The following is a 275236-nucleotide window of genomic DNA, read 5'->3' on the forward strand; positions in this document are numbered from 1 at the left end:
ATGAAGGCAAACATGTCAAATGCTATCTTTACCACCCTGTCTACCTGTGACACTACTTCCAAGGAACAATGTACCTGAAACCCTAGGTCTCTCTGCCTGATAGCACTCCCCAGGGCACTAACATCAACTGTGTAAGGCCTGACCTGATTTGTCTTACCAAAATGCAACATCTCACATTTATCTAAAATAAACTCCATCTACCACTCATCAGTCCATTGGCCTAGCTGATCAAGATCCCATTGTACTCTTAGATAACCTTCTTCACTGTCCACTCTACCACCAACTTTGGCTTCATCCACAAAGTTACCAATGATGCCTCCTATATACTCATCCAAATTGTTTATACAAATGACAAACAACAGTGATCCCAGCACTAATCCCTGCAGAACACCACTGGTCACAGGCCTCTAGTCTGAAAAACAACCGTTTACCATCACCCTCAGTCTTCTACTGTCAAGCCAATTTTGAATCCAATTGGCTAGATCTCCCCGGATCGCACGTGATCTAACTTTACTAAACAGTCTACTCTGTGGAACCTTGTCAAAGGCCTTGCTAAAGCCCACTTGGAAAACGTCTACCATTCTATCCTCATTTATCTTCTTGACCATAGAACATAGAACACAGAACAATACAGTGCAGAACAGGCCCTTTGGCCCTCGATGTTGTGCCAAACTGTGAACTAATCTAAGCCCCTCCCCCTACACTATCCCATCATCTTCCATACGCTTATCCAAGGATTGTTTAAATGCCCCTAATGTGGCTGAGTTAACTACATTGGCAGGCAGGGTGTTCCACGGCCTTACCACTCTCTGAGTAAAGAACCTGCCTCTGACATCTGTCTTAAACCTATCACCCCGCAATTTGTAGCTATGCTCCCTTGTACAAGCTGACGCCATCATCCTAGGAAAAAGACTCTCACTGTCCACCCCATCTAATCCTCTGATCATCTTGTATGTCTCTATTAAATCCCCTCTTAGCTGCCTTCTCTCCAATGAGAACAGACTCAAGTCCCTCAGCCTTTCTTCATAGAGCCTTTGCTCCAGACCAAGCAACATCCTGGTAAATCTCCTCTGCACCTTTTCCAATGCTTCCACATCCTTCCTGTAATGGGGTGACCAGAACTGCACGTAATATTCCAAGTGAGGCCGCACTAGCGTTTTGTACAGTTGCAGCATGACATCATGGCTCCAGAACTCAATCCCTCTACCAATAAAACCTAACACACCGTAAGCCTTCTTAACAGCACTATCAACCTGGGTGGCAACTTTCAGGGATCTATGTACATGGTCACCAAGATCCCTCTGCACATCCACACTACCCAGAATCTTTTCATTGACCCAGTATTCTGCCTTCCTATTATTCTTCCCAAAGTGAATCACCTCACATTTATCTGCATTGAACCCCATTTGCCACCTTTCAGCCCAATTCTGCAGTTTATCCAAGTCTCCCTGCAACCTGCAACATTCTTCCACACTGTGCACCACTCCACCGACTTTAGTGTCATCTGCAAACTTACTAACCCATCCACCTATGCCTGCATCCAAGTCATTTATAAAAATGACAAACAGCAGTGGATCCAAAACAGATCCTTGAGGCACACCACTAGTAACCGGACTCCAGGCTGAATATTTTCCATCAACCACCACTCGTTGCCTTCTTATAGAAAGCCAGTTTCTAATCCAAACTGCTAAATCTCTCTCAATCCTACGCATCCATATTTTCTCCAATAGTCTACCATATGGAACCTTATCGAAGGCTTTACCTCATGTCCTTAAAAACTCAACCAAGTTTGTGAGGCACAAATTTCCATGCACAATACTATGCTAACTATCCCGAATCAGTCCTTGCTTTTCCAAATGCACGTAAATCCTGTCTCTCAGAATCCCCTCCAACAACTGCCCCGCACTACCATCAGACTCACTGGTCTATAGTTCCTTGGCTTTTCTTTGCAGCCATTCTTATTTAAAGGCACAACATTAGTCCACCTCCAGCCTTCCAGCACTTCACCACTACAATGGTTGTAAATGAAATAAATATCGCTGCCAGGGGCCGCGAAATTCTGTCAGTTATTTATTGAAGATATCCAACATTTGAAAGCACTGCAATGGTCCACAATTTACCATTTACAAAGTAACTGTTACAGCATTGCTTATTGCAGGCAGATACTAAAGGAATCATGCAGACAATATTTAAAGTGTAAAGCTATCTCCAGCTGGAACATTGTGATGGATCTAATTGGTTTTAAAAACACTTGTATCATATTTGTCAGAGCATTTCACATCAGTCTGTCCCTCCTTCTCATTGAATAAAGCACTTGACAGAACCTTTTTATTAAAGGCTAATCATTCTGTTATTTTTGTCTGGATCTATTCACTGTGGGTTTCATTGAAATATGTTTGAATTGAAAGTTAAGCGGTCCAGCATTATCTGAGATGAGAATATAGAAACTGAAGACTGGTATCCAGAATGGGAAGTAAACAAAGCATATTTACAGAGGAACAGTTGGATGAATATCAGGTAAGCCAATTAAACTGATGATATAAATATAAATAATAAAATAAATAAATAATAAAAGTGCATCTGAATGTGTAGTTTTATAAAATTATACTATGAGCATTGTTGTTGGTAAATCTTCTTTTGTATGGGCGTCACATGGTGGAGAATATTTGGAATTTCTCTTGCAAAAAAAAAACTAATATTTAATTGCCAGTTCATTGTGATTAGATTTTTTACATGATTGATGAATAAGCTAATGACTGAATTAATGATTCTTGAAAAGATCAATCATTCTATTCCATGTCCCTAATTCTAGAGAAACCTGTGGATTTCACCAAGTTAAAGTCATTATCCACATAGAACGAATGCTGGAATTGTAAAACTGATAGAATGCTGGAACACACATCAGGTCAATATTTTGTCTCTGACACTTCAGAATTTAAATTCCACAGGTCGGTTGAGAGGCAGGAATGTCAGTTATTTTATGTATGCGATATTGAAACAGAAGTTTAATTTGATACTGGAATGTATGAGCATGAAGCATGAATTTCACTGACATCTGTCTTTGGTTTGTAGGTTGTAGACATGTTGGATGCGACATACAGAGTCATAAAGAATAACTGTTAGGATACAAAATGCCATGTATCTCTAATTGGGGAACTCTTGATTAACCTCCTTATGGCAGTTACTTTAAGATAGCAGTGTGACAATTGTCTTTGCATGAAAAAGGTGGAGGACAATTCTTACAGTTAATATCAGAGCTCAAATATTCACTGACAAATTCAAATAAGTCAACACAAAAATGAAGTTGAATTCTCTCCATTTTCTTTTTATAAAAACTTGTAAAAAACAAAAATACTTTTGTGTTGTGAGGCAAGTTATTGTGTTCCTTTTTGTTATTTAACTTGCCATTTACCAAAAAGAGACAGAACTGCAGTACTTTGGTAATTTATCAAAAGGCCTCTGCTGCCTGCTGAAATTAGGAATATTACTAATGGCTAATATTTTGTTTTTATTTCAGGTTTCTAACAATTTTTGTTTACTTTATTATGTCTTTACATTTATTGTTTATTTTCTAAGCTTATAGATTCTTAGATTCGCACAATGCAGAAAAGGCCCTTTGGCCCATCGAGTCTACTGACATAACTACCACTAAAGTGCGCTAATCTCAATTTCCTGCATTTGTCCAATGTCATTGAATGTTATGATATTTGAAGTGCTCATCCAAATATTTTTTTAAAGGTTGTAAGGTTTCCAGACTCTACTATCTTCCCAGGCAGTGCATTCCAGATTCTGGCCATCCAGAGCGAAAATGTTTTTTCCCAAATCTCTTCTAAATTTCCTGCTCCTTACCCTAAAACTGTGACCTCACTCTTTTATTGTTGTATCTTGTAGTCAGGAACAGTGGAAAATTTTGTTTTGCATGCAGTACTTGCAAATCATACCATGTTAAGATCACGGGGTGATTGAACAGAGTGAGGAATACAAAGTTGCAGATGCAGAGAAAGTGTATGAAATGCAAGATCAACATCAGATTTGAAATTTGAGAGGTCCATTCATAAGTCTAATTGCAGAAGGGGAGAAGCTGTTCTTGGACCTGTTGGTACATGTCTTTAAGCTTTTGTATCTTCAGCTTGATGGAAGGGGTTGGAAGAGATTATAATTGGGGTGGGAGGGGATCTTTCATGTTGGCATCCTTTCTGAGGCAGCAAGAAATGTAAATGGAGTCAATGGATGGAAGGTTGGCCTCCACGATGGACTTGGCTGTGTTCACAACTCTCTGTAGTTTCTTAGGCTCCTGAGCAGTTGCCATACCAAGACATGATGCATCCAGATAGAATGCTTTCTATGGTGCATCTATAAAAGTTGGTGAGATTCCTCATGAATAACCCCTTAATCAAGTGCAACAGCTGCTCTCTATTCACATCGTCCATAGCCCTCATAATCTTATACACCTCAATCATGCCCCCCCTTAGTCTTCCCAGCTGTAGAAAAAACAACCTGAACCTATCTAGTCTGACCTTTCAGCTTAATTTCTCTAGCCCAGGCAGTATCCTGCTGAACCTCCTCTGTACCTCGCCTAGTGCTATTACAGCATTCCTGTAGTGAGGTGACCAGAGCTGCTCACAGTATTCCAGATGTGGTCTGACCGAAGCTCTGTACAACTCCAACATTACTTACTAGATCTTATCTTCTATGCCACAACTGATGAAAACAAGTGTCCCATATGCCTTCTTAACTATCCCATTCACATGTTCCCTGGCTTCAGGGATCGCTGAATAACTACCCCAAGATCCCTCTGTTCCTCTAAGCTACCCAATGTCCTGCCATTCATTAAATACGCCCTCATCTTGTTTCTGCTTTCAAAGTACATCACCTCACACTTCTAAGACTTAAATACAATCTGCCACTGCTCTGCCCATGTGACCAACCCTTTCATTACTTCCTGTAACCTGAAATGATCTTCTTCACTATTAACCATTTAGTGTTGTCTGCAAATTTGCTTAATATTCACCTCACATTTTCATCTATATTGTTTATGTGTATAACAAACAGTCAGGGTCCTAGCGCTGACCCTTGTGGTACACCACTGGACACCGGCCTCCAATCACTCAAACAGCCTTCTACAATTTTTACAATATCCTTTTATATTGTCACATGTTCTCCATTGAAGCAGTACAGTGAAAAACTTTTACAATGTCTGCCTTCATATGGAGACATCATAAACACAAGTACCCAAGTACAAATCTTAGATACAACAGAGAATAGAAGTAGTTGCTTAATTACAGAGTTGAAAATAAGTTAAAAATAAGAAAATGTTATGGGTGAACATCACAGTGCTCTGAGGTAAGTTCTAAGGTAAGGATTGCTCACTCACACTGGTCTCCATCCAGGATTCACTGCCTATGCGCTGCTCCAGGCCTCACTGCTCACAGTGCTCTGGGGCGTATGGGGCATATCTGCAGGCCTCAGAGCACAAGGCCACATTGCCTGGGATAGTTCTGCCATGGGGTCCACCACTCACTCTGGCCCGTCGTGGGACTCGGCCCACTCATTCCGACCCATAGCAGGACTCAGCTCACTCACTCTGGTCCATAACAGGATTTGGCCCACTCACTCCAATCTATAACGGAACTTGGCCCACTCACTCCGGTGCATCGTGGGTCTCAGCCCACTCACTCTGATCCATAGTGGGACTTGGCTCACTCATGCCACAACACCATTCTCTGAAGGAGAAAGGAGAAACCACAAGAAGAGAGAAAAAGAGTGAGAAAAGGTAAAGGGACTAGCGAGCAGAGGAACTCCTATTCTGCCACCATCTACCACTGCCCTTTGTGCCCTAGTATTGGGACATTTCCTAAACCTGTCCTCTTACTAAACCAGTTTTTGATCCAGAAATTGCCTCTGTCCTGGATGGGAGCAGAGGTTGGATTTGGGCCCATAGTGACCTTAATCCCAGGCAAAGCTCAATGATGGGATAGTGTACAGGGAGGGGCTTAGATTAGCTCACAGGTCGGCGCAACATTGAGGGCCGAAGGGCCTGTTCTGCGCTGTAATGTTCTATGTTCTATGACCGGGTAAATTTGTGTTAGGTACCTATTAATGTGGATTTCCCTGGGGGAAGTGACTTGTGGTTCTCACTGACTCTTCATCAGTAAGAAAGGTGGGCAGGTTAGGTGGATTGGCCATGGCAAATGCAGGGTTACAGTGATAGTGTAGGGGGTGGGTCTAGATAGGGTGACATGGACTGTATGGGCCGGATGACCTGCTTCCACACTGTAGGAATTCTATTAAGTACCCTTGTCCCTGTATCAAATTCCACTCAATGTTTCCGGTCTGTGACCTTTCACTAGAACTGAGAAGAGTTAATGTTCATTTTTCTAAGGATCATACATTAAATTTAACCTATGAAACATGGAACATGGAAAGTATTAGAGAGACACTGAACATCATAAAAGCTACATTAAATCCAATTTAGGTTACTAGGGCTTAATGTCTTTTCCAAGATAATGTAGAAAATGACTATCTAGCTTATTCAACTGGGTGCCAACTTCTAAAAAATTAGTTGCTTTAACTTTCTTTCACACCAAAGATTGCTATGGAAAAGTTTTGTGACACAGTGGCAGTGTCCTCACCTTGAACCAGAAGGTCTGGATAAGACATTAAGACCACAAGAAACAGGGACAGGTTGTTCGGCCCCTCAAGGCTGCTCTGACATTTGCTTGGATCATGGCTGACCCGACAACCCTCGAGTTCACTTTTCTGCCCTTTCTCTGTAACCCTTGATTCCCTATTGAATCTGCCTGTCCCTGCCTTAAAGGTGTGTGAAGATACTGTCCCCTTAGCTCATTTGGAAGGATGGCTGGTTTGTGATGTAGTGTTCTGCCGGCAGTGTGAGTCAATTCTTGTACCAGCTGAAGTTACTGTGAAAGACCTTCTCAACCTTGCCCTGGTGATGGTGACCTGCAGGTTAAACCACCAACAGTCTCTCTCTAATGAGAAGGCAGCCTTGCAGTCTGGTAGAACAATGCTGACTTTGCTTTTATATTTGATGCAAATCCAGCAACTCTTCCCATTTCATGGGAAGCTCCCAATTTTATGAGGCTGCTTTTCTTCATTACAATTTGTTAGGCTCTTTATGAGTTAATGATGGCAAGTGCTGAGTGTTCATCATTATTTTCTCAGAAAATTCTGGTCCGTCTCTTTTAATGATGTTTGCAACGACACCAGCAGACAATATTTTATGGTGAAATTCAATTGATGAGTAAGACCTAACGCATTACGGGCAAAATGCACTTAAGCTTAAAGCTAGATTGGCTCACACTGGCAAGTTCGAAATGTAATTTCAGACATATATTTCCCATTAAAAATGTATTTGAAACATAATCTCTTGCACAGGTTTTTATGTTGCTTTTATATTAATCCTCAAATGCAACTCACCCTTATTGGCTTCATTTGAAAATTGATACATGTGGTACCATGCCGTATGTACCCATTTGTGCTAAGTTAGCAAACTAAGCAAAAGATTCTGGTTTGGATATGTAATGTACAAGTGATAGAGACCTTTGTTCTATGCTGCCAGCTCCTGTTAATTCTGGAATTTACATCACAGACCACAAATAACCAGGAACAAAATCCAAGTTAAGGTACTCCAGCTTTAGAGATTCCCTAGTTTATTTGAAAAAGGCACTTCACCATACCCATAAGAACCTCAAGACCTGCAATTTCACCATGTGGCCTTACAGACACCCGGGACTGAATCTGTGTTTTTTTGGCTAATTCCAAGTTGTACTGAGTTTTTTGGAGGGATATCCATCATGTGGTCCAGCTGGTTTTCTTGCCATTATTAAACTCACCTCATTAACTACCTACTCAGCCCCTATGGTGCCTCTCATGTCTGAGATGTTGTAGGAAAGTTAGTGATCGCCTCCATCTCACCAGCTGCCATCTATGTTTTTCTAATACGTTGCACTCACTCCATCTCTGCTACTCTGATGGGAGGTGATCACCGAGTGGTATTATGGTTGGGCTGTTAACCCAGAGATCCCAGCCAATGCCCTGGGGGCCTGAGTTCGAATTTTGCCACAGCAGATGGTGGAATTTCAATTCAATAAGAATCTGGAATTAAGAGTCTACTGACGATCAGGAATCCATTGCCAACTGATGGTTGGGAGAAAACCATCTGTTTTAGGGAAAGAAAATGCAATCCTTACCTGGTCTGATATACACGTGACTCCAGACCCACAGCAGTGTGGTTGACTCTGAACTTCTCTTCAGGATGGGCAATAAATGCTGGCCTAGCCAGTGACACCCTCATCCCGTAAATGAATAAATAAAAAAAATGTTCCTCCAAGGTATCACTCTCGCTATTGCTTGCAACATGTTTTCCTCTTCACTCACCCAATCCACAAATATCACTTTGCCTGCATGTCCTCTGCAGTGCTTACTCACTCATTTAGGGCACCTCCACTAACGCTCACAGCTATGCCACCCACTTTCATCTCCCACAAGAGGGCAAGAAGATTAAAGATGAGAATCCTGTATCTGACAGGACTGTATTCAAGCCCTGTACTGGTCTCAGAATCTACTCCTAACTTACCATTCCAGGACTCCATAAGTGAAGGCTGGTTCCCTTGGCTTGACTGAGGCTGACTGACAACCATGACAAGGTAGCTTCGTTAATGCCCATGCTAGATGGCAGGGAGAGACAGAAGCAACATGGTCGTGGTATTTCTTGTTGAGGGGGACAGAGTACAAAAAGGCAAGGCAAAGATTCTGTGAGCATCCAGGTAGAGTCAGAGTGAGTAATGGTTATGAGAGCAAGCTAAAATAAAACACAGGCTGAGCACAAAGCCTGGCCCAGCTCATGAGCTGGGTGTGCACCCCACCCCACCCTAAGCACAGAGGGTGTGCTTCATTCAGTAGAGCAATGATAGTTACCAGTGTGACCCAAGGTGAAGCATTGACATGCAGAAGAATCCTGTAAGTCGATCTTAGAGCACTTCAAATACCAAATTAAGGCTGAGTTAGACAGACATTTAATCAGTAAGCAATCAAATGTTATGGGGAAAAGGCAGGAAAGTGCATTTGCAAATTATCAGAACAGCCATGAGCTCATTGACCGGCAGAACAGGCCCAATGAGTTGAATGGCCTGCTTCTGCTTCGATGCCCTTTGGTCAGTGTCCGTGGATGTGGGGTGATGCAGCTGGTGTCCGTGGAGTGTGCGCTGTGATGTTAGTGCCGAGTTTCTAACATGGCGGTCTTTCAGTACAAGTGGTGAGCTGAATTTGCCAGGTACCTGCTCTGAAATCCACGTTGAGTTTTCTGAATGTCTAGCTTGTTTGGCCTATTTGGCGAACAAGGATGCTGAATATGAATGAGGTGGGTTGGGCTTTTACCAAGGTGTTCAACAAAGTAATAAGCTCCATCAATTGGAAACCTAGTGGGAAACTCACCACCCTGCTGGGCAAAAGATTGGAAGGTAGAGAAACAGGCTCCCAGTGCTGAGATTGTAACTGCTGGAATTCGCATTCAAATTTGTTACAAATCTTGCCATAACCCACATTTCTCAGACTCCTCTAGTATTCTACCCACAGAGTGGAAACTCTCTTTAGAGTTTAACTCCAGAGGCAGGTCTGGAAGTGGGAGCCATTTGTGCTCGGGCTAGCAGGTTTGTTTTCACATGATCATGCAGTTTTCAGCATTACACTGTTCATGAGACTTTTCTTTGTGATTCTGAAAGGTCGGGTCAAGCAGGCAGGTCTCACCCTCGTCAGTACCTTCTACCACCAACAATCCAGGTTTCATAGATAAAAAGGTCATCTGGACTGACCCTCACTGTAAGTCAGCAGCTTCCCTTAGCCTCTGTTGGCTGTTATGCCCCACACACCCCTGAAGTTGTGCGAGTCAAAACAAAAACTGGTTCCAAGGTTAAGCAGTGTGCTGCCAGAGGTTCTGCTCCAAGCCATCCAGGAAAAAGAAAGGAGGTCCTCTTCCCCAGGGACAGGAGCATAAGGCTGACCAGGGCTCTTTCAGCCAAGGTCGCATTGCAGGTCACCACTGGTGTGCCTGGCCAGAGAACCTGGATTCATTTCAGGAAAAGGATGAACAATCTCTCATACTCTTCAAGACTAGTGACACTGTCCACTAACTGTAAGCCTGCAAAGTTAGAGGTATCACTCAATACAACTGTGCCAGTGCAGAGGTATGTCAGATAGCTTCAACATCTTGCATGAACAATGCAAAGAGCTGACAGTGCACAACACTGACAATGTTCCATTGGCTTTCTGACAGTGTATTTACTAATCAGTTAACTGGGAGGGCTCAGCACCTGGCATAGCTATCCAAGCCATGAAGTACTCAGGTACCCATTGGTCATAGCACTCAATCCTTCTCTGCAAAAAGTGCTGAATCTTCATAAAGCATCAAAAGTTTAGCACCATACGTATCATTTCTGATTTTCTTGGGGAAGGGTTTTTGGAACTGTTAGATATTGTACAAATATGGTTACCAGTGACAGCTACTTTTAAATCAGATCTTGATATCCTCATTGCATGTAGCCCAGAATGGGCAGAGCAGACCAGATCAAAGCAGTATTTTTTTGGGATATCCAGATCCCCTGTCAATATATTTCCTCAACAACTTTGAGGGAATAAAGGGATCCAGATGATTGGGAGAGGAACAGGTGTCCTTGCAAAAAGTAGACAAAGATGTTCCTGAAAAGTACATTGAACCATTTGAACTGAAAGGAACGTCAAAAAATGAAAGATGAGATGAATAGATTTTTGAAATATTGAGAAGTTGAAGGCTCTGCTGAACTAACATGAAAGAGGAGTTGAAGCCCAGGGCTAATCAGCCATGATTGTATAGAAAGCAGGACAGTGTTGAGGAGTTGAATGGCTGACTTATGCTCATATTTCTTATGTTCTTAAACAACATGGAATAAAATGTTTTCATAAGGGATTAGTTGAAGGCAATTCAATGGGTGGAATATTCCCCTCCCTATTTGAATTGGGTAATGGCTGGAACGTTTGGAAAATGTGTCAGGAATGAAAAAGTTGCAATCTTGACATCAAGGAAAAGTTTTCTCAAGTTTCCCTTAAGCTGTAAATGCCAACTTAAGAATCTTATAATTGAGTTGCAGCTATCTTATTTCCATGTAATTGTATCTCATTATCCACTTGCTGGTTGTAGCTTGGTAATTGTTTCTCCCAGGTATTATTCAACTTGTCGTCAGAAGGCCCCTGCATGGTCCATAGCCGTTATCTTCCATGTACCTTTGTCTGTGCAAGTCGGCAGTGGCAAACCAGCTTCACCACATTATTATGCCCATTCTTCAATCAACTCTCACACCACTTCAGCCCTTCAACACTTTATTTTGGAACTCAAGGAAACCTACAAATTTCATGCATCGACCAGGTTGTTTTGCGCACAGGGACAATTGCATCTCATATATCTCCACAGGATACATCTAACAGCTCTTAGCTTGCTTTCTTAGTGCTCAGCTACTTTGTACTTACTTGAAGGCTGCCAACCTCTTTTTCTTTCCACACAGAGCAGGAGGAAGACAGCGTGTCTGGTTGGGAAGCATTGAACAGTCAAGAGGGTGGACACATCACTGTATTGCACATGGTGTGTGAAAATCACACCCGTAGCATGTGCCCGCAGCTTACTCAACAAAAACACCGCATGGGATTCAAGTGAATGACTCTGCCCCCAAGTCAAAGGACAGACTCCTTGGTGTAGTTAAGGGGGACTATGGTTAGTGGTTAGTCAGAGACTTGTTCAGTGCATTGGCCATGGTTGGGCTTAATCAGTTCAACAATCCATGTCCTCGCCAATTGCAGATTGGGTTGTAGCCAGTCCTACATGTCCAGTGTAACCAATCCAGAGACTGCAGGCAGGTCAGCTGGGGTGCTGTGGAGACAGCCATCTGTGGGGTGGACAGTGGTCAGGGTTGTCTTTGGTCTGGAGGGTTGGGCCAGGGTCAGTTCTAGGAGCTTGCTCAAAAATAGTAGGGGGGTTGTCCAATATGTCCTGGGGAAAGCAGGTAACTCCAGTCTGGTGATGGGGTTCATTGTACTGAATTACTGAGGGGATGATGGCAGTGAGGAGCCTGTTGTTATCAGGCAACTTCCCATTCAGGCCACCACCTCATCCACATTTTCCATCCCGCTGGCCTTGGACCTTTCAGCCTAGTTATGGGCCAACTTTTCCTGCGTGAGACCAAAAAGAGGAATTGAGTATGATTCCAGTAGATGAAAGGGCAGTTTGTGGTACTGGAGGAATAGGAAAGGCATATAAAGCATACAGATTAGTAGTTTGGGAGGATGCAGTTAGTGAGAGCAGGGGAAGGGAGCGTAATTCTTGGAATAATGAGAATTGTGATCCACAAGCCTTGGTAAGCATTGTGGGCAATGTCAGGGTTAAGTGAGTGAGTGCATGTGTCTAAGAAAAGATGGTGGCGTTAACCCTGGCAGGATGATTGACCTTAGGGTGCAGCAGTGACCTGGGCTCTTATCTATGTCAATGCTAGCAGTGTCTGGAAAAAGAACAGCCCTCTCCACCACAGTGTCCTGAAACACTTCAACCTCACCAGCTGTGCAATTGTCCAGAAAGGTGCTACTGACCCTGGATGGGTTTAATGGGGTGAAGAGCAGAAGATTGCTTGAAAAAAAGATGCTCTGAGCCATAGCAGATGAGTGCCATGAATTTCTCTCAACAAAACACTTTCACAAAGAATGGGAAAATTCCGCCCAAAATATTGAAAGGTTTTATCTTACCACAGGTGATTTTTAAAATTATAAATAATGTCACTGTTGACAGAGATATAACTACGCTCTGTGGTTCCTGAGGTTTACCCATGCTGGATGTCAGCTTGGTTTGCGTGGAGGAAGAACGGCAAATGGTGGGGCTGGGTATGGGTTGGTATAATTTGGAACAGGAGCTACAAGGGCAAAAATGATGGGTACAAGTAAACATAGAGTATGAGGGGTAACAGGAATTGCTAGAGGGATGTAGGCTGGCATGGAGCGTAAGAGGTGCCAATGGGGAAGACATGGGTTGTGTGTCTGAATTGGGAAGGGTTATGGAGTTTGGGGCTGGAGGAATGTTTTTGGTTTTATTTGCTTTGTGGCCTGTGGCATTCACTGCCACAGAATGTGGTCGAGGACAAAACATTGTGCGTCTTCAAGAAAAAGGTAGATTTCACTCTTGTGTCTAAAGGATCAAGAGATATGGGGGTGTGGGTGGGGTAGAGTGGGCTTAGGATATTGAGCTCAATAATCAACCATGGGCAAATTGAATAGCGCAACAGGCTTGAGAGGTTGAATGGTCTACTCCTGCTCCTGTCTTCTCTGTTTCTATGTTACATTACCAATGCACAGTACATTACCAATGCACAGAGGTATGCTAATGTTAGCTGATAGAACTTCGTTGTAGAAGTGTTTTGATTGTGAACATTCGAGCACCTAAGGTAAATATCTTCAATGTCTGAATTTAGCCACTTTTAAGGAACCAAATAATTGGTTCAAAACATCAGAATTATTGATAGAGCAATGTTCCTTTCTCACTGTAATTAGAGTTAGAAAGCTTCCTGAAGTGTTTTTTTTGAGATTTGGAGTAAACATAATTGACATGTCTTTCATACCTACCCATATGAGTAACTGTAAAATAAAGGATAATTTTAAAATCATTCTTTTTTTTTAAAGGATTGTACTGTTTTCACAAGGAAAGAAATTCTGAGGTATGTCTAACATGCTATTCACATCTATAAATGTCTAAAAACGTTTGGGAACAAGTGTTTAACACAATTAAGTTGAATTGCTGTTATTGGCTAGTATAAAACGTTTAAGTTAACTAATAATCAATAAGTAAATCCAAATGTCAAGAACTCCTGTGCAAAATGATTAACTTCAGCCGACTCATATCAAACATGTAATCACATTGCCAATATTCTCTGGAATGGTGGCTTTGATGGAAAAAAAAGGCCAGCCTTCACTGAATATTATAAGCCAGAACTGCAAGAATGGTGTGAGCAAAGACATAAACACAGTTAAATTTGTGGTCTATAGCTATAGTCAGAGTGCAAAGTAATCTTTTTGACAAATGTAGAATTGTCAAGGGAAATGTACAAACACTAGGGGGCATATTTTTAAGGCAAGAGGAGAAAGATTTAAAAGAGTCCTGAGGGACAACCTTTTACACACGGAGGGTGGTTTGGATGTGGAAGGAACTGCCAGGGGAAGTGGTAGATGCAGGTACAGCGGCAACATGTAAAAGACATTTGGATAGGTACATGAATAAGAAAGGTTTAGAGGGATATGAGCCAAATGCAGGCAAGTGGGACTGGTTTAGTTTGGGAAGCCTGATCGTCATGGATGAAGTGGACTGGAAGGTCTGTTTCCATGCTGTATGGCTCTATGACTTGGCACCATCTTAAAAGGTTGTCTGCAAACTTTTTCATTACATCATAAAAATAAGGTGACTCAGCCCAGTTCTGAAATATTATTGTGATCATGGGAGTGCTTGTAAATTATTGTGATCACAAGAGTGCCTGTAAATTATTGCAGCCTGAAGTGCCTGGCAGAATATTGCCTTACAAAAAAAAATGAAACATCCGCTGTAGAGAAGACAAATTCTGTCAACATAATTGAAGCGCTTGCCAGTTATCAAGCTTGAGTAAGCCAAATATTACACATGTGCCTTACATTTCTAATGCGCAATAGTCAAATGAACCTGCTGGGAATTAATTCCTGAGATGGCAGGACTTGTGTTTGAGGAGACACTAAAGAGTTACAATTATACTCACTGATCATCAAAATAAGAGTGGGGAACCCTGTACAGTTCTGATAGGATTAGACAGGCTAGATGTAGGAAGAATATCCCTGAGTCCAGAATAAGGGGTCATACTTTAAGGATATGGGATAAACCTTTTAGGACAGAGATGAGGATAACTTTTTCACACAGATTGGTAAACCTGCGCAATTCACTGTCACAGAACATGGTCAAAGCCAAAATGTTATGTGTTTTCAAGGAGGCAGTAGATACAGCCCTCATGTCTAAAGGAATCAAGGGATATAGTGGAGGTGGGGTGAGGGTATTGAGCTTGATGATAGCCCAATACCATGGACATACTGAATGGCGCAGCAGGCTTGCAGGGTTGAATGGCCGACTCCTGCTTCTATCTTCTACGTTTCTAAAAATTTCAGTCTGACATTGATATCATGTGAGCTTGAATGTTGACAGCCTCCATAGGTATTCTCAAAAATGCTAAAAATGACTTGGTCTGCTGAAAATCAACTTGCATGATAGGAAAATTAATCAATAATGCCATTCAGTGATACCAATTGACCAGTTATTTACTTTTTGACACATTCTAAGTTTTGCCAAAATCACTTGACATGGCTTGATCCAGATATGGACACATAAACTGAATGCAGGTTGAGGTGGTGAGACTGACATCACTTGACATCATGATATTATTTGTTATTTTTCAGCTCTTTCTAGGAGTATGAGAACCTAGAAGCAGCACTAGGCCATTTTGGAGCCTATTCTATCATTCAGTACAATCATGGCTGATCATGTACGTTGATGCCTTTTTTCGCACATTATCCCCTTACATCTGTCAATTTCTATACTCAATCACTAAATTTCCAGATGCCTCTGGGGCACAGAATTCCAAATCAATTCAGCACCCTTTGAGTAATATAATTTCTTATAATCTCAGTCATAAATAGCTTCTTGCTTATTTTGAAGTTGTATCCCCTGATTCGAGACTCCCCAACCAGGGGAAATCTTACTTATATCACCGTATGTATCCCTTTAAGTAGTTTGTAAAGTTCAATGAGATCACATCAGAAATTGTAGTCTCATCTAAGATTGTGGAGGTGCTTTGTTAATTTTAATATGTTGTGTTACTTATCTGCTTCCTAGGACTTCTGTTGCTTCTGTTGAGTTATGAATTTTTGAAAGCAGTGAGGACAGAAAGAGGGTGTAATGATATGTGGAAAGTATAAGCAAATGGGCACTGTGATAGCAAATGGGGTATCATGTAGGAGAGTATAAGGATATTCACACTGGTAGTAAAAGAATTGATAAATAGATTTTTTTTAATGAGTGAAACTTTTAAATGTTGATTTTCAGAGTAATTAGAATGTGCTCAGACAAGAAGCATAACAAGAAATAAGGAAGGCAAATGGCATGCTGTCTTTATTACTTTGGGATTTGAGTACAAGAGCAAGGAAGTCTTGCTACAATTGTACAGGGCTTTGGTGAAACCATTCGTGGAATACTGTGTGAAGCTTTTGTCTCCACGTTTAATGAAGAACATACTTTTGTGGTGGGTGGACAGCAAGGGCTCACAGGATTGTATTTTGCTATGAGGGAGTCATCCTACAATGACAGGTTGAGAAAAATGGGCCCATATTATCTGTATTGTGGAAGAAAGTGAATATATCACATTAAAACATACACACACGATTCAGAATGGAAATGAGAACAGAAAACACGAGAAATGTATTAGCAGGAAAAGCAGCATTTGAGGAGAGAAAAATGGAATTAATGAAGAAAGGAGTCAACATAGGAAATATTGAAAAGCTGTTTCCCCTGGGATGCTCCAACATTGAGTAACTTTAACAAAAAATCAGAAGTGCAAAGGGATCTGGGAGTGTTGGTCCAGGATTCTCTAAAGGTTAACCTGCAGGTAGAGTCCGTAATTAAGAAAGCGAATGTAATGTTGTTGTTTATCTCAAGAGGGTTGGAATATAAAAGCAGCGATGTGCTTTTGAGGCTTTATAAGGCTCTAGATAGGCCCCATTTAGAATACTGTGTCCAATTTTGGGGCCCACACCTCAGGAAGGACATAATAGCCCTGGACCGTGTCCAGCGGAGATTCACACGGATGATCCCTGGAATGGTAGGTTTAACGTATGATGAATGGCTAAGGATCCTGGGATTGTACTCATTAGAGTTGAGAAGGTTGAAGGGAGATCTAATAGAAACTTACAAGATAATGTATGGCTTAGAAGGGGTGGGCGCTAGGATGTTGTTTCCGTTAGGTGGGGAGGCTAGGACCCGTGGGCACAGCCTTAAAATTAGAGGGGGTTAATTTAAAACGGAAATGAGATGACATTTCTTCAGCCAGAGAGTGGTGGGCCTGTGGAATTCATTGCCGCCGAGTGTGGCGGAGGCCAGGACGTTGGATGCCTTCAAGGCAGAGATCGACAAATTCTTGATCTCAAAAGGAATCAAGGGCTACGGGGAGAGAGCAGAGAAGTGGTGTTGAAATGCCCATCAGCCATGATTTAAATGGCGGAGTGGACTTGATGGGCTGAATGGCCTTACTTCCACTCCTGTGTCTTATGGTCTTATGGTCTAAAAACAAAGCTGCTGGTAAAGATCAGCAGGTCTGGCAGCATCTGTGGAGGAGAAAACAGAGTTAACGTTTCAGGTCCGGTGTCCCTTCCTCAGTTCTCTGCCAGGGTATGTGCCACATTCTTCTCTTTGCTACCTCACACTCACTCGATCTCTACCACTGCGCTTAATGCCTCCCAAGACTCAGGGCTCACCATCTTCAATGTTGTTTACAACGCATTCCGTCATCTGCTCTTCCTGCCTCTCCAACACTATTAACCCTGCATGGCGTCTCTGCTGCCTTGTTAGTTCTTTGGAGCACCTTCCCTGCTCACCCCACCCCCGCAATGCACCAACACCAACAGCCATGCCACCCACAGTCATCTCACTCATTTCTCCCATGTCTCTCATTACGGGAGAAGGAGACCGAAAAAGAACAGAAAGAACCCAGACAAGTGTGGTGGGTCCCCATCACTCATGTCCTCCCCCATGATTGAGACCACTCTTGTAGAGACGATGAGACACCCATGACATGTCAGACAGGTAAAACCATACTGTGTTCCATTGCCAGTCTCCCATTATCTATACCGTAAGTGTCAGTCATTGAACACCACTGTCAGTCACTGGCCAAGATGCCTTCTTTCTCTTTGTCTTGCAGCTTTCTCCAACTTCCTAATGCTATCTGCTGAGAAGCAGCTGACTGTCCTCCTCGTCCCCAGTGGTGAGAGAGCCAAGGCATCAAAGAAAGTATCAGCCCCATGCATCGCCTTACAGCCCAGATCTGACCCTTCCGGTGGGATCTCTAGAAAGTGTGGGATTACAGTTTAATGAGCACTGTGCTGTGACAGCTCTGGAGCTGGCAGAGGAAGGAATGGCCCAGGCAGCTAGCAGGCAGAGGAGCCCCAGGCAGGACAGGATCCTGTGATGTCAGTACTCAGGGACTTTATCCACACGGACAGGGACAAACAGGAGCAGTAGGTGGTACATGGGACAGGGGTATCACTCTCATTGTCCTGTACTTCAGTGAGTCATGTGGCTGTCTGGCTGCCTCATGGACAGCCATGTCCAACATGCACAAAGTCTGCCGGACAGGCACACACTCCTGCGCGGCACTGTCCCAGCCCCTGGTCCTCAGGGCTGGAGCTGTGGTGGCAAAGGTACAGAGAACCTTGACCCCAGTTCAGTCGCCCTAACTTCACAGTGAGACAGGGGCACCCAGTTGGAGGTGGTGCCCATACACAAGCCTCTCAGTCTTTTTCCCTCATGACACTGCAGAGGGGGCCATGCCTTCCACATCCACCCTATCTGACGTCAATCCCGCCACTCCACCCTTCCCCACCCTCCCCCAGTGTTTGGAATTCAAATTCCCCCATCTGCTGTGATAGGATTCAAACCCAGGTCCCCAGTACATTATGTGGATCTCAGGATTAACAGCCCAGCAATAATACCACTCCGCCATCACCTCCCTAATATCTCAATTGTTGTGTCCAAAATAATCTTTCTGAAACCTATCTGGCATTCTTCAAAGCATTGAGTATTGAATCTGATGTTTTCTCAGCTCAGCAAAATAGATTGATGTGTTTAAAAACTAGTCTCTTTATTTCTCGTTATTTATAAAGCATTACTATGCAGAAAATGACTTCTTTTTGTTTTGATAGTGATTACTGTTTTGTTTTGGCTTCTGTTTTCCTTCAGGTTATATCACCGGTATCATTCCTTGGCACCAGAGATTGTTCCATGTCACTTCAATGATTGCGCAGATATCAAACTACCTCTGGAACTCATTAGTGAGATGCCAGAGCTAAAGGTACTAGTCAGAGATCGGATGGTAATACCCCTTTGTGTATCCTAGTTGAGACATTTGATACTTTGTTGACATTGCCCTAATTTCAGCTTTTTGTCCTATTTAGTCCAAATGAGGTAACTAAGTAGCTAAATATCGTACATGGGCTTATACTGCGTTTCAGATGCGGTTCTGTCTTTTTTGCTGGAATCCTAGCAAGCTGGAAGCTGTCAATTCGGCCAGAGAACTGGGAAGTTTCTGTTCAATGACATGATCAGTGTCATGATTTTAACTCAAGGATTAGCAGCTCAAGCACTGAACTCAAGCAGAAAATGACGGAAACCAGCATCAGACTCAGAAAGACTTTGGCAAATGTTTTACACATTTTTTCAAAGATCCTAGTTGTTTAACAGGAACATTGCTGTACTTCCATTCTGAAGATAGCAATGATCGATTGGAAATAACTGTCTTCTGGTTGCTCATAGAAATGATCATTTTTATTTGTGGGACTTGAATGTCACAAGGTTATTTGACTGTTAAAAAGGAAGCATGCCCTTAGCCCAGTCCACTTCAACTCTTGTCTGTGATCTAAGGGCAATTTCCAGAAAAATCACAGAATGACAACAGCAAAGTTACTACTTCATACCCTTTAGGACATGTCTTTATCCTAGGTATATTCCGATTTGTGCTTGAACATCAAAATTCTTTCTTTTTCCAGGAAAATCCCTTTCACCAAAAAGTTCTTCAAGTATTTTCTGAGGATAAGCAGAATAAAATGTCATTTAATGACTTTCTAAATATGTTCTCCATCTTAAGTGATCTGACACCTCAGCATTTAAAGGCACATTACGCATTTAAAGTTTATGGTAAGTGTTCAAATGGTGACTGAATTTTGGTAACAGAATGGATAAAAATCTTTTATAAATCAAATGAAATTTTGACCTTCCTTAATTCAAAGCTAGAATATCCTTTATTGTCATGTGTATTAAGTACAAAATAGAGTGAAAAGAGTTCATTGAGAACTATTCTTGGCTATCTGGTATAAAAATCAGTTACTCAGTTGCAAGAAATAAAGCCTACATAAAACAATAAAAAAGGTTTTGTCTTCTAGATGGGATCTTTATTCAAGAATTGTCAAATAATAAGTACCATTGAAAATTAGAGAACCACCATAATTCATGATTTTCTGCATCTTCAATCTTTATCACTCATGATAGTATCTTCTGTCTATTGCAAAATCTTAATGTAGAATAACTCTGAAACTTCTACAATTCTCAGGCTTTTTACGTGACCCATTTACTTTGCTGAACTGTTGTTCTCCTTTCCTGCTTGTTCCAACTTTGACAGCTTTCTGCTAGTAAGACCTTGGTTTTCAAATTTTAAAAAAATCAAACAGTTCAAATTGATAACAAAAATGCACAGAACAATTTACAGGCCTACAGAATTTCAAGGTATGTCACTGCCGTATCTGTGTCTTATTTTACATAGACTTCAACAGTGATAACTTCATTTGCCAATCAGATGTGGAGGTGATGCTTGCTAAGCTTACAGGCGACGAACTGTCAGACGAAGAAGTTCAGTTGGTGTGCAATAAAGTCATGGAGGAAGGAGACTTAGATGGTGATGGAAAGCTTTCTTTCACCGACTTTGAGTACATGATCACTCGTGCTCCAGATTTTATGAGGTAATTTTAAGGCAGTTTGCAACAGTTGTCTTTTCTGTTATATTGTTTTAATTTGCCCATCTCATGAAGATACTGAATTGTGTACAATGCAGTCTCATAGTATGTGGATCTAGTAGTCATCCAGTCATTCAAAAGACAGTCTTCATGTCTGAGTCCTTCTCAAGAGAACTAATGGTCCAGGGGACGCAAAATAATGCAGCATAACACAGTATAGAGCTGGAGGAACACAGCAGGCCAGGCAGCATCAGAGGAGCAGGAAAGTTGATGTTTCAGGTTGGGACCCCTTCTTCAGAGATTTCCTGCTCCTCTGATGCTCCCTGGCTTACTGTGTTCCTCCAGCTCCACATTGTGTTATCTCTGACTCCAGCATCGGCAGTTCATGGTATCTCAAAATAACGTAGCATATTGTGTGAGTAAAGTTCACTGCTTTGCTGCAGTTGACACTGAAATAACTGATTCCAACAGGGGCTTCAGTCAGGGTATTGCAATTGCAAGGAGAACATTGGTCCTAAATTATTATCCAAGGACTGTGGCAAAAAGTGCACTTTCAAGTGCATCAGTCAATATAAGAAAAGCCTTGGCTATGTTCCTCCCACTCACTGTTAAAGAATTAATGGCAGCTTGGTAAGTTGACAGATGATACAGAGTACTGGTGGATCATTACCTTCAGCAAGGACACTTGATGAAACTCGGATAAGGGAAATATCGCTCTGTAAAATTAGAAGTGGCTAGTCAATAAGGCAGGAGGTCATAGCCATCCTCAATCTCATGCATGTTCATCTTTTCTGGCTGTGACCACAGGACAGTGATTACAAACGGAATTCTGGAATTCCTGCCCTTGAGCACAGGGCTGCTAAATCCAATTGCCACAGTTCCGTTGGGCGGGGTCAGATAACACAACACAGAGCCAGATTAAATCTGTTGGGTCTGTATGATTGCAAAAACAGCTAGGCTGTATTTAAAAAGGGGCTAAGAAGAGACTCAAAATCATGAATACAACTGAGCTAAAGATGAAAACATTGATTAACAATGTAAATAGGGTAAGAGAGATGAATGTGTGGCTTAAAGGTTTTTGTTGGGGCAATGAGTATTGTTTCTTGAGGCACCAGCATTAATACTGGGGAAAGTGGGAGATGTACTGTTGGGACAACCTACAGCTGAATGACAATGGGACCAGTGTTCTGGCAAATCATATAACTAGGGTAGTCAATAGGGCTTTGAACCAAATTGTGGGTGAGGGTTGAAGTGGAGATATAGTTGAAAAAGATAAAGATAGTATTGCCATTGGCTTATTATATCATAGCACTGGTAGTTTCTAACCCTGAGAGTCACCAAACCTCAGGTGAGGGGAGAGGTTGAAAAGCAGAATTGTCCATGGTAACCTCAGCAGGAACTGGAACTGAACCTTGTGCTGGTGGCTTCTCTATTTATCACAAACCAGCCATCCAGCCAACTGAGCTGACTCCTGGTGATGTAGTAAAGGGAAACAACAAAGTAATACAGTAGGGCAGCCAATTAAGTAATAATTATTAATGTGTGACAGGGCAAGACAGCACATCTAAACCTAAGAGTTCATCAGTAGGTAAGGCCAGAGATTGTTTAGAACTGTTCAAGGCATTGCCTGGGTCATTTACAACAAAAGGGATGAACTGTGAGCACAGATAGAAATTCTACAACCTGTAGGGCATTACAGAGACACGGATGAAAGATGACCAAAGCTGGGATCTTAATGTTGCAGATTAATGTTGACATATCAGTATGACAGAAAACTGAAAAACGGGTGATGGGGTAGTTTTGTTAAGTAAGTGTGGTTTTATTTCAGTACTAAGAGAGGTCCATTAATTCGAAAAATCAAGTTGTAAAATCAGTTTGGGTAGAGATGAGAAGTTATGAGAGCACTTTTTATGAACACAAAAATGAACATGCAAATTAGGAGCAAAAGCCATTTGGCTCCTTCAGCCTGCTCCATAGGTCAATAAGATCATGGTTTAGAGTTAGTAAGCATTTTAAATGCTACATTCCGATCTAACCTAATAACCTTTCATTTCCTTGCCAACAAGAATCCATCAATCTTTGCCTTTAAAACATTCAACGGCCCTGTCTCCACAGCCTCCTGAGTTTAGCAGTTGCACAACCTGCTCAGTGAAAATAAATCCTCTGCATGTCTGTACCAAAAGGGCAACTTCTAATTTTTGAACAGAGGCCTCTAGTTCTGAACTCACCCTTGTGAAGCTCGTTCAGCATCTTATACACTTCAATCAAGTCAGCCCCTACTCTTTGAAACTCTAGTGGAACCAAATCCAGATTATACACCATCTCTTTAGAAGATAACCACTCATTCCTGGTATCAATCTAATAAACCTGTTCTAAGCCACCTCCATGCATTTATATTCTTCCTCAAATAAGGAGACCAAAACAACACCCAGTATTCAAGATATAACTGAAGCGTAACATCCTTACTTTAATATTCAATTTCTTTTGTAATATGGCTTAATACTCCATTATGTAAAATAAAACACCAAGTGCTGGAAAGGATAGATAAAGGTAAACTGGTCAATGTGATATATTTGGATTTCCAAAAGATATTTGATAAGGTAGTCACGCAACTTAATAACATAAGAAGCCATGGTGTTGGGCGTACTCTATTAGCATAGGTAGAGGATTGGCTAACTAATAGAAGAGAGAGTGAAAATAAGGAGTGCATGTTTAGGATGGCAGCTGTAACTTGTGGACTGCCACGGGGATCAGTGCCAAGGCCACAATTATTTACTATATATATGGTAATGGACTTGGGTGTCGGATGTGAATGCATTAAAGCCAAAATATTGGCAAAGCAAGTCAACAACTGTATTGTGGCCAAGTTTATAGATTTCACAAAGATACGTGAGAAGGCAAGTGGATATGAAGACTCTGCGCAGGGATATAGACAGACTAAGTGAGGGTGCAAAATCTTGGCAGATGGCTCATTGTGTGGGAAAATGTGAGGTTATACACTCTGGTAGGAAGAGAAACCTAAATATTATTTAAAAGAAGAGGCTGTGAAAGCTACAGTGGAGAGGGATTTGGATGCCCTTGTGTATATATATAGCAAAGAGTTAGCGTCCAAGTTCAGCAGGTTTTGGAAAGTCAAAAAGAATTTTGGCCTTTATTTCAAGTGAAATGGAATATAAATGTCGGGAAGTCTGATGTACAGAGGTTGTTTCACCCTTTTGGGAGAGTGTCAGAACAAGAGGCATAATCTTACATTAAGGGGTTGCTCATTTGGGACAAAGATGAAGTTTAATCTTTCCTCCAAGAGGACAGTGAATTTCTGGAATTCTTTGTCGCTTTTAGGGCAATAGAGGTTGGGTCTTCTAGCACATTCAGTGCTGAGATAGACAGATTTTTAATCCATAAGAGAGTAATGGCAATGGAGAAATGGCAGAAAAGTGGAGTTGAAGACTTTCATGATCTCCTTGATTGGCAAAGCAAACTCAATGGCCCAAGTAGGCTACTTCTGCTTATACATCTTATGATCTTATGGTTGTGTCAGGTAGGTTTCGAATAGGCTCAGTACAGTAAAAAGATATGGGGTGCAGGCAGGAAAGTAGAGCCAAGGCCTCTACCAAACCAGCCATGATTCTCCTGAAAGTTGGAGCAGGCTCAAATAGGCAAATGTATGCTGCCGCCACTGCCAGTGAGGCAACTGAGAGCAGGATGCTAGTGGTGGCATGGCAGGGGCTATAAAGCCTGGACTGGGACTCTGACGGAAGCGTGGCATGGGTTGGAAAGCTCAGAGCGAAACTGCAGCAATGGAAGGGAATGTTGGACTCTCTGAAGTTATCTTTTTTCCTTATCTTATTCTAAGTTAATGTGAGTGGTGCCACGCATGTTTGGATACTTTTCACTGTATTTTTGAATACACATGGCAATAAATGATTCAATTCAATCCAATAGTGGTCAGATCAAATCTGACCAAATGTCATATCCACAACAAACCATTGAATTGAAGAGTGATTAAAAGATACCAGCTTAGTCAGAATGAGCTACAAATGAATACTGACTAATATTTGGAAATATAAGTTTGACAAAACTATTCCTTTGATTTGAAATGTTCAAGTGTGTCTCAACCAAACAATCTCATGTTTTCCCTCAAATATATAGAGATACGACTAAAAATATTTACATTTTGTTTGAATTCTGACATGACTGAAATCGGAATTGCAGAAGGAAAATTTATGTTCAGCCAGGTGAGATTTCAAAATTTTGAATCATAACATTTCTGTGAATTTTCTTTTGCAACAGCACCTTCCACATTAGAATCTGAAGTACTAATATTATTGAAACGCATGAGCACCATCAAGATTGACTGCTACTCAACCAAATATCTTCAGCTAGCTCTACTCTGATATGATATAGCTTTTTACAAAGGAGGAATCCATACTCGCAATAATACAAGAGACAAGAATGCAACCACTACAGTTGCTGGAGAGTTGAAAGAAAACTAAGGTGATGGCAGAACTAGGTGGGATACTCAGCATCTATGAAGAGATAGAAACAGTTAATAATGAGTCCATTGACTGCTCTGAAGAAGTCATACTGGACTTGAAACATTGACTGTGTTTCTCATATCCTAAGAGTCGATTAATTTCTTTGAGACAGCATTTCTGTTATATATAAACCTAAATGTTCCCTGTAAAATAATGAGAAAATTTACTAAACCAAATGACTTGAATTTAGAGCATTCCAGAACTATATTCTGTCTCATTCAAATGTTAATCATGCACAAGCATACTCCAATATGAAGGAAAGCTTTAACAGAATGAAAAATTATTTAAAAGTAATGAATTGGGCCAAACACAAAGAACATTTTAACGTATCTATTTTGGGTCTTTCCGGAGCTGTGATGGTGTCCCTATATTTTGGCTAAAAGACTCAGCCTCAAGTCCCACGGCATCATAACAGGACTGTTCAGGTTGGTTCTCTTTAAGAAAATCCATCTCAGATAAAGTTTTCTGGATATTTCTTCCTTGTGTTTCAACTTTACTGAGACAGTGGGAACTGCAGATGCCGGAGAATCTGAGATAACACGGTATGGAGCTGGATGAACACAGCAGGCCAAGCAACATCAGAGGAGCAGGAAAGTTTGATGTTTCGGGTCGAGACCCTTCTTTAGAAATCTGAAGAAGGGTCTCGACCCAAAACGTCAACTTTCCTGCTCCTCTGATGATGCTTGGCCTGCTGTGTTCATCCAGCTTCACACCATTTCAACTTTACTGTTCAGTTTGACTGCCATATTCAGGCAGAGATTCCCAGTGCTTTGTTCCTGGGGAAACATCTGTTACCATGCAAATATGATTCATTTACACAAATGTATGCACTGTCCAGATGGAACAAACAAAGGCACTTACACACAACAATTGAAATAAGGGAAGATGACCACTGAGTGATGTTTCGAAAGGGAGAGTAATACTCATATTTCGAATAATTTTATCCTGCTTCCCTTTCTTTAAATTATATTTTCCCAGGCTGCAAAATGTTCATTAAGAGGGTGGACATGTAACATTTTCTCGTTTCTTTTGGTCGCCTTTTGATGTCACTTTAATTGTTCCTGCAAGAAAGTGCAATAAATTCTGCAAAACAGAATGAGAGTTCATTATTTTTCCTATTTGTGAACTTTGCTGTCCACTGTAGGCACTACTACATTTTGTTTGCCAGCTATTGTATGTAGAAACAACATACAAAAACCTCAGTAATATATTCAACACATCAGTTTTAGAAAGTACATATTTCTATGTGGAAACTAAATTATTATTCTTCAAAGCTGCTCAGAACAAAACTAAAAATATACGGAAAGAAATCAGGCTGTTTTAAAGCAATGAACAGAACTGTGGCACAATATATCAATGATGAAATTTTTTTCAACATGCAACTTATTGACAATGTACATCTTCATTCCAGTTGCTGCATGTTTAGGATATGAATACAGTTAACTGCTTAATTAATAAACTGGCAGCTGCAGAACACAATAGTACAGAAGAAATTGTGTGAGTGATAGACAGAGTATCTAATTACAAGCAAGTAATCTGATAAGATGGCAGCAGATATTTTATATGCATATTATTTTTAAATAGGTAGAAACATATTCAGACTTGTGGTTATTTACAATGCACATTGCATACATCTACACATGACATTCCTCTCAATTCAACACAAAGCACTCAATACTGGCATCACTCACTATCTTTTAACAGTCTATGTTTGATGTGGGCCAAATCAGACAAAGTCTCTTCTTTACAGGTTTAAAGCTTAAAACTAAGACTAGCATTGCTGGAATTGTCAGTGTTAACATTGCTGGAGGATATTTTCTATTGAGTACGCACTGGCCACTCTGAACCAGTGGAGACAATGAATGAGTTGGGTGAATAGGTGAATAGGGTGCCATCTACAAGAAAGCATCCCAATGAGCAGCACCAGCTCCACCTCTCTCCATAGTCTTTCTAAAATGTAGTTTGGGCCTCCTCATTTTTAATGATGGAATCTCTGAGACTGCTCACCTTTTGTTATGCAATCTCTTCTGGTGAGAAAGTTATGGCTGTTAGTAATAGCTTGTATGGAGAAGAAATGACATCATTTATGAAGGATAACAAAGTGTGGAGGTGGATGAACACAGCAGGCCAAGCAGCATCTTAGAAGCACAAAAGCTGACGTTTCGGGCCTAGACCTTCTGATGAAAGGTCTAGGCCCGAAACGTCAGCTTTTGTGCTCCTAAGATGCTGCTTGGCCTGCTGTGTACATCCAGCTCCACACTTTGTTATCTCGGATTCTCCAGCATCTGCAGTTCCCATTGTCTCTGATCATTTAAGAAGGATATCTGAGGCATGGGTGTGAGTGGACAGTATGATGAAGGGGAGTGTCTGTACTCATGGCTAAAAGAGGGACAGCCTTTCAAAGGCTAGTGTTCATTCAGACCCACGTCAGAATTTCTTCCAATTAAATTCCTCCCTTTGACCGATATAATGTGCCAGGCCAAGCATTTGTGCTGGTTGCTCAGTAAAATTGGAAGGGATATGATGGCGTTGCTGAGTTAAATGTACAGATAAGTTCCAAACCTGCTCATTAAACCTAACATCTATTGAACCTTGAATAGATCAGACTTGGGGCACTGTGAGTAGTTGAGTTTCCAGTCTGTTAAAACATTAGTACATGGAGCACTGGCAAAGGTGAAATAAATGTTGCTATTACAAGAGAACTGAGAGATGACACTTGTCAGGAAAGGTTGAACTAATTGGGATGAAAAACAGAAAGATCTTCTGCAGTATTTTGCTTTTATTTGAATAAGCTGGGGCTTTTATTCTGTAGAGATGATCTCATGGAGATCTTTCAGATTATGAAATGGTTTTATACAGTGGGTGTTAAAAGAAGTTTCCACTTGTAGGCCTTTTAGAATTACGGGCCATAAATATAAAGGTAGTAACTAATAAATCCAATATAGAATTCAGAAGAAACCTCTTCACCGAGAGAGTGGTTAGAATGTAATGCCCACAACAAGAAACAGTTGAGATGAATTGCAGGGATACATTTAAAGAGAGCTAGATAAATACTCCAAAACAATCTGCAAGCTCATGGCCCATCATAAGCCCCACTCAAACATTACCGTCAAAGCCCAAGATCAAGCCTGTTCAATGGAGAGTGCAGGAGGGCCTGCCAAGAGCAGGACCAGGCATACCTGAAAAATGATGTGTCAACCTGGTGAAGCTACCAAACAGGATTACTTTCATGCCCAATCCAGTAAGCAGCAAGTAATAGAAAGGGCTAAATGATTCCACAAACAACAGATGAGATGTAACTTGAAAAGATCAAAAGAACTGCAGATGCTGGAAATATGAAACAAAAACAGAAATTGCTTTGGAATGTCAGCAGGTCTAGCAGCATCTGTGAAGGGAAATCAACATTAACGTTTTGGGTCCGTTCTTCAGAACTCCAGTTTCTGCGGAAGGGTCATCGGACCCAATACGTTAGCTCTGGTTGCCTCCACAGATGCTGCTAGACCTGCTGAGATTTTCCAGCACTCCGTTTTTGCTTAGGTTCGGATTGAAGCTCTGCAGTCCTGCCAATCCAGTCGTGAATGGAGAAGTAACTCACTGGAGAGGTGGAACCTCCATAAACATCGTCCTTAATAATAGGCGAGCCTAAGCACATCAGCACAAAAGGTAAAGTTAGAATATCTGCAACAATCTTTAGCCTCAACTGCCGACTGGATGTTCAATCTCGGCCTTTACCAGAAGACTCCGGTGTCAGGGACTTCAGTCTTTTTTCAGTTTGACTCCATCCATGTAAGATCACAAAACAGCTGAAGGCATTAGATACCGCAAAAGGTATGAGCCCTGACAACATTCTGGCAGTAGAGCAAAAGACTTGTGCTCCAGAACATGCTGTTCCCCTAGCTGAGCTCTGCTGTACAGTTATAACACTGGCATCAGACAATGTGGAAAAATTGTTCAGGTAGGTACATAAAAAGGACAAATCCAATCTCGCCAATTACTGTCTCATTAGCCTACTTTCAATCATCAGTAAAGTGATGGAAGGGTCATCAGCAGTGCTATCAAGCAGCATCTACTCAGCAATAACCAGCTCAGTGATGCCCAGTTTGGGTTCTGCCAGGGCCATTCAGCTCCTGACCTCATTAAAGCCTCGGTTCAAACATGGACAAAAGACCTGAATTCCAGAGGTGATGTGAGAGTGATAGGCCTTGACAGCAAGACTGCTTTCAACCAAGTGAAGCATCAAGAAATTGGGTAAAAATGGAAGTCTGGGGGAAAAGTGTCCACTGGTTGGAGTCATACCTGGCAAATAAAAAGATGGTTGTGGCTGAGAGGATAGTCATCTCAGCTCCAGGACATCTCAGCAGGAGTTCCTCAGAGTTGCTTCCTAGGCCCAACCATCTTCAGCTGCTTTCCCCCATTATGATGTCAGAAGTGGGGATGTTCACTAATCATTGCACAGTGTTCAGCACTATTCATGACTCCTCAGACACTGCAGCAGTCCGTTTTTAATTGCAGCAATACCTAGATAATCTCCAGGTTTGGGCTGACAAGTGACAAGTAACATTCATGCCACTTAACTACCAAGCAATGACCATCACCAATAAGAGACGGCATTCCCATTACTGACTATTCCAATATCAACATCTTGAAGGGTACATTTGACTAGAAACTGAGCTGGACTTACCATACAAGTATGGCGGCTATAAGAGCACATGGTTGTAAAGTTGTGCAGTACAGAAACCAACCCTTTGGTGCAGCTCATCTATGCCGACCAGATATTCTAAATTAATAGACCACAAGACCATTAGAGCAGAAGGTGGGCCATTCAGCCCATCGAGTCTGCTCTGCCATTCAATCATGGCTGATAAGTTTTTCAACTCCATTCTCCCTGTAACCCTTGATCCCCTTGACAATCAAAAACCTGTCTATCTCCATCTTAAATATAATCAATGACCTGGCCTCTACAGCCCTCCATGGCAGTGAACTCCACAGATTCACCACTCTCTGGCTGAGGTTTATCCTTATGTCTGATCTAAAAGGCCTTCCTCTAAGGCTCTAAGGCTGTGCTCTCGGGTCCTAGTCTCTCCTACCAATGGAAATGCCTTCCCAACATCCACTGTGTCCAGGCCATTCAGTATACTGTAAACTTTAATTAGATCCCTCCTCATCTTTCTAAACCCCAATGGTACAGACCCAGAGTCCTCAAACATTCCTCACATGTTAACCCAGGACCATTCTTGTGAACCTCCTCTGAACCCGCTCCAGGGCCAGTACATCCTTCCTAAGATATGAAGCCCAAAACTGTGCACAATACTCCAAATGCGGCCTGACCAGAGCCTTATAGAGCATCAGAAGTACTTCCATGCTTTTGTATTCAAGTCATCTCAAAATAAACGCCAAATTTGCATTTGCCTTCCTGACTACGGACTCACCCTCAAGTTTACCTTGAGAGAATCCTGGACTGGAACTCCCAAGTCTCTTTGCACTTTAGACTTCTGAATTTTCTCCCCATTTAGAAAATAGTCCATGCTTCTATTCTTCTTCTTATCAAAGTGCATGCCCTCACAATTTCCAACATTGTATGCCATCTGCCACTTCTTTGCTCACTGTCCTAACCTGTCCAAAGCCTTCTGCAGCCTGCTCAGATCCTCAATACTACCCGTCCCTCTACATATCTTTGTATCAATGTCGTTGCTGCCCTCTGCTGGCCTCTCGCCTTCACTCAGAGGGTGCCTTGCTGAGGTCCTCCTTCGGCTGGTAGTGACTGCACCGATACAAATCTTTGCCTCAGCCACCTAGCAGCATCAGTGATAATGGGAACTGCAGACGCTGGAGAATCCAAGATAACAAAGTGTGGAGCTGGATGAACACAGCAGGCCAAGCAGTATGTCAGGAGCACAAAGGCTGATGTTTCGGGCCTAGACCCTTCTTCAGCTCTCTGCGATCCTGAGATGCTGCTTGGCCTGCTGTGTTCATCCAGCTTCACACTTTGTCACCTAGCAGCATCATTGCTGCCCTCTGCTGGGCCCAGCTGGTCCCACTGTCCAGCATTTGGCCCATGTTCCTCTCAACGCTTCCTAACCATATACTATCCAGATGCCTTTTAAAATGCTGTAATTGTACCAACATCCATCACTTCATCTGGCAGCTCATTCCATATATGCACCACCCTCTATGCATGAAAAAGTTACCCCTCAGGTCCCTTTTATATCTTTCCCCTCTCACCTTAAACCTAAGCCCTCTGGTTTTGGACTCGCCTAGCCTGGAAAAGAGAGCTTGGCTGTTCACCCTATCTATGCTCCTCTTGACTTTATAAACTTCTACGAAGTCAATCTCTAAAGACACTCCAGGGAAAATGGCCCTGGTCTATGCAGCCTCTCACTGCAGCTCAAGCTTTCCAACCCTGGAAACATCCTTGTAAATCGTTTCAGCACCCTTTCAAGTTTAACAACATCTTCCCTATAGCAAGGAGAGTAGGACTGAACACAGTATTCCAAAAGTGGCCGAATCAATGTCCTTACAGCTGCAACATGGCATCCTAACTCCTATACCTGGCACATTGGCCAATAAAGATAAGTACAACAAACACTTCACTGCACAGTCTGTCCCTGGCTTCACCTTCAGGGGACTACAGACCTGCACCCCAAGGTCACTGAAATGAGACGACATTTCTTCAGCCAGAGTGGTGGGCTTGTAGAATTTATTGCCACAGAGTGCAGTGGAGGCCGGGACGTTGGATGCCTTCAAGGCAGAGATTGACAAATTCTTGATCTCAAAAGGAATCAAGGGCTACGGGGAGAGTGCAGGGAAGTGGTGGTGAAATGCCCATCAGCCATGATTTAAATGGCAGCATGGACCTGATGGGCCAAATGGCCTTACTTCCACTCCTATGGCTTATGGTCTTATGGTCTTTGTTTAGCAACACTCCCCAGAATTAAGTATGTAAGTCTGGCCCTGATTTGCCTTCTCAAAATGCAACACTTCACATATATCTCAATTAAACTCCTCTGCCCATCAGCCCACCTGATCAAAGGTCCCATTGTACTCTGAGGTAACCTTTCTCACTGTCCACTACATCACTAATTTTACATCTGCAAAATTACTAACCATTCATCCTATCTTCACATCTGGTGTTCGATAAGGTTCCGCATGGTAAGCTGGTTAGCAAGGTCAGATCACATTGAATCCAGGGGGAGCTAAACATTTGGATACAAAAATGGCTTGGAGGTGGGAGACAGAGGGTGGTGGTGGTGGAAGGTTGCTTTTCAGACTGGAGGTTTGTGACCAGCAGTGTATTGCAGGGATTGGTGCTGGGGCCACGGCTTTTTGTTGTTTTATATAACTGATGTGGATGAGCAGATCAGAAATTCAGAATCTTGCTGTTTGTAACTCACCTCCTGACTTCCCAAAAACCTGCCCACCGTCAACAAGGCATAAGTCAGGAATAAGGAGGAATACTCCCCACTTGCCTGGATGGGTGCAGCTGCAACAACACTCAAGACGTTTAACACCATCAAAGACAAATCAGACCACTTGCTTAGCACCACATGCCCAAGTATTCACTGCCCTACCACCTACACACAGTAGCAGCAGTGTGCACTATCTACAAGATGCACTGTGGAAATTCAAAGATCCTCAAACACTACCTTCGAAACTCATGGCCACTTGCATCTTGAAGAACGAAGGGGTGCTGATACGCAGAAGGGCTGCAGCCTGCAAGTTCCCCTTCAAGCCACTCACCATCCTGACTTGGAAATATATTGTTGTTCCTTCAATGTCACCTGAACAAAATCTTGGAACTCCTTTCCTAATGGCACCGTGGGTCTACCTACAGTGCATGAACTGCAGTGGTTCAAAAAAGGCAACTCCATGGCAAACTCCTGTAGCGGCCCTTATCCTTCCAGAGGTCAACGTCATGGGCTTGGAAATGCTGTTAAAGGATCTTTGATAAATTTTTGCAGTGCACCTCCTCGATGGTACACATTGTGCTACTGGACATTAGTGGTAGAGGAAGTCAATGCTGAAGGTAGTAGATAGGATCCCGAATAAGTGGTTGCTTTATCTTGCATGATGTCAAGTTTGAGAGGTGTTGCAACTGCACTCATTGGGCAAAAAGAAAGTATTCCATTGCACTTCTGAGTTGTGCCTGAAAGATGGTGGGCAGAGTCAGGGGGAGACAGACAGTGAGTGACCCACCACAGAATTCCTATCTTCTTACAGGATTATAGATTCAGAAGGCGTAGAACCTGTGTGGATAGAGTTGAGGAACCACAAGGGGTTGGGGGTCGTAAGAGGGGAAAGGACCTTGAATGGCATTCTGAGCAGTAATGAGGGCGTGGTAGAAAGAAAATTGGGAGATTGAAAAGGCATAAGAAAAAGGGACTATTAAAATAATGATTGGGCACTCCAATACACAGATGGCCTGGGAAAATCAGATGTCAAGAAAATAAATTCATTGAATGTCTGAAGGATTTTTTTTGGAGCAGCTTATAGTAGAGACCATTAGTGAACAAGCAGTTCTGGATTTAGTCATTTGTAATGAGACAGACTTGATTAGGGAGCTTAAGGAACCCTTAGGGGGCAGTGACCACAATAGAATAGAATTCACCCCATAGTTTTAGAGGGAGAAGATGGAATTAGATGTGACGGTATTATAGTTGAGTCAAGGAAATTACAAAGATATGAGGGAGGAGCTGATCAGAGTTAGTTGGAAAGGGTGCTTAGCAGGGTAGACTAGGGAGCAACAACTGCATGGAGTATGTGGAGATAACTTTGGATACATTTCTACTGCACCTACCAAGGAGGAAGAAACATACAAAAGGAGGATAAGCAATCATGGCTGACAAGGGAAGTCAGGGGCAGTACAGAAGCAAAAAAGAGAAAACATACAATGTAGTGATGATTAGTGGGAAACCAGAGGATTGGGAAACCTTTAAAAAACAGAGGATAACTAAAATAAGCAATAAAGTGGGGAGAAGATGAACATGAGAGTAAGTTAGCTTGTAATATAAATGAAGATTGTTTTGTTTTTAAAGATGTATGAAAAGGTAGGAGAGAGGCAAGTGTAGATATTGAACCACTGGAAAAATGAGGCTGGAGTAGTAATAATGGGGAACAAATAAATGCCAGAGGAACGGAATATATGCATTGCATCAGTTTTCACAGTGGAATACACCAGCAGCATATGTGATTATACTGACCATGATGAAGGAGAAGGTGTTGGGGAAGCTATAAGCTCTGAAGAGGGATCAAACTCCTGAACTACATGCACTACACCCCAGGCTTCTGAAAGAGAGAGCTGAGGTGGATTTAAATGCATTGCTAGTGATCCTTCAGGAATCACTGAAGTCAGGGTCTCACAGGACTGGGAAATGGCTAATGTAACACCCAATTAAAAAGGGAGACAGATGAGAAATTACAGGCCAGTCAGGCTGATCTCAGATAATGGGAACTGCAGATGCTGGAGAATCCAAGATAACAAAGTGTGGAGCTGGATGAACTCAGCAGGCCCAGCAGTGTCTTAGGAGCAGACAAGCTGACGTTTCGGGCCTGGACCCTTCATGAGAAAAAGCCTTTTTCTGATGAAGGGTCTAGGCCTGAAACGTCAGCTTTTGTGCTCCTGAGATGCTGCTTGGCCGGCTGTGTTCATCCAGCTCCACACTTTGTTAGCCTGATCTCAGTTGTTGGTAAGAATTGAGAATCCATTATGTTGAATGAGAATGTGGAGTACTTGCAAATGCATGGTAAATAGGGCTCAGACAGCACAGTTTCATCAAGGGAGGACATGCCTTACAAATCTGTTAGAAATCTTCAAGGAGGTAATGAGCATGATATACAAAGGAGAGCCAGTGGATGTGATCTGTTTTGATTTCCAGAAACCCTTTGACAAGGTGCTACATGGGAAGATGCTAAATAAGAGCACACAGTGTTAGGGGCAAGGGACTGGTAGAAGGCAGAGAATGGGGATAAGCAGTTTTGTTTTTACTAGTGGAGCTGTGCCGAGGTCAGTGTTGAGACCCCAACTGCTTGTTATATACTTTAAATGATCCAGATGAAGGAACTGAGGGTATTGTTGCTAAGCTTGCAGAGAGCACAGAGATAGGTTAAGGCAGCAAATGCCACATTACATTCACTTCAAGAGGGCTAGGAGGCAAGAGTAGGGATATACTGCTGAGGCTGTACAAGGTTCTGATCAGTTCACATTTGGAGTATTGTGAGCAGTTTTGGGTCCCATATCTAAAGATGGATGTGCTGGTTTTGAAGGGAGTCCAGAGGAGGTTTACAAGAATGGTCCCGAGGATGACGGGCTTGTCATGAGGAGCAGCTGAAGACTGTGGGTGTGTACTCAGTGGAGTTTAGGAGGGGGTATCTGATTGAAGCTTATAGAATACTGCAAGGACTTGATAGAGTGGATGTGGAGAAGGTCTTTCCACCAGTAGGAGAGACTGGGATCCAAAGACACAACCTCAGAACAAAGGGACAACTTTTTAGAGTTGGGAGGAGAAGGAATTTCTTCAGCCGGAGTGCTGTGGAGCCAAGTCACTGAATGTATTTAAGACAGAGATGGATAGGTTCCTGGTGAGTAACTGGATCAAGGGTTAAAAGGAAGAAGGCAGGAGAATGGGGTTGAGAAGTACATCAGCCATGAACAAATGGCAAAACAGACTCAATGGGCTGGATAGAAGATAATAAAATGTGAGGCTGGATGAACACAGCAGGCCCAGCAGCATCTCAGGAGCACAAAAGCTGACGTTTCGGGCCTAGACTCTCCATCAGAGTATGAATGCTCTAATTCTGCTGCTATAACTCATCTGTTTTGTCTTATGATCTGTTGTTGACACTGTATTTATATAAGGGTCCAATTCAGTTTCTGGTCAACATTTTATACCATAATCACTGGTTACGTTTTTCTCCCCTCAACCAGCAGATGCTGGTAATGTTTCAGCTATTCCCATTTGAAAATTGTCTCAGTGCTATTGTTTTTCCCCCATTGCACTTTTGAATAAACATGTCATCTGATGTTAATTAATTTGCTTTATCTGACATGGGGTCACTTAAAACCCACTACATTTGCAATGTTTTGCAGTTTTGACAAAAGATCATGCATCTGAAATATTACTTCTGTTTCTCTCACCACTGATATTTTACAGTACTTTTGATTTATAACTCAGACTTCCAGCATCCAGAGTAACCCCTCAGTTAACTATGAATGAAAAAGGCTCAAGAAACAACTTTGATACTCACATTTTGTCATTTTTAATAGTTGTACAGATTATTTTCCTGCAAACACGTTAAAGAACAGATCACTGGCATATAAAAAAGCTAATTACAGAACATGGAATGAAAATATAAACACACCATAACAAGCAGCTTTTTGCAATTATTGACAATACTTTGTAATATGAAAAAATCTATTCAAAAATAGAATTGTGCAAAATATTCACTGGAGACCCTACATCATATGCCCTGCACATGCAGGTCAAGATAAACTTTGTATCTTATCTCAGAGAAATAGAAGCATTTTATTTTATAGAGATAAACATATCGGAAGTATCATCTCTCTTCAGCCACATGTTGACACATACTTGAAATCTTCAGCCTGAAAGACAATTGTGTCAATTATAACATCAGAAAATCCACACAATTTGTGCTAAGTTTACTGGCTCATTTTATTAGAATTCAAATAAAATTAGAGGCTGCTTTTCATAGCTTAGTGACGATATTAATGTCGAGGACAAAATTCTACTCGATAACACTTCATAGATAGTCAGGAGATATTTTTGTAGTTATAAATGCTACAATTGACAGCTGTAAGACCATAAGACATAGGAGAGTTTAGCCCACATGCTATCTCATTACCATTGATAGCTTCATTAGTGGAGATGTTTGCCTGAATTGTGCAAAACACTCATTAGCAAATCTTTAAATCACCAGGTAAAGATCAGCCTCTGAATACCACTCCCCATGTCAAGTGCAGTTTATATCTCCTTTTCACCCTTGTAGATGGTGAAAGCAGCAGCTGTCATGTAAAGCTATTCCACCTTCATTAGCTTCAATGGCATCTTTTGTTGTCTTTTCTTTGCTTTTCACTGATACATCCAGTCACATAATTCAACTCTCCTAGCAAAACAGCACTCATGCGGAAGTGATAATGGGAACTGCAGATGCTGGAGAATCCAAGATAATAAAATGTGAGGCTGGATGAACACAGCAGGCCAAGCAGCATCTCAGGAGCACAAAAGCTGACGTTTCGGGCCTAGACCCTTCATCAGAGAGGGGGATGGGGTGAGGGTTCTGGAATAAATAGGGAGAGAGGGGGAGGCGCACCGAAGATGGAGAGAAAAGAAGATAGGTGGAGAGGAGAGTATAGGTGGGGAGGTAGGGAGGGGATAGGTCAGTCCAGGGAAGACAGACAGGTCAAGGAGGTGGGATGAGGTTAGTAGGTAGGAAATGGAGGCGCGGCTTGAGATGGGAGGAAGGGATGGGTGAGAGGAAGAACAGGTTAGGGAGGCAGAGACAGGTTGGACTGGTTTTGGGATGCAGTGGGTGGAGGGGAAGAGCTGGGCTGGTTGTGTGGTGCAGTGGGGGGAGGGGACGAACTGGGTTGGTTTTGGGATGAGGTGGGGGAAGGGGAGATTTTGAAGCTGGTGAAGTCCACATTGATACCATTGGGCTGCAGGGTTCCCAAGCAGAATACGAGTTGTTGTTCCTGCAACCTTCAGGTGGCATCATTGTGGCACTGCAGGAGGCCCATGATGGACATGTCATCTAAAGAATGGGAGGGGGAGTGGAAATGGTTTGCGACTGGGAGGTGCAGTTGTTTATTGCGAACCGAGCGGAGGTGTTCTGCAAAGCGGTCCCCAAGCCTCCGCTTGGTTTCCCCAATGTAGAGGAAGCCACACTGGGTACAATGGATACAGTATACCACATTGGCGGATGTGCAGGTGAACCTCTGCTTAATGTGGAAAGTCATCTTGGGGCCTGGGATAGGGGTGAGGGAGGAGGTGTGGGAGCAAGTGTAGCATTTCCTGCGGTTGCAGGGGAAGGTGCCGGGTGTGGTGGGGTTGGAGGGCAGTGTGGAGCGAACAAAGGAGTCACGGAGAGAGTGGTCTCTCCGGAAAGCAGACAGGGGTGGGGAAGGAAAAATGTCTTGGGTGGTGGGGTCGGATTGTAGATGGCGGAAGTGTCGGAGGATGATGCATTGTATCTGGAGGTTGGTGGGTGGTGTGTGAGAACGAGGGAGATCCCCTTTGGGCGGTTGTGGCGGGGGCGGGGTGTGAGGGGATGGGGAACCTGGGGTCATAGAAAGGGCTGTAAGACAATACTCCACAAGAGTGCAGCTTCCCAAATAACAGGGGGTGTCTTTTTCTGAATTTCCCTCCTTCGTACAGTCTCCCTATTGAAATCATGATTCACCAGTCTCCAATTGAAATTGGATGTTTGCCAAGAAACAAGACGTAGGAACACCTAGTTTCCATCATTACATCACTTAATAACAGTGCACCATTAAAAACCATCTCACTATAGCATTCCCGCAGGTTTTCCATCACACTATCCATCACGAAATAGGCTTAAAAATAGTATCCATCATCATTTAACATCATATGAACGATTGAGAGGACAGAACTAAATGTAATATCTTCAGGTTTGCTGATGACATGAAATTGGGTGGGAGGTGGACACAGGGATGATTCAGGTGTAATTTGGATGAGCTGAGTAGGCAAAAGCATGGCAGATGAAATACGAATGTGGATAAATGAGTACATCCACTTAGGTAACAAAACAGGAAGGCAGGTTATTATCTGACTGGCACTAGATTGAGCAGGGCAGGTCGGGGGGGGGGATGGGGAAGCAGGAAGGAGAGAGAGCCATCTTTGTACACCAGTCACTGAAAGTGCGCGCTCGGGGGCAACAAATGGTTGACCTTCCTAGCGAGAGGATGCGAGCACAGGAGCAAGGATGTCTTGCTGCAATTGTACAAGACTGTTGTGACCACACCAGGAACAATGCGTGCAGTTTTGGATTCCTTATCCAAGCAAAGCTTTTTCTGATTATCAGGGGAGTGCAATAAAGATTTACCAGACTGACTCCTGGGATGGCAAGATTGGCATAAGAAGAAGACTGGATTCACTGGAGCTTATAAGAGGGAAGGGAGTTTCGAAAACCTATAGACTTCTAGCAGGATTAGACAGAGTAAATACCGGAAGAAGTTCCTGATAGCTGGGAATTCCAGAACCACGAGTCACAGTTTAAGGATATGAAGTAGATCATTTATAACTGAGATGAAGAGAAATTTCTTCACCCAGAGAGTGGAGTACCTGTGGAATTTTCTGCCACAGAAAGCAGTTGAGGCCAAAACATTCAATGTCATCAAAAAGGAGTCAGACGCAGTTCTTTGGGTTAAAGGGAATCAAAGGGCTTGGGAGAAAGTGGGAACAGGGTGCAGAGCTGGATGATCAGCTGTGATCTTGTTGAATGGCAGAGCAGGGTCAAAGCGCTGAATGGCCTACTCCCACTCCTATTTCTATGTTTCTATGAATTGGCCATGAGGCCACGAGGAAGAACAGATGCCTGTGTCACACATAAACGTTTTATGGGTCAGCAAACTACATGTTGTTTTGTTGCTCAGACATTTTATAATCTGAACATCAGCATAACGTAGGTGTTTAAGCTGCATCTTACAAACCATTTATTTTTTATTGTAGTGTTCTGATCCTAGTAATTGAATTCTATGTCGCTCCTTAAACTGCTTCGGAGGGAGGTCTGGCACAAATTCCTCTCCACTGTTACGGCCATGAAACAGAGATTGTTGCTGTCAAAACAAAATATTTACTGGTGGTTAAACTCCAAGTATTCGCTTGGTAGTCATGCTTTAAATTTAACTACAAGACATTTCACAAAAAAGTCATCTATCAAAATGTTCATAAGCAACTTAAATAATGAAAAGAAGTAGAGCTAATGATGACATTAATAACAGAAACAGAAATTGCTGGAGAAATTCAACAGGCCTGATGAAATGTCACTCAACTCTGCTTTCTTCCCAAAGATGCTGTTAAACCTGCTGAGCTTTGTCAGCGGTTTCTGATAGAAACAAACAGAGAATGGCGCAGGAGTAGGCCATTCGGCTCTTTGAGCCTGCAGCACCATTCAATATAATCATGGCTGATCATGCAATTTCAATATCCCACTCCCAGTTTCTCTCCATACCCCTTGATCCCTTTAGCTGCAAGGGCCACGTCTAGCTCCCTCTTGAATATATATAATTAACTGGCCCCAACAACTACCTGTGGGAGAGAAATCCACGGGATCACAACTCCGAGTGAAGCAATTCTCTTCCTCATCTCAGTCCTGAGTGGCTTACCCCTTATTCTTAGACCGTGACCTCTAGTTCTGGACTTCCTCAGTATTGGGAACATTCTTCCTGCATCTAGCCTGTCTAGTCCCATCAGGATTTTATGTGTTTCTATGAGATCCCCTCCGTCATTCTTCTAAATTCTAACAAGCACAAGCCCAGTCAATCCAGATTTTCTTCACGTGTCAGTCCTGCTATCCCGGGAATCAGTCTGGTGAACCTTCGCTGGACTCCCTCAACAGCAAGAACGCCCTTCCTCAGACTAGGAGACCAAAACTGCACATAATACTGAAGGTGTGGCCTCACCAAGGCCCTGTACAACCGTAGCTAAGACATCCCTACTCCTGTACTCAGATCTTCTTGTTATGAAGGCCAGCATGTCATTAGCTTTCCTCAGGTGTCTGCTGCACCTGCATGCCACCCTTCAGCAACTGTTCAACCTCCAGATCTCCAGCATCCACAGTTCTTTTCTTTTATTTTACATTAACTGCCAGGAGCATCCTACAGGACCTGATAACATACTGATGCCTGTCTCTAGTGCTGATTTTCATGTAGGAGTCTACAAAAGTCATTGTTCAACAAAAAAAATCCTTTGAAGAAACTGAGCAATGAGGAAATAATTGAGAGTCACTGAGCCCTGTGGTATACAGAAATTGCACTGCTTATATTCCAGTAAACTGAAAAAAAAGGGAGAACTTTATTCATGCAGCACTGTTTCCGCTGAAGCTCCGACAAACCAGGCGGGTCACAAAAAGCAAAGTGAATGCTGAAGAGATTTGTGCTGTGCAAATTCAGTAAACTGGATTAGATCTCCCCAAGGGATAACACTGCTTGTGTCAGACAACCTGCTGAACAAAAAGGAAAAATGACCCGATACGATTACCCTACCAGTAGGCTGCCAATAGAATAATAATGTTCACCATGCTGATATATGCAACAACACAGCTTCACATTCTTTTTATTTGTTTTAAGGAAGAAAGATTTTGCTTAAACACAAATACGTAATGCTGCAGATTCTGGTTCAACAGTAAAACAGAAGTTAATTGCACGAGGAAAATGCAACTAAAAAGGAATAAAAATAAATTAATTATATATAATACATGTCTAACGATTTCTCATCACAAAAATATAAGACCATTAATCCCAAAAGCACCCCTTTAGAATATGTGTACCAGAAAGAATTCCTATCATTTTGTTTGTCTCATTTTAACTGTAACTTCAAATCCCAGTTTTGAGAATCTGGCAGCCTCTTCCCGCAGCAAATGAGTTTAATCTTTCACCTTCAAGTAATCCCTTCAGAGTTTTAACTGAAAAAAATTCTGGTTAAACTTCAAAAACTTCTCAGAAATGTCACTAAGCGCCTTACATTCCAGGAGTGTAGTTTTATAACTGTAAGCTTCATCCTTTCTCAGGAGCATTGGTTTTCTACAACAGTTTCAGCCAAGTGCCTTGCAGCATTGTCAGAAACTTTTAAAGAAAGAAAAATATTCCCGAGCTTTGGGTATTTCTCTTATTCAAAAGGAAAGATATTAAATCTCTAGCTTTCTCAACCGTAGCCTAATGTATAACGTTTACTCTGTTCAATGGTAACATTCTCTCAATGTAAACACAGCAATTTCTTTCCTGAAGTCTTTCTCTCATTGTTTTTAAATAAATTACCACGGCTACAGAAATTCTTACAAGTTAATCACTAAACTCAGAGACACAGAATACCCAAATACCACAAGCTAAATTCTAAAATCCAAATTCAAGAGCAAACGACACGAAGACCTTACTACACATAGGTTAGTTACTACTTTAACGGCATCTTGTGGAAAAAGGTTCTTGCAAGATTTTTTTTCACCCACTTCATAAAATTAACTTTTTAAGATCAACTCAGAGTCGAAAGGCAAGTAGTCCTAGTTAGATTTGTGGTCCAACATCCTATGGTCAAAGAAAATTTCAGCTTTTTTTTTCCCCCCACAAAATTGATTAGAATAGTTTCAGGTATTGAAAAAACCATCTTATATTTATGTAGAACATTTAATATAATAGAAGAAAAACCTAAAGCACTTCACAGAAGATTATAAAGTATAGTACTGAGCCATGCAAAGATATATTAAGATAGATGGGCAAAATGCTTGACCAAAGAGGCAGATTTTCAAAAATGTGTCTTAAAGGTGAAATGCAAGGTAAAGTGGCTTGCGGCTTATGGAAAGATGGTGTGATTGCCAATATTACAGTCATTAAAACTGGAGATGCTCAAGAGGGCAGAATTAGAGGAGTGCAAATATTTTGGAGAGTTGTCCATTTGGAGGAGATTACACAAAAGTCAGAGGCCATGTAGAGTTGTAAAAGATGAGAATGTTTTAAAAATCAAAAGCTGTGTAGAACAGCGAGCAGTGTGGTAATGAGTGAATTTTTCACTGGCTGCACTTTTATGGTTATGGGTGTCATGATTACACAGGGTATACTCTATTTGCAGAAGTACATTAGAATAGTTAAGTCCAACAAAGGCTTGGATGAGGGTTTCAGCAGATTAATTGAGCCAGGGGTGGAGCCAGGGAATGTTATGAAGGTGAAAATAGGTGGTCTTTGTGGTTAAAAAGTCACCTGTCAGTCAAATATAACACAGACAGTATGTATCAGCCTCACTTTGCAACTTTCACACTTCCATCCTTCCATCTGCTATTTTGTGATGGTATCTGAAAACAAAGGCTGCTGTCTTTCCATTAACTAAATGGAGGGCATTTCTGCTCACCCAGTCCTGGATGATGAATAAGCAGTCTCACAAATTAGACACAATGGAAAGGTCAAGAGAGCTGCTGGCAGGATTGTGCTGTTTGTCTTTATGTCACTTGTGAAATCTGGTATGTTTCAGTTATTGTCGTCAATGGGCAGCGTAACAATGAAAAATAGTAGATGCAGGGTGGCAAGGATAGATTGTTGGAGGATACCAGGGCCAACAAATGTGAACCAGAAGACAGCTTGTTAATTGTGAATTCTTGACTGTGATTAGATAGATAAGAGCAGACTCAAATCCCTGCTGAATTTCGCCAAGCAGTTGATAGGTAGGAAAACATTATCTCACTTCTTACACTCCCAATTTCTAGCAATGTTAAAATTTCAGGATGCTCATTAAATTAGATAAAAGGTATCCAGGAAGTTAAGTACTAAATATTACAGAGAATTCTTTAAAAATGCAATTGCAATAATTTCCAGTTCCAAATACAATGCGTCCCTAAAATGAACGTGTGAAACCGAACCCTCTAGCTAGCATAAGTCCAGCACAGCAGTTGTACATACCTCATGAACTTGCTGAATCTCCCTCATTGCCAAGCGTATTGAAGGGTACAGCCTGGGGAATGTGCGTTTGCCTCCTTCATGCTCGTCCTCAATCCAGTTTTCTGAATTCATTGCAGCTGAGCGCCCAGAAGCAGCAGCCTGAAGCTTTCTGTCTGTGATCTTTCTCATCACTGGAGGCACTTGAGGCTGGAGTGACAACGGTGAGTCAGGTGGTATAAAAAGCTTAGACAGCTCATTGTGCACTCGGTCATGAGTCGAGTTATCAGCTGCAGTACTAAAACTTGATTTGTCTCGAGTGTTGGTTGTCACTGAAAAATTTCTGAGCTCTTCATAATCCGGCTCATGGTCACATTTCTAAAAGGGGAAAATGTTGCATTATCACATGTGAAACAGTGTTGGGTAAATTTAACTACCTTATGTTGTGTGTCATAACAAAATATCTTTTAAGTGCACATTAGACATACCTTCACCCACATCTAAAAAGTTAGAGACTTAAGCCCTATTGCAAATGTTGAGCTCATAAACCACACTGATTTCTCAAAGCACTACTTAGGGAGTACTGTACTGGCAGAGGTGCCACCTTTTCCACCAGTTGCTACATTGAGGTTTTAGCTGCTAGCCCTTGGTAAACTTAAAAGTATTAAGTGGCAAAACCTGAAGAACAACATCCCTTTCTCAATCCATGAGACCAAAACCTGATCATCTGTCCACCTATTTAATTGCTATTTGTGAAACTATACTCCTAAACTAAAATGCATGGAATTTTGACCTTTGGAAACAGGGTACAAATGCCAAGGGATTTTGCTAAATCTAAATAATGGAAGATTTCAGGCACAGCTGTGGTTTTGTGACCAGTTCTGGGTGTCACGTGTTGGGAAGGAGGTGAAGACATTTACTGCTATAGTTCCAGAAAAGGCTTAAAGTTACCTGAGAGACTGAAAAAGCTGTGGTAGTCACTTTGAGCAGAACAGACTGAGTCGATTTAACAGATGTTTAGTCATGATTGGAGCATGGTAGTTTAACAGTGTTGTTACATAAATGGTTGTTGTGATTACTGGAGGCCAATGAGCCAAGTCCCAGGACATTGAGCAAGAACTCCTTTAGGCCCAATTATCTTCAGCTGCTTTGATGGCCTACCCTCCAACATTACATCAGGAATGGCTGTGTTCGCTGGTGACTGCATATGTCACTCCATTTCCAACTCGTCAAACTGAAGAAATCTGTAACCACATCCAACATTTGGGCTTGGGCTGCTAAGGGTTAAATAACTATCCCTTTGCACAAATGGCAGGTCATAACCGCCTCCAACAAGGGAGAGTCTAATCATGCTCCCTTAAGGTCCTATGGCATTATCATCAGCTGATTTGTCACCATCAACCAAAAATAGCATTGGACCAGCCACACAACATGGTTTGAGAGCAAGTCAGAGGCTGGGAATTCTGCAGCAAAGAACTAATCTCCCCCAGGTTTGACTACCATCTACAAGGCACAAGTCGTCTGCTTGATGCAACTCTTCCTATTTTATCTGTATAAGTGCAGTTCCAACAACATTGGGCTGGAACATGAATCTGAAAGGTTTAGAGGCATGTGGCGAAATGCAGGCAAGAGGGACTAGTTTAGTTGGTTAGCATGGACCAAAAGGTCTGTTTCTGTGCAGTATGACTCTAACTTTCCAGGCCAAAGTATCTGTTTGGTTATCACCCCATCCATTATTTTGAACACATACTCACTTCACCAAGTGCCACTTGTGGCAACAGATGCAAAGCAGAAACTCACCAAGTCTCCTCTGACAGCATCTTCAAAACCTACCATCTCTACACTTTAGAAGAATAAAAGCAGTAGAGCATGGGAATAATACACAACTACATGTTTCCCCAACATGCAACACATCAAACAATGAACTATATGCTGCTCCTTTACTGTTGCTGCTTCAAAATGGTGGAACTCCATTCTTAACAGCTCTGTTAACAATGGAGGGTCAGCAGCAAATGGACTGCAGCAGTTCAAGACAGTGGCTCACCACTCTTCTCCAGGGCAGTAAAGAAGCGGAAATAAATGCCAGCTTTGCCAGTGATAGTCACACTTCGAGAACAAATGCAAAAGAGAAGAAAAGAGAAACTGCTTCCAACAACTTAAAGGTAAGAGGCGAAGGATTTAAAAAGGGACCTAAGGGGCAACTTTTTCCACACAGAGCGTGGTGCACATTTGGAACAGGCTGCCAGAGGAAGTGGAGGAGGCTGGTACAATTACAACACTTAAAAGGCACCCAGATGGGTATACAAATAGGAAGCCTTTAGAGGGATATGGGCCAAATGCTGGCAAATGGGACTAGATTTATTTAAGATATCTGGTCGGCATGAAGGAGTTGGACCAAAGGGTCTATTTCAGTGCTGTATATCTCTACGACTCTCACAAAAGGGTCAAGAACCAGAGGATCAGAGTGACTGGTTAAATGAAAAAAAAATTTATTGCATAGAGTGGAAGTGGATTCAATAGTAGACATTAAAAAACAGAATGCATTCTCAAAGGAGAGGAAATTGCAAGGATGTGGAAAAGGAGCGTGGAATGGGACTGACAGGGCAGCTATATGCAATTGCAAAGCCTTGGACTTGAAATTTAGAAATAAAATTTCCAGCCGTGCTTCATTTTTAATTCTTTCACAATCCAGATGTCATTGTTGAGGGTTGAAGTTGTTGACAATCCTCCAACTTGCATCAAACTCCGTAGGGTTCCTGTCAAATAGCAATCATTTTGCCACTGATCTGGAGTCACACACAGACCAGACAAGGAAAGGTTGGCAGATTTCTTACCTTAAAAAAAGGACGCAGAGCCTGGTATGTTTTTGGTGACAATTGATAATAGTTGTCATTCCTGAGACTAGTTTTATTTTACTCATTTAACAATTGAATTTAAATTCCAGTAGCTGCCATGATAGAAGTTAAATTAATTCCTTTTAGATTATGTGTTACGTTACCACCTTCATCCCTTAGGCATTAGATAGTAAAAAACTAACAGCTCTTAAAGGGCAAGTTGCACCTATTTTTGCTCACATTGAGTACTTTACAGAAATGACAAAGATAGGTTGGAACAAAAACCTAAGTGGAGTCTTTGCAGCCTATTGCTGTATTCTGACTTGCCTCCAAATCCTTTTCTAGATTCTAGAAACAAGCCAGCTCAGCAGTACAGGCAAGTAAACAGAAATGTTGATTGACTGCAGACGATACTGAACAGAGGGTAGCACAATCTTTAGTTGTTTTTGGAGAAGTGTATTACTGTAACGTAACACATTCATGAAGAAAGCAGATATTTACTTGTCTGTCTATGTGAAACTGCTTTGCTTTTCTACCTACTCGCTTTACAAAAGCTTTGACATTGGAAAAGTTCCAATGGTATTCCAGTAATTTGTCCAAGTTGCAAATTTCTGAGCATTAAGTCACACAACTTGTCAACAGTAAGGAAGATAAATCATAGCAGAGTTGGATGCTGTCTGAATCCATAATGCTAAATCATCCTCCTGCATGTGCACCACATTCTCTCCTCACTCTTGATGCCCAGATCTCTGCCCTTTCCCGAAACTTATTCTTTTAATTCCATCGTCACTTACTTTGCCCCAACATGTTCCCCATGACGTCTGATGTCTGCTATTTTTCCCCTCACACACACTGACTCCCTTGTCTCTCAAGCACAACAGATGTTTTGTGACATTACCAGCCTGTTTCCTTGCTCAGTGCCAGGAAAACAGTGAAAAAGGAAGGTACCTGCATAATCAGGAGGCTTGTGAGTGATGTATGAGCATGGAGAGAGCTGAGAACTGTACCGAGAAGTGTGAAGTAGGAAGTGGGAAACAGATGGCAAGAGTCAGATCCTCAGCAATAACTAAAACACACTCAGGCACTGTTTATGTAAAAGTGTAACAGAATAATAAGCTTCAAAATTTTTTGAAAACCCAGAAAAGCTTGAATAATGTGGCCACAATATATTATCAGAGCTGAACTGGCAATTACAGACAATTACAGTTCCCTGAACATAGTACTGTTTAATTTGCAAACTCATACAGGTTTTACACATGGGCTAAGCAGCACAAATGTCAGGGAGAAAGTATGTGAATACTAATGTATGAAGAAAAGTTAAACTGGACTCAACGTTTAGTGCTTATTGACAGCGTACTGCTCCCTGATCTCAAACTCATGAAAAATTGCTAGATATAAACTTTTAGTCCCAATATCACTTTAGAGCTGTCCGGTTGATAAGAATACCGGTCAAGAATACAAAGTGAATTAAATATCTTTGTAGAATTTGGGGAGAAAGGGAGGGTCAGTGTGTGACTGTAATGATTAATTAGCGTTACAGTGGTTTATTTCTAATTATTTAATTTAAGGGAGGTGGCTCAGAAGACAGTTGGTAGCAGGTGCACATTATAAAATTACCTGAAGATTCTGAAGGAATGTACATAGAACAGTGCAGACCCTTCGGCCCACGATGTTGCGCCAACCTATTATCCTACTAAGATCAAATGACCCTGTATATCCTACATTATACTATCATCCATGTGCCCATCCAAGAGTCACTGAAATGTCTCTAATCTATCTGACTCCACTACCACTGCCGGCAGCGCATTCCACATACAGAAACAAATTACGTACTTGACCACAAGGCGTAGTGAGGACCTCCATGAATGGCTGAATTCCAACAGTTTTGTAATAGTCCACCAAGTCTGGCAGTGATGGGTGGGCCTTATCTTCACCCAGTATTACATACTTCCCATTAGGCTGCATTTCAATCATATAGTGTCGGCAACGATCCACACCTCTAGAAATAAAAACGTAGTAATAATGAGTGGTGACCAAACGTGAACAGTTTGCTCTTGATTTACTGACGCACCTGAACAGCTAGACTTTTAATTCTTCTGTTTTGACAGAACTGGGGAAACAAAACCACATTTCATGTCGAATTAAAGAAGTAACAAGGTTAACCGTGTTAGTAAATATACTCAAGCTGTTTTACTACTGTGCAAGAGAGGCAGACAGACAGTATGGAAAGTTATTAATCCCAAACAATGCTTATGTTATGATTCAACAGGCATTGTACAAAAAAAGTGTCTCCTTAAAATATAGATAAACATGGCCCATTCTTCGAACAAATTTTACAAGCACAATTGCTCAATCATAATAAAGCCCTAATTCTTAAAGATTCTTCTGCAGAGCCTTGCGCCTCTAGAAATTGTTAAATCTGAAAACTGTATTCTTTGTAATACAGTCTCTCCATCATAAAAACTATCCGGGGTACAGAAGGCTAGGAGAATGAATTACCTTCTTTAATACAACTGAGCTGCTTAACAGGTCATATCAGAGGGCAGTTCAGAGTCAACCACATTGTTGTGGGTGTGGAGTTTGGATGAGGATGGCAGTTTCCATCACTGAAGGGCTTTAGTAAACAACATACCCAAGAACATAAATAATAGGAAGAAGAGGCAACTCAGCCCCTCAGCCTCTTTCTGTCAATCACTGAGATCATGGTAGATCTTGTATGTCAATACCGTTTGCCTCGATATTCTTCACACGTTGAAATCTTTTAATCTCAATGAAAACCTCCAACGAGTCACCACTCTGAGGTGAAGACATTCCTCCTCATCACTCAGTCCTAAGTGGCCTACTCTTTCATCTTGAAACTGTCTCTCTTGGTTCTGGACAACCCCCATCCAGGGGAAACATCCTTCTCACATCTACAATGTTCACACCTGTTTCATGTAGATGGGAGCAGGTCCCGAAGTGAAAAGCCATCCAAACCTCAGCATCAGCCAGCTTCATTGATAAAGGTGACAATCTCAATAAAGCAGTGTTTTCAATTTTATGCTCATGTCAGCTTTAGAGTTCAATCCAGTTTAAGTGTTAAATCTCCTGTCTTCTGATTCACAGGAGAGGATGACTTGGTTGACTTTTCGGTTCTACGTTGACAGATAAATGTCTTTTTGGGTGAATGTAAAAAATAATGAAACTCTTTCAAAACCACGTGAACTTTGAACTAAAAGTCAGTGGTACTTTGCTATGTGCATCCTTCTGGGGGTCAGTTAGCAATCCTGAATGACAACAATAGCATGGGTTTAATTCCCACACCAGTTGAGGTTACCATGAAGGAATTCCCTTCTGAACCTCTCACCCCATGCGAGGTGTGGCGCTCCTCAGGTTAAACCACCACTAGCCATTCCCATCTAATGAGAGTGTAGCTCTACGGTCATGTAGGATTAAGTCGACTTTATCCTTTACTTTTTTTGTTTATAGGCTTACAGTGACTATGCTTTCAGAAATTTGGAAAGCTGCAAAGGTGTTTTTAAAAATGTACACAAATCAAACATTTCTCTTCATCTCCAAATCAAACCAAGAGGACAAGGTGCATCAGAAGACAAAGTGGGCAAGCCAGCCATCAGCTGGTCACCATAGTCAACAACTGTGACAAGCTAGAAAACTGCCTGTAAAAGTTCAGTTCTACTTGGGACTAGCAGATATCGGTCTTAAAATGTGAACGATTTCACAGGGACTGAGCTAGAACAGTGCAATTAAAACTGTGCTGTATTCATTAATTTGTTTCATTGCTCTCTCAGAATTAAAAAGGTTAAAATACTAGTCTTGGACCTGCACTTGTCTCCCTCAAATCATGTCAGGATCACCATAATCTACTGGCACCTTTGCTGAGGTTATTAATTAATCTGTTCTTGTGCAAGATATAAGATTGAAAGTAGTCGGTATTCTGGGTGGTACAATAATGTTCAAGTTCGCTATTTTAACTTCACAAACTCCACTCTCTTAAGAGATGGGTATAGATAATGCTAGAAATAGCATGAAATTTCAGGGAGACAGGAACAAGACTGTCAAAGCCAGAGTATGACAAGATATCATGGACAATATAAAAGAAAAGGGAACTCAAAGCTTTTTCTAAAACTACAAAATAAAATGTTAATCATACAGAACGGTGTGGGGAGGGGCAAACCAAAAGAGATCAAAAAGATGACCTTGTGCAAACAATTTGGAGATGACACAAAAATGGGTGGGAAGGGAAGTGGTGAGAGTGACAGAAAGAATCTAGAGGGATACAACTCAATCAAGTGAGTGGGCAAATGGAATATTAAGTGGATAAACAGGAAGTTATGCAATTCAAGGGGAAAAGAACTGAATATTACTTAAAATGAGGAAAGACTGCAGAAAGCTGCAGGAACAAGGGATTGAGAGGTGCTGGTGCATGAATCAAAGAAAGCTAACATCAAAATTCAGTGGGTATTCGGGAAGGCTTTTATTTCAAAGAGAAGGGACTATAAAATAAGGGATTCAGGCTAAAACTTTACAAGGCACTAGCCACAGCACACCATAAGTATTAAGAATAGCTTTGGTCCCTTTATTTAAGGAAATATATCCTGACATTGAAGACAGTCCAGAGAAGTTTCACTAGATTAATTACAGATAGGCAGGGATTTGTTACAGGGGAGGTCGAGTAGTTCAAGGCTATATTCTGGATGTGAGTTTGCTCGCTGAGCTGGAAGGTTAGTTTTCAGACGTTTCGTCACCATTCTAGGCGGCAACATCATCAGTGAGCCTCCGATGAAGCGCTGGTGTTATGTCCCGCTTTCTATTTATCTGTTTAGGTTTCCTTGAGTAGGTGATGTCATTTCCTGCGTTGGTGATGTCATTTCCTGTTCTTTTTCTCAGAGGATGGTAGATTGGCTCCAAATCAACGTGTTTGTTGATGGAGTTCCGGTTGGAATGCCATGCTAAAATGGCGTTCCAACCGGAACTCCATCAACAAACACATTTGATTTGGAGCCAATGTGTTTGTTGATGGAGTTCCGGTTGGAACGCCATTTTAGCATGGCATTCCAACCGGAACTCCATCAACAAACACGTTGATTTGGAGCCAATCTACCATCCTCTGAGAAAAAGAACAGGAAATGACATCACCAACGCAGGAAATGACATCACCTACCCAAGGAAACCTAAACAGATAAATAGAAAGCGGGACATAACACCAGCGCTTCATCGGAGGCTCACTGATGATGTTGCCTAGAATGGTGACGAAACGTCTGAAAACTAACCTTCCAGCTCAGCGAGCAAACTCACATCCAGAACCTCAACCTGAGCTACAAATCTTCTCAAAACTGACTATCAAGGCTATATTTTTTGGAAGAATGGGAGAAGCCCTTATTGAAACATGTAGATTAGAGAGATTGTTTCCTCTTGTGAGTGATTGTAAGACTAGACAGCATAATCTTAATTCGGTGTCACCCATCAAAGACAGAGACGAGGAAGAATATCTTCTCTCAGAGGGTAGTGAATCTGTGAAACATTTTTCACCATAGAGGGCTGTTAAGACTGGGTCGTTAAGAATTTTAGGGTGGAGATGGATGGATTTTACTCAGTAAGGGAATCAATGATTACAGGGGAATAGCAGGAAAATGGAGATGAGGATCATCAGACCTTCAGCCATGATCTCCCCTCGATAGCCCACTCGACAGGCCGAGTTGCCTACTTCTGCTCTCATGTCTTATGTTCTTAGATATGCCTGAAGATGTCCATTTAAATGTATCCACTCAGGAAGTAGTGTTGCCCGCACCACAGTAAAAACAGGAACAGAAAATGTAGCCGAGCTAACAGAAAAACTGAAAAGTAACAAATTAGATGAAGTGGTATTTAAGTGAATTAGCGATGGGAGCACATAAAGTAGAAAATTACGTTGTCTGTTGATGAGGAAAGAAAGACTGGAGATAACGGAAACTCCTATTAGTTTCCAATTCTCCATACATATAGGAGCAGTGCCACAGGACTGATGGATTGCAAATACTCTACTGCTGTTCAAAGGAAATGGTGAAGGATAAATCTAATAAGAGACAAGACAGCATGAAATCAGCAGGGAGGAAACTTAGAAACAATGAGATGCAAAATGATTCAGCACTTGGAAATGCGTGAGTTGTAAAACTAATCTCCGTATAGATTTGTTAAAGAGAAATCATACTTATTTAAACTTTGCCCAATTCTTTGATGAAGTTGCAAGAGCTGTCAATGCCCAATGTAATGAGTTCAAATTTGCTCCATAGCCGTTTGCATGGACCTTTATTAGGCATCTGAAATATTAACTCTCTATGTCTCTCTCCACAGTAATCCACATCTTCTGTTATGTTAAGAACCACAGCTCCGCTTTCTGATGCGGAGGGAGTGCCCATGAGAGCAGACAGGATTAAAACCGTGTAAAGTATGCCAAATAGCAGGGAATTCTGGGCATTTTCAGGAAGGTGTAAATAAAGTTTACAGTTGTGATGAATTTGCTATATATTCTGATAGACCAGGATGAGAAATTGAAGCTCTAGTTAAAAATAAGAAAGAATCATATTAGATACAGACAACTGCAATCAAATGAATCTCATGAAGAGAACAAACAGTACTGGGGCATTCTTAGGAGTGAAATGAGGAGAACAAAGAGGGGTTAATGATAGCGCCTTGGCAGTAAGGTTAAGGATAATGAAAGGAAATTCTAAAAATACATTAAATGCAAAAGAGAATCAGGCCCCTTAAAGATCAATGATGTCAGCTACATGTTGAATCTTAAGAGATGGGAGAGATACAAAAGGAATATTTCACAAAAATTTTTTTACTCTGGAGAAAGAAATGGAGGCCGGAGAACTCCAGGAAATCAATATTAATGTTCTGAAAACAGTTCACGTTACAGATCAGAAAGTGCTGGAGGTCTGAAAACACAAAGGTGGATAAATCTCCAGGACCTGATCAAGTGCATCCCTGGACATGGTGGTATGTTAGGGACGAAATTGCAGGGGCCCTAGTAAAAATGTCTGTAATCATCTACAGCTGCAGGAGATATGCCAGAGAACTGGAAGGTGGCTAATGTTGTGACATTATTTAAGAAAGGCTGGAAGGAGAAATGTGGAAACTATAGAACCTGTGGGTATGACATCGGTGGTAGGTACATTGTTGGAGGTGATTCTGTAACATAGAATTTAGATGCATTTGGAGAGGCAAGGACCAATTAAGGATCGTCAGCATGGTTTTGTGCGAAGGAAATTGTATCTCAAATTTCATTGAGATTTGAAGAACTAACCAAAAGATCAATGAGGGCAGAGCGTGAAACATTGTTTATGTGGATTTTAGTAAAGTCTTTGACAATGTTCTGCATGGTAGACTAATTAGTAAAGTTAGATCACATGAGATTCAAGGCGAGCCTGCCAACTGGAAATAAAACTGCCTTGACAGAGGGTGATGTTGGAGGGTTGTTCTTCAGGCTGGAGGCTTGTGACTAATGATAATCCACAGGAACTGGCAAGAGGTCCACTTCTGTTTGTCATTCATATCAACGATTCAGATGAGAATGTAGCAGACATTGTTTGTGGTTTGCAGAAGATACCATTGTCCAATGTCTTCCTCAACTGGGACAGCGAGCGGAGGAACAGCAGGTAGAGCTTAATTTAGATAAAGGAAAGGATAGGATTCTTGGCAGCGTGGAGGAACAGAGGGATCTTGGTGTGCAGATACATAGATCCCTTAAAATGGCCACCCAAGTGGACAGGGTTGTTAAGAAAGCATATGGTGTTTTGGCTTTCATTAACAGGGGGATTGAGTTTAAGAGTCGTGAGATCTTGTTGCAGCTCTATAAAACTTTGGTTAGACCGCACTTGGAATACTGCATCCAGTTCTGGGCGCCGTATTATAGGAAAGATGTGGATGCTTTGGAGAGGGTTCAGAGGAGGTTTACCAGGATGCTGCCTGGACTGGAGGGCTTATCTTATGAAGAGAGGTTGACTGAGCTCGGTCTCTTTTCATTGGAGAAAAGGAGGAGGAGAGGGGACCTAATTGAGGTATACAAGATAATGAGAGGCATAGATAGAGTTGATAGCCAGAGACTATTTCCCAGGGCAGAAATGGCTAGCACGAGGGGTCATAGTTTTAAGCTGGTTGGTGGAAAGTATAGAGGGGATGTCAGAGGCAGGTTCTTTACGCAGAGAGTTGTGAGAGCATGGAATGCGTTGCCAGCAGCAGTTGTGGAAGCAAGGTCATTGGGGTCATTTAAGAGACTGCTGGACATGTATATGGTCACAGAAATTTGAGGGTGCATGCATGAGGATCAATGGTCGGCACAACATTGTGGGCTGAAGGGCCTGTTCTGTGCTGTACTGTTCTATGTTCTATAAATGGAAGGCATTGCATTTTAGTAATAGAAACAAAGACAGCACTTATATAATTAATGGTAGGGGCCCTGGGTGGTGTTGTAGAACATAGGGGCCTAGGAGTTCAAGTGCATAATTCTTCAAAATTTGCATCAAGGGTAGACAGGATGGTTAAAGCAGCATTTAGCTATCTTGCCTTCATTGCTCAAAGCATGAGTATAGGGGTTAGGATTTCATGTTGAGGTTGTACAGGGCATTGAAGAGGCCTCTTATGGAGGACTGTGTACAGTTCTGGTCACCCTACAATTGGGAAGATATTGTTCAACTAGAGGTGCTCAGAAAAGATTTACCAGGATGTTGATAGGAACGGAAAGTTTGAGATATAAAAAGATGTTGGGATTTAGAAGGTTGAGGGGTGATCTTAGAGAGAGGTTTATAAAATCATGAAGGGGAGAGAGAAGGTGAGCGACAAGGGTCTTTTCCCTTGGGTGAGGGAGGTTGAAACTAGACGGCATATTTTTAAGGTGACAGGAGAAAGATTTAGAAAAGACACAAGGGGCAACATTTTTAGAGAGAGTGGTTCATGTGTGGAATGAACTTCCAGAGGAAATGGTGGTTGCAGGTACAGTTACAACATTTAAAAAAGACATTTGGATAATTTCATGAATCAGAAGGATATAATAGGAGGGATACGGCCAATCACAGGCAAGTGGGAGTAGCTTAGTTTGGGAACACGGCCTGCATGGGCTAATTGGACTGAACAGTCAGTTTATGCTGTAACTGAGACATTGCATTAATATACTGAAACAAACCTTGTAGTCTTATTCAGAGATAGTAGGAACTGCAGATGCCAGGGAATCTGAGATAACAAGGTGTAGAGCTGGATGAACACAACAGGTCAAGCAGCAGAGGAGCAGGAAAGCTGACGTTTCTGAAGAAAGGGCCAGACCCAAAATGTCAGCCTTCCTGCTCCTCTGATGCCACTTAGCCTGTTGCGTTCATCCAGCTCTACACCTTGTTATCTTGTAGTCTTACGACTGCTTTAGTTGTAGGTGATGATTAACTACTTTTTGACTTCATCAGCTTTCCCCATAACAAAGCTAATCCCATTTGGTGATAATGGGAACTGCAGATGCTGGAGAATCCAAGATAATAAAATGTGAGGCTGGATGAACACAGCAGGCCAAGCAGCATCTCAGGAGCACAAAAGCTGACGTTTCGGGCCTAGACCCTTCATCAGAGAGGGGGATGGGGAGAGGGTTCTGGAATAAATAGAGAGGGGGAGGCGGACCGAAGATGGAGAGAAAAGAAGATAGGTGGAGAGGACAGTATAGGTGGGGAGGTAGGGAGGGGATAGGTCAGTCCAGGGAAGACGGACAGGTCAAGGAGGTGGGATGAGGTTAGTAGGTAGGAGATGGAGGTGCGGCTTGGGGTGGGAGGAAGGGATGGGTGAGAGGAAGAACCGGTTAGGGAGGCAGAGACAGGTTGGACTGGTTTTGGGATGCAGTGGGGGGAGGGGACGAACTGGGCTGGTTTTGGGATGCGTTGGGGGAAGGGGAGATTTTGAAGCTGGTGAAGTCCACATTGATACCATTGGGCTGCAGGGTTCCCAAGCGGAATATGAGTTGCTGTTCCTGCAACCTTCGGGTGGCATCATTGTGGCACTGCAGGAGGCCCATGATGGACATGTCATCTAAAGAATGGGAGGGGGAGTGGAAATGGAAATGGTTTGTGACTGGGAGGTGCAGTTGTTTATTGCGAACCGAGCGGAGGTGTTCTGCAAAGCGGTCCCCACTTGGTTTCCCCAATGTAGAGGAAGCCACACAGGGTACAATGGATGCAGTATACCATATTGGCAGATGTGCAGGTGAACCTCTGCTTAATATGGAAAGTCATCTTGGGGCCTGGGATAGGCGTGAGGAAGGAGGTGCGGGGGCAAGTGTAGCATCAAAATCTCCCCTTCCCCCACCGCATCCCAAAACCAGCCCAGTTCGTCCCCTCCCCCCACTGCACCACACAACCAGCCCAGCTCTTCCCCTCCACCCACTGCATCCCAAAACCAGTCCAACCTGTCTCTGCCTCCCTAACCTGTTCTTCCTCTCACCCATCCCTTCCTCCCACCCCAAGCCGCAACTCCATCTCCTATCTACTAACCTCATCCCACCACCTTGACTTGTCTGTCTTCCCTGGACTGACCTATCCCCTCCCGACCTCCCCACCTATACTGTCCTCTCCACCTATCTTCTTTTCTCTCCATCTTCGGTCCGCCTCCCCCTCTCTCCCTATTTATTCCAGTTCCCTCACCCCATCCCCCTCTCTGATGAAGGGTCTAGGCCCGAAACGTCAGCTTTTGTGCTCCTGAGATGCTGCTGGGCCTGCTGTGTTCACCTAATCCCATTTGGATTGTTTTTACAAATCTTTAATATTTTTCTTGCATTTAGTACATATCAAATGCTCAGTCAGTAACCGTTAAATTGAAAAGAAAAAGGAAGAAATTTTACCGAAATGTGAGTGTGTATCCTTCTCTACTTCCACTGACACGAACAAGGAAGCAGCCTAGAGGCTGGTTTGCCAGCAAGTCTTCACTTTCTCTGTAAAACATAGGAATATGAAAATTTATTACTCTAGTACACATGCCTAATAAACAGAAATGGAGCTGAAATGCAGACAGCTGTTATAAAGGAGGATATAGGGACAGCACGGTGGTTAGCACTGCTGCCTCACAGCGCCAGGGACGTGGGTTCAATTCCAGCCTCGGGTGACTGACTGTGTGGAGTTTGCATGTTCTGCCTGTGACTGCGTGGGTACCCTCTGGGTGCTCCGGTTTCCTCCCACAGTCCAAACATGTGCTAGTTAGGTGGATTGGCCATGCTAAGTTGCTCATAGTGTTCAGGGATGTGTAGATTAGGTGGGTAATGGGGTGATGGGTCTGGGTGGGATGCCCTGAGGTTTGGTGTGGACTTGTTGGGCCAAAAGGACCTGTTTCCACACTGTGATGATTTAAAATAAATTTTACAGGACAGAGTTCATTCCTACCAGCTTTGATCTCTTATTCCTTCAACACATGCTGCCTTATCCAATCCTTAAGTCTCCAGAAGAGGTCAATGACATTTGAGATGATTTAAAGGAACAATACAAATATAATGATTGATAAAAATGGGATGATGGGGAGGCACAAAGGAAGAATTGTGTGGGCAAGGAAGTGGGGGACAGAAAAGTGTTGCGGGGGAACATACTGGGGGCGGGGTAGAAGGATTGCAGTAGCATACTGGCAGAAAACTATTTACAGCAGCACAAGGTTGGCAGGGTGGCGGGGGGGGGGGGGGGGGGGGTGGGGGGGGAATGGTTGCAGCTGGACAAGGGGGGTGGGGACCGGGGGAAAGAGAAAGGTGGTCTGGTTGTGAGCTGGAGGCATGTATTGTCATGAGAGGGTGGTATTTGGGGTATGTGTTGAGGTGAGGCTAGAAGGCTGACCAGCTTCTAAAAAGAACCAAAGACCAAAGGTGGGCCCTTCTCATTAAACTGCCTCAGCACTTGGCCACCCCCAATGTCCCAAATCTACATCTGGGATTGACAGGCCCAATTCTATCCTCCCCTGGCTCCTGCGTGAAAGTTTGGGTTAAAAAGGCCACTTTTGACGGAGGTGGCATGCCAAGACAGGAAATGTCCCAGCTTGAGCTATACAACTCAATAATGAAAATATGGTCTTTAAAGTCAAGTGGTTTCCCTTCACTGCATCTAATTCCAATCAATCAGCAAAACTGAGCACAGCATTGCTGCAGCAACAAGTACAAAACACATCCAATAGATTTAAAACTTGACTCACCTCCGTGTAATCATCCCATGGAACCAGCATGGAAAACTGCCATTCTGAATGACTTTTCGAGCTTGAGTCTCTTTGAACCAACGGATTGTGGCTCTCTTCTGGTTGATTTGCTTCTGTTCCTTATCGGCTTGTTCCTGTAACCAGCTGCTATTCATGCGGTCTCGAGAATTATCAAACGGGGTTGCCTAAAACAGTGAGGGAAGTTACAACCTGCAGCCTAGGCTCCTTCACAAATCACTGAGTTCTTTTTATCAAGTTATTAAAGTCAACAATGGAAAAAGGATACCACTGATTGGGATTGGTTACACGTTTAATATTACCTCATTTATCCTCGGAGAATCCCCATTAAAGACGATTCAAGCATAACATAAACCTTCAATTTAAAATGCGTCATTTCCAAACCCATATCTATTTCCTCCTCATATCCATCATCTCCTCTTTTACTACTACACACCGAAATATCAAGGCTTTCCTAATGCTGCCCGAGATCATCCCTGATTTTAATCACTCCACTTTTGCCAAGGCTCTAAGCCAGATTTCTTTTTCTAAAGATCTCCAAATCCCTTTGTTCCTTTAAAGCTACTTTTTGATGAAGGTTTTGCTTCTCTCTCCCAGTCCTCCCTTATGTGACTCAGTTTCAAGCTCTTTAAAGAATCCACACAGTGGGGAAACAGGCCATTTGACCCAACAAGTCCACATTAAGCCTTCACAGAGCATTCCACCTACACCCACGTGCCCTACCCTATCCCTATAACCCTGCAATTTCTATGGTTAACACAACTAACCTACACAGCCCTGGGCACCATGGACAATTTAGCAATCCATCTTACTTGCACATCATTGGACTGTGCAAGGAAACCGGAACAGCGAGTGGAAACCCATGCAGACATGGGGAGAATGTGTAAACTCCACACAATCAGTCACCCACAGCTGGATTCAAACCCAGGTCCCCAGTGCTATCAGGCAGCAGTGTTAACCACTGAGCCGTGTTGCCCTCTGGTCGATAGACCTCCTGCATGCATTGCAGGTACTATAGCGCAAGTTAGCGTCGTCATCAGTTGCTTTCTGTTCACCATTCCTGACTACAAAGGATCAGAAATATTATAGGAACATGCTGGTACAATGGGAGGGAAATGCTCCTGGAGAATGGAAAAGGAATGGGATTTCAACATACTTGCTACTGGTATTACTGGGTTTGAAGCCATTCAACAGTACAGCACTTCACTAATATATTTAAGTCAATTTCCCACGTTATAACAGGGATGCAAGTTCAAATTTTACACTTGCTGCATGGGCCCTGCACCTACTGCATGAGTCTCTCTCAGCCCCAAGTGCCATCCATGCCTCAATCACAATTGTGTTTGGCCTCCTAACCCCAGCTTTTACTCTCAGCATCAAATGAGATTACCAATTTGGCTGGGCAGTAACCACAAAGCAGAAAAATTTCTTTCCATGCAACATCTTGCATGGATTATTCTGCTCTACTGGGATGTCCCATTAGCCAACTTGGGACCCTAGTTACTGCATGATTCAAAACAGGATGAAACACTCATCTTAAGATAACGGGTCAAAAATATTGAGAAAACAACACTAGAAATATCACAGTAATTCCCAGATATGCAAAAGGATTGAAATAAACTGAAATTTCTTTGCATCAAAGTTTTAAAACTTGCATAAAAATGATTCTGTTAGAAATATCATTTTAAGTCACAGCTTTTAGAAAAGATCAGTTTTCTGTTTACAGATTTGTAGTTGGCAAGTAAATTTAAAAAGTGTTTTGCTGGTCATTTGAACAAAAAGAATCCACTGAATAGCATTTGTGATAATAAATATTAACTTTCATTACACAAAGTTTTGTCACTTGTGTGTCCAGGAGCTCCACCCACATCCTGGATATTTTTAACCGATCCGTTTGGACACTTTTCTGGAGCAGGGGGAGATTTGAACCCAGGTTTCCTGGCCCAGAAGTAGGGCACTGCCATTGCACCGCAAGAACCCTGCACCAATATCAATGTCAATTACACATTAAAAATGTGTGAAGTGCTCTATCTTTGGGTCTGAAATCATCCAAATTATAATTTGCTGAGTCAAAGAAAAATGCAATTTAACAATGAATTGACTCCCAGAGCAGCTAACAGTCCCAAAACTAGTACTGCCAGCATTATTTTCTCCTTTGTTTCTTTTGAATTTATTGCTCTTGACAGGAAGCAGAGATAACTTGAACAGGCATCTGTGAAGAAAAAACACTGCCCATTTTAAATACATGTTTCTCCCATCCTCCATCTCTAGCCCTTCCAGGTAACTTGTCGTTATGCCTACTGCTCAAAATAATTGATCAGGCCGCCTGTGTGGTTTCTCTCCAAATGCCTCTCCCCTTTGCTGATGCAGCATGCTCTACCCATCCCAGGCAGCAACCAATCTATAAAGTAGCCTGACATAGACATGGTCAAATCAGTATTGACAGAAGCCAAAGGTCTGAGCCCAGGCACTTTAAAAAACCAAAGTTAAGCCCAGTTCAGGTCTAATAATTTTTCAATATAAATATTAGGAGGTTTATTAGTCACCTGCACCTTTCGATTCACTTTCAATCTAGAAAGTGAGGATTCAATCTTATTTGAAAATATTACAAATCCAAGGATTTATGCAGTGGTTATGTTTTAAAGTCTCTTTAATTCAAGGTAAAATGGAGCATGTGATCTCTCACTGCTGTTGCTTGGAAATAAGCTAATGTCACTTGGTTACTGTGGAGGACCAAAATTGTTGTCAAGTTCTGCTGAAATATAAAATGTCAAGTTTAACACTTAAACACAAAAGAAGAGACAGTGTCTCGCTATTGCGGACTAAGTGTCACGGACACCTTGGTCTCAGGAGTGAGAGAAAGCAAGAGACAGCAAGTGAATGAGAACAAGCAGGCAAGACAGAGAACGAGTGCGTCAGAAAGAGACAAGAGCAGCAGCGATTGCAAACAGCTGGGAAAAGAGTGAATTTCTGTCAGTCACCAGGCAGGACGCAGTTAAGAACAAGCTTTCTGGTTGAACAGATGGAGCCAGAAAAAAAAATTAAGGGCACGGAAGATTGGTCTTGGTATGGCTGAGAAAAAGGAACCACCAGAGCCTGCAGTGCTACTGCAAGCTGGATTTTCAGAAGACTGAAGGGAACTTTTGATAGTCATTGCATGTCATGCCTCACAGAGTGTGGAATGAAATGAACCATTGGAAGCAGTTCCTGTAAAGGGTGCATTCAATAAAAGGGTCTGGCATATGATATCAATGCAACTTTTGCAGCTCTGGTCACTTCAGGATGGAAGGAGGAAATACCTTTTCTGCAGTTTATGTCTAACTGATGTTGATTTTAGTATGCTTGCTAATAAACAAAGGCTTCAAGTGTGAAACTGTGCCATCTGGTCCTCAGAGTCTATCACTTAAGAATCAAATCTCTTTTAAAGAAGTTTTTGGCCTGTTTAGGGATTGTAACAGAAATCAAAATTTAGTTTCAGAAATAGAAAAATAGTTCAGAAACCAGGCCATACCTCCACTAATTTACTTCGGGGTCTGGGAACAGGAGGCTGGACGGCATTACGAAATTTATCCACAGCTGCAGAACGAGGTCGTGGGAGAGGCTTCTTTTTCCTTGGGAACGGAATTGGAGGTGCCACCGCTTCTGCACGGTAAAGACTTTGCTTAACAAAGCGTAAATTTTCCATGCAACATCATAGCTTATTTTTGAGTTTATACAATCCATTCGGAGACTTCATTTCAATATTATTATTGGACTGCTAGAGATTATGTTTACTACATCAGTATAATATACATGTTCGAGATGCAAGCAGTGGAACACTCGCTTAAGCTGTTCACTGCTTCTTGTTATAGAGGGATATGGTCAGGGAGAACGAATGAGATAGAGAAGTGGGGTGACAGGGAGATTCGCTTTCATGTTTGTTCCAGATTTCCAACATTCACAGTTCTTTGTTTAACTAAAATTGCGAGCTTTCTGCACGCATGTAAACAGACAGTGACAATAAAGGAATTCTTCTCTGACCTTGGTAGGGACCTGCCCCAAATGGCAAGGACCATTAGTGTAATGGGAGAAGCATGTCAAATCAGTACAGCAGCAAACTGTTTTCTACTCCACCGTGCTGCTGATACTGTCGTGGGTCACCCAAAGGAATAGTGTGCATAGACAACAAGGATTAACGTAAAACATCGTTTTGCTCACTTCTCCCTTGCAGACAAGTTCTGTCTAACATTGTGGAAGTAATTGATCTGGGATTGATTACTTTTGCAGATTTATACCTTGGAGTATCCCAGACAAGGGACACTGACCAAATGATGCCACTTCCAGGCTGATATTTGAAAGAACAAGTATGAAAAGCAGATAGGTGCTTTTTCTGACCTGATATTTCAACGCCAGCTTTAAGGTCTGCAATTTTTAGGGGACAGAGTCTTTGGAATGAGCATAATTTAATGGGCCAACATTGGGATTTTGTCAAAGTTCGTAAATATGATTACAGCCTAAACAATACTTACTTTCATTCTTCCATTCCATTTCCTGTTTCTTTCGCTCCATTTCTTGTTCCAATTCCATTTGCCGTCTTTCTTCAATCTGTCTTTCCAATTCTAACTGACGTTGGTTTTGTAGCTCAGCCAATAAGATTTTATATCTGCTTTGACAGCGGAATCTTTTGTAGCCTGAAGAACAAAGTGGCATTAATTCCATGGACCAATTCATTTCTACGAAAGTCTTTGGTTTAGCAAATAAGTGTATCTACTTTTTAAGAGATGAAACATGTAAGAAGCACAAAGTACAAATGTAAAATAAGAATGACTTTTTGGATTCAGCACAACAATGCAGTCTGCTGGGTCTCAACACACTGTTGCCTTGTTAGACGGCATCAGATGCATTTCCAAAGACAAAACAAAGATAAAACATTGAGAAGGGAATGGAGATTTGACTTTGCAAACCGAAGGCAAGACGAATCTTTTATGTGGAACTGGATGGTTCAACCGAGATATGTCAAGACTTATACTCTGTTGTCGGGCTGCCAATACTCATGGTTTAGCCTGCAGACTACAGGGATTTGTCCTCAATCTCCCAACCATTAGTTTTTAAAAAAGCAAAGCAATATGGGAGATTTTCAAACAACAGGTTGCTATGAGTGGAGTCCTGGAGGCAGCACAGTTCAGTTAACTGGGGGAGGGGGTTGGGGTGGGGTGACAGGTCATTGTATTTGCAGGCAATACTCCTGCAGAGGCACACTGTGACACACACCGTTTGTGGTTAATTTCACCCTGCCTGTTCATTTCCCACTGGCACGGAGCCCGAGAGAGTGAGCAGAGACAGAAATGTTCGAGAATGAGGAAGCCAACGCGAGAGCAGCATCGCTTCCAGCTGCCGTGACTGACGGTCTGCATCGTTCGGATCATTGGGATAACTTGCAGAAGAAGCACATGAATGGAATGAAGTTAGAGGCGCCTTTGCTTCCTCTTTGTGTGTTGTTCCTTCTAACTCACATTGAACTATAGACAGTGGTGGAATAAATGCACTCATTCCCCTCATTAAAATAAAAACTAGCAGCTTTATTGTGCACAGTGTCGGAAACAACAGGTTAATTAACGATGGTATTGTGGACAGTGGTTAAAAACATTTTCACAATAGCTCAATTGGGTTGACAATCTAGCCTCTTAAGTTTCTCGCATACTTCACCACTGATAGCCGGGGTGGGGTGGGGGTGGGTGTGGTGGGAAGGGTTCTTTGCTGACAGTGGCCTCTGGAAATGGTCTGGAGAATTTCTTTCAGCCACTGTCCAGGGATTGTGTGGCTGTTGCTCCCAGTCCACCTCCAGCATGTTTTTGTCCCCCTTTTGCTTTCCATTTGATAACGGGATGGGGACATCACTGACATTCCCAATCCTCCTTGGCATGGTGATGGTGGTGAGCTTGTTTTTGAACTGTTGCAGTACTCAGTGGCATTGGGAAGGGAGCTGCAGAATTTAGATAACCAACCTCAGGAGAGTGTGGGAATTATAAACAAAATAACTGGTGAAACTGCTTGCTGTAGGAAACCTCTGAAGATGAAACACAACTGAAGCTTCTCATGTAAAAAAGCACTCCCTGTGATTTGCCCTGTGCTGGTTAATTGGACAGCCAGCCTGCCCTCTCGATATGAAGGTCAGTAGGCAGGCTCAGCAATGAGATGCATGGAAGTTAAATGAGGGCAATGACTCCCTGAATGGCCAGTCTCTAACTTCTAAATTTTAATTTAAAAAAAATGGCATTTGCAGCCAGGCTATTACTCGGAGAATGAGGGAATCCCTCAATACGGCATTTTACTTTTGCACCCAGGGAAGGTCTCTGCAGCCGCTGGGAGTGGGGAGCTAAACTCCATCCATGGGGAGGTCACCTTCAAGCAGTTAATCTGGCCCCGCACTGGCTTGTGGGAAACATTAATGTCAATTAGAAAACCCCACAGTGTCCTACAATTGTGGTCAAGTCGTCCCTCATAAGGCTGGCCTCGCTGTATCCTGATTCTGTCCCTGGGAAAGTGGCCCAGTGACAGGTGGAGTGGGGAACCTGTACACAAAACACTGGCAACGCTACTTCTGGTACCTAAACACCTCCGTTTCCAATTTCTGCAAGGACAAACAAAAAAAAACAGGCTACGTATTTTCATTCAAAATATCCGAGAAGGAAGATTTAGTTTGTCGAGAATTGTCAGTCCTTTTCAGAAATGACACAAATACAGAGGATTTTTAAAAATACAGCTATTTAAGTGTGGGAGACATTGGTATGGCTCACCCATCTCAACTTGCCAAGAGTCGATTGGCAATTGCTACAGCCCTTGAGGCCATGACGCTCACACTGTGGGTTTAGATTAAAAACTTCAGGATATTGATTTAAGAACAATCTACAATATTTATTTGAACCAGGACAACATGTTCCTTGGGAGGGCAGGTACGGTACGGAGGGAGGTCATGGTCAGTGTCGAGGGAGATTGGGGTAGATATGGATCGAGGCCAGGGTAGATCGGTGACTAGAATTGCTAACGTCCTTATTAATTTGTGTTACAACCTCCAGAACTATCTGGGATGTCTTGGGTTGTTTTCCCGCCACCTAGCCTTCCTCTCGGTATTATTCTAAGTTACTGATATCAAGTGAGGAACAATGCCCACAGAAAGTCTTCGAAAGAAGATAGGCACAATCTTGATAAGCAGAACAAGTTCATTACTTACTGTGTTAAAAGATAGTTACATGACCTTTGAAATACATGACATTCTCTTTTGAGAGATGTTAAGTTCAATGTGAGAATAAGTTCATATTGCTGCTACTGAAACAATCAGTTTACAACTGAACAACCTGAACCTGATAACACATTCTGAAATGCTGGTTTAGCTTCTGCCAGGAGCAGACATTTCTATCCTGCTGGACGAAGCTGATCTCTTGATATCAGAGTCTTTCTAGGTACTGTACAAAACAACAGTTCCCACTGCATTAACTGCTTAACTGGCTACCGATAGGAGATGCTCTTATGTAACCGTGGTAAGCTGTTGCAGTATCCGGTATGTTGTGAAATGTCACAGTTACATCTTTAATAGACATGCTCCTTATATAATGGCACTGTGACTTGAGGGTATAAAGGCATCAGACTCCAGCTTAACTGGGGCCACCTGATGCATGACACACAGAAAATAAAGTGTGCTACTCCTCCTAACCAAATAGCTTAACATTAGTCCAGACACGAAAGTGCCTTTGACTAAAGTATCAGGAGCTTTAAGTACTGCCTGTTGAATCTTCCAGACAACATTAACCCTGTCTAATTTGAGTGTTACATAAACATTGCCACTTTAGGTACAAACATCCATGAGGAAAAGCCCACACCACACGGCAGTTCAATAGTAACCAAAATATTGCAGACGGATGTGACCTGGTGATGCGGAAGGTGGATATTGAGTCCAACAAAATCTGCTGTGTCCTGGATGGCAGTGGCTGCACTTAATTGATGAAGGTTAAGAATGTTCTTCTGACTAAAGCTTTGTCGATGTTGCTGAGGCTTTGAACCACTCATTGTAATTCATATGCTTGCACATTACTTTACAAACAAAAACAGGCCTGCTCTGCGTTTCAATAAGATCACGACTGAGCTGATGCTTTTGAAATTCCAACCTTCACCCTGCTCTTGAACATCGATATCAGTTTTGCTGTCTAGGTAAATCTCTGGCTGCCGAACAACCAAATTCTTGCTGGTCTTAATCGCTGAATGAGCCCATTAAAGGTTGGGTTTCAATAGCTATCATTTGATATTCATGGTGCATGAATGTTAACAGTTATTTGGCTGTTATACAGGTCCTCAAGGACACTTCTGTGAACTGATTCACTCGCAGAAGGGCAAGTGAAGCTCTGTGGAAATCAAACTGTACTTATGCTAAGTACAAGTCAGAATACACTGCACTCTGATACTCCTTGCCTGCAAATTGCATTGGTACATGACCTTCAGGTGTAACCATTTATAAAGTCAGAAAGGAAATTGAACTTAACGCTGCTCTAAGTGCTTGTGGGAGAAGGGTTAGTGCACAATTTTTGGTCATTATTTGAACATCAGGCAGAGGAGTTTGACTCCTATCAATATGCATTTTTAAATTGAATTGGGCCAAGTTACTGAAATTGATCAATTTTGATATGACAGTTTGAATGATGTGGGACTGGAATTAAATTTAAATCTTCAAGGATTGTGCCTATTACAATAATTCAAAAATACTATTTACCAATATCTGCTTTTATTATAAAGATAAAATATTAAATATTCCAATAAAACAATCATTTTCCACCAAGTAGAACAGCATTCCCAAAAATTCAAATGATAAGCTTTTGCTTACTTTTCTGGATAATTATTGCAGCTTTTTCAAGTCTTTCTATGCACTTTGCCAAGTCATCCTGATGCCAGTATTTAAGGAACAAACGGGATTTTCTGCAAAAGTGCAAAAGGACAAAAGGTCAAAAAAAACTTAATCAAGAACTTTGCATTCCCAGTATTACTGGGTCCACCACTAAGTCAGCTTCGGACTGATGGTTTTGCTAAATTTAGGTGAACCATAATATTGCTGATTGGGTTGTAACATGGCTGCATAAGCATGAACAAGAGCATGAATTTGAATGTTCTACATTTTGGAAATCACAGCTTAGCTTCAGATAACCATGGAATATCTAAGTTTTTTGGAGTAGATCTGTAGCTCGGGTTGTGGGTGTTGAGATTGGTTAGCTCGCTGAGCCAGTTTGATGTTTTGCAGACATTTCATTACCGTGCTTGGTAACATCCTCAGGGCAGCCTCCAAGAAAGCGTTGGTGTGTTTTCCTGCCTGGTTTTTAAACTCTGGGGTCCGTTGAGGTGGATTGTCTCACTTCCGGTTTTCCTTCGTAGCGGAATGTACACGGGGTCAAGTTCAATGTGTTTATTAATAGCATGCTTCATGGGAGTACTATGCTTGTCTCTGCCTAGCTTGTCCCAGGATCTTGGTGATGCCCCAGTCTAAGTCGTGGTTCTTGTCCACGTGGATTGAGATGAGTGAGTATTGGTTGTGTCTTTCTGTAGTCAGTTGGTGTTCATGTGCTCTTGTTGTTGGTTTCCTTCCTGTTTGTCCGATGTAGTGTATTCTCACAGTCTCTGCAGGGGATCTTGTAGATGACACTAGTCCTGTCCATGGCAGGGAGTGGGTCTTTAGTTTGGGTGAGCAATTGTCATAGGGTTGACATGGGTTTGTGTGCCACTCTGATGCCCAGCGGTCGTAGAAATTTTGTGGTGAGTTCCGACGTGTTCCTGATGTAGGGTGGTGTGATGAGTGTGTCCGGGTGTGTAGAATCTTTCTGATGGTGTTCATACAGGCCTACACTACATGACTGCTATGACAGCTGGGCATCAGAGTGGCACACAAATCCATGTCAACCCTATGACAACTGCTCACTCCCTGCCACAGACAGGACAAGTGTCATCTACAAGATTCCCTGCAGAGACTACCCAAAACACTACATTGGACAAACAGGAAGGAAACTAACAACAAGAGTGCATGAACACCGACTGGCTACAAAGAGACATGACCAATACTCTCACATCTCAATCCACATGGACAAGAACCACGACTTAGACTGGGACAACACCAAGATCCTGGGACAAGCTAGGCAGAGACAAGCATAGTACTCCACGAAGCAGGCTATGATAAACACGTTGAATTCGACCCCATATATGCTCCACTATGAAGGTAAACTGGAAGTGAGACAATCCACTTCAACATACTCCAGAGTTTAAAAACCAGGCGGGAAAACACACTGACGCTTCATCGGAGGCTACGCTGAGGATGTTACCAGCACAGTAATGAAACGTCTGCAAAACAACAAGCCAACTCAATGAGCTAACCAACCTCAACCATGCAATATTTTGTGTGACAGTCTGTTACTATTGTATTGTAATTTAAAATGACTAAGATTTCTGATTTCACCTATTAACCAAGGAAATGTTTTTACTAGTTACACTGATTGCTATGCATTAATGGCATAAAAACAGCATAAACTGGAATTTCTTGCTTTATGTACATAGACTTTTTATTAGCACTGGGAAGCCCTATCAAACTCCCAAGTAAAAGCTTACGGAAGATCAACACTTACAGCTAGAGGAATATTAATCTTTCACAGTGATTCAACAATCTCTCTTTCCCAGGGCAACCTCAACGAAACAAGAGGCCAAAGGAAATAATCGCAACCCTACCACATGAAATCTTCAAGGAGCATCTTTAGATTATTTCCAAGTAAAACTTTTTATGATCTGGACATGTCAGTAGATGGTCAATAACAATGATGCATAATTGTTAAATGTGAAAGATAGGAAGTTTGGGAAGACTTGGAGAAAGCTTTTTTTCACCCACAGGGTGGTAGGGATCTGGAATTTACTGCCTGGAGTTGGCAGGGGTCGTTGAGGTGGGTAACTTCTCAACCTTTAAAAAATATACTTGGATGAGCACTTTAAGTATCATAACATTCAAGACTATAAGCCCCAGTTCAGAAAACTGCTTTGAAATAAAAATTGAGAAGGAAAAAGAAAGACGACTCATTTTTGTGGAATTGCAACATATACATCGAGCAGGAGATACTGCAGTTTATGACTTAGCTGTGAAGAAAGCACATGCTACTGCTGAGGTTGAACGTTTCATCAGGATAGATGTAGGATCCCCACTCAATTTCAAATTCTTTCCCTTTCCAAATGATAAGCAAATCTGTTGTGTATCCCCCAGTGGTTGAGGAGCAGTAATTACATACAGGCCATGTTTCCTGTTAAGCCTGAATTAATGAGCACAGAATCTAATTTTTACGAATATCAGGCTTATTCATCCTGCTTCTCAACAATGCCACCTCTAAGTTCATTCAAACTTACCCAGATTTCCAGTCCTTCAGGCCTGTGGTTTGAAGAATAGCAAAGCAACTATGAAGAAAACAGAAAAGTAAATCATCACAACAAGATAGGTTCACATGACAACATCTCAAAAGAAATGGCCTATTGTATCTCATTTTGAAATCACAACGTAAACAAACACAGCCATCCTGTGAGAACAAACTCCATCACACAATATGAGCGTATCAATCTGACTTGAGGAGATATAAATTCAGGAGAATATTCAGCCCTCAAACTAAGGCCACTTGAAGTACAATGTCTTCAAAAGTGCAGCTCTCACTTAGCCTCACATTGTAAATACGGTGCTTAATTCCTGAGTGAAGTCTGAGCGTCAACCTGCTAAAACAGAGGCAAGTACATTACCTAGTTAACACTTGACACTAACTTAAAATGGTAGGACTCACCACTTGGGCATTTTAAATTTTTCTTGCTAATCTTTATACACAGATGATGCAAAACTTACTTCCAGAAAAGCAGGTGTGTTTGAAGGTGGATGGGGGAGCACGCGAATGAGAGCAGGGAGAGCGCGAGCGAGAGACACTGTACCCTCAATACCTGGTTCTTTGTTCAAGTCATCTGTCTTATTGTGTAAAGCTGCATAGCATGTGGTGGGAGCCTGTTTAAGCATCTAACCAGACGGGACATGCCTACTTTCTAGGCGAGTTCGTGGTATAGCCATTGTCAGGTCAGCCCGATTCTCCTCCTCCTCCTGTTCTTTCTTAGCCCATTATTGTCACTTATCTCTCTCTCTCTCTCTCTCTCTCTCTCTCTCTAAACTAATCTCATACTGGTGAGTGAATCTAGACAGTCAGTTTGCTAATGATCCTGCTTGGAAACTGTTCTGCTTTCAGTTGGTAGCATTGTTTGTTGTCAATATGCAGGGTTTTGACTGAAGTTATTGACTAAGCCTTCTTCTTCTGACAGTTTGCAAATGAGGCTGAGGGCAGCTCTTCAAAATAAGAAGAAAGCAAATGCTTCTGTTAAATGAGTAGAATGCTTATTAAACTTGCTTGTAAGTATTTTCTCTATTCAAACTCGTGGGTAGACAGATTCCCATGGTCTCTCACTATTCCACTACAGTTTTGGCACAAGCTCTATTTACATGGGGAGATAAGGTTTATACCAAACATTTGTTACAATATCAACAGTGGGAACACCCCATGATAACTCACTCACATAGTTGTTTAAGATGATTAAATCAAGTGGCATGATGTATTTCTACAGATTCCATTTAGCTGCCATAAACAATCTCATACAGGTGAAAACTGAAGCAATGGCATGGAAAGCTACATCTTGCATTTGACTAAAGTATGTAGAATAGAGCAGCTTCAGAATTACTTCTAGTGCATGAGTTCACATTTTTGTCTTCAGCCACAGAGGGGGAGGGGGAGGGGGAGAGAGAAAAAAAGAGACACGAGAGGGGGGGAGAGACGGGGGGGGGGGGAACAGACGGGGGGGGGGAAAGAGAGAGACAAGGGGGGGGGAAAGAGAGAGACAAGGGGGGGGGGAAAGAGAGAGACGGGGGGGGGGGGAAAGAGAGAGACGGGGGGGGGGGGAAAGAGAGAGAGAGACGGGGGGGGGAGAGAGAGACGGGGGGGGGGGGGAAGAGAGAGAGAGAGAGACGGGGGGGGGGGGGAGAGAGAGAGACGGGGGGGGGGGGGAGAGAGAGAGACGGGGGGGGGAGAGAGAGACGGGGGGGGAGAGAGAGACGGGGGGGGAGAGAGAGACGGGGGGGGAAAGAGACGGGGGGGGGAAAGAGACGGGGGGGGGAAAGAGACGGGGGGGGGAAAGAGACGGGGGGGGGAAAGAGACGGGGGGGGGAAAGAGACGGGGGGGGGGAAGAGACGGGGGGGGGGGAAGAGACGGGGGGGGGGGAAGAGACGGGGGGGGGGGGAAGAGACGGGGGGGGGGGGAAGAGACGGGGGGGGGGGGGAAGAGAGAGACGGGGGGGGGAAGAGAGAGAGACGGGGGGGGGAAGAGAGAGAGACGGGGGGGGGGGGGGAAAGAGAGAGAGAGACGGGGGGGGGGGGGAGAGAGAGAGAGAGAGAGAGAGACGGGGGGGGGAGAGAGAGAGAGAGAGAGACGGGGGGGGGGAAGAGAGAGAGAGACACGGGGGGGGGGGGGGAAGAGAGAGAGAGACACGGGGGGGGGGGAGAGAGAGAGAGAGAGACGGGGGGGGGGAGAGAGAGAGACGGGGGGGGGAGAGAGAGAGAGACGGGGGGGGAGAGAGAGACGGGGGGGGGGAGAGAGAGACGGGGGGGGGGGAGATAGAGACGGGGGGGGGGGAGAGAGAGACGGGGGGGGGGGAGAGAGAGACGGGGGGGGGGGAGAGAGAGACGGCGGGGGGGGGGGAGAGAGAGACGGCGGGGGGGGGGAGAGAGAGACGGCGGGGGGGGGGAGAGAGAGACGGCGGGGGGGGGGAGAGAGAGACGGCGGGGGGGGGGGAGACGGGGGGGGGGAAGAGACGGGGGGGGGGAAAGAGACGGGGGGGGGGAAAGAGACGGGGGGGGGGAAAGAGACGGGGGGGGGGAAAGAGACGGGGGGGGGGAAAGAGACGGGGGGGGGGAAAGAGACGGGGGGGGGGAAAGAGACGGGGGGGGGGGAAGAGACGGGGGGGGGAAGAGACGGGGGGGGGAAGAGACGGGGGGGGGAAGAGACGGGGGGGGGAAGAGACGGGGGGGGGAAGAGACGGGGGGGGGGGGGAAGAGACGGGGGGGGGGGAAGAGACGGGGGGGGGGGGGGGGAAGAGACGGGGGGGGGGGAAGAGACGGGGGGGGGGAGAAGAGAGAGACGGGGGGGGGGGAAGAGAGAGAGACGGGGGGGGGGAGAGAGAGAGAGAGAGACGGGGGGGGGGAAGAGAGAGAGAGACGGGGGGGGGGGGAAGAGAGAGAGAGAGACACGGGGGGGGGAGAGAGAGAGAGAGAGACGGGGGGGGGAGAGAGAGAGAGAGAGACGGGGGGGGGAGAGAGAGAGACGGGGGGGGAGAGAGAGACGGGGGGGGAGAGAGAGACGGGGGGGGAGAGAGAGACGGGGGGGGAGAGAGAGACGGGGGGGGAGAGAGAGACGGGGGGGGGAAAGAGACGGGGGGGGGAAAGAGACGGGGGGGGGAAAGAGACGGGGGGGGGGGGAAGAGACGGGGGGGGGGGGGAAGAGACGGGGGGGGGGGGGAGAGAGAGACGGGGGGGGGGGGGAGAGAGAGACGGGGGGGGGGGGAGAGAGAGACGGCGGGGGGGGGGGAGAGAGAGACGGCGGGGGGGGGAGACGGGGGGGGGGGAAGAGACGGGGGGGGGGGGGAAGAGACGGGGGGGGGGAAGAGACGGGGGGGGGGAAAGAGACGGGGGGGGGGAAAGAGACGGGGGGGGGAAAGAGACGGGGGGGGGAAAGAGACGGGGGGGGGAAAGAGACGGGGGGGGGAAAGAGACGGGGGGGGGGAAAGAGACGGGGGGGGGGGAAGAGACGGGGGGGGGGGGAAGAGACGGGGGGGGGGGAAGAGACGGGGGGGGGGGAGAAGAGAGAGACGGGGGGGGGGGAAGAGAGAGAGACGGGGGGGGGGAGAGAGAGAGAGAGAGACGGGGGGGGGGAAGAGAGAGAGAGACGGGGGGGGGGGGAAGAGAGAGAGAGAGACACGGGGGGGGGAGAGAGAGAGAGAGAGACGGGGGGGGGAGAGAGAGAGAGAGAGACGGGGGGGGGAGAGAGAGAGACGGGGGGGGAGAGAGAGACGGGGGGGGAGAGAGAGACGGGGGGGGAGAGAGAGACGGGGGGGGAGAGAGAGACGGGGGGGGGAAAGAGACGGGGGGGGGAAAGAGACGGGGGGGGGAAAGAGACGGGGGGGGGGGAAGAGACGGGGGGGGGGGAAGAGACGGGGGGGGGGGAGAGAGAGACGGGGGGGGGGGGGGAGAGAGAGACGGGGGGGGGGGGGGGAGAGAGAGACGGGGGGGGGGGGAGAGAGAGACGGCGGGGGGGGGGGAGAGAGAGACGGCGGGGGGGGGAGACGGGGGGGGGGGGAAGAGACGGGGGGGGGGGGAAGAGACGGGGGGGGGGAAGAGACGGGGGGGGGGGAAAGAGACGGGGGGGGGGAAAGAGACGGGGGGGGGGAAAGAGACGGGGGGGGGAAAGAGACGGGGGGGGGAAAGAGACGGGGGGGGGAAAGAGACGGGGGGGGGAAAGAGACGGGGGGGGGAAGAGACGGGGGGGGGAAGAGACGGGGGGGGGAAGAGACGGGGGGGGGGGGAAGAGACGGGGGGGGGGGAAGAGACGGGGGGGGGGAAGAGACGGGGGGGGGAAGAGACGGGGGGGGGAAAGAGACGGGGGGGGGAAAGAGACGGGGGGGGGAAAGAGACGGGGGGGGGAAAGAGACGGGGGGGGGGAAAGAGACGGGGGGGGGAAAGAGACGGGGAGGGGGAAAGAGACGGGGAGGGGGAAAGAGACGGGGAGGGGGAAAGAGACGGGGGGGGAGGGGGAGATCTAGAAATCAGAGTGATAATAACACTACATAATGGAATGGATTAAGATATTAATCTCTTTCATATTAATGTTTATCAATATTATTTCATCTTTAGTATAACATTGATTGCTCACCCAAATCAAAAACAACCTCTTGATTCCAATGAACCTTTGATATCTTATTTTACAGTTTCACCATTTATGAATCTTAAAGTGAAAATGATCTGCGGAACTATTCAAAAATCTACCAACTATTTAACAAAAAGAATTCCACAACTAAATATTCAGAGACATTTTCAGTTAAAAGTATTACTGTTTCAAAAGAGATTTTGTTTTCACCTTACCTTTCTTTAGTAGGTGATATATTGGGTGTAATAAGCAGTATTCCATATCTGCAAGAAGAAAATTACAAGTTGAGACTATGTATCTCACTACAAATATTTAAAGCTTTCGGATATCGCACCTTGATGTCCGATGTCAATACGTGGTTTTCTAATTAAAATTCTTGCTTTTAAAGTTAACTTGCAAGATCGTTTACAGAAGGTGCTGTACTGCCTCCCTTCCACCACCAACAGTGTCAGCCTTACTCTCAATTTCTTGCAATCTTTCACTGTTACACTGTCCTCCTGGTTTTCAAAGCCTTCCATTTACCATGCTTTCAATTATGCTTTTCAACTGACAATTTTCTCTTGTCTTATTGTCAGGATGTTTAGCACATTAAGCGAAAGCTGTTGTACCTTTCTGCAAATTCCTTAAAGAATGGTCTCCACGAATATCCATCTTTACGAATCCGGATGGTTTCCAATAATCCATTATATCGTAGCTAAAGCAAAGTTAAACCAATGCAGATGAGTTAAAAATCAACTGTGAAGATGATTCACAATATGTAACTATAATTATTTGGAAATTTGAACTTCAAGTTTGATTGGTGTTTTTACATTTTGTGTGTTAAGGGGGAGAGATGTGGTTTTAGTTTATCATGGTATTTGAAGATTCCTGAAATATTCATTATGATTGAAGGTTTATGCCCTTGGAGTAGAGCTTGAGGTGAACAATTCAGTGCATTAGAAACAAGGAGTTGGGGGGGTGGGGGGGAGAGATTACTGCTGTTACCTGGAAACCAGGAGACTAATGAGTCAAGGGGGCAGAAAAGAGGGGGTTGGCAGGCTATTTGTGCATGTTCAGTAAAAGCAAAACAAGGTGCTGTTAATTTAGTAGTTTTTTCTTAAAGATAAAAGTCTCGAGTAGCTTCAAAAGAAATTCCAGAAGCAGAGAACTGCTGAAAAATCCATGAGTTTCATCTCAAACCATTTCAAAGTAAGTGAGAAGACACCTCCAGAGAACAATTACAGTCATGCAAAATGACAAGAAATTTTAAATGGAGACAGGCTGACCTTTCATTAAGGCTTGACAATCTGTAAGATTGTCGTTTAGGCTAAAAGGGTTCAGTCTTTTTTTTGTATTAACACTCGTTCAAATAGTTCTTGTACAGTATAAAAAAGTTTTTATTTTCTGTGTAATAAACTTGGATGTTTTTGTTAAGTACATTGAAGGTATCCCAAGTATATGTTCAGTGATTGGTCACTAAGGTCAACAAATAAAAATGAAGATTACCTATCAAACCAGCTTTTCACTCTGGGGATCTGACTTGTTCTACCATCAACTGGGATCATTACATAACAACTAGCTTGGGAATATTACATAAAAAACAAAATTGCTTTATCACTCACCATGCAAGGAAACTACAATAAAAAAGGAGATACAAACTAAGAGAAAAAAAAGTACGTTAATCACAGGTGTCAGATAGAAAATACAATTGAGAACCAAAGTGAATACAGAAAGCTCAGAAGGTGGTGGAAAAGCAATTATGCAAGCAATGAGGAATTTATGGAAAGAGACAGCAACTTACAGAAAAGGAAACTCCAAAGTCCTCCAAAGCTACGTGAATTGTAAAAGGTTGGCAAAAGGAGTTGTCCAGGCTATGCTTCAAAAAGGGGATTTCCACACAGAATCAGAGGGCATGGCTGAGGTGTTAAATTAATACTTTGCACCTCTTTCCTGAAGAAGCAGAGGCTACCCAGGTCATGGTGACAGAAAAGGGATATACAGTCCCCAGAAACAATCAAAATTGGTAAGTCACATTTGGTAAGCTGCCACTAAAGTTTGACAAGGTATTGGGTCTAGACGAGATGCATCCACGGATACTGAAGAAAGTGACAGTGAAAATTGTGGAGGCATTGGCCATTATTATTAACTTCCTTTGACTAGGGGTGGTGCCAGAAGACTGGCAAATCACATGTCATTCTTACACCTTTGTTTTCTCCCCCTCCCCCAAAGGAGTGCAGCAATTATTGATCAGTCACTTTAACTTCAGCATCACAGAAACAATAATTGGGGATAACGCTAATTATTTGAAAAAATGTGTGTAAGGATAGCTAACGTGGATTTCTGAAGAAAATGTGTACGTAACAACCTTGGAGTTGATTTGGTTAGGGTAATACTGTTGATGTAGTGTAGATGGACTAAAAGGTACTGGATATAGTGCCCCACACTGGATGTATCAGCAATAAAAGGGACAGTAGCAACATAGATACAAAACTGACTGTGTAATAGAAATCAAAGAACAATGGTGAATGGGTATTTGTTTGGGCTGGTGGAAGGTTTGCCATGCAATTCCCCAGGGACCTTTATTTTTCCTCCTATATATTAATGATTTTGATCTGGAGGCAAAACGGAATTATCTACACACTGCACCTTTTTCATAAAAGGCTGAGTAGACTGAGAATCCTCACTGCATTTCCCTTGGCAACAGTCTGACCACAGAGTCTACATGTCTGGCCATTTGAATCCATTAAAATGAATTCAATAAAAAAATCCTGGAATTAAAAAAGTGACTGTAATTATTATCGAGCATAAAACCGTCTACTTCAGTAGTGTCCTTTAGGGAAGGAAAACCGCTATCCTGACCTGGTCTAGTCTACATGTGGCTCCAGGCCCACAGTTGCTTGTTAACTGCCCTCTGGGCAATTAGGGATGGACAATAAATGCTGGCCTGGCCAGTGATTCCCAAATACAATGCATGAATAAAAAAAAGAATTATTGCCTTACATATCCATAGCAAAATCCTAACTTTTTGAAGATTTGTACAGTGATATGTGGTGCCAGTATCAGTGTGCAACAAGTGATGCATGTATGACCTATGGTGAATACACATCACAAGCTCACCTTCTCTTATAATCTATACCCATAAACTAAAGGCTGCAAGGCTCACCTGATCCATGAAGAGTTTGCTGTCCAGATGATCAGGCAACTTCTTAATGTTTGGCTTGACACAACGAATGAAATGTGGGTTTGCTGCAAACATTTTCTCCATCAGCACTGCTAAAGAATGCTTGAAAACAAAGCAATAGAACAATGTTCAGGCCAGTTTTGCAGCTCAAACAATATGCTAGGTTTCAATATCCCACTTGGTTTTCTACCCACATTATTTGGAATAGCTTTTGTCGATACAGGCTCCATGGACCACAGAACCATCGTATAGGACCATCGGCTGTAGGAGCTGGAATGTCACTTTGCATCTGTGCAGGACATTTGTTATTTTGGAATTTTGCATTCAATTCCAATCTCCCTCCTAGAGGAAGGATTATGTTAAACGTGAAATGGCTCAAAAATGATCTACAGGGGTTTTCCCTGCATTAGACGGTTTGAGCTATAGGGAGAGGCTGAATAGGCTGAGGCAGTTGGAGGCTGCGGGGTGATCTTATAGAAGTTTATAAAACCATCAGGGGCAATGGTAGGGTAAATAGCCAAGGTCTTCTCCACAGGGCAGGGGAGTCCAAAGGTTAGGTTTACAGGTGAGAGAGGCGTAAGATTTAAAAGGGATCTGAAGAGCAACTTCTTCATGCAGAGGGTGGTGAGTGTATAGAATGAGCTGCCAGAGGAAGTGGTAGAAGCTGGTACAATTACAACATTTAAAAGGCACTGGATGGGTATATGAATAGGAATGGCTTAGGAGAAATATGGGTCAAATGGAGGATTGGCAATGAGAATTGGTAAATGGGGCTGGATATACCTAGGATATCTGGTCAGTGCAGACAAATTGGACTGAAGGGTCTGTTTCCATGTAGTACATCTTTATGACTCTATGACCTCTTTTGTACTGTATGACTCTATGATACATCAAAAAAGTTGTTGCAGAGTACACTGAAGCAAGCAGCATATTCAACTTGTACTTAAAAAGAAGTACTATTACTGAGCATTTGCTGTGAAGTAAAATTTTCCAATTAACAGAAGTGGAACTTGATCTAAAATCAAAAACATGATGGGATACAAATTCAATAGGTCCATACGTACTGCTGCTGATTGGGCTGGTTCAGTCCTAAAGGACATAAAGAGAAGCTGGATAGGCTGGTACTTCTTTCACTGAAGTGTAGGAGGTTGGAAGGTGACCTTATAGAGGCTTATAAGGTCACAAAGCGCAATGATAAAGTTAATGATGGGTGACTTTTCCCTAGGATGGAGGATTTCAAGACTATGGGGCATATTTTTAAGGTGAGAGAAAAGAGACTTAAAAAGACATGAGGGGAAAACACTTTACAGAGAGAGAGTGGTTTGTGTGGGGAACGAGCTTTGAGGAAGTGGTGGTTGCAGGCACAATTACAATATTTAAAAGACATTTGGTTAAGTACACGAATAGCAAAGGTTTGGAGGGATATGCGCATGGAGCAGACAGGTGGGGCTAGTTTAGTTTGGGATTATGTTCAGCATGGACTGGTTGGACCGAAGGGTCTGTTTCTGTGCTGCATTACTCTGACTAATTGTACTACCTACCTTCTCATCTTGACTCAGCAGTGAGTTGTGCTTTTTTTGCTAAGTGTTACATGATCTGACAATGTAAAATGGCCCAATGCTGTCAAGTTATACGGAAATAGTTGGCGATTTTAAAGTTAGCCCTTAAACTGCCAGCAAACTCAGCAGTGTCGCCCTGTCAAATCATTTCATTAGTTTCTGTTTTTTTTTGCTAAGAACTTTGCTAAATGTGAAGAGAATATTTGCATACATGCACTATTGATACGCATTTTGCTCATTTGCGGCATCAACTTCTGATATTCTAGCAGCCACAGCTTGTACAATTTTTTGCACACAGTCAAATTAATCTAGTCATTGTATAATTTCTACGTGAGCCCATGATAAGAATCAACAAACTCTTCATGGAGAGGTCGGCAAGTGTTCTTAACCTTTAATTGTTTGTAGTTATTTCATGACCACACCTCTTGGCTCTGGGCTTTCTCAAATGAAAAAACTGGGTCTGACAGCCTGCAAAGACTGTACTAGTTTAAGGCAGCAGCTGACCAGCACCTTCTCCAGGGCAATAAGTGCTGGTCAAAGCCAATGGTGTTGCAAACTCAGGGAAACCTGAAAACAATTATCTTCCACGAGAACTGAAGATGGAGCTGGAACTGTGATCGGTTCGTGAGCCAAGTCAACCTATACAGGTAATGCCAGGATTACAGATGGCCTGTAGGTCTGACTCAGTTACAATAATGGCAGTAGAACGGAAGGTCAGGGGATTCAAACTTAAAGCAATGGAGAATAGAATCAAAGCCAACCTAAAAAGAAGCGTTTTTAAGCAGCAAGTGGCAATAATCTGGTCTCCATTTGTGCTGTAATCATTCATGATTCTTTGGCTCTGAAGTGACCACATTAAAAACTATTTCAGTACGCAAAAACTGCTGCCTTCAAATGCATCAGTTTCCTTAAGGACCACAATAAATTAACTACATTATTACAAAACAGTTTAGACAGTTATCTGCAAGTGTGCCGTGTTGTGGAGAGAATGCAGAAGACTGGAACAAAGCAAATTACTCATTCAGAGATGAAGACAGGATGGGCTGAACTCCCTCCTTCTGTGCTATGCTAGTTCCGTGGTCCTGTGGTCATTCACACTCTGCAGACATCTCGAAGTCTCACTCGGGGAGGGTGAAAAGACACATATTTCTCACATTCTGTGGAAATTCTCACTTTTCAATAGGCTTGTCAAAGTTTTTCTTTTAAAAATTGCAAATGACAATTGTGTAAGTTGAATCTTCAACCAACATGAGCTGTATGGTGCACATCTCTGTTGCTAACCTTTCACTGATGCTAATTGGAACCTGCAATGATCTTTAAGCCAAACGAATCAATATTGTAGGTTTTAGGAATGCTGTAGAGGGCTGTATGTTGACAAACGAGTTTGTACCAAAGCAAAACACCATACAAGCTTGGCTTAACATTTCCTGTTGACAATTGTGCAATAGATCGGTATCCTGAACTGTTTCCTCTCAAAGAATTCAAATACAAACTTATTTTGGTAGCCTAGGTAACTAATGGATAGAATTAAACATTGATACATACTCTAAATTGTGCTCCAACGGATTGCTTCCTGGTGCTGTTAAAGTTGTCTTCTGTTTTCTGTACCAATCAGAAAAACAAACAATCATCTCAAATCAGGACTGAACAAAAACAGTATGCATATCTTAGCATACTGTATAGCATTTAGGAAGTCTTGTATAAGAAAAAGTGTATAAACACAGATGATGAAACTTCAAAAAGGTAGTTACTTGTTTGTAAAGCACTTTGGAGACATTCTGAGGTGATGGAAGCCACAGCATTACTATTAGTAGCTTCATGGTAAGCAAAGTTTCATATTTTTCCACTTTCATTAACTTAGTTTTAGGTCTTGGTTTTGAGTTTAAAGCTTGGTATTGGTTAAAAATCTGGGTCAACAAAATCAACGTTTCCATTTTCCTTTCAGTATACCCTTGGGGCCTTTCATCTTGTTCTAATGGTCTTAATTGAGGATCAAATACCAGCTCGTCCTAAAGTGCACCTCCATGCTTTTAGAAATTGTTTTTCTCGTCTGCTTTCCAGATGGCACACAAACACACCAAACCGAAACAGAGCAGTACTGTTCAATTTTGAACAAAATACTTCTAAAAATAATATAGTTTGAATGCTTACTCTCGAAAATCTGCACAATCCTGCATCTTAGAATTATTAATTTGCATAATCAGGGACCTGGAATTTGTTTTTTTTTTAAATTCACTCCAGGATTTGGATTTCGTCGGCTGGTCAGCTTCCTGATTAGCTCATAGCCGGTCCCACCAAAGGGGACAGCATGCAATCTGCACACTGTCTCCTCATTTAAATCAGTTTAACATTCAGCTGGGTGCAGCTGGCTGCCTAAACACTTCCAGCACTGCGTGGTCAGCTAGAGTTTCAATTTGCTTGGTTCTCTTATATTGGAGCTGCACTCAAACAGAAACCACCGCTGACTGTCTGCAGTGGAAGCAGCTGGAAGGAGGACACTAAACGGAGCGACATGCAAGAGAGGGTGGAGATTCTGGGTTGCAGTGGTCTTAATCCAGAGGGGTTACAGGGAGATAGCAGTGCAAAAAGCCCATGTGCATGGTCAAGTTTTAGAGAATGCATCTTCAAAGGATATCTTCTAATCACTGCACCAACATCCTCACATGCCGTCCAATGAATCACCTCACCAGTCACTCACCAACAGGCCAGGGATGTGCCTGCTATGGGTTAATATATAGGTGTTCCATCTCATTCTCTTTCAATGCTGCCACCTCTTACCCATTGCTCACAGACTCCACATCTTCCATGTGCCAGGCACATCACCAAAGCACATTGTAACATGCTCACTGCTGTGTGTCTCTCTCTCTCTCTCTCTCTCTCTCTCTCTCTCTCACATATGCAAAATAACATGATCCATGACCACAAAATTAGGAGGTTTCATTGATAACTTTGGAGATTATCAAATATTAGAGGATTATGATCAGATGGGAAGCGGGCTAAGGATTAGCAAATGCAATTCAATGCAGGCAAGTATGAGGTGTTGCACTTTGGAAAGTCAAACCAAGGTAGGTAGGATTTAAACAGTAAATGAGAAGTGTTACGGAACACAGGGACCTAAGAGTACAAATACATAGCTCGTTGAAAATGGCGTCACAGGTGAACAGGGTGAAGAAGGCGGCACTTAGCATGCTGGCCTTCATCAGTCGAGGCATTGAGTATAGGAATTGGGATGTTATGTTACAGTTGTATAAGTCATTGGTGAGGCTGCGCATGGAGTATTGTGTACAGTTGTGGTCACCCTGTTATAGGAAAGACATAGTTAAACTGGAAAGTGTGCAAAGATGATTTACGAGGATGTTGCCAGGACTAGTAGGCCTGAGTTATAGGGAGAGGTTGGCCAGGATAGGACTTTATTCTTTGGAACGTAGGAAAGAATGAGGGATGACTTTATTGAAGTGTATAAAATCATGAGGGGCGTACTCACGATGAATGTATACAGTCTTTTTCCCAGGGATGGGGAATTGAAAACTATAGGGCCTAGGTTTAAGATGAGAGGGGCAAAGTTTTAAGAAGGATCTGTGGGGCAACTTCTTCATGCAGAGAGCGGTGCGTAAATGGAATGGGTTGCCAGAGAAAGTGGTTCAGGCAGGTACAATAGTAACATTTATAAAATATTTGGATATAATATTGATACATGGATGGAAAGGGATTACAGGGATATGGACCAAATATGGGCAATGGAAACCAGCTGAGTGGACACCATGATCAACAGCTAGAAACAGATGTCCATTTCAAGCCCACTGACCCCCACAGCTACCTAGAATACACCTCCTCCCACCCACCCTCCTGCAAAAATTCCATCCCCTATTCCCAATGCCTCCGTCTCCGCCGCATCTGCTCCCACGATGAGGCATTCCGCTCCTGCACATCCCAGATGTCCAAGTTCTTCAAGGACCGCAAATTTCCCCCCGCAGTGGTCAAGAACGCCCTTGACTGCGTCTCCCGCATTTCCCGCAACACATCCCTCACACCCCGCCCCGTCACAACCCCCCCAAGAGGATCCCCCTCATTCTCACACACCACCCCACCAACCTCTGGATACAACGCATCATCCTCCGACACTTCCGCCATTTACAATCCGACCCCACCACCCAAGACATTTTCCCATCCCCACCCTTGTCTGCCTTCCGGAGAGACCACTCTCTCCGTGACTCCCTTGTTCATGCCACACTCCCCTCCAACCCCAACACGCCTAGCACCTTCCCCTGCAACCACAGGAAGAGCTACACTTGTCCCCACACCTCCTCCCTCACCCTATCCCAGGCCCCAAGATGACTTTCCACATCAAGCAGATGTTCACCTGCACATCTGCCAATGTAGTACACTGTACCACTGTTCCACTGTACCCGGTGTGGCTTCCTCTACATTGGGGAAACCAAGCGGAGGCTTGGGGACTGCTTTGCAGAACACCTCCGCTCGGTTCGCAATAAACAACTGCACCTCCCAGTCGTGAACCATTTTAACTCCCCCTCCCATTCCTCAGACAACATGTCCATCATGGGCCTCCTGCAGTGCCACAATGATGCCACCCGAAGGTTGCAGGAACAGCAACTCATATTCCGCTTGGGAACCCTGCAGCCCAATGCTATCACTGTGGACTTCACAAGCTTCAAAATCTCCCCTTCCCCCACTGCATCCCAAAACCATCCCAGTTCTTCCCCTCCCCCCACCGCATCACAAAACCAGCCCAGCTCGTCCCCTCTCCCCAATGCATCCCAAAACCTGCCCAGCCAGTCTCCGCTTCCCTAACCTGTTCTTCCTCTCACCCATCCCTTGCTGCTACCTCAAGCTGCACCTCCATTTCCTACCTACTACCTCATCCCACCCTTGACCTGTCAGTCTTCCCTGGACTGACCTATCCCCTCCCTACCTCCTCCACCTATACTCTCCTCTCCACCTATCTTCTTTTCTCTCCATCTTTGGTGCGCCTCCCCCTCTCTCCCTATTTATTCCAGAAACCTCTCCCCATCCCCCTCTCTGAAGGGTCTAGGCCCGAAACGTCAGCTTTTGTGCTCTCGAGATGCTGCTTGGCCTGCTGTGTTCATCCAGCTTCACACTTTGTTATCACATGATCAGCATGGACCAGTTTGGCCAGAGGGCCTGTTTCCATGCTGCGTAACTCTATGGCTCTAAACTACAGAGGGTTAGTGCAGGGGTAAACCTATGATTACATCACTCAAACCTGATGTAGGAAACCACTCTGCTATCACTGAGGCTGATATATCCACAAAGCTGCATTCCTGCCTTATGGTCCCACTCAAACCCCAATCCAGAGGGCTCAGGCAGCCTCAATAATGCAGAAAGTCTTCTCCACAACCTTCTGGTGGCAGCGAGGCTCCCATTGGACACATGTTGCCCTCCAAAAGTCAGCTAGTAGAGGTCCATCATGAGCCACGTGCATAAAGTATCCCCCATCTTCAACACCACAGCCTAATTCTTTCAAACTGTCTGATAATAGTGGGAACAGCTGATTCTGTCAGGGCGGAAGTACTGTGGCTTCTGTAAGGATAGTGGGCATTTACTGACACAATAGTTCAGGCACAGTTGAGTATCGACTGCAGTTAGTGGACTGGAGGCCTTTTGTGACGTTGGTACATCTCCATAGAGGGCACACTTGCTGTAGCTTCAGTGTCATTGGCTCACAAAAAAATTCAGTTTGCAGTAAGATCACTTACTCCGATCCAATCCCACAAAAAGTCTTAGAATAACTTACGCTTGGTCTTTGGTGAGCCATTAAGGTTCCTGTTCTTGAGACTGTAGCTGAAATGTTGAAGCAAAACCAAGGTGTCAGTGCCATCAAAATTAACTGGAAGAATATAATTATTCATGTTCATGTACAAATATATAGCGAGATTAAATTTATGTTCCAGGAAGATACGTTTTCTGATTCCTCCTCTATTTTTTTCCTTTCCTGAAATTTCAGGCTAGGCTTATCTAGCTTGAATGGACATGTTACAATCTGAAATTTCCCTCCAACAGCTCTGATACACAGATCTTCCCACAAATAACAGATAAGAACTCAGCAGGGGCTGGGGATAGCAGGCTCCATGTTGTATTCAACAGTGCCATGCACAATTGCTTCAATTTAACGTGTTTTTCTGAATCACACTAACTTGCAGATTCAGCTATTCCTCTGCTCTCCAGGCTGGCCTTTCAATCTTTACCCCTCTGTAGATTTCAGCTGATTCAATGCCCATGTCCAGACATGTCGTTGTGGACTTCGTTGGCTTTGTATTTTGCTTATACAACAATTTTACACTGGAACAGGAGTAGGCCATTCAGTCCCCTTAAGCCTGTTCCACCGTCCAATGAGACCACGGATGATCTGCGGCCTAACTGCACACACCTGACTTTGACCCATATCCAGTAGTACCTTTGTTTATCAAAAATTCATCTATCTTGAATTTAAAAAAAGCTGAAGTGCGTTTCAAACATTTACTACCCTTCCGTGTAAGCAGTGTTTCCTACCATCTCTCCTGAACAGCTCGGTCCTAATTCTCAGGCTACACCCTCAGTTCAAGAATCCCAAACTTTGGAAACAGTTTCTCTTTATTAACAGGAAAAGACCAGTAAATATCTAGAAGACTTTTATCAGATCACCCCTTAACCTTTCAAATTCCAGAGAAAACAGGCTCAATTTGTATAATCACTCCTCAGAACATAACCCCCCAAAGTCCATGTATCATTCTTGTAAATCTACAATGTATTCTCTTCATGGCTAATATACTCTATCTCATGCTTGGTGCCCAGATCTGTTCTCAGTACTCCATGTGGAGTCCTACTAGGATTTTGTATAACTGCCGCACAACTTCTGCATCCTTACACTCCAGTCCTATAGGTATAAAGACCAGCATTCCATTTCCCGATTTTTTTCTGCATTTTTCCAGGCATTTTAAAAGATCTTTGCACCTGAAGCCCCAATTCTCTTTGGGATTCCACTGCATTTAACATCATACCCTCCAGAAAGTACCCTGATCTATCTTTGATTGGTCAAAAATTGGATAACCTTATAGTTGCTTACATTGAAATCCATCTGACACAATTTTGCCCAAGCACCTGGTCTATCAATATCCCTTTGTAATTTTAAGTTATCACCTACATGTTTATCCAAGTCATTAATGAATAATCTGAATAACTGAGGCCCTAATACACATCTTTGTGGGATACCACTGGTCACATCCTGCTAATTCAACTATCTACCCATTCTCCCTGCTTTCTGTCCCCTGCCATTCAACCAATTTCCCAGCCATGAGAGGGTGGTGGTGAACTGCCTTCCTGAACCGTTACAGTCCACCCACAACGATACCAACGAGAAAATTCCACAATTTTGACCCAGTGACAGGGAAGGAACAGCGATATATTTCCAAGTCAGGATTGCATGACTTGGGACAGGGTGGTGTGGGAATTGCAGGTGGCAGTGTTCCCATCTCTCTGCTGCCCTCGTCCTTCTATATGGAAATGGTTGTGGATTTGGAAGGTTTTCACAGATGATCTTACATTGATGATCTCCACAAGTGGAAAGATACTTTCTCTACTTTATCAAGTCATTCTACAAATGTGAAGACCCCTTGCGCTCAATCCTCGAGTGCTCACTTTACGGGCCTGTTGGATTATGGCTGACAGGTATATCCTGTTTTAGTTCAGGGACCAACCTTGCGAACATTTTTGCAGCCTTTCTAATTGCACTTTTTAAAAAAAAAATATTGAGATCAGGCGTGTGTAATGTCACAGAGACATTACAGCACAGAACAAGGGTAACTGGCACATGGGGACAATGCTTTGTGATTTAGCCAAAATGTGACAGATTTTTAATGTAACTTCTGTACTTCTCAAATTCTACTAGCATGGGACCCCAATGCTCAGTCTGTTCCATTTTAAACAGCCCTACTCACCTCAGCTGCCATTTGAACAGGTATTCAAAATTAACAGTAATTTGGATAGACTAAATGGAAAGAAGTCTGACGTAAACCAGAGGAAACAGATTTAAAGATGACTGACAAATAGCAAACTGTGGACGAGAAAAAACATTTTTGCATACACAAACAGTTAAACAGGTCCACAAGATACCGTCTGAGAGGGCGATCGAAGAAGAAGAGTGGGACAAGCTAAACGATTCTTACAGAGAGCTAGATCGGTTATCTCGGATAGTAAGGTCTCATTGTGCACTGTATTCTAGGATTCCTAGAACTCCAAGAACTATCTAAATATCTTCTCCTGCTTCCATGTTCCATTTTCCTCCCACCAACAATACCCATCCATTTAGCTATCTACGCCTCCAAGCTTTTAATCACATTCCCGATAACTGCATGGCTGAAGCATGAGATTATTTTTGTTTGATTGTTTGGGATGATTTTTTTTTACATTAGTGTTACACAAAAGCAAGTGGCTGCTTTGCATTGATCAAAAGATTGACTTATATGGTTTATGAAATCACTTTATATTGCTGCAACTTTCTAATATCCAATACATAGGAGATACACAACTTTAAAACCACATCATGGAGACAATACTGTCCAGCGCACTTCTCTATTAAGGGTTGCGTACCATAATACTTACCTGCAAAAAGTACACTTAGCAATGGAGTTATACTATTAATGAACAGGCCTCGAATGCTTGCTGGGATTGTGTCTCTGTTTTTCTCCAGAAACCCAGATGCATTATATTGGATCTGTGGAGGAAGGGTATCGGGTAATTTAGAAACACAAAAATTATACATAAACTACTCAAAACAGATGCAAGTGTTCTATTAGACAAAGCCAGTCACTCTATAAAAGAAAAAAAATGCTCTAAAGGACTTCTCTCTCACTCATTTCCTCCTCCCTCCTTCAAAGTTAAAAGGAGAAAAATGTCTACTGTTTCTTTAGGATTTGTTATACTTTCACAAAGTACAATCTTACAATTAACAAAAAATAAATCCAAACACAAGGAGATAGCAAGGATTGTAAATGCTGGAAATCAGTCGATAAAATGTTGAGCTGGAGGAACATAGCAGGTTCGACATCAGAGCAACAGGGAAGTCAACGTTTTGGACCTGAAACTCAACTTTCCTGTTCCTCTGATGCTATCATATCCAAATACAAAAACATTTCACCTTTAAAGAAAATGAAAATTAAAGGAGACAAAATAAAAGGCTTGAAATTGGATTTTTGCTTGCAGAAAAATTCAGGCTAAAAAATGCACTTAAATATGACAGATTACAACATTAAATTTCATAAGTGATTTTCTGTAATATTAACTTTTGATTTAATTCAAATAATTCCCACTGGTCATTGGGCTGGGTTGAGAATTTCTGAATAATTTCAAAGACAAGGAAGTTCCCATATTTAATTCATACAGCAAGTTCATTGAATCTAGGTGAGGCAATTCTGGTGCACTTTCCAATACGTTAAGTTCACATTTTAGACAAAAAAGGTGTGTTTTGAATGTCAGGGATGTGTTATTGTTTGCTTTTCGTGATTCCCTACTCAAGTGTCAGGACAGGGTGCAATTGGGCTGTTAATGTCCTTATAGTGCAGAAAATCTTCTGGCCTCCCTCAGATAGGTTCACATTGGGCAAAGCACCAGAGGCATCTCTAACCCATGGAACCAGACAAAGTAAATGCAGGAAGGATATGCCCAGTGACTGAGGAGTCCAAAACCAGGGGTTGCATTCTAAGGGTTCAGGGTGGACTGAAACCAGGAGAAATTTCTTCTGCAAGAGTAGTGATTGTTTGGAATTCTCTCCCACAGAATGCAGTTGAGGCAAAACATTGAATATTTTTAGGAAGGAGCAGTTAGATATAGTTCTTAGGGGACTGAGTTGAACAATTAGCCAAGATTACTTGATTGGTGCAGCAAGCTTAAAGGGCCAAATGGCCTACTCCTGTTCATATTTTCTACACTTTTATGATCCAATAGTTTTAATTAACTAAGGAGTGTTAGAAGAACTAACACTGTACAGATATACAAAAATCAGGGCTTTTGAAATTTAGAAAAATGCTTTGGGAAAGTAATCAATAAATAGATTTTAAACCAAGTTAATTAGGAAAATTTGTTCTCCAAGTCTAAGGTGGAGTGCAAAGTAATTTTGATAAGATTTATTTCCCATTTCCCACTTGATAAAACAGCACATGAAGTCCAGGATTTGCTGCTAGAAAAGGAAATGTAGAACGATAATTGAGTACACAAAAAGAAAAGAAAGCCTGCCAGAAGCAAAACACTCAAATCAGCTACACAGCCTCGAACTTTAATAGCGTAACTTTGATCAGGAGTGGAGATTAGCAAATCAAGGATCTTGGACAGCTCAGAAAAGGATCAAATTGGTTAAACATTTGATAGTGAAAAAATTAACATTAACCCAAACAGGAAGGGTGGGGAAGTGATTCTTTTTATTTAAAAAAAACTGTTCTCAGGATTTGGGTGATGCTGTGAAGCCTGTATTCACTGCCAATTCCTAGCAGCCTGGTACTGTTACCATTAAAGTCTGTGTGTTTAATGGTTTTTAATAATCATCGCAAAACCAATTTTAGCTGCACAGACTCACAGAAGTACACCACACTTTGTGGCTTTAAAGGTTTATCAGCGATAGGCAACATGGTTTTGTACAGAGAAGGTCATGTCTTACCAACTTAATAGAATTCTTTGAGGACATGACAAAGTTGATTGATGAGGGAAAGGCTGTAGATGTCATATACATGGACTTCAGTAAGGCATTTGATAAGGTTCCCCATGGCAGGCTGATGGAGAAAGTGAAGTCACATGGGGTCCAGGGTGAGCTAGCTAGATGGATTAAAAAACTGGCTGGGCAACAGGACACAGAGGGTAGTAGTAGAAGGGAGTTTCTCAAATTGGAGACCTGTAACCAGTGGTGTTCCACAGGGATCAGTGCTGGGACCACTGTTGTTTGTGATATATGTAAATGATGTGGAGGAAGGTGTAGGTGGTCTGATCAGCAAGTTTGCTGATAACACTAAGATTGGTGGAATAGCTGATAGTGAAGGGGGCTGTCAGGAATTACAGCAGAATATAGATAGACTGAAGAGTTGGGCAGATGGAGTTCAATCCGGGCAAATGCGAGGGGATGCATTTTGGAAGATCAAATTCAAGGGTGAACTATACAGTAAATGGAAAGGTCCTAGGGAAAACTGATGAACAGAGATCTGGGTGTTCAGGTCCATTGTTCCCTGAAGGTGACAACGCAGGTCAATAGGGTGGTCAAGAAGGCATATGGCATGCTTTCCTTCATTGGGCGGGGTATTGAGTACTAGAGTTGGCAGGTCATGTTGCAGTTGTATAGGACTTTGGTTCAGCCACATTTGGAGTACTGTGTGCAGTTCTGGTCGCCACATTACCAAAAGGATGTGGATGCTTAGGAGAGGGTGCAGAGGAGGTTCACCAGGATGTTGCCTGGTATGGAGGGTGCTAGCTATGAAGAGAGGTTGAATAGATTAGGATTATTTTCATTAGAAAGACGGAGATTGAGGGGGGACCTGATTGAGGTCTACAAAATCATGAGGGGTACAGACAGGGTGGATAGCAAGAAGCTTTTTCCCCCCCCACAGTTATTAGGGGTCATGAGTTCAAAGTGAGAGGAGGAAAGTTTAAGGGAGATATGCGTGGAAAGTTCTTTACACAGAGGGTGGTGGGTGCCTGGAACGCGTTGCCAGCGGAGGTGGTAGACACAGACATGTTAGTGTCTTTTAAGATATATTTGGACAGGTACATGGATGGGCAGGGACCAAATGGACACAGACCGTTAGAAAATAGATGACAGGTTAGGCAGAGGATCTTGATCGGCGCAGGCTTGGAGGGCCAAAGGGCCTGTTCCTGTGCTGTAGGTTTCTTTGTTTTCCAAATGTCAATGAAGTATTTTTGGAATGTAATCACGGTTATGAGCTGTGCAATGTGACCGACAGTGATTGGACAAATTAGCAAGGCTTAAAGTATGAAATTCATAACTCCTCCTCACAGTTTCACAGACAAACCCACTTCTCCAGAGTCTGCCCTGACCGTTTTTCCCTTTGCTCTTCCACATTCAATCTAACTCCTCCTGCCTGCCATCCTCTACAAGGCATTGAGTCAAAGTCATACAGCAAGGAAACAGATCTTTCAGTCCAATTCATCTGCACCAAATCATATATCCCGATCTGATCTAGTTCCATTTGCCAACATTTAGCCCATATCCCTCTAAATCCTTTCTATTCATATACCCATCCAGGAGTCTTTTAAAAGGTTGTAATTGTACCTGCCTTCACCACTTCCACTGGCAGCTCGTTCTATACACACACCACCCGCTGCATGGAAATTTACGTCAGGTCTTTTTTTTTTAAAAAATCTCTCCCCTCAAACGTATGCCCTCTACTTTTAGATTTCCCCACCCCACAAAAACGATCTTGCCAATGCACCCTACCTATATCCCTCATCATTTTACAAGCTTCTACAGAGGTCACCCCTCAGCCTCCGATGCTCCAGGGAAAAGGCCAACTCTGCCTCTCCCTCTAACCCTCTAGTCTTGGCAACATCCTTGTAATTTTCTGCACCCTCTCAACTTTAACATCCTTCCGTAGGAAGGATGACCAGAAATGTACATACTGCACTAAAAGTAGCCTCACCAAAGCCCTGTACAGGAGCAGCACGATGACCCAGTCCTATACTCAATGCACTGACCAATGAAGGCAAGTGTACCAAATGCCTTCTTCACCACCCTGTCCACCTGAGACTCCACTTTCAAGGAACTATGCACCTGCACTCCTCAGTCTCTTTGTTTGGTAACAGTCCTCAGGGCCCTACCATTAACTTTCAAGTCCTGCCCTGGTTTGCCCTACCAAAATGCAATACTTCACATTTATCTAGATTATACTCCACCTGCCACTCCTTGGCCCATTGGCCCATCTGATCAAGGTCCAATTGTACTCTGAAATAATCTTCGAGACTGTCCACTACACTACCAATTTTGATATCATCTGCTAATTTACTAACCATTCCTCCTATATTCACATTCAATATTCCCCCTCATTCTTATTATCTGCCTGGTTCAGGGCAGCATCCTGAGCAGTGCCAGAAGTCACGTGACACATACATCTAGGCTAATATTTCAATGCAGCATTCACAAACCGATCTTTGGTGCAATTTTCTGTTCCCTTAACAACATAAAAAACACAACATTTGAGCAGCTACTCACTGCCATTCAATGAACCTTGCTGCTGTGTCAACTTGTGATAACTGATCAGACTTGAAAAGCATAGTAATTAATTGCCTGTATAGGGTTTTCAAACAATAAAAGACAGGCACTATGTATTTATAAAACAGCCCTTGCCTTTAATCTCTTTAATCAGGGATGACTGATCATTCTCTTTCAGTCAGTTCACTCATGTCATACAAGTATCCACTGATATCAACTTAATAATCTGGCCTCAAAATCCTGGCAGCACAGATCTGGGCTGGATCTGAACTTCTGCCTGTCCACTGAGTGACGAGAATGGGATAGGAATTACACTGAAATACCTTGCAACAGCATTAGCAGGCTCTATAAATAAAGAGAAGATAAACTTCCAGTTGGCTTGCATAGCTGAAACTGTCTTTGAATTCAAAGATTCCCATTTTCCTATTGTCCTAGAATACGACACATTAAGATTCTCAGGTGCTCTCCAAACATTTACCTTGTAAATATTACATTGTGATATATACTCATTCTGAATGATGGGAACATTCTTCTTTACAATAGAATATGAAGTTGCTGGGGTTTGTTTCTGTGGAGGCACTGTTAATAACAATATGCTTACCAAGTAATGTTGAGGTGCATTGCTGAAGTCTGCCCATGACATTCAATATGTATTGGGATATCTTTAATGTTCATGAGGAAGTCTTTTTTATTGAAATACTCACAAAACTTTTGATTACTGGCAGCAACCATACCATATTATTCCAGAGGGAAAAAAAAATACACATTGTACCAATGAGTTCTTTGTTACCAGTGACATTGCTTTATAGTGACTAACCAACATTTTCTATTGATGTTTCTTTACAGAAATGAGAGAAAAAACACTTACCTTTCCAGCATAGTGTATCACTGTAAATCCTGCAGCACGACTCCTATCTATTTTAAAGTGTGGATTCCCTTTGAAACTACTGTTTAGTTTGTCCACAAAAGTCCTGTCAGTGGCCTGTAATGGTACATGAAAGGCATACCTAAATATCATACACATTCCAAAACAATCTTTGAGATTGCATATAATCCTGATTTTAAATGTTAACTAAATTCGCTTCAAGTCTGTACAACACATTTAAAATGATTCAGAACTCTTTGATCAGTTCATCGAGGGAACACTGAAGAAGACGTTTGACCAAAAATCAACTGAGTCATGCATGACTGAAGTTATATCAATCCTGTCAACCAGATGCATAACACTACATTTCTTTGGCTACTCATCCAGGGGGTGGTGGAAATTTTGAATACACTGCGTGGAAGGGTAGTTGAGGAAAAAAAAAACTTAAGAACTTTTAAAAAGAACCTGAATGAGCATTGAAATATCACAACGTTTGAAGCTACGGGCAAGTGATAGCCCAGGGGACTGCGTAGACCTAGAGCAAACTTTTGCCATTGCAACCTTGTTTGGTCAAAGGACATCTCTGTACTGTATGATTCTGTGACCACAACCAGGCTTTCCATGGAAGCAGAATATCTTAACTCTTTAACGGCCGAGTCAGTCGCAGTTCACGTATCACAATGAATGCAATTGAATGAAATGCAAGTATAGCTTCTTGGATACTTCAAATCATTCCAACTTGAACAGAAGATCCCAGTATTTAATCTCTAGTCTACACTGCCCCAATCCCGGGTTTATTGAAGTATCAAAAAGAAAATGATTGTCTGTCTGGTCGTGTTTTTCAATCTCTTTTCAAAATGCCTACATTTGGGCATGAAGCCAGGATAGGATAGTTACTGCCTGTGAAATCTTTACAGCTGAATGGTATGCTGGGATGTATTATTTAAACTCAATGATCAAGAAATTAAAATTCAGGAGGTGGCTCGACAGCTGAAGGCTCCAGGACAGGTCCAGAGGAGGGAAGGGTTCACTCCTGCAGCCTAAACAATGCACCTCAAAACCCTCCCTCATTTTCAATTGGCATTTTCAGTGGGAGGGGCAGGAAGGGAAGAAATTTAGGGTGGCTGCAATTAGTTTTACTTTTTTTAAAATCTGATACTCCCACATCAGTTAATATAAAATCACATTGGTTCCGTTAATGTCACATTTTCAAACTCTTACTCCAGAGTTCTCAGGGTCTGACTGGACAAAAACAAGGATGCGCTCCAGAGGTGGAAACTGCAGTCTCAAACAAGAAGCTTCAGCACTTACAGCAAAAAGACCAGGAGCCATTTGAGTATGATACCTTAAGGGGGCTTGGGGTGGCGGGGGGTCAAACACATTATCTGAAGTCTGAATGCAGTTCAAAGTAAAAACAAAACAGATGAATGGACAGATCACAGCCTTGGTTTGTTGCGCCTAATCTTACTTCTTACTAAGGGGTGGCACGGTGGCTTAGTGGTTTGCACTGCTGCCTCACAGTGGCAGGGACTTGCATTCGGTTCCACTCCCAGGTGACTATCTGGGTGGATTTGGTACACATTCTCCTCGTTTCTGTGCGGGCTTGCTCCAGTTTCCTCCCGCAGTCCGAAGATGCGCAGGTCAGGTGGATTGGCCATGATAAATTGCCCCCATCATGTCCGGGGATGCGCAAGGTGGGTTAGCCACGGGAAATGCAGGGTTACATTGACAGGGTAGGGGAATGGGTCTGGATGGGCTGCTCTTTGGAGGTTTGGTGTGGCCTCAATGGGCAGAACGGCCTGCTTCCAGACCACAGGGATTCCATAAATTTTCATATTTCACCATGCAACAATGTCTCCTGTTATGTTATTAGTTTCAGTGATATCAGAGGATGGGAAGGCCAAGCAGGAGCAGATGTTAGTAAAAAGGGAATGAGAAAAGGAGGCTTCATTCTGGCTTTTGTAAATCTAGGGGACAATTCTGAACCTCAATTCTAATGAAAGCTCATTAGTCTGCAACATTATCACTGCTTCTCCCTACAGAACTGTACCTACAGTACTGAATACTTACAGCATTTTTTGTTTTTTATTGCAGACTTTCTGCAACTGCTGAAGTTTGCTCCAGAATAACTATGGTGTCTAAAAATGTTACCAACAAACCTACAATTCTCTTTTCACTGCTTCATTCCTTACCTGCGGAAATGCACTTTGTTCATCCAACAGAGAAAACACACCAAGGGGTCTGGCTAAAAAAAGATCCTGTGCACAAGAAATTTACACATGAATAGAACGGAACATAAAATAAGGCGCTAATAATGCAACACATATTTGTAAATGCCGGTGTTTATTTTTTACCAGTATTGACTTGTTGTCCTTGTAAGTTATCGTTTCCCATTCAATTCCTTCTTCTTTGTACTCATTTTGTTGCATTATAAATATGTGCTGCAGAATAAAAATCAAGATAATAAAGTGTGAGGCTGGATGAACACAGCAGGCCAAGCAGCATCTCAGGAGCACAAAAGCTGACGTTTCGGGCCTAGACCCCTCATCAGAGAGGGGGATGGGGTGAGGGTTCTGGAATAAATAGGGAGAGGGGGGGAGGCGGACCGAAGATGGAGAGAAAAGAAGATAGGTGGAGAGAGTGTAGGTGGGGAGGGAGGGAGGGGATAGGTCAGTCCAGGGAAGACAGACAGGTCAAGGAGGTGGGATGAGGTTAGTAGGTAGCTGGGGGTGCGGCTTGGGGTGGGAGGAAGGGATGGGTGAGAGGAAGAACCGGTTAGGGAGGCAGAGACAGGTTGGACTGGTTTTGGGATGCAGTGGGTTTGGGGGGGGGGGGGAGAGAGCTGGGCTGGTTGTGTGGTGCAGTGGGGGGAGGGGACGAACTGGACTGGTTTAGGGATGCGGTGGGGGAAGGGGAGATTTTGAAACTGGTGAAGTCCACATTGATACCATATGGCTGCAGGGTTCCCAGGCGGAATACGAGTTGCTGTTCCTGCAACCTTCGGGTGGCATCATTGTGGCACTGCAGGAGGCCCATGATGGACATGTCATCTAAAGAATGGGAGGAGGAGTGGAAATGGTTTGCGACTGGGAGGTGCAGTTGTTTGTTGCGAACTGAGCGGAGGTGTTCTGCAAAGCGGTCTCCAAGCCTCCGCTTGGTTTCCCCAATGTAGAGGAAGCCACACCGGGTACAATGGATACATTATACCACATTGGCAGATGTGCAGGTGAACCTCTGCTTAATGTGGAATGTCATCTTGGGGCCTGGGATAGGGGTGAGGGAGGAGGTGTGGGGGCAAGTGTAGCACGTCCTGCGGTTGCAGGGGAAGGTGCCGGGTGTGGTGGGGTTGGAGGGCAGTGTGGAGCGAACAAGGGAGTCACGGAGAGAGTGGTCTCTCCGGAAACCAGACAGGGGTGGGGATGGAAAAATGTCTTGGGTGGTGGGGTCGGATTGTAGATGGCGGAAGTGTCGGAGGATGATGCGTTGTATCCGGAGGTTGGTGGGGTGGTGTGTGAGAACACCGGGGATCCTCTGTAGGCGGTTGTGGTGGGGGCGGGGTGTGAGGGATGTGTTGCGGGAAATGCGGGAGACACGGTCAAGGGCGTTCTCGATCACTGTGGGGGCAAAGTTGCGGTCCTTGAAGAACTTGGACATCTGGGATGTGCGGGAGTGGAACGTCTTATCGTGGGAGCAGGTGCAGCGGAGGCGGAGGAATTGGGAATAGGGGATGGAATTTTTGCAGGAGGGTGGGTGGGAGGAGGTGTATTCTCGGTAGCTGTGGGAGTCGGTGGGTTTGAAATGGACATCAGTTACAAGCTGGTTGCCTGAGATGGAGACTGAGAGGTTCAGGAAGGTGAGGGATATGCTGGAGATGGCCCAGGTGAACTGAAGGTTTGGGTGGAAGGTGTTGGTGAAGTGGATGAACTGTTCGAGCTCCTCTGGGGAGCAAGAGGTGGCGCCGATACAGTCAATGTACCGGAGGAAGAGGTGGGGTTTGGGGCCTGTGTAGGTGCGGAAGAGGGACTGTTCCACGTAACCTACAAAGAGGCAGGCATAGCTGGGGCCCATGCGGGTGCCCATGGCCACCCCCTTTGTCTGTAGGAAGTGGGAGGAGTCGAAAGAGAAGTTGTTGAGGGTGAGGACGAGTTCGGCTAGGCGGATGAGGGTGTCGGTGGAGGGGGACTGGTCGGGCCTGCGGGACAGGAAGAAGTGGAGGGCCTTGAGGCCATCTGCATGCGGAATGCAGGTGTATAGGGACTGGATGTCCATGGTGAAAATGAGGTGTTGGGGGCCAGGGAATTGGAAGTCCTGGAGGAGTTGGAGGGCGTGGGTGGTTTTCATTTGAAAAGCAAGAGTGATACACACACACACACACCCCTCGTACAAGCGGGTGTTGACGTGCTCACTGAGCTGCTAAGTCTCTTTGCCGGCATTACGCCACCATGCTAGGCAACATCATCAGTGCACCTCCAGGGGAGCACTGGTATTCTGCCCTGCTTGCTATTTGTGCCTCGTTTTTTTGGGGTGGATGGTATTACTTCTGGATTTGTTTCTTAGTTGTTGGTATATGGGTTCCAGTTCCACATGTTTGTTAATGAAGTTCTGGTTTGAGTGCCATGTCTCCAGGAATTCTTGAGCATGTCTTTGCCGGGCTTATCCTAAGATGGGTGTGTCCCAGTCGAATCGGCATCCCTCTTTTCCCATGTGTATTGAAACGAGTGATAGTTGGCCATGTCTCTTGGCAGCTGGTTAGTGTTCGTGAATTCTGATGGTTAGTTTCCTTCCTGTTTACCCTATATAATGTTTTTGGCAGTCTTTGCATGGTACCTTGTAGATAACTTTGGTTCTGTTAGCTGTGTTTGTCAGATCCTTGGCTCTGGCCAGAATAAGTATTATTTACAAGACACCATGCAAAGACTGCCAAAACTATTACATAGGGTAAACCAGAAGGAAGCTAGCCATCAGGATTCACAAAAATTAACTAGCTACCAAGGGACATGACCCAACTAGCAATCATTTCAATACACATGGACAAAGAGGGACACCAATTTGACAGGGACAACGTAGCCATCCTAGGGCAAGCCAAGCAACAGAATTCCCGGAGGCCTGGCAGTCAAATTGGAACTCCATTAACGAACACGTAGAACTGGACCCCATATACTAATCACTAAGAAACAAGTCCAGAAGTGATGCCACCCACCCCAACAAACCAACGTACACAAATAGTAAGCAGGACAGAACACCGATGCTTCACCGGAGGTGCAATGATGATGTTGCCTAGCAGGGTGATGAAACTTCTGTGAACAAACTTACCAGCTCAGCAAGCAAGTCAACAATCCAAGCTACAAATCTTCTCAAAAACCTTGACCTCCTACAAGACAATTAGTGCCTGGAATGGGCGATATGCTCCTGTGTGTTGTGACTACTGAATCATATACTTCTAAGGGGATTGCAAACAGTAATTAGGAATCAGATAACAAGGTGAGCCAGAAATCAACCAGAAAGGGCACTGAGGAGGCTAAACAGAATTGAAATGGAATCAAACAGGACGGAGAGATGTATTTGCATCAGGAAGAATCTGGTGGTATCAATGATCAGTCCATTGTGTTGTACAACTTTTGAGCTGGTAAATTTGTTGCCAGATTAGAACCATGACCCTAAAACTAGTTCTAGACTAGAAGCACAGAACCTGTTAATCAAAGAACATGACCAGATAGAGGCATACATGGTGGAAAGGCAGCTGAGATTCACTATTTCTAAGGAGAACTTCATGTGGTGAAGACAGGGCCAGGTGAAAAATGAAGCCATGAGCTGAGGTCACTAGAGAATCAATCAAGGTCGGCGTCAGACATGAGGGACAAAATGAAATCCGTTCTGTGCAGCCCTGTACAAAATTCTATTTCATTGCCATCAGTAAATCCATCATGACCCTGCTTCTTCTTCATTCTGTTCTCCTGAAACCCTCCAACTCATGTCACAAGGAAGCCAAGTGTTTATAGCCCATCTCATTGGAGGTGGTACTGAAAAGTTACTAATTAAACATAGTAAAGTATGGGCTGGGTCATTCAGTTGTAAGCGAATTTTCACAGCGTGATTGGTCATAATGAGTCCCAAACAAACTCTGCACAGAAAATTTCTCTTCACAAAAGGCAGGCGCTTACAAAATTTAATTAATTATTTCTCCAGCCCCAGTGTTCTACTATAATGTAACTCAACAGTAAGGAGAAGAGGCCATTTAGGTCCTTAAACCTGCCATGGCCGGCGTGGATGATCTGATTATAGCTTTAGCCCAATTTCCTGCATACCCCCAATGCCCTCCGAGACGCTGGTTAGTCAATAAATATTTCTGCCTTTTAAAAAAAAAAATAACCCAATCTGCATCAACCTTTGGGGAAGAAAGGTCCACAGATTCGTAACAATGAGAACAACATTCTCATCTCCACCTCATACAGGAGGCCTTGGTGCTTGAATAGATAGATTTCTTTTTGGCCAGTGCAGACTCAATGGGTGGAGGGCTTTCTTCCAGGGCTGCAGACCTCTGCGCCATCTTATTTTTAAACACATTTTCTAGTTTTTGAGATAACAAAGTGTACAGCTGGATGAACACAACAGGCCAGGCAGCATCAGAGGAGCAGGAAAGCTGACATTTCGGGTGTGGGCCCTTCTTCAGGGGAAAAAAAAGGTTATTTTTCTGAAGAAGGGTCCAGACCCGAAATGTCAGCTTTCCTGCCCCTCTGACGCTGCGTGGCCTGTTGTGTTCATCCAGCCCTACACCTGGTTATCTCAAATTCTCCAGCATCAGCAGTTCCGACTATCTCTAGTTCTTGACATGCCTGCGAGAGAAGACATTCCTTCAGAATCTGTCCTGTCAAATTCACTCACTATCTTCTGTTTCAATAAAATCACCTCTCATTATTCTGAATTCTAATGAGTTCAGAACCAGCCTTATTCTTATAATCTTTCCCAGTTAAGCAACCCTAGGATACTGTCCCCAACACTAGGAAAGTTGAATAAACATTCTTTTTATCCTGTCTCTTAACCCTAAATTTCTGAGTTTCACTTTCTTTGATAGGTTAGAATAAAGCCTTTTACATCATTGCATTTTGCTCCTAACTCTGTAAGTTGCTGACCCTTGAGTTTGATCCCAACTCTTTTTAAAATTACATATGGAATCAATACACATCACTTTTTTCAGGTAGGTCATCCCAAATCCCAATAACTCAATGAAGATGTTTCTCCTTATTGTCTCTCTTAGATTTTTTTTCCTCAATAAGCTTGAATCAATAGCCTTTAGTTTATTGATCCATTTGCCACAGAGAATACTTCTTGTTATTTACTCCACAAAACATTTTAGTCATCATATTAACTTCTCCTGGTCACCTCTTAACTTTGTCTACTGTCAGGATAAGAGTTCATTCCAGCATCTCCTTGAGATGAAAGTGATAGGACACCATACTCCTGTACCTTTGGATAAAGTGATAAAGGAATCCTGCCCATGTGGCCTGTCTTACAGCAATTTAACACTGGGAGCAGTGTTGATGATTGAAGGCAGGACAAGACATCCACCAGTTGGATTTTAAATGTGCCTCCTGCCTTTGAATTATACATAGCGGAGTATAACATGCAGCCTCTGTAGCTGAAATCCCTCACATTTGCTAACACCCTGGTAAACCTCCACTATACCGTAATGTCCATACGTCTTACATGAAGTGTTGCACTAAGTATTGTGAATAATTCACTACGAGCCCAGCAAGATCTAGTGATGACTTTGATGAGAATTTCCTCTCTTGTAAAGGCTGTGCAAATCTGTTTATTTTAGAGCACTGTCAGTTATCACAAGGGAAGTATGTGATGTACAGGGGTGAGGGTGGGGGGAAAGAGTTTGGGAATATAAGACTCAGAAATAGTAAGAACTGCAGACGCTGGAGTCAGAGACAACTCAGTGTAGGGTTGGATGAACACAGCAGGCCAGGCAGCTCACAGGGGCAGGAAAGTTGACACTTTAGGTCAGGACCTTTCTTCAGAAGGCTGTAAGGCAGGCGTTTTTGTGACTGCACTAACTTGTGATGTCAGATTATTGGTATTGTGATCCAGTATATGTGCCAATCTGAAAGGCAACACAGCCCACTGGTATAGGGGATAAGTTCTCATCAATTCAATTACTTTCCCAGGTAACTACAACGCACTCTCTGAAGAATCGTGGAATCACCGATAGCAACACTGACTTTTTTCTGTCATTACTATCAGAAAATCTGGCCCATAATGGCAGCTAAGACATGGGCATAATACAAGCAAATATAATGCTTCTTCACAAATTAAATGATTGCAAGAGTATTAATATGTACTACACTTTAAAATTCAGTGAAGCTTGTTATTTTTCCTTTCTCACATATAGTTCTAGCATTTTAAGCAAACGTCAAAAATTGATTTCTTTTTGCTTCATTAAGTTTTTTTGTGATAAATTGTTTATGATCTTTTGCATTCCTGAGAAATAAAGGAGCCTTTAGTACTAACAGTGGGGACATTCCTGCCACAAATTATGCTCGAAATTCTATATATTCCATATATAAAATCATTAATTCCTTTTTAAAACTCTAGAACCCATTTAGCAAATCTATTTGCAGTTTAACACTGGTATTGCAATTTTTAATTGATGGAAAAACTGGCCAGAGGCTATTCTATTTTAAATGTTATAAGGTATTTAAAATCTGATGTTCCACTTGTAACTACAATTTAAGATTGAAGTTTACTTACATGATTGAAGAAATATTGAAGCTGTTCATTTGCCAAGTTAATACACATCTGTTCATATCTGTTCACTGCAAAGTTTTCAAATCCAAAAATATCTAGAATACCTAAAAAAAAGTTAATAATACAATTGTCAACCAATTAATAATTTAAATGTAGACAGAGGTTTCTGATAAGTGGTATCACAAAAAAAATGCACCATTCCATTTTACATTGCTACTCTTCCCAAAAGCAAATGAGCAAAAATATTCTAAATAGCAAAACAATGCCCTTTCTTTTTATTTATTCATGGCATATGGGTATGGCTGGCTAGGCCAGCACTTTTTTTTAAAAAAGTCCATCCCTAATTGCCCTAAAGGCAGTTTTGAATCAACCACATTGCAGTGTGTCTGGAGTCACATGCAGTCTAGGCTGGGTAAGGGTGACAGATTTCCCTCCCTGAGGTATAGTAATAAACCGGATTTTTTTTTACAACAATCAGTAGTGATTATAGAGTCAAGTTAGGTTTTTTTTTGCATTCCAGGCTTTTATTGAATAAAACCATCACTATCTACCATGGTGGGATTTGAACCCACATCCCCAGAATATTAGCCTCAGCCTCAGGATTACTAGTCCAGTGACATTAACATGACACTACCACCTCCCCTCACTACCTGGGGGATTTAACTGCCTGTTAAGAATAGAAATGGTATTGACTGGTGCACCAGTAGCTTTAGAAAAACCAAGACAATTTTTCTATGCGCAGCTTAACTCATCATGATTTAGAAATGAGAGAGACAGTATTACATACCTATCTCCTGGAGTTCTGTTGTATACACATCCTCCTTTGGAGCCAGTAGCTGGTTGACTTTGCTGACTATCCAACCAAAAATTCTGCCATAAGCAACCTTAGCAATAGAGTCTCTGGCATCTATAATCATATTTAAAACAGACATTAAAAAAAACACAGCCAGTCACCCATAATCCCAAATCAGGGTCCGTTCTGAACAATATGTTGACCAACAAGGGTATTACAGATCCACAGAATTCAAAAACTTTTATTTATGCATCTCTTTCACTAGCTCTGGAGGGGGGTCACTGGACCAGATTGAGCTCTGCAAATGCTGCCAGACCTGCTGAGATTTTCCAGCCATTTCTGTTTGCGTCTCTTAAGCCACCATGCCTCTGAATTCTATCTAGACCCTTCCAGATTTCCCAAACCTCTGTCGTCAAAATTCAGCTCTTTGACTAAACCTTTCCTTGCTTTCAACTTTTGTTCTTTTCTTTAAAACAACAACAAACGTGAAACAATGTGAAAAACCTTTCCACGTTATCACCACATTAAGGCTACAACATTGATATTTTTTCTAACAATGTGGAAGATTGCCCAGTTTATGTCTCACATGTAAAATGCGGGACAAATCTAATCCAGGCAAATACTTCCCAAATCAGCCTACTCTTGATCATCAGTAAAGTGATGGAAGGTGTCATCAACTGTGCTATCAAGCAGCACCTGCTCAGTGATACCTAGTTTGGGGGTCTACCAGGGCCACTCACCTGCTGACCTCAAACATGGACAGAACAGCTAAATTCCAGAAGTGAGATGAGTGTGAGACTGCCACCAATATGAAGGGCATATATGAATGCGTGCGGTGTCGATGAATCCTAGCAAAAATGGAGTTAATGCAAGAAAAGCTCTGTTGGTTGGAGTTATTCCTAGCAGAGCAAGGTGGTTGTTGGAGGTCAGTCATCTCAGCTCCAGGGCATCTCTGGAAGAGCTCCTCGGGGTAGACCGAAACAGCTTCAGCTGCTTCATCAGTGACCCTCCCTCCATCATAAAAGGTCAAAAGTTAGGATATTTGCCAATAATTGCACAATGTTCAGCACCATTCAGACTTTCTTCATTGTCTGAGGAATTGAAAGTCCAAATGCAGCAAAACCTAGACAAGTGTGAACATCTGCATGTTGCCCTCCAGCCACTCACCATCCTAACTTGGAAACAGGTCACTGTTCTGTCAGTGTCACTGGGTCAAAAGTACTGTAATTCCCTTCATAGGGGCAATGCGAGACTACTTGCACCAAATGGACCGCAGTGGTTAAAGAGGGTTACTCAATCACCTAGAGAAAAATATATGCTGGCCCAGCAAGTGACACCACATCCCACGAATGATTAAAAAAAAACTCTGACCAACAGCAGGTCAAACGGAAAACTGAAAACTCCTCCATGGTAAAGAGCCAGGTCCCAAATCTATCCCAGCTAGTACAGGCCTTATGCTGTTGGCACCAAAGTGATCCACAGTAGCTATGTGGCCAAATGAGCTGCATGGAGTCAATACGTTTTTTACTTTCCTGTTGGAGCCTTGAGCAATGGATATTGACGGCAAAGGCTTAAATTTCTTTCCATCACATGGCTGACCAGAAATCTCCCTCCTCTTACTGCCCATCATTAGTGCATGCAGGAATGATTTACACTTCGCCAGGATGGCTGCATTATGAATACTTCCTTATCCAAGAAGCTCTCAGTGAGATTTGAACCCAGAACGTCTGACTTTGAGCAAGAGGCATTACCCAGTGCACGACAAGACCTCCATTCAACACAAAATAAACGGATGTGTTGCAGGGATTGCTATTTTCTTTGCATGTATTTGGTTTCAAACCTGTTATGCTTCTTTTCCCAGTTCTAATAATAGATCAAGTAGAAATGTCAACTCTGCCTGACCCATTGGGTGTGTCCAGTGTCTTGTTTTTAATGTCAGACTTCCAGCATCCACAGTTTGCTTTTGTTTTGGGATGCTGTCAAAAGTGACTTTTGTACATGGTTGTTGGGCATTAAGATGGCATATCGTAGTGAAGGTTATGCTAATTGTAATGAGAGTGGATATTGAGTGCAGTGGTAAACATGTCAAGAGGTTGAGCTGTTTGGTTCTCAAAGGGCATTCTCAAATGCCAAGTTTCTGTCGTGCTGACAGGATTTAATCACTCTCCTTACTTGAGGCTGATAAGATAGATGGGATGATAAGGGGTCGGGGTGAACAGGTTTGCGGACTCCCCAGCTCACATCGAACACCAGCAAGTTAGCTGTCCGAAAAGGCATGGCAAGTGTCACAAGTCAGGCTACTTTGTTGATGTTTATACTTGACAGCGAAGAGAGCTGAAGAGGACACAACAGCAGTAATATTGTTTGTTTTGTCTGCTCCCTAACACAATGCGAACTCATCTGAAGGTATTTCTTTCAACACAAGCTAATGATTGAATCGAGGTCCTTTTCTTTTCTATATGGCTCACATTCTAATTTGCTCAAAGGACTAAATAATTGAGTAGACAGCAGCTTTTCTGACCCAATTAAACTTAGTCAGCAAACTAGTTCAAATATATTACTAGGCTGTGAAATATTAAAACTCCTGCATTTAAACTGCAGTTTACTGCAGCTGGAAACCCTATCAAACACTGCCAGATTAAAACATTTGTTCCTACCTTCAGCTTGCTGCTTGCTGTGATATCGCTGAATAGATTCTCCTCGAGTAACCGCCATTGTACAAATCAAACACTTTAACAGTTCTTCCTCCTCAACACCAAACTGACCCTGTTGAATTTAATAGTGAAAAGAGTATCATTCAGGATGGTCAGATCAAATACAACAGGGATTAGTTCGGCTTAGCACCAGCATTAGAATTGTTGCAGTCAGTAGCAGCATAGACTGTTGCTCATCTTACTACCACCCTCCTATATACACACACATTTATATTTGGCAAATGTAAACTCCTGTGTAACTCATACAATTCCACATTAGCTTCTTTTTAAACATTGCTGCTGAAATTACAAAATTAATACCATCAACACATACCACTTGGCCACACAGATACAGACTTTCCACTTCACCACCCAACTTCCCGTGTTCCAGCACAACTGGAGACTCCTATTCCTATGTTTCCTTTGTTCAACTGCCTTTGAAAACAAATCAACTGGCTTTGAAATATTAATGTGATTTTTTTGTCCTGGTCCTGTCAGCGTAACGCCAATATTTGTGACCCTAAATGATTGGTGTTCTCATCTTGGTCCTTCAATATTTTTTTTTATAGGAAGAAGGTTCAAGGGCATGGCAGGATATGCGAGGTAGACAGAAGCTATTCTCACCTTCTGCTGGCCAGCCTCCTATCCGACACCCTCCATAAAATTGAGCTTACCCAAAATTCTGCTGATTTCTAAACCACACCAAATCCCATTCACCCAAACCTGCATTTGCTGACTACACTGGCTCCTAGTGTGACAATCAACACAATACACTCAATTTTCAAATTCTTTGCTTTCAAGTTGCTACCTGTCCTCACCACGCAGTATCTTTGGGCATTTCTTCAGACACCCGTAACCTTCCACTTTTTCCAACTCCCTGTTTACAATGCATCATCATGGTTGATAGTCATGCCTTCCCCTCAATTATTTTTATAGAATACCTCCAGCATGGAAACAGGCCATTTGGCCCAACAAGTCCACACTGACTCTCCAAAGAGTATCCCATCCAGACCCATCCCCCTACCCTATCCCTATAACCATCTATTTCCCCAAGACTAACCCATCTCATCTACACATCCCTGGACACTAGGGATAGTTTAGCATTGCCAATCTACCTAACCTGCACATACAACAGAACAGCACAGTACAGGCCCTTCAGCCCACGATGTTGTGCTGAGCTTTTACCCTAATCCTAAAGTCTATCTAACCTCCACCGCTACCTTATACTATCATCCATATGCCTAACCAATAGCCACTTAAATGCCCCTAATGAGGCTGACTCCACTACCCTCTCCGACAATGCATTCCACACCCCTACCACTCTGAGTAAAGAACCTACCTGTGACATCTCCCCGACGACTACCTCCGTTCACTTTAAAACTAAGTCCTCTTGTAAAAGCTACCTCCACCCTAGGAAAAAGTCTCTGGCTGTTTATCTATACCTCTGATCATTTTGTATACCTCTATCAAGTCACCTCTTACCCTTGTCGTTCTAAAGAGAAAAGCCCTAGCTCTCTCAAGCTTTCCTCCTACGACCTTCCCTCCATTCCAGGCAACATCCTGATAAATCTCCTCTGCACCTTTTCTAATGCTTCCACACCTTTCCTGTAATGAGGCCACCAGAACTGGACACAATACTCCAGATGTGGCCGAATCAGGCTTTTGTGTAGCTGGAGCATAACTTCACAGCTCTTGAACTCAATCCCTCTATTAATGAAAGCTAACACACCATACGCCTTCTTAACATCTCTATCCACCTGGGCGGCAGCTTTTAGGGAACAGTGAACATGAACCCCAAAATCCCTCTGCTCCTCCACACTGCCAAGAATCTTTCTGATAACCCTGTATTCTGCTTTCAAAATTTGACGTTCCAAAACGAACCACCTCACACTTTTGAGGGTTAAACTCCATCTGCCACTTGTCAGCCCAGCTCTGCATCCTATCAATGTCTTTTGTAACCTAGAACAGCCCTCTGCACGATCGACAACGTGACCCACCTCTGTAGCGTCCACGAACTTGCTAATCCACCCTTCCACTCCTACATCCAAATCATTTACAAAAATCACAAAAAGAAGAGGACCCAGAACAGATCCTCATGGTACACCACTCGTAACTGAGCACCATGTTGAATATTTTCCGCCCACTACCACCCTTCTTCTAAGGGTCAGCCAATGCTGAATCCAGTCTGCCACATTTCCCCCTATCCCATGCCTCCTTACCTTCTGCATGAGCCTACCATGGGGAACTTTATCAAACACCTTACTTAAATCCAGGAATACCACATCCACTGCTCTACCTTCATCCATGTGTTCATTCACCTCTTCAAAGAATTCAATAAGGTTTGAGAGGCATGATCCACCTCTCAAATCCATGCTGTACATCTTTGGCCTATGGGAGGAAACCGAAGCATCTGGAGAAAACCCATGCAGACTCTGGAAGAATGTGCAAACTTCGCACACAGTCGCCAGAGGCTAGAATTGAACCTGGGTCCCTGGCATCGTGAGGCAGCAGTGTTAACCACTGAGCCACCACGCCGTAATCTGAAATAGAATTCACTGCTTTGATAAACCTGCCCTAATGTTTCATTTAGCTTCGTGGCAACTGTTTTCAGATGATGCCCTTGTGAGCATCTTGGGTGGTTTTACTATCTTAAAGGTAGCATATAAATAAAATTTGTTCTGGAAGTGTGGTAGAGAGAAAGGTTGATCTCTTTGTAAAGTGTTATGCAATTTATATACTGAACAGATGGACAGAGAAGCATCAAATGATTTGCTACCAATATTATTTTATAAAAGGTTGAGAAAAGTAAAAGTCAGCATGTGCTGAGCAGTCACTTTGGTAAGGTCATTGTAGTTTTGTTGTGTGTTTCTGATCAATGTTGTCCTTGCCATGGCGCCTCTGGAGTGAGTGTATATATTCATTACACCGAATACATACATAGTGTTCATTTGAAGACTGCTTTTGATAGCTCACTAGATAATGACAATGAAAATACCGAGGTTAAGGAAAGATACCTTGAATTCGCAGTGCAAAGAAAAGGATAGATGTTTAAGTTTTCACATAAATATTTGTCAGTTAACTGATATTGAATGCTTGGCTACATTTATAAAAAAAACTAGCTTGTTCTGGAGCCCATTTAAGTTTGTAAGGAAATTGGTGATTGTTTTGCTATCATGTCTATATCCTATGAGAAATGTACCTTGGTAGCGGTCGAAGAAAAACATTTACAAAAACCCATCATCCTTGTCCGATAACCAATTCGGAGAAACTTAAATCAGCAACGTGAATGGAGTGCGAAAAATTAATTAATAATTCAAAAGAAAAACACAGACTTTAATCCACTGCTATCCTCTATATTTATTGAAAACAGACAAAGGAGATGGGCATTAACAGCATCCACCTTGTGGAAGAGGGAGTGATATTTTTAATCAATGCTGAGAGAATATTTCCTGATCAATGTGTTTTTAGTTCAGGTTTTCATGCCAATCTTTAATGTTTAGCAAAGTGAGGACAAAATTCAAGATTAGGCGGAAGAATGGCAACATCCTGGTAGTTATGATGGAAGTGTTAAGGTTCGTGGGACAGTGGACAAATGGGGAGGAGGCCATGATCAACAGTGGGAAGCGTCACTACCTCTGCGCCTGAAACTCCACACTGGAGTCTTCTGCTATGACTTGTTGACATTGACAGTCAACCTGTTTTGCCAGTCTGTGAATTCTTTCAATATGCCTGGTGAGACAAGGATGGCCTCCCAGACACTCTCCTGCAGATACCTCAGTGCTTTGCCAATAACCCATGGCCCAACCCTTGGAAACATGGACAAGAAAAAGGATGGACAATTGAGAGGCCTATCGGAGGGCAGTTGTGACTGAAGCATCCTTGGTAAACTATTCAGAGTTCTAGAAGTAGTTGTCACAGATTTTCCTGCTCTTCCCCCTCTTGTTGCTGGCCAATGGTGGTACAAGGCCATGCCTAAAGAAAGTGAGCTTGGTAGCATCCGGCTGATGTTAGCCAACCAGATACTGGCTTTGGGCTGGGGTTGGTACTGCAAAGTTCGTCTGAAATAGTACAAGCAGCAGAAGCACTATTTGCAAATGCCAATTGTTTACTTGATAATTTCGCTAAAGGCAGATGACTTGTGGGATACACTGAATGCAGTCACATCCTAACAAAAGCATGAACCAAAAAGAGAAGGCGTGCAAGAAATTTTGATTTCAATACTGAAAAAAGGACGAAGGATTCATAAAGCCAGCCCATTTCTGAAACAAAATGGAACCAGTGATTAAAAAAGAGCAAAGTTGGTGAGATGGGAGCATTTTAGATGCTTTGCTGAAAATTTGCAATGCCATTCTTGACATTTCAATCCAAGCACAAGTACAATTTCCCTGATGAAACTTGCTGCAAAGGTAGATTTCTTAGAGGGCAAAGGTGGTACTGGAGTCATTCCATTAGGTGTACCTGCTGTAGTACCAAGGCTGGCGGTATTGGGTGCCAGAGTGCTAGTTTGCAATGACAGGAACTGAGGGAGAAAAGTTTGAAGAATTGACAATTGCAGAAGTTGGAATAATGGTTGTAGGTTCTGAAGTCAGTGCACATGAAGTACTGGCAGGTGAAGCAAGAGTTGGAGCTGGAGCTGCTGTAGTATTTAAAAGGGCTTTACATGTCGTCAGGTTTGTGCATTTTTTGATGCCTCCAATGAACGAACACATTTCTCCACTGCACTTTCATAGACTATCCACAGGCAGCTCAAACTGGCATTTGTGCTCAAAATTGCATCCTACTGCTGCCATTTGTGTGGGTGTTCTTTGGGCTGAATACGTTGCGTAAATGAGTTCAGTTGTGTAGTTTAGGTGGATTGGCCAAGATAAATTGGCCCATAATATCTAGTGATATGCAGCTAAGGGGATCAGCCATGGTAAATGTGGTGTTATGGGGCAGAGCAGGGGCTAGGTCAGGGTGATATGGTCTTTGTGGCAGCACGGTAGCTCAGTGGTTAGCACAGCTGCTTTGCAGTGCCAGGGACCTGGGTTCAATTCCACCCTCGGGTGACTATCTACATGGAGTTTGCACATTCTCCTCGAGTCCGGGTGGGTTTCCTCCAACAGTCCAAAGATGGCAGGTTAGTTGGATAGGCCATGCTAAACTGCCTGTAGTGTTCAGGGATGTGTAGATTAGGTGGGTTATATGGGGATGGGTCTGGGTGGGATGCTCTGAGGGTCAGTGTGGGCTTTTGGGCTGAAGTGCCTGTTTCCACACTGGAGAGATTCTAAGTATTTTCTGATTTAACGTATGTAAAAAGTCAGCGTTATTATTATACAGCAAACACCATCCTCACACAAGGGAAATTCACATTCCTTTAGCTTCTTTGTTTTAATTCAGTGGAATTCCATATCAAACAGAAACTTACTGCTGCAGCTTTCAGCCATCCCTTTGACTGATCCGTTACTTTAAGGATTCCATTCTCTTGAGGCTCATAAATGATATTGCCTAATGATAGGATTCCTGCCAGTATTGTCATCATGTCAACCTGCTCCTATAGTGAAAATGGTGAAGGAGAGAGTCAGATTATTTTTAAACTTGGTAAAATGGTACAAGTTAACACCTTCCAAAACAATCCAATATGATGTTAAATAGTGATAATGGGAACTGCAGATGCTGGAGAATCCAAGATAATAAAATGTGAGGCTGGATGAACACAGCAGGCCCAGCAGCATCTCAGGAGCTCAAAAGCTGACATTTCGGGCCTAGACCCTTCATCAGAGAGGGGGATGGGGAGAGGGTTCTGGAATAAATAGGGAGAGAGGGGGAGGCGGACCGAAGACCTCCCTACCTCCCCACCTATACTCTCCTCTCCACCTATCTTCTTTTCTCTCCATCTTCGGTCCGCCTCCCCCTCTCTCCCTATTTGTTCCAGAACCCTCACCCCATCCCCCTCTCTGATGAAGGGTCTAGGCCCGAAATGTCAGCTTTTGTGCTCCTGAGATGCTGCTGGGCCTGCTGTGTTCATCCAGCCTCACATTTCATTATGATGTTAAATAGACTGCTGTTACTGTGATTACTTATGGTACACATTGGCATGGAGTTTAATTCTCATTGTAATATGAAGTACAGAGACATTAATCTTCCAAATGTTCTATTATATCTGCTTTCAGTTGCTGTAATAAATAAACTGACGCTTTTGGCACATCTTTCCAATTTAAAAAAAACCATTTAATACACTCCAGCTCCACGTCAGTTTGCTGCTTTAGGAAATTGTGGAAATAAGAAAAGGCAATTTTGACCAACAAACGTGCTTAAGTTTAGAATTAAACAAATCAATTATTTGGTCCCTATCAACCTATTCCCTCTTTCTGCACAACTACAAGGCTCTCTCTTGGGACAAACTGCTGAAAAATTACAACTCTGAGTGGGAGAGGGGGAGTGGGTGAGAGGGAGCAGGAGCATGTTTGGAGAACTTTCATTTCTCTCACCTTTCAGTTCTTGTCACAGTTACCCTTTCAAATGAAGAAAATGCTTATTCTCAGCACGTGCTCACAATGGGTAGGACAGCTGAAGCTAAATTTTAATGGCTTAGCAGCTTGTGGTAATTACATCCAAGTACATTAAGCACAATTAACATCAACCAGTATTGAAAAGTATGAAAACTTGTTGATATTTTAAGTACTTATGTCAGGCTATCACATGAAGGTCATTCTCAAAATTTAAATATGCCTTGGTTTTACGCTTGAGTTAAAAGGTAGCCAGTTGTGAGGTGGACCAATGCCTGAGCTAGAAACTGTGTGGGAGGAAGATGTAATCACTCAGGGAGAAGAATTGACCGAAGACATCTATTCTGGGCAATACAAGGATAGGGCGTGCGCATGTGTACACACACACACACACGAGCAGGTCACTGACAGCCTAACCACCATTACACAAGTCACATCCATTACAACGAGAGATAGTAAGAACTGCTGATACTGGAGTCAGAGACAACAGTGTGAAGCTGGATGAACACAGCACGCCAGGCAGCAGAGGAGCAGGAAAGCTGACATTTCGGGTCAGGGACCCTTCACCTGGCAGTAGGATATGACCACATGTAGGTGCTCTTACATAACAACAGTGAGATCGACAACTCAATTGAATGATCTTATTTAAGGCATTGCCTTACATGACAAGGGACTAGGATCAGTAAGACAGCCACAAGCCTCTAGGATATCAGAGATAATAGGAACTGCAGATGCTGGAGAATCTGAGATAACAAAGTGTGGAGCTGAATGAGCACAGCAGGCCAAGCAGCATCTCAGGAGCCCAAAGCTGATGTTTTGGGCTGAGATCCTTCATCAGAAATGATTTCTGATGAAGGGTCTAGGCCCGAAACATCAGCTTTCCTGCTCCTAAGATGCTGCTTAGCCTGCTGTGTTCATCCAGCTCTACACCTTGGTTTCTCAGTAGGAACTGCAGATTCTCCAGCATCTGCAGTTCCTACTATCTGTTAATTCCATCCTTATAAAGCAAAGAACATTTTAGTCAGTCTTTATTTTAAATCACCCGATTTTTCTCTACAGTGCATGCAAAAATGGGTGCATTCTCAATTCTTTTCCTCATTCACATTTAAGAGATCACACTTTGAATTAGTCCCATAACTTGAGTACTGTGAAAGGCAAGCATGTTTTGTTGATGCTTTTTGTTTTGCACTCAAGAAATTTTGCAAGAAATACCAATTCAAGGGAAAATAATCATTTATACAGCATGAAAAGGGAGTGCTAATGGGTTGACAACTAAGCCAATTTAGAATGAGCAGTCAGACTCACAATATGATGAACTTTCATCTACTGGAAGCTACATAACATAGCACCCAATTGTTTATTAAAAAAAGGAGGAACAAAATGCACAGTGACTGTTTCAACTCAGCAAAACAGGATTTCAGTCATTTGCTGGTTCATTTCTTAAGGCAACCCCCTGACCAATCAGTCAACCTACCTTGATTAGATTGGTTTTAAAAAGCCTGGCTCTTAAATGTCCATCAGAATCAACATGTATAATCTCTCTTGGTAAAGACACTGCCAAACAAGCAGATTCAATGTGGCAACTAATCAGCAATCTTATGTAGAGTAACTGCTGGTCTTCCCCCATGAATTAGTATTTTTGAGAAATGTCTTGATGGGTGCAAGACAAAAAGGTTTGAAATTCTGGGGTTTTTTTTTCCCCCCAAGCTACAAAGTTCTGTATGGCCACGTAACTATTTACTCTCAATCTTTTTTATATGGCCATTAGCTACACTGGGGCAAACCAAGGTGATGCCAATTGCGTAACTCTCATCCAATGGACTCACATACCGTCAATAAATGTCAGCCCCCAATTCAAAAGTCTGATAACTAATCTTCTACCCTTCAGAGATGCAGAGAGAGTTGAGGGTCAGTAGTTGAGGGGGAAGGTAGGGGTTGAGTGGGTGTTGGTAATACATGACCCAATATTCAGAGAGCAGAATTTAACCTGCGCTCACAAATGTTGTCTAGAGTGGGATTACACCTCAACCTTCTAAATTCAACCAGCACAAACAACACTGAACTTAAGAGCATTCTCTTAATTATTTTTAAGTTTCCATTTAACTGTTTTAAAAGCAAAAGAATTAAGTTATTAAGTACAGAAAAACGTTAAGTCTGCATCTACAATATCTTGTCTGGTGCGTTAACTTTCGCAAAAACACACTACAGGTACCAAAATGCTCCCTCAGTGTGGCAGTAAATACATGTAGTTGGATCAGATGGGTTAGGTTGCTCTTGTACAGAAAAATCAAAAGCAGAAAAAAAAAAGTGTGCTTCGGAAGCAACCTGTTAAGTCTAAAATTAGTACACAATTCACAAGTCTTAATTGGGCACTAGGAATGAGTGGAAAAACATGTGTGTGTAAAATAGGATAAAATTAAGTGCATATGTATCCTTAGAATTTCTTCAAATTGTGTTCAAATATACTGAACATCTGCCACAGATATTCATTGCAGAAAGGTCAGATTTCTAAAACATGCTACACTTTAATGTTACAGTGAGCCTTACGACTGTTGTAGGAAAAGATTTGGAAAGGGTTATAAGAGATAGGATTTATAATCATCTAGCAAGCAACAATTTGATTGGAGATAGTCAACATGGATTCATCAAGGGCAGGTCGTGTCTCACAAACCTCAGTTTTTGAGAAGGTGACCAAGCATGTGGATGAGGGAAGGGTAGTTGACGTAGTGTACATGGACTTCAGTAAAGCCTTTGATTAGGTTCAACATGGTAGGCTATTGGAGAAAATAGGGAGGCATGGGATTGAGGGAGATTTAGCAGTTTGGATTAGAAACTGGCTTTCTATAAGAAGGTAACGAGTGGTGGTTGATGGAAAATATTCAGCCTGGAGTCAGGTCACTAGTGGTGTGCCTCAAGGATCTGTTTTGGATCCACTGCTGTTTGTCATTTTTATAAATGACATGGATGCAGGCATAGGTGGATGGGTTAGTAAGTTTGCAGATGACACTAAAGTCAGTGGAGTGGTGGAGTGTGGAAGAATGTTGCAGGTTGCAGGGAGACTTGGATAAACTGCAGAATTGGGCTGAAAGGTGGCAAATGGAGTTCAATGTGGATAAATGTGAGGTGATTCACTTTGGGAAGATTAATAGGAAGGCAGAATACTGGGTCAATGGAAAGATTCTGGGTAGTGTGGATGTGCAGAGGGATCTTGGTGTCCATGTACATAGATCCCTGAAAGTTGCCAGGTTGATAGTGCTGTTAAGAAGGCTTATGGTGTGTTAGGTTTTATTGGCAGAGGGATTGAGTTCTGGAGCCGCGATGTTATGCTGCAACTGTACAAAACGCTAGTGCGGCCTCATTTGGAATGTTGCGTGCAGTTCCGGTCTCCCCATTACAGGGAGGATGTGGAAGCATTGGAAAAGGTGCAGAGGAGATTTACCAGGATGTTGCCTGGTCTGGAGCGAAGGTCTTATGAAGAAAGGCTGAGGGCCTTGGGTCTGTTCTCATTGGAGAGAAGGCAGCTAAGAGGGGATTTAATAGAGACATACAAGATGATCAGAGGATTACATAGGATGGACAGTGAGAGTCTTTTTCCTAGGATGATGTCGGCTTGTACGAGAGGGCAACCCTTGGAGAGCAGCCCTTGGCAAAATATCTAGGCTTGTGCTGACTGGTGGCAATTTATAAAAAAGCATGCCACACAAATGAACATCTCCAATAGGAGAAAATCTAACCATGCCCCTCAAGTTTCACTGGCATTCCCATCACAGAATCCTCCAGTATCAACATCCTGGTGGGTCATCTGTGATCCAAAACTGAATTGGACTAGTCATACAAAGTACTGTAGCAAGTTAGAGGCTAAGGATCCTACAGCAAGTAGCTCAACTCCTGAATCCCCAAAGCCTGTCCACAATTTGTAAGACACAAGTCAGGAGTGTGGTGGAATACTACCTTCCACTTGTCTTTACGTGTGCAACTCCAACCATAGTCAATACATTTGACACCATCCTACTGATTGGCACCCATCCATAAACATTCACTCCCTCCAACCCCGACAGTCAGTAGCAGCAGTGTATAGAGATAGAAAAGGATGCTTCTTCACATGGGGCAGTCTACGCAGAGAGGTCACAGTTTTAGCTAAGGTGTAGCAGATTTAAAACAGAGATGAAGAGAAATTACTTATCTCAAAGGATCATGAAACAAATTCACTAGAGTGCAGCAGATACTGGGGCATTGTATAAATTTGAGGAGATAGGCAGATTTTTAATTAATGGGCTGATAGCTAATGAGGAAGGGGCAGGAAAAAGTAGAGTTGAGGCCAAGATAAAATTCTTCGCGATCATATCAAAACAGCAGAGCAGCTGAATTGCCTGCTTCTGCTCCTAGTTCTTACGTACCATTTACAAGGTGCACTGCAGACATTTACCGAAGCTCCGCAGGCAGCACCCTTCAAACCAAAAGTCACTTCCATCTAGAAAGACAGAAGCAGCAGATACAAGGGAACACCACATCTGCAAGTTCCCCTCCAAGGAGCTCACAATCCTGACTCACCTGGCTCCTTCAGGGTCACCGGGTCAAAATCCTAGAATTTACTCTGTAACAACATTGTGGTTCTACCTACAGCAAATGGTCAGGCACTGGTTGAAAGCAAGCAGCTCAACAATACCTTCTCAAGAGTAACTAAGGATGGGCAGTAGATGCTGATTCATCCAGTGATACCACATCTAATGAATGAATAAAAATTCCTGAAGAGCATCACAGATCTCTGATTTGGATACACCTATTTTATTTGAACACAAGACATGAACATTTTAACAACTAAATTACAGTCCTGAGATTTCTGGAAATGCAGCTGTTTACCTGCTCTAAAAAGCCAACCATATCCAGGGCATTGCACACTTCATTATACTTCTTGCTCCAGTCCTGGATGGTTTCAGCTGCACCATATTTGTGATTTAAATACCTAGGAAAAGTTTGGATTGTGATATAATAATAGGAAGGAAAGAAAGCAAGATTACAGATTATTTCAATTCTGTATATTCTACTATAAACATAACAGTTCAAGTTGAAGGCCATATTGAAGCCATAACAGAAACCGCTGGAAAAGCTCAGCAGCATCCGTGAAGAGGAAATCAAAGTTAACATTTTGGGTCTAGCGACCCTTCCTCCGAACTGACGGTAGTTAGAAAAATATCAGTTTATAAGCAGAAGATTTGGGGGCCGGGGGGGTGCAGGAGCAGGAGATAAGGAGTAAACAACAGTTGGGGATAGAGCCCAAAGTGAGAGAACAACAACTGGGTAGAGAAAGCAATGGATAATGAACTGGATAGGAGGGTGAATAGTGATTAATGGGAACTGGGTTGTTTGTAATAGCAGACTATGTGATAACAAGATAATATAATAAAAAGTGTGAAGCTGGATGAACACAGCAGGCCAAGCAGCATCTCAGGAGCACAAAAGCTGACGTTTCGGGCCTAGACCCTTCATCAGAGAGGGGGATGGGGAGAGGGAGCTGGAATAAATAGGGAGAGAGGGGGAGGCAGACTGAAGATGGAGAGTAAAGAAGATAGGTGGAGAGGAGAGTATAGGTGGGGAGGTAGGGAGGGGATAGGTCAGCCCAGGGAAGATGGACAGGTCAAGGAGGTGGGATGAGGTTAGTAGGTAGGAAAATGGAGGTGCGGCTTGGGGTGGGAGGAAGGGATGGGTGAGAGGAAGAACAGGTTAGGGAGGCAGAGACAGGCTGGACTGGTTTTGACATGCAGTGGGTGGGGGGGGGGGGGGGGGAGAGCTGGGCTGGTTGTGTGGTGCAGTGGGGGGAGGGGACGAACTGGGCTGGTTTTGGGATGCGGTGGGGGAAGGGGAGATTTTGAAGCTGGTGAAGTCCACATTGATATCATTGGGCTGCAGGGTTCCCAAGCGGAATATGAGTTGCTGTTCCTGCAACCTTCGGATGGCATCATTGTGGCACTGCAGGAGGCCCATGATGGACATGTCATCTAAAGAATGGGAGGGGGAGTGGAAATGGTTTGCGACTGGAAGGTGTAGTTGTTTATTGCGAACCGAGCGAAGGTGTTCTCCAAAGCGGTCCCCAAGCCTCTGCTTGGTTTCCCCAATGTAGAGGAAGCCACACCGGGTACAATGGATGCAGTATACCACATTGGCAGATGTGCAGGTGAACATCCGCTTAATATGGAAAGTCATCTTGGGGCCTGGGATAGGGGTGAGGGAGGTGGTGTGGGGATAACAAGACCTGGTGTGTCAAGGTTAAGATAAGGGCATGGGATTGCTCAAGCCCTAAAGTTACTGAACTCTATATTTTGTGTGTAGAAGGTTGCAGGGTCCCCAAGTGGAAAATGAAGTGTTGTTCTTCCAGCTCATGCTGAGCTTTGGTACAGCACTGCAGCAAGCCTGAGACAGAGATGTTGGCCAGGGAACACTGCAGCTCGTCAAAGTGGCAGGCAACCAGATGCTGAGCATTTTCTGTAGACTGAACACAAAAAATGGTGTTCTGCAAAATGGAAACCCAGTCTACACTTTGTTTCCATCCATTCTGAGGAAGGGCCCCTCAACCAGAAATGTTAACTGATTTCTCTCCATAGATGCTGCCAGACCTGCTGAGCTTCACGATCAATTTCTTTTTTTTGTTTCTGATTTACAACATCTGCAGTTCTCTTGTATTTTTAATATGGTATAATGAAGCCTTTCGATATAACCTTTAACTGGAACAATGTTACATTAATAAGGTGCCTTTCAGAGTTCTATTAAAATAGCGACCTACCTGACATTAAGAACAAATCTAAAACTAACACATGGCACACTGCTAAAATAAAAATATTACCTGTAAAACTTAGGGTCCAGGAGACCATAAACTTCCTGGTCAGCAGCAGATATTCCAGCAAACATATAGTAGAATATATGAAAGTTTCTCTCGCCTTCATCCTGATGTACAACCCGGGATTTCTCCAAGAGGTATTCATTGATTTTAGCACCTTTCACTAAGTAAAGAAGTAAAGCTTCAAGTAACACGTATTACAGTCAATATCCAATTTATCAGACAGAATCAGAAAAACATTATGATCTGGTCTTAACTCTGGCTTTCAGAAGAACCCTAAATAGTCCAGTTCTTCCTCATTGTATTGGGTAGGGATGGCAAAAAGAAAAAAAGTTAAAACAAAAACATACAAGTTCGAAACAAAGAGGTGCAGAAATACAGCAGGGTCCCAATAAGTAGGGGGCTATAAATAATTTCCATTTTTGTGCATTTATTACATCAGTAAACTGCTGGGTTTTAACCTGACTAAAAAACTGTGCAATGCAATTACAGAGCAGTCGTAAGTTTCCACCAGGACATTCACTTCAAGTTATCTTATTGCCAAATGGAGAAAAATACCAGCCTGCACTCAGCCTGGCTGAACAACCATCAACACCACATGCAAGAGGCACAAGTGTTACATAACTGAGTTTGTCAAATTCTTTTTAAAATCATTGTTCCAATGTGAATTCCCAGTTAACCCGAGAACATGGGGGACAGCTTTCTTCTTGAAGCTATTACTTGACCATTCTTGATGGCAGTTAAAAAATTCAAATATTTTGGATCTGAGCAGAGATAAAGTCTGGAATGGCTGGGAGCATTAAATTAACAAAAAAAAAATGCTAGAAATATTCCCCATTTTCTATTTTGGCCTCAGGTTTCTAGTATCTGCCATATTTTGCTTTTACATCTGGAGATATCTGTCAATAAAGAGTCAGAACAGAATATATTCCAACCAAATATCAGCTCTTGTCCTTCGACTGGAATCAGGGGAAACAGATTGACATTTTTACCTGCAGTGTTGTGAAATCTCAGTTGAATGTATTTCCCAAATCTACTGCTGTTATCATTCATCACAGTCTGGGCATTTCCAAATGCTTCCAGAAGTGGATTCATCTACAGGAATAAAGTTATGTTTAAATTAAAATCTGAAATTCAAAAAGTTTTGGCAAAGATCTGTAGCTCGGGTTGTGGGCGAGGTTGTTGACATGCTCGCCCAACTGGCTTGTTCTAGTTCAGACGTTTCGTCGCCATGCTAGGTGATAGCATCAGTGCAGCCTCCGATGAAGCAATGTTATTCTATTCTGCTCGGAATATATACTGTCTGGTCTGTCATGGTGAGTCATGTCATTTCCAGTTTTGATCTGTATGGGTTTGTATATAGGTTCAATTCTATATGTTTGGTGATTGCATTATGGATGAAGAACGATACCTCCAGGAATTCCCATGCCTGTCTACGTTTGGCTTGGGCTACTTTGGTTAGCCAAACATAGACAGGCATAGGAATTCCTAGAGGCATGGCTCTCCACCCATAATGCAATCAACAAACATATAGAATTGGACCCAATATACAAACCCATACAAATCAAAACTGGAAATGACACGACTCACTAAAACCAACTAGGCATTATAAATTCCAAGCATAGTAGAAAAACACTGCTTCATCGGAGGCTGCACTGATGCCATCACCCAGCACGGTGACGAAACGTCTGAACAAGAACAAGCCAGCTCGGCGAGCAAGTCCACAACCTAACATCTGAAATGTTAACTACAGAAAAGGAGCAAAAAAAAAGTGACTACTTGTTGCCTTCTCTATCTAATGGAAACAGAGTTAGAGACACACCTAGAGAGATGATGCTGCTCTTTCAGCTTGTGTACACGTCCTCAACCGTGAGGTTTATAGATGGACAGACTAGAGAGAAACAAAGTACTGGAGAAACACAGCAGGACTGACAGCATCTGTAGGGAGAGAAGCAGAGTTAACATTTCAAGCCCAGTGACCAGTCAGAACGGGACCGGAAACATTAACTCCGCTTTTCTCTACAGGTGCTGCCAGACCCGTTGAGTTACTCCAGCTCCTTCTGGTTGTGTTTCAAAATTTCCAGCAATCCCAGTTCTTTGTTTTTATTACAGAGACACTTGTTCATGTTGCTGACTCCCGTTTCAGAGCCTTTGTTGGTGTAAAGAATCTAAAGTCATCTTGACCCAGACATCCACAGGCAGTGTCATGCTCAGCTTATTCTATGGCTTCAGGTTTAGTCCAAGGAGGTTGTACAGTTCAGTGACCACTGAACTTGAAGTGTAATTGCTGCAGACATTGCTCCTGGCTGCTGTGCAGATCAGAGAAGTGGTGTCTGAGGACTGTAGGTGGGTAGCACGGTCTAACTGTCCCTCTTTCTCCCTCTGATACTGCATCCCAACAGGAACTGTGACTGGGGGTATCTGGTAATGTCACTGGACAAGCAATCCAGACATCCAGGCTAAAGCTTGGAGGACGTAGTTTCAATCAATGAAATTTAGATTCTGTTCATTAATTTTGACTATAAAGCTGGTCTCATTAATGGTGATCACAACAACTCTCTATAATTGATGATAAAGATCTATAGAGTTCACTTATTTCCTTTAGGGAAGGAAATCTGTCAACCTTACCTGGTCCAGCTGATACGAGACTCTAGGTCTACAGCAATGTGATTGACATTTAACTGCCCTCTGAAATGGCCTAACACACCACTTGGGGTAATTAGAAATGAGTAATAAATGCCAACTCCTGTGACATCCTACTCCCATGAAACATTAAATGAAACTCAAAAACTGGGGAGAGAAGAAACCTTTCAGAACCACCCACTTCCTCCAAAAGATCCAGCACCACTCCTCTGACAGAATGTTTCAATCTGCCCAGCCCATCGTACTTCCACTGGACACAAACATCACGCACACTATCGTTCTTCAAACACCCTCAAGGCATGGGCTACATGTCAAATGAGCACACAGTACTTATTTTGGGTTCTGCAGCACCAAAACCAATGGTACTTTAGAGCGAGGTTTTATGGCAAAGGTACCTTAAAAGATTTAAAATAAAGAAGCTACAAATCATTTGTGTCCACACACACACACACACACTCAAATGGGTGAGAAATCAGAAGATTGAAAAATATCATTCTAAATACTGCACATCCCAACCAATAAACAGACATTCAACTGTGTTCAAATTATAACAAACAGAAGGCCACATTAGGATACATTTGTGAAGTTAGCAGACAGAACCTGCACAGTTTTTAAAAATTAACATCTAACTTTTCTTTCATGTCAGCAGCAAAAATACTGGCCGTTAGTCTTCAACTGAAGAAATGCCATTGTCTATAAAATAGCACAAACAAAGTAAAATTGTAAATCTGGTCACTTAACTGAGGTGTAAAAATGCTAACATGGTCTTCATTCTGTGGAGCAAATAAAGGTCTGGGGAGGAAATCTGCAGCTTGAAGCTCTGCCAACAGAGGTAGCATGATTAATTCCCACAACTCAGAAGATGAATGTTATTCATACAACAAAACCACAACCAAATTGAACAGATTGCTTTTTTTCCTGATGGAATACTTGCTTCTTATAATCATGGAATAACATCACATTGAACAGGAAGAAGCAATTCTGCCTATCTAGCCTTTGTTTATTGCTGCTTTGAAAGTTACTACTGGAAATAGTTTCCACTGCTCTTTACCATAAGTGTATTTCAGGCCACAGCAAAACTCTGCCCTTTTGGTTCCTGCAGCAATAAACCTACATGTCCTTTGAACGTAGAACGCAGATCAGTACAGGCCCTTCAGCCCATGATGTTGTACTGACTGATTATTCTACTAAAATCAAACTACCGTGCATACCTTATATTTTACTATCATCCTTGTGCCTATCCAATAATCGCTTAAATGTCCCTATTCCTTTGGTCACCAACCCTTTTAGAACTCAAAACAGTAAACACCATCCTCCCGCAACAATGTTGGAGTATTTCTGTCAAATCTGCCCTCAAATCTTTGTTGCTACAAGAACAGTAATCCCACATAATCTTTCCACATAACTGACGTGTTGCAGTACTCGCAATGTTAACTCTTTTCTCCTCACAGATGCAGCCAGTCTTGCTGAGTTTCTTCAGAAAATTCTACTTTTGTTCTACATCATTAATTCTATTTTTGAAGTTAGAGGCCTTGACAATCATTGTATTCACACAGTCACTGCCTATTTAAATTTGTACACAAGTTTGAAGATCACAGTACATATTGTAGCACAAACCTCAGTGTTCCTTTATCAAACATCTTTTTAAAATCTACACACAATCAATTACACTATCACCAACACTTAGTTTATTAAAATCTTCAATCAAGATAGTCAAGCACAAAAAATTAAACAAATCCATTTTCGTTTGTTAAACTGCATTCTTTCAAATGCCAATTCCCATATCCCTAGATTTCCTCTAACAGTGTAGCCAGCTTCGTTGATTGATTTATTGTCATGCATACAAAAAGTCAGTCAAAAGCTCTGTTTGCAAGCGGTACAGGCAGATCACAGCAAGCAAAGGATGTACAGATCAAAAAGACTTAGAGGCTTACTGGTTACAGAGCAGGCTACATTGAGGATTGGGTCAATTGAACAGTCTGATAACAGCCAGAAAGAAGCTGTTCCTGAACCTGCTTGTACATGTTCAGGCTTCTGTATTGTCTGCCTGACAGAAGAGGTTGTAGGAGAACATCAAAGATTCATCGCACCCAAGTAATGTCAGCCACATTTCCCCGGCAGCAAGTGGTGTAAATAGAGTCCATGAATAGAAGGTCAGCATCTGTGATGGCCTGGGCTGTGCTTACCACCTTCTGTAGTTTCTTATGGTCTTGGGCAGAGCAGTTGCCATACCAGGCCATTATATACCCAGACAGAATGCTTGCAATAGTGCATCTGTAGAAGTTGGTGAGGAACCTTATGGACATGCCAAACTCCCTGAGCAGCCTGAAGAAAAAGAGGTATTGTTGTGCCGTCTTGACTGTCACATCTACGTGGGAAGTCCAAGACAGGTCGTCAGTCTGAAGAACTTGATGCTCTTCACTCTCTCAACCTCAGTTCCACTGATATGGATGGGGGCGTGTTCTCCTCCTTTCTTTCTGAAGTCAACCATCAGTTCTTTAGTTTTGGTAACATTAAAAAGCAGGTTGTTTTCATTGCACCATGTCACCAAGCCCTATGTCTCCCATCTGTAGTTTAACTTATATCCATCCCACTACAGTGGTGTCATCAGCAAACTTGTAGAAATTGACACAGTCATAGGTGTACGTGGGCTACAAGGTGAGGACGCATCCTTACGGAGGGGGAGGGTAGGTGGGGGAACTCCAGTGCTGAGTGTTATTGTGGAGGAGGTGCAGTTACCCATCCTCACTGATTGCAGCCTGTGGGTCAGAAAGCTGAGGATGTAGTTGCAGAGGTCGGAGCCGAGACCACGGTCATGGAGTTTGGAGATCAGTCTGGAGGGGATAATGGTGTTGGAGGTGAAGTTGTAGTCAAGGAGGAGTCTGACGTAGGTGTCTTTGTGTCCAGGTATTCCAGGGGTGAGTGCAGGGCCAAGGGTATGTGGCTCTGTTGTGTCAGTAGACAAATTGTAGGGGATTAAGGCAGGTTGGGAGACTAGTGCTGATGTGGGCCATGACCAGCCTCTCAAACCACTTCCTGATGATTGAAGTCAGAGCTACTGGGACAGTAGTCATTAGGGCATGCTGCATGTGTTTTCTTGGGTAGGGGGATGATGGTGATCTTCTTGAAGCAGGTGGGGACTTTAGTTTGTCGGAGGGAGAGGTAGAAGATGTCGGTGAACACCTCCACCAGTTGGTCTGCAGGGGGCGAGTGCTCGGCTAGCGACACTTGTCAATAGTTACCAGATTTATTCCTCTTCCATTTTTCCTAAACAGTGGCAAACCTTCAGTCCTCTGGCATCTGATCTGCTGTGGTCAGTTCGCTCACCAAGCTGGTTCATTAGTTTACCAGATGTTTCATTGCCCTGCTGGGTAACATCATCAGTGCAGCCTCCAAATGAAGCAGTGTTGTGTTTTCCTGCCTAGTATTTAAATTCTGGGGTCCGTTGGATTTGTTCACCTCATTTCCGGTTTTCCTTTGCAGTGGTGTATATATAGGGTCTAGCTGGGTTTATTGATGGCCTTCTTGGTGGAGAACCAGACCTCTAGAAATTCCTGTGCTTGTCTCTGTTTGGACTATCCTAGGATCCTGGTGTTGTCCCATTGGAACAGGTGGTTCTCCTTATCCGTGTGAATGGAGACGAGTGAGTATCGGTCACGTCTTTTTGTTGCTGGTTGGTGTTCATGTATTCTTGTGGCCAGTTTTCTTCCTGCCTGTCCAATGTAATGTTTGCCGCAGTCCCAGCATGGAATCTGGTGCGCATCACACAAACAACAACTACTGCACACCCTGACAGACTCCTCATGCTACCATACATCAAGGACACATCTGAACTGACTACAAGACTCCTACGACATTGGGCATCAGGGTAGCACACAAACCGATGTCAACCCTATGCCAACTGTTAACTCGAACCAAAAGACGCTTTACCCACTACAGACAGACCAATGTGATATACAAAATTCCACGCAAGGACTGCAGCAAACATTACATTGGACGGACAGGAAGGAAACTGGCCACAAGATTACATGAACACCAACCAGCAACAAAAAGACAACCCAATACTCACTCATCTCCATTCGCACAGATAAGGAGAACCATCTGTTCAAATGGCACAACATCAGGATCCTGGGACAGGCCAAACAGAGACAAGTGCGGGAATATCTAGAGGCTTGGTTCTCCACCAAGAAGGCCATCAATAAATATGTAGAATTAGACCTTATATATACACACCACTGCAAAGGAAAACCGGAAATGAAGTGATCAACTCCAACTGACCCAACAGTTTAAATACCAGGCGGGAAAACAAAACGGTGCTTCATCAGAGGCTGCACTGATGATGTTACCCAGTAGGGTAATGAAACATCTGCAAAACAGCAAACCAGCTCGATGAGCCAACCAACCTCAACATCCACAACCCGAGCTACAAATCTACTCAAGAACCTTGGATATTTCTCCCATATCCAGAGAGGACTGGAAAATTGAAGTCAGAGTCTCAGCACTTTTCACCCTCCCTCAGTAAACTTAAAGTGCTTGCCATCTATGCCAGGAGACCGGTCATCTGGCCTAATGCCAATTTTTAAATATCTTCCTTCCTCATTTGTCAGAAAAGACCAGCAGTTAATTAATGGAAAGCTCAATGTCTTCTTCAGGTACATACATAGTACAAAAGGTGGCGAAGGGCACATAGCATTATTTGAGGCCAAAAAGGGAAACTACACATGGAGGCAGGGCGGGCAGGCTAAAGGTGGTAAGTGAACACTTTACATCTGACTTTACAAAGGAGGTGGTTGTGGCATGGATCATGGTAACAGAAGGAAGCTCTGTCACAGAAGTGGTCAAAATTAACAAGGAAGTGGACTTGGATCACTTTTTTGGCACTTAAAGTTAACAAGGCACTGAAACTGGATGAGACGCAAAGGATTTGAAGGAAGTGAGGGTAGAAACTGCAGAGCGATTTCTGGGCATAATCTTTCAGTCTTCCCTGGCGGTGCCAGAAAACTGGAGAATTGCAAACCCAACAGCCTTGGTCTAAAAGGCCTGGATAAGTCTGTAATTACAGACCATTACTTTAACTTCAGTGGTAGGGAAATTTCTCAAAACAATTGAGATAACAAAGTGTAGAGCTAGATGAACACAGCAGGCCAAGCAGCAGGGGAACATGACGTTTCGGGCCCAGACCCTTCTTCAGAAAAACAAATTGTTTGGGATAGAATTAATAGTCAGATGGGAAATAAAACAGGTGATTAGGAATAGTCAGTATGGATTTCTAAAGGGGAAATCATGTTTAACTGATTTGAAGGTTGTTGTAAAGGTAACAAAAAGCCTCAATGGAGGGCAATGTTGTTGATGTGGTGTACATGAATTTCCAGACGGCATTTGATACAGTGCCACACAAACTTGAGGAAGGTTACAGGTCATGGTCTAAAAGGGAAAGTAGCAAAATTGGCTGAATGATAGGAAATAGAGTAATGGTTAATGGACATTTTTTTTGGGTTGGAAGGAGGTTTGTAGTGGAATTCTATGGGGTTGGTATCTGGGCCCTTGCTTTTCCTGACATTGATGATCCGAATCTTGGTGTAGAGGGGATAATTCCAAAGTTTGGGAATGACATGAAACTTGGAAGAATTATAAACTGTGAGGATGACAGTGTGGAACTCCAGAAAGAGCAGAGATAAGTTGGTGGAGCGGGCAGATATGCAGTAATAATAGTACAAAACAGAAAAGTGAGGGGTGATGCACGTTGGTAAGAAGAACACAGCCAATACAAAACAGGGGTACAATTCTAATGCGAGTACAGGAGCAGGGGAAACTGACCATATATGTGCATTGAAGGTGGCAGAAGAGATGCAGAGAGCAGTTAATAAAGCATGGAGTGTTATTGGCTTTATTCATAGGAGCATAGAGTACAAGATCAGGGAAAGGGGTGTTGAACATGTATAAGGCACTTATTAGAGCTCTGCACAAGCACTGTGTATAGTTGTTGGGGCAACATTAAAAGGAAATACGGGAACACATTAGACAGGGTGCAGAAAAGAATGGTTTCAGGTATGAGAAATTTTGTTTAGAAGGATAAGAACATAGAGCAGCAAAACCCAGAAACAGGCCCTTTGGTCCACCATGTCAACGCCAACGATAATGCTATTCTAAACTAATCCCATCTGCCTGCAATGGTCCATATCCCTGTATTCCCTGTCTGCTCACATGTCTGTGTAAAAGCCTCTTAAACATTGCAACGGTGCCTGCTTTTACTACCTCCCATGGCAGCAAATTCCATATACTACCTTCTGTATAAGAGCTTCCTCACACATCCCCATTAAAAAAAACTTTCCCCCTGTGAAGTGAAGAAATTGGCATGGCCTTCCGTAGAGAGAAGGCAGCGAAGAGGAGGCTTGATAGAGGTTTTTAAAGTCATGAGCCAGCTGGATACTGTAGATAGGGAGAAGCCTCGGTTGAACCATCCTTCACTAGACTTCAGGGAGCATATTCCAGAGCCTAGCTACCTACTTTGGGAAAATGTTTCTCTTGCATCACTTTTGTTTTTAAAAAGTATTACCTCACACCTAAATCTCTCAATCCTTTCATAAGGGGGAACATTTTCAAGAAGTTTATCAGATGTCCTCTTGGCCTTCTCCTCTACAGTCCCAATTAGTCTAATCCAAACTGAAGTTTTTCATCTCTGAAACCATTCTTGTTGACCTCTTCTGCCCCCTCTTCAAAGCATTCCCATCCTTTAAAATGTTGCATCTGGAATTGTACACAATACTCCAGCTAAAGTCTAACTAGCATCTTACACAGATTCAGAATTAACTTCTTGCTCCTAGACTCTATACACCTATTATTAAAGCGGAGTATACTGTCTGCTTTATTAACAGCTAGCTCAGCCTGTCCCATCTATCTTTAATGACTTTTGCCCATATCACTTAAGGCAGAATCCTTTGTTTTATTCTGTATCTCCACATTTTTCCTACCAAAATACATCACCCACAATACCCCCCACACCAAATAACTGCCACCTATCTACTCAGTCCACAAGTTTCTCAATGCTGTTCTATATCATCTTCCTCACAGTTTACAATGCTCTCAAGTTATGTATTATCTGCAAACTTGGTAATTTTTCCCTGCAGACCAAGACTGCTTTACTTTTAAAAAATATGCAAAGCAAGGGTCCCCGGGGGAACTTCTCCTATAAACCTTCTTACAGTCCCAAAAATATCCATTAACCAATGTTTGAGAGCAGAGTTAATGCTTGCAGTCCAGTAGGCATTTGTCAGAACTGGTTTGAGATCTGATGAAGGGTCACTCGACCTGACATATTAACATGGCCTTTCTTTCAACAGCTGCTGCCAATTTCTCCAGCACGCTATCTAACTTTCAGATTTCCAGCATGTGCCGTTCTGTGGTCAGAGATAATGGGAACTGCAGATGCTGGAGATTCCAAGATAACAAAGTGTGAAGCTGGACGAACACAGCAGGCCAAGCAGCATCTCGGGAGCACAAAAGCTGACGTTTCGGGCCTAGACCCTTCATCAGAGCTCTGATGAAGGGTCTAGGCCCAAAACGTCAGCTTTTGTGCTCCTGAGATGCTGCTTGGCCTGCTGTGTTCGTCCAGCTTCACACTTTGTTATGTGCAGTTCTGTATTGAGTTTAGTGTTCCATTATCCATTACTATCAACTATCCACAATTATGACAATGCTATTATGCTATTGATTGGTATTACGCTAAAATGCTTGCTGATTCTTCGTTAACCCTGTGTTAACATTTACTTCATAACAAAAGTGGTTGCCATAAAGGAGCCTAGAACATCAAAATATAAAAAGAACTTTACCAAAAACTTTTTTTTAAATAAAAGCCATAAACCTTGTTGTAACTTGTGTCTTGCTTGTCAGCAACATTAACAAAGAAGTACTGCAATTAAAAAGCTGGAAACACTCAGTAGATCAGACTGCATTTCAGGTGTGGTAAAATGTTCACACCCAAGTTGTGAACTTGTTTGTTCAATTCAGAGATGGTGTTCGACATGCTCAAGGATTTTGTATTGCTGGAACACTGAATGAAGCTGGTCCAGGGTGCAAAATATGACTAAATTAATACTTTGGAGTTTACTTACAGGGCAGGAGGAGACAGCAAATATGGAAGAAACAGTTAAATGACTCATTCCACATGCTCTCAAACACCACATTATAATTTCCTTTCTGTTATTCTGCTACTTAGAAGATAGCTATCAAGACTCAATAATCTGATTAGAAGTTAACATTTCTCAAAGACTTTAGTGAGCTCTGGGCCTCTATCATGTTTTTGCAACACAGCACAGTTAGTTTACTCTACATTTGATTTATACATTTCTTCATCTTTGAGTGAGGACTATGTTCTGAAAGGTGCACTCTTTCAGGTGTTTACATTAGACATTTTAACATTAAATGTGGGCCTCAGTAAAAGTAATAAAAGAAGCAAAGTTTGTTAACAGCGAGTGGCTGATATTCAAGTATTAATGTTCATGCAGAGCACCTAATCAGAAAACTTCTTATAATTTAACATGTTATTGTCCTGTTCAAATAATACTTGCAAATATTACGATGTTCATTTAAGGTTGGGTCTAGCCTTTGCTCATGGTTACACCAGTAGCAGTAAGAGAAGCTCGAACAATCAAGAGAGTCTACCCAAGAATGAAAAGTCAGGGTAGGGGAGATGGGAAAGGGAAGCAGATGGAGGCATTCACAAGAGCAAAAAAGTGGGAGGAATTTTGATTGCAAATAATTTGTGAAAACTCACTGATAATAACAGTAATAATGGGAATGTTGTTTTCCGATGCCAAGGCACTGCAGGCAAAATGTTAAGATTAGCATTTTAACTAAAATACCACTGGTTACTTCGGACTGCGCGTGCATAATAAGAAACCAATTTTTGAAATTTAGAAGTTCTCATTTGTTTTGCAATACTTTTCTGTGATCCTGCATACCATTTCTTCCAAATATCTTTAATTGATGTTTGTAAATATCTTTAGCAAAAGAAGAGACACTGTAGGGAATACACGTGTCCCTTGGTGCCAGCATGTGCAGTCATATCATACCTGGAACTAGTATTCAGCAAAAACATGAACTCTGAAAACTGCTTACAGCCATCCGAACTTTGAAGTCCCATGAACTGAAACAGATGTGGAACCAAAAAGTCTTCGCTTAAAGGACTGGAGGTTAAAAAAACTGGAATTTTGCAGCCAACAGTCAAGTGACTGCACTTTCTGCTGGCCTGGAGAAAAGCTGACCGTAGACACCCAGAACTCAAAGGCATGGATTTCACCTTTCTGAATATTAATTTCATCTTGGGTGTCAGCTGCAGAAACCAGCAACTGTGACATTATGAAGGAAGCTAAGCAAGCAGGTTGAAAAAGTCTCTCAATTCCAAAACAGAAATTAACAAACTAGTTACAGTTTGAAAAATAACTTCAAAAAAAGTGCAATAAAGAACATGTTAGCCCATCATTAAAAAGCATTAAAATGTTTTAGGAAGTTTTTCAACATTGAGAAATTTGAAATTCCATAGGTATCAAAATTAATTTTCAGGGCCAAAGAAATGTCCAGTTATAGTTATGAACTTAGTACATTTTGTAAGTAAAACGTTCATCTCATTCATAAAAGCCCTACAGCATGAAAATAGGTCCTCCAGCTGAACAAGCCCACACCAATCCTCAAAAAGCATCCCACTACCCTTTCCATGTAACCCACCTAGTCTACGCATCCCTGAACACTATGGGCCATTTAGCACGGCCAATTCCTCTAGCCCGCACATCTTTGGAGTGTGGGAGGAGACCAAAACACCCAGAGGAAGCCCACGCAGTCACGGGGAGAATGTGCAAACGCCACACAGGCAGTCAGTCATCGGAGGGTGGAATCAAACCTGGACCCCTGGTGCTGTGAGGCAGCAGTGCTAACCACTAAGTCACTGTGCCGCCCTTTCTCGAAAACTCCCTTGCTTTTGAATTTTACCTTTTACATTTGAGTTCAACGAAACAACTTTTTCCAAGGTTTTTGCATAGATACGAATAGTATAAATAATTGGGGCTAATTTCAAATCAATAATTTCTTATTGATGCCCAAACGTAAAGATTTCAATAATATACCCTGTGGAGGGCATGAAAGTCATAGGCAACAACTTTGCAGGCTTAACTGCTCATTTGCAGACTCCAGAAGTTCCTGTCAGTTTCACAAAATAATGACAGCAAAAGCTGACACTTTTCCAGTCATTACAACTGGAAAAATCTGTAAAACGAGACAAGAAAATGTAATCCACTATCACATTACATGAGTTATACGTGCAAAACAATGCACAAGTTTTAATTGTGCAACTCCTCAAACTACTTTGACTTTACACGTTTAAAGTATGAATGAGGAAAAGGCCTCAAGTAACAAAATAATTTTTTAAAAAGGGCCTCCTCTTTACAAAATAAAAGTCCAAGACCATGGGAGTGAATTTCGAATCATTATAATCCCAACCATACAGATCATGATAATCTATTGAATCTACAGACACGAGGAAGGGTCACCAGACCCATAGCACTAACTGATTTTTTTTTTCTTCAGACATTGTCAGACCTGCTGAGCTTTCCAAGCAACTTCTGTTTTTGTTCCTGACTTACTGTTCTTTCAGTTTTTAATAAGAATCACAATACCAGTTTTTCCAGTTTTTCTGAGTTCTTGGCAGAGCTTTTTCAGTTGGCAGAATTCTGTCCAAGCTCATGGGCCTAGAGCCAACAAAGGAAGAGAATCACAGGGCCACATCTTCATCTAACACTGACACACTGTCATATGACAGTAATTAAAGATCAAAGAAAGACAGGAACTCAGACACTTGTGTTACACTCTGGAACGACAGCCACAAAACATTACTACTTATGGGAAAAGGGACTGCAAAGCAAATAAAGATTCAAGTTAGTTCAACTGGGTTTTGCTCTATGCTTTGTTCTATCTGCTTTCAGTAGGTGGGGAAAAACCTTTGCAGCTATAACACTCAAGGTGAGAAAAAGGGTAAAGAGTACAGGACAAACTATCTCACGCAATCCCTGGGAGCCCTGGTGTATATATATCTTGAGTTCAATCAGCTTTCTGCCATCAAAACATTAATACTCCACAGTTTCTTTTTAAAAAACTTATTCTTGCTTAAGAATAGGAATTTTCATTTTCAGAATTTAATTCTACTTTAAAGGGAACCCTTTATTCCCCTTTTGTAGTGTATAAAAACAGGAGTGACTTTTATAAAAAGCTACATTCTTTTAGTGACAATCGGGCTTTTCCCCAAAGTCAGTGGTCAAACCACAATTAAATTTACTGGCTTTGCAATTTAAATTGAGAAATTCCCATACCTTTCATTGCAGCCATTGTCTTACTTTGTGCAAACAGTTTAAAGAAGAAGAAAAGCCAAAATTCCTTGAACAATAATTGCATAGGTGTAATTCACACTGCAATCCTTTTTCAAAAGGACACAATTTGACAAATCAGATCAAATCTGCCAATGGACACAAAAAATGGAAGGGCGTTCATAAAATTATGACCCAACGCAGAGAGTGTGTGTTGGGGGAAGATTTCCTACATGTCAGTGGTGATACCTCAAAGCTCACCCAATATTTGACCTCATTGTCATTGAGACAATGAAAGTTGGACACCATCAGCACCTCGGGTAAAAGTGAATAAAGGGGAGCTGAAGAATAGCTGGGGGGTGGGGGGGGGGGGGGGGGCGGAAATCACTGGGATTAGGAAAATAGGTGACCAAGAGGCAGGAATGGGGGATCTGAGTGAGAACGGGTAGCAGCAGTTAGCACTAGCCCACATTCTCTCAGTCTGGCGGTGGGAAGAACACACTTGCTCCTTTCAATAGCATTTAAACCTCTCTGGTTGCAGTCTAATTGCCAGCTTCCTCCAACTGAGCTTCCTCACTTTTCACACTTTCCACCCATTTCAGTAGGTCAAAATTACTCCCAGTTTCTCAGCCTCAACTTTAGAATAGCACATCTCACTATAACAATGACCTTCAAGGCAAGCAGTTTTTATTCCAATGCAAAACTAAAATATTGAAGAATCTTGGCAGATCTGGCAGGATTTGCAGTGAGAGAAAAGCAATTAACGTCAGATCAAAGGGAACTGAAACAGTTTTGCATTGGAGGCTTCAAACAGGTGATGTGCAAGTAAAGAACCTATGTGAAGGACACAAAGCCCGTTACAGACATGGGGCACTGTACCTTCCTTTATTAGATCTCAGCAACAACGGAGCACATTTCAAGCTCATAGAAACATTTGAGCAGGCATAGCCTATTCAGCCCCTTGAGGTCACTTCACCATTTTAGATCACGGCTACCCCATGTCATATCTCCATGCTGTCTTATAACTCTCAATGATCAATATCTTGTTACTTGTGACAATCTCTGTCTTGAACTTGGATAATAAAGCTCTGAGGTACTGAATTCTAAAGATTCACTAGTGAAGAAGTTCCTCCCCACTTCCGTCCTGAATGGCTTGTTATTTATGGTGAAACTTTGCCCCTGGTTCTAGGCCCTACAACCAGAAGCAATTTTTTTGCTTTTAATCCCTTCAAGAATTTGTTTGAGTGTTTGAATAAGATCGTCTGATTATTCTAAACTCCACGGAATACATGCCTGCTCTCCCAAGATATTCCCACTATTGCAGGAATCTGGTGAAATGCAGCTGCACCCAATCTATGGGAAATACATCATTCCTTCGGCAAAAAGGACCAGAGTTGCACTCACTATTCAAAGTGCGGTGCTATATAACTGGAGTGAGATTTCTTTTTACTCCAGCACTCCAATGCCCTAGCAATAAAGATGAACACATTGTTGTTGTGCCTGTATGTTAGCTCTCAGTAACATGTGAACAATGAAATCTTGGTCCTTTCGGACATAATCACTCTAATCTATCATTTAGCAAAACCTCTACATCCTCATTCCTCCTACCAAGTGAATAACCTCTCACATTCCATTTACCATGGTCTTGTCTACTCACTGATCCTGTCTAAATCCATTTGGAGCCTCTGAATCCTCATAATTCACATTCCCACCAAGATTTGTATCTGACACAGAGGATATTACAACAGAGTCTGCACATCCAAATCATTGGTATAACTTGTAACTGGAGCTCAAGCACAGATCTTTGCAGTACTGAACTACTCACAGCCCGCTAGCCTCTTTCCAATCTCTCTTTTCTGCCTGTTAATCAACTCTCAATCCACACTAGCACATTAACCCTAAACCTATGCCCTTTAACATTTGCTTACTAACCTCCTGCTTAGGAGGTGCTGTTCAAAATGCTGTCTATTTCCTGATCAGAAGTCTGCTCAAATTCCGGTTCCAGATGTAAAAGGAAAGGATAATTTGCAATAGGCCAACAATTGAGAGTAATTTAATAAGCTGTGTCAGATCTGCCTCTAAACATGAAAGTTTCAGATTCACACACTTTTGTTACAGAATATGAAGCAGTTTGAACATTATGAATCAAGTGGGCAGTTTCTTCCTACAATATCCTTCAAATCAACTCCAGATTACTGTGTGGGTATTAGGCTACAGGCTAGTGTGGGAACATTTGCTGGGAAAAGTTCCATAAAAATGTCTCCAAGTCCCTGCACTGACCTGCAATCCCTGAATGTGCAAATTTCAGAATTAAGATACTCAAAAGAAAAAAAAAGTGAACATCCACTACATTTTCATGGAACCAAAATTCAGTTAGTAGATCTAATTTAAGGTAGAGAAGCTGTGTGTTGTACATAATGGACACTATTACTGTATCACAGTGAATTATAATAACACAGCACTAGCTACAATAAAATACAGAATGACAACCCATGGGAGCAACTAATGTAAATTTCTTCTCTGCTAAAATAAACATACACAATACGCAAGCAGCTTTGTTGCAGTTTGGTTGCATGGAAATATTTAACTTGCACACTAGTTTATGTTACTTATTGGCAGCTGAATTAGTTCACTTCTTGGAATTTCGTTTCATCAAGACCACAGTGAGAGGAAATTGAACAGCCATTTCAAAAGACTGACAAGGCAACCTGGGAAGAACTGTTTGGTTTTTAAAATTTTTTTTTTGGTTTTCAAAATATTTCACAGCCTTTCTGATATTAAACACACACTAATGGAAACAAATTCAATTAAAAAAATTAAAATAGGAAGCGAAGAAATATGAAAACAACTTACATGTAGAAAGAATGCAAAAAAGGCAGGAAATTTGTTTAAACAGTTAATTCGCTCAGTGTTCCAGAATAAGCACACCATTAAATCATAGGATCCCTACAGTGTGGAAGCAGGCCATTTGGCCCATTGAGTGCAGTGACCCTCCAAAAAGCATCCCACCCAGATCCCTATAATGCTGCATTTCTCATGGATAATACACCTACACTGCACATCTTTGGACTGTGGAGGAAACTCAAGCACGTGGGGGAAACCCAGAGGAAAAAGCCACCTCTACACTACAATACTGTGTGCAACATAGTGTAACCATCTTGATGCTCATGTCGAGAGACTCCTGGTCAAATCAGTTGGGTAAAGGGAGTTGCCATTACTAATTAGCCGGTTGTATCTGGACAAGCAATTGACTAAAACAAACCAAAGCATGACTAAGTTTCCAGTGGTGGAGACAAGAGAGCTGGAATGCATATGTTTTAAAGTAAGAACAACTGTGAATGAGGTCAAAGCTGGGAGGGAGAAGAGTCGGAAAACTGTCGACATTTCCTTGTGTTTTGTTCTAATCAGTAAATGTAAAGTCACTGTAGTCGCGGGGGTGATACAGCTGCCCTCTCATTAGAGAAATGCAACTAGTGACAGCTGAACCAGAGGTGACATACCTCAGGTGAGGGGAAAGAGATTGAGAAGCCTTCATGGTGCAGGACTTAAACTCGCGTTTTTAGCATCACGCTGCATTGCAAAACTGACAACCAGCCAACTGAGCTAACTGATTTCCACGTCAACAATACTCAGCTGCTAAGAAAACTGAACTTTTGAAAGCGAAAACAGGGACAATTATGCAGCCTGAATAAGAACAGCGACGTAAATAAACAGGGTTCTGAGGACTAAAAAAATTCAGAACAAACCAAATGGAGTTCAGTGCCAAGAAAGAATGCTGTTGTGTCAATTTTGAGATTCATAATGCTGCTCCCTTAGGATAAGGGTTTTTTTTGTAACATTAACTGTACTCACAAAAATCTAACTTCTGGCATTACAGCTGACCTTTCAATGAACTCTGGATTAATTTCTCTCCTTTTGGTCAGATAATCATGGCATAGTGTGGGAAACATTTGCAGCAAGAGAGTTACAAAACGCCCAAGTATTGACCTTCATTCCCCTGGGGTAATGTCTAGTGCACAAGAATATCTGAATCAAGAGCAAGCTCTAGGCATTAAAATAGACTAAGGACTTACAACCATGCTTGAAGAATAATCAGAGTTAATGTTTTAGGTCCAGTGGCCCTTCACCACATCTGAAATGTTAACTGATTTTTCTTCACAGATGCTGCCAGACCTACTGAGCTTTTCCAGCAACTTCGGTCTTTGTTCTTGATTTTAAGTATTCACAATTATTTTGTTTTTTCCTTTAACAACCATTCATATTTGTTGATCATTTTTGACAGCAAACTCCACTAATGATTACATGGTGAAATCAGTAAGTGAAAGTACCTACAATATAGTCAGAATCTTCTACAAGCAAAAAGTAATTCACCAAGACATGACAATGGCCTGGGTTTAGGGAGCTTTCCATCCGCACTGATATGGGAATATGGATGAGAAATTCAAAGTTGCTGTAACAATTGAACATCAAGACTGCTACAAATACGCAGCTACCTGCAATTTTTATAGGTTACATTGAAAAACTGCATTGTTCCATTGCCCGGCAAAGCACTAGTTAGGCCCCATTTAGAATACTGTGTCCAATTTCGGGCCCCACACCACAGGAAGGACATACTGGCACTGCAGCATGTCCAGCAGAGATTCACACGGATGATCCCTGGAATGGTAGGCCTAACAAATGATAAACAGCTGAGAATCCTGAGATTGTATTCATTAGAGTTTAGAAGGTTGAGGGGAGATCTAATAGAAACTTACAAGATACTTAGAAAGGATGGACATAGGGAAGTTGTTTCCATTAGGTGGAGAGACCAGGACCCATGGGCACAGCCTTAGAATTAGAGGGGGTAAACTTAAAACAGAAATTAGGAGACATTTCTTCAGCAATGGTGGGCCTGTGGAATTCATTGCCACAGAGCACAGTGGAGGCCGGGATGTTAAATGTCTTCAAGGCAGAGATTGATAATTTCTTGACCTCACAAGGCATTAAGGGCTACGGGGAGAGTGCGGGGAAGTGGAGTTGAAATGCCCATCAGCCACGATTAAATGGCAGAGTGGACTTGATGGGCCGAATGGCCTTACTTCCACTCCTACGTCTTATTGTCTTAAGTAAGCTTTGACAGACAGACATTGTTTAAAAAAATACGGAGAATAAGTTGGTATAACATTAAAGATGTCACTCAAATCAAAACTGACTTTGGCTGCAGTTGAGCTAGCCCAGTCGAGTGTCTTAGAATCAACATGAAAGTTTAATTGAAATACCATACGGAGAAACACAGATTCTGGCGATATGTTTCTGTTAACGTAGAGGAGACATGGCTAAGAGATTTTAAAACTTATCTTTCAAAGGTGTCGGAATCCAAAATGGTTCAGGACTCCTCTGAGCAGCCATGAATCAAGAGTCCTCAAGAAGGTGGCAAGGCTCAACAAGATGCAGCAAGATATGCAAGTGACCCTATGATGGAGTCAGTTTGTTCTGGATTGCATCCATATGCCATGGAGGTGAAGAGAACAGGAGCAGGATTTTCAGAATCAGTTTCTGCCCTCCATTTTTAAAGTCCTGCCAGACTGAGAAACAAAAAACTGGCCCAATAGTTAGACCACCATGAAACTGGACACAGAGATTTTTAAGAAGCATCTAAGAGGAGGAAAGTGGTGCAGAGACCTGTAGAGTTGTAGGGGGAAATTCCAGAGCTTGGGCCTACACACGCAACCTAATTAGAATCAAGACACTGGAGTGTTGGGCAGTCAGGCACCCTGGATGAGTTCATCTTTTCAGAGTAAATTTGGGCTGGACAGCCTCGGCTTTCCTGCTTCTAAGATGCTGCTTGGCCTGCTGTGTTCATCTAGCTCCACACCTTGTGTATATCTCTATCTACATTGCAGTCGTCCACTAAAAAGCTCAACATTTTATGTCAATTCTGATAATATTGTGAATGCACCATTAAATACAAGTAGTATACAAAAACTTCCCCAGGATTCCCTCTGTGGAAACTTTTTTTCTGCACTCCGATACTCAAAAATATTCTTGTCTTTATGTAAATTTCAGTGAAGACAGCGCAAAAATGAATTATAGGTTTTTGGAGAAATTAACTGGGAAATATTCTGGGACTTGAGCAAAAGCAATATTCAAGAGACTGGAATCAGAAAAAGTCAGATCTGCGGGTGACTGCGGGGATAACACGGTGAGGGGAAATCTTAGGGCGGGTTTTTGAAAGGAGAAAGAGAAGAGAATTTTGACATTTTTGAAATCAGGACCCACTGGTCAGCAAGCAGAGAGGTCAACAGGATTTCGTGCCAGTGAGGTCACAGATGGCTGTTGCTGTGATCTGAAGTTTATGAAGGCTGAGCCAGGACTGTACTGGAACAGTAATAAACACAGATGATTTTGGGAAGTGATCTTCCACACCATCAAGCCCATTCACACTGTAAAGATATCTACTTGCTGATTCCAACATTCTTCATACTTCTTCACACTAGCTGAAAGTGTATGCTAAAATAAATATACAGCCTCATTTAAATAGTAGTTGGTTGCCTAATCCTACCCCACCTCCAAAAGCTGAAAGTGGGCAAACTGGAGTTCAGAATTATTTTTAAAACTGACATCCCTCCCAATCCAAACACACACATGTTCCAGGGACCATAGCAGAATTATTGGAGGCCTGAGAATAATTCACTAGGCAACTTGGTAATAGTTTGCACATGACCCAAAAGGATTTGAGCAGGTACTTGAATGGGAAAGGTTTAAATGGATATGTGCCAAACACAGGTAAATGGGTCTTGTTTAGTTTGGGAAACCTGGTCAGCACGGACATGTTGGACTTAAGGGTCTCCTCCTGTGCTGTATGACTCTACAACCTCTCCACAATCCTAAACTGGTGGGAAAAAGGTGTGAAGATGCAATTACTGATCAGTTATTTTTTAAAAAAGTGAAATTCACTGAAATATCGTTTTTGGTGTTGTTATTCTATTTTGTACTGAGTATTGGATCTTTAAAAAGGCTGCACAATTTTAGTACCTAAACAGAATTTCAAAATTGGCACATAGCATTTTTCTTTTCTTTGTCAGGGGGTCATACAGTGGCTTGAATTCTAAATTTAAAAATATTTTCATCCTGCAAACAAAGGACTGGTTTCAAGCCATGCAGATGACATAAGTACTGCAGATTACAGTAACAATCACTCCATTTCCCACTCACCCATACACACTACCTCAACCGTCAGCTCTTCGTGTCCTCATAAACCAAAGTTCAATAAGGCCTTAAAAAAGAAACCATGATGATTTCAGAGTAATTAATATCAGAAATTCAAAAGTTGGCCATGAACTTCTAGAAAGCCACAAATTAAAACCATCTCTGCCCGTTTTAAGGCCAATTCTTAGAATAATAGGGAAAATAGCTTTTTTGGGAAGCTATAAAATCCATTGAGTACTTTTCAGATCCTCATACTCAAATCTCACATCAAACACTTCCTGCAACTGAAGCAAGCCATCCATTGTCAGCTCTCTCTCATTTTCACAGATACAATTCAATTTCAACAAGTAACACCATTCTAGAGATGGCACAGTGCCACTTCTTCAGTATAACTGAAGTGAGCGACACAGTGGAAGGATTAATCCTACACCCGTTCCTCTGCTACATGGTGGATTGGGGAATACAAACATGCAGAAACACAGATTTAAGAAGGTCACAAATACAGGAAACTGAACTTGTATGCTCCAGCTATGGGAAGAAAAGCATCCAAAGCTATAAAATATCATTTTACATTGAAAATGGATACGCATACTAATGAAGCCGTCAACCTAAGCAGGTACCACATGCTAAATTATAATAGCACTGCTGGCTCAGAATTGACCACAGAGAGCCTCTTTCTCGCAAGAATAGGGATAGGAGCATTGTACATTTCACACATGTACACTGTATGAAGGTAGCCACCTATTTTACTCATCAGTTGCCTCCATACAATGTACGTGTGAAGCACACACACAGCCCCCAACCCTATCCTTGGTGAGAAAATGGCTCTCTGTTGTGGTGAAAGTCTGAGCTGCCTCCACTAAGTGGGATTTTGGTTGCCTTAGACAACAAAACCCAAAGTGTGCAAATTAGACCTGGTAAGCACAGGTCCAAATTTTGTGGATTCATTTGGGTAGCCAGGATACCTCTTTGGAAGGGTAAAATAAAACACTGGATCTGATCCAGGGTGGGGCTGGGGACTTCTTTGGAATTGCTACAAGTAGGCACAAGTGTGTGTGCGTGTAAATCGTGCATAAATTCTTTTTTGATAGATCTGCCAAAGTCAACTGTTAGAACAGTCAACAGCACCAGTCAGAGAAACTTAGAAATTCTTACATTTTAAACATTTGAAACAAAAATGTCTAGAACGCAAACAAAAAAAGAGGTTGTTTATTGCATTCTGTCTCTTGATAAGCGCTTGAGGGCATCCATTACTATTGCTGCACAGCTGATTTTGTAGTTTGATTGACAGCTACACATGGCTATAGATCTTTTCAGTAGGACTGTGAATTTCAACACTTGTTGGATAAGAAATTGTGTACCTGAAATGAATTATTATTATAAGGCGTTATTTAGATGACAGGATTTCAAATATAGTAGATAGGCTTTAAAAATGAAAGGTTTTTTTCCATTATGCTGAAAACTACAATATACAATTCAATCTATTCTATGGAATTGTATTTTTTATTCCTGAGTCTGGCCCTGGCAGATGGCACATGGTACAAGAAGGACTGCAGCAATTCAAAGCTTCTTCAGCAGCACACTCAAAACCCAGGAGCTGTATTCAGTAGAAGAACTGATACGTGGGACCATTACCTGCAACTCCCTCTTCAAGCTGTACCTTATACTGCCCTGGAAATACGCAGCCATCCCTTCAAGATCACCACTGAATCCTGAAACTCCCTGATTAATAGGGCGCACCTAGATACGACCAACATCTCACCGTGCATAACCCATGACAAATTGTGAAAAGAGGTTATCATCGTTGGCATAAGGGCAACATGTGGAGGGTGGCTAAGATCATGGGTGATTTGATAATCCTCAACTCTACTTTCCTATACCCCTCGATTCCCTTACGGAGGTAAAAACCTCTGACACCAGCCACGTTCTCAGTGAATGATGGAACAGACTCAAGGGGCTGATGGGCCTATTTCTGCTCCTGCATTGTACGGTCCCTCTCAAATATATTTAATGACACAACCTTGACAGTCCTTTACAGTAAAAGAATTCTACAGATTCCTCTGACAGAAGAGATTTCTCCTCATCGCTATCTTAAATGGGTGACACCCATAATCTGAAGTTATGGCTTTATAAGGTGGCATAGGGGCTATACCAGTGCCATCTAGAGGGATGGTTGGAGGGGCATAGTTTGGCAGAGAGGGTATGAGGGGATGGATACAGTGCATGTTGGGAGCACAAGGCAATGCTTTGTCTTAATTATTTTAAAAATTCAGACCGAATGCCAAATGGCCCTTACTCTCAACCCGCCCCAGGACACAGCAACCTCCTATACTTCTCTGGGATTGCTCAACCACCCCACCTCTACTCAAACAAAACTTCAATGTACAGAAAGTCAAGTTTAAAGGTCAGATATTTGGAACCAGGATGTGTCTAGTTTCCACACACTTGACCCCCAGAACTGAAATTCTGCACCAATACCGGCTCATCAACAGATGGTAATATGATTCATAATCCAAACAAAAATGTCTTAGAAGGGTGCACATCCCAAAAGGAAAACATGCTTCTGAATCTTGGTTGCACATCAACCTCTACACCTGCATATTTAGAGTTTATAGATGGCATCCCATGAGAGGTCTGCAGCATGGAAAGAGGCCCTTCGGACCAACTTGCTCATGCTGCCCAGTTTTCACTAGTCCCATCTGCCTGTGTTTGATCCATATGTCTCAGCACCTATCCCATCCATGTTTCTTAAATGACCATTTGTACTTACTTCTGCCACTACCTCTGGCAACCCGTTCCAGACACTCACCATCCTCTGAAAATATTACCTCTCCAGACCCTTTAGCATGTCTCTCCTCTCACCTTAAACCTATGCCCTCTAATTTCAGACTCACCTACCAAGGGTAAGAACTGTCAGATACCTACCTGATCTATGCCTCTCATGGCTTTGTATACCTCTATAAAAGGTCACCCCTCAGTCTCCTATGCTCCAAGGGAAAAATGTTCCAGCTTATCCAACCTCTACTTATAACTGAAACCTTCCAGACCAGCTAGTAACCAGCATAAATCCTTTCTGCATTCTTTCTAGTTTATTAATATCTGTTCTATAGTAGGGCAAACTGTCGGCACACAGCACTCCAAGTGTGGCCTCATCAAAATCTTGTACAGCTGCAACAAGACATCCCAACTCTTATACTCAGTGCTCTGACCAATGAAAGCAAGTATGCCAAAAGCCTTCATCACCCTCTCTAGCTGTGATACCACTTTCAAAGGAGCTGCGAGCCTGTACCCCTAGATCTCTTCTATAACAGTCAATGGTAGGGCCCTGGGGAGTAAGTCCTGCTCTGGTCTGACCGACCAAAATGCAACATTGTGCATTTATCTAAATTAGACTCATCCGGCCATTCCTCAGCCCACTGGTCCAGATGATTAAGTTCTCATTGTATTTCCAGTCCACTGGTATGGACATTGGTAATTCCATTCGAATTGAATGCTAGAAGACACAGACGGTGCAGTAAAGGATGCAGAGAATAATTTGGATGTCATATACAACAGGCCAGATTAACAAAACAATTGAATGTATGGACAAGGAGCAGAAGTAGGCCATTCAGCCCCTTGAGCTCCATTATTTAACAATATCATGGCTGAGCTAACTGTAATCTCAACTCGACATTTCCACCTTCCCTGATAATCTTTCACCCTCTCACTTCCCAAGAATCTAATTCTGCCTGAAATATTCAAAGCATCTGATTCCACCACCAACTGCTATCCCAGCCCTTTTCACACATCTACATGACCGATCAATCCCGAGCATTGAAACGTATGTTTCCTGTCAAACAGAACTTTAAAAACAGCAAAAAATCCAGGTTACTAGGCAAATTTGGATTTGTCTCCTGAAACATTGTTTCCCTCCCTCAAAATTGGTTCAAGCATTTTCTGCTTTTATTTCGGATTTCCAGCATCTGCAGCATTTTACTCATGTTTGTATTGGGTCTGTTGCCCTTTCATAACCGTTAGTAACACTGGATGGGAAATCTTTGATAGCTGAAGACAAATTTTCTCCTTCAGTTACTACTGACAAAACATAGTCATCTATAAAGCAAGAGATAACAAGGTGTAGAGCTGGATGAACACAGCAGGCCAGGCAGCATCAGAGGAGCAGGAAAGCTGACGTTTCAAGTCGAGACCCTTCTTCAGAAAAAAAAGGGGTCCAGCCCAAAACGTTGGCTTTCCTGCTCCTCTAATGCTGCCTGGCCTGCCGTGTTCCTCCAGCTCTACACCTTGTTACCTCAGATTCTCCAGCACCTGCAGTTCTTACTATCTCATCTACAAGCAAGCAAGTATTGTGAAGCTGATACAGTATTTACAAATGCAATTTTGCTCTCCAACAAAAGCTAATACTAATGAAATACAAAAGAAACATTCTCTCTTTTTAGAGCACGTCAGCATGGCCAAACTGAAATTTAGGTGATCTAGTCAGTACATGCAGCTATGCAGTGTGGTTGCTGGAGGAGAGCTGTTGGATTCTGTTTGTCATGTACTGCTGCGAATTACAAAACCTGTATTGGCCGAAACTGACAGAGGTCTGAATATTAAGATTCCGTATCAGGAGACCGATCTGATCCGTCAGGTGGATACAACAGGAAGTCACAGGTCTGATTTCCCAAAATGATGTTGCTTCCCAATATGTGGCTGTAGCGCTGGATTTGCTTGAGATGCTAAGCGTATTTAGAAAAGCAACTTTCATACACGGACGATTCTGCTCATCAGCCAACATTACTGATTACGTAAACATTACAAGCACATTCAGTGAAACATATAAAACAATGTCATCTCACAAACAGAGACAACAATGTTTTTAAACAAATGTGGAAAAGCCAACTGGAAAGAACTTAAAGATTGAATGCTTTTTCTGGATTCAACACCCTCAAATAGGCAAGACTACAACGTTAGAGATAGTAGGAACTGCAGATACTGGAGAATCCGAGATAACAAGGTGTGGAGCTGGATGAACACAGCAGGCCAAGCAGCATCTTAGGAGCTGGAAAACTGACGTTTCGGGCCTAGACAAGGGCCAAGGCCCAAAACATCAACTTTCCTGCTCTCATGATGCTGCTTGGCCTGCTGTGTTCATCCAGCTCTACATCTTGTTATCTAAGGCTACAAGTTACTTGCTCCAACTTCACATTTAGAAAAAAATTTCAAAAACCTTGCCATAATGGTTTCCATGGACTCTGGGTGCTTTGAATAAACAACAGATGCTGGTAACCTGCTGAGCACAAGACATAAATTTGTTTATTTATTATTGTGTATTTGACTTTACAGAGAGATGCTGGCCTCTGGTAATATCACTGAACTAACAGTCCAGATGTAAATACAGAAAGAATGGGAGAAACTCAAAAGGTCTGGCAGTATTTATGGAGACAAAATAGAGTTAATGCTTCAGTTCAGTTTGACTCCGTGGACATGCTTTCAAACTCCATTTTAACAGGTCATGGATTTTGAACTTAATTATTAAAATCAGAAATAAAACATTAGCCTCAGTTAACAGGAACTCAAAACGATCAATTCTTGTAAAATAAAACTCATCATCTTGTTCACCATTATCTTTCCGAATTGAAGACCTATAATGTTTACTTTGTCTGGCCTGCAAGTGAGACTCCAGATTCACAAATGTGGTTGGCTCTTAAATACCCTCTGAAATGCCTGGCAAGCCACTCAGTTCAAGGGCAGTTAGGGATGGGTGACAAATGCTGGCCTTTCTGGTGACACCCACATCTTCTGAAAGGATTAAAATAGACTAAGATTGGTAGATGGCTCAAGCAAAAACTGCTACAAATTAGTATATTCTACTTCAATGTGGAATCTTTCCTTCCATGACAAAGCTGGGATAAAATGTGTTAATTGATACAGGAAATGGATTTGTCAACAAGTTAGCAACAAAAGAACACAACTGCAAGGATTATCTTCATAGCTGCTCCAAATATCGAGCTCCATCCTGTCTGTGTCAAACGCTAAAAGTTTCAGTCACTCCCTCATCATAATCCCCTCAGTAGGAAATTTCAGATTCCCATTCACCACAAGTGGTTTAACTCCGGTTTAACAAGCAAAATATTTTAAGAAAAGTAAAAGTGGAGCTTTTGACGTAGGGTGTATTTTTCTGTGCATAATTACAGCCCTATCGCCACATAAAAGGCTTTCTCTTTTCTTGTTGAGAAATCCTCTTCATTTTAAATGAAATTATATATTCCGCTTAATCTTCGTTCCAGCCAGAACAAATTTAACACTTTGAAGTTCTCATTATAGCTCAGACTATTATATAATCACAAAATCCTTGAGAATCCCTTTCCATTTTTAAGGACAAACTTCAGAGCTGACACCAAGTCATTCACTCTCCATCCTTCTAAACATAGGACAGAGTTCTATGCAGGGGAACACACTACTTGCCTTGGCCACCTCTTAAAATACTGAAGTCTTGAGCAGAGGCTTTGGTGAAAGAGCCTTGATGCTCACAAACATACCTTTCAATTCTTGACAGTGACTCAAATGAGCGGAGCACTAAGTTATTTAGGTGGTCGTTAAGTGTCGATACTTTGTAGGTCACATTTAAGCGAGGCAGATATCTCTAAAAGACAGTAGTGAATCGGATGGGTCTTTAACAATACTCCACTGGTTTCATGCCACCGTTCCTGATTACAGAACACCATACAATTTGTTAGCTAATTGCACTCACCACCTCTCCTGCCACCTTCAGTGATCTGTGCACGTATACACCCAAGTCCCTCTTCTCCTGCTCTCCAGGAAATATTGCAGCCCCTATTTGCCTGTTCATGTTCTTCCTGCTAAAGTTCATTACCTCACATTCCTCTGCCCTGAATTTCATCTGCCACTTACCTGCCCATTCCACCAGTTTGTTAGTGTTGTCTTTGAGAGTCCTACATGGTCTTTCTCACAGTTTACAGTGATTCCAAGTTTTGTATCATCCACAAACACCAAGATTGCCCTGCCACACCAAGATCTAGGTCATTAATATAAATCAGAAAAAGCAAGCAATAATGAGCCCTGAGGAAATTTTTCACCAGCTAAATAGCCACTACGACTTTCTACTGTCCCTTTTACTCCACCAGCTACTTTTCTCAAGTTGTTTGAGTGATACTGTATTGAATGGCTATTGAAAGCCAACGTGCGCATCAGTGTTATCCTCATTAATACTACGGCTGACAGCTAAAGCCATTATCATAAAACTGTTAGCCCATTGTGGAACAAAAGAACAGGCCTTTCGGCACACCAAGCCTGCCGTGACAGAAGATGCTTTTACCAAACTAAAAAGCTTTTGCCTCCAGAGTCCGGATCCATCTATTCCCTACTTATTCATGTATCTGTCAGGATGTTTCTTAAAAGTTGGTATTGGGTCTGCTTCCACTCCTACCTCTGGCAGCACATTCCAAGCTCTTACACTTGTCTCTCCTTCAAACGTTCCCCTTTAACCCTAAACCTATAACCCTGTGTATTTAAAAAATCTCTACTCTGGGAAAAAGACTCCAACTATCAAAATAGTGTAGGTTAGATGGGCTTGAGATCGTTATGACAGGTCGGCACAACATCGAGGGCCGAAGGGCCTGTACTGTGCTGTAATGTTCTATGTTCTATCTATACTTCTTATTTTGTGAACCTCCATCAGATCACCCCTCAGCCTCCAACAATCAAGTGAGAACAAACAAACTGTTTGTCCAATTTCACCTGATAGCTAATATCTTCCAAACCAGGCAGAATCCTGATAAAGTTTTTCGGTACCTGCTTTCTTTATATTCTTTGGGGTCTTGGTCTTCTTCAGTTTCGTAAACCTTCCAAATGCTTCCTTTTTATTTCTGATTGAACTGATAACTGCTTGTCATCCAAGCTTCCAGACTTGTCATTCTCACCTTTCACAGAAAGATGTTGGTCCCAAACCCTAACCAACTGGCCATTAGAAGGTTCCCACGTGCCCTCTCTAACGGCCAACCCCAATCCACATTACTCAGTGTCAGTCTCATATTGTCATACTCTGCTTTCCCCAGTTTAGTACTTTCATCTGAGGACTACTCATATCCTTATCCAATAGTAACTTAAAGCTTATAGAATTATGGTCACTGTTCCCAAAATGCTTCCCCCAAAAACTTGGAGTATAGGAGGCTGAGGGGTTTGGAGGTTGATAAAATCATGAGGGGCACAGATAAGGCGAATAACTAATTATTTTCCCCCCAAGGTAGGGGAATCTAAAACTAGACGACATGGTGAGGGGGAAAAATTTAAAAAGGGATCGGAGGGGGCAACCTTTCACACAGAGGGTTGTCTGCATGTGGAATAAGCTGGCAGAGTAAATGGTTGAGGTGGGTACAATTACATCACTTTAGGGGGCATTTGGGCACATGCACGGATAGGAAAGGAAGGTTTGTTTCCATGCTGTATAATTATGTCCTGGCCAGTCTCACGCCATATTACCAGGTCTAGAATGGCCCCTTCATGTGTTAGGCTATTCGCATCCTGCTTCAAGAAACCCTCTTGAGAGCAACTAACAAACAGCCCCTATCACGATGCAAGTCCCAGTCAATAGAGGGAAAGTTAAAATCATCCACAACAAAAACCCTGTTGTTTTCACATTTTTCCATAATTCGTCCATAGATCTGATCCTCTCTTATCATTTGGCTGTTAGGAGACCTGTAGTACAATCCCAAAGTGACTGCACGCTTCCTATTCCTGAGCTCTACCCATCTGGCCACATCGGATTAAAAACTTCAAGGTAACCTGGGATTGTATTCATTAGAGTTTAGAAGGTTGAGGGGAGATCTAATAGAAACTTACAAGATAATGTATGATTTAGAAGGGGTGGACACTAGGAAGTTGTTTCTGTTAGGCGGGGAGATTAGGACCCATGGGCACAGCCTTAGAATTAGAGTGGGTCAATTTAGAACGGAAATGAGGAGACATTTATTCAGCCAGAGAGCGGTGGGCTTGTGGAATTCATTGCCACGGAGTGCATTGGAGACCGGGACGTTAAATGCCCTCAAGGCAGAGATCGATAAATTCTCGATCTCACAAGGAATCAAGGGCTACAGGGAGAGTGCATGGAAGTGGAGGTGAAATGCCCATCAGCCATGATTTAAATGGCGGAGTGGTCTCGATGGGCCAAATGACCTTATTTCCACTCCTATGTCTTATGGTATCTTCCCTCAGTACAGCGGTGATAATTTCCCCTCAGTAATGCAAATCCCTGACCTTTTTGATATCCCTTGTAGTGGTAGATATGTCAGTGCAGACTTGATGGGCCAAAGGGCCTTTTCTGCACTGCTTGATGTCCGAAATATCATCATCCTGGAATGTTAAGCTGCCAGTTTCATCCTGCTCTCAACCAAGTCTCTGTAACATCCACAACATTATAGAACTTGAATTAATCCATGTAACTAAGTTGATCTGCCATGCTCCTTGTATTAAATAAATACACATCAGACCTCCAGAACTGTCAGGGTTGAGTTTGACTTATTATTGTCACATGCACTGAAATAGCAAAAAGTGTTGTTCTGTGAGATAAACAGGCTGGTCATACTATACGAAGTACATGAGGGGAGCGAAACAGAGTGCAGAATACATTATTACAGCTGCAGAGAGAGATCAGAACTAACATTTGAGAGGTCCGTTCAAAAGTCTGAAAGCAGCGGGGGGGGGGGACTGTTCTTGCATCTGTTCATACATGTATTCAAACTTCTATCTTTGGCTTGATGGAACAGGGTGGGAGAGAGTAAAACTGGGATGGGAGGGGCCTTTGATTATGTTGGTTGTTTTCCAATGGAGCAGGAGGTACAGCTGGAATCAATGGATGGGAGGCTGGTTTGCATGATAGACTGGGCTCTCTGTGGTTTCCTGTGGCCTGAAGAGAAATTGCTATGCCAAGCTTTGATGTAGATAGGATCTTTTCTATGCTGCATCTATAAAAATTGGTAAGAATCCTTACAGATATGTTGAATTTCCTGAGCCTACTGAAGAGGTAGAAATGTTGTTATGCTATCTTGACCAATCACTTCTACGCTGGAGGACCAGGACAAATTGCTGGTGGTCATCACTCCCAGGAACTTGATGATCTCATCATCTCCACCTCAGCACCACTGACGCACTGATGTGACCTCCACCTCTTGAAGTGAGCGACCACCTCCTTCGTTTTGCTGATGTTGATGGAGAGATTGAGTGCTGAGCCACAATCTGTCTTGTCTTCTGCCTCATTACTGCTTGAAATCTGACACCACCATTGTAGGTCATCACCAAACATAAATGGAGTTGCATGAATTTTGGCCCCACAGTCATGAGTGTACAAGGGAGCATAGTAGGGGGCTGAGTGCATAGCCTTGCGGGGCACCAGCGTGGAAATGGTGTTGTCATCCTTTCTTACAGATTGCAGTCCATGGGACAGGTGGTGTCTCAAACCCTACAAACTTCACATGATAATGAACCACTTTCAGAACTGCTGAATCTGATCTGCAGCAGCACCTCTACATTAGGAATAGAAACAGAAGTATGAATAGGTGGGCATGTGACAGAGTAGGAGTTCATAATTGTGAGAACAATAGAAGACTGCTTTAAACTTTTCATGGGACGTGGCTAGGTCAGCACTTATCACCCAGCCCTAACAGGCAGGAAAGTTATTGAAATCAAATACACTGCCGAGAGTCAGGACTAACAAGAGGCCAGACCAAATAATGACAGCAGGTTTTCCTTCCCCAAGGAACATCAACAAACTACATGCTATTAGAACATTTTGTTTTAGTTCCAATTTTTTTTTTGAATCTCAGATTTCACCAACAACCAAGAGCTTTAGCTAGGGGTTCTGGTATTAGTCCAGTGAAACTACATAGTATCACCATCTCCCCTCCTCAACCTCTCAATACTTTCCTCAAAAGTCAGTTGAGGATTATAGGGCCACTTTCGTTTTTAGAAAATGAACTAAATTTTTGAAATTTGAAAATGGCCAACAAGCCACCTGCACACAAAGAACAGAAAGATTAGCAACAATATTTTGCAATTTAAAAAGGAGTGTGATATCTGGCAACAGATGGCACACTGAACTTAAACTGAATAGCAAAATTAACAGCAAAACTAACTAGAAAGGTTCTCATTATAGCCAAGTGGTAAACAAAAAGTAAAAGGAATGTGTGTATGAGTACAAACACCAAAAGAAAGAAAATCGTCTCCAATTTTTCACAGAAAAAATGAGCAATGTAGCAAATTCTGGGCGAAAATCAGTGACACTAACTTATAAAGCAATGGCTCTTACTTGAGCATTAACCATTGCTGTTTCAGAGCCGAGCTGCGTGGAAGTTAATAAAATGGGAGCTCGTGGCTTCTGCTTGTTCTAATATTCTTCTTCTCAAGAGCACCACAACAGGCTGCGAAACATTTACTCTCCAAATGCAAAACCACTTCCTAAAGCAAACAAACAGTCTTTGAGATGTAGTCTCAAACTGTTCTGATAATGGTATTTTAAGGCAGTAACTGACATCAGTCAGTTAAAAGCAGTGTGGAGATCTTGCAAAAAAGAAAAGCCATGATTCTATTTTTATTGCAATCTGAACAAATACTAGCTGCTTTTAGCAGACCATTCAGACAGACATTTGCTTCACCAAGTCAGTGCAAGTGCATGCAAGCCAGTTACACTGAACCATCACAGAGGACATTGCCAAGCCCGTTAGTCATTTTCTAAACTGCAAAGCTATTGGGTTGAATCTTCTCAGGAGGTGCTAATCAGAACTGCATTTGTTTTGTTTTGACTTGCCCTGCCTTGAAGCCCTGCATTTCTGGCCCAAACCTCCAATTCAGGACCGTGCTGAAACACAGGGCATGCCTATCCAGGAAAGCTTTTGGCACAACGCAGGGTCAGAATTGGAAACGAAAACATGACAGCAATTTTTTTTAAAAACAGCAGCAAATGTGTCTTGCAGTTTAAAAGTTTCAAAGCTTCTCTGAGAATGGCAAAACACAAATGGGTAGAGGGGTCAGGGGAGTGGAAGGAAGGGTGGTAGATGGGCATCAGCATTTTGGAGGGGTCAAGCAACTGGTTGGATGGCATTAGATCAATCTGACTGATGGGGCGAGAGTCAGTGATGAGTTGGATGTGGGTGCCAGTTGTCCAGTTAGCCCGGAGCTGTCTTCAGGCTATGTCTCCGGGTAACTATTCAGCCCTCCAAAATTTCTGACTCTAACTCAGAGTTGGAGTCAATTCCAAAGGCTTCCAGATATTGGCTAATTGCCCATCAGAGATTTAAACTCGGTGAAATCTCACAGGGTTCCCATACTGCTTCACTCGGAGTACATCCAGGCTCCAGCTATGGAGAAGATCTGGGGCCTTTTCTCTACTCTTGGTTTAATTTAATTGGTTTAGCTGCTAATTCGATAAACACTTCAAAATGCAAAAAAAGAAGTGTCCCTATATTCTTACCTGACTGACAGAAGAGTAATGACAGAAGCAGTCTTCTCTCATTGGCTTGTAAACTCTCCGCTTAGCTTAATGACAGGAGACAGAGTGTGATGGAGGATGGAGGAAGGGTGATTGTGTGACTGGAGGCCAGAGTCCAGTGGCACACCACAGGGATTACTGCTGGGTCCCTTTTTGTTCACGATATATACGTATATAAAGGATATGGAATAAAATGGGGGAAATAACTAATGTATGCAGATGACAAAAGTTGGCAGTGCAGTTGACAGTGAGGAAGAAGGCCTTAGATTAGAGAAGGATACCAATAGATTGGTCGAACAGGCAGATCAATGACAGATGAAGTTTAACCCTGAAAAGAGTGAGGTGATGTACTTTGGAACAAGTAAAAAAGAACAGCGAGTACTCAAAAGAATGGCAGGACACTAGAAAGCTGAAGGGCCAAGAAATCTTAGAGCACTGACCACAGATATGCCTGAAGGTGGCAGGACAAGTTAAAAAAAATTGTTGTTAAGGCAGTGTATGGCACACTTGCCTTTATCTGTCATGCCTGATAAAAGAAGGTCATGAAGGCACTTTAGTTAAGCTACAGTGCAGTGCAGTTCTGGTCACTGCACTACTGGAAGGATGCCACTGCACTGGAGAAGGTGCAGAGAAAACTCACCAGGGAGTCGCCTGGGATGGAGCATTTCAACTATGAAGGTAGGCTGGATAAGCTCGGGTTTTCTTTGGAAAGACTGGTAATCCTTTATGAACACAAGTCACGAGGCGAGAAATTAAATCTGGCCAGTTGTAGGCGTGGGGACCGAGATGCTTGATTATCTCAGCCTGGTCAATATGATCCAGGCCGCATGTAACCTTTGTGCTGTGTGTTTATTGCAATATTCAGCCAAATAACAACTACACAGCTGACTGGCTGGCACACTTGGCAGAGACCAAGGTGTGACAAGGTTTTCAAAGATAGCCTGTGCCTCGCAAAGACAGCAGCACCTTTGAAAGTGAAGGTACATCTGGCTGCAGCAGTTACGAGAAATAGTTTTTGAATCGGCTCAAACAAAGAATTTTCTTTAAAGTATCAACATGCCACAGACAGGACCCCAGCTTTGCAAAAGACACTTTTGGCCTTATTACAACATGGAAAGGAAGAGAGATGATAAATTCCACAGAACATTCAACAGGCTGTCTGGTAAATCTAGCCAAGGGAACTGGAGCAGATAGCAGAATGTCACTGCAAGGACTGTTATTAAAATGTAAAGGTATTTTGACTTTGAGGACTGGAAGAGTGTTGAGAATAAGCGCTTGTTAGGGTTTCCTGCTCATTTTTAAAAGGTCTAAATGATTAGTACTCAAACCCAAATGGGTATGTACTTAGCATTAAAATTCCGAATATTTCCTGTTACATTTGATTTTCTCAAGTTGAATATCTGAAACGTTTAATTCAGTGGAGAACTGGAGCCTGGAGATTGATGAAAATGGATTTATAGCGGTTTACAACTTGCATTGAGGCCCTAAAGATACAGGAGCAGAAGAAGTCTGCGCCACCATTCAATGAAATCATCACTGAACTGATGACCCTCAATTCCTCTTTTCTGTCTTTCACCATAATCCTCAAAGCCCTTACCAATTAAAATCTTGTCTATCTCAGCCTTAAATATGCTTAATGATCAACCTCAACTGCCCTTTTTGGAAAAAGAATCCACAGATAGAAAACCCAGGAAAAGAAATGCCCCATCTTTGTCATAAATATGCAATACCTGATTGAGAATTTTCCCGCTGGTACTAGACTCTCCCACAAGAGGAAACATACCTTCCCTGTCAAATCCATTAAGAATCCTGTCTACTTCAGTAGCAGTTTCTCCTGCTTCACTCCAGTTCAGGAGCAGTCGAATTCCTGCAACAAAATAAAAACAAAGTGCTGGAAAACCTCAGAAGTTCTGGCAGCATCTGTGGAGAGAGAGAAGCAGGAAATAAATGTTCAGTCCTTTAATTCTGAAGTAGTTATTTTGGACTCTCTCCACAGATACTGCCAGAGCAGCTGGGTTTTTCCCACTGTCTTCTCTTTTTATGGCTCCGAGGAAAGAATAGCCAGCCAACCTTTAATATCAAAGGTTCTGTATACTCACTGGAACAAACAAATGGAACCGAATATCTGAAAGACAGCTTTTGAACTTAAATATCAACTAAAGCAACTGCCTAAAATTTGTGCATTTTTTTGCATTTATTCATTCATTCATGGGATGTATGTAGCACTAGCTGAGCCAACATTTATTGCCCATCCCTAGTTGTCCTCAAGCAGCTGTCCTGAACCGCTGCAGACCATTTGATGCAGGTAGAGCCACGTTGCCATTAGGGACAGAGTTCCAAGATTTGGGCAGACTGTGCTCAGATCCTGAAGTGGGCTTACATCACACCACTCCAACCGAGAGCAAAGCCATCACGGAAAAACAAGCAAGTTTTAATTAACAATTACAGATGACACGAAGATCGGTAGAGAGACAGGTAGTGTTGAGGAAGTGAAGAGGCTGCAGAAGGACTTGGACAGACTAGGAGAGTGGGCAAAGAAGTGGCAGGTACAATACAATGTGAGAATATGCAAGATTACATACTTTGGCTGGAAGAAGAGGCATAGACTATCTTCTAAATGGAGAATGTGCTTCAGAGTCTAGGAAGTCTTAGTTCAGGAATCTCCCAATAAGCAGAGTCAGTCAGCAATTAGAAAGGCAACTGCAATGTTAGCATTCATTTCAAGAGCAAAAGATGTATTGCTGAGGTTGTAAAAGACTCTGGTCACACCACATTTTGAATGTTGTGTGCAGTTTTGGGCCCCATATCATATCTGAGGATGATGGCACTGGAAGGTGCTCCAGAGGAGGTTTACAAGAATGATCCCACGTAAAGGGCTGTCACATGAAGAGCAGCTGAGGACTCTGGGTTTGTATTCAATGCGAGTTTAGAAAGATGAGGGGATCTCTGATTGAGACTTCCAGAATATGGAGAGGCCTGGATAGAGAGAATGTATCCACTGGAAGAGACGAGGGTGAAGGCACCGTCTCAGAATGAAGAGATGACCCTTTAGAGCTGAGATCAGGAAGAATTTCTTCAACCAGAGGGTGGTTAATCTGTAAAATTCATTTCCGCAGCCTGCTGTTGCAGTTAGGCTATCCAGTCTCCCTAGGTTCTTGATTAATAAGAAGATCCAGGGTTACAAGGAGAAAGCAGGTGACTGGGGCTGAGAAACACATCAGCCATGATTAAAAATGGGGCAGACTCCATGGGATGCGAGCGAGAGCAAGAAAAAGGACAGACAGACAATAAACAAAAAGGCCCCCATGAACTCTATGAAGAGCAAGAATTCTCCCTGTTCCCTGGAACTATCAATTCCTAAACTATCAGATTATCTGGTCATTACTACATTGTTATTTGTGGGATCATGCAGTGGCCACGTGGGTGTTTCCATTCAATTACATTAATTCACTTTAGTAGTTTTAAGTACTTAAGTGTTTAAGAAGCATTTCAATACCTGCATGGTAGTTTGGGATCTACTGAGGCTATATAGAAACAAGAGCATTCACTTAAGCATTTGAATGCAACACACAGGAATGCTCACTTTATCTGCATATAGACAGAAATGTTGATCAATAAGATAACACTTAACACCTCTGACCAATTGCATTTTCTAATAAAACCAATATAGTACAGTTCAGACATAGCAGGAACTACAGATGCTGGAGAATCAGAGATAACAAGGCGTAAAGCTGGATGAACACAGCAGGCCGGGCTGCATCAGAGGAGCAGGAAGGCTGAGGTTTCAGGCCTAGACCCTTGTTCTGCAAAGCCTCTAAGGATGCCTCCCCTGAAGAAGTTAGCCTCCTGATTTCTGAAGGAAGATCTAGGCCCGAAACATCAGCCTTCCTGTTCCTCTTATGATGCTTGGCCTGCTGTGTTCATCCAGCTGTACACCTTGTTAGTCCAGTTCAATCAGGCTGATAAACAGCAAGGAACATTTGCAGAATGTAAGTGACAAGAAAACAAAATTTGTCTAACATGAGAATCTAACCACTTTCCACCCCCTGCCCCCACATTTAATGGTGCTAACATTATTGAATTCACTTGCTTTAGCATCATGGAAGTTAGCACTGACCAAAAGGGAGGCTAATACACAGTGGTAATGTCAATGGACTAGCCATCCCGAATGCTGGACAAATAGTCTGGGGACACGTGTTTGAATCTCACTATGGTACATGCTGAAACCAGAATTCAATTTCAAAAAACTGTCAAATGGCAATCCTGTAACCATGGGGATAATGGGAACTGCAGATGCTGGAGAATTCCAAGATAATAAAATGTGAGGCTGGATGAACACAGCAGGCCAAGCAGCATCTCAGGAGCACAAAAGCTGACATTTTGGGCCTAGACCCTTCATCAGAGAGGGGGATGGGGAGACGGAACTGGAATAAATAGGGAGAGGGGGGGAGGCGGACTGAAGATGTGGAGAAAAAGAAGATAGGTGGAGAGAGTATAGGTGGGGAGGTAGGGAGGGGATAGGTCAGTCCAGGGAAGACGGACAGGTCAAGGAGGTGGGATGAGGTTAGTAGGTAGGAGATGGAGGTGCGGCTTGGGGTGGGAGGAAGGGATGGGTGAGAGGAAGAACCGGTTAGGGAGGCAGAGACAGGTTGGACTGGTTTTAGGATGCAGTGGGGAGGGGGGGGGGGGGGGGGGGGAAAAGTGCTGGGCTGGTTGTGTGGTGCAGTGGGGGGAGGGGACGAACTGGGCTGGTTTAGGGATGCAGTTGGGGAAGGGGAGATTTTGAATCTGGTGAAGTCCACATTGATACCATTAGGCTGCAGGGTTCCCAGGCGGAATATGAGTTGCTGTTCCTGCAACCTTCGGGTGGCATCATTGTGGCAGTGCAGGAGGCCCATGATGGACATGTCATCCAGAGAACGGGAGGGGGAGTGGAAATGGTTTGCGACTGGGAGCTGCAGTTGTTTGTTGCGAACTGAGCGGAGGTGTTCTGCAAAGCAGTCTCCATACCTCCACTTGGATTCCCCAATGTAGAGGAAGCCACACCGGGTACAGTGGATGCAGTATACCACACTGGCAGATGTGCAGGTGAACCTCTGCTTAATGTGGAATGTCATCTTGGGGCCTGGGATAGGGGTGAGGGAGGAGGTGTGGGGGCAAGTGTAGCATTTCCTGCTGTTGCAGGGGAAGGTGCCGGGTGTGGTGGGCAGTGTGGAGCGAACAAGGGAGTCACGGAGAGAGTGGTCTCTCCGGAAACCAGACAGGGGTGGGGATGGAAAAATGTCTTGGGTGGTGGGGTCGGATTGTAAATGGCGGAAGTGTCGGAGGATAATGCGTTGTATCCGGAGGTTGGTAGGGTGGTGTGTGAGAACGAGGGGGATCCTCTTTGGGCGGTTGTGGCGGGGGCGGGGTGTGAGGGATGTGTTGCGGGAAATACGGGAGACGCGTTCAAGGGCGTTCTCGATCACTGTGGGGGGAAAGTTGCAGTCCTTGAAGAACTTGGACATCTGGGATGTGCGGGAGTGGAATGTCTTATCGTGGGAGCAGATGCGGCGGAGGCGGAGGAATTGGGAATAGGGGATGGAATTTTTGCAGGAGGGTAGGTGGGAGGTGGTGTATTCTAGGTAGCTGTGGGAGTCGGTGGGCTTGAAATGGACATCAGTTACAAGCTGGTTGCCTGAGATGGAGACTGAGAGGTCCAGGAAGGTGAGGGATGTGCTGGAGATGGCCCAGGTGAACTGAAGGTTGGGGTGGAAGGTGTTGGTGAAGTGGACAAACTGTTCGAGCTCCTCTGGGGAGCAAGAGGCGGCCCCGATACAGTCATCAATGTACCGGAGGAAGAGGTGGGGTTTGGGGCCTGTGTAGGTGCGGAGGAGGGACTGTTCCACGTAACCTACAAAGAGGCAGGCATAGCTGGGGCCCATGCGGGTGCCCATGGCCACCCCCTTTGTCTGTAGGAAGTGGGAGGAGTCGAAAGAGAAGTTGTTGAGGGTGAGGACGAGTTCAGCTAGGCAGATGAGGGTGTCGGTGGATCTGCCAATGTGGTATACTGCATCCACTGTACCCAGTGTGGCTTCCTCTACATTGGGAAAACCAAGCGGAGGCTTGGAGACTGCTTTGCAGAACACCTCCGCTCAGTTCGCAACAAACAACTGCACCTCCCAGTCGCAAATCATTTCCACTCCCCCTCCCATTCTTTAGATGACATGTCCATCATGGGGAGAGAACCCTTTGAGTGAAGAAGTTCCTCCTGACCTCAGTCTTACATCTGCTTCCCTTTATTTTCAGGTGATGCCCCATAGTCCTAGCTTCACCTGCTAAAAGAAACAACCTCCCTGCCTCCACCTTATCTATTCCCTTCATAATCTTATAAGATCTCCTCTCTTTTTCAGAATTCCAATGAGTATAATCCCAGTCTACTCAGTCTCTCCTCATAATCCAACTCTCTCAACTCTGGAATCAACCAAGTGAATCCCCTCCAGTGCTAGTATATCTCTTCTCAAGTAAGGAGACCAAAACTGCACACTGTACTCCAGGTGTGGCCTCACCAGGACCCTATACAGCTGCAGCATAGCCTCCCTGTTTTTAAACTCCATCCCTCGAGCAATGGCAGACAAAATTCCATTTGCTTTTTTAATTACCTGCTGCACTTGCAATCCTACTTTTAGCAATTCATACACAAGGACACCCAAGTCCCTCTGCACAGCAGCGTGCTGCAATTTTTTAACCATTTAACTATTTAAAACATAGTCCATTTTGCTGTTATTTCTACCAAAATGGATGACGTCAGACTTATCAACATTGTACTCCATCTGCCAGACCTTTGCCCACTCACTTAGACTATCTATATCCCTCTGCAGACTTTCAGTGTCTTCTGCACACTTTGCTCTACCACTCACCATAGTGTCATTTGCAAATTTTGACACATCACACTTCATCCCCAACTCCAAACCATCTATGTAAATTGTAAACAATTGAAGTCCCAACACTGATCCGAGGCACACCACTAGCCACTGACAGCGAACCAGTAAAACACCCATTTACCCTTACTCTTTGCTTTCTACTGGTCAACCAATCCTCTATCTATGCCAATACATTACCAGTAATACCGTGCAACTTTATCTTATAATAGCAGCCTTTGGCGGCGGGGGGGTGGGGGCACCTTGTCAAATGCCTTCTGCAAGTCCAGATACACCACATCTAAAGGCTCCCCATTGTCCACCATGCAAGTAATGTCCTCAAAGAATTCCACAAAATTAGTTAAACATGACCTACCCTTCACGAACCCATGTTGGGTGTTCCCAATGAGGCAATTTCTATCCAGATGTCTTGCTATTTCTTCCTTAAATGACAGATTCAAGCATTTTCCCCACTACCGAAGTTAAGCTAACTGGCCGATAGTTACCTGCTATTTGTCTACTTCCTTTTTTAAACAGTGGTGTCACATTGGCTGTTTTCCAATCTGCGGGAACCACCCCAGAGTCCAGGGAATTTTGGTAAATAATTACTAGTGCAATTGCTATTTCCCCATCACCTCTTTTAGTACTCTGGGATGTATTTCATCAGGGCCAGGAGACCTTCAGCCCCATTAGCTTGCCCAGCACTGCTTCCTTAGTGATAATGATAGTTTCTAGGTCCTCGCCTGCTGTAACCTTCTTGCCATTAGTTTTCGGCATGTTATTTGTGTCTTTCACTATGAAGGCCAATACAAAATAACTGTTTAATGTCTCAGCTATTTCCTCATTCCCAGTTATTAAATTGGCCTTCTAATCCTCTAAAGGACCAATGTTTACCTTCACCCCTCTTACGATTTACATATTTATAGAAACTTTTGCTGCCTGTTTTTATATTCTGAGCTAGTTTACTCTCAATCTATCTTACTTTTCTTTATAACTTTTTTTGTGGCTTTCTGTTGGCCTTTAAAGATTTCCCAGTCTACTAGTTTCCCACTACTCTTTGCTTTTTTTAATGTGTCTTTTTCAAATCTGATACTTTCCTTTGTTTCCTTAGACATCCATGGCGGGCTCTCTCTTTTCCCACAGTTCTTATCATTGGAATATAATTCTGCTGAGCACTGTGAAAAAGCGTTTTGAATTGGATGCGTTAATTCAGGTAGTGATATTTGATAGGGAAGCCCTTACAAATGTAATAGTGTTTTTAAAGCACACTTTGGTCAGGGAAATTAGACAGATGAATTATTAAATAGTGTTTCATAAGATAACTTTGTATTCCTCACTCTGTTCTATCACTCTACTGTACACAAAACAGAATTTTTCACTGTATCTGGGTACATGGGACAATAAAATCAAAACATAGAATCTCTACAGTGTGAAAACAGGCACTTCAGCCCAAAAAGTCCACACTGACCCTCAGAGCATCCCTCCCAGACCCATTCCCCTATAACCCACCTAATCTACACATCCATCAAAATTATGGGCAATTTTCCATTGCCAATCCATGCACTTAGCCTGCATACTTTGACAGTGGGAGGAAACCCATGCAGACAAGGGGAGAATGTGCAAACTCCACACAGACAATTGCCAGAGGGTGGAATCAAACACAAGTCACTGGTGCTGAGGCAGCAGTGCTAACCACTGAGCCACCATGCCACCCCAGAAAAGATGTAAAAAAAAGTGTTGTTCAAACAAGTACGTTCCATTAAAAAGGGAACATAGCAAGGAGGAAACAAATTTGGTATAACCCTCAAATGCAAGTGAAAAATAGGGTCACAGCTAAATTACTTGTGGTTTGCAGAATCTGATTTAAAATCCAACCAGAAATGCAGCTACCAATGAGACACCTGTCTAACACACACAAGAACATGTTTTTATTTGTGCTGTGCAGCCTGCTCCAGTTAATGTTTCTTGCAGACAGAAACAAAGGCAGAACAGTACACACATAAAAGTTGAACTGGACATGTTCAATCATTGGTTCCATGCAGATATCATCTTTTTCTTCAACAAAATTTCAAGAGCAGTGAGGTGACTGAAATGTTAGCACAACAATGTCATTGAACCATGAGTTTAAGCACAAGCAGAAAACATAAAAAGGACCATTTGGAAATGGAAACAAGGCCTTTTAGTCTATCAAGTACACTTCCTCCAAGACACCACATTGTTAATAAATATTTATTACTTAGACCAAATTGAAAATTAAGACTATTTAAAATAGGCAAAACAAAGCTTTCTTTCCATGTTCTTGTCATGCAGAGAAGAACACAAGAAGCATTTCATTACTATTATAACTAAACTGAAATCTGGTTTATAGTTGAATTCACTTCAGCTCTGATAATCACACTTCTTTAAAAACAAAAGAAATAGCTCCATGTATTAATGTGGACAAACTTTGGCAAAATCCATTCTGCACATTTCAAAACTTAGTAAAAATTCAGTGATGGGATGTGGGTGTCATTGGTTGGGCCAGTATTTATTGCCCATCCCTAGTGGCTATTGAGAAGGTGGTGGTGAGCTGTCTCAACCTCTTATGTGGGGCATTCCTGGATTTTGACAGTAAAGTAAAGGCAATAGTCTTCCAATTCAGGATGGAGTGTGGCTTGGCAGGAAACTTGCAGGTCATGGCATTCCCATATATCTGCTGCCCATGTCCTTCTACATGGGCATTTTAAAAGGTAGAGCTTTGGTAAATTTCCATAAACAGCTTAAAAATAGTACTAAGCGACAGAGCTGGGAGGGACTGGATGCAATGCCATTCAAACAAGGTGCTTTGTCCTGGATGGTATCAAGGTGCACTTGTCCAGACAAGTGGAGTGTATTTCATCACACGTCTGATTTGTGCCTTGTAAATGGTGGGGAGTCAGGAGGTGAGTTACCCATGGCAGTATTCCTAACTTCTAATTTTCTTGTGTAGCCACAGTACATGCATGGGTAGTTCAGTTCAGTTTCACAATGTTGATAGTGAGGGATTCAATGATGGTAGCACCGTGGAATGTCAAGGGCATTAGTTACATTGTCTCATATTGGTGGTGATGTTTATTGAATGGCATTTATGTAGTGCAAATGTTATTTGCCACTTCTCAGCCCAAACCAGGGTATTATTCTGGACTCACTGCATGTGTACACGGATTGCTTCAGTGTCTGAGGAGTTGCAAATGATGCTGAATCATTGCTCACTCATCAGCGAGTGTCACATATCTGAAATAATGATGGAGTGAAGGTTATTGATGAAGTACGTGAAGGTGGTTGGGCCTAGGACACGACCCTGAGGAACTCCTGCAGAGATGATGACGTACAAACTCAGAGGAAGATCCTTCTATAAGTCTCTCAAGGTATAAATTTTGACAACTTAGATTTAACATCTTTGACTTTCAGTCACAACTAAAGACATTAGTGATTACATTTGTCTATTTTTATACAAATATTCAAATCTCTTCTCCAAACTTCAATTTTCTCACCTGTGTAACTTAAAAGATTCCTAATCCTCCCAATACTTCATGATGTTATCAAAGGAACATCACCATCACGTTCCCCTCCAAGCCACACACTATCCTGACTTGGAAATATAATCACTGTTCCTTCAGTGTCACCGGGTCTAAATTCTGAAATTTGCTCCCTAACAGCATTGTGGGTCAACCCACAGCAGGAGGCAGCTCACCACCACCTTCTCAAGGGCAACTAAAGATGGGCAACAAATGCTGGCTCAGCCAGTGCCACCCACATCCCACAAATGAATAAATAGAAAAAAAAAATCTGTTATTAAATAAGAGACAAATTTTCCTTTTTGGGAGGTGCAAACATGGATGAAAAAGCTAAAACTATTGGAGTTCCCAGTCCCCTTGTTGTCCAAAATTTTACAGATTTGATTCAGATGAATATTCTTCCCTCACCTGTGTGAATTATATGCTGAAGCAAATCCAGTGTCACTTTCGCCATTTATCAATGTATACTGAATGTTGTAGTACCAGCTTAAACCACAGCTATAACCCTTTTCAAGCAAAATGTCTTCGTTTTAGGAATGGAGTAAAGGCAGTGCAGGGCTCTTGGGTTCACTGACACAGCAATAAACCTACCAGATGTGAAAATTACAGAAATTTGGGTTCAACTGTGATGCCACCAGAAACTTCAAGTTCTAATTGCAACCTAATCTCAGATTGTGGGGATAATGAAACTGACCTTTGGAACAACAGAAGCTTGTGTTATCTTCACAGTTTACACATCACCAGCAGCAATACATTGCTGCTGAGTTACAGGATATTCACCCTTCTCCTCCCTCCATACAAACACACCTTACAAACAGTGCAACTGTAGAATACTGAAGGAGGCAACCTGAAGGTAGTCTTAACTGTTGACCCACTTCTGCTAAAAACAATAGAATTGGAAAGCCCAAATACAAAAAAAGTTTGATGTTGTTCCAAAATTTAAACAAATATTGTATAAAAATTTAATACTGAAATTCTAATGGCACAGATTCAGGCGATTATTTTCCCCCAAACTTTGTGCCCAACTATTCTGTTATGCAATATCAAACATGACATGGTATAATTGTTTCCTTTAAACTTCCTCCACAATATTGAACTTTAATAGCTTGGATATATGCAGTCCAATCTGCAGATCCAAGGGTTCCTAAGCTATGCCAATACAAAGCTGAAATTACTGCAAAACGCACAGCATACAAATCAAAATCTACAACTTTGCAACCATGCTCAGTCAGAGATTCTCAGTGAGGTTGATAATCAAGCTACAACTTGCCTCCTCAGGGGAGTGTCCTACGCCCAAACACCTTCAACTGCTTCACTTTCCCTACTTCACAAGATCAGAAATGAGGGCATTCACTAATAATTACAAATTTCAGCACTGTTCACAACTCCTCAGGCTCTGAAACAGTCCATGTCCAAATGTAGAAAGGCCTGGACAATATATGGGCATGGACTGATAAGTGGCAAATAAAATGTGGGCCACACAAATGAGAGACAATGACCATCTCCAAGACAGAATCTAACAATCATCCCTTCACTTTCAACAGCATCGTCATTTGTTACATCCAGCAAAACCAACAGCATCAGGGTTATCATTAAACAGAGAATGAACAATTGCAGCCATATAAGCACCACGGCTACAACCGCAGGTTAGAGGATAGGAAGTTAGTGATAAATAATTCACCTTCTGTCACTCGATGACCAACTATAAAAGGCACAAGTCAAGAGTGTTATGGAATACTCTGCACTTGCTTAGAATAATGTAGCTCCATCAACACTCACGAAGCTTGACCCCATCCAAGACAAAATAACTCACTTGATTGGCATATAATTCAACACCTTTAACATTCACTCCCTTTCAGCATCAATGCGGAGCGGCAGCACTGCTTACCATCGGGAAGATGCAGTGCAATCACGCAGTAAGCCTCGCAACAGTTGTGTGCCTTTGCTGTCACTGGGTTAAAACTTTAGAGACCTCCCTTCCTAACAGTACTGCGGGCGTTCCAACACTCCAATAGTTCAAAAGGAGGCACAGTGGCTCAGTGGTTAGTAATGCTGTCTCACAGCAGCAGGGACCCAAGTTCGATTCCAGCCTCGGGCAATTCTCTGTGGAGTTTGCATGTTCTCCCCATGTCTGTATGGGTTTCCTCTGGGTGTTCCCATTTCCTCCCACACTCCAAACATGTGGAGGTTAGACAAATTGGCCATGCTAAATTGCCCACAGTGTCCAAAGACATGCAGACTCGGTGGAATAGCCATACAGAATGCAGGGTTACAGGGAAGCAGGGTGGGTCTGGGTGGAAGACTCTTCAGAGGGTCAGTGTGGACTCAATGGGTCAAATGGCCTGCTTTCACACTGTAGCGATTCTAAGGCAGCTCACCATCATCACTGTTTGTTGCGCAAGTAGCCACTTAATACTGGCCACATCAGCAACAACTACATTCCATAAAAAAAGTATAAACATTCTGAGCTGGTGACAGTGAAAACTGTACTGAGTTTGTCACTTGTCTTTACTACTCTGCTGTAAAAATGTGTGTAAGTACAGTCTTGTGAAACCAAAACAAAGCTTAGCTGCCACATCACCCATTGTCAAATAACCTGCCAAGTATTAGTGATAATGGGAATTGCAGATGCTGGAGAATCCAAGATAACAAAGTGTGGAGCTGGATGAACACAGCAGCCCAAGCAGCATCTCAGGAGCACAAAAGCTGACGTTTTGGGCCTAGACCCTTCATCAGACGCTCTCTGATGAAGGGTCTAGGCCCGAAACATCAGCTTTTGTGCTCCTGAGATGCTGCTTGGCCTGCTATGTTCATCCAGCTCCACACTTTGTTAACCTACCAAGTATTTCCTGCCCAAACTCACCTTTAAAAAGAGTGTCCATACCTTACAAAGCTGTTAGTGACTGTCTCGCCATGATGTGTTAGCCCCTTCAGAATGGGGAGAAAGGCACGTCATTAATTGAAAATCATTATCCATTGCTGTAGGAAATTTGTATTTATTTAGTACTGCCATTCATTTCCTGATGTTTGGATATAGCTGTATCCTCTTTTCCAATTTCTCTCCAACAAAGCCAGTGCAGCCAATAGAATCTGGCTAAGTCAGAGTTGTACAGCACAGAAACAGATCCTTCAGTCCAACTATCTATGCCAACTAAACAAGTCCCACCTGTCTGCTCCTGGCCCACATCTCTCCACACCTTTCCCATTCATGTAGTTCTCAAAAGGTCTTTTAAATGTTATAACATCTGCATCCACCACTTCCTCTGGCAGTTCATTGCACACTCAAACACCCTCTAAAAAAAGTTCCCACTCATTTCTTTTCTGAATCTCTCCCTGCTCACCTTAAAAATATGCCTATCTTGAATCGCCCTTCCTAGGGTGAAGGCACATACCATTAACACTGTCTATACCCCTCATGTTGCTCAAGAGGATCACAAGAACTCTCCTTCCAATTTGCAGCCTTCACCCCAAGAAATAAATCACTAGTTGACCATACATCAAGTAAGTGCAGCTGAAAAAGTCAACACTTTGGTGTCAAATGGCACCAGCGTGATATTTGAAGGTTTCAACATGTTGCACGAAGTGAAGCCACATAATTAGATAAATGATTGCTTCAATGTTGGCTGCCTTCATTCACAATCAGCTAAACAGCTACTGATAGATCAGGCTTTAACTTCTTACTAATACCATTCAGCTTTTGTAAAGATTCCACTCAATGAGGATTAGTGAGAAACTTTACAAGAGAACAAATTGCTGCAAGTGGTCCCCAATCTGCAAACAACAGATTTATAATTGCTCCTTAAAGGGAACAGGGATGGGATAACTGTTGTAGGAGAAAATTACTCCAGATGCTGGAATCTGTACTGAAAACACTCAATACATCACAGCAACTCAGACAGCATGCTAATGTTTTGGGCCTAGATGGCTCTTCACGTTAACTTGCTCTCTTCGTGGATGAGATAACTGTTGCCTGCATGGCCACAATTCACTGTGGCTTGTTGTTCCTCAGGTCACAGTGGTTGCTCCACTTATTTAGACCAAACGACTTCCCATGACAGTTTAATTTTTTGCAAAATACCATGGCCAAGTAGTATCCTTGCAAACTCCTTACCAATGTGGCCTGACGTAAGTGTACTTTTTATGATAGTATCTACAGCAACAGTAGGAATTTGTTAGTACACAAACTTGAATCAACAGTATTTTCAATTCTACATTCCTAACAAAAAGGCAAAAACTGAAGACAGTAAGTACACAAGTGGAAAGTATGTAGTGTTCATTAGTTCATCGACATGTCTGTGCCACAAGAGGAATTTCAAGCTGCTTTCAGTATGGGTTAAACTCTTCCTTGTCAAGGAAGGGGAAGCAAGCCAACAAGTGACTCTTACTATTTTACCTGAAGAATCTGCCTTTCTAATTGGGAATTTCCTTTGCAGAGCTCCATGATCTGTCGCAGTAAGAGCTTGGTGCTTTCAGTTTTTCCAGCGCCACTTTCTCCACTGTTAATGCAAATAAAACAATAAAAATGTACATCTAACCTCCGACATTTGTTTACCTTAAGAACACGTACCAACAGATTCAAGAATAGCTTCATCCCCACCATTAAATTTCTGAATGGACCTCTTAAATTTAACGTTGATCTCACTCTGTACCTTCACTGCAGCTGAAATACTGTGTTCATTGCTCTCTTGTTACCATTTTGTATGCCATGAGCTGCCTGTCCTGCACATAAAACAAAAAAAACTGTCACATGCACCTAGGCACATGTAACAATAATAACTCGAATCAAAAAACCTTGTCAATAATAGGATTCTAGGGAAGAAGTTAAATTATTACTGATCAATATTTACTGAAGAATGAAATGTCAGTGATTTACCAGCTGGGCAAATTAGCAGCAAAAGTTCTTCAAGGTGAATTCCAAGATTTCTTTGTGAGCAGTATGAACAATATAGAAACATGGAAACTGGTGCATTGTTTCTATGTCTTTTTGTTGCTTGATAAACTTTTATGGTAAGTGTATAAATCCTAATAAATTTTGTAGAATTTAATGAGTGTGTCAATACAAAAATGATCAGACTACTCAATTTTTCAAAATAAAAATAAATTTAAGGAAGACTGCTTTTCAAAGGGAAGGTACGGGGAAATGTCACTATTAAATGAGCCCCCATGTCTAAATTAATCAGTTTTGAAATAATATCCATAGTATTCACAATAAGAAAGCAAGGGTTCCATGCTTGACGAGGCATAAGTCTTCAATGACCTTACCCATGTTATAAAGCTAAAGCATCAACCCAGGCAAGGCCTAACACTATAAAATGTCATGCAGAGAAGATAATTATTACCATTGGCTGTGTTATGATACTTACTTTCTGGCATATGCAACCTACTGATCAACAATGGCAAAGTTCCATTACTTCTCACCTAACAGAGGTCAAACCAATATTTTAATGTTACCCTATGCCCTTTACTCAAAAAAAAATCATGAGATCGTATAAAAGACAATGTTGAAAAACAGCCTTTTCACCAGAAAAAGGGAAGAGGAAATTATTGTAAGTGCCTAAGCCTACCTGCCTGCTTAAAAGCACAAATGCTGCAAGTGCACAACTGCAACTGGTGCAGGACATGTGGACTAGGTCAAATGCACCCAAGCACATGATATTTTAACACAAATCCACTCATGTATTCTTACCTAATGACGATACATTGGTTCTTGGGGCCAGTGGCTAAGCGTCCTAACATCGATCGATATGCACGATCAGCCACTGCAAAAATGTGAGGTGGTAGGTGACTTTTTGAACAACTTTTATATTTTTCAGCTTCCTGACAAACAGAAACAAACAGCAGAAATTAAAACAGGGCTGTATTTTCACGAAATCCAACAATGGTGATATGCAATTGTTCGCCATTTAGGGAATTGACAGTTTTCCAACATTTACTAGATGGGTACATTGAATAGGAAGGGTTTAGAGGGATATGGGCCAAAATGACAACAAATGGGACCGGATTAATTTGGGATATCTGGTCAGCATGGACAAGTTGGACCAAAGGGTCTGTTTCTGTGCTATACATCTCTATGGCCTGAATCTCCCCTGGACAGACATTTTCCATCTCATCTTTCCTGCTTTCATTCACCTTTTCCCTTACTATAATCGGTTCCAAAATTCAAACTGCCTTGGGCCTAATTCTTGGTCCCCCACCATCAGAATTTACATGACTTCTCAACCCCACAATCTTATATTTTCCATCATCCTATTACTCTTCACATGATGTCATACAGCATTCTCACTGAACGAATCAAAATTCAGATCATTCACAATTCAAGAATAAATTTATTGAGTTCTTTTGTTATGGACTCACTGACATCATCTGGTACAAGTTTAAGCTAAGATGAAAAGTGAGGCTGCTGATTCTTGTATTAAAGTCTTGCATATCAAGTTTCTGTGCCACTAACAACAGACTATAGGGGGTCTTCATTCTGAAATTCCTTAAATGCCTCACTTGATGTTTACTGGTGGATTTATTTGAGACAAGCATACCATGCTTGCATTCTTCTAACTTTCCTGGACACTAGATTGCTCCCTGTTCCCCTTCTCCATCCACTTCTCTCACGCAATGCCTTTTTAACCTCGTTAACTTCCTCTGTGTTTATAGCACATCTCAAAACTAAACTCTTCTACCATTTTAATACAAGTCACAATAAATTTAACATTTTCAAGAGTCACATCGGGCCTCCTAAAGATCATGCCATAGCAGCCATTTTGCAAGTTCAGGCCATCATGTAATGCTATCTCCTAAAATCGGCACAATTCCTTTAAACCTGGAATTTTTAAAATGGTGGTTACCAAGCTTGGTACTGGGAATTTCAGGAGATTCCAGTTTCTTGTCATCTTACAGATATTTTATTCAAATTCAAATTCTGACTTTTGGAACTCAAAGTTTGGAAGGATTCAGAGATTTCTCTTATCAGAAGAAAAATGTACTTTCAATGAAAAACGATAAAAACAATTGTTGAAAGTCAGAGCTTTAATAACCTAAACACAGGTTTGACCACAAAATTAGTTAATAATATAGGTGCTCATTAATATTCATAAACTTAATAGCAAAACTTCGTACGATTAGCCATCACTGAACTAAAAATCTATTGATAGATCATTTTAAAAAATTAGTACCTACCGACTTTTCATACAAGGGTAGGTACTTGAAAGGATTGATGGCGACAAGAATATCTCCAACATAGGTCTGTAAAATAAAAGTGAAGAGTTAGACAAAATTGGACTTGCACTATTGTTCAGGAGGGGGACAAGAAAAGGCAAAATAATAAGATCCAAACCAAGCTTTGGGGTGAGGGAAAGGAAGAAAAAGACATTTGATTATGGCAATTTGTTGTTGTTTATTCTTCAGATGTAGCTTCACTGGATAAGGTCAGCATCTCTAGGTGCTGTGATCTAACTTCTTGAACTGCTACAGTCCATGTGGTGAAGGAACTTCTACAGTTAGGTCACGTAGGGAGTTCCAGGATTTTGACCCAACAATGAAACAGCACAAGACCTCAGACAAGTGACTTTGAGAAGAACCTGGATTGGATGATCTTACAAGTGGTGGACCTTGCATGTTTGGGAGATACTGCCAAAGCTTTGGAGGATTGCTGCAGTACCAACCTGGAGACATGGTACACCAGCTATGGGAAAAGTGGTCATTTATGTGGTGGTCAGGCTGCCTAATTAAGAGAACGGATTCGACCTGAGCAGCACCAAGACCCTATAGAGTCCTTACAGCTGCACCCATCCAAGCCAACTGCAGGTTCTAAATAGGAGTGAGCTGTGCTTGTTACATTGTCCAAGACAGTTAGTCAGTCAGGCACTGAACCACAGGCCTGGTGCAAAGTCTTGAAATAACAACATGGAAGTATCTAGAAACACTCAATACAAAGCGTACTCACAATCCAAAGCCCACAGATTCAGCCTGCTCCTTTCTTATGAGTAGATTAACTCCTAGATAAAGCCCAAACGCAAATAAATAACAAGGGTTCTACAGGCAGAAAGTCGAGGTTCGAGGCCCCACCTGCATCATAACATTTTAATCAATCTGCTCAGTTATCTACAATTACATAGCCAATTAACCTCTGATGCTGGTGAATCGGGATGGTGAAGCTACAAAATGATCAGGCTAGAAAGCAGGCAGCAGTGCTGACAAAGTTCTGCACATAGATAACAGATACAGAACACAAAATAAATTACAAATATTGACATCATATTTTAGTGGTATGGTGTTAAAAAGCAAGCTTTTATAACCCAAAGTTAATTCATATCTACTCATCCCAACGCTACAGAGGTTCACTCCCCTTCAATCTCTGTATCTGAACATAAATAACTAACAAACATCTTGGTAAAAGTACTGAACAGCCAAGTAGAACAGAGGAAATTGAAATTCACCAAACCAATTTCAAGGAGGCTGCACAATCAACTCCACAATTACTAGCTATGGAAATAAAAAAGTCATTAATTTGCAACACATCAAGGAGAATGTAGCAATCTGATAGGGGGGCAGGTACCAAGTCAGCAGAATGAACCCAGGACTGAAAGAATTGAATTAATGAAAGAGGCTGCAAAGACTAAAACCTTGTTCCAAACCCTACCCAGAAAAAAAACTCCATTTCTCAATCTCCACAAGATTTTATTCCATCTACAGCTTTCATACTTTATTAACTAATTAACTAGTGATACTAATTAACTAGTGTTAATTGTGGTGTGGAAGCAAGAGACTTCTGTTCTTCAGATTCTTACATCCTTTCAATTCCAAACCACTCATTTTTAGAAGCAAATCCAAGCATTGCTTTAGACACTCTCTTCTTAAACTCCTCCATCTTGTTAGTCTTCCAAATTTCAATAGCCAGCACAAAAGCTACATGAAACTGAAATAACGCTACAGAGGCCGGTATCCTGTCACCAAGTCACCCTTTATTTACATGTGGACAGTCCTTGATACTAATCAGCTCCCTCAGAGCCAGCTCACAGAAAGAACAGAACCTCATACATTCTCATTTATATCTCTCAGCCAGGGATCCCCGACTGAGGCCGGGAACCTGGTCCGATCAGGGAAATCACTCTTTGATGTCCACTTAGTTGATGTTGTTATATATCATTACATCTCTCCCCATGAATCCTAGGACAAAAGCTTTTTCTTTTGTAGCTTTGCCTTCACATTTTAGCACCGGGGCAAGTTCCTCCAAATTTGCCTCTGATAATAGGCACTATGTAATGCTCATTTGCTTGCCTCCTGCACCTAGCGCATTTTGGAAGTAATTTGTCCTCTTCATTAGGCAGCAAAATCTGCTGTATCCATCTCAGACTTCAAGGTATCTTCATTACTTAACAGAGAGGGAGAACCCTTGGGTTCTGGAATTGGCAGAAAGGCTGCCAAGGAGCTGGACATGCTTTGCTCCCACATTTTGACAGTTTGCAGATTTCACATGGTCCATGTGCTTGCTCAGGGCTGTCATACCTACCAAAACTTTGTGTGCCACGGTACCTGACCTTACATCAACCATGCCTCTTATCCATGCAGGGCTATTCCTTGGTTCCTACATCAAACTTTGTCTCCTGAAGTAAAACAGTCTCTCATTTAGCAGAGCTGTATGTCGTTCCTGATGCCATTTCAGCAACACCCACCCAGAGCTTAGAGCTAGGAAGAGTCAGGAGGAGACATGAGAAGTCTTTGGCAGGTAGGATCAAGGAAAACCCTAAAGCTTTCTACAGGTTTGTCAGGAATAAAAGAATGACTAGACTAAGATTAGGGCCAGTCAAGGACAGTAGTAGGAAGTTGTGCGTGGAGTCCGAAGAGAATGGAGGGGCGCTGAATAAATATTCAGCATCAATATTCGCACAGAAAAAAGACATGTTGTCAAGGAGAATACTGAGATACAGGCTGTTAGACTAGACGGGATTGAGGTTCATAAGGAGGAGGTGTTAGCAATTCTGTGAAGTGTGAAAAAGGATAAATCCCCCGGGTTGGATGGGATTTATCCTAGGATTCTCTGGGAAGCTAGGAGGAGACTGCAGAGCCTTTGGCTTTGATCTTTATGTCGTCATTGTCTACAGGAATAGTGCCAGAAGACTAGAGGATAGCAAATGTTGTCCCCTTGTTCAAGGAGATTAGAGACAACCCTGGTAATTATTGGGCAGTTGGTAAAGTATTGGAGAGATTATAAGAGATAGGATTTATAACAATCTAGAAAGGAATAATTTGATTAGGGATCGTCAACAGGGTTTTTTCAAGGGTAGATCATGCCTCACAAACCTTATTGAGTTCTTTGAAAAGGTGACCAAACAGATGGGTGAGGATTAAGCGGTTGATGTGATGTCTATAGATTTCAGTAAAGCATTTGATAAGGTTCCCCACGGTGGCATGGGATTGAGGGTGATTTAACGGTTTGGATCAGAAATTGGCTAGCTGTAAGAAGACAAAGGGTGGTGGTTGATGGGAAATGTTCATCCTGGAGTTCAGTTACTAGTAGTGTACCACAAGGATCTGTTTTGGGGCCACTGCTGTTTGTCATTTTTATAAATGACCTGGATGAGGGCAGAGAAGGATGAGTTAGTAAATTTGCAGATGACACTGAAGTCGGTGGAGTTGTGGATAGTACGGAAGGATATTGCAGGTTACAGAGGGACATAGATAAGCTGCAGAGCGGGGCTGAGAGGTGGCAAATGGAGTTTAATGCGGAAAAGTGAGAGATGATTCACTTTGGAAGGGGTAACAGGTATACAGAGTACTGGGCTAATGGTAAGATTCTTTGTAGTGTAGATGAGCAGAGGGATCTCAGTGTCTATGTGCATAGATCCCTGGAAGTAAGATAGGGTTGTTAAGAAAGCATACGATGTGTTAGGTTTTATTGGTACAGGGATTGAGTTTCAGCTGTACAAAACTCTGGTGCGGCTGCACTTGGAGAACTGCGTACAGTTCTGGTCGCCGTATTATAGGAAGGATGTGGAAACATTGGAAAGGGCGCAGAGGAGATTTACCAGGATGTTGCCTGGTACAGAGGGAAGGTCTTATGAGGAAAGGCTGAGGGGCTTGAGACTGTTTTCAGTAGAGAGAAGGTGGTTTACAGGCAACTTAATAGAGACATACCAGATGATCAGAGGATTAGATAGGGTGGCAGTGAGAGCCTCTCTCCTCAGATGATGATGGCTAGTACAAGGGGACATAGCTTTAAATTGAGGGGTGAAAGATATAGGACAGATGTCAGAGGTAGTTTCTTTACTCGGAGAGTAGTAAGGGTGTGGAATGCCCTGCCTGCAGCAGTAGTAAACTCACCAACCTTAAGGGTGTTTAAATGGTCATTGGATAAACATATGGATGATAATGGAATAGTGTAGGTTGGACGGGCTTCAGATCGGTTTCACAGGTTGGCGCAACATTGAGGGCCGAAAGGCCTGTACTGCGCTGTAATCTTCTATGGTCTTTGTTCTATGTGCTCCACTCACCACCTACCCCAAATGCCTGGGAAAAATCAGATTTAACCTGGTGTTTTGTCTTAGTCTTTTCCCCATTAGCAACTCTGCTGGAGCTCTCCCTATAGTTGAATAAGGTGGTGATCCGACGATCAAATAGGAACCAGGCCAGTTCAGTATCTCGTGAAGTTGTATCCGTTTCTTTAAGCCCACCTTCAAAGTTTGGGCTGCTCTTTCTACTGGATCATTGAATGGATGGATGGATGGATGGATTGGAGCTGTCCTTGTAATCCTGAATGAGGCTATGCAATTACCTTTATTCGAGTGGTGTCCCCCAAGCTCAGTTGGCCTAGTGAGGGGTGTCCACTTCCATTGGAATACCCTGCAGCTCACATGCTCCACTTGCTGCATTTCCCAATAATAAAGCCAGTTGTACTGCCTATTTGAAATCCAATTGGGCTTCAGCCTCTCTGAAGGGTCTATGCCTGAAATGGCAGCTTTTGTGCGTGAGATGCTGCTTGGCCTGCTGTATTCATCCAGCTACACACTTTGTTATCTGGGCTTCAGCTAGGAAGCGCTTTTGCATGACTACATCATTAATCCCACAACATGTCATTAAGGGTTAAATCAAAGTCATATGCCTCTGGCAGTTATCTTAACCTAGTCAAAAGTCTCAATAAAGACTCACTTGGTTGTCAAATTGCTGAGTAAAAGCAACACTATCTCAAAATATTAGTGGTGGTTTGAGCTCATAATATTCCTTAACTAAATCAGTCAACTCTTGAAAAGTTTCAAATATCTGGTTTCTCAGGAAAGTCAGGATCCGAAGAACTGAAAAGCGCTTCGGTCCACAAGCTGTCAAGGAAATCACTTATTGCTTTTCATCTGTTCCAATGTTATTTGTGCATAAAAACACATTCATTCATTCCACATACTGGGCCCCCAGTCTTTAAAAGCAGAATCAAACGAATCAAGGTTCCCAAATAATGGCATGATGCCAGAAATGCTTACCCCAAACTCAAGACAGAGTGTGAATTTCTTCAGGAGCACACTTTGCTCTCATTGCCTCTGAAATAACTCCACGGAGGCCAGTATTCTGTGACCAAGTCATCCTTTATTTACACTTGCAGAGTCCTGACACTGATCCAGCTCCCTCAGAGCCAGCTCTCAGAGTGAACAGGGTATCGGACACTCCGAACACAGTAGGCCAGGCAGCATCAGAGGAGCAGGAAAGTTGATGTTTCGGGTTGGGACCATTTCTGAAGAAGGATCCCGACCTGAAACATCAGCTTTCCTGCTCCTCTGATACTGCTTGGCCTACTGTGTTCCTCCAGCTCCATACAGGGTTTTCTCCGACTCCACCATCTGCAGTTCTTGCTGTCTCTGACACTCCTGTTCTTACCTGGTCAGCCCCAGGGCTCCCTGACTGTGACTGTTAATGTGGTCCAATCGGGGAACTGATATTCTTGGAGGTCTACCTGGCTGACCTTGTGACAATCACTACAGAAACTATTAATGTCTCTGCCCCAGACATGACATTTCTACTTTTGTCCTTACCACCTCTTTTTAAACCAAGAATCAATCGGTGATGAATGGTTAGAGTCATTTAGTATGGATGTAATAACAGAATTGACTGACAGTATGCCTTTGGTGATTCTGAAAAATGTACAAGCATGGATTAATAAGTCCACATTGTAAACAAGAAACAGTTTAAAAAAAACAGAACTTGCCGCCTGTATGTTTATCGCTAAACAGCAAAACAGAATCTTGCCCCATAACGAACAAATAAATTTACAATAAGGAATCAACTCCTGAAACTCGAGTCACACATTGCAGGAAACAAAGCAGATTTCACTGCACTTTGACCTTCCCTTTCAAAAGGGATTATTTTGCCACCAATTCTGTGACCAGTGTGTCATTCAACTTGGTCTATCCACACCTACCTTTAGGATTCTTTTATAACCTGTTAAAACTTAGGCGTGCAATTTGCTTGCCTTCCAAATTTAAGGGCAAACTATCATCATATCATGTCCAGTGGATTCTGAAAGTCTTCGACTCTATAAAATACCATTTATAAATTAGGGCAAATTAATTGTAAGAACTTTGACAGTGAGCTTTGAAGTGGCTTGTGGAGCTTGAGGTTCTGTTTAAAACCAACTTGCACGTAGTACAATATTTGGTAACTGTTATCACCTAAACCTCAAACTAGGCAAAATGCAAAACAGTAACTGAGCACAAAACATTTGTATGAATATACAACAAGGAATAAGAGTAGGCTTCTCTTGTCAAGCCTGCTCCACCACCGAAAGTTAGAGTTGACTGATTTAAACATCAACTCTGCAATCCTGCACACCCCCCAATAGACAAAAACCGAAAGAACTGTGGACACTGTAAATCAGGAGCAAAAACAAAGTTGCTGGAGAAGCTCAGCACATCTGGCAGCATCTGTGAAGGGAAAAACAGAGTTAACGTTTCGGGTCCGGTGCTGTTTTCCCTTCACAGGCAACCCATTAGATACTTAATTAGCAAGGGGAATGAAAGACTAATCGACTTCTGCTTTTAAAATATTTAAAGATTCCACATCTACTGCCTTTTAAGAAAGGGAATTTCAAAGACACTCAACCTTTATTTCCTCGCCATCTTAAATGGATGACCCTTCATTTTCAAACTAAGGCCCCGACCTCTAAATTCTCCAACAATAGGAAACATCTACTGAGTCAAGTCCCCTTAGGGTCCTGAGATAACAGGAACTGCAGATACTGGAGAATCAAGGTAACAAAGTGTGGAGCTGGATGAACACAGCAGGCCAAGCAGCATCTTAGGAGCAGGAAAGCTGATGTTTCAGGCCTAGATCCTTCATCAGAGAGGGGGAGGAGAAGAGGGTTCTGAAATAAATAAGGAGGGGGGGGGGGGGGAGGCAGATCGAAGATGGATAGTAGAGAAGATAGGTGGAGTGGAGACAGACAAGTTAAAGATGGAGCCAGCAGAAGGTGAGTGTAGGTGGGGAGGTAGGGAAGAGATGGATCAGTTCAGGGAGGGCGGACAGGTCAAGGGGGTGGGATGAGGTTAGTAGGTAGGAAATGGGGGTGCGGCTTGAGGTGGGAGGAGGGGATAGGTGAGAGGAAGAACAGGTAAGGGAGGCGGGGACGAGCTGGGCTGGTTTTGGGATGTGGTGGGGGGTGGGGAGATTTTGAAGCTTATGATGTCCACATCGATACCATTGGGCTGCAGGGTTCCCAAGTGGAAATGAGTTGCTGTTCCTGCAACCTTCGGGTGGCATCATTGTGGCACTGCAGTTGGCCCAGGATGAACATGTCGTCTGAGGAATGGGAGGGGGAGTGGAAATGGTTTGCGACTGGGAGGTGCAGTTGTTTATTGTGAACCGAGCGTAAGTGTTCTGCAAAGCGGTCCCCAAGCCTCCGCTTGGTTTCCCCAATGTAGAGGAGGCCACACCAGGTACAATGGATACAGTATACCACATTGACAGATGTGCAAGTGAACATCTGCTTGATGTGGAAAGTCTTCTTGGGGCCTAGGATGGGGGTGAGGGAGGTGGTGTGGGGGCAGGCGTAGCCCTTCCTGCAGCTGCAGGGACAAATGCCGGGTGAGGTGGGGCTGGAGGGGAGTGTGGAGTGGACAAGGGAGTCATGGAGAGAGTGGTCCCTCCGGAGAGCAGACAAGGAAAAATGAGTTTGGTGGTGGGGTCGGATTACAGATGGGGGAAGTGTCGGAGGATGATGCATTGGATCCGGAGGTTGGTGGGGTAGTACGTGAGGATGAGGGGATTCTCTTTTGGTGGTTATTGTGGGGATGGGGTGTGACAGATGAGTTGCGGGAAATGCAGGAGACACAGTCGAGGGCGTTCTCGACCACTGCGGGGGGGGGGGGTACCATCCTTGAAAAACGAGGACATCTGAGATGTGGAATGTAGAATACCTCATCCTGGCAGCAGATGCGGTGGAGGCAAAGAAATTGGTAATAGGGGATGGTGTTTATTTGCAGGAAGGTGGGTGGGAAGAGGTGTTAGGATCCTGTATGTTTCAATTAAGTCATCTCTGACTCTAAACTCCAGAGGAGGCAGGCCTAGACTGCCTAACATCTTCTCACAAGGCAATCTGCTCATTCTAGGTATTAGTCTAGTAAACTTTGTGAATTCAAAAAGAACTTACACAGACATGTAAAATATCTATCAGCGACATAAGTTGCATGCATTTGTCTAAATTTAGCAACAGCAAGTTCAGCTTCTGTTACAACATTATCATAACAATCTAAAAGGTCAAGTTAGTCGGCGGGGGGGGGGGGGGGGGTGGTGATGGTGGTGGTAATGGCTAGTGAAGCGTTTCAGCTGAGGAGCTGAACCAAATCTCTCGCACAACGTGTTGATTCTCAAAGGCAATACTCTGCCCATCACTGCACCAAACAGCAGCTTCATTGTTAAATTCTTTCATGCAAAGTCACGGCTTTGCAGAACCCCAACTGCCCTCAACAAGGTATTTGCATTAGCTCCTTTATCTACAGAAAACATCCCAAGATGTTTCAGAAGGGAGTCATGAGGCAACATTTAATACAAAGCTTAACAAAAAGGATAAAGTGAAGAAAAATAAAAAGTGAAACTGAAAGGGAACATGGGGTGGGGTGGTGTAGTAAAGGTTTAAGAAAGGAATTTCAGATATAAGGAGCAAGACGGCTGAGCGCATAGACATCAATGGTGGAACAATGAAGTCAGACATGCTCAAAATGCCAGACAGAAAAGAACATAGAGATCTCAAATGGTTGAGTAGGTGGAGGAAATTGTGAAGAGAGTAAGGTCAAAAACATCGAAGAATCTGCAAATTAACATTTGTGCCTGGTTAAATGGAGGCAAAAAGAAAATCAGTCAGAGAGCATGGGAATGATGGAGGACAGGACACAAGTCAAGTTTGGTGACTAAGTCAGCAAAATTTTGAATGATCTCAATTTTAGAGCGTAAAACATTGGAGGCTAGCCAGCAGTGAATTAGAATAGTCAAATGCAGGTGTAATAATTGTAAAGGTAATAGTTTTACCAGTTAAGCTACAAGTGGACTTTACAGCATGACAAATCTGGCTAGAAATATAAAACCAGATAGTAAAGGAATTTTTACACCTATTTAAAAAGAAAGAGGGGAAATAAAGCAAGTGTTGGTCCTCCTAAGAGCATGTCTGAGAAATTAATAGCGAGAAATTTTAAAATGTATTGAATAGATACTGTAGAAGACACAAATAACACCCTAGAAACAATGATAAAATCAAGAGATAAAAAGGAATGAAATTTATAACAATTACAATCATCAACAAATATGGTACTGAAATAATTATTAACAATAAAAGCTGATAAGTCATCATGTTCTGATGGATTTCAGTCATGAAAGAAGTGGTTATTCAAATAGCACGATGCAATGGTTTTAATCTTCCAAAATTCCTTAGGATTTTGGAAAGTCTCATGATTGAAAAATAGCAAGTGTAACTCCTTTAGTCAAGAAAATGCTGGACTATACCACTGAAGAGGGCACAACAGGGTCCTTGGAAAATCTTGATGCAATCAGACAGAGTCAACAATAGTGTTTTTTTCCCCCAAAAGGGAAATCACATTTGACGAACTAATAGAATTTCTTGAGGAAATGACAGGCAGTTTGGACAAAGGGAACCTGTAGATGAGGTACGCTTGGTTTTCCAGAATGCATTTGACAACAAAATCTACTACACAGAATAACAGCTCACAAATGTAGAGGGTAACATATTAGCATTGATACAGAATTGGTTAGCTAAAGAAAAAAAGAAAAATGATAGGAATAAATTAGTCATTTGCAGGCTGGCAGGATAGAATGAGTGGCACAGAGAACAGTGCTAGTGCCTCACATTACTATTGATGCCAATGACATGGATGAGGAACAATGTCTGGTTGCTAAATTTGCCAATGACATAAATATGAGCAGCTGAGTAAATTGCAGAGGTAATGCAAAAGGGTAAAGACAAATTAAGTGAGTGGGCAAAGATTTGACAGAGGGAGCATAATGCTGGTAAAGTGAACTTGTCCACTTTAGCAGAAAGACAGAAGCAGTATGCTGTTTGAGAGAGATTGCAAACTCTTTGGTACAGAAAGATCAGGGAATGCAGCAGAGGCTGACATCAGGGATGGCAGGTCTGGCATAGAAGGTAAAGTGTGGTTTGTCTGGCCCTGAGCCCACTAGGGCTGTACCTGGCACAATGAAAAATAAAATGTCAACCTGCTGAGGCTACAACACGAGACAACTTGTACAAACAGCTGTAATTGATACACCAGGCTAAGTGACTTCACAAACAACAGACCAGATCTAAATTCTGTAGTCTTGCCCTAACCAACTATGAATGATAGTGAGTGGTGAATGTTTTTCTAAAAAAAATCATCACTGGAAGGGGAGGCTCCTCAAAACATCCACATCCTCAATGATGGGGGAGCCCAGCACAGTGCAAAAGGATAGGGATAAAGTATTTTTAACAACCTTCAGCCAGAAGTGCCGAGTGGATGATACATCTCAGCCTCCTCTGGAGGTACCAACATGATAGATGCAAAAACACAGATGAAAGCAATGGAAACTATAGAGGCTGTGTGATTTCTGCTCTAAAACACACCACACTCCTAGCCAAGCTGGCCCAAAACAACAACACTGACATTTATCTGACAGTGTGGGAAAATTGCCCAGGTAATTCCTAGAAGCAAAAAGCAGGACAAATCTAACCCAGCCAGTTACTATACCATTAATCTGCTCATGATCAAAGTGATCGAAAGGTTTACCAACACTGCTGCTGAGCAGTACTTGTTTAGCAATAACCTGCTCAATGGCTTCCTGCTTAGATTCCACAAGAACTACTCAGCCCCTAACCTTATATGTGGTCAGACATGGGGGAGGGGAAGAGAGAGCGAAAAAGAGAGAGCGAAAAAGAGAGAGAGAGAGAGCGAAAAAGAGAGAGAGAGAGAGAGAGAGAGCGAAAAAGAGAGAGAGAGAGAGAGAGAGAGCGAAAAAGAGAGAGAGAGAGAGAGCGAAAAAGAGAGAGAGAGAGCGAAAAAGAGAGAGAGAGAGAGCGAAAAAGAGAGAGAGAGAGAGCGAAAAAGAGAGAGAGAGAGAGCGAAAAAGAGAGAGAGAGAGAGCGAAAAAGAGAGAGAGAGAGAGCGAAAAAGAGAGAGAGAGAGCGAAAAAGAGAGAGAGAGAGAGCGAATAAAAGAGAGAGAGAGAGAGCGAATAAAAGAGAGAGAGAGAGAGAGCGAATAAAAGAGAGAGAGAGAGAGCGAATAAAAGAGAGAGAGAGAGAGCGAATAAAAGAGAGAGAGAGCGAATAAAAGAGCTGAACTCCAGAAGCGAGGTGAGAGATTGACTGCCCTTTACACCAACACCATAATTAACAGAGTGTGGTATCAAGCAGTCCTAAAAAACTGGAGAAACAAAACTGAAACCAGGAGGAATAGACCATTCAAGCCTGTTCCACCAGTCAATGAGATCATGGCTGATGTTTTATCTCAATGACATATTCCTGATTTATCCCCCATATACCTGGATGCCTTTAAAATCCAGACATTTATCTCTCTTGCTTGAATATATGGAGTCACTTGATCTCCACAGCATTCTATGGTAGAGAATCCCACAGACCCACTACCCTTTGAGTGAGGAAATGTTATATCTCAGTCCTAAATGATCTACCCCACGTGCTGAGACTGTGGCCCTGGTTTTAGACTCCCCCACCATGGAATACATTCTCCCTGCATTCCCTCTGGTCTGCCCAACTGCATTAGAATATTATACATTTCAATTAGCTCCCCATTCATTCTTCTAAACTTTATTGGGCACAGGGCCTGACTGACAAATTCTTAACCCATGAAAATTTATTATCCCATCCCACTCTTTCTAGTTTAATAATATCTGTTCTATAGTAGGGCGACCAGAACTGCACACAGTAATCCAAATCTGGTCTCAAATGTCTTGCACAGCCATAACAAGACATCCCAACTCCTACAGTGTGCTCTGACCGATGAAAACAAGCATGTCTAAAGTCTTCTTCACCACCCTGTCTACCTGTTACACCACTTTCAATGAGCTATGAACCTGTACCCCTTGATGCCTTTGTTCTATAACACTCTCCAGGGCCTTACAATTGACAGTGCAAGTCGTTTCCTGGTTTGCCTTACCAAAGTGCAGCACCTTGCATTTATCTAAATTGAACTCCATCTGCCATTTGTCAGACCACTGGCCCAGTTAATCAATATCTGGTTGCATTCTCATAACCTGCTTCATTGTCCACAAACTTACTAACCATACCTAAATTCTCATCCAAATCATTTACACAAGTGACAAAAAGCAGTGGACACAGCGACACACCACTAATCACAGGGCTCATGCCTGAAAAACAACCTTCTACCACCAGAGAGACAGACAGAACTGCAGATACTGGAGTCAGAGACAACCATATGGAGCTAGAGGAACACAGCAGGCCAGGCAGCAAAGGAGCAAGAAAGTTGATGTTTCGGGTCGGGACCCTGCTTCAGAAAGGGGACCCCGACCCGAAACATCAACTTTCTTGCTCCTCTGATACTGCCTGGCCTGCTGTGTTCCTCCAGCTCCACACTGAGTTGCCTCTTTTGTCACTACACTGTCTACTAGCATCAAGTCAATTTTGTAACTAATTGGCTAGCTCCTCCTGGATCCCATGAGATTTAACTTAACTCAAAAACCTACCATGCGGTAACTTGTCAAAGGCCTTGCTAAAGTCCAAGTAGACAATATCTACCGCACTGCCTTAATATACTTCCATGCACACCACTTCAAAAAAACTCATTCAAGGAACACGATTTCCCACACAAATAGCAATGCTGACTATCCCAAATGAGTCCCTGCCTCTTCAATTGCCTTGTCTCTCAGAATCCCATCTAACAACTTACCTGACATAGACGTTAGCCTCACCAGTCAGTAGCTCACAGGTATTTCCCTGCAGCCCCTCTAAAATAATGGCACATTAAATCGCAGTGTTCAAATCTCAGACGCCAGCTCAATAACTGAGCTGGAGCTCTTCAAGCAACAAACATTTGCTACAAAAGCGGTCATTATGAACCACAACACGGTCCACCAGTTCCCACATCATGCTGTTACAACACATCACCTGGCCCTGTATCTCTCTCTATTTTAATTACTTAATTCAAATTTTTACATAAATTTAGTGCTCACCTTTTAGTTTGTAGCTCGTAAATATTTCCCCCATTTTTCTTCAATGTGAAAGTAACCTATAATTGATAGTCACATTAGTAGCTTACTTAACTTATGGTTTACCTGTCACATCACTCGTGTTGGACCCTGATTTTAGGTTTCAATCTATCCTGTTTAAAAAATCTTATAAAATATGAGCCTAAAAGAGCACTTTTCCCATCTGCAATGAATTGCCACACTGCCTCTAAATTCCCAAACAATGTACCCATTTCAGTATGTCTCACTCTGCATTTGAACATAGGCAATACCAGTATCTCAGGAGTCATGAATGTGTGATGTTCAGTGCCAATCAATGAACATCCCCACTTCTGACCATATGGTAGAGGGACCTCTTACAAAAGGACCTTATCAACAGCTTTCTGAAAAATCCAAATAAACCACCTCTACTGGTTGGCCCTTCTCTATTCTACTAGTTGGATACGTAAAAAAGACTCCAGTCAATTTAGGACAGTTGAAGGGAATCAGGGAAAAGCACTCCTCCAGTTGTAGTCAAAACTAGCAAATAGGAAGAGAATTGTCGTTGTTGGAGGTCAATCATCTCAGCTACAGGACATCTGCGCAAGAGTTTCTCACAGCAGAAATTTTCCCATTGTCTTCAGAGATGCTATGAAAAATCTCTGGAGCAGTTGGAACTTGAATTTTGCCCATTGGGTCTGTTCTGCCATTCGATCGTGGCCGATATGCTTCTTAACCCCAATAACACCTAGCTATCTGTTCTGAAAACTCTGCTCACATTTTGACAGCTGTGGCAAATGACTGGATTGTAATTAGTAATAATGCAAATCCTAGAGGTCAACTTTTTTTTTTAAAGACATTGTTTACAACCTGTAGATTCCACAGGATTTACCTCCCTCCAGGATAGGAATTATGTCTTCAATTTTAAATAGGTAAACCTAAGACACCCACCATTTTCTCAAACAACACCCTATATCTAACTTTTCATTTCTCTAAAGTGTTTGAATTTGGTCAATTATTTGATCAATTTACTTCAATAAAAGATCTTTACCGGAGGTCAAAATCACCAACATCCTTTGTGACAGTGACTGTGGTGCACTGTACCTCTTCAACCTTTCAAAGTACAAATAATACAACCACTTCTTCCAGCTCCACTACATCACCTTCAATACATCAGCCCAATAAGGCTGTTATCATTTTGTTCTGATCTGCCCTGCAATCTAGCCAGTAGATCAGTCACGCCTCCTCCCATTACCCATTTTCACTCAATTTTTTTGAAAAGTTATTATTTCTGTGCTCACCTACCAAAATGTATAATCTTACATTTACCCAGGTTAAAACTACTGACTAGTCTGCACATTTGAGAATATCATTTTGTGTTAAGTTGCACTTCCCCATCATTACCTCAAGAATGTCAGATTTCCATCATCAGCTTTAGCTTTGTTTACACACCGTCCTCAGGTGACACTGTACTCATTTACGGGTCAGTTTTCACAAGTACGTTAATGACATCAAATTCTCCATTTCTATCATTCAAGACTTATTGTTAAGGTTGTTCGGTAGCAGTTAACTAAGATGGTTGTAATCTTATTCAGCCAAAAATAATGTATTCTTGTCTCTAACTCAGACTACCAATCTGCTTTTGTTTATGAATCTGAGATTGCTATACACTGCAGAACTCTCACGCAAGATAATGAAGAGTGAGGCTGGATGAACACAGCAGGCCCAGCAGCATCTCAGGAGCACAAAAGCTGACATTTCGGGCCTAGACCCTTCAGCAAGGTTTACTTCACACTAAGCTTCGGAAACAATTCTACAATCAATTAATCTAGTAGTAAGTGCACCAGCACTTCTGATGCTTTTGTTCAACATTTAGATACCCTTCACAATTGTTTTGGAGACTGGTACTTGCGTAGCCTTTTCTAAAGCACCTTAAAAAAAAAATCAGCATTTCCAAGTAGTTGCAATGGTTGACATTCAAGGAGTTTAATGATAAACGTTATTTTTTGGGGTCTCCTCCCCTATTTACCTCAGGAGCTTATTTAACTATGTTAGTTCTAATAACTCTGTTGGGAAAGTACTGCTGTAGCTTATAACTAGAGCATGGAAACGGAATAAACAGATCATAGAAAATGAAAAAAAAGGTCCTAGTGATGTCTATCAACTCCGCAACTAAAACCAACCTTATTAATCTAACATCACCTTGCAAGTTTCCAAATTTGATTGCTGACATCAAGAACACTTTAAATATATGTAAAGAAGCATTAAAGTAGTAGAGAACACAAGTTCAGTTTAACGATGACAACGTCAGTAAGCTTTGATAATTCATTGGAAAAAAAACTAAGATTAACATAGTTGCTTCTAACCAAAGCAAAACCAAAAAAAGATCTAATTTTATAATGCAAGAACAAACATGTGACAAAGTACATTACAAGAAAGCAGGCTATCCGGCCCAACCAGACTGCTCGGGGATTTGTACTCCAGTTATTCCCAACCAGTCTCCCCATATTGACTTTTGAGCTTTTTTTCTGCTTTTCCCTCATATGGTCCTTTTGAAAAAAGATGCAAACTAAATCAACTTAATCAACTTCCACATGGACAATGAAATCTCTCGTTTCTCGTCATTTTGTTACTGAATTTATCAGTAACTAACTTGAACCTTAGGCCACTGGTTTTGAATTCTTCCAAAAGAAACAAAAAAAAGTCCTTGCCACATTGACCCTGTTCAACTCATTCATAATTTCTTTAAAAAAAAATTCTGTTAGGTCTCTCCCAAGTTTACCTTAAAGAAAAAAGCCACAGCCTCAGTTCTGTACTGAACTATTCTCTCAATGCACTTTTTATGGTATGAGGACTAGACATTTACACTACACTGGCTGCAGCTAAAAAGCACCATATACTATTTTGTACAATACTCAGCTAGAAGTCAATCCCAACGCATTGATAACATTTTAGTAGTTTTGCTGACCAGTGATAATGCTTTAAATGATTGAATGTCTCTAGGGATACATGTGAACCAATCTTCTATTTCATTCAGTTTCTCAGTTTTTTGAAAAGTTATTATTTCTGTGTTTACCTACTAAAATGTATGACCCTACATTTACCCATGTTAAAGCTACTGACCAGTCTGCATATTTGTGAGTATCATTTTGTATTAAGTTGTGCTTCTCCTCAGTGTTAATTACATCCCCAAATTTAGTACAATCTGATATGGAGTTGCATGTTTAAAAATCATTAATGGAAATTGTCAACAAGTGGTACCAGCATGGATATTTGCCGAACACCATTTTCTGACTTATTCTAACTTGAATTAAACCTCTAAAATACAGGCTTTGCGTATCTTAGACAATTTGCAATCTTTCAACTATTTCATTCTAAAATCCCTATCTTATAATACAGTCCAAATTTGTGTGACCTCTAAAGGCTGAACATTGTTTCGGGTGAAGTGCCACTTTGAAATGGACAACCCATATCGTATTGAAAATTATAAAAAGAATCATGAAACTTTTGAATGATTAGTTTTAAATTGCAATATCAATATTCTATCAACATTTTATTCATTCATAGGACATTGGCATTGATGGCTAGACTAGCATTTATTGTCTATCCCTGGTTACATAAGAGATGGAGATGATTAGCTGCCATCTTGAACTACTGCAGTAATTGTGGTTTCAGCACACCCCATTAGGGAGGGAGTTCCAGAATTTGAACTCACTGACAGCAAAGGATTAGCAAAATAGTTTCAATTCATGATCATTTGTGGGTTGGTGGGAAACTTGAAAGTGGCAGTGTTTCCTTGTATCTGTTGTGTCCAGTCCTACTGCATTGTAGTGGTTGTGATTTGGAAACCATTGTTTAAGGACCACGGTGAGTAGTTGCAGCGCATCACGTGGATGGTAGACACTCTGTGTCACTACGTATCAGTGTGGAGGCAGTGAACGTTGATGGTGTTAGATGGGAAACAAGCAAAGCCTGATTGCATTGGATGGTGTGGAGCTGCACTCTTCCAGGGAAATGTTGTTATCCCATCATTCACTGATTATTTGATATAAACTGCTTCAGTATCTGCAGAGTTGTGAATGGTGCTGAACATTGTGCAGTTAGTGAACATCCCCACTTCTGACTTTACAGATGGAAGGTCATTCTTGAAGCAGCTGAAGTTGCTTGGGCTTAGAACACTATCCTGAGGAAGTCCTGCAGAGACATCCTGTGGCTGAGATGATTGACCTCCACCAGCCACATTCCTTTGTGCTAGACGTGACTCCGACATGTTGGCATGTGAGCAGTCCCGTGTTGTAGCTTCAGCGGGTTGACAACTCATTTTGGCGTGTCATTTCAAAGTGACACTTGGATTTACTAGCACCTTTCTTTGCTAAAGGATACCCCAAATGTTTTACAGAAATTCCCAAATTAGCACCTCTGACAGAACAGAGGGCCGCCAGATGGGATCGGAATGTCAGCCTTGATTTTTGTGATGAACCCTGGGCCAAACATGAGTCTCATGGAAAGGGAGAAGTGGGCAACTGATCAAGCAAGCGGGTGCAGTTTGGGCATCCTAGTGCCTTCCCACAGTTATGCTGGAGAAGGAAGGCTCATGGCAGCGTTTCCACATGGATGCCATTGATGTCCTTGAACAGGCAGTTAATGCTCCCTAGGCAGACCCACAGCAACCCACAAGGGGAGGGATGATTCAACTCACCATGATATACTTCTCCAGGAAGGATATACTAGCTTTGAGTTGAGGGACAGTAAAGTCTCATCAGGACAATACCAGGGTTCAAAAGAACTACATAAATGAGGACAATTTGTGTTGATTTATCATCTATACCACTGGGATAATATGGTTAGCAAGTAGTCTAATTGAGACGTTTCACAAGATAAAAAGGGGATGAGAAGGTAAATTCAAGACAATTATTTTCTCTGGTGGGAAATCCAAAATAATGGGATATAATCTTAAGTTACTGCCGGGCCATTCTAAAGTCAAGGCAGAGGGCGTAATTTTCACCACAACAAAAAAAATGGTGGAAACCTGAAACACAAACCACCAAAACATGGAGTTTTGTCAGAATTTAAATTTCAAGGCAGGTTTCAGTAGACTATTGTTACTGGTTACGGTTTGACATCTTGCATATCTCTGGAAGACCTACTCACATGCCTTTTATTTCAAGGCCGAGCACCCCGACTGTCTCCAGTGTTTCCTCTAAGCGTTGCAGTTCAGCCTGAAGCCATGTCTCTGCATTACCGTTACAGCCCAGCTCTTTCACCATTTCTCTGGACTAAAAAACTGAACCTAGTGCTTGAATTAAGCTGTCCCTTAAACAGAAATTCTTTCAAAGTAGGGCCATACTTTGGGACTTCTGGAGATGTGATACACACTGTGCAAGCACAATTTCTCTTTTTCCTTTCACTGTCCAATTTTAACACAGGTCCAATTTACAAAAGCAACTATTACAAACACATGTGGCCGAGTATGGGTGGCTCACTGGTTAGCACTACTGCCTCACAGCAATTCCAGCCTTAGGTCACCATGTGGAATTTACACATTTTCCCAGTGTCTGTGTTGGGTTCCTTTGGGTGCTTTGGTTTCCTTCCACAATCCAAAGATATGCTGGCTAGGTGGACTGGCCATGATAAGTGCAGGGGTACAGAGAATGGCGAAGTAGGTCTGTGTAGTATCCTCCTAGGAGATTCGGTGCAAATTCGATGGGCCAAATGGCCTCTATGTGCACTATAGGCACTCTGATTCTAATGTGGAGTGCCACTCCAATCAACAACAGAAGGAATTCACGCACATCCTCACTGCAGTTTCAGATCAATCATAATGAATAGGGGATTGCATGTCCTTTCTTCATTTTTCCATTTATCACGTGTTTCTTCAGTCAGCTCCAGAGCAGCTGAACATTCTGTAGAAAATATGCACTCAAACCTGATACCTATTAATTGACAGAATTAAACACTCACACTGATTTTTTTTCTTCCAAAAGAATCATAAATCTGAAGATGTTTACCCACATTTCTTGTTTTATGTGGTTTCTTGACTTGCTAAAAATGTTCCACATTATCTTTGAGATTTCCAACTTCTGCTGCATTTTGCTTGGTGTCCTTCTGCACATTCTCAAAATATCCTCAAATACTTCAATGGCAATAAAGCTTATGACTTAATTAATACAGTATTTCAATAATCAAAATTTTATTCATCTTTACTACTCACAAATAGAGGCATGGAGCCAAAAAGGAAACAAACATTCAATAAGGTCAATACCTCAGAAACCAAACAAACAATCATAGCAACTTGCGTTAGACAATTTCAGAATCTGAGGGCATCTAATCTAGATTTCTAATCCAGGAGGCCTTTTGTACTGAACAGAACAGGACAACAGTGCTTCAATGGTGGCTAGACAGCACAGAAAACGTCACCGAGGAGGGGGACAAAATGCCTGCACGAAAACCAGTCAGCATGGCGAACCAACCAACAACTCCAGCCACAACCAGAGCTACAGATCTTCACTAAAAATCTGCCATGTTCACCTGGCCTGGCCTACATTCGACTCCAGACCCACAATACGGTTAACCTTTCAAAATGTCTGATTAAGGCACTCAGCTCCAGGACAGTTAGGGAAGGGCAACAGAACTGCCCTTGGCTGCAAGAGTACGTTTCAAGATAATGTTTTGAAGTATTTAATCCCGGACATTTACAATACAATGACTAGGGAACATGTCTCCAGTACAACTGAAATCTGCACCACGCTCTGGTGAGACCCTCTACATCCCGATTCAGTGGTGGGGGTACAGGGAAGACAATACTGAAGTTCAAAATTCCTTTAAATCTAGGTAAAACTGCTAAGATTAGGGAACAATGAATGATTAAAAATAGAGGCTGTAGTCAAGATTAAAAAAGAATCATATTAGATATAGACAACTGGGATCAACTAAATCTCGAGTACAAAGATAGCGTAGGGGCATTCTTAAGAGGGAAATCAGGGGGTTCAAAGTGAAGCAAAGACGTTGCCGTGGCAGATAAGGTTAAAGATTCTACAAAGAGATTCTACAAATGCATTAAGAGGAAGACAGCAAACTCAGAAGAGGGGACCGATATTAAATGAACATTTCACACTAGTTTTTACTGTAGCAAAAGAAAATGAGGGTACAGAATTCAGGGAAATAAGTATTGATATGTTCAAAACAGCACACATTACGGAAGAGGAGGTGCTAGCAGTCTTAGAAAACAAAAATAGATAAATCTCCAGGACTTGATCAAGTATATCCCAGGATGGTGTGGGAAGTTATGGAGGAAATTATGGGGCCTCCAGCAGAAATATTTGTATCATCAATACACATGGGTGAAGTACTGAAGGGTGGCTAATGTTGCACCATTCTTTAAAGAAAGGCTGTAAGGAGAAACTTGGAAACTATAGATGGGTGAGCCTGACATTGGTTTTAGAAGTGATTCTGAAAGAAAGAGTTTACATTTTTGTTTATCATTTATATAAATGATTTGGATGAGAATACACGTTTGAAAGTTTGCAGATGACAAACTTGATGGTACAGTGGACAGTAATGGTGGCTATCTAAGATTACAAACACATCTTGATGAATTGGGCCAATGCATTGAGGTGTGGCAGTTGGAGTTTAATCTGGATAAATTTGAGGTGCATTTTGGTAAGACAAACAAGGACAGGGCTTATACAATTAAAGGCCCTGGTAGTGTCGTACAACAGAGAGCAAGGGGTTCAGGAACATAATTCTTTGAAAATTGCAACACAGTTACGAAGGGTGCTTAGGAAGGCATTTAGTGCACTTGCCTTCATTGCTTAGTGCTTTGACTATAAGGAGTTGGGATGTCAAGTTGATGTTGTACAGGACATTGGTGAGGTTTTTTCTGGAGTACTGCGTGTAGTTGTGACTGTCCTGTTACAGTAAGGATATTAAGCCAGAGAGGGTTCAGAAAAGATTTACCAGGATGTTGTCAGGAATGGATGGTTTGAGATATAAAAATAGACTGGGGAGGCAGGGACCTTTTTCCACTGAAGTCTAGGAAGTTGATGGACGACCTTAGAGGATTATAATATCATGACAGGCATAAGTAGGGTGAATGGCAAAGGATCTTTTCAAAACTAGGGGCTATATCTGTAAGGAGCAAGGAGAAAGATTTAAAAAGGACACGAGGGGCAACATTTTTACACAGAGTTTGGTGTGTGGAATAAACTGCCAGAGAAACTGAAGGATGTAGGTTCAGTTACAACTTTTAAAAGACATTGGATAAGTTCATGAAAAGAAAAAAAGTTTGGAGGGATATAGGCTGGATGCAGGCAGGTCAGAATAGTGTAGTTTGGGAGCATGGTCTGCATGGACTAGTTGGACTGAAGGGTCAGTTTCCATGTTATGACTGTCATGATAACCTGGAAATTTTGTTTCCCACCGGAACAGGATTATATTCAATTTTCTAGGAATGCAGTTCTGACGCTATCATAGGCATGCACGAGAGAACAAAATCTAGGAGAAACTCAGACTACGTCCTTATCTCAGAACAGGTCGCACATTACCTCTCTATAAATTAAACGCGATGGAATCAATTATACTTAAAAGGGCCATTAAAGTATTAAAAATCGTAAGAACTGTGGGTGCTGTAATTCAGGAACAAAAACAGAAGTTGCTGGGAAAGCAGTTCTAAGGAAGGGTCACCGGACCCGAAAACTTTAACTCTAGTTATTCCTCCTTCAGCAACTTCTGTTTTTGTTCCATTAAAGTAATAATTGGTCCAAAAAAATCCAATTAACACATTATCTGAATTCTCAGCGAAAACACCAGCCAAACTTCAGGGTTTTTCAAACGTGCTGAACAAATAGGGGTTCGCTCAACTAAGCTGTGGGAATACTCACGCTGACTAAACAAAAGCAGTTGAGGGGGGAGCGAAGGTCACAAAGCGATCCGCTCATAGTGCAATGTTCAGGTCTATGAAAGAAAACTTATAGGTATTGCTTTTCTAGGTAGAGTCGGCTTAAGGCGAGTACTCGTTTTCTCCTCCTCCCCCCCGCCAACAGGGGTGGGTGCAAGTGGAGGTGAAGTTACTTACATAAATGTGATCATGCCGGAATCTGGTGCTCAGCACCTCCAGGAGAACGCTCTCGTCCAGCTGCGAGAGCGTGGCCAGGTCCTCGGGCATACTGCCGCATCCAGCCATGCGGGGTTGTGCTCAGTCACTCAGGAACCGTGCTGGCTGGACTCTTGTGCTCACAGATACTGCTCATTCCTCCCGAGTTTCTGCTCCACAACCTTCAACGAAGCTCCTCCCACACAAGGCACATCCACCCTCTCCTCTCCTCTCCTCTCTCTGTCTGCCACTCCTGAAGGAAACTTCTCCTTGACCAAAATGCTGCCCTCAACGGCAGTCGTGTCGCGAAAGGCGAGCTACCCCGCCGTATTCAAAATGTTGAATTAATTGTTACATTTCACAATCCTTTTATAAAGCCATATTTCACGAAGAAAGTAACACCACTGGTGGAAATGCCTCCTGCGAAGGAGCTCCCCTGCGCCCCCTAACGGAGCTCTATGTGGAGCCGCTGGCTGACTACAGGCAAACACCAAAAAACACAACTTATCATCATAGTGGGAACTGCAGATGCTGGAGAATCCAAGATAATAAAGTGTGGAGATAGATGAACACAGCAGGCCAAGCAGCATCTCAGGAGCACAAAAGCTGACGTTTCGGGCCTAGAGCTCTCTGATGAAGGGTCTAGGCCTGAAACGTCAGCTTTTGTGCTCCTGAGATGCTGCTTGGCCTGCTGCGTTCATCCAGCTCCACACTTTATTAACTTATCATCGATCACAGAGATAACAAGGTGTAGAGCTGGATGATCACAGCAGGCCAAGAAACTTCAAAGGAGCAGGAAAGCTGAGGTTTCGGACCTACACCTTTCTTCAGAAATGCTTTCTCTACACCTTGTTATTCTCAGATTCTCCAGCATCTGCGGTTCCTACTATCTCTCAATTTATCATTGCCACTGTTTGCCTGACATCTTTCAGGTTATTCTCATGGTCTGGTCAAATTCTAGGTTTGTGTCTATCTCTCTGTTACTTTCTTCATTCCCGAGTTTTTGTTGTTCAGGGAGGAATGTTAGAACAGCCTAATTTTTAAAATTTTTTGTCTGCAAACCTAAAGGCCAGGTGTGGTTCTAAAAGGAGAGCAGATGGGAATGAGAAACCCCGCGTTAGTGATCTGCAATTCAAATGCAGAATGCGCGTGGTGAACAACCATGACCGAAAAGGCTTTAGATTGAAATCAGCTATTCACAGAGAAGTTCCAGCCCGGAGTACTTTCACCCACTTTCCAATCTGCAAAGTGCAGAGCCTGGGGTCGGTGGGCAGGGGCTCCTGGACCGTGAAGGAAACTGTTCTAGAGAGAATAATGGTGAAGAAAGAACTATTCCTTGAAACGGTGTTCTCCTTTGCTTATCTGGTCAACATTGTGAGGTAAAGTTGCAACATAAGTTTTCTTTTACCTTAATCTTGGCCTTTAGTTATCTAATGTAATTTATGTAAATTAACATGATTGGAGATCAAATTATAAATTACATCATTTGAAGACCATGACATTTACACATGGTAGTTGACATTGGTTGGATGAGATTATTTACTGTTAAGATGCATAATTACTAACTTGTGCCCTTAGTTTAAACAGTTGGAGATTAGCCATAAATATAATTATGAAATGTTATTGCTTTTATATTAAGCAATGGATTAATACTAGTTGCTCAATATTCATATTTATTTACTGTTTCTTAAGTTTTCCAAAATGGAAAATTTTGAACCCAGTCAGCAATTGTTAGCAATAAAAATACATTTTTACCTGTATAAAGGATAGACTCTCTACCCAAAATAATAAACCATATTTCCTCCTTTCAGATGCTGATGGTTTTTAAATTTTGTTTTATATTTCAACATTTGACAGTCTGAGGAAAGATTCCCCAAGGCAAAAGTTTCTTTTGACTTACCCAAGAAACTCTGCAATAACCCGTCAGTCAACTCAGGAAACAATTATTTACTGTTCGAAATGTCTTCTGCAATTGTCAAAGAGGACCACTTCAACAGACTTCATGGTTGATTTTTGATTTGAATTACAAATGGTCTACATGTGACCTGTGGTCTTTGACAGGATTCTAATTGCCCATTGTACACCCACTGAGTAAGAGGTGAAAAATGGGAATGTCTAGTGTGCATGAATCTCCAAACCTGAGAGTCCACTGGGCTTCTGCCATGTATTGAGATCCTGATCCAATCGTATTTTTGAGTGATATGCTGCTGCATGATCAATAGAATTAAGGAAATATTTTGGATAAGAGTAGGATTTCTGCTCCTTGAACCTGTTGCACCATTCAGTTAGTGCATGATCGATCTCTATTTCCACTCCATTTAGTTCCATGTATCAAAATGGTGGACTGCAGCAGTTCAAGAAGGTAGGTCACCATCACCTTCTTATATGCAACTAAGGATAGGCAATGAATGTTGGCCCAAGCAGCAACACCCACATCCCACAAGTAAATAACAAAAATATTATAACCTTTTTATTCATTAATGGGATGTCAGTGTTGCTGGCTGGCCAGCATTTATTCCCCATCCCTAGTTTTTTTTTCATCTTCGTAGAATCTGTACAGTGTGGAAACACGCCCTTTGGCCCAACAAGTGCACAGCGACCCTCAAAGGGTCCCACCCAGATCCATTCCCCTATAACCCACCTAATCTACACCTCCCTGGACATTATGGGGCAACTTAGAATGGCCAATCCACTTAGCCTGCACACCGTTGGACTGTGGGAGGAAATACACACAGACACAGGAAGAATGTGCAAACTCCACACAGAGAGTCGCCCAAAGATGGAATTGAACGCAGGTCCCTGGCACTGTGAGGCAGCACTGCTAACCACTGTGCCACTGTTAGTTGCCCTTGAGAAGGTGGTTGTGAGCTGCCTTTTTGAACCACTGCAGTTTATGTTGCTGTAGGTTCACCGACAGAGCCCCTAGGGATGAAGTTCCAGAATTTTGACCCCGCATCAGCAAAGGAACAGCAATATATTTCCAAATCAGGATGGTGAGTAGCTTGGAGGGGAACTTTCAGATGATGGTGATCCCATGTATCTGCTGCTCTTATCCTTTTAGGTGGAAATGGTTGTGGGTTTCAAAGGTACTGTCTGAGGATCTTTGGTAAATTTCTGCAGTGCATCTTGTAGATAGTACACACTGCTGCTACTGAGTGTCAGGGGTGGAGGGAGTGGATGCTTGTAGATGTAGTGCAATCAAATGGCTGCTTTGTCCTGAATAGCGTCAAGCTTCTTGAGTGTTGTTGGAGCTGCAGTCATCCAGGCAAGTGGAAAGTGTTCCATCACACACCTGACTTATGCCTTGTAGATGGTGGACAGGCGTTGAGGAGTCAGGGGGTGAGTTAGCTGCCACAGTATTCCTAGTCTCTGACCTGCTCTTGTAGCTAATGTGTTTTTGTGGTGAGTCGGTTAAGTTTCTGACCAATAGAAACCCCAAGGATGTTGATAGTGAGGACTGCATGATGGTAATAACATTGAATGTCAAAGGGCAATGGTTAGGTTGTCTCTCGTTGGAGATGGACATTTCCTGGTGACGCAAATGTTACTTGCCACCTGTCAGCCAAAGCCTAGATATATCCAGATCTTGATGCATTTCAACATGGACTGCTTCAGTATCTGATGAATTGTAAATTGTGCTGAACATTGTGCAAACATCCCCACTTCTGACCTTAAGATGGACAGAAGGTCATTGATGAAGCAGCTGAAGATGGTTGGGCCTAGGACACTACCCTGAGGAACTCCTACAGAGATGTCCTGGAGCTGAGATGACAGACCTCCAACAAGCACAACCATCTTCCTATGTGCCAAAACAACTTAAACCAGTGAGAGATTTCCTCTGATTCCCAATGATTCTAACTTTTCTGGGGTGCCTTGATGCCACACTCGGTCGAATGCAACCTTGATGCCAAGGTCTATCACTCTCACCTCACCTCGGGAGTGCAACTTTTTTGTCCATGTTCAAATCAAGGTCGTAATGAGGTCAGGAGCTGAGTGGCCCTGGCAGAACCCAAACTGGGCATCACTGAGCAGGTTATCGCTGAGCAACAGCTGCTTAATAGCACTGTTGGTGATCAAGGGTATGCTGTTAAGGTGTAATTGGCGGGGTTGGATTTGTCCTGCTTTTTGTGTGTTGTACATACCTGGGCAGTTTTCTACATTGTTATGTGTATGCCAGTCTTGTAACCATACAGAAACAGCTTGGCTAGGGGAGCAGTAAATTCTGGAGCACAAGTCTGCAATACTATTGCCAGAATGTTGTCAGGGCCCAAGCCTTTGTGGTATCCAGTGCCTCCAACCATTCTTGATTCCACATGGCGCAAGATGAATTGGCTGAAAACTGGCATCTGTGATGCAGGTAGCTACCGGAGCAAGCTGAGATGGCTCATCCACTTGACACTTCTGGCTGAAGATTGTTGTGAATGTTTTAGCCTTATCTTTTACACTGATGTGCTGGTCGCTTTCATCATTGAGGATGGGAATATTTATGGAGCTTTCTCCTCCTACTGTGAGTTGTGTAATTTTCTGCCATGATTCTCAACTGGATTAGTTAGGATTACAGAGCTCAGATCTGATTCTTTGGTTGTGCGATCACTTATCTCTGTTTACCACTCGCTACTTATGCTGTTTGGCATGTAATGTAAGTACCCCTGTACGGTAGCCTATCAGGTTGACACCTCACCTTCAGGTATGCCTGATGCTGCTCCTGGCATGCCCTCCTGCATTCACCACCCCCCCCCCCCCCCCGCCCCTCTCATTGTACCAGGTTTGATCTCCTAGCTTGGTGGTAATGGTTGAGTGGGGGATATGCTAGGCCATGAGGTTACAGATTGTGCTGGAATATAATTCTGCCTTTGATGGCCCACAGCACCTCATGGATACATTGATTTGTTTGAAGTCTGTCCCATTTAACATGGTGATAGAGCCACACAGCACGATGTGAGGGTAGTATCAAAGTAAAGGTAGGACTTTGTCTCTGTAGGAACTGTGTGCGAGTAACTCTGTCATGGTCTGATGCACCTGCAGCCAGCAGATTGGTAAAGGTGAGGTCAAGTATGTTTTTTCTCTTGTTGGTTCCCTTACCAGCTGTGAGTGGCTCAGTGGTTAGCACTGCTGCCTCACACCTCCAGGGATCTGGGTTCATTTCCCGCCTTGGGAGAGTGTGCACACCTCATGCAGGCAGTCTCCCTGTGTCTTCGTGGGTTTCTACTGGATGCTGCCACAGATGTGCATGCTAAATGTGTGGTTATGTGAACAGGTTGGGGGCTGTTCAGAGGCTCTGTGCAAACTCGATGGGCTGAATGGCCTCTTTCCCCACTGTAGGGATTCTATCATTCTATGAACACCTTCAGCAGACCCAGTTGTTACGGATCAGATCAAACCCTCTTCAAATCCATCAAGATAATAGTCTAGACCCTAACTTTTATTTAAAGGCAAGCGCAAGGCGCTGTGTTCCAGATGTAATTGAATTGGTCACACTACTTGGCTTTAAGCAAAACACACTTCTTCTCACACCCAGTTAAAAGTACAACAAAGAAGAATTGGTATAACTTTAACTATCAGAAAACTTAACAACATAATAGATTATTTAACTACTAAACAGCAACTGTTCCAATATAGTAGCTTCCCATACACCCACCCTTCAGTGAAATAGATCGTCTCACACAGTCTAACATCTATGCCCTTTAGAACCCAACTAGCTTGATCAGTAGTACAGCTGCCAAGCCAACTCTTGGTGGCGCACATTGAAATCCCCACACAGAGTACATTTTTATGCTCTTGCCATCCTCAGTACTTCCTGCAAGTGTTGTTCAACATAGAGAGATACTGATTCATCAGCTGAGGAGTGGCAGCATGGTGACTCAGTGATTAGCACAGCGTGGGTTTCCTCCAGGTGCGCTGGTTCCCTCCCAAAGTCCAAAGATGTGCTTGTTAGATGGATCGGCCATGGGAATTTGTAGGGTTTGGGTGGAATACTGTTCAGGTCAGTATGAACCTGATGAGCTGAGTAGCCTGCTTCCGCACTGTAGGAATTCTGTGATTCTATGAATTGGGTGGTGGCTATGTCTGATCATTTGTGGAAAAGTTTCCTAACTAAGTTTGACCTGATGCCGTGAGAGTCCACGGGGTCCGGAATCAATCCGGAGGACAACCTAGATAAATTCTCCCTGATTGTATCCCACTCTGCTGCCCCGTCTGCTTGGTCAGTACTGCAACACCTTTCTCCACTCGCTGTCACACACCCAGTACCCTGGTACCACTAACCCTGCTTGCCATCTGTGCTGCCTACTCACTTGCTCCCTCAGGACTCTCCGTACCTGACCCAAAAGCACCCACTGTGCCTACCACATTCATCTCCCTCAATACCCGCCTCTCTCTCATTCCAGGAGGAAAACTGCCTGTAGTAGGGCAGAAAGAGGCCAGACATTGGTGGGCTGTCTGACCTTTGGCTCCTCCCTGTTTCAGTGGAGAGAAATGGATCCTGGCTCTGACTGCCCCAAGCAGGTATCAGAACCATGGGTATTTGACCTACTGAGCTGAGATCCCCTGGGCAAAGGCTATCCCCCTTAACTTGATTGAGGTTCAGCAACAACCAAGACAAGCTTCATTCCTTTGTGTCTGCACTGAATGCCAAGGCAAAACAGAAGTAATATCAGCCCGGTATCCCTGGGCTGAGGGAGCAAAGCACAAAAACAAGGTCTGCTAAAGCAGGGATGGTGTGAGTACCCACCTAGGTTCAGAGTAAGCAAGGGCTATGACAGCAAGTGAAGAACCCAGAGATATAGCCCTGAGCTGGGAGCATGTCCCTGAGTGCACATTGTCCTTTCTGCAGCATTACAGTGACAGTTGATGGTGCAGCCCAAGGTGCAGTGTTAAAATGCGGAGGTATTTGTATGTGGGTCAGAGATGCGACATGAAGGTCTATAGAGATTGACATCTGATATGTTCCAATGTCCATGGATGTGGAGTGCATGCGACCAGTGTCCATGAAGCATACCCTAAGATGTTGGTGCCCAGCGTCCAACATGGAGGTTGTTCAGAACAACTAGGGAGCTGAGCCCACTGGGTTCCTGCTGTGGTTTCAATGATGAGTTTTCCCAACACTGTTGGAACATTTGGCAAAATAAGATGCTCGCTAATGATTGCACAGTATTCAACAGCATCCAGGACTCCTCAGGTATCGAAGTAATATATTTCCAAATGCAGCAAAACCCAGCAAAAATCCAGGCTTGAGCCAACTAATGCCAGCCAATGACCATATCCACCATGAGAGAATCTCATCACTGTCACTTGACATTCAATGGCCACTGAATGCCCCACAATCAACATCCAGGCTGTGACACTCCCTCTAATTTTCCTGCCACTGTGCACACCTCCAGAGGCAGTTTCTGGAATTGGGAGCTATTCATTGACACATCAATCGGCATGTGTAGCACTGTGAGCACACTGTTCACAGGGAGCCTTACTTCAGTGTTAACATTGACTTGAAGCTAATCTGGGCTAGCCATATGGAAACTCTGGTTACAAGATCATGGCAGATGCTCGGAATCCTGCAGCAAGTAACTCACCTCTTTCCACCATCTACAAGATACAAGTCGGGAGTGTAATTAGATTAGATTAGATTCCCCACAGTGTGGAAACAGGCCCTTAGGCCCAACAAGTCCACACCGCCCCTTGAAGCATCCCACCCAGACCCATCCCCCTGTAACCCACACACCCCTGACTTCTATGGGCAATTTAGCCAATCCACCCAGCCTGCACATCTTTGGACTGTGTGAGAAATATATAACGTAATATCCCTACTTGATCTGAAGGTGGATTAATGACCCAGATCTGAAGGAAATAGCCAAGGAGATTGTGGAGATATTGGTGATAATCTTTCAGGAATCACGAGGGTCAAGGAAGGTTCCAAAGGGCTAATGAGGCAACCCTGTTTAAGAGGGAGTGAGGCAGAAGACAGGAAACAGTCAGCTGGTTAGCCAGACCTCAGCCTTAGTAAGATTTGCGAGTCCATTGTCATGGAGTATTTGAAAGTGCACAGTAACATAGGATTGAGTCACCACAGCTTCATCAGGCAGAGGCCATGCCTGAAAAATCTGTTATTCTTTGAAGAGGCAACGAGCAAGCTAGATAAAGGAGAGACAGTGGACACGATTTGTTTGGATTTCCAGAAGTGCCACGCAAAATGCTGCTAGTTAAGAGCCCATGGTGTTAGGGGCAAGGTACTGGCAGGGACAGAGAATTGGCTGACTGGTAGAAAGCAGAAAGTAGGAATAAAGGGGTCTTTATCAGGATGGCAGCTAGAGAATAGTGGAGTTCCACAGGTATCAACATTGGGACCACAACTTTTCACATTATACATTAAGCATCTAGATGAATAAGATTTTGTTATACTTGAAAGAGTGCAGAAAAGGTTTGCAAGGATGTTGCCTGGTTTGGAGGGTTTGAGCTATAGGGAGAGGCTGAATAGGCCAGGGCTATTTTCCCTGAAGTGTTGGTAGCTGAGGGATGATCTTATAGAGGTTTATAAAATCATGAGGACATGGATAGGATGAATATCCAATGACTTTTTCCCAGGGTAAGAGTTACCAAAGCTAGAAGGTAGAGGTTTAAGATAAGAGAAGAAAGATTTAAAAGGGACTTTAGGGGCTACCTCTTCACACAGAGGGTGGTGCGTGCGTGGAATGAGCCAGAGGAAGTGGTGGAGGCTGGTACAATTACAGCATTTGAAAGACTTCTGAATAGAAAGGGTTTAGAGGGATATGGGCCAAAAGCTAGCAAATGGTACTACATTCATTTGTGGATGAGTTGGACCAATGGGTGTGTTTCTGTGCTGTACACCTCTGTGACTTTATAAGGAAATGAGAGCATTATTGCTAAGTTTGCAGATGGCACAAAAATAAGTGGAAGGACAGGTGGTATTGAGGAAATTGAGGAGGCTGAAGAAAGACTTGGACAGACTTGGAGAGTGGGCAAGGAATTGGCAAATGAAACACAATTGAAAGTGTGAGATTATGCACTTTGATAGGAAGAATATAATTATAAACTATTTTCTAAATGGGGAAAGGCTTTGGAAATCGGAAACATAAAGGGATTTGAGAGTTCAGGATTCTCTTAAGATTAACATGCAGGTTCAGTTGCCAGTTAAGAAGGCAAATGCCATGTTATCATTCATTTCAAGAGGTCTAGAATACCAGAGTAGAGATATACTGCTGAAGCTGCATAAGGCTGTGGTCAGACTGTACTTGGACTATTTTGAGCAGATTTGGGCCCTATATCGAAGGATGCGCTGGCGTTGGAGAGGATCCAGAGGAGGATGATCCCGGGGATAAAGGGCTTGTCACATCAGGAGCAGTTGAGGACTCTGGGACTGTACTGAAAGGAATTTAGAAGGATGAGAGGAGATGTTATTGAAACTTACAGAATACTGAGAGGCCTAGATAGAGTGGACATAGAGAATATGTTTCTGCCAGTAACAGAGACTGTGAGCCAAGGGCACAACCTCAGCTGAAGGGATAACCCTTTTAGACCTGAGATGAGGAGGAATTTCTTCAGCCAGAGGGTGGTGAATCTAGGGAACTCATTGCCATAGAAGGCTGCGGAGGCCAAGTCATTGAGTGTGTTTAAGACAGAAATAGTTACATTCTTGATTAGTAAAAGGAACAAAGGTTGCAGGGAGAAAGCAGGAGAATGAGGTTGAGAAACATATCAACCTGATCGAATAGTGGAGCAGACTTGATGGGCTGAGGGCCTAGTTCTACTCTTCTATCTTTTGTTACTTTTTTGTCTGGATGAGTGCAGCTCCAAACACTAAAAGAAGCTTGACACCATTCAGTAAAAACAGCCTGCTTAATTGACACCATATCAACAAATTTTTACTCCGTCCGCCGCTGGTCTCAGTAGCGGCTCGTCTACAGGATGCACTGCAGAAACCCAACAAGGTTCCTTAGAGAGCACCTTCCAAAGCTCTAACCACTACCACCTGGAAGGACAGGACAGCAGACACATAGGGACACCAGTACCTGTAATTTCCTCTACTGCCTTGACTTGGAAATCTATTGCTGTTCCTTACAGTGTCACAGGGTCAAAATCCTAGAATTCACTGAGTGACAGTGCTGTGGGTGTACCTGACCAAATGGACTCCAGCAATTCAAGAAGGAAGTTCAGCACCAGCTTCTCACTGCCAGCCATTGGATGGAATACACGTTGGCCCTTCCAGCAACACCCACGTAACATGAACGAATAAAACATGTTGCGTTTCAGATTTCTAAGTCGTCTTTCACCTGATGCTTTCTGCATTTCTCGCCTCCTGCCCTTATAGCATAAAATCATATCCATTCCTTAAATTACTTCAAAAATTATATTTTGATAAGTGCAAGTGTACAACAAATTTGCTGTCAAATTAATTAAATATTGGAAGGTACAAAGGCGTGATTTTAAAAACTATGCAGTTCTGCAAGGCTCTATTGTGTTACTCTACAGAATTGTGTTACTCTACCCTTTAATTAATTAAATACAGGACCTAGGTTTGTATGGTCAGAAGGCTTTTGGATTATTGACTTGTTTGAAGAAAAAACATAATTTGTAAAATTGTTTTGATTTTATGTTCCAATGTTTTTTACTTTTTGAAGATTTTTCAAACATGAAACAATCAGTATGTACTTTCTTAATTTACTGAAGGATCCTCTGGATGCCTATATGGACTTCAGTAAGGTCTTTGACGAGGTCTTGCATGACAGGCTAGTCATGAAGGTTAGATCAAATGGGATCCAGGGAGAGCTAGCTAATTGGATTCAAACTTGGCTCGATGGTAGGAATCTGAGGGTGATGGTTGAAGATTGTTTTTCGGACTGGAGGCCTGTGACTAGTGGTGTGCCACAGGGATCAGTGCTGGGACCTTTGTTATTTTTTAATGACATAAATGATCTGGATGTGAGTAAACAAGGCATGATTAGCAAGTTTGTGGATGATGCAAAATTAGAAGGTATAGTTGACAGCAAAGAAGGTTATCAAAATTTACAAAGGGATCTTGATCAGATGGGGAAGTAGACTGAGAATTGGCAAATGCAATTCAATAGAGATAAGTGTGATGTATTGCACTTTGGAAAGTCAAGCTAAGGTAGGACTTGTACAGTAAATGGTAAGGTCCTGAGGAGTGTTGTAGAACAGAGACCTAGGAAAACAAGTACATAGTTCATTGAAAGTGGCGTCACAGCTGAGCAGAGTGCTGAAGAAGGCATTTAGCATGCTGGTCTTCATTGGTTGGGGCGTTGCATATAGGAGTTAGGACCTCATGTTATGGGTTGTATATTTCTTTGGTGAGGCTGAACTTGAAGTACTGTGTATGGTTTTGGTCACCATGTTATTGGAAAGACATGGTTAAACTGGAAAGTGTGCAAAGAAAATTTATGGGAATGTTGCTAGGACTAGTAGGCCTGAGTTATATGGAGACGTTGGCCGGGAAAGGACTTTATCCCTTGGAATGTAGGAGAATGAGGGGTGACCTTATTGAGGTGTATAAACTCATGAGGAGCATAGACAGGATGAATGCATGTAGTCTTTTGCCCCTGGGTGGGGAATTGAAAATTAGAGGGCATAGTTTTAAGGTGACAGATTTAAGAAGGAGCTGAGGGGCAAATTTTTTATGCAGAGTGGTGTGTACATGGAATAGGCTGCCAAAGAAAGTGGTTGAGATAGATACAACAGCAACATGTAAAATATAAACATCCAGATAGGTGCGTGGCTGGGCATGTTTTAGATGGCTATGGCCCAAGTGTGGGCAATTGAGTGGGCATCATGGTCAGCATGGATCAGTTTGGACTGAAGGGCCTGTTTCCTTGCTGTATTGCTCTATGACTATGCTTTTAGTATAGGTTTTAGTGTATGTTGTATTAAAAACCGGGAACATTGTAATAATGTGCATTGAAACTTTTTGCTGCACAAGTGGACATGTTCATGATGTGGTATCTCCTTAAATCACAAGTTGCACCACTTGCTAGTTCTGAAATGATCAAAAGATCTGGCATGGAGTCAATATCTAGACTTCCACTGTTTCTCTGGGCCTAAGGGCGGTATTTAAGGATCGCCCCCAAACATGGTCCCAGGGAAGAGTTTGCTGGGGCAATGCTGGACAGATGAAATTTTATTCGATGCTGAACTTCCCATAACAAAACAGTAATTTAAAATGCTGATGAATAATTTCAGTGAATGCATAAACACAGTGTATTATTTTTGCATTACTGAAAGTTTCAAAATTGGTCCCCTTTTCTGCCTGACCTTTTCAAATGCAATATGATCATTTTCCAAGTTCCTGTGTATTCACATGGTTGAAAAAGGTACAAGCATGCTATTTACTCTATCAACAAGGAAGAAGTAATCAGATTTTATTACTCAGTGTATAAACCTGACTTTGAGATACTAAATAACAATTCTGGTCTTTACATTTTCACATTATTTCTTTCTCAGCATATTTTACGTTCTTAAAAAGTCAAAGATATTTATAGAACCCACCAAAATTAGGTTTAAATGTACACTGAAAGATAGCTACCAAAAAAGTCACACGTATGTTTACGTTCATGAATATTCCATAATCATACTGTATGAAAATTACTTTATGACTAACTTCTGTGTAAAGCAAACAAAACTAAAAAAAATTATTTAACTGAATGTATTCATAATTTGAATAATCTTATCTAAGCAGGGAATCAGATATTTTATATTTTTTATTATGTTTTTAATATTTTGTACCATGTTTTTGTCAAACAACTTTCTCCATAAAAATTGGTTCCAGTTTACAATTTTTTTGTCAAACATAATAATTTTAAGTACTAAACAACAAAGTACGGTCAAATTCATCAATTCATTAATTATGCTTTGCAAAAATACAGGTATTAGAAATAGTCAAATTTCAACATGCTTCTCAATTAGTGTATGGACAGTTAACCATCTTATTACACAAACAAGCATATATATATAAAATACATATATGGGTATAAGCAAAACAATTGGAATCCCCTAGCTTTTAACACAGATGCACACTTGATGAATTGTATTCTTTGCATTTGAGAAAGGGAAGCGCAGATAAATTTCTGGAATATTTGATACAAAAAGTTCTCTCCTAACTAAGTCTTATAAAAGTTAATATACAAAATCATGATCTCAAATAAAGAAATTCGAGCAATCCTTCTAACAAATGACAGTAAATCTCCAGGAAACGGTAGTTCCTTCCTCGTTGTGACAACATCACTGTGATTTACTGCATCTCTAGTTCTGTTCCTTTAGATTTGTTGTTCTTGCTTTTATGCCTTTTCCTAATAAAGAGAAGGAATCACAAATGTAGGATAACAGTTACAGTTACATCCAGTCAACAGTTCTGACATTATTTATGGCTTGAATACTAAAGTGTCAAAATTCCTCTGTCTACTAATTTAGGTGCACTGTTCATACCACATCCCTATCTGCACTATTTGACAATGTCACAACCTGTTTATTTTGAAAGTATTAGAAATCTCTGTAGTGCCGCTTGGAGGAAGTTGACAAAAATATGTTAAAATTGCACTAAAAATGGAGTGAAAGAGATTATCAAATGAACATCACTTACAGACAATTAAGAGTGCATTTACCTGCAACTTTATTTTCTTAAATAGACCCCTGTTAAATTGCCTAGCTCCTGGTGAAGCAGGGAGAATTACTTACAAGAAGAACCATCCATACTAATCTTTAGAAAAGAGATCTGTGCCTCTCTGGATATATGCAAATGAAAAGCTGTTTCCCACGAGCTAAACATGTAATATATTTTAAACTATTAAAGACACATTTCTTTCCCTTGGTGGTTTCGGTACTTACTCTCTTACTCTCTTTAGGTATCTTACTCTCCTCTCATACTGAGTCTCTTGCACCACTTTATCTATTCCTCCCCTACCCTAGCCTTCTCCCAGCAGTGTGATAATATTTACTGCATGTATTTCACATCCCCTTGTACTTAAACCTTTTAATTTTGCTCATCAGTGGATGAAGTTATTGGGAATGCACAAATCCCTCCATAATTGTTGTTTCTAAGATGAATAAACATTATATATTTTGAACTGCTCAGGTATTCACATTTATTAATGTTATTGGGTCTGAATGAGATCAACATACCTCTGAATGACAAACACAGCTACAAAGGCAATGACGACAATACCAAAGAGACATCCAAACACAATGGCAACTGTGTGACCTGACAAGAGAAGGTTTGAGGAAAGTTATTTCATCCTACTGAGACGCAAGTAAAATCACCACAAAAAAATCACCCTTTGTTCACTGGCAGATATGAAGGTTGTATCACAAGAAGGCAAAGGCAAATAGTTCACCTGCACATCTGCCAATGTGGTATACTGCATCCACTGTACCCGGTGCAGCTTCCTCTACATTGGGGAAACCAAGCGGAGGCTTGGGGACCGCTTTGCAGAACACCTCCTCTCAGTTCGCAACAAACAACTGCACCTCCCAGTCGCAAACCATTTCCACTCCCCCTCCCATTCTCTAGATGACATGTCCATCATGGGCCTCCTGCACTGCCACAATGATGCCACCCGAAGGTTGCAGGAACAGCAACTCATATTCCGCCTGGGAACCCTGCAGCCATATGGTATCAATGTGGACTTCACCAGTTTCAAAATCTCCCCTTCCCCTACTGCATCCCTAAACCAGCCCAGTTCGTCCCCTCCCCCCACTGCGCCACACAACCAGCCCAGCTCTTCCCCCCCACCCACTGCATCCCAAAACCAGTCCAACCTGTCTCTGCCTCCCTAACCGGTTCTCCCTCTCACCCATCCCTTCCTCCTACCCCAAGCCGCACCCCCATCTACCTACTAACCTCATCCCACCTCCTTGACCTGTCCGTCTTCCCTGGACTGACCTATCCCCTCCCTACCTCCCCACCTATACTCTCTCCACCTATCTTCTTTACTCTCCATCTTCGGTCCGCCTCCCCCTCTCTCCCTATTTATTCCAGTTCCCTCTCCCCATCCCCCTCTCTGATGAAGGGTCTAGGCCCGAAACGTCAGCTTTTGTGCTCCTGAGATGCTGCTTGGCCTGCTGTGTTCATCCAGCCTCACATTTTATTATCTTGGAATTCTCCAGCATCTGCAGTTCCCATTATCTCTGAAGGCAAATAGACTAACTTGTTATTTAAAAAGATCAGTTTTGCCATTAAGCCTCAAGAGAAAAGTCAGATATTTACCGATGGTGGAAACAAATAGGGAATGTTATTTACGTGAAGGACCATTCATACTAATGTTACCCTTAGTGACTTATGGTTTGGATGAGAAGCACAATTAGATCAGCCATAATTTTGCACTGCACAAAGCATAGGAACATAGAACAGGACTACACTGTTCAGCAAATTGAGTTTGTTCCACCATTGGAATAGATCATCATTGGTTCTCAACTCAAGTCAATTTATCCACCTTAGCATATATCCCTGATAGTCTTCCTCACCAAAACTCTACCAACATCAGGAATGAAAACTAAATTACTTAGTCTTGGAAATAATTTGGGTATTTCACAAAATCCTGCAAAAATAGTGGTGAATGTGTATAGAACTCAGTGATTTTTGATTCTTTTTGAAGAAAAGGCATATTTAGATGAATAAAATCTGAGAAGATTTATTTGATTATATAGCAGTTTAATTTTGTTTCCTATCTGGATACTAGTCCATGTTTGAAGTCCCACTAGTGGAGCTGAAAGTAGAGAGTGACCTTCCCCTGGCAGGCAGTGGGGCAGTAAAGCCCCTTCCTAACACTGATTCGTTAAGTTATACGGTAAGTAAGACGGATCAACTCTAAAGTCTAGCAGCAACTCGGTCAGCATCCTCAGCGTTGTCCTGCTAGAAGAGTCCATTACTGAGATTGCAGGCCCATAGAGAGCAGGAAGGGAGGTCTGGGAAGTAGCAGTGTTGTGGACAGGCAGGCAAGCATCCATTGATCTGGGGAAGTCATTAATTGCCAGCCGCGTGCTTGCTGTGCAGCAGCTATTGGTCCATAATTTTGGAATTGTTGTAAAAGTTACATTTTGTTGATTTTTTTTCATCTGGCAACAACCAGAATAGCCTGCTAAAGGTACAAATGGAAAAGGAAAACGAGCTTATTCTGTATAAGAAGACTGTGCTAATTGGTTAGCGAGTGACCTCTTATTAGTAGATGCATTGCCATAGACAGTGCACCAAATAGATGATGACTGACCATTAGCCACCAAAATTTGTTTAAATTGAAACCAGACAGCCTTCCTGTGAGTGGTCAAGGCATGGTCCTGAGAGAGGAACTAGAGAATGGTGTTGCCTGTTTTGTTAAATTGAAACAGGTGCAATGTGTGTTCATGTTTTCTTAATCTGAAAATAACAAGGCCCTGAGTATTAATATAAGTAGCTCCCAGTACATGCAAGTGAAGCACACTGTGAACCAGACCAACAACCTTAATTTGGTTGCCAGCTTGATTGTTCAGTATTATTTAACCAATGCAATCCAAACACGGAATCACGTCCAACATTTTGAGTTTTGAAAACACAGGCTGATTGGGTACAGTCAGCACCTTGCTTGCCATGAGCAGCTGAAGGGATATCCTGTTTGATATGATCTGATAGCTTTTGGGATGTTCAACTTATCATGACGCCAGCCCTGAAATCCATATCCCATTTGTGTGATAGGAGAATGCCTTTTGATCTGATAGCAGTTAGTGGCGAAGGATTAGTTGCAAACAGAATGACACCGTTCAAAACTCAAAAACAATTTGTTTTCCAGTTCAAGTACAATACCTTCGTCTCTTTCCTGAACTTCTTCTTCTTCAGTTACTACGTTGAATCGTCCTTGCCCTCTGGTAGCTACATTAAAAAGAGTACAAAATTAAATAAACCTATGCATTCAGTTTCTTCTTTTGTACTTCTAAGTTCCCCTAAACATTTTGGATTTTGTTGTCTTTTGGTTGTCATGGACATAGGGAACCATTTATTCCTTGCTAAAGTGGCCATTTTTCCTGTGAGGACCTACAAGTGTTTGTGAATAGGCTGCTCAACTGTGGGAGACATCACTCAGCTGACAGTGAATTCACTCTGTCTGAAAGTTGCAGACCTGGGCACGCTCATGTGCATATGCACATACATGTGTCACACAAAACACACTCTGCACTGAAGTTTATGCCTGTGATGAGGGCTCCGAAGACAGCCACAAAGCTGAGGTTGATGTCCTTTTGGCTTTTTGCAGAATGGCTTGGGCACAGCTTACAGCTGTCATGCAGCTAATTAGATGTCCTCGCTACTGCTTTCCTTTTAAAAGAATAAAATGAAAAGGTAGCATTTCAACACAATGGGCATAGGTAGCCCAATCAGCCACCTAATATCACATCCACTGCCACATCCCAGCTGGCATTTCAGATGGTCTCTTCCAGCCTATAAATGGATGCTGCCCTCCCAACCAATAAAATTCCACCCAGGGGCCAGCCAGACAGGACTTGTAAGGTATTTTTTTTCTGTCAATGGGATGTTCTTGCTGGTGTGAAGGCCAACCTCTCTAGCCTGTTCCCAGATGCAGATGGGTTTCCATGGCGATGGCCATTGATCAGGTAAGTGGGCCACAATAACTGTGTACATCCCAAGCCCTCAGGGATATCAATAGCCTTCTCCCACCACCGCCACCCACCCCCCCCCCCCCAACCATGTGGTGGAGGGCCTGGAACCTGTGGTAGCTTCACTGGATAGGTCTCAGGAACTACAACAGAATAAAGTGCTCCATCTACACCACCAACTGAGGTCCTGCAGTTTAAAGCTACCAGCAGGGACCTGGTCGTGTAGTGGTAATGTCCCTACCTCTGGGCTCTGGAGGTTTGGGTTCAAGTCCGACCTATATCAGTGGTCAACATTCATTCACAGCCGTGTGCCTACATAACCACTCCACTCCATTCAGCACATGTCAATTGACAAGGTGATACATTGACCTCCAAGATTTGGAAGTCAATGCCAGGTACTGACCATGGAGGTCTGTACACTGGGGGGAGAAAGTTAGTGGGAATATTGCCAGTGTTGTGTCATAACATAAAGTCATGCTGCATGGAAACAGTGGTACAACCAATCCATGTTGAACATAATCCCAAACTAAACAAGTCCCATGTACTTGCTCCTATGCCTTTATCCTTTCCTATTCACGTACCCATCCAAATGTCTTTTATTTCTACCCACATCCATCGCTTCCTCAGGAATTCTACACACGAACCACCCTCTGTGTAAAAGAAAAATTGCCCTTTGTGTCTTTCTTAAATCTCACCCCTCTCAGCTTAAAAATGTGATACTTAGTCTTGAAATCTCCCTTTTTTGGGAAAAGGCAACTACAATTGGTAAATCTTCAGAGGCTAATTTAAAATGCATGAAACTCCCTTTGTGGTTAGTACAACTCAGTAACCCTGAGTGAACTGCAGCGATAAATCTGCTTACCTATGTTAGTGACCTCTGGGATATCTCACAACCTGTATGTAGTATACCCTTGAGAATGACCCAGGGGTGGAGTCGAAAGAAATCTGCACACTTGCTGAAGGAATTTTCAGCTCAACCTTGAAACTCTAGTGCATTGTGGATGGGCTACAGAGGCACAGGAGCATACCATTATGGCAGGTATCTTCATGAGGGCTCCCCCACCCTACCCAACCCAAACCTGCTCAAATGCCAAAGCTTCATACAGAAGAATGGGGAAAGAATGAGGTCAGGGACCGGGGCTCACTCTTGGATCATCGCCTCATTGTAGTAGCAACTCCAGACTCAGACCTTTTGCATCCAGTGGACAATCCCTGGGGGGGGTGCAAAAGTGGACGGAGGAAGGAGATTTACTCATCTGTTCCCTGCCCTCTCTTCTTCTCTGTTTCTGGGAACTAGTAATTCCCGAGGAGAGGAAAATTGAACTAATATTTCCAAAATGACCTTGCACCGTATGTCTCAAACACTGAGTTATAGAGACATCTAGTGGCTTTCATTAAGTAAAGATAATATAAAAATACATCCGTTGTCATTATTAGGAAACATAAAATACAGATGGTTATTTCTATAAAACAATACAAAATCTCTCAATTTGAAGTAAACAATTGTGTGTTGTACCTTAACCAAATTGTTCAAAACTGCTTCCAACTTTTGAATTAAATTTACAGAAAGTAGGGAAACTGCCTTGTTCAGTGTGTTTCAAACATTCCTAGATGGTGAAACATGAGAACATAACAAATAGGAGCAGGCGTAGGCCATTTGGCCCTTCAAGCCTGTTCCACCTTTCAATAAGATCACGGCTGATCTTTTCATGGACTCAGCTCCAGTTACCCACCCGCTCACCATAGCCCTTTATTCCTTTACTGTTCAAAAATCTATCTCGCGGATGAGGATTTCGCACCCAGGAAGGGAAGAAAATCATGAGTTACTGGGTTGGATCTTAGGAATAGTTTGGGGATTTCACAAGATCCCACAAAAGCAGAGGTGAAGGCACATGTAACTTTGTGTTCTTTTTATCCTTATGAAGAAAGGTCTATTATAAATGAATAAAATCTGAGCAGATTTATTTGATTATAAATTTAATCTAATTTCCTTTAATTGGACTTCCTTGCTGGATATCTTGCCCATGACTGAAGTCCCAGTGGTGGAGCTGGAAGTAGGGAGTGACCTTCCTCTGACAGGCAGTGGGAGAGGGAAGCCCGTTCATGTCTCTGGTTCATTAAGTTGTACAGTAAGTAAGGTAGGCCAGCTCAAATCCAGGCAGTAGCTCAGTCAGCATCCTCAGCAGTATCCCTGGTAGAGGAGTCCATTACAGAGGATGCAGCCTCATGGAGAGTAGGAAGTGAGGTCTGGGAAATGCCAAGCAGGCAGGCTCCTGTTGATCTGGGGAAGGCCATTAAAGACCAGCTGCATGCTTGCAGTGGAGCAGCCTTCACGGGCTGTGGAGAGCACAGAGTGGACCTTCACCCACTCCCACAAGCCCGAGTGCTCACTGTAGCTCCCAGTCTTCAATGAGAAACCTCCATAAATGGCAGCAGGATCATTCCAACATGGGGTAAAATGCCCACAAAAGGGGAGGGGTAGTTATCATTGGCTATCTAAGCGGGTCATTTGGGATCCCAATGGACTGCCACATTGCCGCTGACTAAAGGACCTTCTCACTCCCTGCCTGCCCCTAAAGAGGTGATCAAATTCTAGCTGTTTGTGTTTAGTATGAAGTCGGTTGTGCTGGTTTTACCTCATGGCGGGAATCAGCTGCATTCGGGGAAGGTTTAGGGAGACACTAAGCCTCTGTGACTGGTGGTAGTTTGACTCAGTCAGGTGGTGTGCACTCCTCCCTGTCACCATTCACACATCGATAGTCTGTGTGAAGGACAGCAATAGGCACAGTAAAGATGAAGACATTGAGGGAAAAGCTATGAGACAAATACTGCTGGCCTCACACAAGCAGCTGTGCAAGGTACTGAACATTGTAGCAGAAGGTTTCAGCACTGTGGCTGAAGAGCCTGCATCTAACCTCTATGTTGTCAACGCACTCCTGTAACCTGGATAGTGAGGCCCATTCCTAGATCTCTGTACCTGGGCAGCATCACAACAGGGGTCTGGCCCAGAACGTCAGCTTTTATGCTCCTAGGATGCTGCTTGGCCTGCTGTGTTCATCCAGCTCCACACTTTGTTACCTGGGGTCCACGCTGTTATACCTGGCAGCTTGTACTGTAAGATCTGACAACTGCCCTGCAGACTGTGGTCTCCACAATAGAGAGATTGATGGATTGAATTGATAAAGGGTTTGAGAGGGCCAGTTTTTGTCTACAATCTACTGCCTAGCAAATCAGTGGAAGTGCCATGGGTACTTTCAAAGGAAGGGCAGTGACAAAATCAGGACGGTATCTTCTTGCATCTGTTAGGATGATATAAATGATTTGGATGGGAATATAGGAGGAGTGGTTAGTAAGTTTGCAGATGATACCAAAATTGGTGATGTAGTGGATGGTGAAGAAGGTTACCTCCAGAGTACAATGGGACCTTGATCAGTTGGGCCGAGAGACTGAGGAGTGGCAGATGGAGTTTAATTTAGATAAATGCGAGGTGCTGCATTTTGTAAAGGCAAATCAGGGCAGGCCTTACACATTTAATAGTAAGATTGTGGGGAATGTTGCTGAACAAAAAGACCTAGGGATGCAGGTTCATAGTTCCTTGAAAGTAGAGTTGCAGGCAGGCAATGATAGTGAAGAAAACATTTAGTATGCTTGTCTTCAGTAGTCAGTGCATTGAGTATAGCAGTTGGGAGGTCATGTTGTGACTGTACCGGACATTGGTGAGACCACTTTTGGAATATTGTGTATAATTCTGGTCTCCCTTCTTTAGGAAGGATATTGTTAAACTTGGGAGGGTGCAGAAAAGATTCACAAGGATATTGCCAGAACTGGAGGATTTGAGTTACAGGGGGAGGCTGAATAGCCTGGGGCTATTTTCTCTGGAGCATTGAGGCTGAAGGGTAGCCTTACAGACGTTCATAAAATCATTACTGGCATGGATACAGTGAATTGCCATGGTCTTTCTCCTAGGATGGGGGTGTCCAAAACTGGAGGACTTAGTCTAAGGTGAGAGGGAAAAGATTTAAAAAGTACCCAAGCGTTAACTTTTTCAGGCAGCGGAATGAGCTGCTAGAGGAAGAGGCAGAGGCTGGTATCATTACAATTTAAAAGGCATCTGGATGGGTATATGAATAGGTAGGGTTTCGAAAAATATGGGCCAAATGCTGGCAAATGGGCTGGCTCAGCTTGGGATGTCTGCGCAGCATAGATGAGCTGGATTGAGGGAACTGTTTCTGTACTGTATGACTCTATGATCCAATGACTCCATAAGTACTTCCATTGGTCTTCAGGTGAGAGTTATGGTTGTAAAAGGAATGATGGCCTGCAATTCTCTGAAAGTATAATGCATTGATCAAGGTGTATTTGTAAATGTATTTACAAACATACTTTGATCAATGTATTTACTCCAGCATTTACAACAAATTGAAATGTGCTGCTAGTGTTTGATCAGTGCATAGGTAGAAACACATTAAAATAATGACGTCTGCTCATGATGTTTGAAAACGGAACATTTTAGTAGTTTGTAGAAATACGAATTCTTTTCAGCTTTGAAAAGGCCGTGATGCCAAAGTGAACACAACAGTATTTACCACATAGGCTCCGACAACTCTTCTTGCTGTCAAATTGGTTTCCATTCCCATGGCATCCGCTGAAGAGGAATGTTTCGCAGTCATGGATGTTCAGATTGTAGTACCACTTCAGGATGTTGGCACGGCAATCCCCTCGTTCTTTTTGCAGACCACACACTGTGTCTGACAAAGCAGAGAAACACATTCCAAGTTACTGATTGGAAAGCAGAGTTTCACCTCATCCTTTCCCCATATTTGTTTCATTCTCATGCGAGGATTATTTTAGTTATCAGGTATTAAAAGAGACAGAGAATAGTGGATTGGAAAAATGGTGGTTGAAGCTGTCGCCATCATTCTTTCTAGCTGTCAGTAGAATCTCTAGCAGGGCATACAAGACGTCGGCTTTGTGAGATGTGAAATGGATGACAGTAAATTGATAGCCCAACCTGCCACATTTTCTTTATGTTTATCTAAAATGTCTCTACTAAAGCTTTAAGAATCTGCAAGGTCATTGTTTGGTGCTGTCAGGGGGAGGCTCTCCAGACCCCACCCAACCCCAGTAGAGTTGAAGCCTTAGGTGAGGGTGGGGAGCTTTTTGATCAAATAGGAGGGTGCAAGTGGAGATGATATTCCCTCCCTTATGGACAGCTTTCCTCCCCGGATGCCCACTAAAATCCTTAAGTTGGAATGAATGCCTACTCATGGGCCTGATCACCCCACTCTTGGTGTTCACTAGCAGTGGGTGTTAGGTGGAGGGCTCACCATTGCTGGGAGACCAACATATAAAATAATCAGAGGGTTAGATAGAGTGGATAGGGAGAGCCTTTTTCCTAGGATGGTGACGGTGAGCACGAGGGGGCATAGCTTTAAATTGAGGGGTGAAAGATATAGGACAGATGTCAGAAGTAGTTTCTTTACTCAGAGAGTAGTAAGGGAATGGAACGCTTTGCCTGCAACAGTAGTAGATTCGCCAACTTTAAGTATATTTAAGTCGTCATTGGACAAGCATATGGACGTACATGGAATAGCGTAGGTTAGATGCGCTTCAGATTGGTATGACAGGTCGGCACCACATCGAAAGCCAAAGAGTCTGTACTGTGCTGTAATGTTCTATGTTCTATGTAAACAAACTCTTGTCAGGTCTGTTTGGGGTCTTCTAGTGTGGTGTATCCTTTCACTAAGGCATTCTCTACCTGATTGAGGGATGTTGCACTGGGAAGGGACAGAACCACTGAGAGTAACCCCTCTGCTCTTTCATCCAACCACCCTCACCCATGGACTCTGACCCCTATCCTGCTGCCATTCACAGCTCACCAGGGACAACAACAGTGTCTGATGAAGACCCAGCAACAGCAACCCCACTGATTGACATAACAATGTGTAGAGCTGGATAAACACAGCAGGCCAAGCAGTGTCAGAGGAGCAGGAGGCTGACATTTCATCAGTTTTATCAGCATCATTCATCCAAGATGAATGTTGTCGACTCATGCCTTTTTCTTAGTAAGTGAACTCATCAACAATGCTAAATTTAAAAGAAAAACTTGGCAATCCCTGCTTATAAAGAACTTACCTCCTTCTGGGAACTTTTCAGAGTAAGTAGCAGAGCAGGTTTTCAAACAGTGTGTTTCATTCAAAAATCTATTACTGTTTCCTCCTTTTCCAGTGTAAACAAATGGGTCGCAACGGTCATTAGCTGAGTCATAGAACCATTGAATGCTCCTTAATTTAGAATCTGTCACCTCTCCTTCTTGCTTAGGTTCCATACAGGCTTCATCTGTGGTGAAGGAAAACAGAATATTTTTACAAGTTAAAAGGGACACTTGGTTATAAATTAATAGTAACTAATACAAAGAACTTGCAATTAGTTAATACCATTTATGCTTCAAACACATACTTGCATTTATTTTTTCTCTAGTTTCCTTGACAAGAGCCACATTCCTTTTCAAACCCTGTACTCTCAGCCACACATCTCCAAACTGTTGTCCACCCAATTCTATGTTAGCAGATATTGTAAATGATTTTCTCTTCAGGTTCTGTGCCTTTCTCTGAAGATATTTGTTTCCACACCGTGTCCTCAAAAGAAATTCTTGAGCCCATCTTCCCTAACTAGCTACCACTTCAGCTTCAGCCTCTCCACTGTCTTAGAATACATTGTTGGCCATCAACTCACATCTAAGCCTCCCTTCAAATTCTCCATTTAAAACACTCCAATAAGGTTCCTCTTGTAATATGGAAAAAATCCAAGCCATAGTCTCATATGAATTATCCAGACTGTTCACCCTCAACTTTCTGCAGCATTTAAGGGATCTTACCAACATCAGCGTTCTATTGTCCACTTCCTTCTTACCAGCCAGTCATAGCCAAATGTAAAGTTTCTTTAGTAATGGCTTCTAAACCCACTCTGGCATCAACGCTATAATATTTAATCCCCTATTCAAACTCATCTACATTGGCAATACTTGCCAAAGGCATCTTCAGATACAGCAGCAGATTTCATCAACAGGTTAATGACTCTTTGATCTATCTTTTCACAACGTATTCTCCATTACTTCAATGCTATTAAACTTCTTGCATGATACCAAGTTGTAAATCTGTTTCAATTTCGTGTAGCTTAATATTGCGATGACCAAAGCCAGTATCTTTCACAAGTTTTACATCCTTACCATGAACTTAAACACCCTCTTTGGCCACTGATGTTCATGAATCTGTCAATTCACAAACCAACTGCGGACAGTGGTAAGCTTACTTTATGACCCCAAATCTACACCATTGCAAGATTCAACTACATAAAATTGTTTGTCATTACCGCTGACTTAGGTCGTCTTTCACCAAAATTCTCATAAGTATCTTTATAATCTCCAGATTCGATAATCCAATGATCTGCTACCTGCTTTCCTAATACTTCAAGCTCCAGAAGCTTCATCTGCTCTGAAATTCTAATGCCGGTACCCTATCCCGTACAGTACCTGCCTTCACCACCCCATCATGCCTCAAATTTAAAATCCTCATCCATTCACAGACACATCTCCATAAAGATCTCCAACTCTCCTGAACAAAATCTGTCAATTCGTCTGACACTTGGCTGTCGTGTATTCCTCTCCCTTGCTCCAACATTGTTGGCCTCCTTTAAGCTCATCTCATCCCTGTGCTTTTTAACTTCTTTTAAAAATCCTGCATCATTTTTCCTTCTCCGCTACATTACCTTGTGCCCCATGAAGCAGGTTTCTACATGTAGAAAAATTACATAAGTATTATATATCATAAGTACACATTGATGTTGTTGACCACTTAAAGGAGAAACATTTTTTACCGAAATGAAGGAACTACAAATTTTAAAAAACTCCCAAGAAACTTTGTTGCTGAGTTGCAGAATTGCAGATTACTTATCAAATATTCTGTTTATTATCCATGCTCCAGATATCTGTACTATATAGGTGTAACTAAACCAGGAAACTGACTGTTCTCGATTGGTTATTTTTTGTCATACAGGTTTAAAGCTGAACTCATCCCATGATCCCATCTGAAAACGCCAATGAGAGGGATCCTTTTCCAGTTTCTATTTGGGAAAATGTTACTATATCCAGTCCTGGTGCCAAAATTCCTGTCTTCTGTTAAAGGCAGCTTGCTCCTCAGACTGAACTGGACATCTAACCTTTGCATCGCCAGTACACTATGGCTACAATATGTACAATCTATTGGCTACATTGTGCCAAGTCAGCAAGGTCTATGCTCTGTGACTTCCACAATTGAAAAGGACAGAGAAGGACAACAGTCATCTCCATGATTTTCTTTACATTAAAAACCATCCTAGCATATATCAGTATTCTTTCATCTTCCACTCTATGTGCATGAATTTCTATCTGACACATTTGTGGGAGTGCTATAAGTACAAAAAACTGCTTTGTTTATGGATTTAGCACCCTGCCCTTTCGCAGCGTAAACTGTAATTCATTTATAACATTCACCTGAATCAGGAGGCTCTGGGTTAAAGTCCTAAGCCCAAGACTTGAGCATAAAACCCAGGCTAACATTGCATAAAGCCGTAAGAAATAGAAACCGTTTGTCCCCTTGAGCCTGCTCTGCCAGTTAATAGGATTATGGCTGATCTGACATTCCTCACGTCCACTTTCTTGCCTTTTCCCTGTAACACTTGATTCCCTTATTGATTGAGAATTTACCTTTTTCGGCCTGACATGTACATAAGGACTCTGAGCTCACAGCTCTCTGTGGCAAGAGTTCCAAAGTTCCAATTTCAGTGCAGTAATATGAAGTGCTGAAGACTGAGAGGTATTATTGTTCAGATGAGATGTCAAATCAAAGATGCTGTCTCAAATGGATACAGACCATTACACTTTTTAAAGATGAGCTGTGACTGTTATCCAGCCCAGTATATATCCTTCAACCAACAACATAAACAAATCATCTGGACGTGATTACTTTGTTGTTTATGGAATCTTGCTATGCACAAATTGGCTGTCATAATTTCTAAATTACAACAGTGACTACATTTCAAATATTTTGAGTTCTATGGAAGGGTCACTCGAGCTGAAAAATTAACTCTGATTTCTCTCCTCGGATGCTGTCAGACCAGCTGAGTTTTTCCAGCAATTTCTGTTTTTGTCTACATTTCAAATGTGGTGAATTGAATTTCACAAAATTTGAAATTATTCTAAGTCCCAAAAAGGTGGTATAAAAGCCTTCCTTTTCTCTTTCCTCCGTTTTGCTGTGACAAACAGGAATGGGCATTAAGTATGACCATGCATCTTTCTCCCACTCCCATGAAAGAAGAAAATAAAAAGAAGAAAATAAATTCTCTTTTTCAGCTTGCTCTGAATTTTCATGCTGGGAAATTTCACTGATTTGATTCATCTTAATTCCATCCCCTTGTTGCCAAGCAACCTTACTTATATGCATTTAATGCACCTTGAGTTTCATACGATTCAACCAAATGTTAAGTATTAAGGCTGAAAGTAATTTACATATTCATCAGAGACACTCAAATAATTAAACAGTAAGTCTGAGTATGTATTGCTACTGTGCGTGAACTCTGACACCGATGTAAGAGATATATTTATTTAACCGTCATTAATGCAACTTTAGATTATCTTTTGGGGAGGAAACAGCTTTTTTGGTGAACTATTTCATCAAAGTCAGAATTTGTTTTTTGACGTCAAGTCTCTCTTTCCCTTCTCCTTTGAACGTGCAGAATCTTATTTTGGAGCAGGATTCCACAGATGTCAAATATCCTGTACTTTGCTAAGTAGCTGCTCTTCATGAGTGAATATGGATTAGACAAGTTCTTTTATGTCATTGACTGAATGTGGGTGTAACTATCAAAGATAGTATTTAAAACTCATCTCAAACCATTTTACCAACAACAAGCTACATGGGTTTTGTGAGTGTAAGCTGACATATACTCTCCTTTGAAGCATGAAGAAGGAAGAATCTCCAGATCACCTGACTTTGTAAAGTCATAGACTTAAGGAGACACAATAGTGGAAAAAGTAACATTGCACAGAACGATATAAATATTAATAAGTAAAACAAAAGTAGGAGAAGATATTTTAATGAGAATGAAAGGGTTAATACTAGGGACTGTTATAAGTACTGCCTATGATGATGAAATCATATGGACTTATGGGCAGGACAGCTCAGGCTGTTGAAGGAGTGAGACCTAACATCTAGTCCTACTCAACATCTATCACACCAATGTAACCTGCAGTTAGTTGCTAACATGCAAAAGACTATATCTTGTTAACTACTTACTCTTTGAATAAGCCCAGGAAGTGTTTTTTCTCTAACACAATAGATCAAACACACCATTTAGTTTCATACACTCAAACATGGTAGCGAAACAACCCTCAGCAGGTGCAGCAGCTCTTAGAGAATAGTGAGCTGGCATGTTCATGTACTTATACTCAACTGATATGCAGAAAGCATTCACTAGTTATTGATCAGAATAGTCACAGTCTCAATTTCCCTTTCCAAATCCCATGTATGCTGAAGCTAATTACGGTGACCCACAATAATTTTAGTTCAGATCAGCCAAATCATTTAAAATTCGTGACGGAACTGGGTATTTTCAGGCCCATGTGGTTTAGTTACAAATTCAGGGATGGAATTGCTAAAAATGAATTTGGAAGATGTCATTTTTGATTCCTTGTCTGTGCTGTAACATTTTCTGAACTGGGATGACGGCAGATGTCACCTGTTCCAGTAATTGGTTTGAAGATATGGACGTAAGCTAAGGATATGGTTGAGCTTGAGAGTGCTCATCACCCTCTGAATCCTTTATGTGAACACATGCTGAATTTCACTATCACGTTCACTCTCAGTGGAAACCAATGAAATGTTACTGCGTATATTTCTCAACAACTTCTTTGGTGAGAGATAACAAAGTGTGGAGCTGGATGAACTCAGCAGGCCAAGCAGCATCTTAGGAGCACAAAAGCTAACATTTCAGGCCTAGACCCTACATCAGTAGGGTCTAGGCCTGAAATGTCAGCTTTTGTGCTCCTAAGATGCTGCTTGGCCTGCTGTGTTCGTCCAGCTCCACACTTCGTTATCTCGGATTATCCAGCATCTGCAGTTCCCATTATCTCTGATCACTACTTCTTTGATGACTTTTGAGGATAAGGAAGGCGGTGGAATTAACCAACCAGACCAAAAAGCCATTGGAGAACCTACAGATTGACATCACAGGTTCCCAATTAATAACTGAAAAAATCTCAGTACCCAGTGATTACGGACCATTTGACCTGATTGGCAGAGGGTTTCCTAGCGAGAGATTACTCAGCCCTAACTGGAGTGAGAAGAAATAAAATCAATGTCTTTCCAAATAGATTTGGAATAAGGAGCACATTTCACATTTCATAATGAAAAAAGTACGTCAATTGTTAGGAATTACACAGAAATTTCACGTCCTGTGCCAATCTCAGAGTTCAGGCACAGACCAAATGAACTAACTATTAAAAACAATAACACCAAAAGTCATAGAATGCAGGGAGAGAGTGGGCAGATGTTCTCATTATAATACTGATGAAGATAAATGTGACCGTGAATCAGATTGGTCTAACTCCATTTGAGCTAATGACAGGATGGGCTATCTGGCTCCCACAGGAGACAGCTACAAGCAGTGAAGATTTGGTCTCATCGAGTTTGAAGGTACATGGAAGTGTTATGTGAACAGTTAAAGCAGTTGAGATCAAAGGTAAGGGGGGAGCAGCAGGAAATAAGACGCCAGGAAAGGAGAGAAGGCAGCATGGAATCATGTGATGTGCTGGAGGTAGGAGAGAAGGTTATGGTGAAAATGTTCCCTGACAGGCTTAGGCTTGCCCCAACATGGCAGGAGCCATATGAACTGAAAATGATGAGTCACACCATTGTGTGTACAGATAGAAACTTATAACTCTCAGGTTGTATAAGCTGTTTGTTTCATTATTTAGTTTCAGCCAAATCCTCCAAGCAATTGCAACCAGGAAGCCCCCTGACAAGAACAACAGTATGGGACACAGCCATTGTGAACATCAATAAACCCCCATGTGCATTGCCAACAGTATGTACAACTGCCTAAGGAAGGCTGTGGAGAATGGGGAAGGGAACTGATTGTATGCTTCCCTGGCTGAATCATTATCCACTGCCATTGTATTCTCCTTTCAGGAAAGAACAATAGCAAAGATCTCTCAGGGATTACATTGCCCTGACCTGGTAGCACATTCTGCTTTCCTAATACAGGATACAATTGCCTGAACTGGAACTTTTCCACTTCACCATCAGCCTGATGGGGTGGTCGTGGTTCCTAGAAACCTGTGGTACCTGTTGCCAACCCGGACAAGGCCAATATGATCTATACAAACAATATTGATGAGAATGTTGGGGGGTGTGGTGATAAGTAAGTTCACAGATGACACAAGATTAGTCAGGGGGTTGACAGTGAGGAAGAAGGTCTCTGGTTACAGTAAGGTATAGACAGCTTGATCAGATGGGCAGATCAGTGACAGATGGATCAAGGTGAGGTGATGTGGAAGTAACAAGACAAGGGAGTATTCAATGACTGGCAGGACACGAGGAAGTTCAGAAGAACAGAGGGAGCTTGGGGTGTATGTCCACAGATCCTTGAGGGTGACAGGACAGTGTGGTTAAAAATACATACAGGACATCTCAGAGGCATCTTAGGCATCTGAGAGTTGTGCAAAATGATCAATCTTCTGTTTTCTTACTTGTACCTTTATCATTTCCTTTAGCCTTGCACCATCATCCCACTTGTCAATGAGTCTCGCTTGTCTACCACTGTACCACAAACTTTTCCTTGTTCTTCAGTCCCATCTCTGTTATGCCTGCTTCTGTACCTGCTCAAACATCTGTCACGCCTTTACCAGCTTCCGATCTTGATGAAAGCTCATCAACTTGACACATTGATTTGAATTTTACCAGCCCTAAATGGACCACGTTTGAAGGCAGTTAGGGGTGGGAGTGTGGGATTTAAATTGCAGCGCTTTAAGTTATCACGCCAACGTATACCCATTTACCCGTGCTTTTACGAAAGGCTACCCACCTGGCAGCAGCAGCTAGTTGATATGAGTCTAGTCTGTTTGGCCATTGACATTTTTTCGAATGTTGCATTGTTCCCCCCCCCCCCACTCAACTATCTTAGCAGCCCAGTAACACATTAGAAGTTGCAACCTAGCGCAGAACAGGATCAGCATCATATGATTTTGCAAATTAATGTAAATATAAGCAGAAAGATTGTAAGCAGCATATCCATAGACATTTGGAGCTGTTCCATCACTGTAGGACATTTCTAACTGCTATGTATGGGATGTTGTTTATACTTTTTAATCTAATCTAATCTATTCTAATGTAATCAAGCCCTTCCATCTTGTAATGCCTGTCACTTTCTGTCTACCTGAGGAGAGCTCACTATTCGCAATCAGGCTGCCAAACTACCTGCTCTTTTGGTCCTCTGAATTTGACTTGATTTGATATATTATTTGATTTGGTTTATTATTATTGTCACATGTACTTAAGTACAGTGAAAAGTTTGGTTTTGTGTGCAGCACAGGCAGATCATGACATGCAAAGATCATAGGGTGATTGAACAGAGAGGAATACAAAGTTACGGCTGCAAAGAAGGTGCACAAAAGCAAGATCAGTGTTAGGTTTTTAAAAAGGCAGGAATGGAATGCAGGCGGTACTGGCTTGGCCAACATTACTTGTCATCCCTTATTGCCCAGAGAGCAGTTAACAGACAACCATAGTGCTGTGGATCCGGACTCACATAAAGGCCAGTCTAGGTAAGTATGGCACTTTTCCTCCAGATCTTAGTGAAGCATGTGGGTCTTTGTAACAATCAACATTTATTACATGATGCCAATAGGCTAGCTTTTCATTCCATTTCAAATTGCATTTAAATTTCACCATCTGCCACAGTACGATTGGAACCCAAATTCTAACCCACATCAGCTTAAGGTTCTGGATTGCTAGACCAATGATATTATCCCTAAGCCTTCACCCTTTACATCCAAGTGCTACACCTCATCACTACTGAATGCAGAGATGGTTCACAAATTGATAACATTCATAAAAATAAATTGAAAGGTACAACCCCAAAGTACAGAGACGGTCCCAATGTCAGGTTACCAATGTGCATTGCGGAGAAACTGCCCATTAATTCTAGTTTGCTTTCTCCATGGGTGCTGCCTTTACAGGCTGTGTTTTTTCTTTTTAAAATCAGATTCCTGGCATCTGCAGTTTTTTTGCTTTTTTTATTAAATTAAACATTTGAATTTCATTGTTAATCACCAAAATGAGCATAAGCCTACAGTTTGGTTCAAACAAACTAAATCCCTCAAATCCCAGCTTGACCTATGAACAAATGTGCCTTTTATAGAGTTATAGTTGTAGGAAATAAAATAGATTAATTTGGGCCAAAGCAAATATTTCTTCTGAAGAATTATGCCCTTTTTGACATTCTCTTGATTTTTTTTCACAACAAAGAAACCTTCAGGTCTGTAAACATTTGAAGAAACGTGATGTGTGTATGCTAGTATGTAAAGCTAAAAGATTCCCTCAAAGTGATACTCATTAAAATGTTCAAAAGATGAATTACTTCATGTAAAGTTCACCTGCAAGTTGTGGAATTGAGTTTCATGAGTTCTAATCAAAAATGCAGTTTTGCAGAATCTGGTCTAAACATTGAAACTTTTCACTGTCCAATGATTTTAATAATTGATCTCCATTTAATCAAATCATGAAAGTTATTTTGGGAATTTTTAAAAACTAAGAGCTCTGTAAAAGAACTAAGCCGATCACACAGAGGACCTACTCCATTTTATTTGATTTGCCCCCTGAAAGTAATGTTGCGAGTGCACATGCAAAATTCATCCTGTTTGTGGCAGTATTTAGCTTCCCTTTCCTGATATACATGACACTTAGAGCTCATGAGATAACACAGTGTAGAGCTGGAGGAACACAGGAGGCCAGGCAGCCTCAGAGGAACAGGAAAGTTGGCGTTTCGAGTTGGGACCCTTCTTCAGAAAAAAATGATTTTTTTTCATGGGTTTTTTAAGACAATCTTAACTTTGCAATAAATTTCAGAAGAAAAACGAATAAAATTGATAGTCAGAAAAAGTTTAATTGTAAAAGCAATGAGAAGACTATAAAACCAACACTGAATTTAAAAAGTACCAAAAGAACTGCGGATGCTGTAAATCAGGAACAAAAACAAAGTTGCTGGAAAAGCTCAGCGGATCTGGCAGCATCTGTGGAGCAGAAAACAGAGTTAATGTTTCGGGTCCGGTGACCCTTCCTCAGAACTGCATTTAAAACTTTTTTTCTGGATGATGATAAATAGTCATTAGTGTACTTCAACCATTACATTAGCATCTCTTATCGTGACAGTTGTACTCTTTAATCTCCCGTTTGACCCTTTCCTCCTTTCCTGTATAATCGCAGCCCTGACCAAATGAATGGTCGACATGTACCCTCAAAATTTCCACCAATGCTATCATAAGACTAGATGAAAAATGTACATAGGGACAATCTGTTGTGGCTCAACCAACATATTCTTCACCTGCCTCTCTGTGTGTCTCTCTAATGGAGACACTGGGATTGCCTAACTCACCCCAATCGCCTAACTCTTCCAGCTCATTCCCCAGCAACAAAACAATCCTGAAGTGTCAGAGATAATGGGAACTGCAGATGCTGGAGAATCCAAGATAACAAAGTGTGAGGCTGGATGAACACAGCAGGCCAAGCAGCATCTCAGGAGCACAAAAGCTGACGTTTCGGGCCTAGACCCTTCATCAGAGAGGGGGATGGGGAGAGGGAACTGGAATAAATAGGGAGAGAGGGGGAGGCGGACCGAAGAGGTGTGAACAGTGAAAAACTATTTGAAGGGCTGTGATTAAGAACTCTAATGAGGATTGACCCATTTAAAAGCATGACCAAGGTAGTGAGCGAAAAGGTTTTTTAAAAAAATTATTTACACACACGCTTGGTTGAAGAATGGAATGTTTTTGACACAGAAAACCACTGAGACCAAAACATTGCTTTGTTTAGGAATATGTTGAACAAATGCTTGACATAGAGGTAAATGCACGACCTCGGGGGTGAGGAGGGCATGGCCACTGGGCTAATTTTTGATTACTTCAGCAATGACCTGGCATTGATAAGACCAGCTAATTAACCTTCAGCTTTGCTGCAAACCTCTAAAGTGGAGGAACACAGGAGTGAACTGCATCTTATCATTCTATGACATTTCATTATTTTACACTCCTGTGTTGCACTGAAGCCAAAGAAATTTAAAAAGATATTTGATGACACTTATTTGAATTGTGCATGTAACAAGTGGCTAGGATCTGAAATGTGAGTCTGTCAGAGGCAGCTTCCAATGTGACTTTTAAAAGGAAAATGAATAATTGCCTGAATAGAAAAAAAAATGTTGTGCTAAGAATAATGGTGAGGGAGTTGTACCCGCTCCTCAAAAGTCATTGACTGATCTCTTTAAGGGCCTTAATTGAGAGATAGCAAGAACTGCAGATGCTGGAGTCAGAGTAAATACAGCGTGGAACTGGAGAAACACAGCAGGTCAGGCAGCATCAGAGGAGCAGGTAAGTCGATGTTTCGGGTTTACACCCTTCATCAGGCCTTAATTGGTGGCCGGCAAAGAAAGTTTCCAATAGATTTTTGTATTAATGGTGATGACAAAAAGGGTACAAGGATCTCACCAGGGTAAACTCACTCAATAATTTCCACCTTTTGCTATCTTCAGGAGGGAGAAAGTCTGCCCTATGTGATTTAAGTGAAAAGAACAAAGAACAGTACTGCACAGGTACAGTCCATTTCTAACATGCCTATGCCACATGACGCCTTTTCGAAACTAAATCTCTTCACCTCCACATGGTCTGTATCCCCCTATTCTTTGCCTAGTCACATATCTGTCAAGGTGCCTCTTCAACTTAGCTAAAGTATCTGCTTCTACCACATCCTCTGACAGTGCATTTCAGGCACATACTACCCTCTGCGTAAAACAAATTTACCTGTCACATCTCCTTTAAACTTCCCTCCTTTTACTTTAAATCTATGTCCCTCTGGGAAAGAGACTCTGGCTATCCATTCTATCCATGCCTGTCATAATTTTATAAACTTCTATCAGGTCATCCTCCAGCATCGGACATTCAAGTGAAAACAAACAGTTTGTCAAATCTATTCTGATAGCTAATACCCTCCAAACCAGGCAACATTCTGGTAAAGCACTTCTGTACCCTCTCCAAAGCCTTCATGTCCTTCTGGTAGTGTTGTGACCAGAACTGTACACAATATTCCAAATGTGGCCAGACTAAGGTTCTATACAGCTACAACATGACTAGCCGATATTCATACTCTGTGCCTCAGCTGAGGAAAGGAAACCCATACTTTTCAAAAAATGAATAAATCCTGTACCTAAGAATCTTCTCCAATAATTTTCCCACGAAAGACACAATTTCCTGAAATATTGGAGTGGCACGGTGGCTCAGTGGTTAGCACTGCAGCCTCACAGCACTAGGGACCCAGTTCAATTCCTGCATCGGGTGACTGTCCGTGTGGAGTTTTCACATTCTCCCTGTGTCTGTGTGGGTTTCCACCAGGTGCACTGGTTCCTCATACAGACCAAAGATGTGCAAGTTAGGTGGATTGGCCATGCTAAATTGCCCATAGTACCCAGTGATGTGTAGGTTAGATGGATTAGCCATGGGAAATGTAAGGTTAGAGGGATAGGGTAGGAGGGAGTGAGCCTGGGTGGGTTGCTCTTCGGAGGGTCTGTGTGAACATTTTGGGGCAAATGGCCTGAGTCCACACTGTAGGGATTCTATAGAAAAAAATCCCTGTTGCCCTCCTTAAACAAACATTGTCTATTCTTCAGTTACCTGGAAGTTCTCCTGTGACTAAAGAGGATACAAAGATTTCACACAGGGCCTCAGCGGCTTCCTTCCTCAGTATTCTGGGATCCCATTAGGTCTTGAGGTCTTGTCTACCGTAATGCTTTTCCCAACACTACTACCTTTTTTACATCGACATGACCTAGAATATCAACATACCCACTTCTAGACTCACCATCCGCTATGTCCTTCTCCTCTATGAATACCAATGAAATACATTTGTTAAGGACCTCACACACTTCTTCCAGCTCCATGCAAAAATTCCCTCCTTTGGCCTTGAAGGTTTAATTGAAAATTCCAAATTTCTGAGGGGCTACATATTGGACAAAGCCCCAACGTGCACTGCCAAGAAGAGATGAGAATTTGAAACTCGAGATGAGAGGCCTAGAGACAGTAGATAGTCAGAGACTTTGTCCCAGGGCAGAAGTGACTATTACAAGGGACACAATTTTAAGGAGACTCAAGGAAGCTATAGGGGAGATGTCAGAGGTAGGTTCTTCACACAGAGTGTGGTGGGCGTGTGGAATGCGCTGCTGGCAGTGGTAGTGGAGTCAAATACTTCAGAGACTTTTAAGCGACTCTTGGATAGGCAGATGGAGGACAGTAAAATGTTGGGTATGCAGGGTAGACTGATCTTAGTAGGATAATAGGTCGACACAACATCATGGGGCCAAAGGGCCTGTATGTGCAATACTGATCTATGTTCTATGTTTTATGTTAAGACTTTGCAGGATGGAATGCCACATAAATCAGAAAGAATAGGTTGAATCATTTCATTGATTAACCATGTAAGGAGATGAAAACAGTAGCGGAGTGAAACTAAGTGAGTTGTTTTTACAAAGATTCACGTTGACATGAACGGCTGAATAAACCTCTTCTTTGCTCTACCCAGTCTGTGTTTCCATGACTATGATTTTCCCTTTTTCAACTTGAGTTTGGGAGTGGGTGTGTTAGGCGCCAACTGATCTGCCCCCAGCTGCTGAGAAAACTGGCGGGATTGTGCACCAATCAGTTTGTTAAGAGCTGACTAGAGAGCTTTGCTGATCTTCTAGGCCTGTCACAGGTCTTGGCAGTGGACCCAATCCCTAGAACGTAACTTAGTGCAAGCAACAGGGTTTGAGGCTGAGCTTAGGTTTTTGTGGAATGGAAATGGGAGGCTAGCCAGTAGAATATTGGAATAGTGAAGTCCAAAGCTTACAAAGGCATTCAGCAACAGTTGAGCTGAAGCATAAGTGGATTTCAGCAAAATTACAGAAATCAATGGAAAGTATTGTGATCAAATAGAGACCGTTCAGATTCTCCACATAGAAGGATTTAATTTTCACTATTCACTCTAACAAAACCATTCATAATTTTTTTACAGTTTACATAATCTTTTTTTAACCTGTCAGTAAAGGCTAAGCCAATCTTTCATTTCCTAGATATATAGAAGCTAAACTCCCTTCAAAAACCAAAACGCATTGTACACTCAGACTTTGTCTAGATGTCTGGGAATTGTTCAACTCGCCAAGGAAGGTTAATTTTACAACTTATTATTTTGTTATTGATACAGTTGTAAGTTTAAATTTAGTTTATTTTTGTGATGTAATGTATGCTTTGGTTTTATTTTTGAAGGATGGTATTTAATTCATATGAAATGAAAGAAAGGTTTACATAACATCTTGCACAACCTCAGGACATGCCAAGGCACTTTTAAACTAATGGAGTACATTTGATGTGTAGTTACTCATGTGATGGAGGAAACAGGAAAGCTAATTCACACAAACAAAGCCCCCATAAACAGCAATAAGAAGACATCCAGGTAATTGTTTTTAAACATACTGATTTTACTTATTAAATTAGTAACACAAATATATATTTTGTGAAAGATGAAAAACACAATCACACAAATATTGCTTACACAGAATAAAACAACATGACCTCAGGCCCTCGTCAACGGCATAAATACCATTGCTACAGTTGGTATCTTACACATGGCTAGCATGTGACCATCATTGAGTATTTGCTTTACATCCTTGAAGTATGTGCATTATTTGCCTTTGCAGAAATATATACTTCAGTTTAACAATAATTCATAGTGTACCGAGCATGAGATGTTATAGGCTTTGTATGAATACAATATTAAGACCTTATTATTAAATTCTGAATAATTTGGATTCAATTATAATTGTAGGGTCTGCTTGGAAATTGTTGAATGAGGATAAAATACAATGACCAAAATGGTAACTTACATATGGCATAATGTTTAAAACTGAAAATGTAAGTATGTTTACACAGTTGTGCTATTGCTCAAACTTAACTCTACCTATAAACAACAAAAAGTACATTTTTACTTACTTCCACTTGCAGTTGTCTCACGCAAATTTAGCACAGTAAGACAGATTCCCAAACAGAAAGCTATCCTCATCTTTGCTGGAATTTCAGATGGAGCACCAATGGGTAAAACCTTAAGCCGAAATGTGTGTTCAATGGTGTATCGCATCTACAAGTACTTGCACAAAATTTGCTAGCTGCCTTTAGCCTATCGACTTTATAACATATTTTATGATTTAATGACAGTTTCAACAAAACCAACCTTTTGGACTCTCAATCAATAAAACTGAGTGAAATGACGCAGACAGATAGTAACCAGGCAACCAGGTTGGTGTCAGGCACAAACTGAATTTTTACCCCTATTTACATACTACATGTGACCAAATCTGCTGCACCATTGTCCACTGAAATACACACCCACAGGTATTTGTAATAGCCCCAAGGCCAGTACGAACTCCTGGCAATGGCAGGAAAAAGACCATCACTAAGTTATTAGTTTTGACATGATGTTGTCTATATTACAGCAGTGAGATGGTTTCAGTACAGGCTTTTGGTATCCCATTAGCCATCATATGACAAACACGACTAAAGTTCAGCATCTAAAACAATTTCTCACAAGATCGTACCATATTTGGGATTAAGGAAGGCCTTCTATACCAAATTACTTCATCTGCCCAAGCAACCTAACACTCCAATTGCTGCACCTATTTCTTCCTCAAACATTTTTGTCTCCACTGTTTTCCCAAGAATTACGGTCCCTCCATTTGTCATTCCCCGCCTCCTTCAGTCCTCAGGTTACTTCCTTTAGTTTGAATGGGTATCCATTCAATCTCATTCAAAGTAGCATTCTGGATTAATCCATTTCCCATTCCCTCAGCTAGCACCTAGGATGCTATGAGGTCATTGTTTAGACCCTTTTTATTCAGGTTGAAAGAATTTTTCTTTGTGTTGTTGGGGAAAGTAAGAAACTCCACAGAGATGTTTTCTTCATCATTTTTCAATTGGAAAGCCATTGGTCATAGTTTTCAAGTTTCTTCCACACTTACTCTGAAGATCAGAGGTAACACTTCAATTATTGAAGTGAGATTTGAATCATAGATTTGTACAAATTTGCCATTCAACCTATTCTGTTTGGGAAGTTGCTTTTTAGTCAGAGTCACTGTACTGTTAGTTCTCCATAGTCCTGAATATCTTTTCTTTTACAAGTATATATCCCATTTAATTTTGAAACTACCCAGAGGATAGTTTTGATTTTGTTTTTAATTGTAATCCATGATTTATAACATGAAGTTACATTCAGAGAATGGGAGGCATTTCATTATTTTATTATATACCCATGAAAGTGCCATGCAACTGCACTGTGAAGTTATTTTTGGTTATTAATTAGCTCCAATATCGTTATCTTTGCACGATAACAACAGCATTCATTTTGCATCAGGTGATTCACGTCCCTTGCACTTTACAGAACCATGTAAGCAAATGATTCACCAAAGTTTTTGTTGTCCCTTTGTCCAAAGAGACTAAGAGGTGTCAGTACGAAGTTCCCTGAAAGTGGCATCACAGGTAGACAGGGCGGTGAAGAAAGCGTTTGGCATGCTTGCCTTTGTCGGTTAAAGCATTGAGGACAGGGGTTGGGACATTGTGTTACAACGGTGAAAGACATTTGTAAGGCCATGTTTGGAGTACTGTGTGCAATTCTGCTCATCCTGTTATAGGCATGATGTTATTAAACTGGAATGGGAGCAAAAATGATTTACAAGTGTGTTACTGAGACTGGAAGGTTGAGTTATATGGAGAGACTGGATAGGCTGGATCTTTTTCCCCAGAGCAAGGGAGGCTGAGGGATGACCTTATAGAGATGTATAAAATCATGAGGGGCATTGATAGGGTGAATAGCCAAGGTCTTTTTCACATGGTGGGTGAGTCCAAAATTAGAGGATAGAGGTTGAAGGTGAGAGGAGAAAGATTTAAATGGGACCTGAAGGGCAACCATTTTTCACTGAGGGTGGTGCGTACAGGGAGAAAGCTGCCAGAGGAGCTGGTAGAAATGGGTACAATTACAACATATAAGACATTTGGAAAGCTAAATGGATAGGAAAGGTTTGGGGGGATATGGGCCAAATGCAGGCAAATAGGAGTATTCAGATTGGCATGGGTGAACTGGGTTGAAGATTCTGTTTCCATGCTCTGACTAACTGTATCTTAACACAGGGCTGAGAAGTAGTGACACAATCAGTAATTTAGCTGCAGGTTGCTGTAAATCAGTAACTGATGTGTTCCCTGTCTAGGAATATTCAGGAATGTTGCCAAACTACCCTAAAAATTTACCCCATCACCAACTAATGTGGTGCAAATGAAATAGCAATGTCAATAAAACTTTTCTGTGAAAAGGAAAATGCTAAAATGAACACAATGCATCATGTTGGGCTAGCTAATAACAGGAAGTAATAAGCAAAATTCAAATAAAATAATGCAAGAAACAAAGGCAAAACACCAAAAGCAGATAGTCTGGCACACCCTTAAAGAGCCAAATCCGACAGGTCCAAATGTCACTTTCCTCTTGTGCCAGTTTTAAATGTGGCTTAAGAATTGTAGAACCATATAGTATTACAAGATACAAGGAGCCTATTCATTTCCTCTATGCAAGTTGTTTGTTAAAGCAATGTAGAACTAGTCTCAATGTCGTATCCTCTTCTTGTAGTTCCATTCTTTCCTTCACAAATGCTTACCCATTCTAAGTGTTAGTAACCTCAAAACTTTCAGATTACCATTAACTATTTTGCCTTTTGTTCAGTTCTTTATTGATGCTATTTCTTGTCTTTTAAATGCATTTGCAAAACTTGCAATTCAACGCTTGCATCTCAGTGCCCAGTTTCACTATCCAGCAAGGCTTTGTAACACAAAGAGAGTCTTGTAAATATAAACCCAGTACATCTGTATCATGGTTACCTTTGATCGCTATGCCTTCGGTATGATGAGATGATATATGAATAGCAAGCTATTTGGGAAGAAATTGAGATGGTCCAACCTTATCTCTATTTCCGTTCTAAGCCTAACAGCCACCCACACTCAAAACCCATCAATTCAACCACCCTGTTTTTCACATTAAAGCAATCCTTCTACATTACAGGAAACCATCTGATACTTTCAGCTTTCTGTTCAATCTATCCCCTGAATTAATGACTGGTTAAGTATCACTTGGGTGCAGATATTTTGCTCAGAGGTTTAGAGCAGGTGGAACTTGAATCGGGACCTCCTGGCTCAGAGGTAAGGACACCACCACTGGGTGTGCAATGGTTCCCTGTCACTACCGAGACGGTTTTATTTCACCTGGGAAATGCTAAATAGATTTTGCAAAGAAGATTGGAGAAAGGTGGAGTGGGTAAAGGAAAGGAAAAGCTGCTTCACAATATATTCCTCCCCGTGTATATTTGTAGAAATATATTATCAGTTGTATATGTATGTGACACACAGCATATATATGTAATATATGACATTTTACATGGGACCCAATTTTTGCTTCTGAAAAACAGCATTAACACGATGACAACAGCCTAAAAATGAGCTTGTGATCCTACCATCACATTAACTCAGATGATCAGGTTTCCTTCTATTAAATAGAGACTAAAACTGTGCGGCTAAAGCGCCAGCTGAATAAGCAACAGGCTCCTTTCGTGCAAATCAAGATCCTAATGAGGGAACTAGGATCACAAATGCAATTTTTACGACACATGGAAAATGATTGTTAAGCAAATCTCCACCCTTTTGTTGTGTGCTGTGTTGATATTCTTCATAATTAATTTTAAAAAACTCGAGGAATTTTGGACAGTTGAAGACTGGTTGAGTTTTCGGTCACAGTTGAGTGTTGATCAGGTGAAGAACTTGCTGAAGAGCTAGGAGATGAGAGTAGGATGTGTGACAGCAGTCAGAAGTGTACTGGAATCATGCTTGCAGGTTCCATGGAAGAGTGCTTCAGTGGCCAATGAGCTGAGGCAAGAGTAGAATTAGGTGATATTATGGACATAGGTATGGACAGTTAGCTCTGCAGCAAATATGTGGCTCAACCTCTTTTTTGGACTGACACTGAGATTGAAAAAAGACTGATTCAGTCTCAGATAGTTACCAGGTGGGGAGATAAGTCAGTAGTTAGGAAAATTTTTAATTTATCCTTGGATGTAGGCATTGCTGGCCATGAAGTATGTATTACCCCAAAGGGAGTTAAGGGAAAACCACATTGCATTAGGTCTGGAGTCTCATGGAGACCAAACCAGGTTAGGGCGCCAGATTTCCTTCCCTAAAGGATGTTAGTGAACCACTACGCATTTTTAATGACAATTACTAGTGCATGAGGCTAACTTTTTATGTTCCTGATGTTTATCAAGTTCAAATTTCGTTATCTGCCATGGTAGGATTTGAACCAATGTCTCCAGAACAATATACTGGGGTACCAGATAACTTGTGTAGTGATGTTATCAGTACATCCCCACTTCCCCCAATACCAGGGTCTCTCCCCTGTAATTGTGTTGGGACAGCGAATGAAGACAATGGCTTTGGCCTATCTAATATTTAACTGGTAAAGACTTCTCATCATATAGAATTAAGGCAAGAATTTTAAGTGTGGATTGCTATTTTTGAGAAGGGAATTACAGTTTGCACCATTCCCAGAATTATCAAAATGCAGGATGAGGCAATTGAGGCCATCATGATCATGAATTTCACGTGGGCACTGGGAGACAACACATCTTGACTGGGATGATGTCTCACTTTCGTAGAGGAATTACCATCCATGCTAAATGGGACAGACATCAAACAGATCTAACGACTCAAGACTGGGCATCGATTCCACAAGACACTGTGGACCATCAACATCAGCAGAATAACACTTCAAAGCAACTGCAATTTCATGGCCTGGCATATCCGCCACTCAACCATTGTCATCAAACCAGGGGATCAACCCTGGTTCAATGGACATATCAGGTGGGCATATCAGGAGCAGCACCAGGCATGCCTGTAGAGTGAGGTGTCAAACTGGTGAAGCTACCAAACAAGACTACTCACATGCCAACTGGCATAAGCAGTGAATTGATTTCAGAGCTAAGCAACCTCACAACTAATGGATCAGAACAAAGCTCTGCAGTCCTGCCACATACAGTTGTGAATGCTGGTCAAAAATGAAGCAACTCACTGGAGGAGAAGGCTCCCCAAATATCTCTGTCCTCAATGGAAGAGCCCAGCACATCAGTGCAAAAGATCAGGCTGAAGCATTCTACAGCCAGAAATGCCAAGTGGATGATCCATCTTGGTCTTCTCCGATCATCCCCAGCATCACAGATGCCAGTCTACAAACAATTTGATTCACTCTAAGTGATATCAACAAACTGTTGGAGGCCTTAGATACTGCAAAGGCTACAGGCCCTGACAATAATAGTACTGAAGACTTGTGCTCCAAAACTTGCTGCTGCCCTAGCCAAGCTGTTCCTGCACAATTACAACACTGGTATCTACTCGGCAATGTGGAAAATTGCCCAAATATGTCCTTGACACAAAAAGCAGGGCAAATCCAACCTGGCCAATTACTGCCCCATTAGTCTCCAGTCAATCATCAGTAAAGTGATGGAAGGTGTCATCCACAGTGCTATCAAGCAGCACCTACTCAGCAATAACCTGCTCAGTGCCGCCCAGTTTGGGCTCTGCCAGGGCCACTCAGCTGAGAATTGTAGGAAATCTCTCTGCTGGTTAGAGTCATACCTGACATACCGGAAGATGGTTGTGGTTGTTGGAGGTCAGTCATCTCAGCTCCAGGACATCCTGCAGGAGTGTCTCAGACGGTGCCCTTGGCCCAAACACCTTCAGCTGCTTCATCACTGACCTTCCTTCCATCATGAGGTCAGAATTTGGTCTGTTCGTTGATGATAGCACAATGTTCAGCACTATTCGTGACTCTCCAGATATTGAAGCAATTCATGATGATGGCACCCAGTGCCTCGTGAATGCTCAGTCTTAGTCTTAGATCTGTTCAAAGTCACCATTTAGCACGGTGATAGTGCCATGCAACGCAATGGAGGTTATTCTCGATTTGAAGGCAGGACATTGTGCCCACAAGAACTGTGCAGTGTTCACTCCTCCAACACAGTCATGGTCAGATGCATCTGCATTTGGCACTTTGGTAAGGATGAGGTCATGAATGATTTTCCCTGTTTTTGATTCCATCACCATCTGCTACAGACCCAGTCTTGCAGCTACGTCCTTTAGCACTTGAACAGCTCAATCTGTAGTACTGATGCTGAGCCATGCTTGATGGAAGACATTGAAATCCCTCACCCAAAGTACATTTACCACCCTTGTCACCCTCAGAAGTAGAATCATGGAGCTATACAGAATGGAAACAGAACTTTCGGTCCAACCTGTTCATGCTGACCAGATACCCTAAATTAATCTGGCCATATTTTTCAGCATTTGGCCCATTTCCCATTAAACCCTTCTTATTCATTGTGTAGTTCAACATGAAGGAGTACCAATTCATAAGCCGAAGGAGGATGGTACATGGTATTCAGCAGAACGTTTCCTTGCCCATGTTTAATGTGAAGCCATGAGACTTTATGGAGTCCGGAGTCAATGTTGAGGATTCCCAGAGCAACTCCATCCCGCCTGTATACTACTATGCCGCCCCCTTTGCTGGGTCTGTCCTGCCGGTGGGAGAGACTTTTCCAGGAAAGATGATGGTGGTGTCTGGGACATTGTCCGGAAGGTCTGATTTTGTCAGGCTGTTGCTTGACTAGTCTGTGAGACAGATCTCCCAATTTTGGCACTAACCCCCAGACATTAGTAAAGAGGATGAAGGGTCTAGGCCCGAAACATCAGCTTTTGTGCTCCTGAGATGCTGCTTGGCCTGCTGTGTTCATCCAGCCCAACACTTTGTTATATTAGTAAAGAGGACTTTGCATGGTTGACAGGGCTGTTTCTGCTGTTGTCTTTCCCGGCGCCTTGCGGTCCATCCAGTTTCATGTCTTCTTTGAAATTTTGTAGCGATTGATACAACTGAATGGCTTGTTAGAGCAGTTCATTGAGAGCAGTTGAGAGTCAATCACATTGCTGTGGATCTGGAGTCATATGTAGATCAGACAAAGTGAGAATGGCAGATTTCCTTCCTTGAAGGATATTAGTCTCTCTACCTCTAAGGCAACCAGCCTAGGTTCATGTCTTAGCTGCTCCAGAAGTATGTAATAACATGTTATAGAATCATAGAGTGATAAAGGTGTGCATGGCAACAAACTCTTCGGTCCAACTCGTCTTTGCCAACCAGATACCCTACATTAATCTAATCCCATTTGCCAGCATTTGGCCCATATTCCTCGAAACCCTTCCTATTCATATACCCATTGAGATGCCTTTTCAATGTTGTAATTGTACTGGCCTCCACCACATCCTCTGGCAGCTTATTCCATACACGCACCACCCTCTGTGTGGAAAAGTTATCCCTTAGGTCCCTTTTAAATCTATCCCGTCTCACCTTAAACCTATGCAATTTAGTTTTGAACTTTGCTACCGTGGGGAAAAGATCTTGACTGTTCACCCCATCCATAATCCACATGATTTTATAAACTTCTGAAAAATCAACCTTCGCCTCCAATGCGCCAGGAAAAATAGCCACAGCCGATTCAGCCTCTCCCTATAACTCAAACTTTCCATTCCTGGCAACATCCTTGTAATTCTTACACAACATTTTTCCTATAGCAGGGAGACCAGAATTGAATGCAATATTCCAGAAGAGGTCTAATCAATATCCTGTCGAGTTTTGCAAAATTCGGTAAAGTACTTGTGGATTGGGTGGCAGGAATTTAGAATTTGGTGTTTGTAAAATGCAAGGGCGGGATAAGCATTGTGTGGTTCCTTTAAAAGATGATGTGCTTTTTCTGTGCTTAGTGAGTTAAAATGGATAACTATGAGCAGCACCTTGAATGTTTGCAAGTACAAAGAGAGCACCCGAATTGAAACATTTGCATTTAAAGGCCGTGCAGTTAGCAGGCCAAGCAGCAGTTTTTGTCAAGACAATAGGCTTTTGAATTTCGCCAGTCAATTTGAACCAGACACGTGGATCCCAAAAACCAATTAAATTTAAATCCTCTCTGATGAAGGGTCTAGGCCCGAAACGTCAGCTTTTGTGCTCCTGAGAGGCTGCTTGGCCTGCTGTGTTCATCCAGCCTCACATTTTATTATCCTAAATTTAAATCTGACAGTTTCGACAACATAGGACCAATTCTATTGTAAGAAATATTGATATGTCATCAAAAGTATAAAAGAAGAGGGCAGTTTACGAAGCCACAAAGCTAAGTGCCATCTGACAGAGCTAATGACTGACAGCTCTCAAGAAAGAATTACTGGCTGTCACAGCTTCCTCAATGTCTTAGAGAAAGCACCATCTAAATAACAACGATATCCACAGCATGACTAGTTAATATTCCTGACAGAAGAATTGACAGAGAAGGCACAGAATACTCTACACAATGTAACCTAGCTGTAATTTCGAGAGACCAAATTCTATCTTTTTTTATAAAAGTGGGACATGTATTTATTACAACAACCTACCATTAGAATCTTGCTTTATTTGGGAACAGTTAGTAGTACACCTAAGTTCACCTAACATCTCATAGAAAAAAATGTTCTGCTCAATATTTCCAGCACTTCATGCTTTTTTTTCACATTTCCAGCATCAATAGCATTTCGCTTTCGTGGCAACTGAACAAAGTCAACTACATAAAGACAGAGAAAAGGACACAAAGCAAGTAGGACACCCATATAAATAGAACCACACACAGGAAGCTTACTAATGACTTGGTTTCTTTATTAGTAACTTATTGAGCTGACAGCATACATGAGATTGCAATATTTAAAAAATTCTAACCCTATTACTAAATAGAGAGCAAACAAAATGCAACATGATTATATGTATGGCATCATTTTACATTGAAGACTAAATAGGCTCAGTCATCGCAACTGCAATAAAAAGAATAGTCCATCAGAATATCCTATAGAAACAGCCGGATTAAAATTTATTACTCACTGATTATAAATATTCTGTCATTCTGTTTGGGTTGATGAACAGGGCTTGTTTCCTTAGTTTACTAACCTAATAAAATTAGTCACAATGCACACACGATATAAACAGTCGTGGTCTAAAGTTACATATCATAGTTTGCACAGAGCGGACTCACGGCTAACCTATAATGTGTTTGAGGTGATTTCCCAAGTTCTGAATGGAATTTCTTGTGTACTTCCCATTACTTTCCAATCATTAAGTTTAACATTCCATTCATTAAGGTTCTCTGACTTTGAGCCAACTGCATGACCTCAGGAAACTAGGTTTTATGTTTCAAGCGAGAAAACAAGAACTTGCATTTATATGGAGATAGTAGGAACTGACGATGCTGGAGAGTCTGAGATAACACAGAGTAGAGCTGGATGAACACAGCAGGCCAAGCAGCATCAGAGGAGCAGGAAAGCTGAGGTTTCAGGTCTAGACCCTTCTTCAGAAAATTTACAAAACCAGTCTCTACCTCTACCATCCCAAGTAACCTTACAGTTCTTAAATGTGTTGCCCACATACAGTTTAAAATCGGTTTTGGGAGTGCAAAATGTTAAAAGGTGCATACCATCCCAATTACAGCTGGTCGAACTGGAGTCGAGGCTGTACTTCCTGTTCCCAAGGTTCCTGCTTCTTGCTCCTTCCTCTGAAGAAGGTTCTAGACCTGAACTGTCAGCTTTCCTGCTCTTCTGATGCTGTTTGGCCCGCTGTGTTCATCCAGCTCTATATCTTGCATTTATATAGTGCCTTTCATCATCTCAAGATTGCTTCAAAACTCTTAAAAGCCAACAAAATAGTGCAATGCCGTCACTGTTGCCGTGCAGGAGACACGGTGACCAACTTGTATATAGCAAAACCCTATAAAAAGCAGAGTAAGACAGAATGAAACAGGTACGTCAGGATTTTGTTACTTCTGCAAACTCCTTTAACAATTGTAATTAGTATCAAAATAACTAAGACAAGGTGGTATAGCTTTAAGAAATTGTTGACTCTAATTAAGGTAGGAAACAGTGAAATAGTTACTCAGAATGAAAAGGTTTAGGCTAGAAAGTAATCCTATTACTACTATACTTTCTAATCAATCCGCTACGAGATGTTATTATACACAGGCAAAATCAGAAATTGCTGGAAAAACAGCGGTTTAGGCAGCTCCTGTAGAGAGAAAACAAAGTTAACATTTCGGATCTAATGACCTTTCTTCAGTATAGTGCAATTAGCAGCACATTTTCTTCAGAACCATATCACTGGACCCAAAGCATCAACTAGGCTCTCTCTCCACAGATGCTGGCTAACCTGCAAACTTTTTGCAGCAATTTCTGATTTCCAGCATTCATAGTTTGCTTTTAATGTTATTGTACATCTCTGGAGTAGTTTGGTCCTGAACCTGGGTCTATTGGCTTAAAGTCAGGGAAACTGCCTCTGTGCCACAACAGCCCCTTTCTTATTGTTATTGTCATTCTATTTAAAAGCACAATGCCTTGAAGGAATAAACTTGTTCCAAGTGCAATACTGGATGTCTCATTGATCACTTTGTCTTGGGCTTGCTTCATCCTATTACACCCGATAGTCGGGATAAGTGGCATTGATTTAAGAAATCTGTGCAGGTAGTAGAATTCCCCTCTGAGTAAAATAACAGCTCTTCTGGGGACATTGGAAGCAATATTGGCCAACTAAATGGCATGCTGGGAAAACTGGCCAAACGAACAGCATGCAAGGAATTGGATCAGGCCGGACAGACTGGTATGCAAACCAGTTACCATGATTGATTATATTGCGTAGATGTTAATGAAACAGTGGAACTGGGATATTAAGCCAAGAAGCTTGCAGAATTCACTGTCAAATAGAATCAAGCCAGACAGATATGCAAGTCATTCGCCTTGAGTGGTTGTCGATGAGATAATGCTGTAAGATTACAGGTGGAACAATAAATCTGAGCTTTAGTTGAACTCTTTTTGAGACAGCTCTTCTCCTAGGGTCAGCTCAATCCACACAGGAAATTATAATATTTAACACTATCTTTGTTAACACTCTTCCTGAGATGAAAACTCAATTTAAATGACCGCTAAGCCACTGTACGCGGAAATAACACAAATAACTGGTTAAATGAAGCCACTCAAATCAGAGGGGTCTCTCGCATGCTCCAGAAAACACCAGGAGCAAGAAGCAGGAACCTTGGGAGCAGGAAGTACAGCCTTGACTCCAGTTCGACAAGCTGTAATTGGGATGGTATGCACCTTTTAATATCTTGCACTCCCAAAACTGATTTTAAACTGCGTGTGGGCATTGACATTTAAGACCTGTAAGGTTACCTGGTTTTATAACATTTTGCATATGTGTATGTGTGTATATATATATAAATATACACATATATGTGTGTGTGTGTGTGTGTATATGTGTATATATATAGTGTTTCAATGACAATAAACCACGTCTTATGATAAACCACATCTCATTATTAGAGTCCCACTAAGTAAGTGAGTAGAGCAAACCATACGAAATTGAAGCCTATGATAACAAAGTGTGGAGCTGGATGGACACAGCAGGCCAAGCAGCATCTCAGGAGCACAAAATCTGACATTTTGGGCCTAGACCCTTCATCAGAGAGATGGTCTAGGCCCGAAACGTCATCTTTTGTGTTCCTGAGATGCTGCTTGGCCTGCTGTGTCCATCCAGCCCCACACTTTGTTATTTGGATTCTCCAGCATCTGCAGTTCCCATTATCACGAAATTGAAGCCTACTTCTGGTAATAACTTTCCTGCTTCTCTTTGAAATCATGCTATATGGTCTTTGTTGTGGATGAACAGTCAGAACCTCAATCTACCATCTTCTCTGAAAGATGTTACCTCTTCAGTGCAGGATTATTTAACCTGATGGTTTGAAAAGCCTAATTCATCAAAGAAGGCCAATGTAAACTGTTTACCTTATTTTCCTCGTTAATAACACGCATAAAGGAGTCTCCATATGTCATCCACTGGTAGCATTGCAATATCTGCTAAATTGGAAAAAAAAGCCTATGAAGATTGAAAGCAATCACTAATTTTGACACCATTTGATAGGGAAATTTCCCTGCTCTCTGTGTCGAGAATAATGGTGAGAAGAATACGAGAGAGTGAAAAAATCCAACTTATGAAGTTGATAAAACTTGCCAGATTTAGCCCTCAGGCTTTAGATGGTCAGATCAGAATTTCACATTTGCATCCCATTAATACCCCGACTCACTGCATTATTGTCACACGTCCAGTCTTTCTGTCCTCCATTGCAAAACTAGATTGTGTATAAACTTGACAGTTAAAGTAGAATGGATATCTGGCAGTTTGTCTCCTCAGTATCTGTTACAGCTCGCAAAATGCTTGGCCAGGCCATTTCTGTACACGCAGTCCCTTCTTCTGCACAAGGTGCCCACATGGTCAGTGGGCACTCTCCTCCTGGATCCTCCATCCATGCAACTTGGCATCAGCAAAGCACAAGGTTTACAACATCATCACAGCTGCTGTCACCAGCTCCCACAAGCGACCTGGCCGCAGCCGCCATCAGATCACCTTTCTTAGAACGATGACATTGATGACTGTAGCCAAGACTCAGGTATCATTGGCTGCAGATTGCCATGTCATGTTGGTCCTACAGTCTCCTCATGTAGAGGCCAGTGTAATTGTCACTTGTGAAAACTCCCCCTCCTAGAGCTCCCCATCCCCTTGTACACTCTTGGAGATCGTCTAACTTTAATTTTCCCCTTTCACTGCAGTCATTTCCCTTAGTAGCCCAGTCCAAAGAATGCCATTCCCAATCATGAGCATCCCACTTTTCTCAGGATTGCCCCTGACAAGGCCCCTGGCTGTTATTGATCAGAAGCCAGTACTGACTGCAGCCTACCCCCTCGGACTGATTTGTGAGGACATTGCTGGCTGAGCACAGATGTCGCCACTACTCCATGACTGACGTACCTGGAATGCGCAGACTGCTCACACCTGACTATAAGATTGATAGTGGCCCAGTTCTCAAGCTGCAAAGATACAGATCCCCCGACTCTGGCAGGAACAAGTCTGCTTGACTGTAGTCAACTGGCTGGAATTGGATGAACTCCTCGACTTACTGTGACGATACTGCCCAAACCTCAGGGGAGTATCGTCTTCACCCCACTGCTCATCTTTCACTTTCAGAAATGGCTATTTAGAACATAACATAGTATATAGAACTGTACAGCACAGAAATGGGCCCTTCAGTCCACGATGTTGTGCCAAACATAATGTCAAATTAAACTACTCCTTTCTGCCTGCCCTTGGTCCATACCCCTCCATTCCTTATATATTAATGTGCTTATCTAAAAATCCCTTAAATACCCCTATCGTATCTTACTCCACCACACATGTTCCAGACTCCTATCAACTCCAAATCAAAAAAACTTGCCTCACACATATTCCTTGAACTTAACCCCTCTCACCTGAAATGCATGCCCCCTATTATTAGACATATCAACTCTGGGAATTTGATTCTGATAGTCAACCCTATCTATTCATCTCATAATTTTATAGACTTCTGTAATGTCTCCCCTCAGCCTCTGCCATTCCAAAGAAAACAATCTGAGTTTTTCAAGCCTCTCCTTATAGCTCATGCTCTGAAACCCAATCCTGATAAGCCTCTTCTTCACCTGCTCCAAAGCCTCAGCATCCTTTTTGTAATGCAGCGATCAGAGTTGAATGCAATTTTTGGTCTAACCAAAGTCTTATAAAGCTGTAACATTACATTCTAACTTTTGTACTCAATTCCCCGATCAATAAAGACAAGCATGCCATTCGTCTTCTTTACCACCCTATCTACTTGCATGGCCACTTTCAGGGAGCTTTGGATATGAACCCCAAGATCGCTCTGTACAATTAATATTGTTCAGGAGCCTGCCATTAACTTTTCCTTAACATTTGATCTCCAAAAGTGCAGCACATCACACTTCCTGTGTCAAACTTCATCTTCCATTCCTCGACCCATATCTGCAACTGATCTGTATCCGGCTGTATCCTTTGACAGCCCTCTACGCTATCCACAGGTCCACCGGTCTTTGTGTTATCTGCAAACTAACTGACCCACCCATCTCCATTTTCATCCAAGTCATTTATATTTATATCACAGACAGCAGTGATCCTGGTACAGATCCCTGCAAACACCTCTAGTTATGGACCTCCAGCTGTAAAAACAATCTTCCACCTCTACCCTCTGCCTTCATGAGCAAACCAAGTCTGAAGCCAAGTAGCCAAGTCATTGTGGATCCCACACATCTTAATCTTCTGGATGAACCTACCATGAGGGACCTTGTTGAAAGCCTTACTAAAATCCACGTAGACAACACCCAATGCTCTTTCCTCATCGATCACCTTTGCCATCTTCTTGAAAAATTCAGTCAAGGCAGAAATGACTGTTACAAGGGGGCATTATTTTAAGGTGATTGGAGGAAGGTATAGGGGAGATGTCAGTGGTAGGTTCATTACACAGAGAGTGGTGGGCGTGTGGAATGCGCTGCCGGCAATGGTAGTGGAGTCAGATACTTTAGAGACTTCTAAGTGACTTGTGGATAGGCACATGGAGGGTAGTAAAATGTAGGGTATGCAGGGTAGTTTGATCTTAGTAGGATAATAGGTCGGCGCAACATTGTGGGCCGAAGGGCCTGCACTGTGCTGTACTGTTCTATGTTCTATGTTAAGTTAGTAAGACATGACCTGCCCTTCACAAAGCCATGCTGAGTGTATCTAATTAGGCCATTTGTTAATGCATATACAGTGTGTTTCCCACACACACTGTCTGCATCTTCACTAGAAAGCAATACATACCACAGCATCTGATAGCCTGTAACTTAGTATTGAAGACCCTGGGCACCAATCAGCAATGCAAGAGGCTGACAGACTCATCGTAAGCACAAAGACAGTGAGCTTGAAAAATGAGTCTAAGAGCCGAGATGCATCCAGTGTAAAAGCATGGAGAGTGTCTGCATGTTCCTGTGTGCTAAACAACCTGGAAGAAGCTTGCAAAGTTGTATGTAAAGTCCTGTTGGGCTGAAGTGGTGTGTGAGTTAGTCTGAGAGCAGGCTGGGTAATGAGGTAAGGCTGGGGCTTTGCCAATGTTGATTTGTTGAATGAAGGAACAGGCAGCGAGCTGCTGCCTACCAGGTAACCACTCATTTCGTTTCGAGCTTCAGGGCCATCTTGTTGCTTGGGGCAGGACAGGAGAATTAGACGTTGCATATAAATGAGGAGTGTTGGATTATTAATGAGAGGCAAATGCGGCGAAATAATGCAGCTGCCATTGATTAGTGAGATTCAGAACTCACCCTTTAAAGCTTAAGCGTAAATTTGGAAAAAACAATTCAGCGACAGAGTTCTGGCTTGTCCGCTTTCACCATGTTTTCAAACATTTGCCATCATCCACAGTGTTGAAGGGAATTTTAAATCTTCAACAAAAATCTGAACCAGTCTTCACTGGATTTAGCACTCTAAGATTGCTGGAAAAATGGCACTGTGTAAGAACAAAATGGGGTAAAACCTTTTACTGAGTTTTGAACTTTCATAGCAGATGAATTTCCTCTGTGTAATGTGAATTCTGGCTGGTTTTGAAGCAAATGAGCCACTGCACATTGCATGGAAATGAGGGCCAGTGACCCAGGCACTCAGATTTCCACCACCAAGAGTAATCTAGGAACAAATTCATTTTCAATGAAACCTTTAAGCTGTGCTTCTTCGGGAGCTTGAAGTTCAATGTCGCTATCGTCAAGAAAGTTTTGTTAAGCTGTTTGAATAAAAATGATTTTTTTCAACTTAAGAACTATGAAAAGATTGCTTGCTAAATCAGCAACCATGCCCATCCTTGGTTGCCTTTGGGAGCCATTTTCTAATACTGCTGTTGGAGGCAGGAGAGAAGACCAACTATGTGTACATTTTGATGATTGGTTCCTTTCTCCTTTCCATATACATCCCATATAAAATACAGTGAATTCTCACAGTCAAACCATCACTCCTGTTCCCCAGTCTTGAGTATGCATTCTTACATTACAACAGGGATTAAATTCCAAGTGGTCTTAATTGGATATAACAAATTGGGATGTGGGAAATGTGCTCCAGTATATAAATATCAGTTTTTCCTTTCTCATTTTTTAAAAAGAAAGCTTATTGGAACAGTGATCCAGCCTCCTGTATCCACTGCGGCAGGATTGTAGGGGAGGAGCTATGTCCTGAAAACTGATGTGAATGGATTTCCACAGAACCCCATGTCTCGGAAACTAGTCTGATTGTCTGCTTATCAAGTGAGAAGAGTAATTGTTGTCAGATAAGAAGAATAGTTATTGTGGGTCAAGGAGAGGATGAGTAGCCCATGACTGAGCATCCTAGATTATTGTAGGAGGTCAAAGATCACAGGGGGATATATTAGCCATGGTAGGAGTCAGAAAGTGTTCAAAGAGGCAAAGGAGATTGGGGGATTGATTTAAATCTGGTATACAGACAACTGATTCTAGCAAGTTCCCCATTTGGGGAAGAACTGTGAGATCAATAATGTTGCTGAAAATGTCAAGCTCACATTTTGCACATGTCATCATGAAACTGCAGAATGGAACTTTGTTACTTTAGGAAGAATATTTGCCATCATCAGAAAATGTGGAAAACAACACCTAGCATTTTGGACTGGGGAGTGCTCATTCACACTTTATGGTAGTTCAATGAGATTTGTGTAAGCTCAACATAAGCTGAGTTAGTTCACTAATATCATCTAAGGAAGGAAACCGCCATCCTTACCTGGTCTAGCTTATGTGTGACTCCAGACCCACAGCAATGCGGTTGACTCTCAGCTTCTCTCTGGGCTATTAGGGATGGGCAATAAATCCTGGCCTAACCAGCAACGCCTACATGCTGTGAATTAATTTTTAAAAATTCTTTTGTCTGAGTGTAATGAACTTCCTCATTGATTAATGGTCAACAAAGTCTTCCCCCTCCTGAACACCTTATACAGAGTGATAAATAACCTCGATTTTAGAAAATTTAAAATTCCTTTCCAAAGCAGACCTTTCACTGGGTGATACACAGACATACATACGTCAATAATGAATAGTAACATTTGGTGTTCTTGCAGATGTTCACCCATACTCATTGTAAGATATTGTGTCAACAGGTCAAGAATAAAGGACAAGGGACAGTTTAATCCAGACCCTGATAAGGGCTGAACATGATTGACTCCAATTTGTTGAAAACTTACTAATGATTCATCCAGGGAATATGCTATGATGATGGAAGTTTAAGAAAATTCTAGGAAACAATGATATGAGTGTCTTATACCATGCCATAATTTTCTTGAGCTTTATGCAGCTCCAAAGGAATGTTCATTGAAAATATTGAACAAGTATTTGTCGTAGCATGCACTCCTGTTAAAATCGGCAACATACTGGAGTTGTAGAATGAAAATCCCTGTGATCTGCATAGCTACTTAGTTTATCGCAAAATGGGCTCAGTATGCTTTGTATAATCACAGAATCATGGTTGGCTATTTATGTTAAGATATTGATGTTATATTCCTTATTAGGATTTTTTAAGACAATATGCACTGGGGTAGCGTTTAGGGCTACCTAATGCAAAGTCCAAAACAACAGGAATGTAATTACAGGAACATATTGCTGACATTTAACCTTAAACCCATGTTGATGTAATTATAAAAGATTCACTGTCAGTCCAAAAATTATGTCTCTTTTACACTTTTGCAAAAACCTAAGTTGCAATTAAGTAAAACTAGGAATATGCACGAAATAACCGAATATTAAAATGGCGTGATCGCTTTGTTGTGTTCCATAATTTCAGTGAAAATAAGAAACAATTCCCTTTTACATCTACCTCACAGATACAAAAGCAAGCTTTAAGATGTATTCATTCCCTAATTTGAATTTTTACTTACTTCTTCACATCAGTTCATGTGTAAATCTGTACTGAAAATGTCTGATACGGGAGCATAGGATTAAGGAGCAGGAGTTAACCATTTGGCCCCTCAAGCCTGCTCTGCCTTTGATAAGATCATGACTGATCCTGTTGTGGTCTTAACTTTAGTTTAAACTTCCATTTCCTGCTATCAGAAAATACCTGTCTAACTCAGCACCCGAGACTGAGCAGCACCACATTGCAATGGGTGTTTATTTTAAGCATGTCACTGCTGATCCTTGAGCTCGTTGTGATCTATTCAAATTAATTTTCCACGAAGTCATGGATTAGCTTTGCCAATGGAGGTTGGAGAAGCTCGATCGTGAATCATGCTTCTTGTCATCGATATCGCCATGGCAATGGATTTCTAGGTCATTGGGTGTTCGAGCCTTAGTTCCTGATTTTCCTGGAGATACTCTTTTTCCAGCACAAGGTCATAGAAACAGCATTGAACTGTAGAAACTTGATTGAGACATCGAAGCAGGTTTGTAGCCAGTACAATAGTTCATCTACCATGATGGCATCATGATTCTAGCCTGTTTTTGCAAGTTTAACACGGTGTACAGCTGAACAAGGCACCTTAAACCAACTAAATACACTGTTTTGTACACAGTGATGTTGCATTTAACATGTTACAAAATAACATATCATTGAAGTTGGCAAAAAGAGAGATCACGAATGTTGAACTAAAGAACTAGAAGCTGAGGGTCCAGAATGCTTAACAGCTATTTGTTACAAATGTGCAAATCACCATATCCTGAAGACAGAATCCAGATCTTTTATCACATTTCCTCCAATAGCTCTTCTTTTGTCAATGGATTCCAATTATTCATGTATATCCGCCTATTCAACATGGATATTGAGGAATTTCTACATTCAGAGGATAGTGATCCTTAGGGATTCTCTGCTCTAGAGGGCCATAGAGGCTTGGTCATTGAGTACATTCAAGACTAAGATGGAGAGATATTAGGAACTGCTGATGCTGGAGAATCTGAGGTAACAAGGTATAGAGCTGGATGAACACAGCAGGCCAAGCAGCATCAGAGGAGCAGGAAAGCTGATGTTTTGGATCTGGACCCTTCTTCAGAAATGGAGAAGTAGTTCTGAGGAAGGGTCACCGGACGCGAAATGTTAGCTCTGTTTTCTCCTTCACAGATGCTGCCAGATCAGCTGAGCTTTTCCAGCAACTTTGTCTTTGTTCCTGATTTAAAGCATCCGCAGTTCTTTCGGTTTTTATTTAATTCTGAACTATGATTGGGTCATGTGAGGAGGTCTGCTCTGCTCAGGTTTGGGTTTGGGTTTGGAGGGGTGGGGGGGACTATACTTTGCTCAGGGTGAGGCCTGAGCCAGATTAGGAGCAGCAGCATGGCCTGTGTACCCCCCACCTGTGTCTCCCACTGTTAAAATTATTACACTCTCCCTATACTTAAACAACCCCCTGATATTTACATAAACTCTCATGTGAAGGGGAGTCAGTGGCATAGTGCTATTGCCGTGGAATAATAATCCAAAGACCCAGGCTAATGATCTAGTAGATGCTGCCATTTGGAGTCAATTAATACATCTGGGATGATTAAAAAAATCTAGTCTGCAGTGGTCTACGTAAACATTGTCAATTATTTTAAAGCCCATGTAGTCCGTACCATCTTTACCTGGTCTGGCCTACTTGTGTCTCCAAACTCACAGCAATGTAGTTGTCTCTTAATATGCCCTCTGAAATGGCAGATCAGGCCATTTAATTAGACATGAGCAATAAATGCTGGCCTTTCCAGTGATGTCCCATTCCAAACACATAATAAAGAAATTAAGAACAGCCGTCTAAATGAATTACCAGATGGCTGTTGACATCCTAGAAAATATAGGGAATACTCAGAAAAGGTAAAACCTCTGATCAATGGGATTATAGGGACTACTTAAGGATGAACAACCACCAAGATGGTTAATACAGACTAAATCTTTGTACCAGGTTTGTATAGTTATTTTAATCTTATCCGTATAACAAGGTACTTCAACGGTAACTTTGTTTAATGGTATTCAAATGTCCTGAAAATTAATTACTAGAACTTAAAGCATAATTTTATTTATTCATTTGTGGGATGTGGGTGTTGCTAGCTGGTCAGCATTTATTGCCCATCCCTAGTTAGGCAATAGACAATAGACAATAGGTGCTGGACTAGGCCATTCAGCCCTTCGAGCCAGCACCAAGTTGCCCTTGAGAAGGTGGTGGTGAGCTGCCTTCTTGAACCACTGGGGTTCACCTGCTGTAAGTTGATTCACAATACCATTAGGGAGGGAATTCCAGGATTTGGACCCAGTGACAGCGAGGGAGCGATGGTATATTTCCAAGTCAGGATGGTGAGTGACTTGGAGGGTACTTGAAGGTGATAATATTCCCTATGTCTGCTGGCCTTGTCCTTCTAAATGGAAATGTTCATGTGTTTGGAAGGTGCTGTCTGAGGATCTTTGGTAAATTTCTGCAGTGCATCTTGTAGATGGTACACGCTGCTGGCACTGAGCATCGGTGGTGGAGCGAGTGTATCTTTGTGGATGTAGTGTCAATGAAGTGGGCTGCTTTGTCCTGGATGGTGTCAAGCTCCTTGAGTGTTGTTGGGGCTGCACTCATCCAGGCAAGTGGGGAATATTCCATCACACTCCTGACTTGTACCTTGTAGACAGTGGACAGGCTTTGAGGAGTCAGGAGGTGAGTTACTTGCCACAGTATTCCCAGCTTCTGGACTGGTCTTGTAGCCACTGTGTTTATGTGGTGAGTCCAGTTGGCTGAAAATGAAGCACAATGTGTGAACACTATTGCATATCAAGGACAGTTAATCTGCCAAGTGTTGATATCTGGAGTGACAACAATTTCCAACTAATAAAAATGGAAAAGTATTAATATTATAAGTAAAAATAAGTATCCAGATGACAATGATGTATGTTAATCTCAAGCGTCAGATGGCAGTTATAAAGAACTGAGCTTTTTGATCTCCAAGATGCTGTTGTCACTTGAACTGTCGATTAGGTATATCTTTAATCAGTGTGTTATATTATTCTGTTTGCTCATTTAGACATTATACATACATCAACAAAAATTACTAATAGAAGTGGCTCTTATACACGTTTGATTGACCATGAGACCATAAGGGCATAAGAAATAAGAACAAGACTTGGCCATTTGGCCCCTTAAGCCTGCTCTGCCATTCAATAGGATCATGGTTAACCAAACATTCCTCTTTCCACTTTTCCATCTGCTCCCCATAATCCTTCGTCCCCCTACTGATCAAGAACATTTCCATGTCAGCCTTAAAAATATGCAGCTTTTCCACCCCCCACCACCAAACCACCCCAGCTCACTGTGGCAAAGAGTTCCAAAACCTCACAAACCTCTGACAGGAGAAATTCCTTTCCATCTCAGTCTTAAATTGATGCCCTTTACTCTAAGACTGTGCCCACTGGTCCTAGACTCTCCTTTGAGGGGAAACATCCTCTCAGCATTTACTTTGTCAAGCCCTTTAAGAATCCTATGTGCTTCAATGAGATCACTTTTCATCCTTCTAAACCCCAGTGAGTAAATTGCTCGGTTTCAAGCATTTGCACAATTGCTATGAACATATTGTACATTACAATGTATCCTGAGATAATGAACATAACTACTGTGATAAATTAAAACAACTGTGTAGTCTACCAGCTTGAAGCAAGATAGTCTTTGGAAAAAAATATCCACTAAAGGCACTAATATCCACTCCTTATTTCTAAGTTTGGATTCTTTAATCAGCCCTTTAGATTTTCTTTCTAGATCACTCAATCAATGCCTAGTAGATACTGCTTTGATTTTTGTAATTTACTACTTGGGATCTGTTCCATTTTCTTAGGAAAATTACATGTGGTGCTTTCATCGAAAGCAATACCATAAAACATCAGCAACAGAACTCTAGGCCAAAAGAAAAGTCCAACCTCTCCAATTGATCAGACCTGTCCAGTTTTGAGCAGAGTCTTTTTCAATCTTGCCTGAATTTACAAGTTCATACATTTGTTTTCAGATCTCTCCAGAGTGTTGCTTCTTTCTGCTTCTGGATCTACTTCCAGACCTAAACCTTTCTTGTGATCTCTATGCTTTTCCATTTCTGGCCTCTTAGAAATTCTCAAAAGCCATTGCTTTGCCATTGGTGGTCATGCCTTCAGCTTTCCAGTACTTAAACCTAAGATTTTATTTCCTGAACATCTCCAATGCTGCTTTGATCTGCTAAGTATTTCTAGCATTTTCTGTTTTCATCTCTCCTCCTCTATATCTCCATCTTCCTTTTAGGCACTCAATACAATCTTACCCTTAATGTCTCTTCAAAGGAGATGCCAGATTTCTTCAATAACTGTCCTGCAAAGTGTTTTGGGATATTTTTACAATGTTGAGGGCATAAACTCGAACGAGGGAAGAGAGTTTAAAAACATTCTCATTTAAAATGGAGATGAAGAGAAACTTTTTTCTCTCTGAGGCTATAGAATTGTTTGGATCTTCCCACCCCACAGAACAGGGGAGATGAGAGGATTAACTATTTTAAGTTGATGGTTTTAGATTCTTGATAAACAAGGGAGTCAAATGTTACTGGAGGAAGGTGAGGATGTGGATTTAAGGCCACAACCTGATATAATCTTGTGGAATAGTGGAGTGAGCCACGGGGACCGAATGGACTACTCATGTTCTGAGGAAGCGTCACTGGACCTGAAACATTAATTCTGATTTCTCTCCACAGATTCTGCCAGACCTGTTGAGATTTTTCAGCAATTTCTGTTTTCGTTTGGGGCTACTCATGTTCCGAATTTATTTACTGGATCCGCGGTTCTTTTGGTTTTTATTTTCCTAATTTATATGTCCATCTGTACGTTGATACATCAAATAAATGGACGTTATTATTACCATACTTATCACATCTTAATAAGCTCCTCAACACCTGTATTATATATTGTCACTTAAGTTTCCTCTTTAGCTCAGCTCCTGATCTCTTTCTTTGAAGCAGCTAAGGATTTTATAAACAAGCTGAAAAGTTGGATTCCAAAGGACATGAAGCACTGAAGATCTACACTAGTAGAATGAAAGCAAGACTTGAGGTCTTTAGATAAGATAATCACCAATAAACTGAACAGGGATTCAGTATAAACTTCTTTACCAAGAACCCAATTTGAATGTGGAATTTGCAACCACAGGGAGTAGAAGTTGAGGTGAACAGAATGTGAACATGTAAGGAGGAGTGAGGTGAGTATGTCTATCTTTCCAAATCAATCCCACAATGGAACAAGCTGCCAAAGGAAATGTTCACAGTTTCAGCACTTCAAATCTTCAATAACCATCTTCAGATTGTGCACATTTAAGAAATTTCAGCATCAGGACTGATATCTTTGCAGGTTCTGCCTGGTTGAGGTAGCAGTGCCCATATTAATGGTGGGGGAATATTGACATTAGTGTGTCATGTCAACACAACTAAAATTAATATGAGCGAGAAGGGTCAGAGGGTAATACTGAGGAAATTAGATGTGGAAAGATGGGAGGCTTGAGAGAAACATAGACTCTTAGGTTAAATAGCTTGTTTCTGTGCCATAAAATCAATTTATTTCAATATAATATAGAGATTATACAGAAACATAAACAAACAGAGGCAATTTTTACATTCTGTAAAGTTCACTTCCTAAGGATGTTGACTGCTATCTGCCTTTAGATATGGTTCGTAGTTTTCCTAAAACCGTACAATGCACCAGTTAGACTATACCAAGAATACTGGGACAAAAACAGAAGTTGCTGGAAAAGCTCAGCAGGTCTGGCAGCATCTGTGAAGAAAAAAGTCAGTTAATGTTTCGGGTCTGGTGACCCTTCCTCAGAACAAGGATACTGGGAATAGTTCTGGTTCTCTTATCGAGGGACTGGAGGCAGTCCAGGAAAAGTGTTAGGAAAAAAGGTTGAGTAGAGTGGGCCATTGCTCATTGGAATTTTGTTTTTAAATGAGTGGCAATCATAATGAAATGTACTAGATTCTTAGGGGGTTGATAACGTAGGTGTGGAAATGTTGTTTCCCCTTGTGGAAGAGTCTTGTGCAAGACGGCATAAATTCAGATTAAGGGGGATTACGCATTTCAGATAGAGATGAGAAAGAGTTTCTTCTCTCAGAGGGTAGTGATTCTGTGGCTATTGAGGCTGGATTGCAAACCCAACCATATTGCTGCCCTGGCACTATCTCAGGTCAAACAGCCAGTAACTGCACTCAGTCCTCCCTGTCTATTCACTTCACGGGCCCAGCTGAACAGCCAAACCCACACTTGTCCTCAGCCTACTGCCTTCTCATATCTCATGCCTCGGTGTCACCATACATGAATATTATCCTTCGCTCCACTGAATACAAGCCGTTATTAAGATTTACACATTTCTGTTCTCTCTCCTTGCAGCAGCAGAAATCATGGCGGATTATATGAATCAGTCAGGGTTATAGGAGGCAGAGTGTGATAAAGCAGTAAAATAACTTTCCAAATTCTCTTACAGCACAAGGGTGAACATGTCAGAAGGGAGCTGTGACAGACAGAGCCTCAGAAAGCAGTATCAGAATAGCTAGTCATCTGCATGTGAATCTTCTATTGGGTATCTCATCATTACTAACCTCCATCTCACAGTTGGAAATTAGGGTACCCTTTCAAACAATGTTCTCTTGATGTTCAATATATAATAATTCCCACGTAGCATAAGACCTCAACTAGCTGTGTTACAGTACTAACAGTCCTCTACAACTGCAAAGAAAAGATTTATCAGGTACCATATTACCCTATCACAAATGCAGTGTTTTGGAAAATAAGATGGATGTTTTGTTCTTAGAAGGACTGATGTTTAACCTTGAATGAAGGCTGTTATTTGTCGTTGGCCAAAAGGCTTTAGTCAGGTGACCGACACAGTGTAGATTGCCAGTATCCAAAATAAGGTAAAACAAAATAAAGAACTGCAGATGCTGGAAATCTGAAACAAAAAGAGAAAGAGCTGGGGAAACTCAGCAGGTCTGGCAGTATCTATTGATAGAGTCAACATTTCTGGACATGTGACCTTTCATCTGATAGGTCGCTAGTCTGATACTGTCTCAGGTCGAAACATTAATTCTGTTTCTCTCTCTACAGACGCTGCCAGACCGACTGAACATTTCCAACACTTTCTGTTTTGGTCTCAAAATAAGTTCTATCAACAGGAGTAGGGGGAATAAGGGAAAGAGACTGAGAGAGATAGAGGATCCAGGGGAATGAGATACTATTTTAGTCATAGTCATAGAAATGAACAGCACAGAAACAGGCCCTTCGGTGCAACTATCCATGCTGATGAGATATCCTCAATTAATCTAGTCGTATTTGCCAGCATTTGGCTCATATCTCTCTAAATCCTTCCCATTCATATACACATCCAGATGCCTATTAGATGTTGTAATTGTACCAGCCTCAACCATCTCCTCTGGCAGCTCATTACATACATGCACCACCCCCTGCTTGAAAACGTTGTCTCTTAAGTCCCTTTCATATCTTTCCCTCTCTGCTTAAACCTGTGCCTTCTAGTTTTGGACTTCCCTACCCTGAAGAAAAGATATTGTGTATTCACACTATCCCTGCCCCTCATGATTTTATAAACCGATATGAGGTCATTTCCTTAACCTTGAAGCTCCAGGGAAGATGGGTCCTATCTATTCAGCCTCTGTCTATAGCTCAAACCCTCCATTCCTGACAATATCCTTGTAAATCTCTTCTGAACCTTCTCATGTTTCCTATAGCAGGGAGACCAGAATTGAAGGCAGAGTCAAACGTCCTGTATAGCCGCAAAAAAATGACCCTCCCAACTTCTACACTCAGTGAAAACTAAAAGAACTGCAGATGCTGTAAATCAGGAACAAAAACAAAGTTGCTGGAAAAGCTCAGCATGTCTGGCAGCATCTGTGAAGGAGAAAACAAAGTTAACATTTCGGGTCCGGTGACCCTTCTGAGGAAATGCTAACTCTGTTTTTTCCTTCACAGATGCTGCCAGACATGCTGAGCTTTTCCAGCAACTTTGTTTTTGTTCTACACTCAGTGCATTGACTGTTGAAGGCAAGTGTATCAAACGCTTTCTTTACCACTCTCTCTACCTGCAACTTCACTTTCAAGGAACTATGAACCTGCACGCCAAGGTCTCATTGCTCAGCAACATTCTCCAGGGCCTTACCATTAACTGTATAAGTCCTGCCCATTAGCCCATCTGATCAAGGTCTTACTGTATTCTGAGGTAACCTTCTTCACTGTCCACTACATCATCAATTTTGGTGTCATCTGCAAACTTACTAACCGTACTTTGTATATTCATATCCAATTCATTTATATAAATGTTAAAAAGCAGTGGACTCAGCACCAATCCTTGTGGTACACCACTGGTCATGGCCTCCAATCTGAAAAACAACTCACTACCAGTACTCTCTGTCTCCTGTCTTCTATCCAATTTGCTAGCTTTCCCTGTATTCCATGTGAGCTAACCTTGCTGACCAATCTACCATGTGGAACCGTGTTGAATGCTTTACTGAAATCTTAATAGACCACATCCACTGCTCTGTCTTCATTCATCTTTTTCATGACTTCTTCAAAAAAAGTCAATTAAGTTGGTGGGACACAATGTCCCACTGACAAAGCTATGTTGACTATCACTATTGAGTCTTTGTCTTTCCAAAATACATGTAAATCCTGTCCCTCAGAATCCTCTCCAACACTGTACCCACCATTGATGTCAGGCTCACCAGTGTATAGTTCCCTAGCTTTTCCTTACCATCTACTTATATAATCATGTTAGCCAACCTCTGGTCTTCGGGCAACTCACCTTTGGCTAGCAAAGATATAAATATCTCGGCAAGGGGCCCAGCAATCACTTCCCTAGCCTCCCACAAAGTTCTGGGGAGCACCTGGTAAGGTCCCAGGGATTTATCCACGTTAACGCGTTTTAATATACCTCCTCCTATGTAATATGTACGCTTCTCAAGATATCACTACTTATTTCCCATTGTTCTCTAGCTTCCCTATCCTCTTCGGAGAAGACCAGGATCCGCTGGAGGGAAGAACAGATATCGTAGCTACCAAAAACCTACCACAAAAGACTGCACAACATCAGGGACAAACACTCCATATCTTCAAGGTTACCACTTCTGCTCCTCCATTCTACAGAACAGCTTCAGGGTCAGTGAAGTTGTATACTTTCTTGGTCTAATTAACAAATGCATTGTGTCAAAACTGCTGCTTCTTAACAAATTCAATAAACTAACAGAAAATTGCTACAAATTGTCGACCACCTTTATTAGGTAGCTGTGATCATGAATTTGCACCTACATGCACACGCACACTCAACATCATTGGCCATTCCTTCTGTTCTATGAGTCTGCAAGATATCACTTGTGCTGCTGCAAGTGTTATGGTGCAATGAAAAGCCCTTGCCCAGTTGTGTTGCTCGAGTTTGAAAGAGTAGTGTTTACTTATGGGAGCCTTGCAGAACCCTAGCAGCTGGAACAGTAAGCACATGGACACAGGGTATTAATGAAAGGACTATATTGTTATTAAATTCTTCCCCGTCTCAGCTTGTTTCAATTCCCAAGAACCTCCATGCCATAGACCCTATGGAAAGTGGGAGAAAGTAGCTGCATAAACTTTGAAGGCTTGCAGCAGGGATATGTTATTGAGAGATAATGGGAACTGCAGATGCTGGAGATTCCAAGATAATAAAATGTGAGGCTGGATGAACACAGCAGGCCAAGCAGCATCTCAGGAGCACAAAAGCTGACGTTTCGGGCCTAGACCCTTCATCAGAGAGGGGGATGGGGGGAGGGAACTGGAATAAATAGGGAGAGAGGGGGAGGCGGACCGAAGATGGAGAGTAAAGAAGATAGGTGGAGAGGGTGTGGGTGGGGAGGTAGGGAGGGGATAGGTCGGTCCAGGGAAGACGGACAGGTCAAGGAGGTGGGATGAGGTTAGTAGGTAGCTGGGGGTGCGGCTTGGGGTGGGAGGAAGGGATGGGTGAGAGGAAGAACCGGTTAGGGAGGCAGAGACAGGTTGGACTGGTTTTGGGATGCAGTGGGTGGGGGGGAAGAGCTGGGCTGGTTGTGTGGTGCAGTGGGGGGAGGGGATGAACTGGGCTGGTTGAGGGATGCAGTGGGGGAAGGGGAGATTTTGAAACTGGTGAAGTCCACATTGATACCATATGGCTGCAGGGTTCCCAGGCGGAATATGAGTTGCTGTTCCTGCAACCTTCGGGTGGCATCATTGTGGCAGTGCAGGAGGCCCATGATGGACATGTCGTCAAGAGAATGGGAGGGGGAGTGGAAATGGTTTGCGACTGGGAGGTGCAGTTGTTTGTTGCGAACTGAGCGGAGGTGTTCTGCAAAGCGGTCCCCAAGCCTCCGCTTGGTTTCCCCAATGTAGAGAAAACCGCACCGGGTACAGTGGATGCAGTATACCACATTGGCAGATGTGCAGGTGAACCTCTGCTTAATGTGGAATGTCATCTTGGGGCCTGGGATGGGGGTGAGGGAGGAGGTGTGGGGACAAGTGTAGCATTTCCTGCGGTTGCAGGGTTATTGAAGCGGGTGAAATACTGGTCTGATGAGGTGCCTTGCAGGCAGCTGGCACTCATTTCAAGCTGTGGTGGCATTCTTGGCAAGAGTTCTTTGCAGGATTGCCCCTGGGCCTGAGTAAATCTGCAGCTGGTAGCTGATCAAAGCTTTCACAGATTAAGTGCAACTGACAAAGAATTCCTTCTACTGCACTCTCATTTTCTCTTGACTGCCAGGTTGAAATCTTAGAAAGAGGGAAAATCTCTTTTAATCGCCTCCTTAATAACTTAAATTGTGGCCTAAACTGCAGAAGTCTCCAATTTCTCCACCACCCTGTCCTGGGAATATAGGCCAGAAGTAGCAACTCATCAGCAAACCAGAGGCAACTTTTTTTTCTATTTCTCTGAAAATCCCCCTCACCTCTACAAACTGCTCCAAGAAGTCTGGGAAAACTCTCCTCCTATTATCAACTCAGAGACATTGACATTATTTAGTAAGAAAAGGTTAAATAAAAATAAATCAACATCTTGAACCTGGAAAAAAATTCTCAAACATCAGTTGAAAGAAGAAAGCGGATGAGAAAGCAGATTTTAGTGTCCGATCAACAGATGGGTTGAGATTACATCAGGAAAATCTTCACCTCAGTAAATGAGAAATCTTCACTCAGTTTCCATAAAACAAGGAATTTAACTACTTTGCAAAAGATTTTGTGGATTTTATTTTGTTCAAGAAAGTGAGGTGAAGGGTCCAAGTCATGTAACCCTGGACAATTCAATGCTGAAGGGATAAAAAAAGAGATAAATCAGAAAATGTTGATTGTGCTTTCAGTAATAAATTGGAGCAGCAGGATTATGGTTAAAGGATGTCAAAAACCCCAGGAAACCGAAACATTTTTGTAGTATTGACCTCAATGTAATTGCATTTGAAGCAGACCAACAGTATTCCCTGTCTATTGATACGCTCGCCTAATACTGGCAGAGTCCTGCACTGCCCTCAAATGTCATGACAATCCCATCTCTATCAAAAGGTAAGATCTGATCAACCTAAGAAAATTGACCCTGAAAGAGAGACATGAATAAATACGACATTGCCAATAAAGTTTCTTTTTTGGTTGCATTGTAAAATATCCACTTGCTGATTTATTTAATGTGTCCGTTAATATGCCCTTAGATAACTTCTTGTTTTCGCACCTCTCTTCTGAGCCACACCTTTGATAACTTATTTCTACAAAGTTCTACCATAATCACTTTATAATGTGTAATGAGATTAAATATTAACATCTTCTATTTGCTGTGGCTTGGTTTAATCCTCTTTTAATTCATTCCCATCCCTCTCTATCAACTCTTAGATCATATTTCATGCACATAAAGTTAATGTTCTCCTACAATGCTAGTTTATTTTTGTGTTTGCTAATGGCTCATTCTGACCTGGAATGGGACCAACACCCTTGTGCGAGGTTTGCTAGTGTCATTGGTGAGGGTTTAAACTAATTTGATGGAGGATGGTACACAGAATCAAGGAATAGTAGGGGATGATACACAGACAAAGCTAGAAGAAGAATCAAGTCAGTATAGAAGGCAGAGCAAACATAGGCACAGGGGAGTATGGCAAGGCTGAGAGGCATTTATCTTAATGCAAGAAGCCTTGCAAAAAGACTGATGAGTTGAGAGTGTTGATTAAAGCACAGGGATGGGATATCAATGCTATCACAGAGACAACGCTGATTGAGAAACTGGCAGCTCAATATTGGGTGTATAGAATCCTTAGGCAAGACAGGCAAGAGGATGTGGTGTCGCAATATTGATGAAGGTGTCAACTACTTCAGTAAAAAGGGATGATATCTTTGATGTTGTTCTAAAGAGTCATACCAGTCTCAAAATGTTAGCACTGTTTCTTGCTGCAGAGACACTGCCAGAGCTGCTGAATTTCTCCAACATTCTTTGTGTTTGTTTTTGATATCTTAAAAGGTACGGTTTCAACCCCCAAACAGTGAGGGAAATGCAGAAAGATAGTAGGATAAAAAGGAATTTCAACTTTTTCTATCGCTGTTAATATTGTTGAAACAAGTTGAATAAGTTGAAATTCCCCTTTATTATTACCTTCCCATATCTATGAAAGTGTGAAAGGCTTACAGGGGGTTGTAATTCTTAAAATGTGTCCTTTTTAAGCCAGCATGAAGAAATTCCTTCAAGAGAAGAAGGAATTTTGGGGAACAAAGTCAGGCAAATGGTAGATGCGGCATTAGGGGAGCATTGAGGGTCATGCAGTCATAGAGATATACAGCACAGAAACAGGCCCTTTTAAATGCCACTTCCTCTGGCAGTTCATTCCATACATGAGTCAGAATCTGAGAAAATTTGTCCTTTAGGTCCGTTTTGAATCTTACCCCTCTCACCTGAAATCTATGCCCTCTAATTTTAGACTCTCCAACCTTGGGGAAAAGACCTGGTCTATTTACCCGATCCATGCCCCTCATGATTTTATAAACTTCTATAGGGTCACCACTCAGCCCTTGATGGGGGGGTTTGCAATAAACAACTGCACCTCCCAGTCGCGAACCATTTCCACTCCCCCTCCCATTCTTTAGATGACATGTCCATCATGGGCCTCCTGCAGTGCCACAATAATGTCACTCGAAGGTTGCAGGAACAGCAACTCATATTCTGCTTGGGAACCCTGCAGCCCAATGGTATCAATGTGGACTTCGCCAGCTTCAAAATCTCCCCTTCCCCACCGCATCCCAAAACCAGCCCAGTTCGTCCCCTTCCTCCACTGCATCACACAACCAGCCCAGCTCATCCGCTCCCCCCACTGCATCCCAAAACCAGCCCAGCCTATTTCTGCCTCCCTAACCTGTTCTCCCTCTCACCCATCCCTTCCTCCCACCCCAAGCCGCACCTCCATTTCCTACCTACTAACCTCATCCCACCTCCTTGACCTGTCCGTCTTCCCTGGACTGACCTATCCCCTCCCTACCTCCCCACCTATACTCTCCTCTCCACCTATCTTCTTTTCTCTCCATCTTCGGTCCGCCTCCCCCTCTCTCCCTATTTATTCCAGAACCCTCTCCCCATCCCCCTCTCTGATGAAGGGTCTAGGCCCGAAACGTTAGCTTTTGTGCTCCTGAGATGCTGCTTGGCCTGCTGTGTTCATCCAGCTTCATACTTTATTATCACCAATATCCTTTACATGCACAACATGACCTCCCAAATCCTATACTCGATGCATCAACCAACAAAGGCCATCATGCCAAGCACCCTGTTCACTATACTGTCCACATGCAACTCCACTTTCAAGGAACTATGGAACTGCATTCCAAAGTGTTTTTGTTCAGCAACACTTCCCAGGACCTTACCATTAATTGTATAAGTCCTGTCCTGGTTTGCCTTACCAAAATGCAACACCTCACATTTATCCATATTAAACTCCATCTGCCACTCCTCTGCCCACTGACCCATTTGATGGAGATTCTGTTATACTCTGAGGTAACCTTCCTCGCCGACCAATACACCGTCAATTTTGATGTCATCTGCAAACTTACCGTGATCACATCCAAATCATTTATATAAATGACGAACAACAGTGGGCCTAGCAGCGATCCTTGAAGCACATTGGTGGTCACAGGCTCCAGTGTAAAATGCAACCCCTGACCACCCTCCTCTGTCTTTGAGCCAGCTCTGTATCCAAATAGGTAGTTCTCTCTCTACTCCGTGTGATCTAATCTTGCTAACTAGTACACCACAAGGAACCTTGTTGAATGCCTTACTTAAGCCCATATGGATCACATGTACTGCTCTGGTAGTCAATCCTCTTAGTTACTTCTTCAAAAAACTCAATCAATTTCATCAGACATGATTTCCCACACACAAAGCCATATTGACTATCTCCAATCAGTCCTTGTTTTTCCAAATGGATGCATATCTAGCCCTCAGGATACTCTCCAACAACTTACGCACCACCAATGCCATTTGATGATAGTGACCATAATTTAGGACAATTTATGATACTTTTTGAAAAGAAAAAATATAGAAGGGTTCTGAATTGGGGGAAGGCCAATTTTTACAAGATAGGACGGGGTCTGGTCAAAATGGACTCAAAGCAGCTACTTTCAGAAAATTCCACATTGGAGAAGGGGGAGACATTCAAAATGATAATAGTAAAAATGCAGTATCAACATGTTCCTTAAAGGTGAAGGGTGGGATTGACAAGTCCAGAGAACCCTGGATGCTGTAGGATATACAGAATTGGTTAAGGTAAGGAAATGAAGCTTTTGGTAGATACCAAAGGCTCAAAACAGTAGATTCTCGAGAGGGGTATAGAAAATGAAGAGGTTGCTTTAAGAGAGCAAAATGGAGTCATGAAAAAATACTGGTGGGTACCATTAAGGAATATCCACAGGTGTTTTATAAGTACTTTATGGCCAAGAGAATAACCAGGGAAATGGTCGGGACCACTAGATATCAAAATAACAATCTGTGTGTGGAGCCAGAAGTCAAAGCTGAGGTTTTAATGATTAGTTTGCCTCTGTATTCATAGTAGGTAAGGATCATGTAAGTCTAGAGATCAGGAAAGGGGTCTATGGTAGGTGTGAAGGAATTAGCACTGAGAAAGAGGTTGTCTTCGTGGTTTTAACAGGCTTGTAAGTGGGTAAACTCCCAGACCCAGATGATATGTATCCAAGGCTGCGATGGGCGGTAGTGAACGAGATTTCAGGGGCTATAACAATAATTTTCAAATTCTCTCCGTTATTCAAAAAAGTTCTGAGGAACAGAATTAATCTCCAATAAGAGAGGTCAGGATTTTTCAAGGATCATCAGTATGGCTTTGTAAGGGTGAGTTGATGTCTAGTAAGTTTTTCGAGGAAGTGACTCAGCCTATAGATAAGATTAGGGCAGTTTATGTAGCCTACACATTAAGAGCCCATAGAATCCAGGGAAATTTGGCAAACTGGATCCAAACTTGGCTGAGTGGCAAGGGGCAGAGGGAGATGGTTGAATGATGTTTTTGTGACTAGAAGCCTATGTCCCGTGGCATACAACAGGTTCAATGCTAGATGTCTTGATGTTTGTTGTGTCTCATCTAGACATGAATGTAGAAGATACGATTAGTAGGCTCAGAGATGACACAAAATTGGAGGTGTGGTAAATAGAAAGAAGAAAAGCATTTTCTCTAGGACCACATAGACAGGCTGGTCAGATGGGTTCAAAAGCGGCAAATGCAATTTAATTCTAACAAGTGTGAGTTATTGCATTTTGGGAAGACTAACAAGGCAAGGGATCACACATCGAATGTGAAACTTAAGAGAAACAGAGGATCAGAGAGACTTTGGCATGTATGTTCATAGATCTTTGAAGACAGGGCAGAGAGATAAGGTTGTTAAGAAGGCATATGGAATACTTGCCTTCATTAGTCAAGGCATTGAATACAAGAGCAAGGAAGTTATGATGGAGCTGTTTATAATATTAGTTAGGCCACAACTGGAAACTTTTGTGCAGTTCTGGTGTCCATAAGACCATAAGATATAGGAGAAGAATTAGGCCATTCAGCCCATCAAGTCTGCTCTGCCATTCAATCATGGCTGATATGTTTCTCAACCCCATTCTCCTGCCTTCCCCCCACCTTGGATCCCCTAACTTAACAAGGATCTATTTACCTCTATCTTAAATATAGCCTGTGCCTTGGCCTCCACAGTCTTCAACAACAATGATTTCCACAGATTCACCACTCTCTGGCTGAAAAAAATCCTCATCATCTCAGTTCAAAGGGGTCATCCATTAACTCTGAGGCTGCACTCTGAGTTCCTAGTCTCTCCTATTAGTGGAAACACCTTCTCCATGTCCACTCTATCCAGACCTCTCAGTATTCAGTAAGTTTCAATCAGATCCTCCTTCTTCCATCTAAACTCCATTGAGTACAAATCCAGAGTCCTCAGCAGCTCCTCATTTGACAAACCCTTCATCCTGGAATCATTCTTGTAAACCTCATGTAGACCCTTCTCCAATGCCAATACATCCTTCCTTAGCTATGAGGTCTAAAACTGCTCACAATATTCCAAATGCAGTCTGACCAGAGCCTTATACAGCCTCAGCAGTACATACCTTCTCTTATATCCTGGCCAACTTGAAATGAATGTTAACATTGCATTTGGCCTTCCTAACTCCCAACTAAATATCCATGTTAACCTTAAGAGAATCCTGAGACAAGACTCCCAAGTTCCTTTGTGCTTCATATTTCTGAAGCTTCTCCCCTTTTTAGAAAATAATCTACGCCTGTACTCTCTCTAACAAAGTGCATAACCTTACAATTACACACATTGTATTCTATCTGCCACATCTTTACCCACTCTCATAGCCTGTCCAAGTCCTTCTGCAATCGTCATTGCATGCAAACCCAGGGAAATTGTGCACAAATTTGGTAGGCGACAGTATGTTTAAAGGTTTAAAACCATAAAATGCTGGAAATGCTCAGCAACGTTTGCGGACAGCAAAGCAGAGTTCATAATATGGGTTGATGGCCCTCCATCAAAGATGGTCATCAGGCAAAAGCCCTAAAGGAAGGGTGGTGAGCCACTGGGCCTGGAAGGTGAAGTGATTGTAACCTGATCAGCCTGGTGGACCTCAGAACATAAGTACCCTGATTGGGCTGTTAACTTGGTTCTATCAGGGAGCCCTGGCTAACAGATAAGAACAGGAGTTCAGACATTCTGACACTCTGAGAGCTGGCTCTGAGGAAGCTGGATCAGCCTCAAACATTTTCCATGTGTAAATAAAGGGTGACTTGGTGACGGGAAACTGGTCCCTGTAGAGTTATTTCGGAGGCACCAGTAATGAAGCCACTTTGGGAGAATGGGCGGACACCAAACACAAAGAGCATTCAAAGGGAAGGGGCACCCCAATAAGTATCACTCAGAGACAGTAAGAAATACCGATGCTCAAGTCAGAGATAACACAGTGTGGAGCTGGAGGAACTCAGCAGGCCAGGCAGCATCAGAGGAGCAGGAAAGCTGACATTTTGGGTCAGGACCCTTCATTTCTGCTTAAGCTTAACCTTAAAGCTTTAAATCGCCTTAAATCTTCCCATTGTTTCTGGATATTCCCGGATGGCAGTCGACACAACAAGGATGTTGTGCATGAATGGGTTGGGAATGTAATTATGCTAATTAATCAGCCAATATGGAGTAATTGTATAGAGCTTTCAGAGCTTTAGAAACAGCAGATGGGAACCAGGAGGCTTCCCAGCATCACCCTGTTAAAAAAAAGAGGTGGCAAGTGAGTGGACTTAGTGCAAGCAATCTAGCTATCTGTTCCACAGAATGCCAGAAAAGAAGGGAAAGTGGGAAGAGGATCAAAAGGGTGATGAGTGAGAGAAACTGCCGAGGCTTCAACAGGCCCCCAAGGGAGGATGTTGGGCAGCAGAGTGGGTTAAGACATCCAGCTCTAGGACATGTGTCAACAGCAACGTCAGGGTCAAGCAGATGGCATGTGTCAAGGTGTTGGGCACAGGGAAAGCGCACAGAGGAGTATGTGCCTAGCCTTCTAAATGAAGAAGACACCACCTTTCCTCGTTCGCACTGCTCCTAGTGTGGAGCTCCATTTGTCCAGTAGTGGATACGTGAACAGTATCCCTTGGGTTCTCTGTGCGTTCCTTCTGCCTCCCTTCATTCAGACATTTAATCCGTTATCTGTTATCAGCAATTCCTGTAGCTCTCACACTGTCCTGTATGCCCTACCATGTCCTCCTCCATGTGGGTCAGGATGGCCGGGGATGGAACTCCTAACCAAGTCTTCACCCTTTCCAGACATTCTGGGCTGCCTTCTGCTTCAAACTGAAAGGTGAGCATCTCCCAGTGAAAACTGACACAATACCAATGCAATGTGGCTGCCAGCAGCCTGTGATGGGGTTTAAGAATGTCTCCAGCTTGCAGACACTCTTGAGGAGCCTTGCTGGAGGTCAGCAATGATTTGCCATTGAGGTGTAGCTGTACCTCTGACAGGCCATACCACTGACTGATCTTGTCTGCCAATATCTGGGATGGTCACTCACTCCCTCTCCACTATTCAAACCCACTTGATTTGCTCAGACCAAAGGGATAAGAAGATGGTGTTCTCACTTTGGCGGAAGGAATATGGCTGTTGTCAGGTTTGCAGCACTGGATCCCGGTTATGTGGATGTCCCTGTGGCTGTTGACTTCCTCAGTGACTCCTGTTCCAGTTTGCTGAGTGAGTCACCTCCTCCAAGCACCTGAGGGAGGGGATCTGCTGCCTTGGCCTTGGATTTTGGAGGTGCGCTCGCAGGGAGGCACTGCTGAACTAGCAAAAGGTCTAGCCAAGATCTTCCTTATGCTGTTATTATTATCTCTTTCCTCCTTTTCTAAGTTTTTCCAGACGGTCACTCATACTTTTGGTCCTGACAGCCCTTAACAATATGATGCCAGTGCCTACTGATAAACAACCCGATGCCACTTCTGCCCATCAGTGATAGGTGTTCCAATACGTAAATGTCTGGCCTCTGGAAGGTCATGCAAGTGGTGAGTTTCCACCCAACACTCACTTTCAGCCCTAGTGGTGAGATGTAGCTGAAACATCCACTGTCAAAGTTTGTTTTGTGTAGATTCTTATCTATCACACCAGCTGAGCTCAATATGTCCTTACTTCAGGCATCTGCACTTTATCTCAGCGCCATAATCACTTACTTTCATGTGTCAAATATTGAGTAAAAAATCATTATTAAAATACCAATAACAAGCTGAATAAACGACTAATCTGACTCTGCAAATGTTGCATAATTTTCTACTTTATTTTATTTATGAGCCAATTAGACACCAGTTGCAAGTTTCTTAGGAAAGTAAATTATCGTTCTTAGTTCTTGCAATCATGACTGTTCCATACGATTAGCTGTGAACTTTTCTACTTCTCACACTGACCAAACAGATTCTAAATCTGCTTCCAACCACATCATCTAACTGCCAGGCTCCCAGTTTCTTTTGCATCTTTTGTTATTTATTTTTCCTGAGCTTGCCCTTTGTGATCAAGGTGATTTTTTTTCTCAGAACGTTGCTGCTACATATCTTTTACAATCCAAATTTTGACATTAAAAGCCCCTTTTTTGGACCCTGAATGCACTCAGAAGTTTGAAACTACGAACAAGAAGTAACAGTCAGTGCTTTCTATAATATCATACACAGCAGCATCATTCATAATACTAATTCCAGCAACCTCAAAAATAGAGAGAAAATCTGGAGCTAATTTCTGGAAAAACATCCACATTTCAGGCAAAATACAAACAAGCCAGAAAGGCAATGAAGTTAACTTATTTAATGCATTGAATCTGGAATTATTTGAATATGTTTAATGGACCCCAAAAACACAAGCTGTTATTATTTTGAGGCAATGCGAGGGAACATCATTGGAGACAAAATCAAAAATAGAAATTGCTGGAAAAGTTCAGTTGGTCTGGCAGCATCTCTAGAGAGAAATCAGAGTTAATGTTTCAGGTTTTGTGACCCTTCCTCAGACCTGTCAGACCTGCTGAGCTTTTCCAGCAATTTCTATTTTTGTTTCTGATTTACAGCATCTGCAGTTCTTTCAGTTTTTATTTAACATTAATGGAAGCCTTGCTTTTGACAATAGTTGGGTGATCTTTTGTCAGAAAATGCTATGTGTGGACACTAGGATGATATATACAAGCAAGTTCAACTTAGTTCCCTCCATTAAGCGAGTAGCTTGCTGGCAGTCAGGCCAGATCATTGTAATATGTGTCAGGAGTCACATCTGAGATCCTGTGAGATGTTGGCATGAGAAATTTACATGACCTTTCTTCACTTTGTGAATGGAGCTGCATGCCAATCATGTGAAGGCAAATAGGGCTGCCAACTAAATCTGCCTCAATCCAGAAACACTGGAAAACAGCCCAGTCAGAGCAGATTTAGTTCAGTCAAACCTAATGCCTGCAGGTTTCAACATACAGCCTGTCAGAGACAGCAGGTTTCTGGGAATTGTCAGATGGCCTTTCCATGAGTAAGTCCCTGGTTATTAGCAAAGCAGCAGCCAAGATTTACTCATCATGAAATAACTATTCCTATGCTTCCCATTGTTATGATTTCCTTTGATTTATTGCATCTGTTTGTGAACAGCTCACTATTGCCCATTCTTGATCAGATGTCTGTCTGGACTGATATCACGTCTTCTACAGTGCACAGGCTTTCAAAGTATCTGTCACCCAGTGGAACTGAAGAATATTTATTCTTCTGGCTTACTGAAGCACTCCTGTGCATCTACATAGTGAAGACCCAATTCAAATCCCAAGCTATCTGAGTTAGTTGTGGACTTCAAAATTGTACTAAAGCAGAACTTCATTAAAGGCAGAGTTAGGAGGAAAGTGGACTCTGTCTGCCTCCTGGCAAGGTGGAGAGAAAAGTTTGCTCCAATATGTCAGTTTCCTTCAACCAAATATCAGGAAATGTTGCACAAAATAAAATACTCCAAATATATTGATTTTTGTTCTTACAATAAACGTCACCTTAAATACATTTCCCTAACTTCCTCACTCAAGCTGGGCCAAGCCAAGAGAACCATTGCCATTCTGCTCAGATATGAGCTTCCATGCACACACATTATTCCAACAGGAGACCTCAAAGCTCTGCAGTGCTCTTCCCACTCCATGTTGAAAACTGGGAACATTTCCAATACCTGAGGTCAGCATGCATGTAGGATGTGTCTCCAGCTACAGCTCCTGGAAGCCTGGGCTTCAGAACTGGAGCAGTGCTTGGTGACACTGTGGAGTATCCTTGAGGTGGAGAGTGCTGTGGAAAGCACATACAGAGAGGTGGCCACACCACAGGCTCAGAATCCACAAGCAGGCAGGGAATGGTGACCATTAGACAGAGCAAGAGGCCTAAGCAGGCAGTGCAGAAGTCTCGTGTGGCTATTACGGCTTTGGGAATGGTCACTCAGGGAAAAGCATTAACAGCCAAATTGTTGCACATGATTGACTCTGCTGCACAGGGATAGAGTAAAAAGTGCAGAAATTCAACATTATAGAGGATTTAATTGTAAGGGGAAAGACAGGCATTTCTGTGCCTGCTAACGAGACTTCAGGATGGTGTGTTGCCTCCCTGGTGCTAGGATCAAGGACGTCTCAGAACGGCTACAGGAAATTCTGGAGGGGGAGGTTTAGCAATGTACACATTGGTATAGATGACATAGGTAAAGCAAGGAATGAGATCCTAAAAGCAGAATACAGGGAGTTAGGAAGTAAGTTGAAAAGTAGAACCTCAACGGTAGTGATCTCAAGGTTACTATCAGTGCCACATGCTAATCAGAATAGAAATCCAGGATTTATCAGATGAGTATGTGACTGAAGAGATGGTGGCTGAAGGAGGAGAGTTTCAGTTTCCTGGGGCTTTGGTCCCGGACCTGGCGTTGGTGGGACCAGTATAAACTGGATGCGTTACCCCTGGGTAGGACCAGGACTGATACCAGTGGATGAATTAATTGGGCAAATTGACGAAAAACAGTTGCAATATAGTCAGAATTATGGAGCCATGACTGCAGGGGGAAAATGAACACTCTGGAGTATTCAGTATTTAGGAAAGACAAACAAAAAGGAAAAGGTAGAGGAGTTGTGTTACTGGTTAAGGAGGAAACTAACGCCACAGTGAGGAAGGATATTCGCTCCAACAGTATGGAATCTGTATGTGTAGGGCTGAAAAATATCAAGGGGCAATCCATACTTTAGTGGGGATTGTATATAGACCCCCAAACTATAGGGGTAATGTTGGCAATAGAAATAAATGAGTAATTACAACATATGTAATAAAGGAGCATCTATGATTATGAGTGACTTTAATCTGCATATAGATTGAGCTAATCAGGCTAGTAACAATATCATGGAGGAGGAATTCCAGGAGTGTTTCCTGTGCCAATACTTTGAGAAACCAACCAAAGAACAGGCCAATAAACTGAAACAGCTGGAGAAACGCAGTAGGTCTGGTAGCATGTTCGGAGTTGATATTTTGAGTTCAATGACTCTTCTTCAGAAAGTTCTTCTGTTCTAAAGAAGGATCACTGTTAACTCTGTTTCTCTCTCCACTGATGCCACCAGATGGTGAATTTCTCCAGTAACGTCTGTTTTTGTTTATTTCAGATTGCCAGGATCCACAGTTCTTCATTTGATTTAGAGAACACGCCATCCTAAATTGTGCGTTGTGTAATAAGAAAGGAATAAGATTGTCAATCTAATTGTGTGAGGCACCTTGGGGATAAGCAACCAAAAAATGATAGAATTCCTCATCAAAATGGAGAGTGACGGAGTTGATTCTGAGATGAGGGTCATGAATCTAAAAAGAGGAAAATATGATGGTATGAGCTGTGGGAATGAATAGATTGGAAATGTTACTTAAAGGCATGATGTTAGAAAGGCATTGGCAGGCACTCAACAAACGTATGGGTAAGCTGTAACAATTGATCATTCCTGCCTGGCATGAAAGCAAATTGAGTAAGGTGGCCAAAACACAGCTTACAGGGGAAATTAGAGATAATATTAGATCCAAGGCGGAGGCATACACATTGTTGGGAAAGAATAACAGACCTGAGGGGTGGGCGCAGTTTAAAATTCAGGAATGGAAGACGAAGTGATTGATTAAGAAAAGGAAAATAGAGTACAAGAGTAAGCTCATGGGGAATGATAAGGACTGTAAAAGTTTTTATAGTTGTGTGAAGAGGAAAAGATTGGCGAAGACAAATGTAGGTCTCTTTCAGTCAGAAACAGGGAAATTTCTAATGGGGAGCAAAGAAATGGTTGACTAACTCAATAACTACTTTGGTTCTGTGTTCACAAAGGAGGACAGAACTAACATACCAGAGATAAAAAGCAAAGAACTGCAGATGCTGAAGATCACACATGATGGAGTACACAGGGTTTGGTGACAGCAAGGAACTGAAAGAAATCAGTATTAGTTGTAGAAAAATGGTTGTGGGAAATTGATGGGATAGAAGACCAGTAAATCTCCACGCCCTGATACTAACATCCCAGAGTAGTTAAGGGAGTGGCCACAGAAATTGTGGATGTATTGGTGGTCATCTTCAAGATTCTTCAGGTTCTGGAACAGTTCCTACAGATTGAAGGCTAGCTAATATAACCCCATTATTTAAAAGGGAGATAGAGAGCAAACAAAGAATTAGACACCAATTAGCCTGATGTCATTAGTATCATAGTCATAGAGTCATATAGTCAAACAGCATGGAAACAGAACCTTTCAGTACAACCAGTCCAGGCCATCCAAGTTTCCTAAACTAATCTAGTCCCACTTGTCTGCTTTTGGCCCATATCCCTCTAAACCTTTCCGATTCATGTACCTGTCCAAATGTCATTCAAATGTTGAGTCTGGTGTCGGTGGTGGGGAACATGCTAGAGTCCATTATCAAAGATTTTACAGCCGATCACTTAGAAAATAGTGACAAAATCAACCACAGTCAGCATGGATCTGCAAAAGGGAAATCATGATTGACAAATCTGCTGGAATTGTTTGAGGATGTAACCAGTAGAGTTAATGAAGGGGAGTCAGTGGATTTGGTTTATTTAGTCTTTCAAAGAACTTTGAACAAAGTCCCATCTTACAGACCAGTGTGTAAAATTAAAGCTCACAGGATTGGGGTTGGGATACTGAGCTGGACAGAAACCTGGTTAGCACAAATAATTGGAATAAATGGCTCTTCTTCCAAATGGCAGGCAGTGACTAGTGGAGTACCAGAGAGATCAGTGCTAGAAACCCAGCTATTCACAATATGTATTAATGAGAAAGAAACTAAATGTAATATCTCCAAATTTGTAGGTGACCCAAAGCTGGGTGGAAAGGTAAGCTGGGAGGAGGTTGCAGTGATGTTGCAGTGTGATTTGGACAGACTTGAGTGGACAAATTCATTGCAGATGCAGTCTATTGTGAATGAATGTGCGGTGATCCGCTTTGGTAGCAAAAACAGAAAGGCAGACTATTATCTGATTGGCTGTAAATTGAGAGAGGGGATTGTGCAACAAGACCTGGGTGACCTTGCACACCTGTTGCTGAAGTAAGCATACAGGATCAGCAGGCAGTAAAGCAGGCAAATGGTATGTGGGCTTTCTTAGTGAGAGGATTTGAGTCCAGGAGCAGGGAGATCTTGCTGCCATTATACAAAGCCTTGATGAGACCACCCCTAGAATATTGAGTGCAGTTTTGGTTCCCTTATCTGAGGAAGCATGTTCTCACTAAAGAGGGAGGACAGTAAGTTTACTAGACTGATTTCTGGGATGGCAGGACTGGATGAGAAGAGTTTGTTCAGAAGAATGAGAGTTATCTGATAGAAACCTGTGAAATTCTAACAGGACTAGACAGGTTAGGTACAGGAAGAATGTTCCTGATGGTGGGGAAGTCCAGAACCAGTGGTATTGTTTAAGGATAAATGGTCAACCTTTTAGGACTGAGATGAGGACAGGTTTCCTTACCCAGAGAATAGTGAGCCTGTGGAATTCACTACCATAGAATGCACACTTAGGAAAAAGCCCATTCATTCCAACTATTCGATTCCTGTCTGCCTAACCAGGTTTCTATCGGTCTCAAATCCCACCCCCAATCTCATGAGTGATAATGGGAACTGCAGATGCTGGAGAATCCAAGATAACAAAGTGTGGAGCTGGATGAACACAGCAGGCCAAGCAGCATCTCAGGAGCACAAAAGCTGACGTTTCAAAACTAGACCCTTCATCAGAGCATGCTTTAATTTTACACATTAGTCCATAATGTCAGATTTTGTTGCAAGTCTTTTGAAACACCAAATAAGCCACATCTACTGGCTCTTCCTCATCAACTCAACTGGTTACAGCCTTGAAGAATTCCAGTAGATTTGTCAATCATGATTTCCCTTATGTAAATACATGCCTTTAAATAAAAAAGCCTCAAGCGAGCTCACGGCTAACTCTTAAGGCTGTCCCAAATCTATTCGGCTAATGTATGGTCTCACTAGCATGTCTGATTCTATCACTGTTTTCTAAGTGATCTGCTTTAAAATCCTCAATAATGAACTCTAGCATCTTTGCCACAACTGACACCAGACTTGCTGGTCAATTATTCCCCGGTTGTTTCTTTATCTTCCTTTTCAAATAGTGGGGTTACATTAGCTACCCTACAAACTCGGTTCCAGAGCCTGAAAAATCTTGGAGGATGATCACCAGTGCATCCAATATTTCTAGTGCCACTTCCTTTGGTACTCTGGGATGTAGATTATCAGGGTCCTGAGGTTTATTGGCCTTCAATCTCATCAATTTCCCATTACCCAATTCTCTAATAATATGGATTTCTTTCAGTTCTTCCCTCTCAGTGAACCATGTTCCCTGTCATTTCTGATCTTCAGCATCAGCAGTTCTTTGTTTTGTGCCTGCAATTCTTTTCCTCTTCTTCTCCACTGATTTCATTCTGTTAAAACATTTTCTCAAAACTCACCTTTAGCTGAGCTTTCATCCTCCCATACTTATACCCTCTACCCCCTTGCCACGTGCGAAACAATTGGGATTTCGTTTCTCCAGTGAAAGTATTCAGATACAATGTTATGA

General features: G+C 42.3%; 3 protein-coding genes across 3 annotated transcripts; 1 reads left to right on the forward strand and 2 right to left on the reverse strand.

The window, feature by feature from the left end:
• The first annotated feature begins 2466 nt into the window (after positions 1–2466).
• On the forward strand, positions 2467–25123 carry LOC125453340 (calcium and integrin-binding family member 2-like). Its single transcript, XM_048532818.2, has 6 exons — positions 2467–2517; positions 13708–13742; positions 19046–19157; positions 19852–19999; positions 20622–20817; positions 25102–25123. The coding sequence occupies exons 1-6, from the start codon at positions 2467–2469 to the stop codon at positions 25121–25123; spliced, it is 564 nt and encodes a 187-aa protein (XP_048388775.1).
• An 11465-nt stretch (positions 25124–36588) lies between these two features.
• LOC125461500 (myosin-IIIb) lies at positions 36589–193589 on the reverse strand. The gene is made up of 30 exons (XM_048550397.2): positions 193153–193589; positions 170595–170660; positions 169111–169241; positions 167818–167920; positions 120319–120421; positions 119333–119489; positions 117355–117457; positions 111414–111539; positions 105971–106079; positions 103308–103427; positions 102524–102624; positions 96124–96210; positions 95962–96027; positions 93773–93886; positions 88302–88413; positions 85459–85505; positions 81231–81287; positions 78109–78228; positions 75575–75660; positions 75182–75229; positions 70377–70424; positions 67834–67925; positions 63491–63652; positions 62494–62624; positions 58965–59149; positions 57640–57729; positions 48624–48789; positions 43981–44334; positions 40030–40155; positions 36589–36942 (listed from the first exon to the last, which is right to left on the reverse strand). Exons 1-29 carry the CDS (start codon positions 193258–193260, stop codon positions 40033–40035), a joined length of 3315 nt encoding a protein of 1104 aa, XP_048406354.1. The 5' UTR covers positions 193261–193589; the 3' UTR covers positions 36589–36942; positions 40030–40032.
• An 11930-nt stretch (positions 193590–205519) lies between these two features.
• wu:fb59d01 (uncharacterized protein LOC322379 homolog) lies at positions 205520–231311 on the reverse strand. Its single transcript, XM_048539177.2, has 6 exons — positions 231089–231311; positions 216904–217107; positions 215355–215516; positions 209963–210028; positions 207310–207388; positions 205520–206480 (listed from the first exon to the last, which is right to left on the reverse strand). The coding sequence occupies exons 1-6, from the start codon at positions 231231–231233 to the stop codon at positions 206423–206425; spliced, it is 714 nt and encodes a 237-aa protein (XP_048395134.1). The 5' UTR covers positions 231234–231311; the 3' UTR covers positions 205520–206422.
• Positions 231312–275236: the final 43925 nt, after the last annotated feature.

Source organism: Stegostoma tigrinum, chromosome 1 (genome assembly GCF_030684315.1).
Source record: "Stegostoma tigrinum isolate sSteTig4 chromosome 1, sSteTig4.hap1, whole genome shotgun sequence".
In the NCBI taxonomy this organism is placed as follows: Eukaryota; Metazoa; Chordata; class Chondrichthyes; order Orectolobiformes; family Stegostomatidae; genus Stegostoma; species Stegostoma tigrinum.

Bases quoted from the DNA above. Each gene is read 5' to 3' on its own strand.
- wu:fb59d01 (XM_048539177.2), bottom strand. From the start codon at position 231,233: ATGCGATACACCATTGAACACACATTTCGGCTTAAGGTTTTACCCATT. The intron at 210,029-215,354 runs GTAAATACTGTT...TTTTTAATGTAG, and splicing joins GAGTTGTCGGAGCCTATGTG to CTACCAGAGGGCAAGGACGA. The intron at 206,481-207,309 runs GTATGTTGATCT...TCTCTTTATTAG, and splicing joins GCTGTGTTTGTCATTCAGAG to GAAAAGGCATAAAAGCAAGA.
- LOC125461500 (XM_048550397.2), bottom strand. From the start codon at position 193,260: ATGGCTGGATGCGGCAGTATGCCCGAGGACCTGGCCACGCTCTCGCAG. The intron at 120,422-167,817 runs GTAAAATAGTAA...TTATTCCTGTAG, and splicing joins TAGAAAGGCAGATTCTTCAG to ATGAATCCACTTCTGGAAGC. The intron at 48,790-57,639 runs GTAAAATTTCTT...TTTTATTTCTAG, and splicing joins GGATACACACTCACATTTCG to AGGTGTGGATCGTTGCCGAC.
- LOC125453340 (XM_048532818.2), top strand. From the start codon at position 2,467: ATGGGAAGTAAACAAAGCATATTTACAGAGGAACAGTTGGATGAATAT. The intron at 2,518-13,707 runs GTAAGCCAATTA...TTTTTTTTAAAG, and splicing joins AACAGTTGGATGAATATCAG to GATTGTACTGTTTTCACAAG. The intron at 13,743-19,045 runs GTATGTCTAACA...GTTTTCCTTCAG, and splicing joins ACAAGGAAAGAAATTCTGAG to GTTATATCACCGGTATCATT.